The sequence below is a fragment of the Pseudopodoces humilis genome, chromosome 3 (assembly GCF_049639895.1).
Source record: "Pseudopodoces humilis isolate 2021_Gansu_Grassland_sample_001 chromosome 3, ASM4963989v1, whole genome shotgun sequence".
Taxonomy (NCBI): domain Eukaryota; kingdom Metazoa; phylum Chordata; class Aves; order Passeriformes; family Paridae; genus Pseudopodoces; species Pseudopodoces humilis.
This window is the reverse complement of record NC_142202.1, coordinates 58,645,988-58,934,345: the sequence shown is the minus strand read 5'-3', so window position 1 is coordinate 58,934,345 and position 288,358 is coordinate 58,645,988. Positions and strand designations below refer to the sequence as shown.

General features: G+C 38.7%; 1 protein-coding gene across 24 annotated transcripts; it reads left to right on the top strand.

Annotated features, from left to right (window-relative positions):
• The first annotated feature begins 139,292 nt into the window (after window positions 1-139,292).
• Window positions 139,293-283,255, top strand: EYA4 (EYA transcriptional coactivator and phosphatase 4). 24 transcript variants are annotated; one of them, XM_014263616.2, is made up of 21 exons: window positions 139,293-139,577; window positions 157,395-157,496; window positions 214,234-214,283; window positions 234,822-234,946; window positions 236,075-236,158; window positions 241,064-241,156; window positions 246,861-246,927; window positions 248,838-248,980; window positions 249,131-249,274; window positions 250,141-250,220; window positions 250,612-250,792; window positions 256,251-256,387; window positions 257,857-257,940; window positions 262,384-262,476; window positions 265,745-265,834; window positions 271,915-271,973; window positions 272,082-272,242; window positions 274,361-274,475; window positions 276,247-276,368; window positions 277,550-277,650; window positions 279,267-283,255. In XM_014263616.2, exons 2-21 carry the CDS (start codon window positions 157,464-157,466, stop codon window positions 279,345-279,347), a joined length of 2,043 nt encoding a protein of 680 aa, XP_014119091.2. In that variant the 5' UTR covers window positions 139,293-139,577; window positions 157,395-157,463; the 3' UTR covers window positions 279,348-283,255. The 24 variants fall into 24 exon arrangements, with proteins under 24 accessions (XP_014119091.2, XP_014119093.2, XP_014119092.2 ...); XM_014263618.2 differs by lacking the exon at window positions 139,293-139,577 and adding an exon at window positions 139,862-139,932; XM_014263617.2 differs by lacking the exon at window positions 139,293-139,577 and adding an exon at window positions 139,935-139,994.
• The last annotated feature ends 5,103 nt before the right edge of the window (window positions 283,256-288,358 follow it).

Sequence of the window (288,358 nt, the reverse complement as noted above, 5' to 3'; positions counted from 1 at the left end):
CACACCAAGATCTGTATTTGGACTGGAAAAACAGGCTAACAAGCTGGAAGTGTCAAGCAGGGGACTCTTGGGAACTAGGCGCAGTTCTCCACTCAGTTTGCATGGAAAGGAACCTTCTTGTGCAAATAACACCAAAACACATCTTTTCTTACAGAAAGAAGGGAGATACAGCATATGGACAACCCTTTCACAAGAGAATATTACACTGAAGGTGAGAGGGATCTTGCCATATAGAGACTGGATTTGAATCCAGGTTTTTGCAGTGTCAGGAGAGCAGTCCAGCCACAGGCTTTGACCCTCGTGGTGTTTGGTGTATGTCATTTGCAGTTTGGTTAAGCCACTGTATTAGGCAGCTGGGCTGCAGAGAGCATCAAGACAACACTGGGCACTTGGGATGAAGGACAGAGCATTTGTCTGACAATAGCAGTGCAGGCACCAAAGGGTTTAAAACCTGAGGCTCATCCTTCCAGCATGAGAAGGCAGCTGAATGTGACTTAGAGACACTCCATATGAATTTAGTTATTTTAAAATTCATGGAGATTTTGAAACATATAATAAATAGTTTAGAAGGATTAATAAAAAGATATTTTTAGAGTTAATGGGAACATTCAGTTTGAATAGAAATTATTAATGAAGGAATTTTGGAAGCTTTATAAATGCTTTGAAATTTCATCAGTGCAGCCAGCTCCTGGAACTGGAGGAAATTTCTCCTTTAGGTGGGTCACCCCACAGATGCCCACCCAAGCTGGTACTGGTCAGTATCATGGGAAAGACAGGAAACAGGATTTGTAACAATTTGAACAACACCAAAAAGGTAATATATTTTCTGCCAATTCTTTTCCTCTATCCAAAGCAGAAAACAACTAGGAAAATATGTTTAACATCAGACATACTTTTTTCCTTTCATATGAAGAAATCCAGAAGATGAGTGTTTCATTATAAAAATATTTCATACTTAAGAGATACTGTCACTATGTCCTTGGTTGGGTAGCAGAGTAAACAGTTGCATGAAAGTAAAAGGATTTAAGATGTGTTAAAAGAGAGTTCATTTTAGCTGCACTGTAACTACAATAACATACCAATTATTTTTTCATAGCCATGCCAATCTTGTATGAACACTCTCCCTTCCTGTTACTCTTTCACATTGCCTGGATAGGAAATCAAATGCAATGGAGATGGGTGAGACCAGAAAAGTTTCAGATTTTATTGAACTTTGAGGGGTTTTGGAGCTAGTGGCTTGCAGAGGTAGCACTCTGTGGAGGGTTTCATCTGCAGCTCGGTGATTGGCAATTGAAAGATGAACCGTGTGAGCAGACATGAATGAAAAAGAACAACTACATTTGACCCCAGTTTTGTCTGTTGCAATGCAGGAATAATTTGCAGCTTGAACCATATTTGTTTGATTTGTGCGTAGAGAACACAGCATTTTTTGAAAGAAACTCGGTTTTGCTGACTCCTGTGTTTGGAAATTACCTTTTTAGTTACTCAAACAGGAAAGGATAAACGCTGGAAACGTTATTAATAAAACATTAAGCCCCCTCCCTCTCTCTCTCCCCAGAACCCCAGCTCCTAATTCAGCAGAGGTCAAACAATAAAGTTTACAATCACGCACTCCACACTGCTCAGCACTCCGAGCCAGCACACCAGTGACTGGCCAGATTAGTTAATCTTCCTCAGCTTCGTCTTGGGCCCTATAACTACTGCGGCAGGTCATTAAGCAGCTGGTGAAGCCCCGGCACATCGTACATTTATTCCCAAACCTTAGCAGCCGTTGTTGAGCCCAGGAGCCTTAAAGAGGTACTTCTGATGTTAGCTGACAGAATGTTAATTTATGCTCGCTGTAATTCAAAGGGATTCCAAGGCAACTGTAAACTAATGAAACCTGAATAACTTTCCTGGAGAAGGTTCCTTATTTAATCAGTTGAACTAAAATGGAAATATGTAAAATGAGCAGTCATTCTTTCTTTTAAAATATAAGGCCTTTTTGTGAAAAGGGAGATAAATTAGAACATGTTGTGCTAGAGGAATGAGATGTAGAAAAATGTTTGATTAATACAAAATATTTATTCTCCCCAAGTTCCTTGATTTTTTTTTAAAACTCTGCTGTTCATCACTGCCAAAAGTGAAAAAGCAAAGAACGCAATGTCTACTAAGTTTGGTAACCTAGCAAAGGTATTGCTTTCAGCCAGGATTTTCTTTTTCTTTCTTTTTTTTCTTTTTTTCCTCTCTTTCTTTTTCTTTTTTTTCTTTTTTTTTTCTTTTCTTTTTAATCTCAAATGAAAGGCTCTCTTTAATCAGATAATTGACCGGCTGGTAATTTTAGCCGTTTAGACACACCAGTTGGCAGGTACAGTTGTACATAACCATGAGCCTTTTCCTACAGCCCTCCCTCCCTCTGGGACACTCACAGACGTGCCTCTGTCTTATCAGTCCCAGGGGAAAATTCCCAAACATTTTGCAATGAAAATGCAAAGAAGGGGCCTTTTCCCTCCTGAAAAGGAGGGCCAGCTGTCAGAGGTAATGACTGCCAGTGGATGCACAGATGGCACTGGAGGTGTTCCCTCAGCCTACTGAGCACCTGGAGAAAGAAGGGGACGTCCATTGTAAAGCTGCTCCTGTAGGGGCCACGCTCTGCCCTGGTGCTGGGGCTCAGAGCCCTTGTCAGGTTGGTGGGGGGCCCGTAGCAGCAGACACAGATGTCCCCAGAGCATACCACACTGGCAAGGAAGGCATAATCCTGAGGGATCCTCCTTTTCATTTACTGTGCGCTTCTTGCTCTTATCCCTTCCCTGCTCTTCGCTTTCAGCGGTGGCTGGGAGTGAAATGTAACTTGCTGCATGACTGACAGACCTTCAAGCTCCTCGGCAAACCTTGGGCCTTATTTTGAAAGGCCCCTGAAAGAAAAAGGATTGTGTGCTCTCTGAATGCAGGGCTGCTGAACCGCTGCCAACCCCAGGCTGCTCCATTCAAAGGGCTGAGTGAATAAATGAGAATAACATCCTTGGGGACCTCAGGGATCGGTTTACTCTGAAAATTCTCAGCCTTACAAAGGGTCAGAGTCACAAGGTAAATGAAAATGGCTGGGAGGGGACTTTGATGGCCAAAATACTGTAACTGTAGAGGACTTGAAAGAAAACTCTATTTTTTAAAAAGTGAGAGAAGAGAGGAAGCAAACAGGGGAGAATGTGGCTAGCAGGGTGACTTCAGCCTGCAGCCTCACCAGAAGGGAGAGGGGGGAACGAGAATAGGAGAACAGAAAGAAGTGTCTCCACTCTCTTAATCAACAGAAATATTTTAAATACTGCTATGGGCAGTGGCTGTAGCAAGGGAGAGCCTCTCTCCTACCTGATGGCTCAGTGCAACAAAGGTATTTCCTCTGGGTAATGATAAGCACAGTAGAACAGAACAGCATTTCACTCAATTGATAAGTAACCAACAGATCTCAGGACATGGAGGGCTGAGCAAATGGCATTAGGGGCACGACTGAACCCTGTCCTGAAAGAAACTGAAGAAAATTGCACCTAAGTGCATTTCAGATATTTTTGGTGTTTCAGTTAAAAAATGAACATATAAGCTAATGCAGAGACATTTAAAAAGGGGATTTTGGAAATAGCTTTGCAGTACTTTGGAAGACCAGGGTGTGAACGTGTGTACTTACTTTGAGTCTGTTTAAATTTGTTAAAGTCAGTAAGTTGTATAAGGTCAGATGCACATTAACATTTCGAGACCATTGGGAATTAGACACCTAAAAACTCCAGTCTCTAAATCTCTGGCTCTTGTTGGTTTCTTCTCTTTACCATTAGTTTTCTGAGCAACTCCATTAATACTGACAGTAGTAAAGTTAAACAAAGTCCTAAACATTTGCAGGATCAGGATGCATGTGACTTAGGGCAGCCGCAGTTTCTTATTAGGTGTTTGTATAGTGCCTGGCATCTGAGCTCCTTCTCAGTGGGAGTTACCGCAACTCAAGTCATAGTAACTTTAAAAACAGGTTAAATACTGAATTATAAAAATCTTCTGACGGACTATCTTCTGCTGACAAAATATTTTTTCAAGTCCTTTAGGTCAGGATTCTCAGCTGACAAGTGCACAGCTTTGGTCAGACTGCTTCTTTCTAAACCATCATTGCACCTTAACTGAGGGAGAAGTTTTACGTGCAGCTGAACTCATTTGTGCTCTCACACGTCAAACTTGATACCTGTAGGCTACTGTCTCCCTCCTCAGTGTCAGTGAAGACTCTGCTACCTACAGACAGTTTCCTTTTGCAAACAGTTATTTGTTTCCGTAATAGAGGAGTGAAAAAAGAATATTCTACTGAAGACAGAGAAATTCAAGCTTGTTGCAATTAGACATTCAGATCAAGGTCCATACTCCATGAAAAAGAGTCTTACCTTTAGCTTCCACTAAGCTTCATGTTGTCATATAGACTCCATGACTTGTAACTGCTCTTTGTGACACACTTTCGTTGAGAGGACTATTAGTACACAGTACTAGTACACAGAATAACAGTGGGCAGAGAAAATGCAGGATCCTGTTTTGTGTTTCCTACATTCCAACTGCAATATTGTTTCTCTGATCAAAGTTCCCTTGCCTTGGGATCCAGATGGGGAAGAACTGTCAGCTCCAGAAAGCACCAAAGTAGTGTTTTTTAGGGTTAAAACAAGAGGGTTTAGCTCACCAGTAGTGCAGACCAGTGAGTAGCTAGACCCTTCATTTGAAAGTATAGATAAAACCTACCTCAAACTGTTTTGTGCAGTCGGTTGCTGTCAGAGTTTATGGGACTGGAGAAGAAATAAAATTGCAGCCACATGGGCAAATGTTAGTAGGAGACTTTTTTCAATCCAGAAACATTTGAGGCTTTTCTAAAGGTTTATTTTTCCCGCATCAGGTTCAGGAAACAGCGTATAGGCCTAAATCCTTGTGCTAGGCAGAAGAGACATCAGTGGCTTGTGATCCAGTTTCAGTGTCCAACATTAGCAACTTCAAGGGACACATATAACTTCTCTGCACCTAAGTTTCATCTACATGGTGCAGAAACAGACACACTAGTTTAATCCTACAGGCTGCTCGAAAGAGGTACAAGTAAACTGTAGAAATCTTATTTTGGCAGATAAATTAATGGAAAAAAAAAAGGGCTTTGTTACAGAGCACACCAGAAGACAGTTCATAGTTTATTTTTCAGCAAAAACAGGTTGTTCGCAAAAATCAAGATGGGATTTCTAAGAGACTGAGTGCCTAACCCAGGATTTGGGCTCTCTTTGTGGATGCTCCAAAATCCAGTATGAAGCAAAGTCATGCTTCAGCACACCCAGTATGAGGGTATTAATAGGTTTGCCTTTTAGGCTGCCACCTGTTTTCCCACACCAGTGGGAGCTTTGCTACCTTTGAGATCTCTATCACCTTTGTCAAATTTAGCTGACGTAGGCCAAAGGGCTCAGAAATTATTGAATTATCTCATGTCAATATGAGACTCATTTCCTTAGGAAATCAGGCTGAAAAAGCAGTTGGGTTCATAGTACACTCAAGGCTGTAACATGCCATAATTCACTGTTAGCTGTGAGCATCACTGCATAAATGAACACAAATGCACAGGCATTTCCTAATGCCTACTGGAAGCAATAAGAAGAACCAATAGCGTATATGTAGTTGTATTATTTTTCACAAATGTTTTTTAAGAAAGGATTCTCTTAAACCAACAATTTGAGATATGGCCCAAACTGTGATTTATCTCAATTATGTTGTGTGTAATTATATGATAGACATTTTTTATAGGAGAAAAAAACTCAGCTTGCGCATGGATTTCATTAAAATTTGACTAATGGTTTCAATCATGTTTCTAATAGTGTGGAATAGCTGGTCAGCAATGTGGGCTGTGGATAAGCCTGTGTGATATCTGCTGAAACATATGTGCTTTATTTTTCCCTCCTTGTGAGGAGCAAACTGTTGCCGAAATATTTTATTTTTACAAATGTGAGTAAGGAGAACATGAATGGAGAAAACTGTGAATGAACATGAAGAGTAAACACGGTAAGTATATACAAAACCTTGTTAAAAATGTGTTCAGGAAGGTAGGGACACAGGCCTGTACCTGCTGTGGGGTGGACAGTTGATGTTCCTCTGCAATGTCATAGGGAAGGACAGCATCAGGGCAGTACAAGTCAGATTTTCTTATAAAGTGCCAACTTGTTCTTAGCCTCAAGCTGACAAAAAGCATAATAGTGCGCCTAACTGACTAATTAAGTGACAACATTTTCTTTAAAGTAACCCTTGTTTTCACAGTGTCTGCAATCAATTTTTAAAGTGTATGGTATGTCAGGCAAACAGTTTTTGATATTTCAGTGTTCTTTGGAGTTGCAGGTTTTTTTTAATGTGGGAACAGTGAGCAGCTGCCCCACATACAGACCCCCTCAGGTTCTACTTTTTTCCTTGAAAACCTTTGGAAATGACACTCTCCTTGTTTTGTTTTTCCAGTGTTCCCCAGCAGCAGAACTTTGGAGTTTCATTCCAAGTAATGTGCTCAGGGCCAGACCAATGTTTTCCATACCGGGCTGTGGATTTAGCTTCAGCCTTCAGAGGGCAGCCTAGGGCAGCAGACAGCGCACTGAAAGCTCCTCCTGGGTGAGGTTTGGACCCTCTTCTCGTATTTTATTCTAAGCTGTTTCCTGGATGGAAGTATTGATTAATGGCATTATTCCCCACTTGGTGGGCCTGTACAAGGTGATACCTGAGCTCTCCCTCTCTGGACATACAGCACAACCAAAATGCAAGGTGCTGGCTGTGGTTCTGCTGGACAGGTTATAGTGGGAAATCTGTAGAAGAGAGGAAGGAAGCCCCTTTGCTATGTTGTGTTTCTGTGCAACAGAAACTTATCTATATACGTGGGTATGAAAATTCCATTTTCAGAAGGGAAGACTGTGCATCATTTCTCCAAGAATTAATATGATATAATTAAACATCTCTCATATTTAAATTTTAATATGATTACTTCTGCTGGTATGATGGAGACAGTGAGTTCAGTGTGCCTTCCCTAAAACAAAACATGGATTGTTTAATTTCATTAAACATTTCATTAAACAATGAGATCCCAGAAAAGTTCTCAGGATAAATTACAGTGGCATTCAAATAAAAATAAAATCCAATAAAAATGGTTTAGAGAAATGTTGAAAGACCCATTGGCTTCCACCAGGCATACCACATAAACAGTTGGCATCCTATCTACTTCCCTCATCTTGCTTTTAATTCTCTCTTTTCCCTTTCTTTCTCATATCAGCTTTCAAATAACTCTGCATTGCCCCAGGCCTACATGTTCTATAGATCAAGTTACTTGTAATAAGAAAAAATAGTTGATTTATAAAAACATTTCTTTGATGGGCACTGGAGGAGAGGGGTGGAAATCCTACAGATTTTTCTTAGAATAGCATAGAATCATAGACGGAAAGATTAAGGCTGGAAAAGACCTCCAAGATCATTGAGCACAACCTTTGACCAAGAACCACCATCCCAACCACCATCCAACCACATCACATCCAGTCTTTCTTGAACATTTCCAGAGATGGTGACTCTACCACCTCTCTGGACAGACTGTTCCAATGCTTAATCACACTTTTAGTGAAGCAATGGTTCTTGATGTCCAACCTGAACCTCCCCTGGTGCAGCTTGAGGCCATTTCCTCTCATCCCATCAATTGTTACCTGGCAGAAGAGGCCAACCCCCAACCTGGCTACAGACTTAGGCAGTAGTTGAGTGCAGTAAGGTCTCTCCTGAGCCTCCTTTTCTCCAGACCAAACAAGTCCAGCTCCCTCAGACTCTCCTTATAAGACTTACTCTCCAGACCCTTCATCAGCTCTGTTGTCCTCTGGACATGCTCCAGCACCTCAATGTCTTCCTTGTAGTGAGGGGTCTAGAACTGGACACAGCACCTGAGGTGCAGCATCACCAATGCTGAGTACAGCAAGACAATCACCGTCCTGGTCCTGCTGGCCACACCATTGCTGATCCAGGCCAGGATGCCCTTGGCCTTCTTGGCCACCTGGGCACAGCTGGTTCATGTCCAGCCACTGTCAACCAGCACCCCCAAGTCTCTTTCCATTGGGCTGCCTTCCAGATGTTCTGTTCTAGTCTATAGGTCTGCCTGAGATTGTTGGGACACAAATGCAGGACCCTTAGCCACTTTATTCTTGATGATCCATTTAAATTCCTTGTTATTATGCAAAAAAATAACCTTCACCAAAATTCCTGAAGAAAATGCCCCTCAAACCTAACTGAAGGATTTTACCTCCAGATGAAATGTTGACTTTCTTTCTGCTCAGTCCTTCTTTGCAATTAAGAGTAGTCTTGGAGCTTGCTTCTGGTGGAAAAACTCAGAATTTTGGCTTTTGTTCTGGTTGGCTGTAGCATGCAGGGCAGAGAAACTGCTGGAATAAAAAGATGCTTTTGATATAATATCACTGTTTTCCTTATGTATTGTGAAATCATGGCAGAGCCAGGAGCGAAAAGGAAGGTTTTACAATTGTGAGAGTGCAGTTGGGGGAAGAAAAACAAGTGTCCTTGAAAATATCTCCTGAGTTTTATTACATGTGTTCATGGACACCAGCAACTGGGAATGGAACAGCACCAGGGAAAGAGGATAGATTTCAAAATATAAAAATTCAGAAGTTCTGTGATACAGTGTTAGGGAATAATGATAAAAATGCTTGACTGCACACCTAGCAGAGAAGAATGTAGACAATTCTCTGAGGAACAGGGAAACTGCTTTCCTGTAACAGCCTTGTGCTACTCTCCAGGCTGAAATCTGGCTCCTGGGCTGACCTCCTCCAGATGCTCCACAAGCAGGAAATAAAAAAGACCCTCCAAATAACAAAAGCCTCAAGGAAGACATTAAGGGAATAGTTTGCCAGTAAAGAATAATTCTTTATAATTGCCTTCAATTAGTTACTGTCTTACACTCAAAGCAGGAAAGCTGAGTTCATTTTTAATCCACTTTAAATTGGCAAGACACACAAGAATGCATGTATTTTTAACTTAACTGTTCAATGCATGTATATTAAAAGCATATATTGCACTTAAAAGCACACATATGCAGAAACGAGTTACATACCTTTAAAAGCTGCTGCAGCTCTGTGTGTTAGAGAAAAGCAAAAATGAGTAAGTATTTATTGCCCTCATATTTTACACTGATTCACATTCCCATCTTGCTGCATTACGTTCTCTTTGACATCCTTTACCACTTTTAAACCGAAGAAATGTGCCTGCAGAGTTAGGTATCTGTGTCAGACTTCCCCAGCAGTAGGCCAGTTATTGGTAGACTAAGATTACAGTGTTAAACTACTCTGCATGAAAGTCCAACACTCAATCTTGGCATGGAATGCTGATCTCTCTGTGTTTGCCCACTCCAGAAGCCTGTAGCCAATCTGCTGGGAAGCTCCAGCGTCCAACCCCACACATGCTCAGCAACCATCAACAAAATAAAAGTGGAAGAGAAAACTGTTTTGCTAACTACATGTCTGCAATACAGTTTGTCTACTCTGCTGGCAGGGAGGCCAAATGATACCTTTCCTTTTAGGATAGAAAAATGAATCATACTTTCTGTCTTAAGAGTAACATTTATGTGTCTCTGGAAATGTGGTGCTTATTCTCTCTGCTATAGACATGACCCAGATGCTTTCCTGCCATTCAGATACATACAGGATACTCTTGCCTTGCCTTGCCTTGCTTTTCCTTGCCTTCCCTCTCCCACCTTCTTCCTTTCTTCCTTCCTTTTTCTTTCTTCCTCTCACTCTTTTTCTTTCAGGGGATGTGTGTTTGCAGTCATTCCCAAGCAAAAGGAGTTTGCTCCTTTTTGTAGAACAGTGGAGAAAATTGTTGCATGAGTGGAAAGTTCCACAGTTCATTTCAAAACTTTCCATTCTACGATATGGAGTGGGGATTGTTTCCATGCCTGTGTCTCAAAATGTCTAAATTCCATTGTCCTTCAAGGGAATACATCCTGCTTTGGGAACTGCAGATATGACTAGCTGAAAGAGATCTGGCTTGTAGGAATCCATAGGCACCTTCTGCTTGGGAAGCTACTACAAGTGGGAAACAGTACTTTGTTTGAGTGATCTGGAGCTCATTCCTGCTTAAGTCTGGAGTAAAGCAGGAGCACCCTTGGTTGGCTTTGTCACGAGCATAAGACTTTGTCACCAATGTAAGACTGTGGTATCAAGTTCTAGGAACCACAGGATAACGGCACTGCAGAGGGAGTACAAGTGGAGGCAGTCTGTCAGACAGATGAACAGAAGTCTCAGACCATCGGAAGTCTCACTGGTTTCTCCCATAAGCACAAGGGTAAAGGAGTTTTAAGGAAAGGTCTGAAAACCAGCTGACTTTGTGGATGTTTAGAGCAAACTATTCCAAACACCAGGAGTCACACAATTGTGGTTGCTAACAAATGAAAAAATTCAAAACAGAAGGGTTAGGGAAGAGTTGAGCTCTTGGTGCTGACTCCAAGAAAAGAGTGGACCGTGAAATGAAGCCTGTTATCTTGTTTGAAGAGGCAGAGAGGCAAAGAGAGAAAACTGTAACTGATCAAGACAGTGAGGTCAGGAAATGATCTTTGGAGCAGCATTCTCAGTCACTGTGAGCAGGGAAAACATCAAGAGGAGTGGAAAGGTCCATGGTCTACTGTGCTTTGTCCAGACCAGGACTGAAAAAGCTTTTTCATAAATGAGGTACTTGGTTTACTAGACAGAATTATATATATATATATCGTATATGTGTTAGAGAAAGGTTCCTGAGCCAGTATTTGTCCTAAATCCTTTTTTCATACTGTTTTTACTGTGCCCACAAAAGCCTATGGAGATCAGGATCTCACGGATCTAGTGGATATACAAATATTACTGCCACCTCATTTCAGCTACAGAGGATGTGAGGAAACAGCAGACTCCTCATTCAGCTGAGTTCTCATTAGCTCGTTCCTGTTGCTGCTGAGCACCAAGGACACCCTGGCAGAGAAAGGTGTCTCCATGAATGGTTCCTTTGGCTGTCTGTGCTGGTGCTCCTTCCGTGCTGTCCTCAGAGACTGGGTGGCCTTTGGGTTAGCCAGGGTAGGCTGCTGATCTGCCTAAACTATTTGCAAGCAGCCATTCATGGTGTGGTTACATGGGCACAGGGGATGAGGTGGGGAGAGATGATGGGAAGATGGATTTATCCCTTTATCCCTTTAGCCAGATCTGTGTTGGGTGGCCTTTCTTCACCCTGATGTTTATCTATTTTAAACACTTCTGATAGTTTTAAGTAATCATGCTGAGATCCCAGAAAAGTTTTTGGGATAAATTACAGTGACATTCAAAATAAATTAAAATACCAAAAAAATGAATAATTTCCTAAGTGGAAACCTACCTGAGATTTTGTGTGGATGTGATTTTTGTAACCACGTGAATTAGGGATTCTTGGTTTGTTTTGGAATTTTACACCATGTTACAACATAAGCTGTTGCCTAATTTTCTCTCCAGCAGTACTGCAGAAGCATCATTGCTTTTCAAGACTGCTTTCTCCTGTTGTTAAATAGTAATGTCTACTGACACTCCTTTTACAAATGGGCTAGAAATCTTTACAGAAATGCATTTTTTCTACAATAGCAATATGTCTAAGAATAAGTTAATATACCATTCAGCCATTCAAACTAGGAAAGATAGTAATGCTCTTGTTGAAAGACAAACAGGTACAAAGACATGTCCAGAGATCAACACTGTGCCTGATCTATGTAATATTAATGTTACAAAATGAGTTATACAGAAGAAGAGCTAATAGTACAGAACAACTCCTAGGTGAAAGACATAGCATAAAGGACTTAGGCAGATTACAAAGAAACATTGGGTTGTGCAGCAATAATTTAATATTTAAGACAGAAAAAAGGGAGTGTGGTTATCATAGAGGAGAAGATATTGATTTAGGATCATCATTATTTTGGCTGAGTACCTCAGTCCTTCTAAAGAAAAACCAAAGTATGTTTATAGGGGAGCTAATTATTTTTTTGCCGTAGAGAATAAGTGTTACAGTTTCCTTCTGTGCCTGTCTGAACCAGATGTGACTGGTTGGAAGCTTAATTTGAGTCCTCAGGTTGAGTTTTGCTGGATCTTCTCAAGTCTGGAAGAGCCTGTCTGATCTGTGTTGCATGTGACACAAAGCCAAATTAAGATAGGTAAACAAATATGCAAGACAAAGGAACAAAAAGAATGCATTTATTCTCTGGCATTATACACATTTTTGAGAATCCCTCATTTGTTATTTTTTAAATGAGAAAGAGAAGTATGTTTGAAATTTTATGTGCCTTGAGATAGAGCTGGTAAATACACATGTTATGGAGTGTTCCTGTTGTCTGGAGCTCGTGGGCCCCTTATTGCACTCATTTGTTCTGCATGGCGAGGGCTGAGTTCCACAGTTTTCTCTTGGCAGCTGAGAGCTATTATTGGGCTGCAACATCTGTTTCAACAACAGTGGGTCCCTGGTCAGCAAAACTAATTAAAAAAGAAGTGCAAAGTCAAATACCATGACCTATCTGCTGTGTCTACATGTAAACATGGAAACTACTGGAATAATGAAAACTTAGGATAATTTACAAAAATCTGACAAGTGATGAAATGTCTCAGAACTGTTCTTCATATCAGACACTTTTGAACAGCACAGGCAAAGATTAGGATTCCTGCAAGCGCTTAAGCACGTAGGGAACTTTTTATGCACATGGGTATTGGCAGTAAACTCACTGAGGCCACTCAGCTGTGCAGCCCTTCCCACGTGAATGAATATTTACAGAATTGGATTGCAAGCTTCCTCAGAACTCTGCCAGGATTTTGGTAATTGGTAATAGTAGATATGAAGGTGCCTGAGTATACATTTAATGACTCCACACATGCATAGGATTCCTCCATTTCTCTCTGCTGTCAAAATTTTTGTTGTCAAGAATAAAGTAATTAGTGCTGGTAAGTTCCAGTACATTAAATACTTCCCTCTGACCTAAGAAGGAGGAGAGGAGTCATGTTTATACTGGACTGATGACATGAGATGACTTCCTTGAAGAAAATGCAGTAGAGAAAATATTTAGGACAAAAGGCATAGGAAGTTGTCAGAGTAGGCACTGCTTCATTTTCAAAGTGATGACTGAGTTAGCTTCAAATCATCCTAATTTTGCTTTTTCCCAGGTTTGCTGATTAATTCCAAACTTTATAAAACTGAACAGAAACAGAAAAGTGACCAAAAACTCCCTACATCATACACTCAGATGAAAAAAAAGAACTATATATTTTTTTAATATGGGTAGATTACATGCTAAAAATTGGGCTTAAAGGGAGTCTTTTCATACTCCCTGCATGAGCTATATGGGATGTGGATGCTGATGAGTGAGTGGAGACAGGAGTGCAGTTTATAATGCATTATGAAGCTGCTGCTTTTGTTTTAGCACAGCAAATGGGCAGGATAGTCCTTCCCCATCCCATTTTTGAATTATGGACCATAAGCAAGTAACTGTGAGGTTCTTTTTTTCCAGCAAACAAAAAACACACAGAAAGAACTGTAACTCTCAAGGTGACAATTTTTCATCCATACAGTTCTTAATGCTGCACAACATATCTCCTTTCCAGGTCTGAGGCGCAGCTTCAGTCCAACCTGCCATGACGATATCAGTGATTAATAGTGGCTCAGAGTGTGCCTGTCTATTCACAGTTCTTTTCTCTTTCAAATGTGCTCTGAACATTTTCAGCCAACAGGAAAACTTCTAACGTATTCTTGTGTCTGGTTTAAAAATACAAAATTTTGGTTTTATTTAGCTCTTTCCTGACCAAACCTACGCACGTCTATGAATTTCCTTACTGTGGAATAGCAGAATTCATTCTTTTCAGGGGCAACAGTGAGATTGAAATAGTGTACTGAAGATGGTACACCTGTGTAACCAGTTGCTCTCTATAATCCATTCTTTCTTGAGAAATTATGGGAAGCCAAAGTTTCTCTTGAGATTTTTATTGCCGGTCTGTTTATCTGCTAGAACCTCTTCAATATCCATCTTAGATGGCTGAGAATTATCTTTACAGGGTGTCAAGATGAATGATTTGTCAGACCTTCTTTCTGATGATTTTTACATCCCTTTCTCATCTCTCCATTGAATAGTAGGTTTGCAAAAAAGTAAAATATATGTAATATAATGTTCTGGACTGTCAAACTTGCTACAAAACCAAATTCAGTCATGATACTATATCTTTACAAGAGTTGAAAAACTCCTTGCAATTATTAATGCCACTCATGTGCCATTAATATTAATGTCATAAGTATCCCAGATAATGTCGAGATGATACCATTGCATTCAGAGTATTTGTCAAGAGTATATCTTCCCCAGGGGATAGCACTGTTTTTGGTGAGAAAAAACCAAAATATTATATTGCTGGTTTTCTTAGCATCAGTGGCAAAACTTGCATTATCCACTGCTAATTCTATATATTTAAACTAAAAATCCTGGTCTTACCTTTCTAACTAATTTAACTTGCCATCATGCCAAGTAGTGGGTTAGAGGACAAGGTTATCCACACTTCAACATCTCTTTGAGCTTTTCTAGATTTCTTCATTGGCCCATGCACTCATTGTGATGTTTCTTAGTTGTGTTTCAGATATAGCACCATTATTTGAAAAACAAGTAAATTCAGTATTTCCCTTTCTAACATTTTGCCAGAAAACACATCTACCAAATGCATTTGTATGGATTCTTAAGAAAACTGGAAGAGATCAGAAAAGAGACAAAGGAATGGAGAAACCATCAGCATTTATTTTACTAGGGAAAAAAGTAGCAAAAGTGAGGCCTTGCATATAATACCAGGAGCCTACTTCACCATTTTGCCTCAGTTATAAAGAGAGCCCAGAAAAACCAACATAGGACGAAGGCGCCTCTGTGATGTTAATGTTATCCCAGTGTGCTCATCCAGTTGGTGCTGGTCTATAGGGAGTGGGGGTGATGTCTTGAGGGGCTGTCTGGGTTCACACTAGCTCCCCTGGGACCTGCCTGCCTGGGGCTGGCACAGGGCGAGGATGTGGGTGCAGGTACTGCTGGCCATGAGGACCGTACAGCTGCTTTGGAAGCAGCCACGCTCCTTCCCCTTTATTCCCTTGATTGCTGCAAGGGCGGCAGGAAGAGCAGCTCCTCCCATCTCTCCACCTTAAGCATGCCTTTCTTCTCCTACTCTCTCCAGTGGCAGAAGGAGCCTGTTCCTAGACCCTTGTCCACAGCAGCAGAGTGACATCCAGTTTCTGATACGCTGCTGAAAAACTTGGAGCCAGCCGTGACCATGTTGATCTACTTAGTTTTACTGGATGAAAACCGTAATTATAATAGCACTGATGCATTGCAGAGCAAGACTTTCAGCTGTTGCAATCATCTCAGCTCTGCCAGTTTTGAAGGAAATAATCTGTTAATGCCAGCTCAGAACCTGGCCTTCTTCTAAAGAAATCAAGTAACACTGAATTAGCAAATTCCCTCTTGTACGAACACAGTTACATTTTCTTGCAAGAATAGCTCGAGTCTCTTTGCCCAAATATTAATCAAGTTCTAACTGAAAATATATTTGATGGTTTTCTTTGCAATCAGTTGTATAAAGGAGCATAATTGTCCCTCCACTGTTTTATTCCCATGGCCTGGTTTATACTATTCAGAGTTCTGAGTAGCTGCCGAGTTCAAATTCTTTCACGCGCCAATTGCAAAGCTAATCAGCTAGGTGAAATGGGACTGGAATACTGCTATTTGCTCTGATTTCTAGGAATTTAAATAGTGACTGCAGCTTTAGGTCTTGAGCTCAAATATTCTCAGGACGCCTGCTTACATTCACCTGAGAGCCAGTGGGCATCTGGCTGCAAGGCTTCATGAGCTTGCTGCTAAAAATTGGAAACAAAGCAGAGCGGAAAAAAACAAGGCAGCCCTACAGGATCTCTCCTAAATTAGAGCTTTCACCATGGGAGCCTGAGCAGCTCAGGGGAATTGGTAATGGGAAATTGGAGCCATGCACCTCAAGGCTGCCAATCTGTATCTGATCCAGGCTAGTACTGGCTGGAAGCCTTTCGCATCCAACAGCTCTTTAGCTCTTTTCTTGTCTTTGTCAAGCTGTTAGCAACCTCGCACCAATTCCTGGTGGAAATATATCCGTAGCCCAAGGCTACCTTCACAGCTGGCCTAAAGCTGCACCCTCCTCGAATTTGTAGCAGGTGAGATGAGAGCAAGGGGGAGACATAGCTCCTCCCTGCCCTTTGAAGTGTCCCCATGGTCAGCGAGCAGGTGTGTGGGAAAAAAGTCATAGGCAAGATATTACTGCTGTTCAAGGTACACTCAGGAAAGGAGTTTGGGTCAAAGAGACCCTGGGCTAGAGGGGTGCAAGGGGTGGCCTGGCAAAGGGTTGATCAGGAATCACTGGATGGGGCAGGAAAGGAACAAAAGGTGCAAAAATCTTGCCTGAGCAAGGAGACTGTCAGCATAAAGTGCATGCCAATATCAGTCATCCTCTGTCTCTATGCAGCATTTCTCATATGAGGGCTGAATGTGTGTTTCTGGCACATAACAGAGGATGTGCAGTCTGTGTACCTTTAAAAACCCTAGCATCCACCTGAAAAGTGTACACCCAGCTGCTTGTGCCCAGGGTTTCTCAGGGTGAAAAATTGCTCAGCCCTAAAAGTGTACACTGCTCTTTCACAGCTCTCCAAATAAATGGAGGAACAAAAAGAGCAATGTCAGAATTAACAACAGCTCCAAGATCATCACAACACAGACTATGTTTTTGGGCTTAAAGTGCCAAAAAGGCTGAGCTGCAAAAGAGACACTGGACACAGCAGCATGAGGAAAAATAAGTCATTGCAGCAGAGCCAAATTTCCCAGAACAAACTGATATATTCAATTAAACCCTCACTTGCTACCAGAAGCTTTACCTGCACCTTGGGGCTGGCCATCCACACACAGGCAAGTAGGTAATCAGGTAATATGAGCAACTTGATACCTACCTGAAAAAAAAAAAAAAGTATGGAGTGGGTGTGCAGTACCTAAACTAATTACTCCAAAATGATTGCCTGGATTTGGGCCAAGCATTATCTCATTTGTGCTCAGCACTACTGCAATGGCATGAGGGGAACAGAAAATGCAGTAACCTGAGAGGGAGATAAGAAAGAGAGAGAGGGAGAATTGAGAATGGTCCTTAGCTGTGAAGGAGCTGTTCTGTCTCTGTACTGCTCTTTTGTCCAACCTCAACAACAGTGAAGCAGCCTTTGTGTCTTGTCTCTTCCTTTTAAAATGGATTGGCAGCCAGAAGCATTATCCACACATACATAGTCTAAACACTGTGAATTAACTTGTATTTTTACCTTGATCTCCATAGAGCTAGACTCATCCTAATGAAGAATAAAATATCAAGTTTTGAGGGTAATTTTTATGTAGAAAACCACAAATCCCTGATTATAAAATCCTGTCATCTTAATTTTCTAAGTAGGCTATGCAGTGAATATAATTTTAAATCATGCTGAGTAAAACAGCAAAGTTCTGATCCGATCTAATCCAGGATTATTTGGCTTATTGAAAAGAATTCCCTTTCCTTTGGTGGGTTTAAAGCAGAGAATGGTTGTTTTATTGTCAGTGGAGAAAGTCAGTAATATCATTTCTGATTTAGTAAACTAATATACAGGACCTGCTTAGGAATTTAGTAAAAAATATTAAGGTGAAACGGCAGCACAACATGCTTTATCTTTCATATCTGTCACCTGGAGAAAATAATATTTTTCATGATGGGAAATCCTGCACTGTTTCCTGCAATATGCCTGAAAAGTGTGGGCTTGGGAATGACCACAGCTGTATTTATGGTGAAGGAAGGTGTCTTAGACTTAGCTTGCTAAGGGCTATGATTCAGGTTATTTGACTGATGCAGAAGTTACTGTGTCAAACCCATGACAGACCTCAAGCAGGAGGTGAAACACTATTGAAATGCTATAGTTTTTCCTTCTGATTGCTGTTCTCTGTACAGGATCATTTACTGCATATATGAACATATAATAAATGAGTGGTTTCATATGAATGAAACATCAGAAGAGAATAGGCAAAAAGGTGAAATCAGTAAGTTTATTAGCCTTTACAAGGAAGGGCAAGTCAGAGTCTCACAAGTGGATCTAACAATCCATCCCTAATTCACTTAGTCAATGCTTGGAAAATCAGTAAATGCTCATTTTCAGTGCTTGCTCCACAGGGACATACTCATTCAACGTGGATTTGTTTAAACTTGCTGATGAGTACAGACCTGGGGCATAGTGCTTCTTGCTGCATCAGAACCTGCAAGCCATGTGTACCCAAATACCTGATTAAACCATGGCCATTGATGTGTAGCTGCCCAGCCTTCTGTATTGTGTTGGGTGTGAGCTGGGCACTGGTCAGTGTTCACCATGGTTCTCTGAACAGGGATGGCAGGGGAAGCTCAACTTTGACCAGAAAAGCACCAGAAGAGCTAAAGTTTAGAGGACAGGGCAGTTTCTATCTTTCAAATTCAGTTTGGCACTCTCCCTGAATTAGAGCTGACATTTGTGCTAACATAGAAGTTCATGCAGTTCCTTGATGAATTTCATTGTTCCTTTTCCCCTTTTCATTTTTTCTTTTTCCCTTTTCCCCCCTTTTTCTCTATCATTTTTTATTTTTCATCCTTTTTTCTATTTTATTTTCTCTTCCAACCATTCCTTTTTTATTTCTTTTTTTTCTATTTATTTTCCTTTGCATTGTCTTAATTTTTATTCTTATTCTCCTCTCCTCTCCTCTCCTCTCCTCTCCTCTCCTCTCCTCTCCTCTCCTCTCCTCTCCTCTCCTCTCCTCTCCTCTCCTCTCCTCTCCTCTCCTCTCCTCTCCTCTCCTCTCCTCTCCTCTCCTCTCCTCTCCTCTCCTCTCCTCTCCTCTCCTCTCCTCTCCTCTCCTCTCCTCTCCTCTCCTCTCCTCTCCTCTCCTCTCCTCTCCTCTCCTCTCCTCTCCTCTCCTCTCCTCTCCATTTATAGACAAAGGCCCTCAATGTGTTGTACATGCTTGCTTCTTTCAAGGGAACCTACAACCAAAATTGCCTGTGACCTTTCCCATGAGTGCAGGTAGAAACCTCTTCTTGACTGAGATAAAGAAACTAGAACTTCACTCTTCCATGGTTTAGCCCTAGGAATGCATTTTGGCAAGATGCTAAGAATAAACCCGTTATTGAAAGGGGGATCTGGGAAGTTGACATGCATGGCTAAGCTCAGCAGAGAAATCTGACAAGGAAGTAAGATGCTTTGTAGATCAGTGTGTAGTGATTAGACTTTTGAATGCTGGGATTATTATATAAGCAAAAAAGGAGGGGGGCACTTATTGTATATCTGACAGCTACCACTTACCCAGGTATTCTTCAGACTAATGAGGAACATAATGGTGTATTTGTTTATAAATCTTGAGCAAAACTCCTGCAGTTTACAAAAGTCAATTAAATGTGATGGAAAAGTAAAGACAACTTTTCTTTTTCTACTCTCACAAATTAGAATCCCTACCAAAAAAACAGCTAAAAAAATCCAGTGCCATATTACTGACATACTGCCTTCAGTCTTGGAGCCTTTGTTCATCTTCAAACATAAACTGTATTATATATTTAAAACAAGATGTTTTGCACACTGTATACACACACTGAGGATAACCAAATATCCAGAAATCAAAGCCCACTGAAAGATATTATTTGTCATCATGCTGTACAAAAGCAGGCAGGTTAGAAAGGTGAGTAGTAGGAAAATCAATGAAATAAACTTCTGAAACCTTAAAAAAGAAATTAAAAATTCTAAACCGTCTTATTAAAAATAGAGAAACAGATAATTAAGTAACAGTTCTCTTCATATCTTTCTTTTTCATAAGTAATAAATTCTTGTTTGGAAAACTACGGTGTCCATATTATTAAAATATTGAGCAATCACCTATAGATATTATTTCCCCCTCTGTGTCTTCCTCTCCCATCATCATATGCACACACAACAGTGAAGTTTACCCTGAGTTATGTACATAGATTCTACTAATATGGATTATGACTCTGTGTGTGTGCATGTTTAAAAAGAGGAAAATGTGAAACAACAGATTCAACTTCAGATAAAACTTTGGAATGTTTTACAGAAGCTTGTCTTCCCACTTGACACATAACACAGGAAGGACATTATTCACACAGAATATGCTGAAGGAAACAGAGCAATTTACAAATTTATCTGAACATCTTGGAGATTTGATTCAAAATATCCTATTTGCATCATTATTTGATTATTCCAGACATCACCACATGTTTTTGTTTAGTCTTCTGTAAAGGTAACTACTAAGTTGGCTGAGACCACCTGGACCTAGCTAGAGTTCAGAGTCTTTCCAATCCTGTCTGCAGTGCCCTTTCCTTTCCATACAGACTAATTTGTGTGTAAGCAAGATTTATCATCAGCCTATGCCTCTGCCTCTCATTAGGACATTACCTTTGGAAGTGTTATTCCAAGTAGCAGTTCCCCAGTTTAAGTGAAAACACTTACAGAGTCAGCTTATGGAAGGGAAGACTGAAGGATATTTATGAATGTTTACACCTAACATATTCACATACTTCTACATGCTATGGGATATAACACCACCTGGACTGTGGCCAGATCTCACTGCTTATGTGCACAGAACGTATGGTCTCATTTTGTTCCACTTTTTCTGAATTGCAGGGATAATCTAAGTGTAAATGAGTCCCTGCCTGAGAGAGAGCTTTACTCAATTAGTTCCAGGAGGAGGTACTTAGTTATGATAACATTTTATAGGTGGAAGTTCCAACCAGAAAAGAAAGGGGACATTTTTCCAAAATGTTGCTCTTGCATTCATTCATATATTAAGTAAACTGGTTCTGGTGAACCTCATTTTGAAGCGTATTCTCAGTACTAGGTGCTCCTAGTGACCTGCTATTTCTCCTTAAACTGCAGTGGTCTGACTACCTCTAAGGAAACCCCTGAGTTTTGGAGTCTCACAAGAATTTTTATCATTATTATTAGTCCTGGTAGCAGCACTTTGCATATTTTTACTTTGTATGATGACAAATTACTCTAGATAAATTTTAGAAGCATGGAGAATGTATTCCTCAGCTATGTGGAATCTCCATGGAAGTCTCATTTTTCCATTTCTTTTGCAATTTCCCTTCACCTCTAGTCTACTGTAAGCTTATTAGAAATAGTCTTGTATAAATATTCACGTGTACTCTGTTTTTGTCAAACAAATGCCTGTACACTATTAGAGGATTGCTGGAAATTTTTAGAGTTTTTGCCACAATCTCTTTTTCCAGGGTGATTTTAGGTAAACATAAATCCAGTTACAAGATTGCTGTCATCTTGAACATCTTGATTTCTTGTCTCTATCTGCACAGAACTTTTTTGTTCCTTTTGATTCTAACTGAGGAGTCATATCTGTAAAGGAATTGAGAGGACAGCAATTTGGCTTTGTGATTCCCGGTGCAGACTGCAAAGGGTGTCTTTGGATTTGGTTCCGTCATCATTTTAATTCTATTGTTTTTCTTTTCTTACACTCACTGCTGGAAAACCTGGAGGTTGCCTAGATACAAGACATTTTATAAACATCTTTTATATGAGTCTGTAAAAATCTTTTCCACTTGTCTGTGTTATGCTTAACAGTGAATGAAAAGACCATCTCTTCAGATAGTGACTCACAGGAATGCAACATGCAATCCACACAAAGGAAATGTAATACCCTAGCAGCTAATTAAAAAAGCATTACCTTCCACCAGGGCTGACCTCCAGCCATGCAGAGGATAAAGATGGGTGTCTGTCAATCAAGTTTACCTAAGAAACCTTGGCACAGTATAATGAAAGGCCGAACTTAAAAAAGAGTGATATTGCTCAGAATTCTAAGGTACTTTTAATACATTTAAAGAAGCAGAAGGGCTTGTCAGTAATTTGAAACCTCAGCCTGCATACTAGGAATATACCAGTGCTAAATTTGCCAAGTACTATGGATACTAGACATAGACTATGTAGAACCATTACAGACCTCCATGGGATTTTGATACACTTAGCACCAGGGTGTTCAAGTCACAACAGTACCTACAGACATCCTAAAGTCTGCACACTTTCACTCTTTCATCATTTCAACAGCAGAACAAACACTGAATTTTAAGTAGTGTTATTTTTATAAAAAATATAGTTTTTTATATTTAGGAACTTCACAACTGATTCTGGCTCAGTCCTCAGTTCTAATTTATCATTAAAGCAAGTTCGTCTGTTATGTTGTCTGTAGAAATTTATCCACACTGGTCTTGATATGCATTTGATTCCTCAGTCCTGCTGCCCATATATTTTTTCTTCTAGATTTATATCATTCAGCATGTTGCTCCAGAGTTCTGTGATGACCAGGCATAGAGCCCTTAGCTTTTAAAATATATGACTTTTGTTTTCCTTGAATTAGATAGCAGGTGAGAGAGGGTAAGATGTTATTTATAACACTACCATGGTACTTATGTGGACAGACATATAAGAGTCTGGGCTACAGTCTTTGGGCAGAGTGACTGGAAAGCTGCTCATCAGAAAACAACATGTAACATGAGCCAGCAGTGTGCTTAGGAAGCCAAGAAGACCAGTGCCATCCTGGCTTGTGTCAGCCATAATGTGGCCAGCAGGAGCAGAGCACTGATTGTCTCCCTGTACCTGGTACTGGTGCGGCCACACCTTGAGTCCTGTGTCCAGTTCTGGGCCCCTCACTATGAGGAAAGCACTGAAGTGCTGGGGAGTGTCCAGAGAAGGACAGTGGAGATGGTGAAGGGTCTGGAGCAGTCCTATGAGGAACACCCAAGGGAGCTGGAGTTGTTTGGACTGGAGAAAAGGAGGCTCGAGGAAGACCTTACCACTCTCTACAGCTATCTGGAAGGTGTCATAGGCATAGGCAGGTGGGGGTCGGTCTCTTCTCCCAGCTAAAAAACAATAAATCAAGAGAAACAGCCTCAAATTTTCCCAAGGGAGGTTTAGATTGGATATTAGGAAAAGATTCTTCCCTTAAAGGGTTTTCAAGCATTGATACAGGGCGTCCAGGGAGGTGGTTGAGTCACTGTCCCTGGAGTGATCTAAAACACTTGCAGATGTGGCACCTGGTGACATGGCTCATTGGTGGACTTGGCAGTGTTAGGTTTGCAGTTGGACTCGATATTTTTAAAGGATTTTTCCCAACCTAAACATTCTATGGTTCTATGATTCCATCACTATTGATCTACATGGTCACAATTCAATAGTATTAGACCAGTCCCTTAGAAGATGATGAATGGAGATGCATGACATGACGAACTGAGAAGGAAGATGAGGAAATATGGAATTGCCATAAATGTAAAGCCTGACAAAAGCTGATTTGCCGGGAGTCTTGGCTCATCATCTGAAGGGGAAGGGAAGAACTTGTCAGGGGAATGTGCTATTCCCATTCGTGTTGTTCCCATTGAGGTTCTTGGCCTCCAGGAGCTTGAGAATGCTAAGCCAGTGGTAACAGAAACCACAGCAGATGGGGCAGTGGGCATTTGAAACTGAAAGGCAGGCTACTACATCTCTCTCCACAGCCTTCTGTTGCCTAAACTATATTGTTCTAGATAGAACTTTCCATGTAAGGGATAACATCAGGATCAGAGCTCCTAGGAAGTGGCAGTGAAAAAATTCAGTTTTTCTTCAGCTATTCTTTAGGCAAAATATGTATTTCTTTTTGGCCTATATATTGTCCCATGATTTGGAGGAAGAGTTTGAAACGTGATAGAGAGAAAGTTATTTGGCCTTAGTGGTGCGTTGATTTTTTACTTCCTCAGAAAATCTTCCCACAGAGATGCCCCAACTTTCAGACCTTTGACTCACTTCACTTTGCACATGCTCAGCTGTGAACTCCTGAATTTTCCCTGTTGCATTTCCAGAATATTCCAGTTGCTCTGCGCATGCTCCAGGAGTCCGCAATTGCAGCTGTGGGTTCCTGTCTAAGGATACAGTTTCATGATCAGCATAATTTGATCTAACTATGGGCTGCTACCCAAAAGGAATGGCCCCATTTTCTCTGGTATCCCCAACTGCATTTTCCAAAATTCCTCTTTGCATCTGATCTAGCAACTGCACAATTACGGAATGGTTTCTGGGAGCGGGGAGAAAAAAAAAAATCTTCCTATTTTTTTTCTTTCCTCTGTTTTCCAAGGTCAGTGCCAGTTCCAAGTACCTGTACCAAGGGCAATATGCCTGACCCTTGTTCCCTCTCACTGAGCACACTGCTTGGGTATGCACTGCATGGGAGGAAAGAGCAGCTTGCCAGGATGTGGCAAGGATATGGGCCAGAGCCCTGCAGTAGGTGGTTTTATATTATGCATTTATGAAATAATACATGAAAAAAACTTGGGCCAAGTAAATGAGAGCAGTCAACAGTGTCCAGGGTATTGGCACTGCAGATACTTATTTAGTATGTAAGACATTGGGTACACAGTATCACACCTGACTGTATGGGAGCATCTTGGCTGCCAGCAATAAAGAGAAGGAAATAAAAATTAATACTATTAATTCACCAACATGTACTGGAAGAACATCAGATACTTAACAGATACCTCAGAAGAACAAGCATTCCATGATGAGCTTGCTTATTCCATGTAAGAAGTATGGGCAACATGTCTGCTGTGCTATGTTTGTTAAGAGGAACAGAGCTCGTGGTGCTGAAGGACAGTCTTTCCCAGGGGTGGTGTTCTTCAGGTTAGCTGTGATTTTACCTTTAATACCCAACATCTAGGCAAGGCAAAAAAAGTTCAATATGTTTCTCTGAATCTGAAGCAAGTTGTATCAGTAGTCTGTGCATTTAGAGATGAGCCATGTGTCCCATGCTACCTCCTCCTCTGCAGCTCAGAGCAGTGTGAGGGCTGGTGGCTGTCTGTAGTGTCCTCTCCAGAGGGAAAGAAGAGTTATCACAAAGCTTTGATTTAGTGTGGAGCCGTGCTCTGCCTGCTGACTGCTCACTTAGTGCTGTCTGCTGCATCAAAATAAAATGGTAACTACTATCTCTCCCATAGTACTCCTGTATTTTTACACATAAATTTGTCTATTCATCACAAACTTTTATAGTAAATAACTCTCAGGAGATGATTTTGCTTTCTAGCAAAGTACCAGGAGAAGCATCATTCAATTGTTTTCTGCATAAACATACATATACAAAAACACAAACACATAGAAATAATGCACACAACACACATACATACGCACAAAACCCTAAGGCACTTCAAGAAATACAGCTTTCAATGTATTACCTAATCCAATTCAGAGGAACTCTCTGAGTACAAAGTCTGGGCTGGTGTGATATGATCTGAGCATATGGATATAAAGAAATGCTAAAACAAATGGAATTAAGTAGCTTATTTATGTTCTCCTCTACCATCATTATCATAGCATCATTACCATTTTATCAGGATCCCCTGACACTCCTGATGAAGTGTGAGCAGATTGACTCACCAAAGCCACAGCTCAAACGAGCCTCTACTCTCTGATGTCCAAGGACAGCTTGTGAAACTTTCCAGTTGATGCTGAGATGTCCTCTGGGAATACTATGAGTAGTTTAGGAAACTTTTTTCTTTCCTTCTTTTCCTCTTTCTTTACCATGGTATCTTATTTTATAGCAGAAGGACTAAATCTCACCATGGGAAATATAAACTTGTGAAAAATGCAAAGGCTAAAAACAAAAACAAAAAACTTTCAGAATTTTTCCAATTCTAGCTTATCATTAATAGCAGTGAATTTGTGTTCATTTAAATTTCATGCTCATTTTTGGGAGGGGGATGATGAGACACTTCAAAGGCTTAAATCCTTTGCCACAACAGAGTTTGCCTCTGACCCACATTTCTGTTAGAAATTACCTGTTTCAGTGCTATTTGATAGCTCAACTGCATGCTTGCCAGCCTTTCCAGAGGATTGCATCCTTTGTAACAGTTCTTAATATCTGCTAATGAGGAGTCATTTGTTGAATTTCAGCAGTAGGGAGGAAAAGAAAAAAGATGTATATGTACGGTATTAGTTTACCTTCAGGTGAATTCAGTGTCTCACTATTGCTCCTTTGTGGTCCTTAAAAAACTAACTTGTACTGAAACCAGCTGCAAATATATGCCACCAGCATCGAATATTGTCATACATTTGAATATATATGATATATAGATAGATATAGATTAGATATAGATATATAGATACATACATACATATATAATACATACACACACACACACACATACATATATATATATATTTATGACATGAGATGTAGTCTTGTGTTACCAAAAAATTGCATTGCATCTAGCACATGAATTGAACCTGTTTGGTCTTTAAACAACACCCACATATGTTAACACAGCTGCTATTTCCATAGTATGAATAAATGCATAAATTCAGTATTTTATTGTAGAAAAGACCTTCAATTATAGCCTCAAAGCTACAAGCAGGTTAGCTCTAGTCCATGTTATGGTACAAAGCCATGTTTAAATAGTTTAAAAAAAAGTTATTCCCAGATCACTCAGTGGTTTTGGCTTTTCTGTCATTCTTTTTTTCAGTGCAGATGAGTCATAAAGGACAAATGTAGGTGATGGAGACTGAACCAAGGTTGGTGTACAACAGTAGAGAGAACCCACTCTCTTTCTAAAGATGTGTAAACAGATCTTAAACTTCAAGTTGAAGGCATTTTTTTTTTAAACCCTAACTACCAGGGTGACTTAATTTGTCAGCTGTTCATTTCCATCAGTAATTCATGAGCAAAAACAAAGAAAACACTCTTCAGGAGTGCTTTTCTGCCCAAATAATGAGCCATTATTTTAACTCAGAACGCTCTCAGGAAGGACAGGGGAAAATAAGCCCCTAAATCTGTAAAATGCTGCAAAACATTTAAGTAATGAATGTTGTTTCTCACATCCAAGATGTGCTGATGCTGTGATGAAAGATTTTTTCTGTGTGTGTGTGCATTATGTCTCTATGATTGCGACCACAGGAATGGGTTTTATTCTGCTGAGGACAAACCCTTTTTTCCAGATTTCTTCTGTAGTTATGGATATTATTCCTAACTGGAAAATGTAGGCAGTTTTCCTTCCTTTTCTGCTTCTGGTAAAATTGATTTTTAAGAAGAAAAGTCACCTAATGAATCTCCAGTCTTCCATCTTTACAAAAAAAAAAAAATCCTTCGTTTTAGGCCTTCGTCAAAAAAGCAAGTGACAAAATAGTTTTCAACACTTTACATGTATATTTTTTAAAGTCACAGCTCCAGCAACTAACAGAAACTGTGGAACAGATAAACCATACATTAAACCAACCACACAACCCATTGAGGAGTGCTGTTATCTGTCCTTGCACATCCTTGACCCCTTTATTTCAACCTTTTAAACAGCTGGACCGTGGAACATTTCCATGTACCAATACCTAAGCCTGCTCTCCACAGTCTGACTTAGCTGCCCTTGCTCTCAGAGACCAGAGCAATTTCTGCCTCTCTCGGGGATGAAGGCTGGGAATTGGAGGGGGGCAGAGGAGTGATGGTCCTGCAGCCTGGTGCTGGCTCCCTACCACCCACTTCAGACCAGAGCTGGGACTCCTAATGCCCAGGCAAGGCTGGCTCAGCAGCCTCTGTGCCTCCCCCCACGACAGATACAATTTGAGCTGGAGCTATTCCACCCCTGCTATTTGAATCAGTCAGGTCACTGCAGAATTTGGGGCACATGAACGACTCCAGAGATGCAACAGATTTCCAGTCCCAGCTGTAGCATTTTGCCTAGCATTTGGTGATTCAGATTGATTCTCAGCCCAGAGGACACTGTGGAGTTCATGTGTCAGGACAGAGGAAGTCTGGGAAGCTCGTGTTTTTTTCATATTCCTGGTCCCATGGTGGCAGTAAATCAGAGCATTCAGACATTCCTTCCACAGAAGAGGAGGTCCCTGCTGCTCATTCACAAGAATACCACAAAGTCCTGTGAGTATGAGCAAAGCCACCTTCCTCTTCATCTGGCATCCTGGACTGGCAGAGGGCTGGTCTCATACTCGCAAGGAAGGTTGTGAGAGAAGTTCATCTGCTGCACCTGTCAGAAAAAGGTCCTGAAGGCAAGCAGAGACATTGGAATGATCCCTCATGTCTCAGGCAGTGGCACTTCAGGAATGATTTCATATGCCAGCCAGACTCCAGCTTCCCTGATTCCTCAGAGTCTTGTCATGGCTTACATACACCATGTGGCACCAAACATGAAAAACTGGAGATTGCTGATCAGCCTGCTCAAGAGAGCAGATTTAGGGCATTGCACATTAATTTGTTTTTACTTTGGTGGTCTTATTGGCTTGCTTATTTTTTTTGTCTATTTAGAGTTTGTTCCATTCACTCCCACACCCTTCTTTCCTCTTCACTGTATTTACAGGCAACTTGATGGAGGTTGGGACATATTGAAAAAACGAATTAATTTGTGGTTGGACTGCAGCCTTGGTCTAGGTAGCTTGTGAAGGCAAGGGATCTGAGGATCCTTATTAATTCTCAGCACTGTAAATAAATCATGTTTTCCATAGTTATTTCACTGTTTTTTACTGTTTTTCATAAAGAACTGGCCTACAATCTAGCTTAGATGCATATATTATATGACAGTGGAACTCAGCTCCTTCTCTCTCTAACACCAATTAATGAACTGTGCTAGAGTGACAGCTTTAATTTATGGGTATTGGCATATAGAAGATAATTTCATTTCGGGGTAAATCCTTCTGTCTGTATCCATTTCTCGGAGCGATTGCCATGCCCTGCACAGATCCTCATGGCTCAGTTTCAGGGGGAAAGGCTGCACATTTACAGACACTTATCACTTCAGTGTCTAGAAGTTAAACTATCAGTAAAACAAGCAAGCAAGACTTGGTGTAAGGAAACCAAGGGCTTCCCATAATGGGTTGTGCTGCATTACTGACTGCTTAAAAAAATTCATCAGCAAAGTCAGTTTTATAGAATCACAGAATATCCTGAGATGGAAGGAACCACAAGGATCATCAAAGTTCAACTCTGGTTTGATTGCAAGCCAGTTTTCCCTGAGTCCCCATAGAAAAACAGGGAAAAACCAGTATTCACCCCAAGAGACTAATAGGATGCTTCTGTAACACTGTGTTCAGGCCCCTCACAACATGCAAGACATTGAGCCATTAGAGCATGTCCAGAGAAGAGCAGCAGAGCTGGTGAAGGGTCTGAAGCACAAGCCTTGTGAGGAGCAGCTGAGGGAACTAGGAGTGTTTAACCTGGAGAAAAGGAGGCTTGAGGGGGCCTTACTGTTCTCTACAACGCCCTGGAAAGAGGGTGGAGCCAAGTGTGGGTCAGCCTCTCCGGAGTAATGAGTGATAGGACAAGAAGAAATGGCCTCAAGTTGCACCAGGGGAAGTTTAGATTGGATATTCGAAAAAAATTTCTTCACTGAAAGAGTGATCAAGCATTGGAACAGGCTGCCCAGGGAAGCAGTGGAATCATTATCCCTGAGAGTGTTCCAGAGATATGTGGATAAGGAATTTAGGGATATGGTTTAGTGTTGAATACAGCAGCGTTAAGTTAATGATTGAACGTGATGATCTTAGAGGTATTTTCTGACCTAAATTATTCTGTGATATTATGAGCTAGCTCAGGCATCAAGTAGCCATGCTGAAATCAGCCAGATTCAAGCTCTACAGGTAGCTGAGACTAAGGACAAATGGTGAATGTAAGTCCAAAGGAATGGCAGTGCAACAGGAGGTGCCTGGTGAAAAATGTCAAGATGAGAATCTTAAGTGGCTCACCTGGCAGGTACTCCATGTGGAGGAGCACAGGGTGTGAGGAAGCGAAGCATGTGAACCACAGAGAGACTTGACAGGAAAACATCTGACAGACGGAGGCAGCAGCAAATCCCAACCAAAGCATGTCTCCAAAGAGCAGGATAGATTGTCCTGAAGAGCAGAAGATGTTATGATTGTGATATTAACTGGCTACACTATAACAACAGTAAAAACACATCCCTGTAAAGAACTGCCCCACAAGTCAGCATATGCTGACTCAGAAGACAAACCCTCAAAGAAAACTGGTAACACTAAAGATGTAGGAACTTGTACAAGATTTTAAAGACGGACCATGAGTTACCAGCAGGAAGAGTCTGACAGGGGCAGGAAGTCAGTCTGAACACACATCACTAAAGTGCCAGCAGCACACACACAGTATCTTCATTAATAATTCTCCGAATAAGAAGAGAGTTGCTTTTAGAAATTATGATATTTCTTATTTTGTTATCCAGAATTTAGTTACTGAAAAGGGATTATAAAATATACATGCATAGCCTGCCATAACAAACCCTCGTTATTCGACTGGCTGCATGTGTGTCTTCTGTCACCAAAAAAATAATCATTTCATAAGTAGAGTATATCCCTTCCAGGCATCATTTGTGTCATCCACTAACATAACAGCTGCAAAGGATTTTCATTGCAGTGACACACAGAAAAGGAGGGACATGCAGAAGGGTTTGATACAACTACTCTGATTTCTAAGCATGTTGGCTCTTGATTTGTGAGTAATGCAAATGTTTTGCTTAAGTGGGCTGAGCTCAACAAGAAAACTACTGTGTTTCCTAGTGGACATGGAATATTTTGGCATTGAATTCTAATGCTGCATGTCTTCTGTACTGCAGAATTTTGTAGTTTAGACAAGAGTATTTCTGGGTCAGAAAGAAAGCAAACTTAATGTGTTTGTAATGGAAACATGCACTCATCTACTGGGCAGAAAGAAGTCATTGCAAATGTGATACCAGTTCTGCTTGTCAAATCAGCTTCTTCCTTGAGTTACCCCCTTATAAATTCTTCCTGAAGGGGAAGGTGGTGAGTGGTTCTGTATATTTTCCTTGTCCCATGAAGGCATGAAGAGATACTTAAAAATATTTGGACAGGAAGTTTAAAACCATGTCCCAAAAAAGTACCATTCTTTCCTGGTACCTACTTGCGAGGGTGGACTAGAAATTCCAATAGATTGTAATTGCCTGAGTTTTCCCTTCTAGATCTGATGATCAAGAGCACTGGTGCTAAAGCCCTGCCTTTTAGCTGCTTGTGTGCCACAGGTGGTGTAGTGCAGGTCATTATTTAGACTAACTCAGCAATGCTTGGGTCCTGGGTCCTCATCACACATTTGGCACATTTTCCCATGGACATCGACAAACAGTCTCTGCAGAGCCTTCACAGGATCTAGGAGTGTGGAGAATTGAAAATTCTCCTCTGGAAATCACTCAATACAAACCCTCTGGTTTCCTAATGGGATGAATTCACTTGTGGGCTTCTGTCTACATTTAAAAAGACACAGAAACATGCAAATATCCTCTTTGACAAAGTAACCGTAACAAACTGGGGGTGGGAGATGAGGAGTGAGTGTGGGAACTGAGAGCTGAGGTCTCTGACAAAGAAATCCATGTTACTTTTTGACTAATTTCCCCCAGTGCTATGCCTGTCTTTCTCACAGTTTTGAAGGATGACACCAATGATTGTAGAGTACTTTACAGGATGCTTTAAATATTAATCATTAAGGATAACTTAGCAGTCTGAGTGGGCTAATCACAGTGGGTGTTCTATTCAACATAATATTGCTATTTTTAGAGACATTCCTAAAATGTTCACTATAAATTATATAGCTACCAATGTGGTCATCAACACTGGTTAAAAATTAATTTCCCATCATCTTCCAGACTGTGAAAATTAACTGTTTCATGAACAAGGTACTAATAGCATGAATAGATACTGGGTGGGTTTTAATCTCCCTAGAGTAACATCCTAGGCAAAACTTGCTTATTTCTGTTGGAGGTAAAAGAACTTATCAGTGATTTTACTCCTTCTTACTCTTTTAACCTGAAATTCACTCAAAATTTCTCCCTCACATTTTTGCTTCTGTTTTGGAGTGGGCTTGAATGGGCCACAGAATCGTGCTGTGCAAGAAGAGCAGAATTCCCCGAGGTGGTGGCAAGAGAGGTGTAGAGGACAAGGAGGTATCTGAAGCAAGCCTTCCTCCATTGTTCTGCTCTACCTCACGGGCCTTCTTGAGAGGCGTCTCTTAATGTCCTGCCCCCAGGTAGCTTTTCAGCACATCAGCTCTCCTGTGCTGGAAGTGCTTCCTAACATCTGTTTCAGATTTGCTGCTCCTTTGTTTCCATTTATGTCCCTTCTCAACCATTATTTTTTTTAGGCTGAAAATATTAAATTGTATAGAAAATATCCGAATGGGCTACGACTGGAGTATGTGTGAGGTAAATTTTATTTTAATTGTTGTTTTCTGTCATATTAAGAGCAGGAGGTTCAACTTTTCTGTGGAAAGGGGAGAAAATAGTTTTTTTCTCTCTTCATTTAGCAAAACAAAATCTACAGAGAGTATCTGTCTTTTTACAGACCAGTTGTTGCAGCCAGAAAAGCACCACAAGGTTTTGAGCTCAGAGTCCTCATCACATCAAGATTTTTACCATCAAATCAGCACTACTACAAGAAAATTAACTGATCTAGAAATGTAGCAATTTATGCTTCTAATGAGTCTCTTCATTTTTGCTATCCTCCCAGGATGAGAGTGCCATGGGGACTGCACCTTAAGAAGGCCCTAGTATACATCTTGGGGTCTGTTTTTTAGATTATTTGGGCTCCCATCAGTACTGGGATGATCAGTGGGTACCCATATGCTGAATAAAAACACTGGAAATTTTTGCATATCATTATTTTTGCGTATCATGATTACCGGACAACAGAACTATTCTGCATAATGTTAAAAAATAAGATGGGAATACAATGCTTGTTTGTTAGAGTTTATGGAAGCAATCCAGCCAGTGCAAAATGGGAGCTTAATCTTGAGCAAGTATGAAAAACAATTAAAAAGTAAAGATTTGCGTTCTGAATATAACAGGTAAATGTTGTACTAAATAGCCAATATAATTCACAAGCAAGACAACAAAATAAGGGCATGTGTACAACCAACAGACCTCTTCAATTTCTGTTCACGTTCACACTTTATTGATGATAATTTCTCTTTTTCTTTTCCCATTCTCTAACCTTCTTTCTAATTTCTAGCTCAGTCACTGATAGCTGCCAAGATGAGAGGGAGGCAGCAGAAGATAGAAGTGGAGTGGCTCTCTTACCATTTCCCAGTCTGAAATATTTAATGTACCCTAAGATGAAAGTCAAGAATGTGGCTTATGCTTTGGGGAGCAGAGGTCATCTGGCAGCCCAGAGGAGTAAGCACCTCACTGTTTTCAGGATTGCACTGTGTTTTTCCAGTGTAGCATGTCTAGTATTTGAGTTTTGCCCCGATTCCATACACAGCTCCAAGCCACATCCTGTTCAATGGAGTTAGCAGAACCTCTGCATAACTCCTCTGTGGGGCCATTGTTAAGCTCTGCAGTGGTAGGACATCAAGAGCGCTGTACCACAAACATGGTTTTGGCTGGGGTGCGGAGGCAGCCTCCAAAGCAACTTGCTGCATTCTTTGGCAGGCAAGCTACAGAAGCATATGGCACTGAGTTACTTACTGGATAATATTAAAAATAGTATAAGGCTCTGCATTTTAACTGAGGAACTATATTGCTGCTCATTAAACACTTCAGAAATGTCCATCTTCATAAATATAAAATATAGAATTACATATGCCAAAGAAAGGCATTATTACACTTCCTTAAAATGAAATCTTCCAGATTTTAAAATGCTTAGTAATACTGGCTCACTGACATCCTTCTTGTGACCTTAAAACAATTTTTTGTTGTTTCCTTTAAATAATTTAGTGAGTGATTTCTCAGTGATGATGTTTAAATAAAAACACAATGTGATAGTTAATCTGCGAGACAGATGCTATTAATATTGGATGGATGGAGTTTCAGAAGTATTCTGCCTGAATCCAAAGTACTAAGCTGGATATAAATAGAGGTGGATTTCCCTTTTGTGGAAAATGTAATAGCCCCATTAAGCATGTCTTCGCTGCAGAGTAAGGCCATATATTGACCCTCAGCTTTGAGTAGCAGCTTTTACTGAGATGAGGTGTGAGGAGCCAGACTGCCAAGCTATTCTGGGCTAATGAATCCTCATTAGCTTGGTGCTCCCTTTGGTATTTCTGTCATCCTTCATAGGGCATCCCACCTAGTTCTTTCTCTCTGCAGTACATGGAGTTGTCTCAAATCTAAGTCATTTGGTCTCAGACCCTGAGCAACTTTGAACAGCTGAATTACATAGCCCAACTGTAACCATTTCAAGGAAATTATCAACTAAATAATTATGAAATAATTAGTGACATTATCTGGATAGTAATGACCATGGCATGGCCTTGGAGAGGGCTCCTCTAGCTTAAGGTCACTTGCCAACAACCAAGGAAGGAATGTGATGCCTTTACAAGGTCTAGCTGTTTCTGAAAAAAACCTCTGTGAGTTCCTGTGAGTTAGATCCTCACCAGGAAGCAGGGAAAATGAGAACACTGAATGAAGGTGAAAAGCTGTCTCTAACTTCTCTTTCCAACTTCATCATCCTTCAGAGACTGGCAGCATCAGAGCCTGTGTGTGGGCATGACAAATGGAGTAAAATGCAGAGCTGAAATAAGAGTCACAAAACAGCTCTACCCTGAAGACATACTGTTGCAGGGGGCTGTTAGATGGCCAAGTCACTCTTCCCAAATGCCCACAGTTTCAGGATAGGATGGAAAAGATGTTTCTGTGTATGCATGCGCCAGCAAAATGCTGGCAGGGATATACTGCCTTCATTCCAGCCCACCCTTCTATCTTCTCTAGAGAGAAGAAATATCTGCTGCTACTTCACATTGTAGGCTATACTTACAGCTACACATACAATTCAATTTTCCAGTGACAATTCCTATAATGGGCTCTATTTTCTCCTTTGTCCTTTGGGTGTTTTTTCTTTTTAATTTTAATTTTTTTACAAACAAAATAAAAGATGGATCAGCTAAAGATCTTTGTTTAAACATTATTGGCATAGAGTAAATTCAGTAATATGAGAGTTAGTCCTGGAAGGATGTTAATAAGATTACTCATATTACCTATGTGCTTAATATATTTTTGGTGGCTACTGCTGGATGCTTTGTAGCTCTAGAAATTTATACTTTAAGTTAGGGTAATTCCCAGCTCAGCACTGAAGGAAATGCTAATGCAGCCATCAGTTACTGCCTGAAGTTTTGGACCTGCAGCTGTAGGTTCCTTTATTTACCAGTCATTTTTGCACAAATCACATTGTAGTCTCACACAGGGTTTGGCACAGGATTTTCTGTGCTAAGGAGATTCAGAGCTGCCACCAAAAGAAGCAGTTCAGTCAGCAGTGGTGCTACACCAGGACACAAGGCAGGGCATGTAAGTGCTAGGTCTCTTTCAGGTGTCTTCCCCTCCACAAAAAAAAAAAAATAAAAAAAAATCATTTTTAACACAGGAATGTCTCCAGGGTTTGATTGATGGTGGCATGAATGCTTCTGCTGAAACACAGAGAAGGGTAGTGATGGTGTGGTATGACAGGAAGGAAGGAAGGAGTGATGCTTTTCCATCACTGGCAGAGTTTTTGAACCAGGAGCTCCTGTGTTGTTTGCCCCACCATCCCTTCTGGAAAAAAGAGTCAGTAATATTCCTCTTCCCTACAGGAAAGTTGAAGATCAACACGTTCCTGCTGCTGAAGCACTCAGATGAAAGAGATATTCACAAAGACACTAGGTCAGGTCTCCATTGGTAACTTGGGGACTGTATCTCAGCCCTTTGTCTCACATTACTTAGATAAGAAACCTTAAAAGTTTTCTTCAGCTCACTTCTGTATCTCACTTCCAGGATAATGAAATCTTTTTTCTTCTTCTTCCTTGATTTTTTTTTTAAAATATTGGGGGAATTCAGAAAACAGAAATCCTGTGCAAAAAACCTTTTCATTGCTTTAACATGCTGTATTTTTCCCAATTTTTTTAGCCAAAAGCAGTGTCATAATTGGTCACTAAACTTCTCACTGTACAACAAAATCTCACGTATTTCACTGAATTTATTATCTGCTGAAAAATATTGTCAGGGACATGTAATTTGGAAGCCAGTCTGAAACATCTCTATTTAAAGACTTCAATCTTTTATGAATTATGAATAATGATGGTGGTATTTACAATAGGTATTTGCACTTCTGAAAGCTGTGACAAGGCAAGAGGATTTGGAAGCCAAACCCAGAGTTAAGGCCTGAAGTTTTTTTCTTGGTGAAAGAAGCTGGGAGTATTCCTACAGAAAGAAACTTTGTACATTCCTAAAATACTACCAGTGTTTTACATCTAAGTGATGATTAACGAGGGGGACACGATAATATATTGCAAATGCTGAAAAAGTAACACTAAAGAAAGCGGAGATACTGTGATAATGGAAAAGAGAACAAACAGAAAGAATAAGACAAAAGCAAGAGAAGCATAATCCAGTTTGTAAGGAGAGTATGTTTGAAAATACTTGGAAAAAAATCCCCACTGTTCTGTGGTGAAACTATCCATCTTGAGTTTCTCAAATCAATCTTGCTTTTTCATGATAAACAGCACTATAATCTGGATATGTTTTCTGTCTTACTCATACACTCATAGCAATCAGATATTTCTGATATTTGGATCTTTACTCAAAATCTTCTAATACAGAATTTCTGCACAGTAAAATTAGTTAATCTGCCATTCATTTACTTTTCTTGGGTACTTTTTACAGTCTCACATATCCTGGTCTGGATATCACAGCTGTTGGGAAATAGTCTGAAATAATCCAAATGTTTCTAGCAAAGAGCAGGAGCTTAAAATGAGTGAATCACATTTAGTATTCTGACAAAGAAAACTGAATGACAAATATGTTATAAAACTTCATTTTTCTCCAGAGTACACCTCATTGTTTTATGTACACATTAGTGATATATGCTAATATTGAATATGTACAGGGTACAGCTGGTTGAATGGTCCTTTAAAAAGAATACCTACAAATGTAGCTTGTCTTTCCACCAGTTAGTCAGTCTATTTTCTGTAAATACATTTCTTGTTTATCATATTTACCAAAGAGTTTCCAGCTATTGATTCTACATGGTATTTACAAGGTAGCTGGTGTGACTAATGCTTTATGTTTTATTGTCATTCTTTCACTGCTGCTCAAATGGATGACCTGAAATTTCTAACATGTTGATGTTGGTAAAGTACTCGGCATTTCTTTTCCTGTTGCTGCTTTTGTAGCAAAAAATCATTAATGGGGTAACAATGTTCATGTATTGATTTATGCAGTTTCTAAACTGAATACTATGATAAAGATGCACATTTTTCATATTAAATATTTAGTATTAAAAATTCATATTAAAAATTCATTATACACACCTCTACCTACAAAGTTTTCTGTCTCCATTTCGTAGCAGGAATATTTTTTTCAAAAATTATGTGCTTCCTGTAGAGGTTTGTATTTTGTCATTCACACAACAACAAATCAATGATTCATAGTCAGCTTCTTCATAACTTGTTTGCCAAAAATACAGACTAACATAAGAAACAAACCAGTCTCTTGAAATGTTTTTCTTTTCCCCCCTCATTCTTATAATACATTTCAAAGCCTTTAGAAGCCAATCTGACATTTTTATGTGACATGGTTGTCAGTAGGGAAAAAATAAGAAAGGCATGGGAAAGCAGTTGGAAAAACCTGAAAAAAACTTTACTATAGCTGGGAGCAGTTGCTAGTGAGATACGTGTGTGTGTGTGTGTGTGTGTGTGTGTGTGTGTGTGTATGTATACAGAAAATGCACTGCCCTAAGGATCAGGATTTTAACAGAGGTTGATAACACTTTAAGGTAGGCTGTAGTCTTTACTGTTGCTGTATTTGCAAGAAGAGTGTCAGAAAACAAGAGTTTGGTGAAACAGATTGCAAATTAGGAAATGCAAGCCCCATTTCAAATGTGTGATTTAGGGCATAAGTAACGCCACCCATTCTGAAACAATGGTTAACGTGTAGCAAAGACCAAATTGCAAAGACTTACACAGAACTCTGAAAAGTCATCTTGAAGTTCCAGCAGCCACTTGGAGCACTTCCCTCAGTGAAGATGAATGGCTGACATTGTATGATCAGCCAGTGGCAAGACCCTAAAAGCCTTTCTCATTCTGGGCTAATTAATGCATCTACTGTTTTCACACCTGGTTTTCACTGAACGCTCCGCTTTGCTATAATTATTATGGTTATTACTACACTGAATTGTTAAGTATTAAGGAGGAATTTTCTTAATTTTGTTACATGAAGTCTGCATGATTGATCAAAATAGTTTGCAAATGCATCACAAATTGTCACACACTTCAGGTAAACATCAGTGAGATGTTGGCTGTGTGTGTTACAGAATTAGAGTGGCAGAAGTAGTACAGACTTGTAAATAGCTTAGAGGCAGTGCTTAATGTGACCTGAAAAGCACTGAGAATTTGTGTACCAGGGCTCAGTTACTTACCAAGCTGAAAGTGTCAGAAACTTCCCACAAAAGTTGACATTTTCAAATGAAAAGGCTAAATTAAGAAGGCTACGTGTGCCTTGCTGCTACAAGGTATATTTTCAAAAGCCACTGAAGAAATTTAGTTGCTTCGCTCTCGACATTGATGACAGCACACACCTCCTTGAAAAATCACTCTCTGTGCTTTGCCTATGTTAGGGTTCTCCAGCCCCATAATCTCCCAGAGTGTACTGTTATTGCATTTTTGACAGCTGGTTCGCATACCAAAAGTGATGTAACCCAGCTGACCTTATATCCTTTGCAGGTCATGCATGATTCTTGTATTCACAGTTTAATAAAGCTACAAAAAAAAGACATGCAGAGAAATACATCCTTCCCTGGGCAAAGGGGGTTGCAGCAGCTCTAAATTTATTTTTTGGGTTTTTTGGGTTTTTTCCTATGGTAAGCCATCATGTGGATTTTGTTTCCTTCTCAGAAGAGAATTTCTAGGCAGTCACAATGGAGCTGGCAGGTAGAAAGTGAGTCTTTCTCATTTCAAGACTTGCTCACTTATTTTAACATAATTTTAAGCACATGATTTTGTTCTTTCCTTTGCCTCCCATCTCCCAAAGCACAGTAACTCTCCAAGCTCAGAAATTACCAAATTTCTAAGAATTATTTTTGCTGCTGTTAAATGACTCCAGAGTGACCAAAAATTCCTTTAGTTAGGATTCCTCCTATTTTTTTTTTAAAAAAATCTTGGCACTCTATTTTCTGTTTTCCTGTTAATTTTAATTGTGTCCTTAGAATTCTCTAACAGAGGATAGGTAAAGTTGAGAGCAAATGTGCTGCTTTTCTTTGCTCCAAATTAAAAAAAAAATTAAAAAATTAAAAAATTAATAGTGTGTTGGTAGTGATAGTTTCATCTGTGCCTTTGTGCATTGCAAAATGTCATAGGAGGCTATGCCTGCTCCAGACCAGGTCTTGACTAAATGAGAATTATGGATAGCATGCAAGTCCTTTGTCCCTCTCAGATGCATAAACCTTCCAAGGGGTTTTCCTTTTCTTCTCTCAGCTGTGTGGTCATGTTTTAATTCATCCAGTTCAATGTCTGTGATGGTGGAAGATGTAAACCTCTCAGCAGCACAGCTGGAGTCTCTGAAACAGCCTTTACCTTGAGTTGCCCTGACTGTCAGAGTGAAAAGGAAACTGGAAGACAAAAAGGAGCAGTGACAAAGGAAAACAGAGAGGAGCAAGAGACACCAGACAGCATTTTGACAGCTTAGTTTATTGCCCTGACACAAGACTGACGACTCCATTACTAACTTTCTCCTGAGTGGAACTGATATGCCTGCACTCTCAGTGCAGGAAAGTATTTTAAATGCCAAAATTACTCAGCAGGCTTTGCCTGCTTCGGTTTTCTCTAGCTATCTAGTTGTGAAGGTGCAAATATTGTAAGCCCAGTGGGATTTTAGGACTCATTAGTGCCGTAGAAGTCTGAAGATGTGAGTGACACTTGGCCTAAAGCCTGTGACTGATTGGTAATCACAAATGTGGTTTTCAGCTACAGAAAAGGAGTGAGGTCATCATCATTAGAAAGGAAAAGAAAGATGGAAACAAGATGTCCTTTTTCAGAGTGAACCCAAAGTTTTGTACCCCTGCCTTCAGCTTGTGTTGCTGAAAGATTTAAATATAAGGCAAAGAAAATCACAATTTCCACAATGAAATTAAAAGAAACCCAAAGACTAGAAAGATTGACAGAACCATGGGTAACACAGTGAAACTTCACTGACCTTCAGTTAATTTGTTCTTATGTTCCTATTAGTGAAGCCAAAAATATGTTATTTCAGCGGTATTAATTTCACTAAACTTATAAAGAAAATATAAATGAGAGCAGGAGGGAGAAATTACCTAGTAGTTGACTTCTAGAAATAATTTCCGGTCACAACACAGTCACTTTATGAACTGTTTCAAAAAAATAACCTCCCACCAAAATCACAGTATATAAAATACTTGTCTATGTACTGAAAAAATCCTCACTTTACATTTCATTCTGCTGGGTAAACTGCTTAAGTCCAACTACAATCTTCAGAGCATGACAAACTGTCCTTTAAAACATGACAAGCTGTCCTTTAGAAAAGATAATCAAAAGCAATCCAAAGTAGGAACAAGGAAGAAAGAAATAAATTCTTTTATTTGATGAAACAAGAAAAAAGGTGGAGTGGGGAGAAAATGAATTTTTTTGAGGTCAAGTAAAAGTTTTCTTTATCAGTTTGCTCAACCTACAGCTTCATTCATCTGGTCTTTGCATATTTAACTGGGGAAATTTTATGGTGAAATACAAAAAACCCCTCCTTTTTCCTAAAATAATAAGATGGAGATCTACTACGGCCTCTAACAAAATTAAAAGGATCAAAACAAAGCAGATGAAGTCTGCAGGTCACTTTTCAAGCCCCCCAAAGGCAAGCTGCTGCACTTTGTCCTGCCCTGCTTAGCTGGTCCAGGTACAGGGAGGGCAGTGAAATCAGCAGTAGAGCAGGCAGTGAGGGGATTATGGGGACACAAGGAGGGGAAAGAATGTTTTCTATGCCAATGATTTTAATTTTTTTGAAAGAAAATTATGGTATCTTTTGATGTGCAATTGGAAGCTGAGATGAGGGTCTATTTGGATGAGAAAATGGCTTTTATATTTGACTTTCGATATTGTCCAGAACTTCAAAATGAAAGCACAGAATTGTAAACCATTCCAAACCTTACTAATGAAATTCATAACTGTTCTGAATTAGAGAAGGATGCATCCCCTTTGTGTCTTTGTCTTGTAATTTAATTAAATTAGCCTCCTTTGGCAGCACTAATTAGGGCTTGACATAAGTAATTGATTGAGTTCATTCACCGTAACACATGAAGACAATAACAGAACTCCAGAGACATGGGATAATAAAGAAAGTAGTAACACCAGCTGACCTTTCCAATTTCTTTCTTTCCCAGTTTGAATCAATGAACTCATTGAGAATCATGAGCACAAGCCCAAGAGCTTCCTCCTGTTCATCACTACCTGGATGTTGCTGCAGGCTCTCTTGTCTCCTTTGCCCTCAACATCACACTGCAGTGATGCTGCTGACATGACTGATCCCCTGAACTGTACTCAGAGTTTTACAGTTGTCTTGCAGACACTGGGCAAGAATTCAGAACAATTTAAGAAACCTCTAGTACAGATTAAATTGAAGCCAATGGTAGCTAAATTGCTTCATCTTCCTAAGTGATGTGTTTTGTGGTTTGCCTGCAAACTCAACCTATAAAAATGAGACAAAGAGATGTTCACACAGTTCCCACACCTCAGCACAATCCCCATGCCAAAACTTGACTCAGGCAAGCCAAGGACATTTATCATGGCAAAATGGATTGTCAGAACAGGCTAAACTTCAGTTCTTGCTGAGTGTTTGTGCCCTGCTGAAAGAAAACCTCCTAGGAATAATTTGCATCATTGACTTGGATGTTTGTCGGCTCAGGGATCCCCCAAAGCCATTCTCAAGCCTAATATAGAACATTGATTCCATGGAATCTGATTCTGTAGAATCACAAACTGCTTTGGGATCTAAGGACCCTAAAGATTATTCAGCTCCAATCTCCCTCAGCCATGGTCAGAGACACTTTCCACTAAATCAGGTTGTTCAAAGCCCCATCCAACCCCACCTTGGACTCCAGGTGTGATTGTAGTAAAATAGCAGGGATACATGCTTCATCCTCAGCTAACAACTTGGTAACCTTCTGTGGCCAGTAATGAAAAAAAGGGGTAAAAGTCTTTGGAATCTGGCTGGGATTTTATCTGATATAGAAGGAAAGTTAATGACAGGCAAAAGAGCAGGAATCAAAAGAGTGAGGTCTAAAGGAAAAAGGAAAAGGCTGTATAATAAGGGGAAAGCCACACTGAGACAGCAGAAAGTTACCATTTTTGGGAGCTGTCTTGGTCAAAAACCCAAACATACAAATAACAAATGAAAACTGCAGGTGGGAGTGCTGATGCTCTGATATCATAAAATTTTATCATGTCCAGAGCTGCCACTGTCAGCATGTAGAAAGAAGAGATTGATTTACATCCAGTGAATGCAGTAGCAACCTAATAATAACATATGTTTTCCAAATAGGCCACTCTGGAAAACCTGGCTTTATTATAATTATATGTGCTTGTTGGACCTACCAGCATCTTGGATCACAGGCTGTACTCGTAAATCATATTGTACTGCTGATTTTATATATATATTGTGATTTAATTTATATGCCAGTTTATATTTATTCCCCTGCTTGACATTATTCTTCACTATGAGAAAGATTTATATTTTTTTCCAGCGTTATTTTGACCTTAATAAAGATTGTCTTACTACAAAGTGAATTATTATTATACAGACCTCTTGGGCAAAGGTGGTGTTCAGAGAATTCTGACTCAAATTTTTCATGTGCCTCCATCTTTGGGATTCTTTGCTTTCTGAGTTCAACACAGAGGGAAAACCACACAGCTCAGATCTCATGGACAAAGCAGTGTCAGAAGAGACATCTTTGAGGAATTTACGTGTTTGTGAAATTGCCATCCCCAGAGGCTCAGGACACAGCCCTTTATGGATTTGTTCTCTAGACCAAAGCAATGCCCACCCCAGCCTTGCTTCCACAAACCTGTCTACCTCCCATTTGTTTCTGACTGTGTTTCCAGCAAGAAGGTCTACGGCTCCTTAGATAAATTCTTCACTCTCTGGTATCCTGGGATTTCAGGATTTTTTATTGTTATTGACAGTTAAGAGAATTGAGAAACTTGGTCACTGATGGTGATGATTCTTCTCATTAACTTAATCCATTTAAAATCTTCTCATTTTATACAAGGGAATTTGCATGCCTGACTGCTGAAGATGACTTAATTCAGGCAAGACCCTCAGAGCAAACATTTTGGAGGTGTTGAGTGCTACAACCTGAAGCCAGTGGAAAATTCCACAAGGTCAATTAACCTAAACAAGGTCTATGAAAATTGCCTTTAAGTGTGCCACAACAGGTTGAAACTAAAGGAAAAAAGATATCTGAAAAAAAGGGACAAGTGTATTTTTGTTAGGGATTTTTAAATTTAATTCTAGCAGAGATCTAATACATAGAGAAATAAATTCCACAGGGCTGCTTAGGTACTTAAGTTACAAGTCTACTAAGTTACTTAAGAATTTCTAATATCTCTCTTCTCTTAGCAAGCAAATACACATTCAGTCATGTACAGTAGGAAAAAAACTGCTGTTATCCTAAAGGGTTAAATAAAACAACAAAAATTATTGCTAAAAGTATTTTAGTCTATTTTGTGTTTAAAGTGAATTTTTGTGGTTTTTTTCTAAATTATGTTTACTACATAACTCAGAGTAAATAAATCAGTTTATTTATATATATATTTAAGAAAACCTGAGAAAGGCAGAAACTATCTAAAAGTTTTAAAGTAGGCCTTCCAATGGCATAACATATTTCAACTATATTGTGATCTTTTCACTATACATCTTCTCTGTGTCAACCCTTTCTCAGCTTTCTCCTAACTTGGTCATTCTTTTCTGGATTATTGTCAATTGCAAATGTCCTGTATTACGTCTTGCTGATTGCCTATTTAATGTATCAAACAACTTTTTCACTACAGCAAAGAATATGACAAAATAATTTAAAAATATGATCTCTCTGCATCTTTAAGAACAATGTTCTCTGAAAGTTTGGGTGTTGGTAAGACATTTCTTGATATTATTCAAGAGTCTCAAAGTAATATCTGAGCTGGAAATTTAGACCTACAAGTCTTCTCATGTACTAATCCTTATAAGAGATTGCATCTAATGTCTCAGAAATTACTTTTATCTTAAAATTGCCTAGATAGATGTTTATTAACATTGTTTTTTCAGTGGGCCATTTTTTTTCCACAGATGTGCCAATAAAGCAAGTCCATTGATTTCAAAGACTTTAATCCAGATTTATACAATAATTATTAAATATATTGGAATTTGACCTCATAGGCCTTTGTGTTGAGAGATTTCTGTCCTTACAATGTGAGGGTTTTTTAGCTTTCATTAAGACTCAAGGTTTTTCTAAAGCTCAAGTTATTTAATATGGATGTATTTCTTCATGGAAACACCACACTGCAAATCTCCATTCCATACAGGTTTAATTCCTCATACTATGCATATCCTGTCTATAATCTCTTCTTAGATTTGTGTGGGTTTTTTTCTATCAGATTCACACCTTTCAATTTGACACAACTGTGTATATGAAATAAAGGCCAAAGCCTGCTGATCCAAATTTTTGAAAGCAGAATTTGAGGCTAAGCGAACAGGAACCTAAATTCATCTTATTCTTGATTTTGGGCTATATATGAAACACTAGTCTGCAGAGTCATAAAGCAGAAGCTTTTTGTTGAAGTTCATCTCCACTCCAGAAGTGAGAGAGGACTCAGGGTATAAAATAATACTTCCACTTTGGTAGACTGCAGCTGTAGACAAGAGAATGGCTGCAAGGTGAGAAATGCAGTACAGTTTCACACCAGGAAATATCAACTCCTCAGTACAAGCCTAATGGCTGTTCTGGTTATTTCACATCAGCTTTTAGGTTGTGATTAGATAAGCACAAATTCCCTGTTCACAGCAGTGTCAAGGACAGTTCAGTTTTAGACTGGGATAGTAGCTCTGAAGAAATAAACCTAAGTAGTAAATACAAAAGCTTTTCCTCATACAGGTCTACAGTTTGCATAAATCAACAATATTTACCATTCTACAGGTAATGTATTATGCTGACTTTAATTATGTTGATTCATTTATAAGTTGCAATGTTTGTAACAATCGCAGTACAACTAAAAGGTGAGAGTTTTACTATCTGTAGAAGAAAGTTTTCATAGCTTTTAGAGATAAACACGTAAGTTTAAGTATTTCAGAGTCAGACAAATAGCTCCCATGTTTCTGGTCCTAGGTTTTGTATTTGGATCTAGACATCTGGATGAAATTGAGGAAAAAACATAAGAAAATACATTATTTTTAAAAATTCTATATTGGAAGTACTTTTGGGAACTGAAACAACTTATTGGAGTAAATTTGGTCTCAAAATTGTCCATACACATTTAGGAAGATGGAGTAATTTCTTTCTGACAGGTACTTCAGCACTATTACTCATTAAGCTTTCTGATGTAAGTATGCTCACAAATGAAAATGAAACAAGTCACAGTCTTTCTAGACTTTGCAAATACTAGAAACTGCATATGAACCTGGAAATGGTTGCATTTTTTATTGGTACATCACCCAGTGAAATCCTTACCTGTAAACCCTATGTACTCAAACATTTAAGTACCACTTCTAATTAGTGTGAATTTTATAAAATTGAAAGAGTATTCTTCAGAAAACAATATTTCTAAGCTAACCTCTTCAGCATCTTTCCTACCTTGTGAGATCATCTTTCCAGCTACCTAGACAGCATCAGGAAAATCAGATTAAAACATAGTAAAATGAGTGGAAAAAACCCCCCAACAAACCAAGCATTTTGACAGAAAAAAACCTGTTTAATTATCTTTCCCTACCCCAAGAAAAGGAAAAGTTGCCTGATCCTAGTTGCCACATGAATAAGACTCAGCAAGGAATAAGTATCATAGAAGCTGAGAGCAGCAGCGCTGTCTGCTTATCACTTTCTTTCTGTGGGATTCAATACAGGGTGAATGTTGGCTGAAAAAATATTTTAAAAATCCTTATTCTTGTTAAAAATAAAAGAGTCACGAAGGAAAGAGGACAGATTAAATTGCCATAGTTTGGTTGCCTGCAGCTCAGTGGTTTCCTGTGTGAAACATCGAATTTGCCACTCCAAAGAGTTACCCACAAAAGTTAATGGGCAGCCTGATTTTGCACTTTTGGGAATAGCTGTGCGTTGTAGCACTACCTTTTGCCCTATCCTGTGGCAAAATATGCCAGGAGGATAGCACAAACTTGTTTTACTACTTGGTGTTCTTCAGATCTTTCTGGTTTAGGGCATCCTTTCCTGACCCTTAATGTGAACTCTTCTGGCATGAGCTCACCCAAGTTATGATGGACTCACATGCACAGACCTGGGTCTTGTAAGTGAAATTCAGAGTTGGAGGAGACTGGTCCAAGGCATCACCTCTCTGGATTTCTAAAATTCTGTGGTTTCCATGTGAGATTTGCCTGTAGACACTTTATCAGATGACATAAGTGTGGGAGTAGTATATTAAATTCCACTTTGGTCCAGCCAACCAATTGTCTTTAACTGGGAGTTATATCTTATTTTGTGGTCCATTGTCGGTGCTTATCTTAAAATGTTAGACTTGATAGCCATCTCTTGGTTTACCAAAGGTTCTTCCTCTGAGCATGCAACTTAATTTCTGTGGATACCAACACCACAGCTCAAAGAAGGGAAGGTGACTGCTTTCTTCTTTCATCCAGATTAGTCTGCAATCTTAGAAAAGTATTGTGGATACGCAGCTAAACAGATAAGAAGAGGCACACTCAACAATCAAGAAAGTTAAATAACTGGGCAAAAAACTGGATTCTAAGTTTTTGCAGCTGAAAGATATAGGAGAGCTATTAGACAACAAGACTTACCATGGCTATATTACTTATTAAGTGCATTTTTCATTGAGATTTTGCACATATATCTCATTGGATTGAGCAGATACTAGGATCTGCAGGGCCAATAATGATGCAGCAAAGATCTGGGGATATTTTGCATTTCCCAGGGAGAAGGGGGAGGGAGGGGACCTGTTCACGCATTGGCTGTAACCAATCAAGTTTTGCATGATGCCAAAAAATTAAACATAGTAAAGCCAGACTCTGTTAGCAACAAGTTGATTGCTTTAAATAAGGGAGATTTCCTGAATGTTTAAATTGAAATTTCTACTATGATTAAAGCAAAGAGAAGTACCAGGATGCTTCCTAACCATTTAGTTCCTAAAATTCTTGTGAGGTCTGGAGATGACAAATTCAATTCTGATGTGCTGTGTTTTACACTCTGCAGGCTGTACTAAAAGGTAAAACTAATCAAGCTTGGGTTTCCCATGGGCTGTGCTTTAAGATGTTTTCTTATTTAAAATCATGGAAATATGTTAAAACCCACGTAGACTGGGTGAAGTTTATACAAGGAAAAATGTATTTGACCATGCTTTTGCAGAGTGTATATATTTTCACTTTTCATTATTTTTTTGTTTGTTTACCCTTTTCATCCTGCTTGAAGCTATATTCCAACTTCATTTTTGGATGGAAGATGGGGAAGAACAGCTTATAGTTCTCTCAAGATGTTACTTAAGCCTATTTTGGTAGTGAATTGAATTTATTTTTTAAGATTTTAAATGCAGTAGGAGAGAGAATAGTATACTCAACAGTGAACTTTTAATTACAGGAGATGTAATATTTGTTCTGATGATATTCTTTTTAGAAAAAAACAAAACACTGAATTGTTTCCCCAACTCTGTATATTAAGGAAAAGTTTAAGTCCACCCACAGCAATCCTACCTCACTATTTCAAGCCCCACAAAATGAACAGTCAGATGTAATGTAACTAATTAATTATCATATATACATACTGAATTCTTTACTAGCAGGAAAATGATTGAAATGGGTCTTTTCAGAAGACCTCTCTGAATCAGAAATTACTTCTGTAGTGATTATGAATGTAGTCCTCAAACATATTTTTGAAACTATAATTTTTAAATTTTCTAACTGAAAATGATGTTTCCCATTGTGGAATGGAACACTCTTTCTGTGCAACCACATACTTCACCATATGAAATGATCTCATCAAGATTTCTGTATCCCACCAGAAGAAATATTCATCTTTAAATCTTCTGTGCCTCAGAAGATTTAAGGCTGGTTTGACTTGCTATATTGTTTACATTTCTGAAGTTTGGCACTTGTTATTCTGCTGATTAATTATGGAGACATTATTTTCTGTTCATAATTAAAATCTCTCCATGCAATAGCTCTGATATGGTTTCTATGGCTAGGTTGGAGAGAAAGAAAGCAGAAATGTATTTTGCAGGTTTATTATACCATAAGTTCTGTAGTGGTCATTTACCTAATGAACGACAGATGAATGATGAGTATTATTTAACGGCCTGTGCCATCATTTTGCATTTTGCTTGAAAGCCTAAAGTATGTTCATAACAAATTGAAAATACAGACATAGAAATTCATGTTTAGACGGTCTTTCAAACTCTGTTTCAGTACACATTTGGCTTTGGAAGTCCCACAGGAATCCCTACTGCTATTAGTAGATAGCTACATGGAAACTAGAGGAGTATTTTAAAGGCAAAAAATGCTAATCTAAATGCAATGTTTATCTAAAATGCATTTTCTAAATGCAATGGTTTGAACACAAGTACACATGCAGTTGGGGTCTAGGTTTATTTTTTCTCATTCTTGCCAGCTTTCACTGAGTGATCTTGCAATTTCAGAGAAACTGTGGCATTACTATTGCAACCTACATGTAGGTTTTAACTAACATTTTCCATAAACAGGGTCGTTTTGATTGGTATACCCTAAAGAACACCTGCTGACAAGTGAGTATGGGAAACCCTTTAAATTACACTCCAATTAGTCCATATGGTAAGTGACAGTGGGGTGCTGCTGTGAGCTCCTCCCTCATGGGTCTGCCTTACACAGGAGCTGGGATCACACAGCTTGATGGTCTTTATGTATGGATGCATTCAAAATTAGGATGTCAGGCTTAACCCGTGTAATCAGATTGTGCTCCTGTGGAAGCAAAAGATGAAAACCTCTTCTGTCCGAAACAAACAGATACGCGTGATTAATGAAGTAGCAAATGGCTTTAAGATTCTTTCATGTGAGCTCTGCTTGCTCACAAATAAATTTAGTTTTTCATAACCCACTAAAAACAGCCATCGATATCTATGGTGAAATGCAGACTGGTGTTGAAGGAGCTGGTGAAAAAGGAAAAGCTGAAGCTTGCTGTGCTCTGTGGCCTGGACACGATGGTGAGAAGACACCCCTAGAAATCCCCTTGTGCCTCTCTGTGCGCGGTCAGGGCTTTGCAAGGTGAGAGCCCAGCAGATCTTTTAACCCAGCAACAGGAGAGATATTGATGGAGATCTGCGTGCTGAAGGAGCCTTCCCCGCAGCCACGCACACCCAGGGGACCTGCAAGGACAGCAGCAGCAAGCTGGGCTCGCCAGTGGCATCCCCGGCCGCTCAGGGTGGCAGTGCCACCGCTGCCTCTCCCTCCGTCCTGCCGAGCACCAGCGGGATGAGGAAGGCCGGGACGCAGCGCGGCTGCAGCTCCGGAGCTATCCAGGGCAGGCGAGGCAGCAGGAGCCGCAGCTGCACACAATTACTGCCTCCACCCAGACTAAACAAAGGGCAGCCGAGCAGCCAGATCCCAGAGATACAGACCGGAGAGACTTATCCCTTCAGCCTGGACCGCTCGGGAGGGAGGGTGCTGTGCACGGCCAAGTGCGCGCAGCCGGCAAGTCTCGGATAATTGTGAATGACAGGGAAAGGCAAGGAAAGGGGAAAGAGCAAGTTTAGCTTTGTAAAGGCATAAAAGCGTCTCTCCCTCGTGCAGCATTGTTTTATTCCCCACTCAGAGGAAGGTCTGACTCTACCCGCATGGATTTTAGGCGCTCCTTTTGGGGAGAAGAAAGAAGTTTCTGTGCTCTTTGAAGCCTGCATATGCTGGTCAGACAGGAAGCCAGAGGTTCTGTCAGTCAACAGCACATGCAAAATTTATCAAGTATATTACTTGACAGAGGTTACGCTGTCATTACTAGCTAACAGGGCTCTGCCAGAGAATTTTTTTTATGGAAGCATGTGCTGTCAAAGGCAAAGTGTCCATTGATTGATTGCCACAGCTGACCTAAACATACAGGGCTCACTGTGTAATAACCCCTTTATCATATATAAACTGCCAAACACTAAGTTCAATAACTCTAATGGTCTCACTTAAACCCCCAAAGGGAGGCAAATTCAAAGGAGGAGAGGAAAATGCCATCCTTTCTGCACCCAGTGCAGCGAGGCTGCCACTCAGGATGGAGAGGCAGGACTGTGGAGTGGGAACACCAAACCCTGCTGCCTGCAGTGGGCTCAAGGGGAGAAACCACCCAGTCCCTGAGCTGAGCTTTGCACACCAAAAAATGTACTTATTATGTATTGCCCAAATCTATATTTTCTACTAAACAGTGTGCTATGGTTATCACAGAAATACTGTGCAACAGCAAGACTGGTACATCCTAGGCCTGAAAACTGCTTGAACTTTCTCAGAGAATGGTAGGGCACTTCTTGAAGGAGTTTCCTTATTAAAGCTCCTTTAAAAAGCCCAAGCCAAATAACAAAAAAAGGAAGAAACCAAACAACTATCAACAAAATACAATTCCCCCCAACCAACAAACTACAACAACCAAACAAAACAAAAAACCACACCAAACCCCCAGAAATAAAGTAGCATTTACAAAAGAGGGAAAAATAATCTTTTTGAAGCTACAGACTATAATTTAAGATCTCTATCAGCTGTTTAAATGTATCATTGCAATTGCTTTCACAGATAGAAATGTAGGTAGTGAAAACAAGGCATGAATATTCCTTGTGTTGTGGTTTTCTTAGGGAAGGCAAAAAAGGCCTGACTGAGGGAGGGAAGAGAACTGAATATGATATTTGCATTGCAGGCTATCACAATACCAAGAGTTTGGGAAATACAAGGTTTGAGGGGGTGGGTGAGCTTTTATCTGTTGCTGCTTTCAAAAATAGAAATCACAGTTTTTTCTTTAAATGCTACTATGAGTTGTCCCTTCAGTTGTTCCACGGCTGTTAAAATCTTCTGCCTAGCTGTAAATGCAGCAGCTATTTAGGCAGAGATCATTGGTAATTTCAATAGCCAGGAGCCAAGCCCTTGTCCCCCTGGGGTCAATGACATAGCTTACTATAATAAACATATGGCATGGGCCTGAGAGTCATTTCTGGTGGGGAGGTCTAAGGTCTTGTGGGTCCTTCTGTCACAGTGTGTCCTGGAAGACTATGATAGGAGTGCAGCTGGGGATACACAAGGAGAGTCTACATGAGGAAGAAGCCCTGCAAACAATTTCAGACAGAAACCTCTCGGCACTGAGATTAGGTTTTTGCATAAACTATATCTTCTTTTTTTTTCTTCTTTTTTTTGGTTAAGCACTCCAACTTTGGTTCTGCTCAAGCAAAGTATTTGTGTAAGCTGAAATTAATAGTCCTTGCCCTTTTCAATACATGCACAAGCCTAGATCAAACTCACCATATTGCAAATCATTTGGAAGTCAAATGAAAAGGAAACAACAACAGCTCAATGTTATTAATAAGTATTTTATAATAACTAAAAAAACCCAGCAGAAAATATCCAGGACAGATGCCCTCTGGATGCTGCACCTGTTGCTCTCTTGCCTGTTAAGGGCAGTGCAGAGTAAGCGCTGATGTGAGCAGAGCCAAGGAGGGGAGCAGTAGGCACTCTAGGGATACTCTAGTGAGTTGAAACAGAATTTGGCAGGGTACTTTACTTCAGAGCCACCTTATACCTGTATAATGCAAGCAGAGAGCATCCCAGGTCTGCGGGAGAGCCCTTATAGGAAAGCTGTGCTACGGTGGGATTTGTAGGGCATGAATGAGGTGCCCTGCAGAGCCAAGTCAATCTTTCCTGCAGGGTCAGGCATGCAGAAATGTCACAGCTGTAAATCTGGGTTAACGTCACCTGGGCAAAATGTCCAATGAACTGGAAAGCATTTACTCCTTCTGGCTGAAGCCATATACAAATAGATTTCCATGAAAGTGGTTTCCTAGAGTTTCAAGCTGAAAACAAAATTTAGTCAATGGATTCGGGTAAGAATTTTTTGGCGTGAGATTCATTTAAACCTGAAGTGCAGAAGGTAGAGATCCAGATGCAGTTTTCCCAAACCCTTCCTAGTTAGCCAGTAACCCATGAACTCCCCAGGTTGTCCTGCTACTTAGTACCAAGAGGAGATATTACCCACATTACCCTGCCTTGTGCATAATGTCTCTGCCATTTGTTGGTAGTCACAAAAGATGGATTCAAATATCTAGAGTTTCTTCTAAAAGCCTAGACTAGACCTAGCTACAGAGATCTGCTAGATTATACCTGCATCTCTTGCCTTTAAAAGGCAATCCCAACTCTCTCACATGTAGAGTTCAATGTATAAACCAGCAAAATACTTTACTAGGGGACACAGTGACAAATCATCAGTGACTCAACAATCAGGGGAACATAGTACAAATAATAAGTCTCTCACAGAACAGGGACTTCAGATGCAATGAATCACAACCACTGCAATGCAATAACATTAATTTACAACATTTGTATGAGGAAATGCTTCAGTGGGGCCTGGATTAAAGGCCAATGTGCACTGGGAAAATGTTGGAGGACATTATTCCTTATGACAGTAGGAAAACTATAGTCCTCTTGTTCAGATCTATGGGGTTTTTTCATGTCCTTTCCATGCCCCATATCCTGTTTTAAGTGTAGTACTTAAGATACTTCATCACATATGCTTGTTTGTATTTATTCACCAGTTCCTTACAGGATGGTTTCTCTTACAGCCTTAAAAGAAGAGCTCAAGTTGAAATCGGTTCCCTTCTCAACAAAGTCAGCAATTTCATTCCTCTTGGAAATGTCTTACAGTACCTGGAAGTCTGGGCAAGAGTGACCTGTGGTAACCAGCTCTCACCTGTCACCTTTCTCAAAAATAGTTACTGAGTCAGCCTTTCTTATGACTTCCCATGGGTGCTCAGTAACATTGTAAATAAACAGTGGGTGATTCTGATGATGCCCTACAAATTCCGGCAATGTCCGCAGAGAATCCCATCTATCTGGTCATAGTGACTGATGTTCATCTCATCTTTTATATTCAAACAACAAATTGTTAAGAGTCTGTAGTCCTCCTACATGCATGAATGGTCCCGGTTCCTTCATCTGTGTTACCCACAGATAACATGTATGGGACACTCCTGACTCGGGTACTTGCCAAAAATTCCACAGGGTAGCAGATGAATGTATTATGCAACATGACCGAGATATGATGAGATATGGGCCTGTTTTAAGTGACTCAACTTGTCACTTTCTTCCTCTCTCATGACCCTTGTTGTGTGACTGCACTTTGAAAAGATTCAGCCACTTGTGATCGTCCTCTTAAGTCTGAAAAAGAGACAATGAAGACCGTCCCACGGGGCTTTAACTACTGGGTCCTTCATTGCATTGAGGAACCTCTGACAACCCCAGTGGTGTCAAATGCTGCTGAGGAGTTAGAAACCAGGCATAAGTAGCCTTCCAGGTGTGGGGAGAGAGGCCGGGTGGGATAGGATGCACAACACACACTTGGAGAAGAGTCAACCACTTGGAGTCAGTGAGCAGCCGAGGGAAACAAAATGATGAAAGGGGCCTACATTTGGAGGCAGAATGGTGTTTCAGGATCCAAAGTGCTGTGCATCAGCATCATCACCATAAAGCAAAAGGCAGAAGGGAGGCCACGGAGAACTAATAAACAGATGAAAAGCTGGCTCACAGAGGTACCTGGCTCTGATGCAGGTATTGTAGTCAATTTGCACATCTCTCTGAAGAGAGTTCTCAAAAACATCTTTTTGAGAGGTGAGCTTGCCAAAAATAACATTTTAGCAGCAGCACAGCTTGTCAAAACCAGCATTTTAGCTAGGGTAAGTACTCAGTGTGCAAATAATGTTTTTCCAGGAGCAAAGCTTCCCATATTGGAAGGTAGAAGCTGTTAGCAGACCACTTTCACTAAATCCATACCTCCCCCCTTCTTTTTGATAAAATGTTATTTTCATCCATCCTGTTCCCCTAAAAAAACATTATTTCTGGAATGTTCCTACCCCTCATGCAACACTATTTTCCTCAAGCAAAACTCCTGATAAAACTCCACTTTCAGCAAGCTTTTCTCCTTAAATTGCCATGGTCCTCATGCCTGATAAAAAGGCATTTTCTGTTAAGGCTCCAATTCTGATAAAATGTTACTTTTTCCAAACTTCTGCTCCTGATAAAACATTCATTTTGCCAAGATTGGCTCCTGAGAAAATGTTATGTTTGGCAAGGGCTATTCCTGATAAAACATTTATTTTTGCCAAACCTCCACTTCTATTAATTTTTTTTCTCCTCAAAATTATTATTATTTCCCCTAAAGCCTCCTTAATGGAAGATATTGGATATGACACAGTGGGTGACAGAGTATCACTTGCCAACAAGTCTTTTATCCACAGCCATGATCATTACCAGTGAACCCCCTGGAACACTGATGTTGAATGCCTCTTTTACAGTGTGGAGGCTTTGGAAGGAACAATGAAAAATATATTTGCACCCTTGTGCTGAAAACTTTAGTTATCATATTAGCTCCTTATATAAGGCAGACCTGGCCTTATTTGAAAATTGGTCAAATCGGACTCACCAACAGGTTAAAGGCAGAACACCTTTTTGTGTTTTCAGGATGTTCAGGATTTTCCAATTCTATAATATTGAATGTTCCAGTGGGGTTATATGAGGTTGTAGACAGGGGACCAGGAGATCACTGTTTTTTCACAACAAAACCTTAAGAGTGCCAGCAGTTTTGTGTCTATTCCATCTCATTCTGCCCAAATTCACACTGGTACCTGCCACAATGCACCCCAAATTTCTCAAAAAATGCTTCTTCCATGAGCACATGCACAAATCTGTTCCTGCCATTGCGAGCTGCTGTGGAGAGGGGTGACAGCAGCAAAGGGCACAGGCACCATGCTAGCAGAAGAGAACTGGAGTAACATATTCTGAAGCACACTATCCCTTTGCACTATCACGTCCCTCTGTCTGGCAGTGCTCAACCTGCATCCAAAGCTATTTGTCTACTTCCATGTTAACTGTTATTCAAGAGCTGGAAACAAACCATCTGGTATCTTTTCATATGTTTGCAGCTGATCCCACGTCTGATCAGTGGATCATGGCACACAATGTGTGAGGAGAGGGTGAGGACCTGAGGCAGTCCAGCCTGGAGAAGGCTCAGATCTCTAAATGCTGCCTGGAGTAACCCAAAGGGCAGTATGGAGATGGATCCAGATCCAGACTGTTCCCAGAAGAGCACCACTGCGAGGTCAAGAGGCAATGGGCACAAGCTGCAGCAAGGGATATTAGATGAAAGCAATAATAAATATCACCGTGAGGGTGTCCAGGCACTGGGACAGGTGCCCAGAGAGGCAGTGGAGACTGTTTTTGGAAATACTCAGAGCAGGGCTGCACACAACCCTAAGCAGGACAACTTTTAACACCGTTCTTCTTTTAGAAGGAGGTTAGACCAGATTAGTAGAGGTTCCTTTCTGACCTAGATATATGTTTTCAGCATGTAGAAATTTATGTGTTCAAGCTGGAACACAGACAACAGAGAGCATTTTCTTCACAGTGAATAAAACTTTACCTTATGCTGAGTTGAATGTTAGACTGTAGCTGGTACATTTTGTTTATTCTTACTAGTTAATGTCTCTATTTTGTTGATATTCTTCAATGTATTAGCGTCCCAAAGATTAGATGGAAGACAGTAAGTAATTCATGGGCTGAAGCATTAAAATTAGTAATTTTGATAAAATATCTAATTTATGAATTTTCAAAGACATGATTGAGCTATTAAAACTCAGTGCAGTCTCACATGGCAAAACTTGAAGAAAGACTTGCATGGAAGCTACGGAAGAATGTGGGCAGAGGCAGGCAAAATAGCAGTAACACACTTTCCAGAAGCAAAATGCACTTTGATCATTTTAAGCCAATCAAGAAACAGCATTTTTGGGAAGTGCCCGCTAGTTCTGAGCTGAAGTTTCAGTAGCAATACTGGTTGCTCCTTCTTACCTCTGTACCTGTGTTTCTAAGCCAAAGAACTGTTCTGGTTTGGGGATATTTTTGGCTTGTGATATATAAATTTATTCACCTCAGTGCTCGTACTGTAAGGGCTGATTTGGGGTGAGGCTGGCAAGCCACAAGTATTGCATTCACTTTCTGGTCTGTCCTTGCAGTTCCTGTTCCCAGGTTTAGGGGTACCCAAGACCTAGAGCCCGTGATAGGCAATTGTGTGACAATGTCTCTGTCTCACAGCCTAATTTAGGCACTAAAAATGCAAGCCTGCAGATGGGGGTGTCATCTGCAAGGCTGAGCCCAGACAGCCCATCTTCACAAAGAGCAGAGCACTGGGGAGAGTGCTGCATACCAGGAGTGCCTTTGAATTGTAACCCTCTGCATCAGAGAAGTCTGGTATACACTCTGGACAGCAAATCTGAAGTGTAGCCTATGAGCAAGTACTCATGGACTGGCCCTGATCTCATCTCAGTTTGCCTGGGCTCAATACCTGGCTAGTCCCAGTCATAATGAGCATGTGACAGAGAGCTGGCTCAATGTATTTCACTGCCCCCTTGCTCAGCAGGGAGAGAAGGGACCCTTTTCTTTACATTTAGCTTTACATTTGTAAATAAAAAGTTACAATCAAAGGCTTTTTTTACTACAAAGAATATGAAATAATTAATGAGCTCTCTCTTGCTTTGTTGTACTCTCATATTAACAAAGTGACAGTGGAAAAGATGCAGTGAAATGCAAATCTTCAAGTAGCTAAGCTGCCAAACATGACAGTACTACCTATATTTCATAAGGGAGACTGAAAAAAATTAGTGTTGATCCTTTCCCTCTCTCCATACCTCAGCAGCTGCAGATGTTGTTCTGGAGGAAAACACTTCATTTTAAGAACTAGTCCAGAGCTCAACATTAATCTCTCACTTCAGATTATCAAATGTAACAATCCTTGACTGGTTTCATTTGTGTTATCTTTTCATCCCAGAATGGGAGCATTTTCTTGCCAAGAGGAGAAAAAAATTAAAATGTTTTCCAGGTTATGTCATACTAATAAACCTTAGATCCATTACAGAGAGAAATGTTAACAAGTCAGTAATAATGATGGACTACAATCTAGCAGCCCCTATGTTGCAATGAATTTTGTGGACAAAGAATAAGAAAAACAATCAATTGCAGTTGCTGATTTCAAATGCCACATTTGAATGCTGCAATGCTAAATTTTGGGTACCAAGGTAATGCTCTGAATATACCCCAATCCAATGTCCCCTTCTGAAAAGGTCAGCCATGGATTTTACTGCACTGACCTTTAAGTTAAGGTCATGCTGACCTTAGAGAAAATTGCCTCTTGTGTCCTATTCATATTGTGCTTTTAGGGGAGTAATTTTATTCATATTAGTATTTTGTAAAAATTTTTAATTTTCCTTTTGTAAGACCTGGTCTCTGGATAGGCAGCTTCCTGTTATGTTCATGCAACATTTCCAAAATACCAGCATGTGCTTAAAGCACTTTTCAGGTTCTCCAAATACCAGCTTTTTTCAATGTCCACACTTCCACACAAAACAAACTGTTGAAATAGAGGGTAGTTTCTTTAGCTGTTCAGGATTTGTTCTCCCATACATGAGGCATGTGAATCAATAGGACGTGTTTTATTCCACAAGTATTTCCATGCACTCAAATAGAGCACAGCAATGTGAAAGGTGTAAACCCACTGACAGCCTATTTCACTGATTTTTTTCAATACTCACAACCTTTCTGTTTTCTGGATTCAGCCTTGGGAATAGCCTTTCACTATCTAACAGTAGGAGTTAAGAGTTTCCCTGAAATCTCTTTATGACTCATGTTGTTGGTCTATTTTAAGAAAGCCATCCCATTTCCAAAATTCAGTCACTTCTAATATCCCCTGCCATGTTCACCTGCCACTCCTGGCTGCTCTTCAGCAGCTAATCTGCACACCAGATAAGCATTTAGAATTTGCAGTTAAACTAGGAATAAGATATCAGTACTTGGCATAGTTGATGACCTTTCTGATAATGACATAAACAGATTAAGAGGTATTTTTTTTTAAAAGAAGACCTCCCTCACCCCAAAACACCAACAAGACTTTCCTTGTAGGAGTCATGCATCAGGTCCTGACTCATTTGCTATTCTAAATGGCTGACACAATTATGTTATGCTTAAATTATTAGTACCATAAATAAAGCCATTAATGCTTACGTGGTTTTCTAGGAAGGCTTTACTAAGAGATTTCATTTTTCTATCAATCCTTGTAGTAGACCTAATCTAGAGCCCCAATCTCTGCCTAGACATTACACCCTTAATATCATACACATTAAGTCTATATTGTACTTCTCCACAATTATCTATCTAGTCCACAAACAACATGGCACTAGTAAGAGGATATGAAATGTCTAGCTCCACACCTTGGGACAAATCTTTTCAATTTCACACAAAGATAAATAAAAGCAGGTTAACGTTAAAAACAAATAGAACGAGAATCTATTTATTTTCTCTGTAGTAAATAACTAGAGGTCAGGAGTAACGTTGGAAGTGTTTTTGAACTGTGTAGGCTGTGAATTCTCCACAATATGAAACCAGTTGCCAAGTTATTTCTCTTGCTGGGAGGAAATGAAACATTGACACAGAAAAAACAGCATTCTCTCACCTCTCCTTCTTTTTAATGAAGGTAAAAAGAATTTTTACTGATACAGACTGACTGGTGCTATTTAAAAATGAAAGTCATGGTTTGCTTTCCTTTGGAAAGCTGGGGGAAAAAAACTTCTGCCTCTGGACTTGCAAGCATTGAACAGAAGGCAAGTGCTGACTGGAGCCATGACACACAAATACGAGTGCAGATGCTTGGGCACCTGTAGGCTTGTCCTTAGCCACTGACTCAGATCACCTTGCCAGCAGCATAGCTGGCTGCCTCCAGGTCAGCTTGACTCCAAGCTTTCTAGAGCATGAATTTCCATGATTTACAAGCTGTGGGGTTAGGAAAGACTATATGATTATATGGGTTCACAGCGCTGTATTTTTACCTCTCCCTGCAACTGTTAATTGCTATGAAATTTGAAGCATTGGGAAGGGCTTCCAGAATACGAGGAAGATGTTTGCAGAAAATATATTTTAACAATATCAAAAATACATCCCCAAACAGAAGTGAGAATTGGGTTTCTTTAGGAAATTCTGAGTTCCTTTATTTAATGCTCCTTATATTTTGCAGTGTACCACTGCAAAAGAGAGGTTATAATAATTTTATTTTTAGTTGGTGGTATTCATTAAAACCAGTTCTAGGCCAGAGAGGAAGAAGACAAGGTTCACTATCCAACAGGAAAAATGTCCAAGGACAGCAGTAAAGTACAGATACTGATAATGCATATTAATATCATTTTATTGCAACAGTACTGTGGCTGGAGAAAGACAGCCATAATATCTATCCTGGTAAGATGACAGTTGTGCTCCACTCTGAAGCTTGAACCCATTTAACCTATGTCATAGGAAAAGGCAGAGAGACCAGTCTGTAAGGTAGTAGAGGAGAAATACATACTGTAAAGTATTTTATCATAAAGCACATAGCAGGAAAGTCCACCGTTGCCCTGAAGCTGTAAATTCTGTTCAGCAGGCAAGATATCAGAGAATTATTTTGAAAACTGACTTTCAACAGCTGGCTAAAAGCTCTGGTCAACCTAAAGAAACAGAAATCATGGGGACCTTGCTCTTACTAGAAGTGCTGAGGTAAACTTCCTCATAGCCAGAAGCCTCACAGATAGGATTGACTGGAATCTCTACTGGTAAATATTAATAAAACTTGGCATGTCAGCACTGAGACATTCACACACAGCACAGGAGAGCTGTGAGTAGATCTAGAAAAATGATGGAAAATGAGAGGGAAGAGTATTTTGTGAGGAGCGTAATGTTGGCAGGTCATCCAGTGTTGTCAATGAGAAGTAGTTCCCTTTCTTGACATCCTCTCTCATTATGCTGAGAATGTATCTCAGAGAAAATCTGGAGATGATAAAAAAACCCATTTCTTATTATTATTTCCTTTTTGTTTTTCTTCATTTCTTTGGAAGTTCTTTCACCTGTGCTATCTTTTAGGGAAATTTGAGTTGCATGGTGGCTTGTCTGCACCTTCTCATTCTGCCAACTCGTCTGTACTTTTTAAACCAACCTTGTTTGCCACTAAACATCCCTGGGCGATGTGAGGAAGGTGTTTGTAGCCTTCAAGATGTCCTTTATTCATGTTGCACCTGCAAAAGTCACAAAACGAAATAATAAGCAATTTGTTCACATAAATTTCTACAAAAATGCCATCCATCAGGGTGCTTCTAAGAGAGCAGAGTTTTCTAATAGCTTTAATTGCACAGCATAAAGAATTTACTGCAAAGAAAAAGGGGCTCTCAGAAGGTTGTTTTTTCACCAAGGTGTATTCAAGTTCTTCTGAAGACCACATATAACTTACTAGAAAGCTTAGAAATGCTTTATTATTTTCTTTTCAGAAGTGTAAAAAAATATTCTAAAGTACATATATGGACTGAACACAGATTTACTGCCACTGCCTCTTTGTAAGGCAGCCGGAATGAGGCTGCTTGTGTACATAAATGAGTCCAGCTGGTACATTTACTGGCAGCTTTATAAGAACACCTCCAGAACTGCTGAATGCTTGTGAAAGGTAGGGTATCAAACAAACTAGACTGGACATGTGGGCCAGTTGATGGGCAAGGCACTATAAACCTATCCATAACTAGTGCAGCTGTGACTATAAAACTTTTCAGAAAACCCCCCAAAAATCAGACACACAAACATTTAATGAATTTCAAATGAAAAACCTGGAATGCTTAGAGGGATCACGTAATGATTTTGGGGAAGTCCATTATAGGTCACACTTAAAACAAGAAGTGAGGTTTAGTAGTCAATATATTTTGTTGCTTCCTTTAATCAGGCTCAATTAAAATTTCCCAGCAACAATTAACTTTCTATTTTTAAAATCACATTTCAGAGTGCAGCCTGGTATTAATATCCAACAAAACAAGGGGACCTCTTTAATATTGCTGCCAAGAGAGTGGTAGCATTGTGGTTCAAAGGCAAGCTTTAAGTATTTGTGTTAAACAGAGAAAGCAAAGCCATTTGCTTTGTGTGTAATAAAAGCCTATCTGAAATTTATTCTTCCTCCAGCAGGGAAGTGCCTACATCTGGTAGGTCACTGCAGTGCTCCTCAATGAAAGTTTATGTCCTCAGGATCAATTGTTTAATTTATTTACTTTTTTTCTACCCCAAGTGTGAGCCATTGGTACTCAAATCCTGAGGACTGATTGCAATATGTCATCATCTGGACCTTTCCTTTGCAAGAACAGGCAAATGGGAACTCATTGTTTTAAAGAGATAGCAAGGTATTTGTAGAGAAACCTGTTGTGAGTATTTGTAGAGAAACCTGTTGTGAGTGCACAGTAGTATCTCTTCAAGTTCTGAAAGAACCAAGTAAACTTTATGAACCTGGTCTAAGACATATCTAACCATAGACCTCAGATTTGTTCAAAGATAGTGAGCAAAATGGGAAATATTTCCCGTTCAAGGTCCAGAGAAAACATTTCAGTATGGTAGCAGTGGACAAAGCAGGACTTTGTAGCAGTATGTGCGCACAAGACTTATTTCTAGCACAGTCCTTGGGCAGTGGCTCTGAAGAATATCACAGTGATTACAACCTGCACAGCACCCTTGCTTAGCTTCACACACCTTCTTTAGGAGGGAGAATTTTCCCATCCCTTTTTGCTGCGTGGGATGCAAAACACCCCAGTCAGGCCCCATGTGCAGGGGCAGCTCAGGGGCCATCATGTCCCTGATCATGAGATCCAGTCCCCCATACCTAGTTTGAGCCATGAAAAGCTCTGGTTATGCAGATACAAGGCATGTTTGTAGCTCTTTGAAAACCTGCCAGAGCCCATGTTTCTGAGGGACTCAGAACAGCCTAAGTCACAGTTTGGAAGCTACTCCACAATTCCTGAGGTGGTACTGCTGAGACAGATGAAATTACTCTGGGGACTGTCATTAAGATAAAACCGTTCTGCAAACGGAACCTGGCTAGAGCAGACAGGCCAAGTCTCTATAATAAAAGAAAGATAAAAACTGTTTTGGAGGAATTTTCTGACTGTGTTACATTATGGGAAAAGGCTGTATTTCATTCTGGTCTGAAATGCTTTCTTAATACAACCTCAGGCACATCTGTGTGTGGAGAATGAAGACAGAGCATATTCTCTAGCAGCATCCTGGTGTTCAGGCACCATGCAGAGTATCTTCTCCGTGCACACCTATTACAAGGCAGACAATTTTCACACAATAAAGTTGTCCAGACAAAAATTTTGAGAATATCAAATTATATTAAGAATATCTTCTTCAGCAAGAATGAAGTGCTCACTTTTTATTAGACTGACATGTTACAGTCATCAGCTTCCTAACCAGGGCAGTAAAGCCAGGGGAGTAAAAGTGGCTGAGAGGGCTGCAGTTTCCCTGTTCCATGCAGACTCAGTGGAATGAGTGAAATATAAAATAGTTGTCAGTTTGTTTTCTAAATAAACCCATTGATAAACTGCTCCCTGAAATACAGTCATAGATCTGTTGATTCCATGTTTCAACTTCTCAGCTACTCAGATGACACCTGCTAAGGTTCTTCTGTAACAAGCAAGTGGTGAGAAAATACGCAGACTTCAAAAGCAACTCCTTCTATTTGCCTGGACTTTTTAACCTAAATTTTCTTCTATTACTGGCAATCAGGAGTCTTTATTTTTGTTCTTATCCTATTCTTGTTGGACTGGATCAGCAGTAGAACAAAACAATGCAACTCTGAGGGACCTATGTTTATTTATGCTGGCTGAGAGGCTGGCCTCAAAACATACAAATACCAAAAGATTTGACTCAGTAATAAATATTACTGCTAAGATCCTTCCCCTTCCTTGGGGTTTTTTACTCTGGCAGAAGCAAAAGAAAGGAAGGAAAGTGCATTGTTTACCTCAAGCTACAGGCCAAATTCCAAATTTCATTTCCTTCTTCTAAAGCATAAATTGTGGGAAAAGAACAGTTTTGAATAGATTTGAAAAGGCTATCTCAAGCAGAACCCCTGCTCAGGCTCTGTCAGAGTCAGGCTATGTTAGTTATCTCCCTTTAGCATTTTGAGTTTAGATTACAATTTCTTCTGCTTCAGCTGACAGACCATCTTAAAGTTCCATGCTGGATTTGTAGTGATCATCTTTCCTTCTTTGCATAAAGTCCACCATGGTGGAAACATGGCCAGTCTCTTATCTCAATAGCCCCTTTCTAATTCACCCTCAATGCAGATATCTAATTATTTGCTCTCAAAACCAAGAGTCAAAAGCTGTGACTTGTCTTACATACAGGATGTGTTTGCTGGGAACTGCAAACCATCTGGACAGTTTTAAAGATTACATATAAACTGATGATGTGGCTTCAGATGGATTGGCATCATATCCTGCTTATTCACCCAGGTAACTTACCAACTTCCAAATATCTGCTTGTGATTTTTATTTTGATAATTTCTTCCATCAATGACTTTATTTCCTCCTGTAACTTTTCTTTAAACATGAAATTGAAAGTAGCAACCCACTGAAACAATAGCCTCCTGACTACTGGACAATTGGTGACTCAGTCAGCATTAACTCTCTGATTTCTTTGATCAACATAAGAATTAAAATGTTCTAATATAATTGCCAAACACTATGAAACCAGTGCACCTGCTCCCCTCCTTTGTGCTATCCTTTCACCAACTTAAGATGATTAATATGAAACACTCCTGCATGGGTTGACACAAGCTATAAAAAGAGTAGTAGTATTATTTTGTAACAGTAGAAAGATACCTACTGCATCACTCAATATCTTTGTTAATGTTCACTCTCTAGGTATGATGTCCTTAATAAAGATTTATCCACTCCATTTTGCCATCATTATATTTAATTGTGAGTGAGGAAAGGCCTTCAGTCTACACTCTTGCTGATTTGCTCACTTCTTAGAGATGTGGGGATAAAGCAAAGATACTGGAGTGTGGGCAGCAGGAGCTGCAGTGCGAAAATCTAACACAGTGCTGTGCAGAAATGCTGCCTAAAGAACAATGCCCCAGATGCTGAGTAGACCACATTGTGATGTTGACCATGGCCAGACTTCAAACGAGTCTGGTTATATACTGTGGAGTCTGATAGGACTTTCACCAGCCTCTGCATCTGACACCATTTCTGTGAAACAGTACACTTTGAGGAGACCTGTTTCTCTATTTCTCCATTACTGGCACCAGAATACCCCTATGGCATGCTGGTAACAGTTTTTTCTTCAAGTGAAATTTTAGAGGTCACTGCACTGGCCAATCTCAGACACCAGTCCAAGAATCTGTCCTGAGATATCTTTCCAAGTTATAACCTGGCTGCATTTGTTTTGCACGCACAAAAAATTAGGTGCACATCTGTTTGTATCACCCTGTAACAAGAGTAACTTGCTTAAGACTGACACAACTGATTGTGCTGGTATAGTAAATATCTCAGCAAAATGACATTGCAAGCCACACTACTACAATGTGGTTTGCTAATCCAGCAGTGTGTTTTTCTAACTCTGTGATTTATGTCAAGGCTGCATCAATCAAGGATTGTAAATGCATAAATCTAATTGGTTTTGTGATTTGTTTTTGGAGAGTGCACTGAATACTAGCTGCAATAACACACTCCAGGCTACACATTTCCAGAGGATTACTGAACTTATTACTCTTCTTGGGTGGTTAAAGTCAGTCAGTCAGACAAATACCTTTATAACACTGCATATAGAGGGCCATATTTTTATGGTATAGTATATGAAAGAGATAATTTCAACGGATAGCGGCCTCCCACCACTTCATAAATGCTGAGGCAAAATCAGGACTTTATTGAAAAAGGAAATTGATCTCAAGACAATATTCTGTTGCAGTTGCTGAAGATCACAGCTATGTTATTACAATAAGTTCAGCCTACTATATGACAGATGAAGGGGAGCTAGTTCTTGCAGCCTTAAATCTGCAGAAAGAATCCTAGAAGATTGCATGTGTAAGTGAAACCAAAATGCTCAGCGTGCATGGGAAGATGAAGGACACTGGTTCTGAGATAATAAATATCCTGCCATGGTGCTACTGCACTACTCCTGTGTGCAGCTGAAGGAGGAAAGGCTAACAGGGCATTTGTTTGAGTGGGACAGGCAGAATGGAAATAATGGATAAAGTCTGAGGTCTAGAGAAAAAATGGAAATTTTGTCCCTGGATCTTAACCTACATCCTTTGCTAGTTCCAGCTCCTGCAGATGCCTATTCATGCCATTTCTCAGAGATAATGACTGAACACGAGGCAAAGGCAAAAGCCTGTTTACACTCTGTGCAGACATCCTCTCACAGACACGCATGGTTGTGCAGCACAGCTGGACCAAGGCTTTGCACCTCTGGCAGCCCCGGTCCTGCGTGTGGGCTGCAGGAGCCAGGCACACTTACTTTTGTTAACTTACTGTCTTCAGCTGGGCCGCCTTGCATGCCATGCAATTAGGGGCCAATCAATCTCAGAAATACATATCTGATGATGTCCTGCCACTTGAGCAAGAGAAGGGAGGATAGGAATTATTGCATTGGATCTGTGGGTTGGGTCTGGCCACGATCCCTGACAGGTGCTCAGCAGATGCCAGCCTACCACAGTTGGCAGATGTGTGATAATCTCTACTCCACACGCATTAGGCCTCATCCTGATCTCAGGCTTAAACTCTGAATCGAGAGGTTTAATGGCTGGACTGCTTCCAGTGGGCCAGGATTATTTATGTAACTGAATTGAGGTTTGTCTGCAGCAAGATAAAAGCCGGAGGACATCATGTTTTGGAAGCACTGAGTTAGCACAGGGACTACAGCCAGGTCAAGGGAGTGACCCCTTTATACCAAATGGACTAGATGGCAGAGTGAGGCCCTGAACCTGGAAAACAATGTGTTTAAAACAACCTCACTGAGTTTTCCCAAGAAACTGGAGTGTGTCCATGAGACTTCCAGTGTTTTAGCACTCTGTCTAGCTCAGACTATGATGCATGTAAATGGCAGGAACCCTTCCTGCAGCTGGTGCCAGGCGCCTCCCTGGCCTCACACCCCTGCTCCCCAGGAGGGAGGCAGCTGTGCCCCAAGAGCCTTGCCTCCACTGGTGCACTTCCTGCTGGATCCAGATTGCAGGGAGGGACAGGATCTGCGGTTTTCCTTGACTCAAAAGCCCATGTCTGGAGTATGCAGGGTCTCCAGCACAGGTCTTAGAACAGATTCAGTCTAAGGTTGCAGTGCTTAGGATAGGACTTAACAGGTTGTTTTACCAGGTTTAGGTAATCAATTGTCTTGCTGGGAGAAGTCCAGCAGGTAGAGTAATACCGGACAGGTGTTTATTAATACTAGAACCATACTTCCTCATGGCATTTGATCTCATCATCTCCTGATGTTGCCTCCTTAACAGAGGCATTTGTCAGCTGACATCCTTTGTTTGGCACATGAATCTCTTGTATTTTGCCTCCCTGCTCACAGGTGCTAAAATAAAACAGAAAAGGAAATGTAGGGTTTACAAGTTTGTCCATGCTGGGAAGTGGGAAAACGGAGTGAGGTTGGCCTCATTTTCCATTCCAAGCACTCAGAGGCATGATTGGGATGGGCACCTGGGGTGGCAGATACTAGGGGCAACACAGATGAGGGGACCCCTAACTTCTAGGTGGCATAGCAGGACTACAGGCCTTGGATATTCCTTTTCAAGCTTGCTGGATTTGAGAGAAATGTCATTTTGAGGTGATGTCTGGAAAGGCCCATGGAAAGAGCTTAAAGCTATCTTAATACGGGATGGAACAGGAAGTGTAGCCACTTTCAGCCCAAAGTGGCAAAGATTTGTCTGTGTGATTGATTTTACACATGTGATCCAGAGGCTGGAGAGAGACTGGTGGACTTAGAGGATTTTGAATCAGATGCATGAATGTTTCTATCATCCAAATGTGACTGGCATGTAGTCATAAATATAAATCTTCATTTCTTTTCCTTTATTTTCTTTATTTTCTTTATTTCACACCAAAACTTGGTATGGACAAATTAAATTCTTGTTCCTGTATCTATTTTACCAAATTAATCCTGTATGGATTTTTTTAATGGTTGCTCTTTTCCAACAATAAAACTGTTCTGCTCTCAATATGTATTCAAAGACAACTCCCTTTAGACTACCCAAATTGTTTGGGGTTTTTTGAAACATGCCGCAGTGTTAAGATGCTATTCTTAACATATATGCTATATATTAAACATATGGATCCTTGAGGAATTTGTCCTTATGTCTTTCTTCCAGTCTAGTTGAGGTATTATTGAATGCTCACAGCCCATGTTTGTTGCTGTAATAAAGTGGAATTTAGGGTAGCTCTCAGCGTGATTAATGGTAGAAGTAAATGTTTTGGCAATACGAAGGAGAGTACTGGAATAGTTTGGTGGTTTGGGGTTTTTTTATGGCATTCAGTTTTGCAAAATGTTAAAGTTATTCCCAGAGAGATGAAATGGAGGGAAGAACAGAAATATGTTTGTGCCTTTGGAGGAAAAAAAATTTTATTCATGATTCAATAGCTTAGTGGGACTTCATCATAGGTAAAAGTTTAAGGAGACCTCTTAAAGGGGAAAAAATTTCTGGCAATATGCATCCTGGAGCATTGCCAAAAGGATGCCAGTTATCTCAGCTGCTCACTGCCAATGCAAAGCCCACCTAGGCTTGGTGAAGACAGATTTCCCCATGGGACATTTACTTGGTGTGACATTTGGTGACCAGCAATGCTAGTTCCTTTTGGTAGGGGTGTGACTCACCAAATCCTTGCCTGTTATTGCCGCGTTTGGTAAAGGCCTGAGTGCCACAGGCTTAAAGCTAGACCCTAATGGTTGGAGGAAGTGAGGCCCTCTTCCAGCAGCCAGTGTATGTTACCAGAAGTGTAAGGCAGGTGGGAAATGAAGTAAAAAGCCAAACCAAACCAATCAAACAAAACCAAACCAAACAAAAAAAAAGAAAATCACTGTAAATGCATTGATCCATGCACTGAGTCATTTCCAGAAGACTAATCCTGAGTGCACAATTGTACACCTGCATTATAACACAAGAAGTCCCTTCTCTTAAGTACCTGTTTCACAGCCTTCACAAGGAGACTAGAACCTTCTGTTAACCTAGAAGTCTGCAGCCATGAACCTATTCTGCAAACCTTAGGAGAAAGATGTGAACTTTTCCCCCTTTCATAGCTGCAAAAAGAGCAGACATTTGTATCTCTATGTAAAAATCCTTTGGATTTCTTTTTGCATTATAATTCAGAGCCTGCAGAGCTTTTATCCTACTTTTAAAACAAGGTTAGTAGAAAAAATGAAAATGATCGGTGCACTCATCTGTCCCTTATGTTGCTATTCTTCTTCTTATTTCTTCTAGATCTCACCTCAGAAATTATATCTGCCTCACCTACTTGACAAATCTGCTTTCCTAGCTACTCTGTTTGGTGTGTTGACTGTGTGATAATATTTTTTCTTTGCAAATCTCATACAAATTGACTCCACTGTAGTAGCAGAAAAAATGTCTGAAACACTTTCATTGACACAGGAAACTTCTGTAAGACCTTTCATAAACAAGGAAATCAGCTGAAATTTCTAAGTATGGGCCTTTTGTGGGATTACTTTTTTTCTGACTTCATTCTGACACTGCTTCTAAAGTATCTCATTTATCACTAACCAGGTAGAAATATTCTTTTTGTGTGTGTGATTTTACAATGATATATGTATAGACATAAATAATTCCAGGAGCCAAAAGAATGCCAGGAAAATTATTACTTCCAGTGCTAGTGTTGAAACAATGCCAAGCCTAAAGTTTTGTAAATTAGGCTGTAAGTGTGAAATCCCTCCAGCTGTTAAAAGTATTCCATATCTAATTATATACACAGTTTTTCAGACTATTCTCTCCATTTGGATAATCCTGAAATTTCATACTGTATGCCTGGAAGTGAGGGCCACATGTGTTCTGTGAAAACATCCCAAAACATAAAGAAAGCAAATAGTCAAAATAGATAAGCCACATTTTTGTATGGTTTTGCATGGTTTTGTCAGTGTTTTCCCATGTGGCTTTCTTTGTTTTCAAAACATTTCTTTCTAAACACCATTTACTGTAATGTGCCCACCCTGTCATTCCAGATGCCGCCAACAGTTATATGTAAGGAAGTGACTATTTTTTAAACCTATTTGTACAGGAGGCTAAGACAACAGCTGCATGAGAGCAGCAAAATACCAAAAGAAGAGGAACTTTTTTGTAGTCACTGCTCCAGCCTTCAGAGACCAACTGTGAAAGTTCTTTGTGAGCACTAAATAGTATAGTCAGAAAGGGGGTAAGATGTCCATTTTGTGGAATAACTTAATCAGACTGACAGGAATTGCATTTTTTAAAATGAGTTACAAAACTTCATGGTTGTATCTGATCCTTTGCGTTTTTACATTGCAACAAAACTTATTAACATCTTTGACATTCATTAATAAAGACAGTGCAATCTCCTGAACAGGGGGATAGTGACAGAAGCATTACATAAAAACTAAGTCCTACATCTTAAAAAGAGCAAAACTTTGGCAAGACTGGGAAGATGCAAAAACCATCTGCCTTCAAAAACATTTGCCATCATACTTCCACTGTTCTCCCCTGGCTACGTTACAGTTCTATATATTCCCTAAGTAGAAACTTATATGGGTATCTGTATATATGAGGCTTTATTTATCCCTTTGTTGTACATCTGAAATTTTCTGAAAAAATAAGTGTTCTCCAAGATCATGCTTCCTATTGAAGACTCTGTCGGTGTCACTTTTGGTTTGAACATACCTACACTGAATACATATTTTAGTAATTTTAACTAAAAGCAAACAAACATAAAAACAATTTAACTAATCTATTGTTCCACATGAAAAATACAATTTACATTCAAAGGCCCTTTAAAAAACAACCCCGTGGTACTTGACAACACATACAGTTGGCAGCCTGGATGGTCTCACCCATTTTGCAATTTAAATAGCTCAGGAGTTAAATGCATTGAATTCAAAATACTCACAAAGAAATGATTAGGTCACCCAAGTAAATTTGCACTACTTTGCAAGGTAAACTGCTTTATTATGAAACTTAACAGAGCTGGCAGCCCAGCATCAAACTCATAGAAAATTACACAATGTATTATAAGCAGGGTTAGTTTTCACTCCTTTATCTAGGTCCTTGCTCTGTGTGAAAGAGTGACTGCCCATCCCCAACAAGGACTTGTGTCCCACTGCAGTTTCCTTCTGTGCCCTGTGGGACAACCCTTCTGGACCACTCATGGACTTGGAGCTGAGGGATCCCCAGAGAAATCAAGATACAGAAAGGTTCCATCCTGATTCCCCAAGCCAGCCTGACCCTCTGCTTAGTTTTTGGCCAGTGGGGAAGAGTGAAGAGCAGAGGCAGATGTCAGCAAGGAAAAAAGAGTGTATAGGGAAAGAGCACACATGAGAGGCAGCCTGTGGTGTCAGCTGGGACTCCAGAGGCACAAGGGACAGAGAGCACAAATTTTGGGGAATGTACCTGAGAACACAGGAGTGCCCAGCTTTTATTTTATGAAAGACAAGCATAGGCATTTAGCTCAAAAAGGCCTTGAAGATCAATACAGATAGTAAGAAAAAATAGTGAGATTTTCAAGTTGCTAAAGAGCACTAGAGCATATCTTCTCTCCATATCATGGTCTGGTGTGGAGTTGCTGTGCTGTTCCCATGGACTGCTGCTCTCCTCCTTGCTGGGGTCTGTGCCATCTGAAGATGGTGATAACCTGAAGATATTCTGACAAACCTGAAGATATTCTGAAGCTCAGTGAAAAGCATGGTGGCTACCTGCACTCCTGCTATGTGTTAAGAAGAGCTGGAAATCATTTTAAGTTTTCCAGAACTTTCTGCCTTTGGCAAGGCCAGGAAGCGTCATGACTAATATTCTTTGGAAATCTCTGATCTGCAAAGGCAGGGCTCACCACAACCAGAAAGCAGAGCAGTGTTAACAGTTGTAGGAGCAGAAAACACTTTTACAACCTTCCATGACACATCTATGGGTTTGCACATAGCCAAGGTTCTAGCTAAATCAGAATTACTGATGCGCCTACACATGTGAACAAATGGAAAAGTTTTGAGGGTTGAAATGTTCTGAAGTAAAAACATTTGGCACATTGACCCAAGGGTCCATTTATTATTCAGCTTCTTCTGTTCTACCAAGTGTGACATTCAGTTGAAAATAAAATTCTGAATGATGCGTTCACCCTGGACTTGATTTTTTTTTTTTTTGCTGCACTGTAGTAACTTTTGAGCAATCCTGTTGATGAGTCATTTTAACACTCAGAACACTGCAGAACTGACCTAGCTGCTTTCAACAAGACCAAATTGTTCTCAACAAAATCTCATATTAATTAGCATATTTTTGTGAAGGTTTTCATTTTTAAGTCATTTTCAGATAGAAAAATATTCAAGTAATAATTTAAAAGAACTGGACATAGTTAATAGATATAGTAAATAGACTTACTTTAATGATCTTACCCTAATTTAGAATATCCCGCCCGTTTTTTTACATGCAGTCACAGTATTTATTTTGCTTTCCATGATCCCCATTCTTTAAAAAAATAAAAAGAAACAAAAACCCCAAACCCAAGTCATCACCAGCATATACATCTGGACTGCAAAACCACAGCATTCCAGGCAAATCCAGTGGTGTGCTCCTGCCAGAGGGCCTCAGGAGTGCACGCGTATGCTGTGCAGTCAACGTAAAATCACTTCAGAGTTCATGCAAATGAAATTTGCTTGGTTGTTGACGATCAGCTCTATCTAACACATGGTATATTTAGTAGTTTTGGTTACTAACCTATGAAAAAGATTGTTGGAAGGGTTTGTTGGTTGCTTTGATTTAATTTCAATACATAAGGACATCTTTGTTTTACTGCTGCTGTGGTTAATCATTGCCATATTGTAGGATTTCCTTGATTGGTTTATATGTATTACATTTCAGTTTTCTAATTCTGCGAGGGTGTTTTATTTACTTTCTTGCCACAAAGAATAAACACCCATTAAATGTGTAGATAAGGAGAACTGCACAGGACAATACCCTGCTATAAACCAGCAGTGAAATAAAAGTGCATAGAGATGCTGTGCCTAGTAAACTAAGGTGATACCTTAAGACTTAATGCACAGGAGCTGGGGCAGTTGGTCACATTAATGTTCTAATCTGATCAAGCTCCCATCCAAAAGCTGTGTTTCAAAACCCTGGCAAGATGACTCAGGGTATTTTCACCACGAACAGGCATCAGGCCTTCAGCATTAAAGCGAGCCTGCCATTTATAGCACACCATGGCAATGGAAGCTTTCCAGGAGACCTAAATAAACCAGGGATGTCTGCAGGAGCAGGAGGAATATGAAAACTTCTACTAAGGCTAAGTGTCAGGGAAGTTTGAAACTAGCTAGTTTGCTCTTCACCTGTTCACTCCCATGAATGAAAAAATTGACATTTCCTTGGATCAAATTCCTTTCATTTCAGATATTAATCTTTATATTCCAATATATAAAGTATAAAATAAATAACGACTTCTTGTGGCAAAACTCAAAAGCACATGTATCTTGTCATTCACTTTGGAAACAAAATGTTTTTAAAATCAGCACATTCCTCAGAAACTTTTGATCTTGACAGAGCAGCGTATCTATTAAAAAATTTATATTGAAAACCACTATGTAGCTGTGTGTAGCCAGAATAAAAACTCATTTGACTTTGCCTTTTGCCATCCATGTAAATATTTTTCCTTTCTGTAGCATATGTTTATGCCACTTTCTTTAAATTTGAAAGTGTTACATCCCAGTCCTGCCACTTGCTCTGTGTGAGCATGTTATTGCACCTACATATCCTTTGAAGTCATGCCTGTTTAGTAGATTAGTCAAGCATATGTGACAAATAGATTTTCTTTGTGAAATATATTATCTAATAAATCTTTGATACAGGACAAAGTCATTGGTGTGTTTCTGGTTGCCTTCAGTTTCCTTTGAGATCAGAAAAGGAATGTTTTGATAAAATAATCAATCAAATACGTCATAACTTTTTTATCAAACTTTAATGTTTCAAGTTGGTATTAACCTCTACTACAGTAAAGCATAACAAAAAGTATTTTCTCAGATTTTAAAGAATACTTTCAGCACCAGAGAACTGCAGCCATCTAAATCTTACAAGTCCATTTTTCATGGGCAATGAAAGTGTAATTGCTGCAACGTTTACATATTTGGCAACTGTCACAGTGAGTTCTTAAAGCTCCAGTAAATGGATAATATAGAAGTTCTCAAAAAGAACATAACTAATCATAGGATAAACGAAACTGTAAAACTACTTCTCTCAATTTGAAACATGACAGTTAACTTTAAAGGGAAAAGAAAAGCAAAAATTTATTCTGTATGTTGTGATGATGTTCATATAGAGTAGGTTCTCTATAGCTTCTATGAAATAGGCTCTATTGGTGCCTATACATGCCTCTAAGCCTTTAATTCAATTAAATGCTTGCTTTTTGATGATTTTCCTTTTTTTAATGTTGAAAGTAAAGAGCTGTAGCAAACTTGGAGTCAACAGTGCAGTCCTTCCTCTGAGGCTTACAAGTGCCAAGTTGGCAGGAGACATCAGAAAATGGCAGATCCTTTAGAATGATAGAAACTGGGAGGAACTTTCTTGTTCCTAGCTGCTTTCAGTTCAACAATACCTGCCCCAAGCTTGTACCAGAGTTGTACAGGGGGTCCAAGGATGAGGTGCTGAGCATGTTCCCCTGAGGGTCATGTCCACCCCTGTCACACAGAGCTGCCCCACAGCTCCGTCTCTGCACCACATGGTCGGGAGCTGCTTCCTCACCTGTTGCTGAGCGCACGTTGAATTGTACATGTGGGGCAGAGACTGGCGCTCTTCACTCAAGACACCAGGGCTCACTGCGTACATTAATGGTCCTTCCCTTTCATCTTGTCCTGGGATCCCTGTTTCAGATAAAGCTGATTATTTTCCTCTTATTTCTTTCTACTGCCCATAAAGGAGGCTTGATATGGCCAGCTAAGAGCTGAGCTATGTCAGCATTAAAAAATATATCCAAGTATCCTCTTGCAAGAGCAGCAGACGAGGAGAATAAAAAAGTTTTGGTCCTCAGACCCCAGCATCAGTACTGCATGCTCACAGGATTTTTTCAAAACCACACTGCTGCCTGCAACTAAAATGCTGATGTAGGCACAGTCTCAAACAGCCAACTTAATAAGTCTAAAATTACAGCAGGTAAATCTTGACCAATGAACATAAATTTGGACATTATCTAAACACCTGTCTCTTCATGGATGCACTTTGAGACAATCCCAGCTCAAGGAAAAGAATATCATCATCCTTTTTTATTAGGTTCAGGTGCAGCAGTTAAATGGCCTGTCCTTGTCTTAATCAGCTGAGGGGATGTAGAAGCCATATACTTTTTGGAGGCTCTTCAGGATCATCAATATTCCTGATGGTGAAAGTAAAGCAATGGGGAACTGAGCAGACCATGCAGAAATAAGAATCTATTAAAAATGCACCATTATAGTTTATAGTACCTGTTCTTACAAATTATCTGAGGGGAGGGGAAAATTTACATTTGAAATTATGTATGGAGCACAGGTACAGCATACTCTCTGAGCAAACCACAGAGTTGAGGTTAAGTTGAATAAACCCTTGAAGCAGCAGCTTTAATTTCTTATTCACCCTTCTCTACTGAATAAGACATCTTATTGTAACTACAGAGAAGACATGAAAAATAGTTTGTTGGAAGAAACAGGCAGTTAAGGTAGTGATATGCAGCCTTTATCTGGCTAAACTGTACTTTCTAAGCCTACTTTGTTAGTTATGCCAGCAACTTCCTTGGAAACTGTGCATACATTGGTGTCTATGCCTGCATAGCCACGTGTAACAGAGCCCTGGATATTGGATTACATCTGCACATCCTTATCTGTCTGCTATGGCTTCTGCATCTTCAGAGTAGGAAGATGTATTCTTGTATCTCTTTCTAGTATAATCTGCAGGGCTGCTCTGTCATAGGAGAAGGGCTTTGGTTCCACTTGAATCATAATTTTTTAATTAGAAAAAAAAATCTCTGAGCATGATTTCATCTGCTCTAGAAGGCAGATCAGCTATTTATACATGCAGACATACGTTTCCCTTTATCTAATGAGTATGCCATGTTGTGGTCTCTGGCTGGATGACCCAGCCCAAGATTCTTTGAAGCCAAGAGAAAGACATTTGTTCATTTGGCAGCAGCAGGATCAGGCTAAGACATAAAAAATAGTGCAAAAAAGGCCTTTCCTGTAGAATTCCTGGTCTCGTCTGAAGGAAGCAGTGCTAAATATTTCACAAGAAAGCCTGATCCTGCAATCTAATTTTAGACATGATGTAATAGGAGCATGTACTAAACAACAGGAGAGAAGGAGGGGAATTAAGGACAAGGATAGAAGTAATAAGAGCATGTCTTTCTCTAGCCTTGTTATTTGTGCATATTGGTAACTCTACTGAATGGGAAGATGTAGTTATTAACTTACTTATTTAGGACTTTATTTGTCTTACTTAGTAATAATACATGGACACTATGCCTGCTGTTGTGAAACTTATTTTCTCCTCTCCTGAAGGAGTTTCTTTACAGGTATAATGAAGAATATGGACAACGTATAAAGTTGGACAAATATTCTGGACATTGGTGCTGACTCCCTCTGCCAGGTCCTGTCCAGCACTCATCACCCCAAAACATTTGCTTCATGTACATGGCAGACAGGAAGCCATAGGCAGAGGAGGACCAAGCTTTTTTTCTCCTCATATACTATCACAAAGCACAGCCTTCAGCTTAGTTCTGGAGGTAATGGGATCAGTGGTTTCAGAGGACCTCACAAAAGGCCTGTGCTGACTGGGAAGAGGGCAGGGTGTGGAAACTGCATGTATTTGGGACGCAAAAGCACAGTGGCACCAGCACCCTGGGTGACCAGTATGACCACTGTTTTCATGTCTGCTACAAGTTTCTGTTTCCATAGCTTGGGGGTGAATAATGCCGGTTTCCACTTGCAAAATAAACCAGTTCTTTCTTCAAATGAGCCTGTGTTCCCTGCCCACACCTACAGCAAGTGTGTGTGCTGGATTAAGGGCTCAGCGTGGTTCTCATAATGTGGGAGATGCTGCTTTGCACAGAAATCCATGGAATGGCATTCTTTCTTCAAGTGGATTTTGCAGTTCTCTGCAAGCCAAATCAAACATTAATAACATTCAATCAACATTTCCATATGTAGATATTTTTATCAAACCACAGTCTCTCTCATTGTTATTTTTCAGTATCACTTTGGTCTCTTGAACGTATTATATACTGACCAAAGTAAATAGCAGTGTAGCTTTATGAAATGTTCCTTCACATTTATGGGCATTTTTAAAAGTTTCTGATTTTGTTACTCTTGCCAGTACCAGTAAATGTGTTTGAAGTCCTTCACATGTTGCTTTGTTTATAGTAGAAACACCACATTTTGCTGAGGAGCACATCTCCCTATTAAAAAAAAAAAGGAAAAAAAAAAAAAGAAGCTGAAGTTTTATTAAAAAAAAAGGCTTCAGAAGATTCAGTTGCTCCAAAACATTTGTGTGCAAGAAAAAAAGTTTGTGTCCATTTTCGTTAATGATCTCATGAATTTTGCTAGTTAAAACTGAAAGCAAAGAAACCAGGACTGATGCTTAACTGGCAAGAAGCCAGTACAATGAAATTAATAACATATGTTGAAGAACCCATTTGTAACAATTTTTCCATTTAGAAAAAAAAAAAAAGTGGCAGCTTAAAACCACTGACAAGACTGTCTTTTCTTTTTTCCTTTCCTTCTCTTCTTCCCTTCCCCCTTTCCCTTCACTACATAGGACACTTCGGCCTATGTCCAACTGTGCAGTACAAAACTTGTCTCAGAGTTCAGATTAATGCTTTATGCAATTTTAAGTGATCCCCTTGCAGCTGCTGCTCAGGGAAATATTGTACTGGACATGTTTGCTCTGAGGAACCGGTGGCAAAACCACAGATACAGCAGCCATCCCTGGGCAAGTAACAGATGTGGCGTATGCTGAGTCCAGCCCATCCTCAGCACTTACCTTACTCCTGAGCAATGTGTGGGGCACTGACGCAGCTCACTGCCATCCATGCACAAATTCAGCCTTAAAGCGCTTGGCCTGTGAGATTTTGGTCTCGATTGTTCTCTCGTATGTGACAAGAGAAAGCAAGCAAATCTTATTTATTGAAACCTGCAGTTAAGGTTGAGAAGTGAGGATCTTGGCCAAAAGAAGGCTGCCTCTGTCATTACCCTCTGGGGTATGTAACCTCCCTGTATTTTTATCTTCCTTCTCAGCCATTGTGTGTTTTCACTGCTGTTGGGTTTGGTTTCTTTCCCCATTCCCTCTAGAGAACCGTGTTGTACGTCCTTTGAGGCAAAGCACTCCCTCACATTGTCTGGGTGAAACTCCAGGCAGACCAGGGCTTCCTGGCCATGCTGGGATTTTCTCACTAAGACTCTTGAGTGCCTTCAACAGGATGAACAAGCACAAATTGCTGTGGTCATTAGAGATGACAGGAGGAAAGCATTGTGTTTTGGGAAATCACTGCCTGGCACAGGGGAAACACCTTGGGTTTTCAAACTGGCCAGGGAGTTGAGAAGGCTCTTAAAGGATACCCTGGTGGTTTATAACCAGGGCACAGGGAATTACAGAATTCCCAGCTGTGGGAATGCAGTGAGATGGCTGGAGATAACTGGGGTATGGGGAAGTGAGTGAACTAGTAAGATAAATGAGTTAATGAAGCTGTAGACGTCCAACGGGTTGGAGGTGTTGAATGACACTGAAGATTATTTGGGAAGTGAAGCATCACTGCAAAATGGGTGGAGACACCAAAGAGGCAAAATAAGGAAAAAGAGAGTTAAAATTGCCAGATACTACAAATGAAATTAAAGTTTTCAAGGCAATTAGTTTTCACAGTGGGATGGGAAAATAAGTTAAAATCTTGGTAATACTGAATTCCTCTTCGTGTAATTTCACTGACTTCAGTAACTTGTACTGGGTGGTACTATTCTGAATTTGGCCCAAAAATCAAACTAAAGTTAAATGCAGCTATCATGCTGTGCCCTGACTTGGAAAGAAATTGCAAGGATTGTGAATAGGAAAATCTTCAGTCATCAGTTCATTGTATGACTTCAGTAGAAAAGGAAAACAGGTGTAGCAGAGTGGGGAAAGAAGACTGACTGTATGAATGAGGAGAGAAATCCAAATTAGTTCCAGTGTTTGGAGACTGTATGAGGTGCTAGCTCTATTTCCTCCACAAGACCGGACATTTTGGGTCTTCTCACAGAAAGTATACCATTGCTCTGGAGATGGAACAAAGCTTGGAAAACACTGGAAACTAAAGCCGGTTTCCGCTGGAGAAGGAAAAACAAGATAACAATGTATAGTATATCTATTACTGGTGGACTGCATGGGCTTGGTTGACATCTACAAATATAATTTCTGGTAGGCAGAGAAGGTGTTTAAAATACATTTAGCACCAGGAAGAATGGAAATTTTTTAAAATATTTGGATGGTGAGGAGGTATCTAAATCACAGGATAATCACAGCAATGGCATTGTTTAATATTTGCGTTGCACCCTGGCCAAGGTGTCAGTCAGCTACAGGAACACCTGTGTGCAGAGTTGCATGGAGTGTCTGTATGGGCTGCACACTACACTTTATTAAAAAGTGGCTGAAAATTAAGTGCAAAAAATGACAATAGAGGGGGAAAAATAGTGATTGCAGAAATATTTAGAGCATAAAGTTGAGGATATTATGAAAAGGTGTCCCTTTTCAAATAGGGTAGGCAGGCCAGCTCAGGGCTTTTAGGTATAATGTACTTACAAGTGAATAGTGAATACACAAGTGAATTTACAAGTGAATATACAAGTGTATAGTATCTAAGCATAGAAAATCACCTTCTATTCACCGTGACTTACCTCGTATATTCAGGTTTAAGCCACATTCCTATTAATTTTAGCCTCTTTTTTTTGATATTTCATGGGTTTATTATTGAATCTATTATTCTGCCTTAATCTAATGTCTGACTTCAGAAGTCTTTTTTCCAAGTTTCAGCAGTTAAGTTGAACTTCTAGGTGCATGTGCATTACTCTATCCAAGCTGTAAGAAGCTCTGTGAAATCAAAAGGAAAAGTGGCTGAAATCCAGACCTTATTCGAGTCAATAAGCAAAACCACTCTGACTGCAACTTATGTTGTGTATGTGGTGAATTATTCATGAGAGCTCAGCTCAGTCATTATCTCTTCTCCCGTCCTTCAGCTGGTCACAGAAAGTGCAGGCACCACACCTGATTCCTTGTAATTGGCTTCCAAAGTCAAATTAATCCAATTTTTAGAAAGAACTCTGTAGAACAGCCTTTTCATTTTCAGTGTAGCTAACTGGATGAAAATGAAATTGAGACTCCATTATTTTACATTTTACTTTGGCAATTTTTAGTCCCTCTTTTTTCTCCCTTTACTTGAAAATGCATAACATTAAATTATATTCACAGATTTGCAAATCTCTCCTTTTCTATAACCATTAAAACAGTTTTTGTTAGACTTCTGCACATTACATAAAACTGTTTTTATAACAGTAATTTATTAGGTTAAGTTGGAGAGCTTTTACTGCTCTTTATATGAAAAGACTGGGCTGATTTTGGATCTCTTTAATGTGGCCCTTTAGATGTAGTAGCTCTGATACTAGAACTTTCTGGGAATGTATGCCCAGTAGCTTGGTAATGTGCAAAATATGCCAAAGAAGCACCGCTCCCTTCTGGATAAAAGGGCATTGTTCTCATTCATTATTATGCTACACATAGGAGTAAAAATGCCACTGTGAATGTCCACGGAAAAAGGGTCTGATGCCCAAAAGACAGCTTTTGTGGCCTTCTGTGCTGAGATAGATCTGCAAGTCACAGTGAGAAGGCTGGGTCAAACTGGAAAATGATCTGCTGAGCAGGAAGGCTGAATTATGTTATGCATGCAAAAAGGCTAAGATGCGAAAATGTGATCAGCTGTTAGACATCATGGGGCAGGAGAAAAGTTTGTGTAAATGTGTTTTTCCACCCTCCCACAGGAATCCCCTATGCAAGGTCAAGTCCTTTCCACTTCACCTATAGGATGTCATGCAAGAGACACCTCTAGATCTGTCACCATGTCATTAATCACAAAAAACCTCTAAGACATTAGACACTGATGAGTTTAGAAGAGGAATTAAGTTTAAGGAGTCATGGGCAAACACTGGCTGTGCAATGATCCAGTCTCCATTTCTTTGCATATGTAATTTTAAGGACAGAATCCTCTCTTTGACTCAAGTACTTTAGCCTGGTTAAATTATTTACTTTAAATTAATGACTTTGTAATTCTAGAGTGAGGAGACACTTCCAAAATCTTTTTTTTGTTATTATTGTTAATTGAAGAAAAGCATCAGTGCAATATGGAATATTCTTCATGATCAATTCTGAAATAAAATGTTGAAATGAAAGAACATAATTATATGTATTTATTTAAGACAACAAAAGTCTTATTTTATGTAAGTCTTACTTTATGTTTCCAGGCGGTTGTTTTGGCATTTAAGATATTATTTCCTTTCTTAATTTTCCTCCTTGCAGGATGGGAAAGCAGCATCTCTGTGATAAAGTCCAGTACAGACCATCACAGGAATTAAAGGTCATCCTAGGGCTCAATGAAAATCCTTATATAATTAGAGCTGACTAGATCGCCTTTAACAATGAGGCTGGCATAAAACTTTTCCCTTTTAGGAATTTCTGTGGTATACCAGTATCCAACTTTCTTTGTCTGCTTTCAGCTGTTCGTGGAGTTGTACTCTAAAGTTGGGTCAGTGGGGTAATATCAGTTCAAAAGAGGCCCTAAATTTTAAATTTTACTGAGTTGTACTTGACTCTAGTCATGCCCTGCTCTTACGCTTTTGGGAGTCCATTTAACCCGGATATCAAAGACACAATGTGCCATCACCTCCTGTTGTGGAAAACAGTTTCAGAGCTAAAGCTGTGCAGGGAGCTGGAAAATGCAAGTGCTTAACCATGTTTTCAGCTTTTGGTGTTGTGTGTCGAATGGTTTAATGAGATGTTTTAACTGGGGCTGAATTCTGGCTTGCACTCCTTTGTGGTCTGGTCTGGAAGTATGGAACCAAGCTGTCCAGAAGCAAAAGTCAGCTCTGCACAGCATGCATGATCTAATATTAGACTTAAGTCATTTTAACTTTTGCTGAACTCTGTTAACTAGCCACTTTAGGGAAAAATTGCTATAAATAATAGAATTTTCAAGGTGTAAATCAAACTTACAAATACTCACGTTAGCCATTCAGCTTAACAAGGAATCAATTGCTTCATACTGTAGCTCACATGAATATCTAAATTACTAGAAATGCCCCTATGGCTCAGCCTTATGGATGAAGTTGCCTGACAGGTACTAAAAGGCATAGTGAAAGATTGAGATAAAATATAAGTGTGCACATTCTCTCTGGCTTTTTTTTTTTTTTTTGAAATTGCTGAAAATATGAAAAGTGATAATGAACTTTGTAAGCACTTCCCACAGTATTTCACAGTCTATATTTCATTTTGTGTTACAGTAAGTCTTTCAATACCAACTATTGATTGCCTTCAACAGGATGCACAAGCACAAATTGTGCAAATCAAGTATTTGATTGCTTTTAATTGGTCATTTATTTGCTTTTAATGTGAAATTCACGACTTGACTAACACACATCAATACATATTTCTAAAAAGTGAGTTGCCCTTTAAAGAGGCACATTAAGATTTTTCATAGAAGTTGTGAGGTTTTTTTCTTTTATAAATGAAGACATAGTTTTGGGGTTTTTTTTACTAAACTGAAATTAAAAATATGGCCACCTAAGAGGAAAAATACAATACATACTGAAAAAGAATGCCTAATTTAGGTTTTGTTTGGCCTTTTTTAGGGCATAAAGTCCTTACATTAATTATGTTTTGAATCCTCTGAATTCCTTATGCAGGAATTCCTTGAAGAACTAAAGTATGGGAATAAGGCTATTATAACACTATCACTTCAGTGCCTGAAATGCTAACTACTGTTTCTCATGGAAAAGTCCCTTACAGTCATGGTATGTGCCATCAATTTGATTTGATTCTGTCTCTTACAGTTTAGACCTATAAAAGCTGTGGCTTTGTTAATACTTTGTTCAGGTAGGTAGCCTGAGCTAGTCATGTGTCCCAAAGGAGTGTCTTGCCTCCCACAGTCACAGAAATTGGCCTGTCCATGCAACCCTTGAATGTACCTGGGGTGACTTGTGAGGTTTCACACTTGTCCTTGAATCCTAGAGCAGCAAAACAGGCCAGGAAGAGGGAGTTCCATTTGACAGCTCTGTTGGACATTACAGAAGGATTTACATGGAAAAAATATGTAACAAAACAGTCGTTTCTGAACTCACAGCTATGAAAAAAACAAATGCCAGAGCTTTTCTCATTTGCACCTTTGATGACATACAAAAACCTGTGGCACAGTTTCAACAAAGCACTTTGTTTGGCACATGGTCAGTTAGAAGAGGGCAAGTCCCCCCGTGCTCAGCCAAACATTTGAGTATATGCTCAACTTCAACCATGTTAAATGGCTTCACTGAAGTCAAGTGAAAACAAAATTATTTAGACTGAGACTTAAACTTCATGTTTCAAAGACTGATAGCATTTAAGGCCAGGAAGAATCATAATAGTCATGTAGCCTGACCTCCTATGGAATACAGGACCAAAGAGTTTTGCAAAGTGTTCCCAATATGAAATGCATTGCTGCTGCCTGAACTGCAATTGTTCTTCAGAAAAACAGACAACTTTGATTTAGGAACTTAACAACAGCGAGAATAAATTGTATTCTAAGATAAGAATTTTTTTTTCAGCGGTGAAAAACCTTCATTAAAAATATCCGAGTCCTTGAATGCTGATCTAAATTTGTTGAGATCCAGCTTCCATCCATAATAACCTTTTCTGTCTGGTTAAAAAGATTGTCCCATTTTCTTTCTACAGAAGTATCATCAGACCATCATTCAAATCTTAATATGCACTTTTCAGTGATTAAATTAAGATGCTTTTTTTTCTCTTGCTTCTGTGACTGAAGTTTTGTTTGAAACTTTCTTATGAACATTTTACCAACAGCCAACATCCTACTTAAATGCCTCCACACAAAAGTGGAGAGAGCTATCCCACTAATAATCTTACTAGTTTCAGTATTCCCAGCAGTAGAACTCCTTTGTTTCTATCTGATAGTCTCCTGCCAGGACAGCATTTGCTGGCTCAGCCTCTCTGCTGCCCTGGGACCTCTTGTTTGTCTGTTTATACAGCAAAACCACCAAATCCTTCCCTGAGTCACTTTGTGCCTAAGGACTAAGGTTGACTAGAGTCAACCACTCTGTAAAAACAATCTGTATTTTTCATTCTTAATGAAGGGTCTTTTAATGAAGGCCAGCATCTCATGTGGCATTTAACAGTGATACAGGTGAGGCCAACTTACAAATCAGCTCATATTTCTGTGCAGTACTGGTATGTCTTCATCGTTACACATATTTTCCAATTTTGGTGTCATTTGTAATGATTGTATATCTACTTCTATATATTTTTAAAGAACTCAATCATATTAAGCAACAATTTTATGCTACAAATGTTCACATTTAATAATTTGGTTTTTTGAGGTGCATTGTCTACTAGAGGAGACGAAGAGAGAATAACATTTGCTATGCACTTTGCATAGTAATAAAACTGACTGGTCAACCCTACTGAAAGAATGAGCCAGAAAAATGCACAATGAAAAGTAAAATAGATTATAAAAAATCTTTCTTATGAATTAATACAGTTGGTGGCAAATTTTTTGTCCTGAACTTAGTTATTCTGCTTTAACTTATTCTGATTTAACAGTAACTATTTCCTCTGGCTTTCATCACATGGCTTTCCATGAGAAACTGAATTGGGTGACTGTGGGTAAGTTTTCCAGATTTAGGGACTTCAGTTAATATCATGGAGAAGGACACTTTAAAATATGTGGAGGTTACATATTCAATTGATTTCACTGCAGATTGCAGATTGAAAAGAGACAATGTGACAATGTAGCACTGAGGCATTAATTTTAGCTTAAGAAATAGTTATGTCACAACTGGTTAGCTTTTAATTGCCTTCTTAAATGTGATTATTTCCCAGCTGACTGCTTTCCCCTTTCATTTTCTTTCTAAATGAGAAAAATTGGAACAAGAAATGAAAAGGACTCATATCATATGTGAAAAACAGGCTTGAGCCTGGCTGACTCAAGACTATTTATGCAATCCCTCTTTAACTGGTGAATATCATCACCATCAATATATGAACAGTAAAAGCTCATTACTGGTCGAGATATTTAGTAGAGCACCTTCTAAATACAACCCTGACACTTGAGAGAAAAGAGTTTTATAGTCCTTTAAATCACTTGCCTCCTTGCACAATTCGCTTTTTTCTCCTTGTGACTGAGTTTTCAATTTAAAAAACCTAAGAATAATAATCTTACCTTCTTATATAACATGCTTTGAGCTCTGTCATGGAAAAGTGCTTTGTCAAGCACAATTATTATGCAGACCCCCTGTAGCTTCTGTTTTTGTGGAAGGTAATTTTAGTTTGGCTAAGGACACTTGTGTGATGACAGGTCATGACATCCTCTATAGGGCAACTTCTGGATGCTTCTGACGATGTACCTCAGCCACACAGGGGAAAACTGGCCTAGAGGACTGGCAGACAGGTTTGTAATTTAAAAGATTCATTTAAACAGAGAAGCAGTCATTTATTTCTCTTTCCAGGAGGCCCAAAACTGAGTGCAAGGGATCATGACACACTTGGCTTAGTTTTTGTACATAATCCCCTCTACACAGGGCGTAGCTGTGTTTTCAAACAGCAATTATTATTCACTGTGGGGGAAGGAAGGAGTGTGAAGTAGATGAACACTGGAGACTCACACAATGTCCAGAGAACTTTTATCACTGTAGGAGTGCAGGGTGGGAAGCAATAAAGATTGAAATCCTCAACTTTCAAATGAATTGTAACTTACCAAGTAATACCTTTATCACAATCACATAACCCCAAACTCTCTCCCTGTTTCCTGCTGTTCCTACAGCCTCCAGGGCTTCAGTGGCCTTTGGGTTTTCCTTTTTTTTTTCCTTTCTTTTTTCAGACACATATATCTTAATGTGTTTTCTTTCTTTTTTAATAAAAATATCAAAGACATACTTATCAATGACTGAGGAGGGAGAGCTGCAGTGCATGCTATTTTTTAACTGGAACACGCACCATGCTGTGACACACTCATCCAGGAGCAGAAGATTGATGGCTAGACATGTGGAGAGAACTGCCACTGATTGAAATCAGACAACTGCAAGCTGTGAGGGAGATCCAGGGGAAACCATTTTAACCACAGCAGTCCAGTCTTAGCACACTTGGAGAGGGGCTTTCCTCTGTCTGAAGTCTGCACTGCAGGACACAAAGAAACTAGGCAGTACACTGAGGCCAAAGGCAAAATATAAAACTATGACAACGTGGAAGATATATGTACATCTCTATCCATCTCACCTCAGCAAATTATTTCCTTCACTAACAGATAATAGATCAGAAATTTAATTTCTCAAGTACCACTCATCTTACACCCTTCAGATTCCTTCTCAAACACTAGAAGAAAGGGGGGGCGGGGGGGGGGCGGGGAAAAGCAAGCTTTCAAATTCGAAAAAAAGAACGGGAATTGTACTAGAAACCTGACTTTCAGAAGTACTGAGCACCTGGAGCGTCAATTACAGTTCCTTGGAGCTGGAACTGTTCACCATGTCTAAAGATACCAGATTGTTGCTGCACAAAATCATGGTTTACTTAATTCCGTTTTGGAAACATATTTCTTATTTTTCTTATTTCTTATTATTATATCTGCTGCAAAACAGGGAGACGTGAAAAGTGTGGTGTGGAAGGGCACATTCCCCAGCATCCATCTCCGGGGCTGCCAGGGTGGGTGTTGGTAACAATTGCACTGCCGCACTTGCACCGAGACATTTTTATTTCATTACGGGTGTCAGTTTACAGCCATTAGCTAAGCAGATTGGCCTGGACCAAAATGCCTCCTTTTTGTGTGCAGGCATGTGTCTTGTCACTAGATCTTGCTTCCATTATTCTAGAATTTAAAAAAAGAGAGGGAAGGAGGGAGGAAGAAAGGCAGGAAGGCAGGAGGGCAGAAAGGCAGGCAGGCAGGCAGGCAGGCAGGCAGGCAGGCAGGAAGGCAGGCAGGCAGGCAGGCAGGCAGGCAGGCAGGCAGGCAGGCAGGCAGGCAGGAAGGAAGGAAGGAAGGAAGGAAGGAAGGAAGGAAGGAAGGAAGGAAGGAAGGAAGGAAGGAAGGAAGGAAGGAAGGAAGGAAGGAAGGAAGGAAGGAAGGAAGGAAGGAAGGAAGGAAGGAAGGAAGGAAGGAAGGAAGGAAGGAAGGAAGGAAGGAAGGAAGGAAGGAAGGAAGGAAGGAAGGAAGGAAGGAAGGAAGGAAGGAAGGAAGGAAGGAAGGAAGGAAGGAAGGAAGGAAGGAAGGAAGGAAGGAAAAAATAAAGGGTGAAAATAAAGGCTTTACTTGCATTATCTTTTGCAGTTTGTCCTCTAGCCAGAACAGTCTGAAATAGGTTTTATTGGAAATCACTATCTAAATTCCAGCACTGAGAAGAATATTGATCTCTTGTACCTAATGGTTACCAGACTGCAGAAAGTAGCAGAGGGGGCTCCAAGTGGGCCGACAGAATGTCAGTGACAATTAATTTTTTCTACTAATTAGGATGCTGGTTTAATATCCTGTAAAAGGCACTTAGTGCCAGCCTTTTCATAGCATCTGTCTGGCCCTGGCGGCGGCAGGGGGCTGCTCCTGGGGTGGTGGGCTGGCAGGCGCATTGGAGATCAGCTTGGCAGAGCCCCGGCATTCCCCAAGCACCCCGCACGCGCTCACCAGCTGTCCCAACTTTCCAAGGCCCTTCTCAATTTTCTAAATATGTGTCACATAAAAATAAAATTTCGGACAGCGATGCTCTGAGGAGCCCCGTGCCTGCAGTGCATAATTCATTCACAATGTCCATAGCCCATTATTCCCACATTCCTCCTGCAGTGCTATCAATTTCTACTCTGGCCAAACTGGAATCTGAATCTTGGGAGAGCAGTGAAGAGATGATGGTGGTGTGGGTATGCCACTTTTCCTTTTTTTTTTTGCTCCACTCTTTTTTGACTGCCCTGCAAGAAGTGTTATATTAATTCTGTGTTTGCAGACATGATCTGCTCAAAAGCTCAGAAAGAGACACATAAGTAGCTCCAGATTCCCAGATTTGGTGGATTTCAGGGGAACAAAAATATGCAACTGTCCATTAGATGCTGAACCACACTGAGAAAAATATGATCTTCTTCCGAAAATAAAACTGCCAGTTGTTCGATGCATCTCTCACCCACCAACTCTCATGGGAAATCAGTGCTTTGCTAATGAGGTTTCTGCTCATCTCACAAAATGTGTGAGGATTCCTGTACATTTCTCTGTGTTAATCATTTCAGTAACCAGAAGCACACAGCTTCCCAGAGATATCAGTGGCATTTAATCAACACAGTGCCTTCAACACCTGTCCCTGCAATGACCTGTGGAAAATGGTTTGTACTGCATTTAACCACAACAGAAACCAGTGTGCTGTGAGAACACTCATGAGCACACTTAGAAGGGTACCAGCAAACTACAGCCTAAATTTGTGTCAGTATTCATAGCTCTTTTATCCCCCATCAGCCATCCTGAAAATATTGTCAAAACACTGTCAGAGAAAGGCTAATCCACTGCACTGCACTACAAAACAGCAAAAGGCTGTGTATATGAAAGAAATTAGGACACATGAAGAGATTCTAACGACTAATGAAGGAGCTGGCAAAGCAATATCATAATAGATTTCAAATCTGTTATCTATACCCCAACCAACTCTCTATTTGCTGTGTTTAGCAAAAAAAGTACTTTTTTCCATTAAAAAATGAACATTCTTAGCTTAAGTTGTTCTACCATTTTTTTTTTTTTAAATTGTGGTAGCTTAAACATTTTATTTATTTCTAGTGTATTTATTTCTCTTAAATTTATTTATATTAAATGTGTATTAAATATAAATCATGGTGTTTAACCAGTAATGGAAAAATTGATAGCAGTGGCTCTGTTCAAAGCCCATCTGGACAGGGTGCTGGGCAGCCAGCTGCAGGTGGCCCTGTTTGAGCAATGGAGTTGGACCAGGTCACATTCAGAAGTGCCTTCCAAACCATTCTATGATTCATATATGTAAATTAGTATTAATGTGTTTACATAGAACCACACATTTCTAACACAGGAGCACTAAAAGGTCAGAGTCAAATGCTAATAATTTGAGGCAGACAAAAATTTATTTTTAGTCCTATTTGACAGTGTGAGAAGCATGTAGAGATGCAGTGTTAGAATTATTCATGTCTAATATCAGCTGTTTCAAATTTGGATCTTCAGTCTAAGACAGCTCTTTTGTAATCATGTCTCTACAGAAATAGCAGAGGCTGCTGGTTGGCATCTGCATGGAGCAGATCCTGAGGCAAAGCTCCCTCCTCATTCATGCTCAGAGTTTGTCTGGGAAGGACACTGGGAGAAAATTAGCACCTGCACAGAATATCAAAGGCATACAGCTAAATGAGATACAGTCCATGCAGAATCTAGAAAGGGCAGTGAAATGTTTTCTATGTCTTCTGTAAAACAGACTGTATGAGTAAGTACAATAACTAACTTGGGAAAGAAATTCTCTTTTGTGCTGGTTTTGGCCAGAGTAGAGTTAATTTTCTTCACAGTATGGGGCTGTGCTTTGGATTTGTCCTGAATATATGGTTGATAACATAGAAATGTTTTTGTTATTGCTGAACAGGACTTACACAGAGCCAAGGCATTGGCTGCTCTTTGTACTAATGCCTGAGAGGCTGGGAGGAGATGCAGCAGGTGACCCAAACTGACCAAAGGGTTATTCCAGACCATAAAAAATGCTCAGTATATAAAGTGAGGGGAAGAAGGAGGAAGGAGGGACATTTGGAATGATGGTGTTTGTATTCCCAAGTCACTGTTACGTGGGATGCTGCCCAGCTCTCCTGGAGATGACTGAACACCTGCCTGCCCATGGGAAGAAGGGAATGAATGCCTTGTTTTGCTCTGTTTGTGTGAGTGGCTTTTGCTTTCTTCATTGAGCTGTTTTTATCTGAACCCAAAAGTTTTCCAGCTTTTACCCTTCTGATCCTGTCCCCATTCCAGCTGATGAAGGTATGAGTGAGCAGCTGTGTGGGGCTTGGTTGCTGACTGGGCTTGAACCACAGCACAATTCTAGATGACAAAGTCAGGGAGATTGATCTGGACCCTGATGTCTTGCTTAAGACAGTCAATTGCACAGAAGATCCAGGGCAGAAATAAAACCTGCAACTACATCGAAGATCCAGGTCAGAAACAAACCTGAACTATATTTTCCAAATTCCAGTCTGGCAAGATAGACTTTTTGCTACCAATGATCCTCCACTATGAATATCTATAGGTTCTTTCTTATCATTTTCTGAAGAAATTCAGCAATTTAGTGTAGTCTTTTCTGTTTTTACTTTGGATTTTCTTAATTGTCCTTCTGAAATTGAGAAGCATATAGAGCATGTAAAGAAGAACTCATATGCAGTTTCCAGGAGCAAACATATATTAGTGTCTCTTGAACAGTCCTCTAAAAATCATTACAGATTTTAAAGAATTCTAATTAGGCATGTCTGAAGCGCCAAATCCAGGTGGATTTTCACCCACTTCCAATAATATGGCCACTCTGAGCCCTTGCTGAAATAGATCATATCTCTGGAATCTAGCTGTAATGGAGATCAGGTTATGACTTATCCCATAACCTCCCAAAATAAAGTTAAGTTGCTCTGATGCAGCATGTTTTAAACCTCCGTGGGGGTTACAGCTGCATGCCTGTTAACATATCCTCCAGTTGCTTTCATTTAGTAGCTATGAAACATAGCACCAAAGCAGAGAGGAGAATGGTAAGATGGGTCATTCTTCTCCTCTCTTTCCCCTGATTTTCTGAGTTTGCTGTGTATTCATATGGTACTTTCCTGCACACATCTATGGAGTAACGCTATATTGTCAGCATCTGCTTCTCACCTGAAGCAAAATGGGACTGCAGCTGCAGCATGGAGGGGGAAAGAACATAATTTCTATCCATGATTTTGTTTTTTCTTAACAACTGTTCCAAGATGAATATTTTAAGGTAAGAAGAGTGCCGTTTCCATAAAAAGGCCCTGTCATCAATTTTTATAATGCCTGAATCTATATTTAATCAACAAATCTCTGTTTCTACAAAATCTTTTTTATGACCTAAGAACTCATACTAAAGAAACTAAACTTCAAACTAAAGAAGTCTAAATATATGCCTTCAAAGTGGCCAGGGTGAAAGAAGTTCAATAAAACAATCTCAGAGGATTTGTACCTTTTTGTACTCAATGTAAAGAAGAAAAGATCCCTTTCAAAAATCTGAATCACTGCTTCAAGTTAGGCAAATTCTACATACCCTGCTGGTCAGACACAGTCTGCCATATTAAGCAGGCCCTCATTTAAAAAGATATGTCAGTACAAATTGAGTCAATCAAGACACAATTTCAAATATTATTATTATCATTACTATTACTATTATTATTCTTACTATTATTTATTATTCTTACTATTATTTATTATTGTTATGACAAAAATGCATGATATCTATGAAATTTCATGTTCTGAAACAAGTAAATCTTCTTATAGAAGTCATCTCAGGTAGATAAGAAGAAATAGGGGATTTTCTTTAGATTGTTTTCTGATCTGATTCTGCTTTTGCCTTGCTACAAGATGAACTGGATGTGGGCAGAAACAACTTATTTCTGAGTTCACCAAGCATGTTGCAGTTTGTTGCAGCTGTGATTGTTCCTCCTGACCCTGTCCCAAATCCCTTCCTATGTTTAGAGAACACACATTTTTAAAACTCACTTGTATTAAGTCCGATGATAAATGTGCAAAGTTATTTTCAATGAGGCAATGAAATTCATAGTATTTTCACAGATATACTGTGAATGCACTTATCATTGTTTCCTTAATAAAAGCAATTCAAAGCCAGAAAAAAATAATACATTCTTTCCAAATAGTTTTGGGCAGGCCATATAACCATAAATATGATCATGCCTCTTTTTTTATTTATAAACTATTTACTAGGTTGGCTACATTACACACACTGAAGGTGAATTTTAAAAATAAAATCTTCACTTAGGAAATGATTTCAAGGAATGAGAGCTGCCTAAAAACTGGCAAAGGCTGCCTTAATATTCACATATGCCATTCTCAGTGCTTTAATGAGGAATTGCAAGTGTTTGGAGGTTATCAAAACACCTGTTTGTGGGTCAGAAATAGACCATCCAGTCTGAAGACATGTGATCCTTTACCAAACAATGCCTGCAGGAAAATGGACAGCATGGGGAAACATGTCTGTTCTGAAATTTAGTTAGATATTAAACTTTAGGGGGAAAAAAAATAAAACATAGAAATTATACCCATCTGAATGCTCTTAAAATGGACCTGTAATGTGCATAGCTTAACCAGGGATGCAAACTGGATCATATTGCATTTGATTTTGGAAAAATTTAGTTATGATGAAAGGCAATAACAACGATTATGATCATCATCAGATCATCACATGCTATTGTTCTTGTTTCTGTACTGTTCAAGAGATCCATATTGAACTAAACCCCAGTGCAGAGAGAATCAATGCTCTAATTTAGATGTGTGGCCAGCAGGTAAACAGGCTGTGCTGCTGTGGGTACAGCCTTTTTCACTGGAAGAGCAGAAATATATTCCATACATGCCTGTGCAAACTGAGATTGCAGATAATTTCAAGGTTGCATATCAAGCTGATGTCCATGCTATAGTCATTCTATCAGGCCAAACTGCACAGCCTGCAGGACTTCAAAAAGGGAACCCATGGAAACCATTTACTCTCAGCTCTGTGGCCACGATACTGAAATCCAAAAAGCGGTAGGAATGACAGTAATTACAACAGGACAAAGAGTTCCCCAGTGATTTTACTGAAAGGAGAGTCTGTGTAAATGCAAATGAATTAACATTTCCTGAAGATAAGGCTCAAGGAGTGAGAAAAAGATACTCTTCCAAGGGTAAAGATTTGAATAGGTTGAAGCAAGGCTGGTGACATATGACCTGGGTTTTTTTGACTGAGATCAATAATGATTTTTAGGACTGTAAAGTTGTCACTCTCTATTGTTTCAAATATTATTAACCATTTGATATGAAAAGGCCCAAACAACTAATAAAATATGGTTTCCAGTGTATCTAAATATCCAGTCTTATTATTGTTTTTTTCACTACCTTGTGAACAATCGTTAGCTGAAGTTTGCAGGAACATTATGAGAAGAGCACCTTGGATTTCCTTTGCATATGAAAGTAGCTTCATAATTTTTAGAAGATCTGTCAGACCAGATCAGATGGCTGGATTTTGCTAATGAAGGGTCTCTGGATGTATGGCTTCGCAGTGCCAGGTCTGAACAAATAGACAAAGGCTATTTTTTTCTTAAAATTGAGGTAGACTTTTGCATGTGTCATACCTGTCAACACAACGAAGCCCAAAGGATGTCACACAGGTATTTGATAAATTTCCTGTATGCCTTTGTTGTGTCACACCGTGAGGAAACCTGTACCACAACCATGTATCATTAGGCTGTCCAAACAACAGCTCTTGGGCCTCACAAAGCTGTACAGGCCATGGAAATGAACTGCCCTGTTCTGTTAGCAGCACAACAGCTCTGAGCTCTTATCACTGAGCTGTAATGTTCAAGAGAGGGAAGAAGATCCCTCAGGAGGATACACTTAGAAGGTTGGGGCTAATACCAAAATACACAAGCCCCTAGCATGTTGCTGCAGCATTCTTCCCAGCACCCTTAGATTACACTTTTAATATGTGACACTTTTACCCAGCTTGTAAGATAGCACAGAAGGAAACTGTTGCTCAGATTAGTCTTTTTTGACCTTTGGCACAGTCATTAAGTTTCTAGAATTGTTTTAAAAATCATGGTCAGTGCTGGGCATACCACTTCAAAAATGATTTAACAACAAGCAGACAATGGCTATAAATGACAAGCAAAGATAAGTACAGGTATGGAAACAGTTTTGCATAACAAGAGACTAAAAGTATGTGACTGTTTAATAGGAATCACACTGAAAATTTATGAAGTAATGAATACAGAAGAGAAGTAAATCAGGAAAACCTATATATCTATTCTCAAGATGGTACAACACAAGGAGACACACTGTGAATTAAAAGTAGCCAAACAAGACAAGAGTTGATTCTTCCAGCACTAAAAAGAAAAGTTTTACTACTACTTTGTTCCGTGGGAGTAGAGCTGGTGCTCTATTTCCCCATTACTCTGAGGGATATCTTGTAAAATATTACTGTGCTTATGGTAAAAAACATGTGATGAAATACATTGCCTTTACCCTTAACACTTCTTCCACTGACAAGAGTCAAATGTAAAAATGACAAAGCACCAATATTCAGATTTTTACTTTACAGTCTTTAGTTTCTTAGAGAAAATTGTGTTAATGTACTCTGAAAGATTGGGTTTTCCACAATAAGGCAAATGAAACATTAAAATGGAACAGTGAAAATAGTACTTTCTTCCTCAGAATTGTCACAAAAAGAGTTCTTTAGGAAAAAATGTGTTAAGTGAAAATGTGTTATTTTTGAAATAAAGACTTGAATAAAGCAAAAGGTTAATCAAAGTGTATTTTAACAGAACAAGTGAAAACTGAAATAGGCTTCAAAAGGAAAATATAGAATTGAGTGAGAAGAGTATATCACAAAGTCACTTTAGACAGGATAAAACTAAGCTATGTGTTCTGAAATCATGGTAAATTCCTCCCACAAGCAGATAAAAGAAAGTGAATAGCAAAGGCTACATATGCACTTAGAAGGATAGGGTACCTATCATCCTGTTTGTAAAACATCTATAGATTGGTGTGTTAAGGTTAGCCTTTTTTCTTTCCCAGATTTTCAGCACCTTCAGCTTCAGCCAACAAGTGGAGCTTCTGCTCACATAGATGGTGTTTTAATGGTGTCCAGCTCTAACATCTTGCCGCCTCTTCACACTCCAAGAGTCATGCAGCCACTTTATCACTCCTTCACCTGGATCATTCCTGGATTGGGGACAGGATCAGAAGGGTAAAATCTGAAAAACTTTTGGGTTCAGATAAAAACAGCTCAATGAAGAAAGCAAAAGCCACTCACACAAACAGAGCAAAACAAGACATTCATTCCCTGCTTCCCATGGGCAGGCAGGTGTTCAGTCATCTCCAGGAGAGCTGGGCAGCATCCCACGTAACAGTGACTTGGGAATACAAACACCATCGTTCCAAATGTCCCTCCTTCCTCCTTCTTCCCCCCACTTTATATACTGAGCATTCTTTATGGTCAGTTTGGGTCACCTGCTGTGTCTCCTCCCAGCCTCCTGTGCACCCCCCACCCCCTTGCCAGTGTGGCAGTCCCAAAAGCAGCAAATGCCTTGGCTCTGTGTAAGTCCTGTTCAGCAATAACAAAAATATATCTTCAACCCTGTGTTCAGCACAAATCCAAAATACAGCCCCATACTCACCGCTGTGAAGAAAGTTTACCCCAGCCAAAACCAGCACAGTCCCAAACAAACTTTCAATGTAAAGTTGCCTAAGGATTTGCATAAGTAATTTATTTTCTTCTTCCCATTTCTTCTTTTCTATTTGACACACCCATTTGGTGGACCCCCTATGGCCACCTGTTTGGTGGATCAAATAGGAAAATGTGAGCTGTCACTAGAGCTGGAGGTGTCCAAAGGAACCAGCATGGCCATGTGATCTAGCACTCTGAGGTTTGGTAGTCAGGTCAAGGTCCTGACCAACCATAAAATCATCCACTATTCCCTTACATCCCTTCTACCCAGTGGACAGGCTCATCCAAAACCTGTGGAAACCCACCTGGCTTTAACAGGCTTGAGAGCAAATTTTCATGAGCTTCCTAAAGCTTTGCCTTCTATAGCCTCTCATGCAGGTGAAATTCTTAAGGGAAAGATACTGGGAGATTTGATCAACAAGAGCTTTAATCAAATTTCCTAGCTGCCAAAATGTAGTGACATCCTTGTCTACTCCACTTTATACTGTATATTTCCCATCATGTGAGCTCTTAGGGGAACAAATCACTGCTCTTGTCAACAGCATCATACAGTGAGCCTTTTATAAAGTGTGAATTGAACAAAACCTGTGAGTACTCTCAGAAGTAAGATGGCACATGGCAAATATGTCTCATGCTCTAAATGTAAGTCAAAATAATTTACTCTGGTTTGCCTTTAAGATGTATTTTGTCTTCAAGTCAGAAAAAACCATCTATTTCTAGCACTGTCTTTCTAGTGATTTTTGAGCATGTGAATTTAAAACTTCTTTATTGCTTTTAAATAGAATGGTTTATGTTTAAGAGCACTACATTTGAAAGAGATATTTTTAGACATCTGAAGTGACATGCAATACAAAAAAATAGCTCTGTCTGTTTTCAAATGAGGTCCAGGTTGGAGCAAATACTCCATTGCCTGCCTAAGCAGTGAAAGAGTAAAAAATAAAGTACTTTCTGTCTCATCTTTATAAGCCAAATCTTGGATGCACCTCTGTTGCATACAGCAGAGCAGCAGAAGAAGGAATAGAGTGTCTCTGTGTATTAGGAAACATTTTTCATCTTATATATCACTGTCCTTTTGGTGCTGTAATTCCAGAAAGTCAGCTAATCTTCTACATTCACATCAACGCAAATAATTTAATATAATAATTTGAGGTGTTGGGATTTTTCTATAACTTGTCTTCTCCACAACTCCTTCTGCCTGTTCTTCCCTCCACAATAGATGGATAAAGCAGATGTGTCAGCAGTGAGCGTTTTTAGCCAAATGCCTTGTTGAGTTCAACCCACGTGTCTGCCTAACAGTGAGTAGAGAATTCCTTGCAGTGGCCTTGGTGCATTACAAAAGGATTTAGTGTCACCACTTTCCAAGCTGCATAACAATTCCCTTATAAAGTATTACAGCAAACAATAAAAGGACTGTCTTGTACACACCTTAGCTCAAAAGCAGCCAGTCAAAAGTAAGCCAAATGACTGAAAGAGTTACTTCAGTGAAGCATTTTCTGAGATTTTTTTAAAATCACAACCAAGGTCCACTTGTCACTGGCCATGCTTCTTGTGAAGATTACTGGAAGAGGAAAGTTAATATGCGAGCTGATGGCAAGAATAGTAGAAAAAGAACTTCTGCCTACAGAAATCTTCTTAGGGCTCTGAAAACAAAAGGTAATCAAATAGAGAGCAAAGAGAAAGGGCCAGTTCTCTGTGGCTGGGCAAAGCTGGATTGAAGATCTGGGAAAAGGGAAGAGTATTCCTGAGTAGTTTAGATCTAAGAGGGAAGATGTATTTTTAGAGGAATGAGAAGCGTCAGGTTTGTCAGGCAGACAAAGATGAACCTGGATGCTTGTATGCAAAGGCTTAACAGAAGATTTTTGTAGCTGGTGAATCAATTATCTCGGTGGGGAAGATTTAGGCAGTGAAGAGCTGGAAGAGATGATGGAGGGATTCAGCAGTTTTGACACTGGGAAATTTTTAACTGCAAAGACTGGAAAAGTGAAACAAGGGAGTCTCAGAGCAGAGACTCAGTGGAATTATAGCAAGATGGGAAAAATGCAGTCTTGTGCTCCACTTATGTAGAGGTTTTTGGGCTATTTGATGCCTAAACACATTGCATCTAATTTCCAGAACCCTGGCAAGTTTTGCCCTGAAAATTTAACACTTTTCTAAACAGCACAAATTAAAAGTGAAAGAAAAAACTTCTAAACTGAGTAGCTAATTTGAACATTTCAGGTGAGGGGGACAAAGTGAATAGGGGTAAAGGGTGTCATCCTTGGAGTTGTGCAGGTTCCCTCACAGCTGCCCTAAAGTGCACGGAGTATTTCAGGGTGGGCTTTCTGCCTCCACTGTGAAGAGCAGCTCAGTTGCACCTCTGTGTGCACCTATTGCGGGGATGCCTCGCTCAGCAGCAGCAGTGTGACCTGAAGTGACAGCCTGATGATCAGTGAGCTTCATATTATTGGATTCCTCAAGCGCATGCTGCGGTCTGCAGGGGGTAGGCAGCGCTTGGACGGCACACATCTGTCTATGTGATCAGAATGGCCAATCTACCTTTATGAGATTCTTTTAAAACAAAGAATGATCTTTCTTAGGCCCTGGGGGGCCCCACCACCAGCGTGAAGAATACTTAGTAACCATAAAACCATGTTTAAACTGACAATATTCAATATTCCTGCAGGGGAATGAAAATCACCAGGCTTGCTTGGGCAAAGTTAACTCTGTGACAAAGAACCAAGAGACAGACCCACACCCCCAGCCTGTGGCCCCAGGCTTCCAGACATGACTGCTGACCCCTAGCTTTGCTGGACTGGCTGCATCATAAGTGGCCTCCCCATGCATTTTATGTTAAAATTGGGTTCTGAATATTGTCAGTTAATTCTATGATTTCATGCCCACACAACTTCACTAGGGCTACACCGGATTTCAAAATCACTTCTGTATTCTTATTTATCCTCCACACAGATAATTACAGCAGTGTGGTATCACTATGGCTGGCCACCTCATATTGTCTCCCTTGTGTAAAAGGGAAGGAGGTTTTGTCCTCTTAGACTATTTATTTTCCTTTTTTTTCTTTTGTTTTTTCTTTTCTCTTTTTTTTTTTTTCTTTAATCCTGAGCTTTCAGCAGCAGTGAAACAAATGACTGAAATGCTTTTGAAAACAACATGAAAAATTCAGGCCTTCCTTTACCAATTTCTCTTTGTTCTGTGATCTCCCAGAGCAGGGTGGGACATTGTGGAAAATACAGAGGAGAAGAAATACCGCATTAGGAGCAAAATACAAACATGATAAAATGAATCTAGAAAGAAAATAAGGAACAGGGAGTCCAAAGGAGTGATTTCCAAAACGCTTCTAAATGTGTACATCTTTATGCCACACCAGTGTCAATGTGCGTTGACACAGCCATCAGAGCAGTCTCTCCAGGACTCAACTTTTCAGAGGATTAGAAATTAAGTAGAGACTTGTGTCTGTCTCACTCTGCATTTCCTTTGAATATGCAGGCTTGGATAGCCTTGGATTCTGTTTAGAGGGAAGGGAGGTAAAGCAAAAAATTATTTCACCCATCCAACTTAAACTTCTGATTATCAAACCTCCTATACCTTAAGTTCCTGCGCATTTAGTCCTACTCAATACAAGTAGTCTCTAGAAGGAAATAAGGACCAGAATCCCAGAAAAGCACATGATCTCTCTGTATAAATAGGAATTAGGGAGAAGCCCCAGTAGCTGTCCTCCATAAATCTGTGTGCAAAATGGTAAAACTCTTCTTCATAAGCTCAGAATCAGAAGTACTGTGACACCTTTTTATGGCACCTGGGAATGTTTTGCAATAGACAGATATGTATAAAATGATTCCATTTAATCTGAACCAACTGGGCTGGCAGCTCTGTAGTAGATTTCTTTATGAGTTTGTGTTGACTCTGACATTTTGAATTTTCTTTCTTCACTGAGGTCATATGAAGATAGACAGGAGACAACACCCACAAATTCCCAGCATGGGAAGGGAAATGATGGTGAAACTTCCCCTACTGTGTAATACTAGCAGTGAAGAAGTATAAATGCATAGATACCTGTGAGTCCTCCCTGAAAAATAAAGAGTGTAGTCTATAACTAGCAGTTTGCTTTTCTGTGAGACCACAGTAACGTCAGAGTCAGAGCTGGAGGTAACATGTAGACATTTCATGCTTATCTGCATAGTTTAAGGGCCTATTGAAAATACTTAACAACCTAGAGTACACTATAAAATGTTACAGAAAGCTGAGCAGAGGTGGAAAATAAAATATAACTATTAACAATTTAGGCACATATTTGTATATGTGGAAGAATGTCTACACTGTTAGTAAAAGAAAATGCAGCAACTATCAAATATAAAAGCACCAATAATAATGAAATCCAAGGTCAGATATTGAAAGAAAACCACAAGAAAGGTCAGGGTTGACTGTCTGAATCCTAAACAGATAAGTCATTGACAGCTACAAAAAAACAACTTCACTCTAGGATAGCTCATTTAGTTGTCTTTGTGCATGAAGGAGATATCCATTTCAGTCACTGAAATACTGGCTACTCTTAAAGCCAATTTTTGCATTAGACCTTCTTCAAAATGTGGACAGTGCCTGCTATTGTGCAGTGATGACTCAAAGCACACAGGAGGATGAAGGTGCACTTTTTATTTGTGCAATTGCCAGACAAAGTCAATGGCAGTGAAGCAGCATAAATTAAATACCAGGAGTGGCAAATAGAAGAACGGGGACCACAAGTGAAATCATCTATTAATAATTAAAAATTGATTGGAGACAGAGATTCCTTGTGTTTAAAACAAAAGAAATCACTTTATGCCTAGCTGCAAATGGAGTTCAGTTTGGCAGCAACTGAAGATTGTCATGTCATTAGCCCTTTATAATCCTAACCACATGCTTCCTCTCTTAGCTCCATCACAAAAATCCCAACCAGGTTAAGCATTAATTACCTTCTTCCTTCATTCACAGTGCTACAAAGAATTCTGTCTCTAAGTAGCACCCACATTGCATTTTTATTGAACTGATGGAGCTGAAAACTGAAATACATAAGTTGGAGTTGCCATAATAGTGGCACTGCACTGCAATGTTTCAGGAAAGACTAGAAGGTCCCCTAAAGATCTGTGGGATTTATGTAGGAGATTTTATAGCAATACCATATCCCCAGTACATGGTGTTGCTGGCAGAAGCTTCTTCACCCACCAGGGGCTGGGTTGAGCTTCATTATGCTGGAGACCTGATTTTGGCTGGGGTTCCATGGCTGCAGGGCCCCCATTAGGGTGTGTGCAGCAGGGTGGGACAGGGTGGCCCTGGAGGGGGCCTGGCCCCAAGGGGAGCTCCAGCTGCCACAGCATGACTGTGGGCCTGAGTGTGGGTCACCTGGACACCCCACAGAAATAATAGAGAAGACAAATGCACCTTCACTGCTGGGTTTCTTTTGCATTTCCTTTCAATGAGACAGGATTTGAGTGAGTCCTCATCATCCCTGCATGGTCCTAAAATCCTTTCCACATGCCTCCCCTTTCCCTCCAGAGTTTGTCTCACCACTGTGATCACATGACATAAAAACCTACCTTCACTACTGCAACATTTTCAGATGCCCAGAAGGCTCTTTCCTTACATAAGAGCCTGGAATTTGGGTTAAAAATAATGAGGATTAATAATTTGTTTCCTAAAGCACTCCCCCTGCTGATGGACTCTGAGAGAACTGTATTTGAGTATATTTGTATTTGAGTATATGATAAAATGTAGGAAAACATAAGAATGGTCACAGAACAAACCTTGATAACCTGCAAGAGGGATAAAATAGGACAGTGAAAAGGGACTGAATCACAAGAAAAAAGAGCAAAGACTGTGGTACGAAGTCATGAATATGGAATAACCATATAAAAAATTAAGTGGTAAGAGACCTTTCTCACATTTCTCAGTTAGGAGAAAAAGGGATCTTTGAATTCAGCGCAGAGGAACTTCAGCAGCTCAGGACCATCCCAGCACACTCTTGGCCACTGGAGTGTGGCATTCCCTGAGGTGGCAGTGCTTAGTGGAGGCTGCTGCACCTGAAGGGCTCGGTGTGTGCTGTGGGAATTCAATGGGTATCAGCTCAGGGAGGATGTCGTGAATGCTGCCAGGGCTCAGACTGTTCCCAGCTCCTAAAAGCTCTTCCTTCTCTACTCAAATCAAGCAGTTTCTTCGTAGGCAGTCCATGTAAAACAATCCTGTAACACACTAATGGCTAAAAATGGAGGCCTGAGCAAGCATGCATGTTGACAGCTCTGAAAAGCAGAGAAAGGAGTGGAGAGCATGGGAGAGGTGTGGAAGGGGCCCTTACTGACAATCATGATAAATGTTTGTGGCTTTTCTTCCACACTTGGAAGTGTAACAAACACCAGGCTAAGCATTTGCAGGTAGGAATTTGGGCAATCTTTATTTAATGTTAAATTCTATGTGTAATACTATTGTGTGGCTTTATTATTACAATCTGTTTCTACCTCTCCCTCTCCTTGTGTCTACTCCCCCCAGCTCCCAGTGCAGTCAGACATGGAAACTACGGATGAACTGTTTCTACTGACAACCTTCTCTCACATCTTTAGAAACAATCATGCATTTTTAAAAGCCTGCAGATATAGTTCTCATAGTATTGCTTAAAAATCTGTCCAGCTTTTATTTTCATAGGAACTTTTTTTTACAATATCCGACAGTCCTTCCTGTTGGTAGCCTTTCCAAAAGAAGGAAAAGTGTCAAAATGGTAAGTCATCAGAAGGGGGGGAAAAAAAAGAAAATCAGAAAGCTTTTCCATGGCATTACCTGGATAATCCAGTCCACATGTAGCTCTGTACATGAGCAAGTGACCCCATGGACTGGAGCAGGTCTCCACACACATGTGTAAATCAAGGCAGCATAGTTCTGTTTGCAGGATCTGAGTTCTGCTTCAATTCTGAAACAGAGTAAGATTCACATGGTTGTGATTCACATTGAATTTGAGCCTCAAATTTGAACATGCCAGCTTGTCATCAAGCTAGCTGCCTTTATTTTATTTTTGGCTTTTTCTTTGTCAGTGCAAGCTTCTTATATTTCAGACATATATATATTTTGTGAGGCAGCTCAGTCTGCTGAGCCAGGATCTTTCATCAAGGAAAGAAAAGTGCATTGCTTGATTCTTACAGAAAGAAGAAAACATTGCTTGCTTTTTGGAATACATCCAAACTGTCTGTGACACCTTAAAATACCACAAAAGTAGTGCAATTTGTCATAAATTAAACTATAAATGGGCTTTAAATCACACATAGTCTGATTAGCATGTGACCAAGTATAGCAGGCAATAGCAGTCAATAACATACCCTGATACAATTCTACAGCTCTAGTAGTCTCTAAAGATTTTCCTGAATCTTCTGTGTTTAAAAAGAATAATGGATTCACTTTTTTTGCAGCATAATTCTCATTTTTATTGCAATGTCTTTCCCAATTTTGTCTTCAAATCCTCTGGAAGTCATGGTTTGATGCTTTTTCAGCTTTGTTCCTCAGATCTCCATAGGCAACTACTCTACCACCACAAAAATAATCCCTAGTCCCAAATTTTGACTCTGTCATTAAGATATCAAACAAGCAAGCAATCAATTAATATTTTCTTGTAAAGAAAGCCAAAATAGTTCAGATATTTCCATAGTGATGGATGAGCAAAAAGAAATGGTTACCCTTTCCAGTTCTGCATCATGTCTACAATTTATCCTCTCATTACAGGCTGTGGCAGAGGTTCCCACTTCAGGCACCATGCATCACTGTCATGAATGTGTGGCTTCAGGACAAGTGTAGGATCACATTTGGACAATCAGATTAAGATCAGAATCTGAGAAACTCACTGCTATCTCATGTCTGTGAAGAGATGACAAGTAAAAGAAGCTGTACTTCTGCTTTTATTCTCTATCACAGCCTTATGGAATTACATGTCAATTAAGGGATGTAAACATAATGTGTGGCCTTGCTATATTCCAGAGTTCCAATCTGTGCTAGGGAAGCTAGCCCAGTTTCCTCCAGGTGGGATTCCCTCCCCCAGATCCATATTGAACATCCAAGGTTAGCCCTGGGGAAAACTTCATTGAATAAAGTCATATTTTAGTATTAAACAGATATTTTTCTTTTTACAATAACTTTAAACTAGAGTGAAGAAAACTGAAAATTTCATCATGAAGCTGCAAACTACTTTTCTGCAGGACTGCTTTTATTAAATTTGCCCATTTCTCACAATTATGGTAGAAATAAAGAAAAGACCATGTCTTTTATGCTTTATTTTATTTTATTTGAAATTTCATGAGCAGTTTTCATTATCCCCAGCACACAGAGAAGTAAGACCTTCTTCTTAAGCTACACTAATATATTGGTGACCATGGAAAAACCAAAGAGTCAAAAGCAGAATCTCATCTCTTCATCTCCTAGTCAAGAAAAATTATGCAGTAAGTACATTAAAACAATATCACTTTGCTAATTTAGTAGTATCTATGTGAAATGTCATATGTGGTCAGCATGCTTTGAATTATAAAATATCTTTATATGTTTAAAGGATAGACCTGTACAAGGTATTTCATGTAGCATTTTATAGCATACCAATATATCTTTTAATACATGTGCCAGAGAATCAAAGTGATCTTTTGACTGCATACTATGTGATGTTTTCATTAGCTACTTTTATAATGTGGTGGTGATTTTAGAATTTATCTCTACAGTGTATCCATTGCCTGGCTCTTTTTCTCAACAGCTTCCTTATGTCTAGGTGATGGTTTGAAAACTTGGGATTACTTCCACAAAACATAAGCAGGAGAGAGTTGTTCTAACTGAAAACAATTTTGCTAAATAAAGAAGAATGCTTCTATAAATATATACCAACTGTAGACTTTCTTAATTTATTTGTTTTCAGATTAGTTCTGTTTTTGTAGTATCTGCTGGATACTGTAGAATACAGTACAAATTTCAGCCCTTTCATATGACTGCACTGAAATCAACACAATGGGATAATTTTGAAGAGTTTCCAGCAAATTATATATCATTTTTATATTATATAAAAAATAACACTAGGATGAATCAAGCTCCTAATTAGATAATCAATACTGCCTTTTGCTTTTCCCTTTTCCCTTCCCTTCCCTTCCCTTCCCTTCCCTTCCCTTCCCTTCCCTTCCCTTCCCTTCCCTTCCCTTCCCTTCCCTTCCCTTCCCTTCCCTTCCCTTCCCTTCCCTTCCCTTCCCTTCCCTTCCCTTCCCTTCCCTTCCCTTCCCTTCCCTTCCCTTCCCTTCCCTTCCCTTCCCTTCCCTTCCCTTCCCTTCCCTTCCCTTCCCTTCCCTTCCCTTCCCTTCCCTTCCCTTCCCTTCCCTTCCCTTCCCTTCCCTTCCCTTCCCTTCCCTTCCCTTCCCTTCCCTTCCCTTCCCTTCCCTTCCCATCCCATGCAGCCCTAGAGGATGATGATGAAATTTAAACAGTACATGAGCCCAATACAGACAGAAGCCTGTCAGTTATGGCTGGGTGATTTGACTACTTCCAATTGAAAAAAAAAAAAAAGCAAGGTAGAGCAGATTTTGAACAGAAGAAGAGTCAGCAAAACTGGAAACAACTCACAACTTCTAACCACAGCCACCAGGGAGAATACAGACAACAAGTTTGTATTCCTTGGTTTGCTTTGTGTTTTGCCTTGGGAGATTTACAGACACCAGACTTTGATTTTTCCCAACCAGGAGTTGGTATACATTGAGTTTTTTAAGCATATACTTAGGATATTTATGGATACCGCTTCCATTTCAAGTCAAAACAACACAGATCCTTCTCTGGTATGAAATGCTTGTTTCAGAGAAGAAATGCCAAGTAACACTGGTGATTTTCAAGTCACATTTGGGATCTCTGCCACAGGTCAAACAGATGTAAAATTTATTGGTGCTCCAAGTCAACAGACAAGGCACACGTTTTCACATCTGTTCAAACCACCAAACCAATTGTTTTGTCTTTTGTTGCTTGCAGACTAAGGCTCAAAATGTAGCTAAAGCTCTGTGCCCAAACCATGTCAGAACTATAAGAATTAAAAGCATATCTGACAGTAAACTGAGGAAAGGCTTACAAAGATGAAAATATGGGACACCATTTTGGTCAAGGTCTGCTTCAGAAAGAAGAAATCCATGAAATCATAGAGCCTGGCATCTGGCCTAAATTATTTAATCTGTTAAAGGTTGACAGTTTTGGCATCTCTGCCTTTCATTGTTCCTTACAAGTTTGTAATGCCTGGGTTACAGCCGTTCCTGGTAGGCTCTGGAAGCCCTTCCCTACAAGGGGGCCGTTCATCATTATATCTCTAAGCAGTCTGGGGTCTCCAACTTCATACATAGAGCTGCCCTTGGAGCAAAACAGAGAGTGTGCTGTTAACTATTTAACTGTTACCCAAATGAAGCTCATATATTACAGTCTTGGAGTAAAAATAAAACAGAACAACACAGTTTTAATTGCTATTTCTACAATAAAATTGTGGCTTATTTATAAGTTGGGATTTTATTACCTACTGCAATTTATACACACTTTATCTGGAAGTTCATGGTGGGCAACAAAGGACTGCTCACATTTTTTCCGTGATTTTTCCATGAAGGCATGACTGCATCTTAAAATATGGTAAAGTAGTTTATAAGTGAAATGAAAAAAACTTACATGGAAGATTACATAAAATACATCTGTCTTTTCAAACCATTAAGATATATAAAAAACTCATTAAAAACTGAAAAAGACAAAGAAAAGGACAAAAGACCTTTTAATGTGAAGCCGTTTTGAACAGATATTTTTCTGCTTTTCAAGACAGGATGTTACATTGTTCCTAGGAAGATGATCTCAAATGATCAGGAAAAATACCAAAAATTTCAGTGAGCACTGTCCCTAAGAGAGCTTATGCTAAAGCTTAAAAAAAAATAAATAAAATTACAAGTGGGGATGTCATTTTAAATAGAATCCAGGCTCTTATTTTTCCATTGCAAAGAGTTTTCTTTCATGTCAAATTAAATTTTAAGATCACCTATGAATTTGCAACTGAATCCTTTGCTGCCAAAACTGATTCCAATCCCTAAAAAATCTGTTTCTGTAATATAGCCAGCAATGCAGTAACTTCTAAAAGGTAGCCAGACATATTGGCAAAAAAATATATGTGGTTAATCAACTAAAACTATGTAGTAGGTTGGGAACAATCAATCAATTTCCAGAACCTTTAAGGCATGCAGTTGCTGTGAGGATATCCAAGAACAATAGTAATACTAATGGCTAATGTACGCAGATGTTTTTTGAGATGGTCTTGTCTTTATTTTTTTTATTTTCGAGATGCTTCTCTACAATTTTAGGCTCTACTGTTAGACGAAAATAAACCCATCACAAATAAATTCCAGATAATAATACAAATGTAAAGGGACAGTAGGTGTCACTTTGCACCAAGGTAAAATAAGCACTATCAAAAAGAGGTTTATGTTCAACCAGTGGTGTTTTCTCAATCTCTGCTTACCCACATAAGGGCTTGGAGACTTAAACAGGGACTTAGGCAAAAATGCAGAGAACTGCATAAAATGTGGGGCTACTGAAAACTCTCTGAGCTAATCCTTGAGACATCAGAGATGCTAACACGATAGATGGTTCAGCAACTTGAAAACCATTCTAAATGCAGAAAATGTCTCATTTTTAGCAAACAAAACTGAGCTGCTCACTTCCACCTTCACACTTCAGCCTGCCTGGCATCCAGGAACTCTGCTAAATTCCTTGAGGGGCTCATTAAAATACATTGCACAAAGTCACCCCTAAAACATGGCAGTAAGGAACAGTAACCCATAAAACATAGTAGCACTTTCTGAAGTTCTTTAGAATAGCTGGGGGAGGATTCCAACCATGCTTATGCTCACTTAAAATTGTAATACTGTGGTCTGAGCTCTGACCAAAGAGATGTGTGACCAAGGTTCACTTCCTGGCTATATCTCAGAGGATTTTAACTCCCGTTTACCACTTCCTGACTCTTTATACATCAGGTTGCTGGCTTCCATCCTGAGAGAGGTTTGTGTATGTATATTACATTAAACTGTTCTTGGATAAGTCAGCAAACTCAGCAGAGGAATCAACAGATAGGCAAAAGCAGCATCCCTGTAAGGACAGTACCTAATTCACTGTGTGTTCTACTGTAAATTGTGGAACTGCCTTTAATCTCCTTAAAAATACGTTCAGAAATCTATGATCAAAGTAGACATAATAGCCTTGTCACATGAAATGAAAGCCCAGATTTTTGCACTTAAACCACTGTAATCCTATTTAGGTAATCTGAGAATAAAAAGTGTTTGGGTTGTACAGTTTGGCTTTCCCTGATAAAACTGCTGCTTTTCCACTCTAGAATCCTGATTTTAATGAAGGCTACTTGTTCCTTTGGCAACAAGAGCTGCAGAGATGGTCTTCCCTTGAATTGGCATCATCTAGCTGTTTTGTGCTTTTTATAGGGATGAGTTGGTACTGGATTGGGCCTAGCACAATGAACTGAAATTCAGATGAACTGAAAATGACTGAAGTATTTTTTTTAAAAAAATCTGCGAACAATTGTGCCAAACAATAGCCTTAATTTTCTTCATAAATTTGACAAGTTGCATCATTGTTAATATGATGATTTTTAAAATCAGTTTAAGATGTTTCCAAAGCTACTATGGTGACCCAGATCAAGGAGGAAGAATGGGTTAAACTTTACCTGAGTATTTTGGAAACACAACCCAATTATTCTTTTTTCTTGCTTTTTCTCTTGCCATAACTCCATTTGTTTCAGATGTCACAGTTAAAATTTTAAAGATTCTCAGGTGATTTTGAATCATATTTTCTTGATAAACTTTAATAAAGCAGATCAGATTACTATGCCCTATGAGTCAGTTAACTATATTCCTATTTATTTGAGGAGCAGTTCTTGTTCTCAGGTATGTAAAAACATTTTATAACCTCGAATATTTTTTTCTTTTCTCTTAAAGGTTAGCTGCAATTCTTCTGTACATGGAACATTTGTGATCCCAAATCATTAACAGAATCTGTGTCTAGACTACATACTACATTTTAAAGCAAAGTATTTCAAAAACCAGCTACTCCTCGATTTACATACCCAGGCATAAATTTTAGGTGTTTGTTTCCACTGTAGCAGATGATGATGTCATTAACACCTAAATCAGGACAGAAAAATGCCTGGTTTTAGGTGTTAGTGACATCATAACTAATTCAGGGAGCACATTGCACCCAAAACTTCTAGGCCTGGCAAGAAAAAGAGCTGATGTCAAAACACACTTGTGTAAAAGATACTCATGTCTAAGACAAAAACTAATCAAGATCTCACTGTGGAGATCTTAAAAACTTTAAAAAAATAAGTTTAAAAAATATTTTGCTGTTCACAAAGAAAAGAGTTGAAAATATGTGTAAAACATATGTTTTGGTGTTTTGAAGTGGTTTGCTTCTAACAATAGAACTGCACACTCATCACTGGTCATGGGATAAATGTGGTTTGGGGGATCTGTGTTATGCCAAGACTCAAAGTATTTAATATGAGCTTTGTTTTGGAGCAATGGCAACAGCAAAAGGGAGCTGACATGCAGACAGTGGTGACTTCAAGCTTCTGAAAGCTACATGATCACTTAAGATCCAGTGTTTCGAAAAGTCCCGTGTGACATGAAAACATCTGACCCACTAACCAGCTGCAAGACTTTCCCAGACTCATCAGCAGATGTACCTTTGCAAGCTCTGCTACAGCCCAAAGGAGGGTAAACTCCCTTCCTGCACAAGTCTTTTGCAACTCTCAGTGGGCTGTGCTTCATCTCTTTGCATAAATGGACTGGTTTTGTGTCTGTTACTGGCTTTGTACCGCACCTCCTCAGAGGAAAAGCTCAAGGGCTAATGGTGCCTACAATAGTTAGTGAGCATAGTGTGCCAGAAAGCACACAAGCACACAATTATTTTCCAAATGCAATGTGCATTTTACACAGACTTAAATATTGTGTGGATACGGATATAAATCCAAACACTTAAGGATATATATTCTATCAATTATTTCTTATATGTATTCTCCATTTTGTGTGCCCCTGCATATATTCACACACTTGCAGAGCCAGCCCATGTTATTTGCACATTTTTCCCTGTTCAGTTTTAATCTGTTGGACCCCAATTCCTATTTGTGATGGGGGATGATGTTTGACATAGACATAGAGCCCCCAAGAGTGTTTGACATCTCTTAATGCGGACTCATCTTTTCCTCTCTAAGGCTCCCTGCCCCTCACCCATACACCTTACAACCCTGCAAAATATGGCCACAGCTACAAAGGCTGGAATACACTAAGAAGAAATTTAGGGTCATCTGAGAAGATGAAGCAAAGAGATCTATGAGCCTTTGAGTGGCTCTGCTGCTGTCCTGTGTCACCGCTTGAAAGTAATGAAAGGAGCCAATGTTATCTTGTTTTTTCATGAGACTCACACTTTGCTTTACATTAAATTCAGGTGAAAATGGTAGGATTGACAAGACCAGCAAAAGCAGGTCATCAGCACAGTCTGAATTTGCTTGCCTTACTAGGGCAAGTAGATACCATGATGTTAACACATAGTAAAACCCCATTATTCCCCATACATTAAGTGCTTGCAGGCTTCAGTGTCCCACTGGAGACTCAAGTGCTTCAAAACAGGTAAACACTGAGGAGAGATAGGAAAGGTGAGAAAAATTTGTGATGAAGCATGAATGGAAAAACGAGTGGCAATAACATCAATTGTTGAAGTACCATTTATGTTCATGATATAAGGTCTCACCCATCTGTCATTTCATTTAACAGCAGAAGGTGGGGGAAGCCTCTCCATGTCCAGTCCTGTAGTCTGCATATTTCTTTAACCTTTAAAATCACTTCCTCAATTTCCTTTAAACAGGGATTACCAAACTGGCAACAAACTATAAAAGTAAATGCATTTACAATATGCCCTCTAGATAGCTTTACTGTCACGGAAATAGTTTTGCTGTGACCACGGGCTGTAGGAGCAAACGGCTGGCAAAATTACATGGTTTGCAATGATAAAATTCAGGTTTCAGCCAAACATTTTGCTTCTAACCTACAGCCATCTCAGCTGTGAAGTGCTTATTAAGTTCCTTTCCTGACCACAGGACCTGCAGTTTGTAAATGCTGCAGGTGTGAAGGCATTGTGTGGCACTTTTAGGTTAGTGAAAGAAGATTGTTATTCATGGGTGAAATATTCAATTTATTCAGTGGAAGAGGAGTAATGTGTGTGGGGGTGGAGAGTGCAAAGCTGATGATAGAAAGACATAAATAGAAACAGACTTCTACAGAGCACCTCAGCCATTCCATTGTATTGCTGCTTCAAGCTTTTAAGTCTCCACACAATGGTCAAGCCCTGGGATTTTTCCTCTAATGACACAAACTTGCTGTGTCTCCTGCCGCTAAACAATTTTTAAAAGTTTATCTAATCTTAATTGTTATGGAGTAACAGTAATAGTGCCAGACCACACTAAACCAGTGGCTTCTATATCTTTTTCTATATCTTCTGTAGAGTTGAGTGTGATTAGACTGTCAACCGCTCTCATTCTCATAGGAATACATCCCCAGAAAGTTGTGACGGAGAGTTGGCTTCATAAATACAATATTATTTTAGAGTTCTATACTCAGAGGTTGGTGAAGGATTTCCAATGGAAAAGTGTATTTTTCTGCTTTTAGTAAGATCCTGACAGTGTCTCTGTTGTATCACTATGAAGTTGTTGAGATAGAATGTCTGAATGTTTACTGAACTTTTTGTCAGGCTGGCAATGTAGAAAATACATTACATGTAGATACACTACATGTAGCAAAGGGCAGAGCACTGCAAAGTGATTTTTGAGGGCTACACTTAATCCCTCATTTTTTAATTTCTTTTCTAATTTGGCTACAGAGAGGCATGTGGGAGTCTGAATTTTTCAGCTCCAAGTGTGCTGCATTTTTAAGTCAACTGGGGAAGGGGGAAGCAAATATGCATGGGTTGTAATGCTGGCTGACATACTGAAGTATTGACAAACCCCACAAAAAAACAAAAAAACAAAAAAAAACCACCCAACCAAGCATATCAAAGTAGATGATGTAGATAGACAAGCATCCAAACATCTAACATGACTTAAGTCCTGGACAATTTTTTTTTTTTTAAGAGAAGTTAAGAAAACTGAAGAGGGTTAACACTGAAACCTCTCCAAGCGGAAAAGCACAGCAGATTCTCTTGCTTACACCTCTTCTACGTTACTGGCAGCTGCTGTGTAGACAGTAATATTTCTCATTACTAATAATAAATGGAAAATATTCTATCCCTGTGAAGCTAGGAGAAACTTAAGCACGGTCTGAATTCACCTATCATTCAAATTAAAGGGGGGGGGGGCTGTCTTGGCTAGAGCACCACTTTATTTTCTGCTAGATCATGAAATCTTTGCAATTATCAGAACCTCAACACCTCATTCACAAGACAAGGACATGATTAAGTACCTACTCAAGGAACCTAATGCCTTCCCTCCAGTCCCCTTGTGTGCGAGATCCCATTGACAGGAGCAAATACTGATCAGAGAGATTCCAGCAAATCACCCACAATAGCACTGAAGTTGGAAGATAATAGTTATAGCAACAGGAACAATGACACATTCATCTGGTTTTTAGCAAGGGGATTTTTTTAAGCATTTATATATATAACAGTACATTACAAGCCTGAAACAAAAGACAAGTGGAAGAGAATTTTGAACCCTCATTTCTTTCAGACACACATTACTTCAGGCATCTGAAGAAAGTGTCGAACAGCTTCCCCACCCACTTTCTCAAAGTGGAGAAGAAATTGCTCTCAAATGTTGGTTATAAACTTGTAATCTGAACTCCAGCCACTCGGCAGGGCTGCAGAAGAATTTACGATGTGCTAAATATTTCCTTTGTTCTTCCCAGTGGTAGCCTGCTGTAGCAATTAGAAAGCAACTGACTGCACATGTAAACTGTGGCTCTTTTCTAAAGAATTGTTGATAATTGTTAGAAACGTTCCTAAGCAGGACTTGCTCTGCTAATACTACAATTCTTTAGGTGTGTCTCTATTAATTGTCTGTATGATTTTTTCTCATCTTCTAATCTTAGTCATGTCCTCTAGGTACCTTACTACTGGGACAGAAAGCAGACACAATTTGGTCCACAATGGACCATTGCTATAATTTAGCCATTACTCACTGGGGTCCTGAATCCCTCTGTCTTTACTGGGCACCTAAGCAGCTTCCATTGGAACGATGTGTTCATGTAAGTGATCCAAACCACTGCAGCAACATTTGTTTCCATTGCTGCATGGATATAATACAAAATAAAATGCAATTCTTCTTGATTCCAACAAAGAAAGCAGTGTCTCAAGCCATTCTGTTGCATGCTGAGAGCACAGGATATCGATCCCCACAGTGGCAAATTTGATGTAAGCTTGCTATGAAGGAAATTGCAAAGAAACGTGCCTTGGAAAGACTGCAGGTTTTGCAAAAAGGAAAGATGGCTTTAGGACATATCCCTCACCAGCAACCATTGCCTTAGCCATAACTACAGACAATGTAATAAGCAAGGCAAACTAGATAAACTGCTCCTGCCATAGCAGGAGTGCAGGATATGCTGAAGGTGGAGGCTGCTGGTGAGAAGATAATAAACAAAAGCACTAAGCGAGAAGATAATAAACAAATGCACTAAGCAGTGACACCACTGCTCTCCTGGGAGTGAAAGCTCACTGTGAGGACTTTGTTAGTTCTGCTGGGAGCAGCTTTAGTGAGCAGTTTGCAGTCGGTCACCTCCTGCCCAGGGCTCAGCATGCAGGTGCTGGCCAGGAGCCAAGGGCAGCCCCACAACCTCGCTGCCTGTGCTGCCTCTGCAAAAGAGGTTGAGAGCAGTGAGGAAGCCAGAGGGAAAGCTTCCTCTGCGTGCCAACAGCAGGATCCATGGGATTTGGCCTTGGAATTCCTGTGGAGCCTTAACCACTACATCAAAGTCAGCTCCTTGGCATTTGTATGCTGTTGCTTAGCCCCCTGGCTTTCCTAATCCTGGGGATGGTGAACCATATTTTCCCTCTGAAGCCTGAGGGAAACACAATTCCCTAGCCAAAAAGCAGACAACATCCATTGAAAAGACAGCCAAATACCACCTCTGGCAGGTGACCTTCAATGTAAACCACTGGACATACAGGTTGAAAGCAAGCTTTCACATACAGGCTTTGATTAGAGCACATGCTCCTCTGTGGCAGCCTGTTGCACCACCTGGCAATGTCTGGAATCAAGTTATTTATAGTCTACACAATGAGAAGTCAAATGAGTTGGATGGTTCAGAGTTTTGGTAATGAGATACAGAGATTTCTGTTTTGGGCTTGCCGGGTCAGACTCAGGCTGGACTGGTGTTGAGGAGGTGAAGTTGTTGCCATCCAGTTGCTTCTCAGCAATACCTGTGAAATGGACTTTGTTCGTGCACCCTTCCTTTGAAGGCTCTGCAGACAAGCCAAGGAGGAAGGCAGATGAATACTCCTTCTTTCCTAGACCCTTACCAGGCAGAGCAAAGATGCTCCACAGACAGTGCTTTAACACCTTCCTAAGAATTTGGTGAGACATGATTTCCAGAGCAGATCCAAACTCCTTGTGATGAAGCTGGCAGAATGGATCCCAGCTTGTGCTACTGCCTCCTATACTTTAAATGTAAGGATGAATGAAGAGGCTCTCCAGACAGTACTCACAGCTATATCCATCTGCTACAAACACGAGTCATGCTTTTACTCTGAGCTATTGCATTGGCTGTGGTATTTCAAACACAGCCCTGCCATCGATTCTTCCATCCAAGACAACAACCAATTTACTTCTTCAACTGGCCAGTTTCTCATCATTGTTATGAACCTGTATTTCTTTGGATTTTTAGGGCAAATTAATAACCTCCAAGATCAAATCATCCTCTGTGCCAATGAGAGTGCTGAATATCATTGCGGTTAGTTCTCACAGGACTAAGGATTTTATCATCCTGACATTCCAGTTTCATCAGATGCCTTGTAGCATAACCCATCCCCAGCTGCCATGTTGCAGGGAGAATCCTGATAATCCCATCATTTTGCAATTTTAGTCTTGATATGAACAAAAACTCAGTATTTCCCTCCTTTTGTGTCATCAGCAAAATACTGGTATATGTGTCCTGGATTGCTTTTAATGTTCAGCTTTTCTTTATATATTTCGTACATAAAGATAAAGATACACCAGGTGACAGGAAGAAATCAGAAAAAGGAACAAAATTCAGAGGGAGTTGAAGAGAAAGGTAACACTTAGAGGCTACGTTCAAAAGACTGCAATCAACACATGGAACCAAGGGGATCTGTTTGATATTCTTAGTGCTCTTTTATTACTTGTTTCATGGAGATGTATGCTTCTGTCTCAGTTTTATATTGCAGGAGCACTGACATCACACACATTCCCTCACTCCTTTTTTTTTCTTGCTTTGACCTACTGAGAGGAACAATTTTCTGCAGGCTCTGCCAGTGTAAGAGGATATCACTTGTCTCCTGGACTCTAACTTTCCATCAAACTGCAGTTGTAAATCTAAGCACTAAATTGATTAATTTTTAGCACTATGTGTTAAGGCAGAGCCAACAAGGCCAAAATATTATTAACTCATTAGGTACCACAGACACCTTGCAATAGTCCTTGCTGCAAGGAGCTTCTAATTCAAAGAGATAAGACAGACCAGAGATGTAAGGGAAAACAGAGGCAGAGTGAACAATGTAACTTATAAATTCTAGAAAGAGCTCCAAATAACACAATAACATTTGATGACACATCACCAAAAAATCTAAATGAGATCCTACATTTTGGCTCTTTTAGCAGAACTGCATAAAGATGTTTGAAAGACATTGTGTTATGTATTTCCTCTTATAAATGGATTGTCGATGTCATAGGATTTACATAAGTAGTCTCTTACCCAAAGATTTTAAACAACTACCGTTTAGTGCTACCTCCTCATTCTCCAGTGCTTGGATAAATATTGATCTCAATTTACATATTGAAGCCTAGAAAGTCAGGAGACTGGCTTAGCATTCTTCTAGAAAATTCAAGCCAAGGCAAGATTCCAGGAACAACGTGTGGTTTTGCCTACTCAGTAGGTGACATTAGCTTTGCATTCTACTGACCTACTTTGTAGTTATTCAGTGTTGGGGTCATCACTCTCAAGACTTAAAGTGTGTGGTTTTAGGCTCAGAGATTCAGGAAATCTTGATGGAGACAGAGGAGGAACAAGTCACTGTCTTTTACATGAAAGACAGAGCTGTGAAGAGTGGCAGAGAAAGCACAGGTTAATATGACAGCAGTGATTTAACAGCTTGTGCAATGGAAGAAAAATCCTTCCCATTAGTTTTTCAAGGTAGCTCTGATAAAACATGATCATATAATTTATTTTTACCTCACTGATCACTGCATTTAGAACATTAGCAAGAAGCACTGCAACAATGAAATTAAAGTTATACAAGTGCTGTTAAATTTCATCCACTTGAACATCAGCTACAGTCACAGTAACTTGTGCCAACAGCCTCTGATTATTTTTATACTTTGTTTGACAGACACTTCTGGAAATGTCTTCTTGTTTTACGTCGTCAGCAGAGCTCTCAGGCTAAGTTCCTTACGTATCTCTCAATGCTGCTAAGCTGATTGGCATTTACTTGTACCCCCTCACTGTAAGAATCATGGAGTCTGACTTGGCAAGAATCATCTCCTTTTTTTTCTTTATTTTGTTTTGAGCAGAACAGCTGCTCTCCAAATTTAAGCCCATCTGGTCTTATCTGAAAAATGAAGGGGCAAAAATTAAAATCGCTTCTCACTAATTAGAGGAAAGTTGTGCATAAACAATTGAAAGGTCTTTTCATACTTATGGCCTGACATTTCCACAAAAAGCTTAATTGCTTGCATGGGCCTAAAGGGTTATGTTCTTTTTTTAAGTTGCATATGCTCTCTGCCAAATACTAGCTTGGACATGCTGTGAGTGATTTTTGGATCACCAGCAGCTCTTGCTATTTTAGGCTCTGTCACAGCTTGAAATTGTAATTAATTTTGAGGATACTGACAATCATAATTATGACCATCCTGGTTTCTGATAAGGCTCACTTAGTTTTTTTGGTGTTTTTTTTTTGGTGTTTTTTTTTTTTTTTGTGTAGGAAATCTTTGGGTTTAGTATTGGGAAAAAATTCCATACTGCAGATTATCATGCTGCAATAAATTTTTAATTTAAAAATGAAACACCTGCCATAGAGTTGGGCAGGAAACATGGTTCTTACACCATTAAACTTGTGCAGTTTTTATAAATGTTCCTGTCATGAATTCAAGATTCTCTGAAGTTTTATTTGTAACATTGTGTAAAGGAAAAGCCAATCGAATGTGACTTGTCATTGCAGTTTTGGATGCTTAAGATGCATAAAAGAGACAATTGTACTGAGCTGCTGTTCCAGTTGAGAGTTTCCATTCCCCTGCATATTTTCCTGTAAGGTAAAAAATATAAACTTTTGAAAAATTCTCATTTGTTCCCTGAAACTTAAAAAACATTCTTTTTTTTTTTTATTCTTTTATGACAAGTGAAAATTCATGATGCTTACAACTTCCAGTATGGCCTACATTTTGACTTCATATCACTGGCAATTTGTAATAGCAATAATGGCAGGAGTACTTTTCCTTTCTGTTTTTTAGAGACATTGAACTAAAAGTTCACTGGAGTTGGGTAGTGAAACAAGTATAGAGTGAAAACAAAATATTTGTTGGACCTCTGGATTCACTTCTGATTGCCCTGGGAAATAATAATGTCCCTCAGCTGTTCTGTGGCCCTTGAAGAGAGAAAAAGCAGACTTAGTTTGCTAACTGCTTCAGTAAGGACATGCGTCACGCAGTAGTCACTGTTTTCTGAGGTTTATCCTCCCTCTTTAGCGGCTCCCATTAATAGCAGAAGGAATGACACAGTTACAGAAGGGAGGATGTCCCTTCTGAAAGAATACTGCTGTGTGTTATTTGAAATACAACACTCAAGGCCAGCTTGTACCTTGCAGGTTTTGGCTGATTTAGGATACTGCAGAGCCTCAATGTGAGTGAGGAAGCAGCTCAAGGAGCTTCCTAGGATATGTATTCCTAGAGATGACACCTGGTTAAGGAACTGAAGACAGGCAGTTCTGTGCAATCCCCTGCCTGTGAAAACAGTTGGTCTATCCCAGAGTTAAAGAAAGAGAAAAGCAATGCCTACCTTCTTGTCTGATCCAGGGGCATTTCTTCCATCTGGGATCAAGAGAAGTTTTTTTTCTATATTTCCCCAGCACAGCAACACCAATTCTACTTGCTTTCATAGCATCCTTCTGTTTTCCATGAGAGAAAGTTAACTTTTAAGACACAAAATATAGGTCTGCTTTCCTATTTGTACCATATTCAAATAGTTCTTCCAGGAACCCTAAGCCCTAATATCATGCATATTTGACAGGATTATTTTTATTTTTTTTTTAATAAATAACATGAGTTTCCAGCTCCTCTTCACCAAGAGTTTTCTGGTGCAAACTAAGTAGATACTAAATGCTGGGTGAGAAACACCTTCAGGAACAAACAGGCAATGAAAAGATTCCATTACTTGTTAGGGTTTCTAAAGGAACTTTTGTGATATTTTTTGAATCCAGATTTTTCAATGCACAGAACTAGTAAGGTATTTGCTAAACAGAATTGATGCATTCAAAACTCTCCTCATTTTATTTGGAATGGGTAGGGAAGCTTGGAACTTACCATTTTTATTCAGTGAAAAACTCAGATCTAAATATGCCCAGCTTTCAGGTCCAAGCATAGATGTGAGAAATTCATAGGTGATGAATAGATCCACTTCAGAGCTACAGCCATAAAGAACCTGTCTGTCAGAGAGATTTTTAACCTCTTTCTCAGTTTTTGCCCAATTTATTTAAATGTTTCATTTTAAAATTTCTAAACAGACAAAAAATCTGCTGTTGGATATGCCCAGAAAACTTTTTTTACAGATCTAAGCAGGTTGCTAATTTTCTCAGTCATGAAGCTCAATGGGATTTACAAGTTAGTCATAGCCTCACTGAGTTCTCAAATGAGATTTGTTCTGGTAGCCGGTTCTTTAACATGCTTAAATATTCAAGCCCAGCAAACATATGACCACCAAAGAGATTAGTAGTGGTTATAATATTTATGCAACTTTGGTTCTATCCTTTATCTGCCTATTTCATATACAAAGCTGCTGTCTGTCCTGGAATATGAATCTCCTCCTCTTACAACAACTCCAGGCTTTCAAACGATGCCATCACCACTAGTAATACTGGAAACCAGGGTTTCCTTTCCTATCTCAGGTGGTCTGCCATGAGATGCATGTCTGATTGTACCCAAACTTTTCCTTTATTTAGGACAGTATATTAAAATATCTATTTTTTTCTCCCAGTATAGTCTCTAGAGTGGCTGTTGTAACATTTTCTTGAGGATGAAAAAGAAAATACTGAACCCAGAGTGGGAAGGGCTGAAGCCACTGGGTGATTAATGATAAAGAAGGAATTAAATGCATGATAGTCATCAGCTCTGAGACTGTACTTATTGAAATGCCTCTTTAGAGGCATTTATTTCACATATCATTTTTACAGTGTGTACTTGATTAAGGAGCAAGATAGTGAAGTTTCACAGAAATACTTCAGCATCAAGTTCTGGGTGCTTGTCCTTTTCTCTTCCATTTCACAGCCATCCACTCAGTGTAAAAGTTCCATCAGGACTGTCACTTCACTCTGTTGCATTTTGATTTCAGCCTCAAACTATTGCACTGCACAAAGATTAATACACATTCTGAAATATCTGAGAAGCTTCTGGTATGCTAAACAATGCATATTGTGGTCCTCTGCATGTGTGTTTTGTCGAGCAAATTCTGCACTGCAGATTCTGCTGCACGCAGCCCATGAATGTGGCTGCGCAAAGCCTTTGGGGGCACCTCACCAGTGACAGCAACAGATGCAAAAAATAAGCATAGCTACACAAACACAGCTCAGAGGGAAAACATCCTGTTTCTTGTGCTTTCCCATATATTTGCAGATTGGGGATTCCTGAAACATAAGGAGTAACATCACCTTCTCCTATGAAGGCTTCAGGAAGGAATTAAGGATTAAACAACTAATCCTTTGTTGTCAAAAAAAGAAAGATACCTTTTCCAAGTACCTCACTCCAGGAGGGGACACCACCAATCCTGCTGCCCTGCAGCCAGGGTAAAGCATCTGAGCCCTAAAAAGTCCTGACACCTACGAGACACCATGGTCCCTGCTCATTGTGCCACCTGCTGTAAATTCCTCCAGGCCCTGAGGCAGGCGGGCACTGCCATGGAAAGAATTACAAGGCCAAAGTTTCTTTTTATGCTTTGGCCCCAGGATGCTTGAGATTAGGCAGAGCACCACCCTGTGCTTCCAAGGAGCCCTTTGCAGACTTAGCCTTTAGAGTACAATTTCCCTCCAGATGTAAATGTCTAACAGGCAACTTAGGAGGTAACCACTTAATTGTCCTTCAGCTAGTAATTCTCTGTCCTGGTCATTAAAACATTTTATATACTGCTCAGAGTATGTACATTGTAGTAGCAATTATACTGAAATAGATAAAATAAAACAGACTGATAAACTTGATTGTTTGTTTTCCCTTACTTTTCTTTCCAGACCTGCTATAATTGTTTGCAATAACAAAAAGAGAAGCAAAAATGCTGGTTAACAGGGTTGTTGGTAAGGCATGGAGTGGATTCTGCTCAAAGCTCGTGACTGAACTCCCATATATCCTGAAACAAGGCTCCCAGTCTTTTTGTAAAGGGAGAAGAACACTCAATTTTCTACCTATTTTATGCATGCCTTGTCCATTGAGAGGTATTGTGTTGGGGATCGATCTTCAGATCTGCCATGGAAATCTTCTTTAGAACATTCTCTGATTGTTCAGAGCTCTGTTTGGGCTCAGAACTTCAACTTACATTGCAACTCCCACCAGTACTTCAGTGTAGTTGCACTGCATGTCTGAAATCCTTGTGGTACAAACCCAGATGCAAAGCCTCCCCTCCTCTATAGAAAGAGTCTGTTTGGCATATTCCATACCCAGTAATTCACTATCTTTCAGTCTAAATTATGCTCAGCCTACTTGGAAAGTTGTGGAGAAATGCTAGCTGAGTAACTAGCATAAAAGCATTTAAAAATGCACCCTATTTATTTTACTTCAGCAAGTTTAATAAGATAAAGTGCTGCCTCAAATAAAATGAAACAAAACAAAACTAAATCCCTCAGTAGTATTAAATTTTTTGTTCTCACAGGAATCTAACCATTCACTAAAACATCAAATTATTTAATTATCCATATTATCACAAATGTGGAAGATTTACAGACTTTAAATCTAAAAGGGGAAATTATTGTCAATGATCCCAAAAGGACAAAAATTATATAATTATGTATAGCTGTAATTCATTAGCAAAATAATGCTTTTCACTACAGTATTATGACTTGTTTAGAAAGATAAAAAGAGATGGTGCAGGCTTTATTTCCTCAGGGAGTTTGCTCCAATGAAAATTATCCCTTATATAAAATATATAATATAAATGTATAAAAAAATATGTGAGTTTCAACTTCAATGCTTTTAAATTTTACACATTTGTTCTTCCTAATTCTTTTTCCTACCACATGCGGTAGGTATTTAGTAGGTATTCTTTACTCTGAACATCACTAAACATCAGTGAACATCAACAACATGAAGCAAGCAGATCACTAGTGGTCTCCACAAATGTTTAAAACCAACAGGATTATCTGATGTTCTCCTGGAAGGAGATCTGTTTCCACCTAATTTAGACCACCGAAGTCCAAGGCTCTTGCAGAAAATGCCTTGCATGAAATCAAGGGCAACAAAAAGGTCTAAGACTTGAAAAGCCACAACTAAATAGGAATTAATACCTTGAGTTCATTAATAAGTAAAGATAAAAATTAGAAAAGTACTGCAAAAGAGCCTGTGAAATCATTATTTAGCTCCATTAGCCATTTGTTAGTAAAGAAATAAATGGTGTTGCCTTTACTAACTGAAATTGGTCAACTACTCTTGAATATTTGCAAAGAAAATGAGAAACTTATTCCTAACTTCAAGCTGACACCAGAAGGCATCTAGTTTGTTCTGTGAAGAGGGATCAGTTACAGGTTTATTTATAGCCTGTGAACCAGGATGACAAAATATGGGCCCATAACTCGGATGGGCTCCCAACGCTTGCTGTTGGAGTATTGCGCAACAGTCTCACATAGAGCATGTGGTTGTCCTGCTTTTCTGGGTAAGAATGCAACTGCTCCTCTGTGGCTGCCCCAAACAGCAAAGGTGTCCAAGCAAGCCTGGTATAATGTAGCACTTCAAATTCTCTCATCTTCTGAGAGCTAAAGTTGAAGGTCTAATTCTGCAGTTATTCTATTCTATAAACATGATATCTATATTTATTCAGTTAGCCTTTTAAACTGATCCTCTTTTTATTTAATTTCCTTTAGTTTCCTTCCAGTACAGATTTTTGTTTTGTTGGGTTGTATAACAGCTTCTACTTTTTGAATCATCTGTATACCAGGTAGTCACAGAGCAACATGAGAGAATCCCTCCAGCTTCAAGACCCATGTTCCTGACATCGCTGTCTGGCTTTCAGCTATGCTTTGCTTCCTATTTGCATTTGGGAAATAGGGCCATGGCAAAGATTAAAGGCTGTGCCATAGAGGCACACTGCCTAGATTAGACCCTGTACTTAAAGAGGTCTTGAGAAAGGTAAATTCCAAAACAGCGTCATAGGTCCCCCCTTTAATTTGATGCGACAAGGAGTACCTGAAGAATCCCCATGTGGCTCTTGTTTCTAACATCACCTGATGCTACCTTACTCCTGCCTAAGCTTTTGTCATCTCTTTTAGATCTTGGAACCAGAATCAGGCCTCATTATAAATTAAAAATATTATAAAATTAAACAGTGGCCTTACTAATGCTACTGCTTTCAAAAGAAAAAAGTTTGAGGTGTCACTGAATCTTTGTAGGAACACTGTTTTACTAAGACATTGTTTTTCTAGTTGAATAAGGAATGAAATTAACTATTCATTCTGCAATCCTCACATTACCAAAAGCCACATATTGAGAATCAGCAAAATCATAGCATCATAGAATCATCAAGGTTGAAAGAGACCTTTAAGGTCATCCAGTCCAACTGTCAACCCAGCACTGCTGCCATAACTCCTAAACCACTAAACCACATCACCCAGAGACAGATCCTGACACTTCTGAAGCACCTCCAGCTGGGCAACCTATTCCGGTGCCTGACCCCCCTAACTGTGAAAATTTCTAATATCTAATCTGAACCTTTCCTGTCTAAGGACATTCCCTCTGGTCCCCTGGCTGCAGGCACAGCAGGAGGGACTCTCCTTCACCTCGCTGCAAACTTCTTTCAGGGAGTTGTGGAGAGCAATGAGGTCCCCCCAAGCTTCCTCTTCTTGAGACGAAACAAATCCAGCTCCCTCAGCTCTCCTCATACACACATTTTCTAGACCCTTCATGGGCTGTGTTGATCTTTGCTGGACCTATGTTAGCTCATGCTTGGATTGTGTCAGGGGCATGCTTGGTGAGTAAATCATGGTATTTCTAGGACAGTTGCTTTTCCAGTAGCTTCATGGAAATCAGTAATTTCAAAACCATTTGTTCATACTGAAAATTCAGTGGATGCAGATCATCCTGGGGAAGGGATGTCAAAGGGTCCTGTTAGCATAAGACGCCTCTGCTTTGTGATGGATGTGCTGTTACAGGCCTGTACAGCCCTCCAGTCAGACTGGACCATTATGGCTGCAGTTCATTATTTTCCTAAATATTTCCAAGCCTATAAAAGTTGAAGAAGTTCCCTGATAGGCTCTGGTTTTGGTAGTTGGAGAAAAGCATTCAGAAGTGATGACGGTACTTAATTTTTCAAGGAAGAGGCAAGGAAAGAGCTCATAGATATTTCTTCTTAAATAAGAAGTGAGCAGAATGTATGATGGGTCCCAGCCAGGTCCTTAATAAAAAGGATGATGTCTGTGTTCCCCAGAGGGCTCATGACGCCACTTTGGAGTTTGCACTCAGCAAGAAGCAGCTCATGTTGCACACCGCATGACACTGGAATAGGACTAACAAACATCAGGAAGTCCCAAACGGCTGCGAATTTGGCAGTGCAGTCTGAACTGGCCCATTGCAGTGTTCATGGACTTTTTGAGCTTACTTGAGCCCAGTTTCAAGCAGATAGCAGAACCCTGGCTTTTGATTTAAGGCACTTCACTGTTTCAAAGAACATGGAAACTGAAATAATACAAGTTGCCTCTGAAACCCAAGGTGCACTGGCTAAATCATAGGGAGTTGAAACTTGTACAATGACTGTCTGGCTTAAATAAGACCATTAACATTCCTTACTAGCATTCATATGCATGCATTCATATTAAAATTCTAATAAAAATATTCAAACCACATCTGGGAACTAGTATTCTAGGTCAGCACCACTATTGTAAATTTTCAGCTAGGCCACTGACCTCTCAAAAAGAGTTTCTAATGGAAATGTTGACAGGCTATTAGCTAAGTACAGTGGTGAGAATGGCACTGACCATGAGACAGTTTAACAAATAATAAAATACTAGTAAACAGATGAGGCTTTAAGCATATTCATTAGGCTGACTTTCTGATGAGTTAAAACAGACTGCTTATTTCTTGTCCATAAACACCCCCAGACAGTGGAAATCTGTCATGGATACAGCTGGTGTGACAAAGTTTGTTTAGTTCTAGAATACAGTAGTCAGAAATATATAAGAAACCACATATGGTGACATAGCGCCCTTAAGTCTGTAAAGCTGGAGGGAAATTTTCTGGTTAAAAATTCTGATATGTTATAAGAGTGTGTGTTATCCTACTAAAAATTAGATATCTGTGGGACTAGTTTAGAACAATGGGACTGCTAAGAATATGATTACTAAAAAGTGAAACCATTGTCTGAAACAGTCTCCGGCTGGAGGGTTGTGTGGTGGGAAAATATTTTAACGGGGTTTCCTATTAGTGTGATTGTTTTCAAGACGTAATAGTCATACTGGAGTACAGTGGAATGTTCACCATGTGCGTTTCTCTAATAGATGGTAAGGACTTCATGGTGATTTTGTTTTTTTAAAACCCCCCTCTTTCTGATTTTTGCTCCATAAATTCACAGGCTAACACAGAGTGCGCTTACATGATGTATTTACACTAGAGAAGCAAATGTTAGAGAGCAGGATAGGCAGATCTGTGGAGAAAACAGGAAGCCTCAGAGCTTTAGATATATATTAAGCCAAAAGATTGCATGGTATAGCTCATGGGATCCAAAGCCAAGCCTACCCCTGCCAACAGTTCTTAGCCAAAACTTCTTAGCCTGCAAATCCTGACAATTTGCAACTACTCATGCAGAAAATATTTGCAGTACAGCTCTGCAAGCAGATTAAATGTAGGTAAAAGCTGGAAAAAGTAGGAAGGGAAAAGAAGTAAACGGGCACATTTTTATTAATTCCATTCTTCTGTCACTTGCCTGTTGGTCATAGTATATAAACTTGTAGCAAACATGTTGCATTAATAGGTTTATTTATACAGTAGTGTGTTCAAACCCCATTTTATATATGGAGTGGATTTTTATATAGATGGTGGATTTCTGAGCAACATAGCAAATGACTTCATAGATTCAGTGTTAATGAATGCTAAGATATTACCATGTTACAATACTTTATTTATGTCTAAGGCTTCTTATGCCCTTATATTTTTTCCAGCCCTGTGAAAATAATTTTTCCTTGAATAGGAATGGCAGAACTGACAGTTGCCAAGTGGAGATCTTAGGTTAAGCTGTTACCCACTTTTACCACTTGCTCTTCTTACAAAACTAGTAGCTTCTCTGGACTATCTTAAGTACCCTTCCAAGACTGGCTAAGTGGAGATCCTTTTTGTTAAGGAGATCTTCCTCAAAGAGGTTTCCTTTGGGATGACAAAACTGAGCTGTTTCATCCTCTTTTCTGAGAGATGATTTTTTTTTTTTTTTTTTTTTTTTTTTGATATTCCAAGTGGTCTGTCTACACTTCTCCTGCCATGGAGTTGTATCTAAGATGGATCATTATAATGATGGACTGTGAGTTGTCTCTTACTATTGAGATTATAAACACAAACAAAGGAAGATGAAATTCCTCAGTTCAGCATTATGCAAATGCCACATGTGTACAGCAGTTCTGCACTTCTCTGGAGAACACAGAATTTATGCAAAGACCTCTGTGAGTATAACCTGTTTGTGTCCTACAGAAAAAAAACCTAGACCACAGAAATTATTCATGCAGTTGTTTGGCTACAGTTCTATCTTTAGTTGCACTTGACTTCGACTATTGATATAATTTATGGAGGGACCTCTGTTAACTAAAATACAAATGGAATTTGCACTGTACATACATGCCGATGCATCAATGGCATGGCACTTTCACAAGTGTAAATTACAGTATCTTGGCCTAGCTAGCATATACATCATTTAGCTTTGCTTAATCTAAGTTCATGCTGAGTGAAATTCTGAGCCAGCAGAAGCCAATGGTAATTCTGCCTTTGATTTTTTATCAAGTGGTCCAGGACTTCCTATCCTGTGTTTCCGGTGGGGTTTTAATTTCTTTCTTAAAAGCTCTAAGTTACACTAATTTCTTTTCTTGGATGGTTGCTGATAAGTGGTTCTTGCTTTGGTTGTTTAATTTCCAAGTATTATGGATCATATGCAGCGGGGAAAATACCACTGTTTAAAGTATTAGCTTCTCCCATTAATTCACGCTTCATCAGTATTAGGAAAACTTAGAAAATAAGTGTTTTATGAAGTGTTTCTTCCTTCTGTGCTAGGACATACTATTCTCCTTCTGCAAGTACATGCTCGTGAAATTGCCAAACATCTTCTCTAGCACTTGTCCTCATATTTTCAGGGTTTCTTTACAATGTGAAATCTATCTCCTTTCAGAACTCAAAGCAGTTTCAGGCTTGTTTATTAGAAAGAGAGAAGAGCAGTCCATCCGTGGCGAACATTTTCAACATTAAAGATATGCCTTTGAAGTTTGTTTTCACAGTTCCATCATGGCATAAAGTTTCCTTTAATATAAATGTAGTCCTATGGTGTTAACATACTTCAAGAAGAAAAGAGTTTAGCAATAAAGTGGAGATTTAAAAGAAATTCTCTCCTGTGCCAGATTCTGCTTTGCTTCTGTAAGACAGTCTGAAGAAATCTACTTAAATCTAGGGGACTATTTACGTAACAAGAGCTAATGTAACTAAAACTATTGAATTGTCTGGCCTGAGTTTGGGTAGTATATCAGGCTGTCTTACTGATCAGTGTTTGCTCATCTTCCAATGGTATACTTCCCTGTTGGTTTTTAAGTCCTGAGTACCCTCATCTCCAAACAGCTGGCAAAAGATGACTGGCCATCTCGTTATGGTAGTACTACTACTACTGTGGCTGTAGCTGTGTGCCTCACTACAAAAAAAAGGTATCAGACCTTTTCAGTTCTCCTGGTTTTGCTGAAACTTCTACTAAAAATACCTCTCTTGAATCTTGGGGCCTGGTGGTAGTGGCTGCCACCAGGGACAGAACACTAACGTCAGGTTCTCACACAAGGACCTTTGCCATATGAGATAAAAATGGCCTAATTTCAGGACAACTTAACACTGAGGGCACTGCTTATGCACCATTTTTACCCAGTTGCTTAGCAGGTGAAGAAAAATATCTTAGAAAAATTCTTTGGATAATCCCATTATTTAATCATATGCACTTCTTGTTGATACTCATATTCAATCTAATAAAAGGACCACTCTCTTCTACATTGTAGAAGGGATTGAGATACAGTTTAATATCAAAGCACTTCCAGAGCCACAGTATAATTTCTTCTATACTATTACTTTAGAGAGCCTGCCTCCACCGTTTTTCCTTATCAGACAAATATTTTGTCTTTAGTATCCTAAATCCTAGAATGGCATTAAAGACCATCTAGTCCAACGCCAGCCCCTGTGGGTAGGCGTGATTTGTCAACAAGTGAGGCTGTGCTGGTTATCTCAGATCACCTCCTTTTCTTGCACGAGCCTTAATGTTTCATCTGTTTTTTCCGAGAAACAATAGCAAAACATGAAGTTAATAGTGAGTTTATATACATAAAAACATTACCACAGGCTGTTAAACAGAAGACTTTGGCTAGTGTATGCTCTTTAGGCTTCCACAGGAACTCTTTGCACACTTCAAGCTTGTGTACATTTACCCTTTACACACTCGACAGTGACAAGCAACACTTTTGAACTCAGTTGTTTAAGGATGGCACACACTTTCTACATATAAGAGAAATTTAGTGAGAGAAATGGAGTTTATTCATATTTTAGTCACCAACAATTCATGGTGACTTTACTAGTTGTACTTTTTTAAATCTCTGACTTTGAAGGGAACTAAAGAAGGTTAAGCACAAGAATTTATAAAAATCTTTTCCAGTTGAACTTTTCAGTGCATGGATGGAAAATAAACAGCTTTTTGTGATGAAGGGCAAAATAGAGATGTTGTGGTGATGGAAATAGAAAGACAACAAAAGGCTGAACAGTAGTAAAACAACTTTTCTACATTTCATAAAAACAAAATCAAGAATTTCATGGAGGCTGAAAAGCACCTTGGAACCTTGGTGTTCATACAATTACAAATTATTATTTTAACAGACAAAGAATTCGAAGTGTATGTTTTCAAGAGCATTTCCACATCAAAAATTAGCAGTTGCTAGTTTTAAAATGGTTTTTAATCAGTCTGTTGAAGGCAACTCTAATGGGGAAAATTCTCAGCTTTAATAAGAATATTAGAGGATGTACTGAACATATCTGTCCTACATATAGAAAACAAATACAGCCGTTCTCAATGTAGTATAGACTTTAAGAACTTGTTTTACAAGATTTGTTTTTAATCAGAAACATCCATATTAGAGAAAACAAAATAATATGGCACCAGCAATAACAGGGAGGTAGGTCCTTAAGACTGTAGCTAAGGACTCCTGGCAAGATTTTTAGTAGAAGCAGCTACTTAGACAAGCTGTGTGGAAAAGTTATTTTGCAGTAATCCCAGAGGCTTGAGTCTAGATTATACTGAAGACAATATTCCAGCTAGGTAAGGCAAGTAGGCCTTTCAATATTTGTGGTGTTTTCTTTAGTTAAATGCTTTGAGCAGAAATGGAGATCTATAGCAGGAGCAATTCAACTCTCTTAACACTGAAGTAGACTGCAGCATGTGGCTCAAGTCATCTAGGGCTGGCATGTTCATCTATGTAAATTATTATTTTTTTATCCTTGTGATTTTTTTAAATCAGTTAACACATATTTACAAGGCTACTTGCAGCAAAAAGGTACGTGACGCTGCTGATTCATTTTGCTCACTAACATGATTATGTTTTATTTCTTTTAACAGAGCTGAAATGCTAATATCACAAGTAGTCCTTGTTTTATCCTACACTAAGCATAGGCTTGTGCAGTCTATTCATGCTAATAGTTAACAGTAATTGCAATAGGAATGAAGCCTAGAGGGCCATGACACTTCAACAGGCAATGCAAAACAGAAGATAATTCTACATTTTGGAAGAGGGGGATACAATTTATTCTGTAACTCTGAAAATTAGGGAAAAAACCCTAATAATTTGAGAATTAAAATTCTTATACTTCCCATGTTTAGAATGTATAATACCACAGGGACAATATGGTCTGACAGGAGGCATGGTTTCTGCTTCAACTAATACTATTGAGGAATTGTTACACTTTAATTACTCTATGTTTGTTTTCCTGCACCCTTAAGTCTGAAGTTCTGCAGGAAGGTTCTTTCATTTTCATTAGATTGCAATTTAACATCCAACAACAAGAGCCCCACCCTAGAGGCTGATACATATTTTATTTCCCAAAGCAAGAATAAATCTGGAATTCTCTATTGTTAACCCACAGCAGTATTCATTTCAGTAGAGTAAAAATCTCTGTGACATATATGGAAATTTTGATACAGAAGCTAGGGACAAACAGCACCGTGTTTGCATCCCTTTATCTGCCTCTGAAGGATCATCTCATTAACCCTGTGGGGGACTTTACTTGCCTATCTTTTATTTTTCTTTCTTTTATTTAAAAGCTTTTCCTCTGCACTCACGTAATATATGACATTGTTCTATTTGGTGGGGGCTGACTGGGTTCTTTTCAGAGCTCATCAGTCCTTCTCTCCAATTAGCCAGAAAGACCACTGCTGAGTGACAGCAGTACATTCTTCCCCCAGGTTTCCCCATCCCAGGGCATATAAGATGGGACCTGAAAGGCAGCAGTCAATCTCTGGTTTCCAGACTCACACTGTCAGCAGATAACCTCCCGAGGTCATGAAGCCAATACTACAGTTGATGGAAGGGTTTTCAAATTAAGACTTCTGGTGCTGCAAACTTACTCCTTTCAGTAATTTTAGTGTAACTATAATAAACATGTAGAATGAAATAGCCACTAAACCTGTTGATATCTGTAAGATTTATTTTTTGACATATCCGTGGCTTTCTTTTTTCTCTTTTCTGACTTTTGACATTTTTCTCAAACACTTACTATTTACCACTTGCCCATGAACTAGGGCAATTGCTAACTTAGGATTCCCGTGAAGGTGTAAGAACTCTTGTTGACAGCATTCGCCACCTGCCTCTTCTGTAAACAGAGGATTTGTTTACAGCCTTATGACATGCAGTACCTGGGTAATCAAAGCTCTGGACCTCTGCAAGGTCTGCAAACTCCGATTTTGTAGTTTCCTGAAAATAATCATTCTTGCCTTATTTCCTTGTTTTCCATAAAATAATGATAGAAATATTTATGCACGTCACAAGGGGTACACTTTACATCACCGATGTATAATTGTCAGGGAAATATCTAAAATCTGTTAAGAAGTCCTTTAATCAAATGCAGCTTCTATATTTTGACAATACTAATTGAATTATGTTACAATATTATTGGAAGATGCCAAAAACTGAAATGAAAAAAAAAATCAGACAAAAAAGATAGAAGATGAACTGGCTGTACTCAAGAGACTCAAGTAGGGCATAAAGAATGGTGCCTGAATCTCAGAGGAAATTCTACTAAAAGTGAAGTATTACTTGGCTATCTAATAACCTTACTAAACTGACATAAAGTTCTAATTTAACTGAAATACAAATATAATTTAGAGAATTAAATATAATATGGTCTATAAATCTGTCAAGCATTTGTGTACAAACTGCAGGTGTGATATTTGCAAAACAAACATGATACATATTGAGTCACTTCAAAAAGAAGGCGATTACAAGGGGAATAAGTATGGGCCAATGTCAACACCTTGTTATGTCAGCATTATAAATTTCACCAAACTCAGCTGCTATAAGACTGTAATTCCTTCTTCCATGGGCATTTCTTGCAGATAATAATACAGGCTGCAAATACTACAGAACCTCAGCAGAATTCAGAGCAAGTATTCTGTCCCGCCAAATATTTATTTTAATGGTCTTCATTAGGCCTGTTTCTCCATCAATAAAATCTGCAAGAATGTAAATTGCCAAGTATTTCCCAAAATTAAAATTCCAGAGACCCCTTTTTTCTTACTCTAATTTTCATCCAAATATTAGTGATAATAGGGGGAAAAACTCTCATCACATTTCTACTTACAGAGACTGAGAAAATTCTTTTTTTCTGATGGAGGAAATCTACCCCCTCTATAGGGTACTAGCAGGTATGTCAGGGCAAGATTGCTTTGCTTTTCCAGATTGTTCTACTTGAGAATAATTGCTGAAATGAACCCCTTTTTGTAATAAATCCTTCCTTTAAGAAAGTATTAATTCAGCAGTACTGCTCACTTCTAGAAATCCTGTTTCCCATTATGTTTTATTTAGACCCATATGCATGATACCAAACAGGACAAGTAAGAAGGGTCCTGGATACCTGAGCAAGCTTACTACCTCACTTGCCCTCTCTTAATCTATTCCTCCTGGAAATCTTTCACCACAACAAGATTTTTTTAAACTTTCAGACAGGTGAAAGCAAACCTGATACAAGAACATTCCTGATTTTCTCCTGATGCTCTGATATGGATGCTGTTATGTTTCTTCTTCAGAAGTGAAGGTTCCAGGAAGGAATGAGAGAAAACCTCTCTGTCCCATCATCTGGAACCTGGGGTGGTCGAAGAAAGGGCTCCAGCAGCTCCTCCTTACCAACTCATCAAAGTCAGTTCGCCTCTGACTTTGCACAGCTAGCTGCATGTTTGCACAACTGAAAAAGCAGCTCCTCTTGCTGCCAACTATGGTAATGCCATGTCTTAACTCCTACATTCTTAGAGCAAAGCCATGGGCATAGTAACTGTGGTTTATGTTACCTAAGACATGAAAGTATTTATTTATTCATTCCTACCCCCAAGTCAGTAATATTAAATTCCATTCATAATACAGTGCAATTATCTTAAAAGTTGTTGCCTGTTTTCAAAAACAAAACTTAGGGTAAATTGATACATATAAAAAAATAAATTAAAAATAAATATTAATATTACTAATAGGATACATGATAAGGAGGACCACTATAAGGATTTTACTATTTGTCCACTAAGGTTGAGTAAATTGCCTATAGATTATTCCGTATTCACAAGCTCTGAGCAGTAAAACTGTTATTACACCTTGCACACTATGTACGTCTAATATCAAATCTGAAGTTCATTTATCAACAGCTACTCTTGTGTAAACAATCCATGGAGAAACCTGACTTGTTTTTACTTGTTATTGATGATCTTTCAAAACTCAGAAATTGCCTCCTCTTCAATTTCCTACCAAATTCTTAGGTAATCACCTCATCAATAGTTCCCAGCAAATATAATTGTTTCCAGAACATAACTTCTCTCTCAGAGCTTCAAAAGTGTGAAAAATGAAAACGCGTATTTAAAAAAAAATCTCAGGATGTGTATATGCTTTTATGAAGTCAGAAGAAGAGAAAAGTTTTCCCAGAACAGGATATGGGGCAGTGAAAATGAAACACAGACCTTTTAGGATGTTTTGGGTTTTTTGTTCTGTTTTTTTTACCATGAAGTTCGATCTTCAGTGGCATTCACACAGGAGTACAGGCCATTCAAATGCTAATAGGGCACTCACATTCAGAGTCAGTCCCAAGTGTAGTCGGCTAATGGAAAAGGTGAGGAAGAGAACTTTGTATGCCTTTTAATGAAGTGGTGTGCTATAGGGCAAGGAGTGGAGATTTACACTAACTGCTTTGTTCTCATCTGAGGTGCACCTCCCTGGAGTCCATTTCCTCCACTCTCTCTCTCTCTCTGTTGTAGCAAAGATGTTCTGAAACCAGGGCTGAAGTAGCCACTTGTAGGTCTCAGAACAACTTCCGGAGCCGTGGCAAAACCTACACCTTTGGTTTTAATTGCTTAAAAAATATGCTAAGTATTTGTTACTAGGAAAAGAATATAATGGGAAGGGTGAGGAAGATAAAGGTCCAAGAGAGCGTATTTGCCTCGATGAACCTCGGCCCCCTGTTTTAAACTACTCAGGACTGCTTTGGAGATTGTTGTCAAAAGCATCCTTTTCCCATCCCAGAACAGCTGTTTCCCAAAAGCAAACTAATGTGAGAAAAATGTGCATATACCATTGCATCAATACTTGATCACACACAGCCACCTGTCTGACAAGTTCCTCTACCCCAAAAACTGCATTAAGTGCATTAAGGCACTTAATCTCTACTTGTCCAATTTGGGAAAATAAGCAAAGCACTGCTCAGGTAGCTCTCATAGCTCTTGATGCATCAACATTGTTATGTTAGCTGAAACAAATGGCTTTATGTAATTTCGCATAAGTATCTTTTTATCTTAATTAGGAGCTGGTGGTTTCAGAAAATTAGCCACTTCTCTGCTGAAAGTGTTCAGTCATCTGTGCAGTCCAGTAGTTGCAGTAAAAATGCCCCCACAAAACCTAAAGATATACATCAAGGCATGTTCCAGTTAATACTAGAACCAAAGTGCTTCTTTACATCAACTTCAATCAGTGGATTACCATGCCAGAGGAAATTCTTTTAGTAACTTCTTTTGTGTGGTTTACATGGGGCTAGCTGGTAAGATCCCTGGGGCTGTGCCTCCCTCTGGATTTACCAAGTGCAGCAAGGACCTTCCAGCAGAATGTATAAATTATGGGCAAATGTTAATAAGTAACCAAATGTAAATATAATAACTACATTAATAACTACTAATATATTACATAAACAGTCTAGACCCATTGGATGAATGCAGAAACCATGAACATTACTCATTCATTCAGAGTACATTCATTACTTCACAGCCAAGACAAAACAAACTTTCCTCTTGCTGGATATCTCAAGATTTCAATGCATAAAGAACGACTTAATAAGAAGTGCAAACTCAGAATCAGCTAACAGACATGTCCAAAACAGACCTCTACAACTGCTGTTTAAATGCCCTTGAAATAACTTAACTACTTTATTTTTAGTTTATATCTCTGAGATTCGGAATGAGGTCCTCACAGAAACCAACACCTAAAGAGTCTGATCAGGAGTATCCCAATGCAAGACAACATTGCAATACTTGCTATAAAAGAAGGGTAATTGCCCCTAAATGCTATGCCTGGCTTTCTGCCTACTACCATTCTGACAGTGCTGCAAATAAACCAGCAGTTTAAATCCATAAATGCTTATAGATTATACTGGAGCTTTAACTTACATGTTCAGAAATGTCTGAAGTCTTTGAACAGAACATTTTAACAGGAGAAAGGAACTTGTACTTTGAAATAAAACAGGTTTTCTGAAAATACACTTTGACATATTTTTTTTGAATCTCTGCTTTTCATTTTATAGTTCTTCTCTGTTTCCTTTCTCTATTGCACACCACCTGCAAATAAATGAGTAAAATTGCCTGAGCTTCATTTAATCTTATGCTACTAGGAGAATTGAATTCAATCATGCTTCTGGAAGTAACAGAGTTATTTTTAGTGTAATGGTAATATATAATGTCATTTGTAGTGCCATTTGGCAATTGCATTTTTACTTCTATAAAACATGCTAAAAAACATACAGTGAATCATTCCTTGCTGACTAGATATTATTATATTATAATGCAATACAGCAACAACATGATGTTACAGTGTAGTAAAAAGATCTTGGTATGAATCTGTATTTGAGTTTATTGCATAACAAGCTCTACCCTGCTGACAAGGACACTGATGAATGCTTCACTATTAGTTTCACTAGAAACCTCAACATGCCTGAAAGTTGACTAACACACACAGATACTGACTTACCCAGACCGTTTCTGATCAATGACAGTAAAATGAAGTCTCTGGTTTATGCTATCTATATATGTAATCAAAAACCATTTTCAAAACGCCTAGTTTTACATCTCACAGATTTTGGATCTGCTTTAAATATATTTTTAGTAACATTATGGTGGCCATCTCAGAGTTATTCCATTGAAAAATCTTGTAAATTGATAAGAATAACCAGAGAGAAGTTTCAAAGGATGGTGGAAATTCCTAGAGGAAAATACCTCTAGGAAATTCCGTGAGGAAAGTACATCTAACATAAAACTGATTAAAAAAGCAAATTCAAGGGAATTACACTAAGCAGCAGCACAAACATTTAATGGTGCAGCTTAAAATGTTCACATTTTTATAAATCATCCAAGGATTGCTCTTTATTTTATTTGTAATGAAATGAAATATGAAACAAGTTTCTACAGCCAGAATAAACACGGATGAATGTGGGGCACACCCTCAGTCCTCCCGCAGTGCCAGAGGCTCTGGAGGTGAGGTAATGCCAGCCCTGACGTTTCTCCTGCCTCCCCAACAACCTGACCCAATGTTGTCTCTGGAACACGTCTGAGAGTGACTTTCAGGCTACATCTGCAGGATGTAAAGGAAAGAAAGGAAAAAAAAGAAAGAAAGGAAAGAAAGGAAAGAAAGAAAGGAAATTTTCTGAAGATTTTTTTTCTGACCTAAGGCCATCTGTTAGAGCAGTGTTTCTGTAAAGCCAAAATTTTCATTATCAGCTCTCTCATTCTCCAGCACAGGATGGATGCCTGGACTAGACAAAGAACCAGGAATGGTCCTTGACCCACACCACAATCTGAACAGGACCAGGGCATGTCTTTGGAGAATGCTAACTGGTGAGAACAAAACTAATACAAGAAGTAAGCTAACAGATCTGTGTGCTAGACCTGATCAGTGCAGACACAGGTTTTGTAGCCCACAATGATCAAGGGAACATATGGATTATCAAACAAAAATTTATGTCGTAACATTTTCTTTGGGTCAGCTCCATAGATTACTTAAATGAAACTTCATGAAACTTCCATGAAACACGATGGAAAGTTATATTGCAGGAAGCAGAGTGTGTCTCACCCAGGAAAGAAAAAAAAATCCTCGTGAAATGGCAGGATACAAATTAAGATTATCAAGCTCACCTCATTCTGCCTGCACAGGCAGCTGAAACAATGCAGATTTTCTTTTGCACTTAGCCAGCTTCGTTTTAAGCAAGCTTTAGAGACAAAACTTGCAGTAATTTCAGTGGGACCTTTGTCTGTGTACGGTATGCAGAACAGAGCCCTCTCCTGGTAAGCACTAGAGATAATTGAGGACATCCCTGGCACCGTATTTGGCACTGCCTGCAGCACATATCTCTGTGATGAAGTATTGAACGTAGGCACTCAAAATAAAATATTAGAAAGCTCAGCTATTTGGAGCCATGGAACCTTATGATTGAGGTCAGATTTGTTTGGATTAAAAAATATATGGAAATCCAAGTAACACTGAAATGATGGCATACTTGAAAACTGAAACCAAAAAAATAGGTTATATAACATACTTAAAGGCACAGTTGGCATTTCAAGATCACAATGACTTGCCAGTTGTAACCTGTTTTTGAACCCACAGCTGAACTCTGCATGTCGAATTACTGAAAAGGGTGGGTCACCTTCTTTTTAAACCTGAAATCTGATAACCAGGTCAAAAGAACCCCCATTCATTCTTTCTTTTTATGACTATAAAGCCATGAAGCACCAATAATAACCTTAAGTGTATAGATCAACACTCTTTGCCTAATTAACATGCTTTTGGATTTCATACTTGAATCTGAAAATAAGAAACCATATTTCAAAGCTCTGTTTTTGCAAAACAAAATTTGCAACAGGCACCTAATCTGGATGCAGGACATGGTAGGCACTTAAATAAATCTTAATAATGATCCATTGCCAAAATACTGGCTCTCTGTCATTAGCCTTTCTCAGAATAACTTTACTATAATCCCTTTGCTTAAACAGCAACACAACCTCGTTGTCACTGAGATGCAATGCACAAGAATATTGGTTTAATTTTAAAATTATTTATTAATATTCCAAACATCATATTGTTTTTTAGCCACATATGCAAACACAATTCTCCAGAGCCACACTACTTATGGCTGTAACCCCACTAGATTTCACAAGGTGAGTAGGGTTGGGCCCGTAGCATTTGCATGGAAGACTTCCAAGGAAATTCCAGGTTACTCTATGAAATGGTATTTGTGCAGGGTGGCATTCTTCTGCTGACGCAGTTCTGAACCAGCAGAAAGAATATGATCACAAGTGCTGTCTTTAATTAAGAGGTAAAACCAAGGATACTGAGCACTTGTGGGCATTAAACACTCTACGGTAGTTTTTGCCAGTGTAGGAGTGCCTGGCCAAATACCAGTCCAGATAATTACATCCTGCCTACTTACATTCCCATGTTGCTTTAAATGGATAAGGCATTATTCTTCTATTCTGGTGTAAAAGTGAATCCTGCTGCCCTTCCTTGGGCTCTGTTAGAACTATTTCTAGCATGACCTTCTCCATGGTCACACCGAGTCACTTATGTGAACCAGTGCATTGCACTACATTTTGGATTTGCCGCCTTCTGAAATCACTTCCGCTGAGCTCATGGGAATTTGCTTCAGCCTAAGGACATTGATTCAACCAATATCACAATTTAATTACTGCCTGTAAAAGTCATACTTAAAATAAATCTCTACAAAAAATTGTCTGATTATCAGATCAGTTTCTGTAGGACTCCCCTTCAGTACATGGGATGCTCAGTTTCAGCATGACCCCGCCCATCCTCACCAAAATCAACAGCAAAACAGCAGCATGGTTCAATGGCATCAAGACCAGGCTCCTTATGGGGAGATTTGTCTGGGGACCATACCATGTACCAGCAGGGCAGGCCTCCCACACCTCAATTTGAAGCAAGTTACACTGAACAAGGATATAGATAATCTTTTCAAGTCCGCTGTACATTTTAATATAGAGCACAACAAACGGTTAAGAGCTTGCTTTGAAGTGACATGTCTATTAAAACAACCAATGTTACTGCAGGACTGTTCCCCATAACAGGAATTTGTGTCATAGCAGTGGAAGGAAACCAGACTTCACAAAACCTTCATTACCATGTTTGAGTATCTCACACTAGACTGCCGTGCTGCCACTCACCAAAGTCCCCTCAAAAGGAAGGAGTTGTTAACATGTTTGCCTGTACAAGGAGTTTGTTAGCAAGATGGGTGCTGGCATTGGTCACAACTTAGTCTGTGGCAGGGTTGTCAATCATCATTATTCCTACAAATCTGAGTTTTCTCCCCTTCCAATTACTCTCTAAACTCTCATTTTCAAAATTAATTTCCTATTTCTGGCTCGTCCTACACTATGTCAATTTGAAGGCTGGCTTTAGAAGGCTTTTTTAGTTTAAAAGTTTTTTTAGCTTTATTTGTGTAGGTCAAAAGAGTTTTCCAAATCTGTTCTCTTTCTGAGTGGCGAGTCTCCCAAGACAGCAAATACAGGGTTTTTATAGACTTGTTTTCATGATGATTAAGTAACCTAAAATTGTTTAGAAGAAAGATGACCGTGTTACTGTAGTTCATTGAATGCAAATCATGAAATTCAAAGGCTTGAGTAAAGTTAAATAGCTTTTAATAGTATCACCAAATGCAAAGTGAGAAAAGAGAAAGCAGGTAGGAAGAAATTTTCACAAATCCAGACCTTTTCCCCCCTTCTTTCATGTGACTTGCTGACCTCAAAAACTTCTAACATTCATGACTTCTGAAGCCAAAGACTTTTCTCTCACATCTCTCTCCAAATATAGGGCCCAGCTTTTGCCTCCTCTGTTAAATCTTTTACCTAGACCCTTTGGAGAGTGAAGTTAACTTGACAGAAAGAGGGTGATGCAGCTGGTTGAACAAGAGCCGCTCAATCCGCTCAGTGAAACTATAGTCAGAAGATAATACAAGGTGAAGGGTAAGAGTATGAAATGTGACTAAGCAATTAGGGATTTTCTTCCGCTTCTCCACACAAAGGAGCGAAGAGGACCAAATGCAGCTGCTGAATTTCTTGCAGAGAAGGGCGTTCAGTTTCAGGGCAGGAGAGGACTTTGCCTTCATCCACACTGACCAGCTTGAGAGAAAGCAGACGAATGTATCCTGTAAAAGTGTACGCCGACCAGTACTGGCGTGTAGCACTTCATTACACTTGATCGTTCAAACTCAGGATTACTTTATAGCGCTGGTTTCTTCCAGAAAACGTGTGGACTTCACTACCTGTACTCCAGTGGATTGGCATTAATCAACCCTTCAGGGCCCCCTCCTTTGCTCCCATCACTACTAACTGCAGATGTCAGGGAGTAGCGAAGGCACAAGGTCCAGGCCCCGGGCTGCGAGGCCGAGGACGGCGGGAGGGACACTTTGGAGCTGTCTGGTGGCCGGGTCAGCGGGCTGTCCGTGCTCACCGCGGTGTTCCGAGCCCGGGGCAGGGCAGTGCCGGCGAGCTGAGCGGGGCAGCGGCGGGTGGGCAGCGGGGCTGCCGTGCCGAGAGGGGCCGGCACGGGGAGCAGCCCCTGCGGCAGCTCCCGGCACAAGTGCGGAGCGGCGCCCCGGGGCTGCGCTGCCTCCCGGCTCCTCGCTCCTCACCTCCGTGCTCCCGGGGACGGCCTTTTTGGGCGGGAGGGCGGGAGGGGGTTACCTTTTCTTAGGGAAGTCCCGTCCCTTGCCGGGGAAACTTTTTTTACGTTCCTGTGCGTGAGAGGCAACTAGTTGCACTCAGTGAAGTGCGAGGAGTGTTTGGCTTCTCCCGTACCAGCCTCCTCCTCCTCCATCTATCCCCCCCGCCCCGAATTTCCCCTCCCGTTTTGCTCCGAGTTGCTCTTTATTTGTGTGTGCAGAAAGGGGTGGGGGGGGGGACGACTTGTAGGGGGGATGTTCTGTTTTTGCCAGAGGAACAGTGCAAAAAGGGAGCCTCGGCTCGGAGAAAGTACCAGAGTAAATAAATAAGGAGCGGCCTTAAAATAAAGGTAGCGGCATATCCCGGCAGCGAGAAGGTGAGTGCCTCAGTTCCCCGCGTCTTCCTCCCACCCCTTCTGCTCGGAGGTGGAGGAAACGGGTTCCCTGCCGCATGTGCATGTGTCCGTGGAGGGGGTGTGTGCGTCTGCTCGTATTTAGCGTTTATTTAGCGTTTATTTTCGTGTCGGTTCGATGACAGCAGCAACAACAACAACAACAAAGTTGCTGTAAAACAAATGTGATGGGAGGGAGCAGCCGGGCCGTCCATCGCGGGGTAGAGACGAGCTTTTATCCCGGCCCCACGCGAGTTTAACTGCAAAAAAACCAAATTGGTTTTCCGTGCCGACGGGGTGACTTTTTCCACGCCCAGCCGGACTTTCTGCCTCTGTCCAGGTGACATTCCCTGCCGTTTTGCCCTCACCGCTCTTCGGCTGGGTGTTCCCGGGGCTGCTGGGGTAAGCCCCAAGACAAGGAGCAAGCCGCGACGGCTGCCGTCGCACCGCTCCCCGCTTGCGCCTCCCGCCCACTCCCGGTGCGGCGGAAACGGGGGGCCCTGGCTGCGCCCCGAGAGCAGCCGGGGGCTGCCGGCCCGCCTGCGGTGGCCGACGGGGCTCTGCTGACTGCCAGGTCGCTCTGCCGACCGCCTGTCCCTGCGAGGGCTGGCGGCGGGGCCAGCGGCAGCTTGGAGGGAGGCTATGGGGAAACAACTTTTTTGGGGGCGGCAGGGTCCCCTCCGGACGGAGCGGCATGAAAACACGCGGGGGTGGTAGTCCCTTCCCGAAACCCCCGCTCCTTCGGCGAGGGTCCGGGCAGCGCGGGGGCGAGGCAGCCCGGCCGAGACGCGGGGGCAGCGGCAGAGGAGTCGGTCGGTTCCGCCGCCCTCGGCCCCGCGGTGCCCCGGCGCTCGGGGGTCTCCGCTGCCCGCCTGGCCCGGGGCGGAGCGCTGCGGGCGTGCCGCGCTCGGGTGCCGGCGGACGGGGCGCGCTGCCTCCCGCTGCGTCCTGGCCGGCAGCCGCCGCGGGGCTCCGGCAGCCGCTCTTCCCAGTGTCCGAAGGGAACGGGGACAGAGCCGCCCGTTGTTTTTGTTCCTCTCCGTTTCCTCTCCCTGAGGGATGTCTCTTGCCCTTCCCCTCCCCCGCCCCGGCTTGTTTTTCTTGTGGTTTAAAGACAGAACGTTGCGTTTTCGGGTCGTCCCACCGCGCCCCCGCCCCCGCCGCGGTCCCCGCTGCGCCGGCGGACGGGGCACGGGGAAGCCCCGGCGCGGGGGTCCCGCCGCCTTTTCCAGCGGCGATGCGGGGACTTGTGTTTTGGTTAGAAAGCGTTTCCACGTGGGTAAGCTTTGTGTGCGTATGTGCGTATGTGTGTGTGTGTGTGTGCGCGGGTGCGTGCGCGTACTTGATCCGCGAGGAGGTAACAGGATTCTCCGTGTTCAAACCCAGCGGGCTCTTAGCCATTAATCTCCTTCTCCTGCTGTCATTACAGACACTTCCAAAGTCAGATACCCGCGGAGAGCCGCCAGCGGCGTTTCACACGGCGCTTCTCCCCGAGCCGCTGGGGTTCCGCGCCCTGCCCGGCCGGACGCGGGGCTGCCCGGGGAGCAGCCCCGCCGCGCTTTCCGCCGGGAAGGGGGAGCGGGATCCCGCGGCATCGCCGCTGCCAATCGGTAGTTGGCATCTAAAGTTTCATTTACATTTATGAAAGTGCCGCTCGGAGCCAAGCAGGCGCGGTGCTGCCGGCTCCGGAGCCGCGGGCAGGGCTGGCAGCCGAGCGCACGGAGCGACGCGCTCGGGTCGCGCGTGGCGGTGTGATATAGCTGGTATTTACAAAAATCCTGGGACGCACGCTGTACCAGACAAGGGAGCGACTTGGCCGGTTCCAGTTTAAGTATGAAGTCATGCTGGAACAGTAAGGAACCAGTATTTACAGTTTTCTGAGTTTTGTTTTACGTGTTTCATTTGCGGAGACTAGAAAGCGTATCTAAGATAAACTAATCAGCAGTTTAGATTTAGAGGGAGTTCTACAGAGAAGTCATCTTTTCTGTTTGGCAAATAGATTTTCTGGTCTGACCGCGGAGTTTAATGTTAGAAGCATGTACTTCGCAATAAATCCCAGGCCATATCTTTGTTTCATTTCCTTAACACTCAAAAGAAAAGTTTCGCAAAATTGCTGTGGGTTTGACTCTTCCCCTAGTATTTCTGAAAATGCTGCCGAATGCTTGCATACTTGCAGTATATATCATACTGTGAGTAAAGTGGAAATACAGACTGACATTTCTCTCTCTTCCCAGTGATTCTTTCTCTGTTTGACATCTAACATTAGCTGGTGTATGTCTGAAACAGCTCTTTTTGTTGTTTTTTTTTTTTTTTAAATTGTGGTGGTATTTATGTTACCAAACGTTATTTAACCAAATTTAATAGAAATTAAAGTGGAGTATGTTGACGAATCTTTTATGTCTCTTTGTTCAGATAATTTTATGCAGTTCTTAATTGTTACATGTATATGGTGGTACAGATAATAAATCTAGTTGAAATTACTAATTAGTTAGTGAATTAGTTACTCTTGCTGGATTTGCATTTTTTAATGGCCTGACAACAATTTGCAGTATAAATTCATTCTGTATGGATAATGTCAGTGGAATAAATAAATCCTAAGCAAGCAATGTATTGAGTGGGGCACTGGTGGGTTCTCAGTTAATTGCAGTTCCCAGTTAAAATATTTCAGACAAGGCAAGTGTAGAAATACAGCTATAGATAGTATCATGTGGCATATTTTTAGCATCTGATGCAAGTGTTAAAGTTTAACTCTTTAAACTTTATGCAAGTCCTAGAATTAATATTAAACATTGGCATTTGGTGAGGGAAAGGTACCTGTCTATTTCTCTGATGAACTGGTGGTATTGGATGATGATGATGTGTGCAATCCTCCAGTGTTAAAATTTAAACAGCATTTTACTCTCTTCAATACAAAAGTTACTACAGAAAGAAAAAAGAAATTCCTGGAATTTCTGTTAAATGCTCTGGGACACAGCTATTAATTTTTTTTTCAGTGTTATCTTTTTCCTTCTCGAAGGTACAGATTTTATGAACTCAGGGTAAAGCAGGTCTCCCTTTTTATAAGGAGCGTTTATTCAGCATACTTCTATATTGCAGCTGCTGATCATATTTCATAGAGCTGTTAAAGCACTTAAAACCTAAAATTAGGTACTGTCTGGTAGTAAATATTTCAAATCACTCCTTGAAGAAATGGGCTTAAAAAAGAGACATTTTGAAATATATCATTGAGGAAAAGTAATCTTGCATTGCTTTTACTCTGTGCAATACCAATCTAAATCACTGATTTCAACACAGTGTACTTTTTCCTTAGGTTTTCTTAATCTCATGGATTTTTATTGTGATTTTATGCTGCCTTTATTTGATACCATAACCAGCTACTTTGTTCAAGCTATGTTTACGACGGCAACGCTTGAATTAACAGGTGTCAAATTAACTTCTAACATACCTGTATTTCCAGTGAGTATTCTTGTGATACTAAGAACTGAAATATAAGTTCCCTCGCTTCCTGGTGTGCATGTTTCTGGCTGTTAGTTGCAGAAGGGGTACACTTGCTTTTTTTCCAGATTTTGGATGAGATAATTTACAGATTGGTATTTTCAAATTGAGGGGTGGGGTTAGGTTTGTTTTTTTAATTAAGCATAGGAATAGGTTTATTTTCTCACTAGCTTTCATTTTTGGTACTGTCAGAGTTTGCAGGAAAAATGCAAACAACTGGGACATTAGTCTGACAGATATATGTCAAATTGGTTGAGTATTTTTAAAGCTTTTTGGAAGTTCAACACTAAACCAAGTCTGGTAGCAGCAACACTCAGACATCTTTGCTTTTGTCTTTGTACTTGAGAATCCAGTAGTATTTCTGCTATCTAATATATCTGTAATCTTCTTGACATTTTGCGTTAAAAAATCCCCGTATTTATGGTATGCAACTGGAAGAAGAGTGTTGATACTCAGTCATTGATTGAGAGACTTATAAGTATGCCTAATAAGTGCTATTTTTCTTTTTTAGATTTAAATATTGTGTAAATGTGTGTTCAACTTAACCTTTTTCTGTCATTGAAAAGCGCTAATTGATCTTGCTGACCCTGACATAATAGTATAGTTTGATATTTGAAACCTTTAAGCTTTGGCATGGCCCTTTTATCACCCCTGAGATTTCAGGGCATGGTTCTACTGAAAGCATAAAGTCTACTCTTTGAAAAATTAAATAAAAATGGTTATTAAAAATAGATTATGGTCTTTAAAAGTCAGTCCATGTTTTACCTATCAAAGTATCAGACTTTACAATATACATTAAAAACTTTCTGATTTACTTGTATGTATTAGGTGACATTTTTAGATATTGCTGTACAGAAATCAGATTTTTATGAAATAATTTTTGGCCAATTCCACACTTCTGTGTTGCAGTGTTTTTAAATCTGTCATTAAATCAGAAGTGGTTAAAGGAACTTGGATGCAATTTGCAGTGCAAAAGCTCAGATAAGAAGAGTACTTATATGTCAAATAAGTAATAAAATCTACTTGAAAAGGCAGTAAAACTCACATTTTTAGTCTACATTGTAGTTTGCAACGCTGCCAAAAGGATTGCCTTTGGGATGGCTGTAATGTAGGACCTTAAAGGCAAAAGCTATTTTAAAGCATTTTCTTCATTTTATCTCTAAGCCTGGGAAGCATGTCAAAGAGCTGGCTGCCTTTTTGCTTTAACGCTAAACAGTGAAAATTACTTTGATGATTGATTATCCTATATTGAAATGTATCACTGGGCAGTCTCAGTCACAGGTTTGTATAGGCTTGTTATCAGGATTTTGAGCAAAATGTCAAATGCTAATGGATGTCTGAGGAATACTAAAGTTTAAGCATTTTATTTTCAATTTGTTAAAAATGTCCTTATTTCTCCAGGGGAAGATTACAATGACTAGTGATTATCTTCAGAGCTTCTTACTCCATAAGCCAATGAGACTTTTTTGATTTTAGGCTGTTAGGCTAGACATTAAAGTTTGATTCAGGCTGCAATTACCATGGATTTGAAAAGAAGTAGTTTGGAGGATTTCTATGCATAAATTAATTTGGAGATCTATGTCTTTTTGCTAGAAACTAGAACTAACTAACTAACTACTGTAGCAGTGACTTTTCATTAAGCAGCTGTCTTTAGAACTACAGTGGAGGGCAGTTCAGTTGGATGTAATTTAAATGCTGTCTCTGGTGAACTCAGTCTGCCTGGGCTGACTGAATATCTCTTTGCACTAGGGTTGTGCAGGGCTATACAATTTGACTAGTTTGGAGTAGAAAATTACAAAAAAGACCTCCAAAGGCAACCTGAAAAATATTCACACAAAGACTGATCTTTGCATAGGTGTTAACTTATTACTTATGTATTTAAGTCAGCATGCACTAGATTTTTTGGCAGCATTAAAATTAAATACTATTGTGATGTGACCCAGTATAAGCTCACTTTCTCAGCAGTGTAAAAAATTACTGCTGCCTTTTTTTTTTTTTTTTAATTGGGTAGGTCAGCGAGTAGCTGGTCTGCTCTTGACATATACACAATTAAACCACAAAAACTTACATTAAAATACCATGAAGGGTTTGATTTAGACCATAAAAGTAAAAGAAACACAGAGCTGAGTTTGCAATTTTTCAAATAATTCTCCTCTATGACTATGTGTATATAACTATTGAAATCAATGCTGGTGCATGAGGTAATTGGAAACTTAACTTGGTGTTTTGTGCCAGATCCTTAGCTGTTGCAAATTGGAGTAGGAATGCTGAAATTACTGGAGTGGTCTCACATTATGCTGGATGGGTATCTAGTCCTCTATTCTTAGTTCAGTTTGCTTTTTTGGTGGGGTATTGCAATATACATTGTATGTGTGAGATCACATGCACAGAGAAGTGATCCTGCAATACTTAAAAAGAACAACCAAAAAAATAAATAGAGTTAAGTATAAATGTCCATTTTTTTCTTCCATTTTACGGCATTTTCATACTCCTGTGTTTGAACTTCTTTTTTTGTAGCGTTTTATAAATGACTACAGAAATGCCCTTGACAGTAACTGTATTTTTGAAAATGATGCAGTTAGAAATATTGCTAATTGTGTGTATTCTTTTAATTCTGTTACGGCAACTTTGTTGCTTAAAGAAACGAGTAATTAGGTTGTGCTTATTCAGGGACATTTAATGAATGCCAAGCCTATTCAATGAAAGGCATGAAGTCCATGTTAAATCCCATTTGGATATTTATTTTTGTTGACTGTAGTATATCCCAGAACATCACAGAAAATGAAGTTTACCTTACTCCCACGAAAGAGCAGCTAAACCAGCCTCTGGACACTTCAGTTTGTGCATCCTGACATCACGCTGTATGTGAGGTCTTTCTTCTGGCTCTCCCGAGTGTCCCAGCATAGACATGGTCTCCCTAAACCAGGCACAGCACAGGGAGATTATGCACATTTCCTCTGCCAAGTTCTAGCAGTGCAACTCGGACTCAGCCTAGCGTTTCTGTTCTGGTCTTCTTAGCACAGAGAGCTGGGAAGTTGAGAACTAATAGGGCTGAATGGATATAGAGGTTTTTACAAATGCAGTGATTATATTCTGGGAAAGGGTCTTGCAAATAACATTTCTTATTACCCCAAAGCAAGATTTAAACTGTGGTAGGTTTTCCAAATGGAAAGATGAAAGTACTTTTCCACTCAGCCACCTATTCTTATGTTTATTCTAATCTGGTGTGGTAGAAGGATCTAGTATAATGTTAAAATTATTTTTTTCCAGTTATTGCACCTTCAGAGAAGCAATTTTTGTGTTCAAAGCACCATCTGAATCCTGAGCTCACACTGTGCAGCAGTATGTCTGGGAGTTACCTTCAAAATGAGGTCTTTCAGCTGAAATGGCTAGATGATGTGTTTCCTAGTCTTTCTGGTATCTAGTTAGCTATGATTCAGCTTGTTTTCCAGTTTTATGGCTAAATGATAGTCTGATTTCTCCAAGGGCTAGATGAGCAGTAAAATTTTTTGGCATAAAACAAATGAAATAGAAGAGTTTGCTCCCTGATAGTTGTGAAAGTGCCCAGCTTTTTGAAGGAAGTCCAGGATTGTAGCAGCAGCTTGCGAGATGCTGTCAAATCAGGACTAAATCTGAAATAGTTTGATTGTAAGGTCTGTAGGAAGAGATCCAGCATTTTTTTGCTCTGTTTTTACATCATTATCTAGGGATATCGGTTCATATAAACATCAATAGCAGTAACCTCATGTGTGGCTAGCCCTACCTAAAGTCCTACTTCGTCTGTTTCCTGTGGTAGAGAACAGATAAGCACGAAGCCATGGTTTCACATTTGGTGGCAGCGCTTCTAAAGCGGCCCCTTAACCCACCTCTGCGGACCACTCGTTTAAGTTGGGTCTGTTCTTGCTGTGGTTCACAAACAGCTGTGCTGGCAGCCAGGCAAAGGTCGGAATGAGTGGCAGCACCCGTGCTGCTGAGCCTGGCAGCGGTGCTGCAGAAATAGCTGCGGAACCACAGTCTCCGTTACCTAATCTGCCACCTCGATTAACTGAAGTGCAGGGTCAAGTCTGTGGGATAGGTGGAATTTTTCAGAATGAAAACATTGTCTACAAAAATGATCCCCTGATCTTTAATCAAAAGGTTGCGTTGATGCAGGGATTTTCGACTAAAATCGAAGTAGCAGAAAATAATTTGCAGATATGTGTGCAGGTTAAAACAATAGGGAAAGTACTGGGGCCTTTGGAGGGGACAGATGTGATTTTCTTGAAGGAAGGCAGGAGTTCAGACGTGATACCAGATGACAGAACTTTTCCAGATCTTTGCACTGCTGTCCAAAAGCTGGGCTTGCAGGGAACAGGCGGAGCATAACTCCTCTAGAAGTAGGACGTCACTGCCGAGGGCTGCAGCGCTCGTGACAGGCTGCATTCTTTTATCACTATTCCTGGGGAAAGAAGTGCAATAATTTCTCAGAAGTGGCCATTGCATAGCTGTCACTGTAGACAAGTGCTTAATTTATGGCAACTATTTTTTATTAGTCTCCACTGTCACAAAGTATTAACTTACAGGCTATCACGTTCCAAATGCCTTTTTTTAATGTTGTTCCCATATAACACTGAAATATGCGTACTATACCGCATCACGGGTTTATGAACACTCAAGCAAGCCAAACCAGCGATATTATTTTTGATGTGAGTACAAGTTTGATTTCCAAAGATAAGTGTAGCGATGTAATGAAGTTCTGTAAGTCTGTCTTGAGTTCTGTAAGTCTGTCTTGAGTTGACATGACTTTTTGATTAATAAAGTTGAAGGATACAAAATCAACTTGGCACAAGTGAAACGGATTAAACAGCAAAGCGAAGCACAGATTTCACAAATAGTTACTTGTTAACGAGTCTTTAAAAACCATGCTGTTACAAAGGGTTTTTCAGGGGACAATCATCAAATCAAAACCTATTTATTATTTTACCAGTGACACCAAGATTAGTAAGTTCTACAAGAAGTAATACCCTTGATTAGAACAATTGCTGACCTAATAAAAGATATTCTTCTTCTTACAAACTTCCTTATACTTCCTTTGTTAGACTAATGTTAGACTAATGCCTGAAGTACTGCTTCAAAGACTGAGGGATGGATAAATAATGAGGGGAGCAGATTGATGAGAGCAGTCTGGCTCATTGAGCAAACAGCAAGCAAACAATATACTTCATTACAAGCCAGCAGTTTATTTAAGAAAAAAAAAGAAAATAAAAAAAAAGGAGTCCATGTCAAAGGATAATGATGGTATCATAGCCAAAGAAAGGAGTAGTAACTTTAAGTACAGTTCAGCACAGTAAGAGGAGTTACATTAGCTGTGTAGGTAGTATGGGTGCAGCTACTACTGCAAAGCTGTACCCTTTCTTAGGTTTGGAAAGGAAGCTTTAAAATATTGGAGGTTTCAGATTTAAGACCAGAGGAGTAATTAAACTTTGGAAAATGTTTCTTCCAGGGGATTAACAAATTTTAGTTGACTAAAGGAGAATGTAACATAGTTTGATCACAGCTAATAAATATCTAAATGAGGAAAAGGAAATGTGGTAAAGGATGCATTGTCAAAGCAGTTGTTTTAGTTAAAATCTATGACTATATAATCTAGAATACCTGTTTTTCACAATTACTTTGTGTGGCACACTTACTGCTGGCTCATAGTAAAAGAGATTTTCCTGTAGGATTGCAAGCTGTTCCACGGATGTCAAAACATTTCAGTTGCCTGTGGGGACTGCTGATGGGCCAGGAGCCGAAATGAGTGCAGACAGCTCATGTGAGGATCAGCAGCATAAAAATGTAGATTACACAGGACATCTGGTATGGGGTTTTAAATGTTCTTTGTGCTGGACAAAGGTGGAACATAGAAAATTTTCTGCTTTCAGTCATTGTGTTCTGATGGTTTCAGTTTGACTTGATGGCTGGGGTGCAGCAGTGTTTGTTTTGGTGAGTAATAATTGTCATTCTGTTCTGTCAGAAAGCACCCAGGCTGCATGATGGCATCAGAAGGGGTTCTGTATTCTGAGACAGTTCTGCATTCACACTTTTTGCTTCCCATCATTCATGGAATTAAAAAAATAACAGTTTCTAAAATGCATTATTTAGGGGTTACTGTCAACTTTGGTTAAGAAAAACATTTCTTCTACCAAGCTGTAACCCAAGGTTTCTTTTCGATGAGTTTACTTTTTATTTCTTTCTGACATTTCAAAATGTTCCATTCAAGAATTTCATGTGAGACACTTGGCAGTAACAGGAATAGCAGCTGCTGAGCAATGACTCTCACACCTAAAAAGGATGGGCTGCTGCAAACTTCCTCCTTCACCAGGATGTTTCTAGTAAGCCTAGTGTGTGTTTGAACTTTTACAGTAGCTCTCATTGCATCCTCATACTGCTGAATACACTCTTCAAGCTGCAGCATGATTTTTGAAGCAGGTAGGATGAATAGGTATGTTCCAGCTTTCATGAGACCATGAGGCTGGATTCTTTGCACTAAGTTTTTCAGCCTTGTAAAACTGCTGTTTGCTTTTACCTTGTGGATATGCTCGTTTTTAGGTTCTCCTTAATTCTAAAATGTTTCTGTTTTAGAAATAATCTTTATTTTTATTTTATGCTTATTTTGTGTCACAAGGTTTTAGAGGGGGGTTTTTATGTGTAAAAGGTAAACTTGACATGTTTTTGGGGAGAGGGAATAGGAAATAATTAATATTTTCAAGTTGACAGTGTGCCTTTAAATAATCTGACTAACCAAGTTTAGCCTTTTCCTTTATGTTTTCAGTGGCTTGTTTATAAATAAATGAAATGTTTTCTTGATTTTTTCGCAGCCATTTTCTACAAAAAAGAGAAAAAAGTTGTCTGAGAAGTTAGCCAAAATACACTGCGTAGTAAAAATCAAAATCCTTCTCCCTAAGAAAATCTAGTTGTTTCAAACGTTGAAATGGCCAGCTTGCAGGAAAATAAAACAAAAATCTTAATTAAAATCTTTAAAAGAGTGTGCTTCTATCTGTGGCATTTTTGCATTACTTGTTTGGGTTTTATTTCTTTACCCTGTGAACCACCTTTCTTTTCTTTTTTATCTTTATTTTTAGGGGAACACAGTGGGATTCTAGATTAGATTTGTTTATAAATTGAGGGCAGAAACAGTATCAGCATTTATTTTATTAATTTCTATCAGGAAAATTCTGTAATTGATTAATTTGGAATGAGATAGATGAAGTCTGTGTAGCTACATGCCTTATCTAAGCATGAGTGAAGAGGTCTCTCCCAGGGAGGCCCCCAAGCATTAGTCGATTTGTAGCTCTGGTCTCAATTTTAGCAATTTCACAGTGTGATGTGCATTGCTAGGATAAGGGATGTGTTGCTGAGTTTATAATTCTGTATCTTGAAATTCTCGAAGTTAATCCTTCTTTGTTACACAGGTGGCAGGGGTAGGAAGAGTACGGGAATCAGTTTTAGTCATGTTTGGGTGTCTGTAAAGTTGGTACCCAGAGATGCAAAAGATAAGTGTTGCACCAGCGTGTTCTTTTACAAAACTAAAGTAAATGAGATCCAGTGCTTGCGGTTGTTTGGCATTTGTCAGGAAGTCTTTCTGTTTTCCCCATTTTGTTGTTTATGATGGCAGTATCAGCAGGCAGGTCTGTCACAGACCCTTTCTGTTTCTTACCTGGTTTATGTACCTAACTGGTGCAGGGACATCATGGACTGTGTTGCTCTGCTTTTTTGTCTTGGTGACTGCTTTTGAGTGGTACCAAATGGTTTTGCGGTGCTGTGACTTGTTGCTAGGTCCGAAGTACCTGATGCAGAGTTGCAATGCCATCTTAATTTTTCGTGAATAAAATGTCCACAAATGCTACGTAAGCAATGCTACTCCTCAGCAAACTCAGTTCAAGAAAGCAAATTACACTAAACTGACAATTATACAAATACTCATTGAAGACCCCACAGAATTTGTAAGACTGTGTCTAACAAATGAATAGCGACTTGCATGAAAGCCAATTTGATTTGAATTTTGAGGAGTTTTCAGTGTATTGCAGTTTGGTGGCATGAATCGTGTCTTGATTACTGTATTTAATGTTTGGCATGAATTCATGCACTGAGAAAGGAAGAAGGAAATAACAAATTATGTCATAGTTAGAGATGTGTTTTTCTTCAGTCGAGGGAGAAGGTAGAAGGAAACTAGATGGGCTCAGAACTGTAAATGTGTGGCGGATGTTGAAGACCCCATGCCTGTTGTTAACATGCGTCCCAACCCAAGATCTGAAAATAAATGTGTTAGCAGGAACAAATACTATTTCACCTCCAGCAGGGATCGTAGCAAGACTAAATCAGGTAATGTCAGACATCTTACCTTGAAGCTTATTAATTTCAGAAGCACAGTTTCTATAGACATCAGAATATATACCATACAGCCAGTTTAGACATGTACATGTTCTTATGCACATCCATGGGATGAGGATGCTGAATGTGTCCTAAAGGGTGCCCTGCACAGCCCCCTCCAAGTAACCAGTACACTGTCACCCAAGTATTTACTGTGAAAATGAGGGCTATTTGTAGAGAAAGCAGCTGGGTGGGTCCATTTGCTTTTCAGCTCATCCTGGAAATTCCTTCTGTATTCCTTCCCTGTTAGCAACAGTGTATGTGGCTAAAATAGGGTATTCATCTGTGTTAAGTTGCGTGAGTTGTTCTGTGAAATCCCAGCATAATTAAGATTATTCAAAATAAGGAGCAATCTATCTTCTCTATTTAAGCAATCCATCTGCAAATGCAAATCAATGTAGGCAGGTGCTCAGCAGAACACAAAACCCAGGGAAGACTATTTCATTCCATCAGGGCTTGCTGGAAATGCCTGGAGCTAAAATCGGTGGTACATGACATTATGGCTTGCTGTTCTCTCCACCGCATACCAAGGGCTCAGGGTGAGGAAGGAGCTCAGTTTTTTGGAAGTCACTAATATAGAAGTGGGAACTGGACGTGCTATGAAGGGTTCCAGAATGCTGTCTCTGAGAGTAAAATTCTCACCCTCAGCAAGCTAAAAGTGGACTGAAATCAAACTGAGCCAAAGGCATCCATATTTAACCCTCTACAGAAGAGGGCCCAAGGAAGGGAAAAAAGAGTATTAAAAGAAGAAGACTATATTCCCATTAATTCTCTAGTCTGTGGAGCAAGATTTGTTTCTATAATGAAATAGATGGTTTTCAGGAGGCTCATTTCACTCATATTGATATCAGATAGTAGACACCAGCTAAGGAAAGGGCCTCAGCTAAACCTAAATACACACGCAGAATTCCTGAGCCATTTCTGCTTTCATCAAGAATGCTTCTGGAATGAGAGAGGAAAAAATATGGGAATTAAAATAATTTAGAAATTCTGAATATATTTTTGTTTGCCTGCCAGTTTTCCTCAGGAAAGAGTACATGCCCCTGACAAGGTGAAATGCTGATAAATCAGCATTTCGTTTCCTTTTAATTTAGGTTACATTTTATCTTTTTCACATGAAACTTCCTGTGATGGGCATACAGACAACCAGAAGGATGCTTTCTTAGGTAGGAAATTACTAAATATTAGGCAGTACCTGTTTGTTATTGCCCATACCCTTTCCCCTGTTCCTTCAAAGAAAGGGGTTTAATGGGAAAAAAATAGCATGAAATAATCTAATTTTATGAGATTGCAGTGCTAAGCACTAATTTCTTGTTCTGGTTCTAAAGCAATTTTCTCATTACCTGCCCTGCATAATCTTTCACAGTGCCTTCAATGTGCTTTATTCTACTCAGAAGTTCTGTAGGAGTGGTGCAAACCCAAAGTGAGACTTGCCTGAGACTGAGAAATTGAGCCCTAGAGCGTGTCCTCACTGGTTCATGTCCTGCGTCAATTCAGTGTCAGCAATCAGCACTAAGTACTAGTGCTATCACAGGTTTCTGAAGTAGTGTCACACTGAAAACTCAGCTTTTGAATTTGCTAACATAGTTTTCTAAGGACTTTCCCAGGACAGTAACTATAAACATAGATATGTGTACATTCTTTCTGTTACACGTCTTGTGATGGGCATCTCTCATGGCCAGTGCAGTGAGAAAGTGTTATCCTGACCATCCAATCCCTGGCCGTGGTCAGAAGCCTATAAATCCTGGGGGGAAAAATAAACTTTCTCTTCTTTTCACCACACCTCGACCTGTGTCCGTGTGATCTATTCATCTTCAGCAGCGACAAAGTAGAGCATTAGAAAATGAGAAATTGCTCTATTTGTGACCAGTTCTCTCTTAACATTTTGACTACCAACCTTTGGCTGTGAAAGAAATGAGTTCTTTGTGGCTGAATGAATTGTGTAAACCACAGAAGCATCCTTCTACTGGGCTTGTTACCACCATGTTTCAATAAGTGTAAAACAATATAGTATATTTGTCATATGTGTAAAACAATATAGTATATTTTGGATCATGAAATTTCTGAACTCTATTGCCAGAGCATCACATGATACAACATTGGAAGAGCTAGGGAGCATCACATGATATAATCTCAGTAGAAGTAGGTATTCTTTAGATAAAACAGAATAAAAAGGATGTGAAAATGTGCCCAAGATGATTATAATGTGAAAAAAAAAAGGTGGTAGAAACTGAGGATAACACTCCCCCTGCCCCTGAATTTCATTTCAGAAGACCAAATCCTAGTGGCCGGAGAGAGGACTTTCTTCCCAGGCTTTTGTGTTCAAGTGAGATGGGGCAGATTTTTTGGTCTGGTGGCCAAACTCCTCTTCCAGATGATGGATTTTTCTTGGAGATCCATATCCCCGTCTGGCCAGCTGGAGGGCCTGAAGCAGCCTCTGGGATACTCCTGGTAAACGTCAAGTGCTTTAAGGCTGGTTTTTACCTGGGGGTCCCCAACCTTCACATTCTGTCTTGAGCTTGTGGAAGTTGCAGCAGCATGCAGGATCATATTAGACATCCCATAGAAAATGCAATTGTCACTTTCAGTCGTTTATAAAGCAGTGCGCAGCAGATCCTGAAGTAGTTTATTTTCTTTAACTTATGTGTGTATCTCTGGAAGGAAACACATGTTTCTCCTCATGGTCAAGTCCTGGAAGTTGCAGTTTAAATTTGATGAAGTGTTTTATTCCCCCAGATAAAAACAAATAAATAAAAAATTAGATTTAAATGCATTTGTTGATGAGGAAAGTCAGGAATCCTCCTAATTAAGACATTTCTTAGAAAGGTAAAATTTTTATCTGGGAGCATAAAACACTTCATCAGTTTTAAAGCCACATCTGCAAGGAGTGGATAAAGAGGAGAAACAGGCATTTTTCTTCATTCTGGCTTGTCTGTGAATTTAAGACTTTTAACAACAGTTTTAAAAATATTTAAGCCCAGTTAGAAACACTTGCAATATAATGGGGATAAGAATGCGCTCCCTCCCTCTGTTTTTAATCTGGTTCTCTTGATGGAATAAACTACAAGGTTGAATTGGTAACTGGATTATTGCCTCATAAAACAGCACGAGGTTACTATTATCCTTTAATTTTATATCTTTATTAGGGAGTAATGTTGGTCTTATTTAAATCACTGACTTCTCTAATGGTTTTTCTCCCCTTTTACAAATTTATAAAACTAAACCCTAAAGGATTTGGTCTAAGTGCAATTGGCATAACTGCCATTATAAAAATCTTTGTGTTAGCAGTTGGTTATAATCAGCCACTCTAACTGGGCTCAGAATGCAGCAGGATTTAGCTGTTGATAGGTAGAATAATACTGATGAAATATTATTTCTGAATTTTATTTTAAAAAGCTCCATTTCCAGTAAGAACTTCTGAATTTTGAGGCAATGTGAAGATCAACAGCAGTGCTCTGGAAACTTATAATTTAGCATGTTTGCGCAAATGATCTATTTAACATACTGTGTGTTTCTGCAAAGATTTTAAAAAGCTTGTCTTTGTCTTGCAATTCAGTAAAGTGACTTTGAAAATTCATGAAAGTTAGTCTTTTTTAGAAGGCGACTAATAAAAGTGGCATATTTAATGATGTGTTCCAGTGAATACACCCACTTGAATTTTGGAACACATACTGTGGGTGAATCATTGGCAGTTCTTAGTAGTAATGCTCTTATTGGATTTGTGTCATCAGGATATATTTAAAATTTTGATAGAGTGTTTTTTTTTTTGAAAAATGTGACATCAATCTGTTGATCTCATGTGCTTTGATCAAGCATCCATCAGTAGGAAAAGAAACATGGGTCTGTCTGTTCTGATATAGTTCTGTAGTTGAGTTACAGTTGAATTTTATACAGAACGTGAAATATCTTCCACCTTCAGTGACCAACTGACAGAGCATTTATTGTTTGAATGCAAGCCAGGTACTGACTTTTCAGTCAGTATACTTAGAAACTAGTCAAAAAAATTGTTACAAATTTTGCATTTTTCTCTGCAGGCAATCTTACCAGTGCAATAACATGGTCACACTACAAACTTTTAATTAAATCAAAGCAGATTTTATGTTTAAGTTGTTAGTGGAACATTTTAGTATCAGTCACAAAAATTCATCTCCGTGTTTGCAATTGCCTTCTTTGATTGGGACTGTGCGGGCAATGCCATGTAGAGCTGCTTTCTCTTAAAATACCCATTGTTCATGGCAGGCTTCTTTCTGAAATTTGCCTGTAGTGGGTGTTTTAAATAAGCCCTTCAATTCCCCTTTTTAGCTTCATTGAACAAAGACTAGAGAAGATATTTACAAATACTGGAGTGTGGACTTCACATTAACCAAAAAATGTGAAGTGTTTACAGTTTTGGTGAAGGCATTGTGGGGGAAGACATCTATCTCTTGGATCACTCTGAAATTGAGAAGAGATTAAAACTATTTTGAAAAACAGGAATTATTTTCAGCTGAATGATGTGGTGAAATACATGCAACACGATTTTCTTGCAATTTGTCTTTTCCTTATGTAACATTATGGCAAAAATTAATGAAATGTGAATGAAAACAATTTTGAAGCTTGGGCAAGAGGGAAGAAAGACACAGGACAGGAGGGTGTAATTTGGTGGCAGGAAAAATCCAGGTGAAATTTGTAAGCAAAGTAGACTGGGGCTGTGCATTTGTATGTGTTCTAGAAAATATCCAATGCAAAGCAAAGTGAATTTTTGGGAGTTACATTTTGAGGAGTAAGTGGAAGCATGGCAAGTAAGTGGCACTTGAAATAAAAAGAGGAGGTATTCACAGGGAGATACAGGACAGTGGGTGAGAATATGTGAGTGCCATGAGTTCCACATAGGTTCCATGGCTCTGGTTCCTTTCATATATTCTGCAAGTGCCAATGCAGCTGTACATGTTTTACGCTTGGTTGCGTTTATTAGTGCTTGCTGGTCCTAATTTTGAGCATGGTCCCAGGTAATTCCTTGTGGTGCCTTCTTGATAAACAAATCTATGTAGTATTGATAAGCAAACCCAGGATGTTTGAGTTCCTTAACATGTGTGTTTACGCATTGATTTTTTTTTTTTAATGTAACATGAGCTTTGATTAATAGTATGATTATTGCATATATGAAATATCCCTGTCACATTTTCTTTTTTTTCTAAATTGTGCAAATTTGTATGACTCCAAAATGTATCTTTTCTGAGAATGGAGATTGTAATATAATCGTGTGTATAGTTAGTGTCACCATGATCATTCACAGGCAGAACTCCTGGAAAATAGAATTTTCCTGTTGAAGATCTCCATATTTGATGAGAATGATTCACCCTATCAGAGAAGGCGTAGACATAGCAGATGATTAGGATAATGTCTGTCATTTAGCACTTTGCAGGGAGCTGCTTGTTATAAACCACTTTGTGTATCTAGTTTAATCCTAAAGGAATTTAATGAACCTTGGAGAAGGGACTTCATGCTGATAATTGCATAATAACCCATTTTTCTGCCAGACACTTAATGGCTAAGAGGTTATCATTAAATGTGTATTAAGCAGTTCTCTTCTATAACTGTCTTTCTAAGATGTTCTCTCAAGGGTTATAATTTGTTGACTACTTAAACAGTTTATTCAACATTTTTGCTTCTTTATTGGTTTGTTTTCAGAGCTAACTTTTCTCTTGAAGGACACAAAGAAAAGCTCCTGTTTCTATTGGTGTGTTTTAGATAGTTCCCAAAATAATACTGAAGGTGTTGAAGTGCTTTACATGAAATTAGACTTCACATGGGAACTTTGTGTGAGGTTTTAGTGAAACTGCAACCTCAGTTAGAGTGTTTGTTTATTGCAGATTTGCCTTAGAAGTGAGGACCATAGACTAACATGTAATTTTTTAATCTCCTCTTTTAATTTAGACTACTGAGCTGTAAATTGAAAGGAAGATAATTTCTGCTTGTGGAGGAAAAGAAGGGTGAATAACCTCAATGGAAGACTCTCAGGATTTAAGTGAACAGTCAGTAAGTACAAATGTTGCTAAATTGAATGTAATAAATTGAACTCTGTTCAACTAAGTTGTGTGAAAGGATTTTACTTTGGATTTGAAAATTATACTAAGATCTGAGGAAATCTTTCGAGCTCCTAGTTTTAAACCTTTTAATTTGTACATTAAATGAGTGGTTTTAATCTTTTTTTTTCCTGCTGAAAGAAGCAAGATCTTTGTTTTATAGGATTTTGTGGAGCTCCAATTGTTGGAGGGATATAATGAAGCTACACTGGAATAATAAAATGTTAGAAAAGTGCACAGTTTCAAGGCAATTATTTGCCTTGTTCAAATAATTGCATTAAAATGTATATCCATAGTGGTCTGCAAGTTTTTCCAAATCAAGGGTTACCAAAAAGAGAAACAAAATATTTCAAATGGTTAGACTGTGGCAGATGACATACATTAATTTTTTCAGGATTCTCTTGGATTTCAAGGGGATTGTGAAAATCAGTAGTCTATCCCCCTGTTCCTCATCAGAGGGAGATTCCTCCTGGCACTGATGGCATTTCTTGGAAAAAATGGGGTGGACATTTCTTCTACTTTTTCCTTTCTTATTTTTCCTTGCCTTTAAGGATTTCTTCTTCAGACCTCCTCACCACCAGACTGCAGTTCTGAGGAGAAAGCAGGTTCTGAGCAAATTCAAAGCTATCTGGGCTTGTCATCCAATGTATTTGGCTGCTTAGCATCTTAATTTTCTGCTGTTTCTTACTGGTCACGACAGGGACCCGTTTTGCCAGTACCATGATCCTTATGATTCTCAGCTTGGCCTTAGTGTACTAAAGAAGAACTAAGGGATTTAGTATTTCTGTTTCTGATATGCTGAAGGAAGTTATCCATGCAATAAACTAGTTTGAATATATATATATTTAGGGACTTTTGTGGGTAACACAAGTTCAAGGAATTGGGAAGAGTTGTATTTCTAAAATGTCAGTAATTTTCTTTAAAAGGAGTACTTTGCTCCTGGCTGGGTAGCTCCTATCTGAGACTTTACCTTGGACTAGAGTTTTATTACTGATTTTAAATGGTACAGGACTGGAAAGTCTTAACAGTGTCTTAAGTCCCCATGGTGGCACTGCTTGGGACAGCTGCACATATTTGTGTATTTAAAGTGTTCCCAAGCAAAACTTTAGAGCCTGTAAAAGCTACGTGGCTTCATAATTTAATAAAGTTTTATAAAGGTCATAAAAGATTAGGCAGAACTTCATCTCTTGCAGTCTGTGAAACAATTTTTCTGTGGAGTATTCATGGTGTGTTTATTAATAGGAAGTAGATGAGCCAGTTTAGCTTACTGAAAAAACATCTTTCAATAGTAGGTAAAATGTTTTTGCAACACTGGATGCCTGATAAATGCATATTTTAGAAGCAATTTTACTATCCCATCGGATAGTATAATTTCTGTAGTATTTCTCATAATTTCTACATAGCTTTATGCTACATGTGGAAATGGTCTTCAGATTGCAAATTGAGGTGAAATCTGTTGTGTTGCATACGAAGGTAGGATTTGCTGTCTTTATGCTAATGACACAGAAAATCGTGATTCAAGACAAGTTTATACTTCTTACTCTTACTAACAGTGTCAGAACATAAAGGTAATGGGTGGGAGAACCATTTCATCACTCCCTTTATCCAGGTGGTCACTGACACTAAAATCTAACCAAGAACTTGGGCACTGTACTGGGAAAAGGAATTATGTGAGGCCTGTCTGCCTAGAGCAGCCACTAAGCCTTCATTTCCCAACTTCAAAAGCCATTTCACTCTTATATAATGGTAAAACTCTCTCAACCAATTTTCAAAAAGAAAATAGCATCTCTGGGCTATGTCTGTGGGCTAGAGATCCCAGGAAGCAGGAGGCTTTGGTGGTTTGAACTCTAAGAAGGTATCAGATGCATCTGCTTGAGGTGTAGCTGTGGTGTTTCATACTGGTTAATGTGTTTTATACTGGTTAGCTCTGGGCAGTTTCTGTCCATCAGGCAGGATTTCTAATTCTTGACATGCTCAGGGAGCATAAGTACTTCTTTCTAGCCTCAAAATTTCTCTGGGGAGCTAAATGCATAACATTTAAATTGTGAAAATTCATGGAGCATAAGGATTGAGCCTCTGTCGCGTGTGTATTAAATTGTGTGAATAAGCATGTGTGCAAGACTGTGTTCAAACTTGTGTTGGTACCTTGGCTTCAAATAGTCAAGTCCTTGGTTACTTTAGAGACTGCCTTTCTCTGCAGCTGAGATGGGTTAGAAGGTGTTTTCTCTTGCATGGTGTTTTTGTTAGACAGTTGAGTTTCTGAAGAGAAAGATCTCTTTATTAGATTACCTGGGCACTCTGTTGAAGAATCTTTCATCCTTGGGAAAAGAAGCCAGGCACAGTTCATTGGTGAACAAGTTCCACAGTGAACAAGATTAATTTCCAAGTTTTTATTTAAAGAAAGGAAATTATTGTAGCTTTTGAGAGTAGTACATCCTCATGAAGCATCATATACTGTAGTGTAGCTTTTATTCTGACAGTCTTCTCTTTAAGTCTGAGATCACTATTATTATTTTAACTCAAAGAAATACACCAATAAGAAATTATTAGTTCTGTGATTCCTTTCCTGAAAGTGTATCAATTAGGTGAAACTTACATGATCATACCTGTGAGCAATTCCAAGGCAACCCTGTTGCCATATGAGAAATAAATTATTTTCCTTTTGTCTCAATGCTGACTCAGAGCAATGACTGACTATGTGACCACACATTGCTTCTGAAATCTCTGCTCCCCTATTCTCAGAGCCTCTGAAGAGCTGTGCTTGACTGAATTGAACAGCTTCTGTTTTCTGAGATGCCAGCTTGATTAGATCTAATATATATATATATATATATATATACATATATATATGCCATTTATTACATTATGTCAGTAATTTGTTCTTCCTGTTTTTTACCAGAAGTCAGTCTACTTGCCTAATTGTTGTGCTCTAGAGCCTCTGTACTGGGAAACCTCTTGTTTCTCCTTTCCTTTGTCTTCTCCTGGATGGCAGAGGTAGGGGAATCAAGTCTTAATCAAGATCATGCAGCAAGAAAAAGAGTCAGAATCAGAACAGGGTTTATTATATTATGGCTTTACTGTCTTTACTCACAACTGGATAGGTGAATAGCTCTATTTTGAAGACCAGCAGAAAAATGATGCCATTTACTACATTTACTGATGCCATTACCGATGCAGAGGTGAGCTGGGATCCATCAGGTGCAGTTGAGATCCAGTGGATCCAGTTGCAGCTGGCATGGAGCAGTCTGGGATAGGGCCTGTCATGCTACTGTACTTTCTAGGGTGGGTATGTGTCAAAAAAAGCTCACAACTTTCTTTTTCTTTTCAATTCAGATGCTGAATATATTTGCACATCCGTGTGTGGGATTTTCTTTTAGTTTATGTGAACACTCAGTTAATAGTATTCTGAGTGAAAAAAGAGGAAAATAGCAAGCCATGTTGCACAGATAGAAGAAAATAACCAAATGGTCCTTTTGATGTTCTGATGTGAGGTCTGTCACCAGGTGCAGGCTGCTACTTACCAAGTGAAAGAGTACTTAAAGACATGTAAATTTGTCTTACATGGACAGATGAAGCTATGTTAAAAGTTCTATTGATTTTGAAATGGAAGAGAAGGAAATTTTACTGATCTTGTGCTTATGAAGAGACTAGCAATAGGGAGACAAAAGTTTTTCAAGACTGGTCTTGGAGATGGTAAATAAAACGATGATTTTTAGCAGCTAAATAGTCCTCTGGTGTGCTTTGGTATAGCAGGGACACTTAGGATTTTGATAACTTCAGGTTTACACTCTTTATTTGTCTCTTTTAGTCATCACTGTCTGTTCAGTCTGTATTAGTAGAAGAACAATTTGGCTGCTAACTTGCTAGTTTAGGGTTTCAAAGGGCCTTATTAGAAACTGGTGTAATTTCATCCCCTGGCCTTTTTATATAACAGCCTGCATATTTAGATTACTTCATTTTAACCTAGAATTAAACAATAGATTGCAGTGCTGTAGGACAAGACACTAGCAGATGTGAAGCTAAACCTGAATGAACAGGTTTTTATTTTTGTGACATTTGGACAATCATCCCCCTTGTGCCCTGGGTAAGTTACTTGGTTTTTTTATCACATTGTACAGACTGTTTTATCTGTAACTAGTGTCTGTGGCCCCCTTGCAGATGGATGATCCTTGGCAACCTTTTTTGGACAGTGTTGTTTCCCCGTTTTTGTTTTGTTTTAATGTGTAAAGCTGTCAGATGTGATCCCTTTGCAGATCAGTTTTCAGCTGCAGCTACTTCTCTGTTGCCTGAGCCCTGTGCCTGCAGCACTTAATCTTCCCCACCTCTGGGGTGGGCAGCCTGCTAGCACTTTGGCTGAAGCTGATTGCAGAGAAATGAAAATTAGTTTAAACTCTTCAACTGAATTTTAAAATGTTTTGTTTCACTGTTCTGCGCTGCAGCATAGCAAGTTGTGGTTCTTATCTCTGTTATATCAGTATTTGTAGGACTTGGAATATTACAGGCAATTCGTCTTCTCAGGTTAGTGATGTTGCTTAAAAGAGATATCTGGAAGTTATCTGTTCTAGCTTCTGGTCATGAAAAGCTGGCAGTATGCACAAGTACTTCAGTTATGAAAGTAAAGAACAATTGGGATAGGTAAGTAAAGAAATTATGGATTTAGTAAGAAAAAAAATTAGTTTCTTTCATGACTGATTATTTGCTTTTAGTTAAAATCAATCATTGAAGAAAAATGTCATTACTTCAAGTCAGCAGTTACAGAAAATAATAGAAAACCAGCCTAGCCTGCCTTTTTGAAGGTTTATTTCAAAGTATTTTTGAGAATTGCTTAGGTATTTTACTACTTCCTTTCTAGAGAGACAGTAACTGTCACAGAGAGGTGGCTTGCCATAAAGGATCCCAAATTATCACCCATTTTGACTTACAGTAGACCAAGAATACAGTGTAATACCATAATTCCTTGTCTCTCATCTAATAGGAATTTGAGGTAGAAACATCAATGTTCTTCCTCACATATGACATAACAGCTTCTGTGAGCACACACTTTTTTTTGCTCTTTCCTTTGTCCTCCACCATTTCAGCATTCTGTCATTTCTGTACAATAATCCACCACTGTTAAATTTGAAGGCACTTTTTTCAAACTCCATTAATTTTACATATATATTTTATTTCTGTCATTTACCGAATGAGACAGACCGAATGAGACAGAACTCAGAAACAATTAATGTATTTTGACTTGCAGAATAGACTGAGTTGACTTGTGTGTCATATAAATTGCATATCATTGGAGAAAGAGTTTGGCATGGAAGATAGATACAGCTGTTCGCTGTTGACATACATGTAATAGAAATGTGCATTTTTTCTGAGTTTATTAAGATTCTAATTTAAAAGTACGATTTTTTAAAAACTTAGTAGGCAAGCTCTTAAAAATGTATCCAAGAGAATTCTACAGAATAATATCCATGGCTTGTAAACTTGCAAGATGGGATGAGAGGAGGGGTTGGCAAACAAACAGAAATGCTCCTGCCATTGTCACTGTCGTGTTTGCTCTGGTTCAGCTCTCTGCCTGTCTCCTGGAAGATGTTACCATGTCAGTATCAGAGGTTTAAATGGAAAGACACTGTATGGGATTTATTTAATAACAAGGAAATCCAATAAAAGAAAATGTTCTGCTGTCACACACTGTCCTTGGACTGCTGACAAGGACTGACACATAGCTACTATATAGTCTGTTATAGCTGGTATTTCTGGCTCCAGAGAGGCCCCAGACTAGAATTTTAGGGATAGAACTGCTTGGGAAAATTGCCACTGCCATCAGCTACATGAACTTTCCTCAAGGCAGATACCATCTTCTGCACAGGGGTCTCCAGGGTTCCTGGAACATGAAATTTGCTATTACTAGTGATGTTACAGCCCTGATGTGATACGGATATCAGAGGTGACTTCTACTGTATTGTAACAGATAACACCACTAGAAAAAATAATAGCAAAAATTTGGAGGTGGAACAAATGGTCTTCAAGGCCTGAAAACTGCGCCAGCTTGGACCTTCTTTGAGTCCTCCACAATGACCTGTTCACCTAAGAGGACGTTTGTATCTATGTATGCATACTTAAGATTTACATATGAGCCAGTCTAATAAAAGTATTACCTCTCTCTATAAATGGTGCTTTTGTAGAATAAATCATCAGAATCTGACAGACACATTCAAAGCTCCAGATGAATTTTGCTTGTGTATGATATTTGTTCAAGCATTTAAAATACCAAATTTATAAATGCTATACTTCTAATTGATTTTAATATTGAAATTTAACTTAGGATTACTTACCAAATTTCCAAAGGTGTCCACGCCTGTCCTGTTTGTGAATGCAAAATGAAAATACAAGTTTCCTTAGCACAGGGATTGTACATCAGCTTAGGCTTCTGATTTTGACAGTGTCCAGGTGAAGTTAACATGTTCAGAAATACTCTCTTCTTCAGTAAAAAGGGGTCAGAGTTTTGTAATGAAAACAAAATATTCAACAACATGACAGTAAATCAATCTTCTCTAGCTTTTTTATTTTGCAAGGCTAAATGCCCAGTGCCTTCATGCCTATTAAATAACTAAGTCTTCATTTTCACATGAAAAGCATGGTTTACACTGAACATACATTTGGTTTCTACTCATTTGATTATTTTAAAAAGTCCAGATGCAGCAGAGTGCTGAAGAATATGTGAGACTTAGGGGATGTGGTTAAGCCCACCTAAATCAATGGGATTTTTCATGTGCTTTAAGTTAGGCATGTGCTTAAACACTTTTCTGGAAAAGACTTGGAAATGCAGAACAAAATAAAAGCAATAATTTCAGAAATATTTTACTAGCAAATGCATCTGAATGATTTGTGACTGTGGCTAATATTTATTCAGCATCATGTAGCAGTCATGGTTTCTTTCTTCTCCTTATAGTAGCGTTTATCTGAGCTCTACCTCCATATCCAAGTGGTTGACTTGCAAGTCAACTTGTATTAAAAAAGAGAAGAATGACAGGGAGAAATATTAAATAAGTTTTAAATAATAAAATGACACTAGGCAAATAATCTCTTATTTTATAAAGTGTATCTTAAACGTATTGGGCACATGCAGATCCGTTAAACCACTCTCACATCCTTTTATATTTGGTTAAGTCTTAAGCAATGTGAAGAGGATGTTAAAAGCATTGAAATGTGTTGGCTACAGCAAATGGAAATAGTTTTGCCATAATATAACTTATGGGAAATTTTTTCTCAGAGGATCCCATTGGGATGACAATGTGAAACTCATGTTGTTTGTTCATTTATTTATTTATTAGTTAATTAATTCTAATATTTGTTCATGCTCCTCCATGCTCTTGAAAGCAATCCCTGATGCTCTATGGGAATATTGTCATGGCAGCATCCTTTGCCTTGTGTCAGCACTTGGACTTCAGCAGTGATTGTGCTTTAGTCAAAGAGGTCACCAACCCAAATATGAAGCAGCTTGCATCTGAGAGACCTGGAGGTTTTTGTTGGAGTGTTACTCTTGCTGAGAAACTAAGAAACTAGGTGTGTTTAAGCAAAGACTGAACAAACTTCTTCTTAAATGTGTCAGCAAAACTAGTTTATTGTATCTCTCCCATTCTTTTTTTATGTAGGTTAACAGCAGAGGAATGAATGTTAGCTGACCATGATTTTTTGGTTATTTTTTTGTTTTGGTACTGGAAGCAGTGACTAATGAGATTTCTGTCATGAAAAAGTGCATCTTTTATAGTGCAGGCCTTTGGTTGTTCCTGTTTTTGTGAAACCTTACTTGGATTTAAATTTTTAGTCTTTGGTCCTGGGCCACATGCAATTTTTCTGTATGTGATTCAGTCAAAGTGTACAAGAGAAGGAGCTAAAGCAAATATCACTTATTTATGAAATGAAAAAAATTGGTTTTCTTATTTTAGTTAGCAATGCTATTAAAATATTATACAGGTTTTCAAGTTTAAATTTGTCATGCAGTCCCCTTCCCTGTGGGACTACTCATGGCTTGCACTGAAATGTGTTGGGCCGCCACCTGATCATTTTGGGGATTTACAAAGTAACAGCCCAAAGTATGGGAGCCTTGTGTTGGTGGACATGGCAGTGTAGATAATAAATTCCATCCTTTAAAAAGTCAAACTATGCTTGTAGCTCAAAATCCAGTAATCTGTGCTTTAACTGTTTTTCAGGGAACCTTATAAATGACTCTGTGTAAATAGGATTTGTGCATATACCGACCCAGATAGGATCAAGTGCAAGAAAAAACTTGCTCACTAAGTGGTGATCCTTATAGTGTCTCTGGAGCAGTTAGTAAAACCTCTTACTGCTCTTTTTTCCATCCATTCAAAGATTTTTACTCTGTAAAAATTGTTCCAGGGGCCTGTAAGTGCAGTACATTGCTTTCCCAGCAGTTCAGGCCTGTGCTTGAGTGGAATGGGCTGTCATTTCCTTTCCTTCTTTTTAGTTTGCTTTCTTTCAGTTGTGAGATCAACTTGATAGTATGACAATTTTTGAAATGGTGAAATTAAGGTAATTCTATAATGAAATGTGTGGAGTGCTTCTAGCATTCAATGGGTTTTACCATCAGAGGGAGCAATGTGTTCTGTAGATAATGGTTAGCTATATTGGTATCCTCTGTTTTATTTCAGGCACTATAAACTGCATTTATGTAAACAGCCTGGCCCTGACAGGCCCTGATGCATTCGGGGCATCTGAGCTTCACTTGCTTTATCCTGCTAACCCTGGTTGCCATGGACCATTCCAGGACGCTTTTAATTTAATGAACCCGATTCACTCAGCCTTCACTGCATTGGACACAGGAGCGTCTGTTCTCAGGGAAGTCCAGCACACAGGAAGAGTGAATGCTGTGCACCGTCAGTCAGATGCTGTATACAGGGGCACAAGTGTTCAGGAGCTTGAATCCAGCTACAGTTTCCCTTTACATACATTTAATCAGTTTCTAATACACACACTGAGCTACTGGTTATCAGCTTCTATTATCTATCTATTATCTGCTTTTCAAGAGATTAGTTACTCAGGCTAAGCTCAAGCCGTTAGAACATTCACAAATTCAGCTTGGGCTAAATAATCTTAAGAGCTGTATTTGTTTATGTCTTTCTGTGTGTACTTTTCCTTCCTTGCACTAATAATGGTTGTGGTGTTGCTGGAGCTCTGGTGGGCTATGGACATGCAAATATCCTTGCTGTTTATCCTGTAATCTAACTGCTTGTCTGCCACGATCTCAAATTCATTGCCCAGGTTAAACAGCTTTGATAAACAGTTTTCATGGGATTTTACCGCATCAGTGTAAAACTGATGATTAACCTGTAGCCTCTGTACTGTGGCACCTGCATCTGGAAGTTTCATTAAAATGAAACTAATTTTATCCCCTCATCCCACGGCTTTGAAGGTGCAAGAGTGAGTTTGTCATTTCAAATAGAACGCTTATTAATAACTGTAGTAAATGATAATTTAAATCATACTCCTTGGGGATCACAAATGGAAGTTATAGGGTTTCAAGAAGCTGATACCATACTGCATTTCATGCATAACTTGCTTTTAAGTCAAGGAATCCACAAGATAATAAATTTAATCTGAAGATAACTGCAAATAGAAAGTAGAAGTAGAGGAAATAGTCCCTGTCTGAAACTCTCAAGGGCAGTTATGTGATGCACCATTGGCTGATTGTTCATAAACTCTTCCGTTCTTTCTTCTTAGTAACAGGGTTCAACAGTACTCAGTTTTGATAAAAGCAAACTTATGAAGACTCAACATTGACCTGAACTTCCCAGGTTAAAACAATACCTAATTTTAGATTAAACAGGGTAGAATTAGCTAACATTTTGACAACTTTATACTGAGCTATTTACTGAAAATCTCTTCAGTTCATGTAATTAAACTGTATTTTAAAACATGTCTATGGAAGCAGATGTATTGCAATAATCATACACTTTATCTGCTTTTCTGATGCTGCTAGCTTCTGTTTTGGACATTAACCATATAAAGAGTTCTCTTGAAAGTCCTGATGCTGAGCTGTGATAAGTAAGACTGAATAATTGCATAACATGATATACAACAGATTTGAAGAAGTTACTTGTTTCTAGTTGATAGTCTACAGATCTGCTTTGTATTTTTTGTCTAAATACTTACGTATTGATGAAAGAAGACTTAGCATTGCTTAGAATATAGGCATTTGGAAAATTTTGTGGCAATGCAGTTGTAGTTAACCAGTTACATCTGCAAAAACTGCGTGCAAATCTAGAGCCTGATTCCAATGTAGTTATGCAGCTGTAAAATTGAGCTATTGTTGAAAGCCCATCAGTAGGATATCAAGCAGAGCTACCGTCCAAAAAGCTTATGTCAGCACTTAAAAAGAGTAGGAGAAAAAAAAAAGAAGTATGTTTAGATTGTGCTAATCACTAGTTTCATGTTCTGTGGTGTATGGGAAATTGTGTATTTTTTGAGACAAGGAAATCTTGATGTCGTCAACATGCTAAAATATATAATGATAAAAACCAGACTGTAATGGTCAGGAAGCTTGTACTACATGCTCCTTAATGGCTGAATGAATTTCTCAAGACTACTGTGCAGGTCAAAAAGACCTCTGTAAGATTTTATGTCTGCATTGAGTTCCATTTGTAACTGGTCTTGGAATAATATTCAGTCAGTACTGCAGGTACTGATAGATAATAGACCTGATAGTGGATCTTCAAATCATGCTGCAAAATTCAGTAAGCTTACCTGGAAGAGTATGGAGCTGAGAAATAGATGTAATTATCCCAGGGACATTCCTTGCTGTCTGGTTTCACCTAACATGATGTGCACCGAAGAGGAAGGATGCCAGATGGTTGTGAAAGGGCTGCAGCCCAGCTTCTTTAAAATCACCAGTTGCAGAAATCCATCTGGCATATGCCAAGAGCAGGAGCTGACCAGCTAGCTGTCCTCTGATTTCCAGCAGTCTCAAGAGACATTCTTGGGGCCTTGAATGAGTATGTGATGCAGTGCCTAACCAGTGTTAATACTGTAGCATTTCAAAACATCTGAAATTTTCAGCTGAGTGCTTCACAGTTCTCAGAAATCATACTTGCTGATAGCTTGGTTTCAGAAAAAAATAAGAAAAAAATATCAACGCCTGCAATACTTACCTCAGTTCTTTTGGAAAATTTACATTTTCACAGAGGAAATCATCAATGGAGAGTATACATAGGAATGCATGGGTTATGGCTGATTTTCCTGCAAATTTTCAGTGCTGAAAGAAAGCTAAAGATGGAAAATGACATCCCTGGGGAAAAAAGTAACTGTGTAAATGATGACTGTGAGGATACATTGACCAGGTATATACAGTAATGTAAAAAAGTGAAATGTAGCAATGCTGCCTGCTGGGGTGAATACAGACAGGGCTCCTTGGCTGTTGGGCTCACTAATCCATTGTGTTTACTTTTCATTTTTTATACTTTTCAGTGCTTCTGCTGTAGCAAAACATCAAGGTGCCATGGCTGAGTAATACTTTAAAAATGAAATATTTGTCATCCAGGGGAGGCCATTGGATCATTGTCTGATGTTTGGAGCTAACTTTGTTCCTTGTATTCAGTTATCCTTTACTGCTAGTTGCTGGGAGAGAATGGGAGAATCAGTCCCTGCTATCCTGCTGCTCCTCAGTGGTAGCTTTTGAGCTTAATCTTAAGGAAAAATGTGTCTCAGACAATCAGTCCATTGTAAAAGTCTTGAAGCTCATTAGAGGCACAGATGTGTTAGTATATGCAGAGAAAATCTCCAGCTGCTTTATCTTTATTTCAGGTTGGGTGTTTTTGGTTGTTTTTTTTTTTTTCTGTGTCTTTCCTTGTGCCTCTGTCAGGGGAGCATAAACAGTTACCTTGAAATTTGGGGTCAGAAAACGGTCTTCAACAGATGCCTCAGTGCAAAACAGGCAGTGAGGGTTTGTGTGTAAATTTGTGTAAAGAAGGGTGTTTTATGATGGTAATAAAAGACCTCTGCAGTAATCTTTTCTCTGTTATGAATACTGCTGCAGAGATGAGGCCTTTGTATTTGGCTGCATAGAGGGGTTTCTGTCATGTGAAGACCAAAAAATTTCCTGCCATTGTCTTCCACTCCTTGGTCTACAGTAAGCTTTGTCCAGTTGGGGGAAAAGACTACACTGTCTTCTCATCTATAAATGTTAGTAATGTCACCTGCTAAGTTTGCATGTATGATTTTTCCACTTTTCCAGAAGAAAATGCCTCCATCCAAATTAGAGAAGCCCAATGTGTGACTTACCCAATTCCAGACTAAGGTATGCTTGTGAGTTTGAATACATGAACTCCACTGGAACTTGGCTTTATTCCCAGGCCTTTATTCCCATTTAACATCATATGGTACATGCTGTGAAGGTGTAATGCTCTGTAAGTCAGAGCCTTAATGATGTCAGATTAAAGGGGAAAAAGGAGAAAAGATCCATCTTAGAAATGAAGAGAAGCTCTAGCTGCCTTCCACATGGAAAACAAATAATGGAATAAATCATTCTTGCATTCCTGGAGCAGACAGGACTATTCTGCATTAATAAAAAATGGACACAGGAAGTGCAATAATGGTATTGTGCAGTGTGTAGTATTTGGTGCTGTTATTCACCAAAGGGATACATAACTGGGTAGATGTCATGTGGGCTTGCAACCACCCTTCAACTTTTTTCTGCTTTTTTGTACTTCTCTTAGGTGCCTGAAGAGAGCTACTAACACTTGCTATTCTAATGACAGCATTTATTAGAACACAGGAGATTGCTGCTGTGTTTTATCTACTCAGTACCCACACAAGGGATGTGTAGCAGAGAAGATGTGCCTTTTGGGTGCAAAGAAGTAGAAATCATTGTGGCACAATTAGCATTAAAGGATTCTGGTTTAGGTGAAATAATAAGAAATCATGGAAAACACAGATTTGCTCCACCCAACCATCTTTCTATCCCTATCTACCTCCATACCATATAAAGAAACACACTTTTCACACTTGCTGTCAGTGTAAATATTTTAATTAATAATATTTGGTGGAAATGGTTTGAAGGTAGATTTTTGTGAATTGGTTTTAACATCTGTTACATCTCCAACAAAAAAAAAAGCACTGTTTAAATAATGAAGTATGTTCATGCTTTAAATACTGAATTTTGATAACCCACTAAACATCTGTTAATCCAATAGAAAATTCTTGACTATCAAAATAACAGTAAACGAAACAAAATTCATGGTAACCAAAGTAAGCCCTGCAGATCCTTCACTGTATTATGCAGTAGAATTAACAATTATGTGCACTTTATGTGCCAGTGTTTTGTAGCTCATACTGGAAATATTTGTCACTTGAGCAAATTCAACCTAAGTATGAGAGAAAATTTGGCAATTTTTTGGAAATGTAATCAAGCATTTTTGCACTGCAATAGCATGTGTGCCCAGCACGTTTCTATAAATTCTTGCTGTGTATTTTGGCTAGTAGGAGAAATTGGTGCAAAGAATGAGTTGAAGATAATCATGAGGAAAAATGAAAATCCAACCCAGAGTATTTGTAATTAATATGGCTGCAGGATGTGATGGGCTTTGAGGCCCACAGAAGGAAACAACCTCAAACAGAGAAGCTATTAGACTACAGTCTTCATACTCAGAGAAGAGGAACTTCTGCATCCTCACTTGCCATACTAAAAGTACTCAGTAGAGAAACTGCTGCACGATTGCATGGGTTTGTGTCTTGATACATGATCCTTTAGAGATCCTCCAGTGATTGTTGCATGATGATAAGTAAAGCCTTCAGAAACTCTAAGTCAGACTACTGCAATGCATGAATTGGTACACTGGCTTTGCAGCCCTTGCTGTTTCTGTCCTACCTACTTGTCATGTTGCTGTGACTTGAAAAGAACCTTGCTTCTCTCTCTGAAGTACATCTGCAGCCCTGATATTCTGCTCAGGTTATACACACCTTTCCATTACATAGCGTTGGGATGGCCATCAGGATCTCAGTTCATGAAGGCTGCCCATTCAAAAACTGTTCTGTTGGTTTAGTTGCATGATGTTATGATTTGGTAAGTGTAAATAAAAACAGTATCTCATTACTTTGGCTTTCAATCTTTCAAGACTGATTTGAATAAGTATGCTTAATAACACTTCAATTGAATTGTACAAAACCCTCTGCATTTTAATAGATGGACTGATTGCAAAAATATGTTAATAATGTTGTGACATTTAGTGTACCTTCTGGTTTGTGAAATAAAAAGTTTAGAGTATACAGAACTTAATAAAATTTCTGCTGTTTTTCAGTGTTAATAAAAATTGCCAAGGAATTAAACTGCAGCATATATTAAAATTATATTTCCCTTGCATTAAAGGAGATTCCAAATCTAGCCTTTACCTCTTTGATCAAATTTCTTATGGGCAGCAGCATATTTTGAAACTTTGTGGCTCTCAGTGTAAAGTTTTGAATGGTTCTGCTGTTACATACTTTTATTCAGCTTAAAATTATTTTTTAGTGATAGAAAGTCAGTGTGAACCAGGTGAAAAAGGTATCCTTTTTTAGCAAAACAGTTATTTGAAACTAAATGAGAGGTCTGGTATTCCCATACATAGGCATAATTACCATTCTAAGACTTGGGTTTCCCCAGTGCAGACCGCAGGGTTTTCCTGCCGGTTTATAATCACACACAGATATGACAGCATGTCTAAACTTGGCATTTTTCAGACCTTGACAGTGGCTCTTAATCCATCTGACCCCTTGTGTGTCCTCAGTCAGCTTTCTGCTTTGCCTGGAGCAGCTGCTGAGCAACTTCACTTGCTGGTGGCCACCTTCTTTTGCAGCTTTGGATTTCTCCAAAAGCAGTGTTGAGAGAAAGGGAAAATGCAGAGTTTCTGCTCTGTACCTCTGCTAGTGAAAAAGGAATGACCTTCTTGAAGACATCCTCCTTGTTGCTTGAGTTGTTTCCTTCCTTGCCTCCCTGTTTGTGCTGGCTCTGACTGGGTGTGCATCAGTAGATCAAACCATGTGGCTGAACAGCTCTTTGGCCACCAGCCATTTATCCCCATTATATCAATATGCCCAAAGATGTCTAGCTGCTGGAAAATTGAATAATATGAACAAAAGGTGCTCTGCATCTTTTTCAGCACTTTTCTGCAGTGGGTTAGGCATGTGAAGATGCCGATGGGTGCTGGGATCTGCTTATACTCAGGTCTCCTTTTCACGCTGCGTTTTACAGAGCAGTATGCTCAGCTGTTCTATGTTTTAAGCAGTGCATCATATCTTAAAAATATAAAGGTACATAAATGAAAGCTTATGCTCTGTAGCTAAGTTCTCAGTTACTTTTACTCATGCATTTTATGTCTGCTATACCCATTTCCTATGGTACTATGGACCTGATTCAGAAAAGCATATAAGCATGTGCTTAATTAAGTGCTTTCCTGAATAGGTATGCTTTTCTGAATTGGAGCCCATGAGTAACTGGCATGTGGGCTGTAATCTGCCACCTGGGACATTCTGGGGGTGGATATTAGAAGACAAACCAGGTTTTTTATGCTTTTCCTGCTTTCTGGAACTCTCCTCCTTCTCTAGATGATTTCAGTTTTTGATAAAGTGCATTAATCTGTGAGCTGAATCAGGCATTGTATTTATGGTATTCATCATTTAAATCCCTTTGTTTTGAATAAATACAGGTTGTAATTGATAGATTTTTGCATTTCATGTTAGAAAGCTAAATGCCACGGATACTCTTAAAAGAAATTAAAGAAAGCTTCCTTCTCAATCTGGAAATCACTTTCGTAACCTTGGTTTTGGTATTTAGTATGGCTTAGGCTTTTTTAACAACAAAATTAATTTAGTTATTTCGAAGATCATGTGATCAACTGCCCAAAGTGTGTTCTTTGGCACAGATCCAGATTCTTGTTCTCTTTTGGAAGTGTTACAGCTGCAATAAATTTGATTTCACCCTTGATAATTTCTATAATGTGTAGTAATAATGTATTGCTGATTTAGTGTTGCTGCCTTTCTACTAAGGAAAAAAAAGGTCACAAATCACAAAATCACAAATGTTATTATATTTACCACACTTAAGTAGTTGTATATACATGAAATTCAAATACGCTTCAAGATTTGTTTGGTGTCTGGTTTTGGGAGGTTATTCAAATAACATAAACTCTGCAGTTTGCATGTTACTTGTCATTTCTGAGAATTCTGGTAGGTTCCACTGTTTCCTTTGAGGTCTCTGTTGAGTATTTAATAGAAAAAAAAATCAAAATAATCAAGAAGATTTGTCTCTGTCTTCATGAAAGACAAAATATTCTTTATACTTGGCAATGTAATAGATTATTACAAAATACATATATCAAACGTTGGCTTTTTATTTTGGTAAGTAGTTTATTTTTTTATATATTTTTTTTTTTTATTTTATTTTTTTTTGTAAAGCCATTCTATGGTCTTGGTGAGGTTTTGCTCACTTTATAGCTGTAGCATTTCTTCCAAGCTGCCTTTCTGTTGCATAGCTAACAACTATTGCATTGCTTGCACAGATGTATCGTAACATTGTAAGCTTATTTTTTCTTTTCACTTGAAAAATGTTGAATACTTTATAAACTTTGCTAAAGGAATTGTCTTAGGTGGGAAACAGCCTGGGAGCAGACGGGAAGACTACAAATAGGAGAGTGACCAAACCACCCCTCCCAGGTCCCGGTGTTCTCTGTGGTAATGTGGGACTTTCTCCATGAAGGCTGGTAGTGCTTGCTGGTTTAACATTACCGCCTCTGTGTTTAGTCCCATTAAAGAGAATTTTTGGCAGGTGAGATGGATTATGTGCTTCCCCTAGTTAGCAGTTGTTAATGTATGGGTTTGGACACTGCTTTGCATCCCTGTGGAGCACAGGTTGTTCAAAGGCTTGGCACAGTCGCTGGTCCTCTGCCATGCCACCCCTATGTGGTTATTGCCCCTTTTTCTGCATTTTCAAACCCGTCCTCTGCTAGAGACCCCTGTTTGTAGCTCATGTACCTGGTAGCAAGGAAGGAGCTTTGGACTCCTCCCTTTCCATGGTATTTCTACCTGCTACCCATTTTACAGCTTTTTAGGAGGAGGTATCAGTAGAGAAGATACAGATTCTTTGCACAACCTTTAGGGCATGTGGTGCTGTGATCACACTGGAGCAGTAGCCTCATTTTTGTAACCCTTCAGGTGCAGGAGCTACTAAATATGAAGAGGATCATGAAACATTATAAGTCAACATAACCAGCAAAAATAATGATTTCTGCTCAGAAGGAAATTTATTACAAGGTGACGCTTCTGTGGCTTCTGTTTCACCTATTTTTTTTATTTCCCTTTTCTGTAACTAGAAAAATAAGGCAAAAGGCATAAAACAACCTTTCAAGGGCATCTTTCCTCAGCTTCCCATTCAACCCGACGGGTTTTGCGAAACCAGAACTTTCCTTTGCTTCATTAGCTGCAAAGGAAGGTCCTTCTTTCCTTTGTTGTTCAGAGCACATTTTAAATAATTTAATAAGCACAAGTGATTAAGGCATTAAGAATTAAAGTAGCTTCAAAATGAGACTGTGGTAATGGAGAACCATTGCCTAAGTTCCCAGTTGAGCAGAAAATGGGAAAAAGCCTTTCCTATTCACCTAACTTCTGTAAAAGGGGCAAGGGATTAATAGAAAAAACCTGACTCAAAACCGTATTTTTAGAAAAAATAATTCAGAACAATGCTTCTTGAATTAAATTTTCATGGTCACTCCTCTGTGATTTCATCCTTAGAAAGCAGGACATATTTATGGCAGTGTATATTAAACAAGGAAATTATAAAATAAAAATATCAGTCCTTATTTTTTCAAGATTTCGGCTATCGGTGTCACCCTAACATACTTCCAGCTCTTCATTAATAATTAATTTTCTGAATCTTCACAGAACATTGCTAAATAAGTAATAGAATGACTGTTAATGAAAATGCTGGTTTTACTATTCGATGGATGCAAGAAAAAAATACTCTGAGGGGAAAACATTTACATCAAAATGTAAATAAATGAATTATTGTTTCACTTTGTATCCAGAGATGTGTTCTGTCTGTAAGACTGAATGTCAAAACAAATATCTACCTAATTTCTTGGTCTGCTGCTGAATTCTATGAAGATACAACTTGTGCTAAAATAATTTCACTTACTCGCTGAATTGCTAAACTTCAGGAAAGTCATTCAAAGAAAAATTGGTAAGGCAATCTATTTTTAGTCATGGTATATATATATTTTTCTACTATATATATAACTATATATATAGTAGAAAAATTATTCCCAGGGAGACAAAATCTAAAGGAATCATAATCAATATCCATAGGACATGGACAGCTCCCAGGAGGTGAGATAAGCTTTTATTTTTTAAACAGAGCTTTGAGAGACTGAGCAGAATTACTGTAGCAAGTGCATCCCCTTCCTTTTCCAGTCTTTTTGCTCTTCCTCCTCCACCTTCTTTCTAATTCATGACTCTGGCAGCACATTGGTGGAAAAGAGTTCTATATCTCATTTCTGTGAGAGCACTGTTTCATGTCGCTGGTGAGCATTGCTCTCTTGCCTCAAAGGGCCAGTGGGAGGTCCTGTGGTGGGGAATTTGGAACTAGATGTTCTGTAAGGTCCCTTCCAACCCAAACCATTCTGTAATTCCATGATTCTGGAGGGAAATAAGGGCAGGGAATGCATAACAAACCTAAGTCTTTTCAAGTGAAGCAACCTGAAGTACCAAGCATAAATTCTGTTGTCCTTGTCTGACTGGTCCAATAAATCATCGGGTGTGTTGTATAAAATGTGGCATCTCTATTCCTTTGAATTTTCCTATTATCAGTATAGAATGGTTTCTGTGGAAGAGACAGCAATAATTGCAATTACCTATTTGAAGGCAGGGTGGCTGTGGCCTCTGTAGTTCTTTTCCCTGTGTCTTTTTATGTTTTTTGCTTATGTTCAGTTGTGGTCATTCCTTGCTGGAGAAATGGCTTTTCCATCAGAAAAATGAAAGAGATAGAGATAGAATCAAGAGTGAATGAGGTATGTAAGGGTGAAAACAAATTCAGCTCTGCTCCACCTTAGTTTAGTGACCAGAGTGTAATTTCTGATACACCATAATACCGGTAATGTCCACCCATTTTGATCTACAATAATGTAGGATTGACTGAATTAGTAGTTGCTGCTCTCTTTAACCATCAGTACAGAGTTCTCGAGATGGCTGGAAAACACACCATTGATTCATGCAGGCTCAAATAAATGGGATTAATGTACTTTCCCCCAACTGTACAGGAGTTAGATTGGTGTTTAATTATCATCATCTTTAAAACTCCACGATAATACCTAAAAATGTTTTCTTAATTAAGTGTAAGACTGCCACAGGGAGCACTCTAATTCTTCAAGAAAATAGGATGACATAGCTCTGAGCACGCAGCTATACATCACATTCTCATTTCTTTTTCTTGCTGTGCCAGAGGAAAACCAGAAGGTGTGTAATCTGGTGAGTACAAAAGCACTTTGCCAAAGGCTTCTTTAAGAAAGAGAAGAAAGAATATAATTTCATCTGCTCGCTGCTACCTTACCTTAAAAGCACAATAAGATGTAGAAGATCACTTCTCTGTGCATTACCTTAATTTTCAACTGCTCTGTAAATAGATTTTTTTGTCTGTGTTTGCTGTCAATCCAGAATGTCAGTTTTGTTTTACCTTTATTTTTCTCCTTTGCAATGACACTTTCTTAGAGAAGTTTCCCCTTGAAAAGAGCTGCCTACACCACGCAGTGGTACAAAGCAGGAGTACACAGCGGTGTCTGGGCTACTTAAAAGACTGGAAGCAAAGTGCTGAGTCCTGCCTGGTAAGATGTGTGGAAAGGTAGATAGAGTGTGAAACTGGAGACATGAAGAAGCAGCTTTAACTGCTTTAACAACTTTTATTGCAGTGAAAATCCCAGAAATTGAACGTTATGTTTTTTCTATAAAACTACTAATAACTGATAATAAAATTTTCAGTAAAAATATTGAAACCAGAAGAACAATTAAGTGGGATTTTTTCCCGTCTCATTTTTCAGAGGAATAAAGTAATGGAATTTCAGAAAGTCAGGACATATCTGCCCCCCTACTTTTTTTTCTTTTTGGTAGGGTTTTCAGCAGAGAAATTGTAATTTTGATAGATAAAGATACATATTATAGATAAGATACATATTATATTATATTATAAAGCTTAAAATTTGACAGAGATTATGATTTTTGATGATGAGATATTAAATGAAAGTGTAAGTGAAACCAGTGCTTCAGAATAACTAAAATGTAGGTACAGGAAAATAAGATGGTACAACATGCAGCAGAACCATGGAACTGATGAAATTAAACAGTGATTTTCTGTATTTCCCATCTTAGGTGGTAGTTTATTGCTGAGAATCTAGTCAAAGGGTGTTTAAAGGACTGAAATTTGCAATTGGTTAGAGAGCGTTAGAACAGATTTGTAGAACATAGGTATTTGTTTCTGTAATCTTTGAATAAACATTTTGTGTGAATGCTTTAAAACTTCATACAGATATTTTATGATTTAGAACATTATTTATATATATATATGTATGTATGTATGTATGTATAAAAGCAGTTTCCAAAGCTGTACAGTAGTACTGTAATTTCCCTTTTTACCTTTTTTTAATAAAGAGGAACAGTTGTATGTTTCCTATAATTTTGCTAAGGAACAAAGCAGAATCTATGATATTTGCAGGTATGTTGAAGATGCACCACTCCATGATACTTCATGGAGACAAACCAAGAAAGTTTTATCAGCTTTTCAATATAAGACATTTCTGGCTTCATGCAGAATAAGAGATACAACATCAAGAAGAATAACACCTATTAAGCAGGGGTTTTGAGCAGTGCAGTTTTAGATGTTGGCACGTTCTACTCCACTCACTACCTTTCTCACTTTTGCATAAAAGCCAGTAGGAGGCTTCAAAGGAGGGCCATGAGGATGGTGAAGGGCCTTGAGGGAAGCCATATGAGGAGTGGCTGAGGTCCCTTGGTCTGTTCAGCCTGAGGAGAGGAGTCAAGGGACACCTCACCGCAGTTACAACTTACTCACAAAGGGGAGAGGAGGGGCAGGCACTGATCTCTCCTCTGTGGTGCCCAGTGACAGGACCTGAGGAAATGGCCTGAAGCTGTGTCAGGGGAAGTTTATGTTGAATAAAGGTTCTTCCTGCAGAGGATGGCTGGACACTGGAACAGGTTCCCCAGAGAAGTGGTCACAGCACAAAGCCTGACAGAGTTCAAGAAGCATTGGGACAATGCTCTCAGGCACATGGTGTCACACTTGGTGTGGTTCTTGCATGGCCAGGAGTTGAACTCAATGATCCTTGGTGTTAAATCATATTTCATGATTCTATGATTTCATGGCGCATAGGGTGTTAAAGCCCTTGGGGGATATATCTGCATGTGTGTCCATCTGAGAAGGCCAGTCTTCTCCAGGCTTAGTGGACTGGGTGGGTTATAGCTGAGAAGCCAGGCCACAGAGCAGTGGATCACGGACTTAACTGATAATCAGGAGGTTAATGATCAAGCTCATTTCACCTGATCAGTATTTCCCAGCAGGTAGATGACTACAGCATGCTGACTGCCTTGGCGTTGCCTTTCTACCTCTGTGGATAGTAGATGAAGCCCAAAAAGTAAATTAGGACTCAAGGTTCTACTTAATTCTATATATCGAAATAGCCAAAGTTGATATGCTAGATTTAATTCTTGTTTACAGTCTTGGTAACAGCCAGCATGTTGTTCAGTGAGATTGTCTGGTGATCAAAACAGTTACCAGATCTATCACCTGTGTGTGACTACTACCTTGCTTATTCCCAAAAAGGAACAGGAGCAGTGGTGTTTCCATTGAGGGCTTTGTTAACAGCAGTCCTGTTGCAGAGTTCAGATGGTTTGAATGGGTTAGGGACAGCCAAGGGAAATACAGCTTATGCATTCAAAGTATTTTGGGTTGTTTTGTATCAGTACCAGAATGTTTCAGTTCTGAAGGACAGCTTGCACCTTTATTTGGAGCACACTGGTGTGAACAGAATACTGCTTCAAGTGGAGACTTCGACTGTGACTTCTCTATGCCTTATTCTCTGTGTCTGATATATTTAAAGACTCTTTGGTGATCATGAACTTAAACATATGTGGTGCTTTTCACATACTAAATTGTGTTTTGGTAGAGTAGTAATATGTAGCAGATTGAGAGCAGGCTGCTGGCCACTTCTTAGGAAAATGCAGTTGCCTACAAGTAGCGCTGCTAGCCCACAAAGGCACGTATTGGAGTGGTGCACCCTAATAATTCAGCCCCATACTTGTTCATTTTTCTTCAGACTAAGACTTTTTAAAAAGTTCTGTGAGGTTTTCTGGAATGTAAACTGTCACTGTGAGATACAGGACACGGGAAAAGTATTAAAGAAAATACCTTTCCACTGTTTTGAACCTGCATGTCACTGCATTTGGTGTCACTACTTGCTCTTTGTTTTGTTTGCTCTGTGGTTTATGAAACACCTTCATTATCAGGCCTCTTCTGATTGTGCTGATTCACTAACAGCTGCTATTCCACAGGATTATTTTTTCTTCTTTCAGTTAATTATCAAGATAAAAACTGCATAGCATTATGGAAAGGGTAGTGGGAAGTATGGTACTGCCAGGTTCATATTCCTCTGCTACCAGTGACAATTCTTGTTTACATTAATCTGCTTGCTGCAGTTCTTGAGAAACTGAATTTGGAAATTTAGAGTAATTTTCTATTAAACTATCTGAAATAGATTTTTTTCAGCTGTCTCAGATGCTTTGTGCAATAAGGAAGAAGTGGCTTACAATACTGATATGTAGGATCCTCACAAGTATTGAGGTTAGAGTTCCTTTTAGCAAACTTGAAGCTGACCTTCTTATACCTCCTCGTGCCACACAGAGCCAGCCATATACCTTTGTTTATACTTGGAAGTGCCTGTCTAACCTTATGTGAATTACATTTCATGTTGTGTGCTTTGCTTAGGAAAATTGCTATGAATCTGTTAAATAATGTAGCTTTTCAGGTTAGGACTAAACCCTTATAAATCTGTGTCATCAGCAGCATCTTTTAAAAGATGGCACAAATGGTGACATCTGGGAGCCAATTCATCATTTAATTAAATTATCCTGTAATGAAATCTGCCTTAATGAGATTAATTTTAATTATTAATCAGGAGCTGACATGGACACAAGGCACCATAAATAATAAATGGGAGCTGCGTCTGGTCTGTTTCTAAGAAAAGACCTAGTTTAGAAGAAAAGTGCTTTTCATGAAGCTGTGTTATGAGGGTTTTTTGCTATCATGATATTTATTTTTTTGAGTTTGATTTCTGTTTCAAATTTTAAGGCACTATATCAGTCCTCTTTCTGTTAAGTAACTGATCTTTTAATTTTTCATTTGATTCAATACTTGTATAACCAGCCACCCTCATTCTTCAAGAAATAAATTCTTATTTCTGTACTTAATTATTACATTTTAGAGGTAAGCAGTGTAGGTATAGTTTATTGAGGCTCTGCCCAAAATGTGTGAGACTTTGGGCTAGTCTGTCTGTGCTTCACACCTACATGTACACCTAATGTTTGTATGCATTCATGTGCTCACACCTGTGCAACTTCTCCCACCTTTTGCTGTAATGTCCATCTTCTTGTGGACTGCATTAGTGTTTGTATTATGAATGCTGTTTATAAGGACCTTTGTGCTTGGCCATAACAGAAGTTTATCAAGGAGGTATGGGTGGCATAGGAGGAATGGTCTTTAAGGGTACCAGCCACAAATGGTCCACAAATCTTACATGAGGAGTGAACTCCTTTGCCTTTATCTCCATTTTCAAGCAGAACACCACCGTTCACTCACTTGTCAATTGCAAACTGGTTCCACAAGTCCAGAGCTGATTATTAGCTGCTTATTAGTCTATGGACTGCTTTTTCCTTTGGCCTCCTGGACTGGGCTCACCTGCCATCTGTATTTGTTTTGAAGGAACTGCCATTTGTTTTAGTTTCAGCATTTCATGAATATTTGGTTTCCCTTCATTGTCTCTTGTTGGAAAATCATTTTGCTTCAGAACGAATCAAAAGACCAAAGTTAGAACAAGAGCTGTTGATGCTGAGGACTGTCAGTCACAATCTGCCACCCAGAGCAGCTCCTGATTGCAATTTTTGTACGCTACCATTATTAACCTGATAGCACAACCCACATTTTGGCCTCACTGGATGGGAGAAGGAGCGAATACAGAATCCCAGAATTTTCTCAGTTGGAAGGGACCTGCAAGGATCATCAAGGAAATTATCATATTCTTCAGTGGCACACAGCACTTGTCCCCAAAGAATTTCCCAGCTTTGTTGGCAGTGGTGACCGGAGAAGGTAGCAAATTCTAGTATCACCTTTATGTATCCTTTCCTTCCTAGAAAACTGCACAGTCACATGATAACTATGTGGCTTTTTAGAAGGGATGAAGGGATTTGTAATCAAGTTCTTTACACTGCTTGGTATGTGATAGGAGGAGGCTTTGTTTCTGCATCCCTCCCAAACTCACATAAATACACCATTACAGCAGCTGAACCTTATGACGACTTATCACTTGCATCGAGCCATGGAAAGAGCAGAAATAGATAGAAATAATACACTGAAATTACTTCCTCTCATTTTAGGACTGTTGAAAACTATTTGTAACAAGAATTGCTTGCATTCCAGAGATTTTCTTGTCTGTGTCCCATAGTATTCTCAAGGGCCAAGGATCTTGGACAGTTTTCACTCTGTTGTCAACTTTCCATAGATTCTAAGGGGACATAATTGTTGACATAATGCAGTTACATTTGGACTGTTTGTTCTGTAGAGTCCATGCTATATGATAGGAGTAATTAAAAATATGATACATGGTAATTACATTATGCTTTAAATAAGTAGAGTATGCAATATGATTCAGTAAAATTTTGTAAGGTGCAAATTAAAGAAAGAAACATATCTCAGCCTAAAAGAGTTATTTGTCTCATTTAAAAGTAAATCCTAAAAATTCTGATAAAAAACATCCAAACTTGAAGAATGCCAAACTTTTGCTGAAATTATTTTTTTTTACTACAAGAAGATTGTTTTGCGTTTTTTTTTTTAATTAAAATCTTAAAATTTTCTCAGTATATGTGACATATAGCATATGCTTTGGTATGAATAGTTCAAAATAAACTTTTCACCCAGTAAGAATTTTAGGTCTCCTCTCACCCCCCAATTCCTCTTTTATGGAATTGTACAGAAGAGAGGGTTTGCACGCCTCACTGATGTTTTGGAATCCTCTCAGGAGAAGGAGATCTGGCTGGTCAGCTTCTAATGAAATTTCAAAAGGCGTAGAGAAGTGTTCTACATGGAACTGTTTGCTGAGGACATTTGACAGTCTTGGGAGGAGAGAGTAGGTTCTCAAATGGATAAAGTTTTAATTTGAAGATTAGGAAACAAGTGACAACAAGGAATTTGGGTGACATAATGGTCAGTTTAAATAGTTAACATTTGAAGGTGAGAGGTTAGAGGATTTTGGGCAAACATTACTGTGTGATTTCCTTATTCGTACACATTTTCAGCATCTGCTGAAGCCAGGATGTTCAGCTCAATGCATATTTTTTTGGTATCTTGAACATATCTTCTTAGGTTCTTGAACAGACAGTTGACTGCAGAAAAATTTACATCAATTTGGATAATGTCTGACAAGCTCGTGGAGCATAGTGCAATAGCAGAGTCTCCCAAGCAGACTGCAGGGAGATCACACGTTCTAGGAATGCAGCGTGACTCACTCTGCTAGCACAGCGTGAATCCATTTGGGATCTGCATGTGCCTTCAAACAGAATACCTTGTGCCTCATTAGAGGGGCTCATTTCTCTTGGTTCTGAGCCACTGAGCTCAGTGGCCAGTTGGCCCTTGTGTCACTGTGTTCTGTTGAAATGCGGGGTGTACCACTGTGTGTGTCAGCAGACAGGTTTATTATTCTGCATCTGGTGGATTCCTGCATACATGTGTGCATTGCAGTCAAACTTTAAATTGGCTTTGTTTTCCAGAAACTGATCCAAAGCTCACTGATGCTTAGAGGAGTCTTCCAAGTGACTGCTGTAGGGTTTGGAACAAGTCGAGTATTATAATATGGGGCTGGGAACGTTCAAAGAAAAGTGACAGTTTCACACATGCACACACACACACACACACACAAGCTTAGATTTGTTCAAAGGATTCATTATCCAAGGGCTATGGAGACTATTTTGTTCAACAGACTGCACATAAAAATAATATTGTCCAGTCAGAAGAGAGAAAACTCACTTCTGGCATGGTAGCTTGGCAGTATCTGGTTTGGAGGGTGGGTGTGCACCCACACCCAGTGTGTCTGTGTTTGCAAAGTTGTCTGCTGATCCAATTCATTTGCAGTGTCCAGAGAGAACTACTATTGCAAGATTTCAGTGATCTGTAGATTTATTTTAAAGGTTGTAGTTTTCTGTCCAGCTTCTCCCAGATGCATTCAGTAGATGACAGATTTGAGAGTAATACTGGCTGGTCTTTATATATTTAACACTCTATCCTATTCTTTCGTCAGGCACATACTGAGATCCGGACAAATGTTTAATATCATTGTTAAGTTGCAAAATTAAACCCTGGCCAGTGGGACACCTTCTACTTGGAAGAGTGCAGCTCTGTAGAACATTCTGGTGTTCTTGGGCAGGACAGCCGTAATGCTGTGCAGTCCCCTAAAATTACCTTGGCTCAAAGTCAAAACAATCCCCATGCTGTTAACTTAGCCTTCCCTTAACTGCTGAGGAGTGCCTGCTCACCACAGGATGTGGACCTAAACTCTCTCCATTTGGACTTGTACCTGTTTCCCTTTTTTTCCATGTTCTGGAGTCCCAGTTGGCTCCTACTGAGTATAAAATATGCCACTTGAAACCATGTTTTCATTAGGCTTATCACCCTTGCATACTGATCTGCTTTTGATCTCATGGGGTCTGTGTCTGTTCCATAATTGGTTTGTCCACATTTCCTAATGTATAAATGGATAAGGAGATTTTAGGTGAGATATCTAACTTGCCAAGAAATTGGAATTTGTAAGTTCAGCCAATCTAGATTTCCACCCAGTTTCTGCTGTATACATGCGGATGTAAATTGGTTTCAGTCACTTTAATTTACATACCAAAGAGCCAGAAGAAGGTGTAAGTTACTATAAGAATGGATAACTAACTTATTAATGTGTGCTCCTTTTAGTTGCATTACCTGCTTATCCTTTCTCCTCACCCTACACTGCATCAGCGACATTTTTATAAGATGAAACATATTTAGTAACTTGAATTCAGAAATGATACATATAAAGATGTAATCTACAACACTTGAATGATTTATATAAATATTGAAAAATATTTATAAAATATTAAAAAATATTAAAAATATAAAATCCTTGAATGGGTATAAATTTGCCTTTCTGATGATTGTACAGTCACTCATACCAGTCTTAAGGCCTGTTCTGTCATCCCAAGTGTCAAGACAGGATCTGGCCTATGACATCCATGGTAGATCTGCTCTTGACTTTGGTGGTAGAAGATCAGGTGTTAAAAATTTTAGTCTTCTTGTTCTTGTATAAGACTTTGTAGAATTAACTCAAGTCATTCAGCTTTCCAGGGTTGCCTGGTTTCAGTCAAAGTGTTTTAAACAACAATTCTAACTGCAGTTTGAACTACCCATCAGAAAAAAAAAAAAAAAAAGCAATCAAGATTTTATCTTGCTTTTTGTATTTTAAAAGTGGATTTTTCTTAGAAACCTTCTCCTTGACAATATGTTCATGAAATGTGAACCTGTCTCACATGCCTCTTGAAAAAGAAGTAATTTTGCAGTCTTACTCAACCTCTAATTCTCAGTTTAAATATTGTTAAAAACAAGGATACTTGTTATTTTGTAGAAATCTAAATTTTAAATAATTATTTGGATCAACCTGGAGTTTGGATGCAAATCAGAGTTCCAGAAAAATGCAGAAAAACAATATTTAGTTTCTTTTATTAAAATAAGCTAGTCATAAATAGTTTGAATATATAACAAAAATTTTTTTCATGCAAGTCTAAAGGATTTAGTGGACAAGAGAACTATTAATGGCAGATACTAAGTGAACTAATCATCATAATTAGACAGATTTTCAAAGCCATCTGGATACATAAAGGTGTTGAAAGACATACAGGACGATTTTCATATGTTACAAATTAAATTAATTGCTGACCTCTGAAAAACTGAGTTTGAATTGACAATGAGGTTTTTTCCTGCTTAGATGCCTTTGAAGATCCACATATCAGAAATCTTCAAAATATTTGTTTGAGTAGCAAAGCTCAGCCCAGCTTCTAATTTTTTGTCCATTATATGTGTTGGAAGAGGAAAAAAATTCCTGCTTTTGCATATTTTAATTGAATTCCTTTACATTAGAGGTAGAAGGAATGTGTTTTGCTTGCTTTCCTGTAAGTCTTAAGCTGAAATTAAAAGCATCTAGGAAAGCTAATTTCTGTGCAGGTGACAACAAAATACTTTTCTGAAAAACAAATAATTGCAAGGTTTTATCCGTTATAAATTTTAAAACAAGTACCTATTGGGTATAGTTGGATTTGTAGTTTACCTCTTAATCTTGATGTATACTTAGAAAGTTTTCTTCCCATTTGTGTCTGAGATTAAAAATGGAAGTACTTGTTTATATGTTTAATAATGTCTCATTTACACTATTTTAAAAATTCTATTCACACAGTAATTTTAGTAAGTTTTGGTGTTGGTATGGAACCATGTAATTACAAATATAACTTAACATATTTGAAAGCAAATACAAAATATTTAAATGGTAGAAAATACCTGTACTTCGAAGTGTGGCTTCTCTGACAGTTTTTGCATATGATAGACACAAGTCTTTTAGAATGTTTTGATACCTTTCATTATTTCTGCTACCTTTCCAGGTACTCTAAGAGCCCTTTGAAGGAACTGGCCATCACTTTAGCAAGTCAGACTGGCAGAAAGATAGCCATATCCACCACCCCTTTGGGTAGTTTGCATGTGTGATATTGGTATCTCCTTTCCTCCTCAGTCTTACCCTGGTAGACTTTCAGACCAGTTCAGAGTTGGAGGGCCATGTGAATCACCTTGTGAATCAGCTCTTCGTAACCTTCCAACCTTGTAAAATTTAAACATCAAGAGAAAATCTGAAAGATGCTTCTCTGTAACCTGTTGTATATCATAATATACCACCCGCCAATGGCAGCAGTTTAGGGACTAGACAGTTGTTAGAGTCTCCTGCAACTCAAGCCATTCTTTGATAATGGTTATCCTGATTTATGCTCAGAGTTAGTGAATTTTAGTTGTATTTTATGAAACTATGCCATCTTTGGGGTTTTTAAGTCACTCTCCAGCTCTAATTCTTTCATGTCGGTTAAATTAGTTGTATGTCCTTTTATTTAGCCAAGAAGCAACTATGAACACTCTGTTTTAGGGACTGAAATGTGACTTAAAGTCAAAAAACCTGTGTTTTAGTGCCCAAAGTTCCTAGGTAAGTTTAAAAAAAAATCTTCCAGACTGTAACATTTTTTGTAGTAACCATTTTCTGCCTTTTTACTGTTAGCTCCTGTTAATATTCATTCTCATTTTTATTCCCTTTGAGTTGATTTAGCCATCTGAATTTGCTCTCTGGCCTTCAGAAAATGGTTTCTGTTTAACTTATTTTTCATGAAGAACTCCTCAGCTGATTTATCTATTAAATTCTGAGATCTAAAGATCTGTAATATATAATTAGAAAAACAGAGATGTAATGAAAAATTCAGTTTTCCATCTTCAGCTTTTAAGGACCCCTGATTTCATCTTTATCTGTGCTGAGGAGGTACATGTGATAGATAAAGATCCAGAGAAGGGAAGACACAGAGCTTTTATCATGCAGTAGGAAGCTGTAGGATCTTGAAGCTGTATGATCGTGTCAAATAGAAGGCATGACTTAATGTTTTCCAAATGCTCAAGGTTGATTGTTCATTCTCACTTATATTCTTTGAAACAGTACTTCAGCTCTTATTTCTGTTGGATTCCCTACATTCCACTGAGGTGGTAGCTGTTTCAACCTACTTGTTCCCCCTCTAGAATTCCTCTCTGAGCTGGTGCTTAGGTTATTCTTAAACTTGGTGCACCTCCAGGTCCTATTTGTGTTCCTCTCTCAATAACCAGCTCTGAGACAATGTGTCCCTCTGAGCTTGAAAAACTAACGTAGTAATCTGTGGTTGTCACTCCCTTTTTGTCTATATGGTAAATCTGATTATAGAAACTAGAAATTTAGATTTTGTTTAACTAAAAACTAAAGTGTCAGCCTCAAGGTTCACAGTGTTGGGTTTCTTTTTCAGTGAAGAAAAAATGAAATCCGTGCCTTGTTTTCAGTTCTATTTGCTCAACATGCTAAAGATTTGGAAGAATTACAGAATTCAGATACGGGAAATGGAAATTAATAAAGGTATTCAAACTCCCAACCCTCCTTTATGGGCTGTGACAGATACAGTTGACAGATGAGTGCAGTAATGTGTAAGCAATAGTGACTGCAGTAGAGACAGTGGGTCAAGTGATGCAATATAGGGAGTATGAAGAGAAACTGAAATGTATTTCAACCTAATAAAAAGGAATATTTTTCTACCAACACATAATAAAGATTTGGAATTCACTGTCACTAGAGAACATGCATGTCTCTATGCCTGAAATTATTTCATGAAAAATAAAACATTCACAAATATTAAATAGTTTTGTTATGGTCAGATGAAAATATTTGTATTTCACAACAACAAATCCATATAGGTAAGTTTGAACTTCTTTTCCTGGCAGATTGTTTCATAACTTCACCAGACCAGGGGATGACCCTTGGACCTACTTAAAAAATCATCAGTAACATCCACTTTCATAAATATGTCATTGTATCCTGTATTACCCAAAGATCTAATCTGGTAATCTAATTCGTAGTAGAGAAGGAAGGCAGAGATATCACAGTTGGTATCTTCTAAACTGAGCTCTCAGCCAGCTCTGGAGTGCAGCACTCACTGAGGAAGAAAAATAAGTCTATTCCTTTTCTGTTGGCAGTGGTTCCTGCTCTACTCTCACACAGGAATTCTGGGCAGGAGAACTGCATTTGGGACTGTCTGTTTTCCTACCCTGCCCTTCTGTGCAGGCATAGCCAGGCATTCATATAATTTTTTTTAAATGCACTTGGGAGGTTGTTTCAATTTTCCTTTTATCTCTCAGTTGTTTTAATTCAGCATTTGTGCATTTACAGGAGAGACAGAAAGCAGAACTGCAGTTACACCCAGTAGCAGGGTACTGGTTAGGGTTGTGCCCTGCTCTGTCCAGATGCGACAGCTTTGGGCCAAATCACTATAAACCTTGCATACATGCTTTTCCCAGTCAGCCACTCTGAGTAGGTGATACCATTTTTCTTGTAGTGGAACAGTTCTGCTTTATTTTAGCTACATATTTTCATTGCCAAGTTGCATATTTTCTCTCTCTGCTGTGCACCTTAAGTTATTTAAAATACTCCTTGGTATTTTCTAATATTCCCTTGAACTCGTGCTAAAACTGAAGATATTTATAGCTGATTCATTTTGAATTAATAAATGTGTGCTTGAAATGTTTCAAATCTCTGAAGTAATATTTTCATCCACTATATACTTTTTTCTAGTAATATCTCAAGGTGTTTGTACATCTCTGGAAATAAGTGTGAGCAGTTAAGTCTCATTTCTAACTGCACAGACTATAGTGCCATGTCTTTTTTGTTGAAAACAAGTATTACAAATCTGGATAGGAGAATAGACTGAAACCCTGGTAGAGACTTAACACTTTTTCAATTCAGATTCCATTCTTGTGGTGATTTACACATATTCTTAAATGCATACACTGAATTAAACACTCACTGAAGCCAGTGAAACAACTCACATGTGAAGAAATAATCACGTGCATATGCTTTTTAATTGATTATGTGAATACTTGTATTGGCATAGAAAATAATACTTTGAAAAAAACCCTTTGCTTAAATGTGTATCTCCAAACCACTTCCTTGTATCCTAAAAATTGTCAAAATACAGTTGTAGCTGTCTGAGAGAGAGAAAAAAAATTATTTGTACTCTAAAGGTTTATTTGTGCTCTCCTTGTAGGGCCAATGACCAGAATCGCCACACTACTTTCAAAGTTCAGAGAAATTGCTTTCAGGTACTACGAGGAAATACCATCAATGGTTTTTACCTGTATTTGGATTTAGTGCTTGACTCCCAGTTTGGACAGAAGTTTGGTTTGCATGCAAAATTTACTAGGTTTTATTCTTTAATCTTGTGTGTTCATTCTTTCATTTCAGTTCACTTCTTTCTCTGCAGAATAAAAAAAAACCCAAAACATTGAAGTTTCTACATTTTATTCTCAGTTTTTAAAATACATTTTTTGATATGATGAAAAGTGCAGTTGGAAAAGCAGAGTTCAAAGTCCCTGTTTAGACCTTAATGACAACTTTTAGAAATCTGTTTTAGGAAAATATAAATTTTAAAGTATACAATAAAAAATCTCATTGTGAGATTTTTTTATTTTTTATTTTTTTAGTTTAAAGCACTGTGTAAGTAAGGTCTCATGGCAGTGACAGAAACCAGATTTCATTAAAGCTGCTGAATCATGTTACAAAATACTATGACTTGTGATATTTTATTCTTCATTTATAGGTGCAGTTCTAATTGCACATATAAATCCAGTATCTATCTATCTAGTAGATAAAAGCAGCTTATCTGCATTTCTGCACTTGTGTCCAGAAATAGAGATGATGTAAAACAAGTACTTCTTCCAAATGCTTGTGCTGATGCTGAGAGATCTGTTATGATGATGGAGGATGTTTACTTTCCAGCTCTAGTCACTTGTAAGATGATCCACCTTTGAAGTTGTGGTAAAAACTCTGAAACACTATATTTTTGAGGAGGGTGGTGTTGAAATCTGTATCCTGATCCAGATTTTGTTCTCACAACTGTGCAACCCCATTGACTGTAGCAGAATTGCAAGTGTGATGAGAAGTGGATGCAATGAAATAAAACTTAATACACAGAAATTTAATTCTTTATACAGAGAAATACTAGGTTAAAAAAAATACGCAGCAAGGCCCAAATTTTGTTACTGTATGATGGATAGTTTTAGATGGATACATTACTCAAAGGAGAGTGTTGTCATAAGGGAACATGAATACCATTGTATTTCCAATTGTCAGTCTGTATGTTTGAAAAAATACTAAGGGAGTGTTGAATTCTTAGGTGTTTTACAAATTTAAAAAGCGTGTAGTGTTTAGTAGCACTAAGTTACTCACTACACTGTAGTGATTGGTTTAATGCAATACTTTGGCAAAACTATCCACATTCTGCTCCTGATTACTGGGGTGCATTCCACCAAAAAAATGATGAATGCCTCTAAAGAACAGAATATGACCCTGTGTTTTTCTGTGTTTCTTAGGAATAAAGAAATTAACTTAGGCTTCAGTATGGAATAGCTTAAAGCAAAGGGTGAATTTAATAAAATTGAAGAGAGGGAGAATTGTATTTTGCTTATGCAGTATGCTGCCACTGGAGGAGAAGGGAATAAAAGGCTATAGTTTAGCACAGCAGAAAAAGGAGCAAGCTGCTGAAAGCTTGGATAATTTGGGGTATAGAGATGTCACTTCCTGCCTTTGCCAGGCTGTGAAATTCCTTGTAATTCCCATTGGTAAAGTTGCTAACACAAACAAAGGCAAAAATGGAAACTTCCATCCAAGTCCTCTTTTGATGAATAAAAAGACATAGACATTCAAGGGAACAAATTTGTCAGTACCATCTTACCCAAATCAAGAGAGAATATAGAAAATTTGTTAATTAATTAGGGTAAAAGATTGTTAGAATTACACTTTTAAGAAATTATTTTAGTATCAGGTATATATCTAAAAAATGTAAAATACTAACAAACCTAAAAGTTACAGTGTCATTTGTAGCTTTGGCAGAAAGATGGCTGTGATACCAGAGGATATTTTTTATTTTTTTTTTAAACTAGCTATTGACTTCTATATGAAAGAACTGAGATCTCAATAGTTAGCAGCAGAATAGTTCAGCAGAATTTTCAGAGTATGGGTTCTTTATTAAAACATTCATAACATATTGCATAAAAGCTATAAAAACGTTGCACCAAAAAAATGTTAAATTTATTTTTCTTATTTTTGATATATCTTTCAATGAAAATGCTAAAGAACATTGGTAGGACATTGTTTCTTAATTCCCTGGGAAAAGCTGTTTCCAGTAAAGGCTGAGTTAACTGACCAGTAAGCTGCATATCCTCCTGGAATGTCCACAGGGAGGAATGGAGAAACCCAAGAATGCTCACCATGTAACTCATATTTGCTGCTACTTTTTACTTAAGGGTCCCTTTCAAGCTTTGTATACAGCAAAAATAATTTCTTATATGACTGGCTTCCCTAAATTTATGAAATTAATAAATTTTTGAGTTTTACGAATTTCATTCCCTCACAATGAGAACTTTGCTTGTGTTTAAGGGAATTACTACACTGGAGTTTTTTATTTTATTTATTTTTTCTAAATGTATTTTTTTTACTGGTTTAGTTTTAGTGCATGCATAAATTTTACCTTTCATTGAAAGTTTATATTTTTCAAAAAAAGAAAATGGAATTTTTCTTCCATACTTACATATCAAAGGAAGTGCCCTCAGTAAAAACTGCTGACTTTATTAATCATTTAAACTGAAGAAGAGTTTATTTGCTAGGAAAGAGTCATATAGCAGATCTTTTTCAAAGTCAGCCATTCCTTAATTCCCATTTCTCCCAAGTCAGAACCTAAACACCACCTTTTCCATCATGCAAAAAGCACTTCCCCTACCACACCAGATTTTGCTCCAGGCACAAATAAACAGTGTGAGTCCTAGCACTGTGCCCAGGAAGGTCAGGGTCTATTGCTGCAGCTCCCACTTTTCCCTGCCTCGGCACAGAAGTACCACCTTGAAGTGGTTTGCATACCGCAGCGTAGGAATCCCTGCTTTGGTTCTCTCCAACCTGATACTGCTCCAGCTTTCTGCTGAGAAGGTCCGTGGTAATTATGGAGGTGCCAGTCAGCTTTCAAAATAAGCAGTAAGTTAAAGCAAGGATCCAGCCCTTGTTTTATATGAAAAATCCCTCGTGCCATTCCTCAGACCATCATTTTGGGCTGTGTTCACTGTAGTGCACGGAGGGAGGGGGATGAGGGAGAAGAGCTGGTCCTGTCACAGAAGCAGAACAAAATCTGAAAGATGTGCTCGGTGCAGGTGGTGAGGAGCATGGTACATACCTGCAAACATGAGAGATGCAGACTGCACTTTGTGGACTCAGACTGGATGTTACCTGGAATGGGAGGCTTGGCTGAGGGCAGTCAGATACTCAGACACTCTCACTGAATGTCTTTGAATACTTAATGGTGAGAAGGGCAGAAAATGGGGCCTGATGGTAAGGAGTTCAAGTCAAAAAACTCTAAGTGGTTCAACCTCTTCCTTCTCTTGCAGCTTTTGAGATCCACTTCAAAAATTGAAACTCCTTCTGAACTTTCACATGCAGTCTCTCCTGTGCTTACTTAAATAAACTTTTTATTTGGTCATAAAATAAACGTGGAAGATTATATGAGAGTTGACTCTAGAGCCATAAATAAAACTAACTTTAAGATTTCAGGGTTGAGATCATATTTGTGCCTAGAACTGATCACTGAACTCATTACTCATCTTGACTGTAACCCTAGAAAATGTGGTGATAAAACACATAATAATTAGCAGGGGTTGGAATGAATACTCTTACCCTTTTTTTTACCTTGCATGCCTTTGACAGATAGGGTGTCATATATCAACTTCCCCTAAGGAGAAATTGTATGAAAAATATTTTTCAGGAAGCTTGCACCTTGAAATTGATGTGCATTTTTTTAAAGCTCAGAATTTATTTATTTGTTTCTTTAAAATCAGAATTATTATCACGGATACTTAAAATGGCAGGTGTAAGTGACAAGTAAATGAAAAATTTTTAGAAAGAGATTCAGTGAAACCAGTGGAAGTAATTGAGATGGAGACAAAATACTTTGTTGCCCGTTACAACAAGTTTATTATGTTAGTCATTAATGGTTCAAGTTAAAGGCTTGATATTTTTGTTTTAAGGCTGAATTGCAAGACTGCAGAAATAAATCAGAAATAGCAGGTGCTGAGAAAACTGAAGACAATATAGAAAGACCTCAACTTTTATTTAAAAAAGTGGTGGTTTAAAGCTCTTTCAGGAATGTTATTGTAAATATGTACAGCTTGTTGCTCTTATGAATTTTTGTTTACAATGTGTAATTCCTATTTATACTTATAAACTTTTTCAGTTGCCATTGAAAATCTGATATGCTCAGATGTCTCTTTTTTTCTCTGAACTTAAAATTTAGCTGTCTTCCATCAATTTTCCAATTATTTTACTGAGATTTAGAATCGCAGAATCCAAGATCTTTCTTTCCATCTGTTTTCAGTCTCTTCTGAGATTTACTCAGTTTTCAGTTTTTGATAGCGCTTTCAGTTGTGAAAAAAGTGCATGTTCTTAAATCCATCTAGTATCCACTGTTTTGTTACTGTTCTCTGTATCCAAGAAGAGCCTCTCTGCAAGGCCGAGGTGAACAAGGAGAGGGAACTGGTGGGGACTGTGATGGAACCACAGACTTTGCTCTTAGAAGCTTCAGGCTGGTCCGTGCCCAGGGAGAACATAACACAGCTTTAGTGATGGCTGGAGAGTCTGATAAATACAGCATCATGTACAGATAGAAGTGTTAGAATATGAATGGTTTTATTTCGATTCCTTGATTTTACAGACAAGTCCCAGAGTAGGTGGGAGACACTCATGAAATGAAATTCAAATGGTAGTTTTTCTTTTCATAAAGTCTGATGAATTGCCAAAAATGCACCTCAGATAAACAAAACAAAAGTTACAAGTCAACAAACCCATCTTGGAGAGGTTTGTAAATTTAAATCTAATTTAAATTTCTTGAAAAAGATGGTAGTTTGGATCTAGGAATTTATAATTTATCTTTGAACTAAAAATACAAATAAGAAAAGGTAAAAGCAGTTGAGTTAGTTTTTCTGAAAAAGCCAGGCATGTTGAAGGTGCCAATATACCATTATCCATTCTATGGTTAGAATTTGCCACCCCTGGGGCCTGTGGTGACTTGCCAGAGCCTGCCAGCCAGGGAAATGTGGACAGACCCCAAAGAGGGGACAATCAGAGGGTGGTGCAGCTCCCTTGATCAAATCATCTTCAAACCCCCTCTGAATGCAAGCTCCACTAAAGAATTCAGGAACATGCCTGCTTGTCAGTGAATTTGATCTTCAGTTATGAAACTGTTGACCAATCCAAAATCTCACAGGCATCCCTTTCTCCATAACTATCTCTACTTACATTCATTTTGTTATTTTTATCATTGCACTGCTTGAAAAATATACTGACTCAAAACATGAAGTGGTTGTGGTGGTTCTCAGGATGTATTAGAGAAGGCTGCTTGATGGCAACAAAAGGTGCTGCTGCTGTGTGTCTTTTTCTTTGCAATGTATGTTGAGAAGTACTTTATATCCTATGATGAAATCTGAGGGAATAGTAAAAAAGCAACTTACTTGCAACACGGCAATATCAGTTTGTGACATTGCTTAAAATGCAAAGGCTTGCTGATAAGGTTTTTTTTTTTTTTGGTTTGGTATTCTCCTTTTTGCAGGCAAACAGGGAGCAACAGCATCTAATACAAAGTTTAGAACAGGAAAAAATAATATCAGAAGTAATTTTCACTTCTGTGGCTCTAAACCAAGCAATTTTGGTTGCAGAACTAATTGAGAAATTCAAAATACTTACCATTTCATGCTTTTATATTTTCTGAAATGAATGCAGTTTTTCTTTGCTCATGTCTGCTGTTTTCCTTTCTGTTACATTTGTGTCCTTAGAATGATGTTGAAAATAAGGACATGAAGACATTTCTGATCTATGTGTCAATAACTAACATCTCCCCCTTAGTAATCTCAGTTTGCAGAGAAATTAATCCATTGCAGGGATGTTGGGACAGTGGTTTCCCTGACAGTCAGTCTGAAAAAGGAGCACATGCTGTAGATGTGATAATTTTCTCTGGTTGTCTCTTGACACTACTAGTTAGTTCACCAAATTCTGGCATAGAAATTTTTTATTGCCACTACATGATAAGCACCTTGACAAGTGTGTGGGACTGTACTTTGCCTCCAGGCATCCAGAGCTGAGAAACAATAAAGTTGTCTTGTGTAACTGGGAAAAGGAGGAAGGCTGGTAGTTGTTTCTTTGGTCATTTCATTCTCAGTGTTTGTGTGCTACAGAAGACAGGAATACAGAGGTGAAGTGGTGGCAGGGAGTGGCAAACAGTCTGCTTTGGTTTGAAGCTGCTGAGTGAGGACTTCCTGCACACAGGGTTGAGTGGAGGGAGAGGTGGTGTACTCCTTAACTGTTGGTGGAGCCCAAGACCAGGATGGTTTTCCTCTGCCTGATGCCTGGGAGAAGAAGAGACAAATTTTGCTCTTTCTCTGCTACTGTGATGACTCTCTACTACTCTTGAGAACTCTGCAACTCATTGAGTAGGATTAGAGCCTTGGGGCCCTCTGTTCATGTACACCCTGGTGTTTTCAGTCTTCAGCAGCATTTTCTGCAATAGATTTTTCCTTTGTTTCCTTTCTTTTGGTACTGGAAACTCCAACCAATTTGATTAGCCACCTTCCACATCTGACGTGTTGTTTCAGCAATTAAGAATGAGGTTATGCCCAAAGCTAATGTCAAGAACAACATCTGAAAGCTGATTATGTTCTCCCCAGTACTTTAAATATGCTTCAGTGGGTTTTCATTGTCAAAGAGGTGGACCTTCATTTATACCACATAATGCAGTAAAGTGAGGATTGCTTGGATTTCAGTGCATGAGATTATAGCATCTGACAGGCACCTGTTTAAGGAAGTATATTGTATTTCTAAGTGCAAGTGTTTTATAAAAGTAGAGTGAGGTTTCACATGAGAAAAACTTTTGTATTTAAACTTCATTAAGTTTTAATGACGGTTTAAGTACCAAAAAAAGGTACCTTTTTTTGGCATCTGGATGGATGCATTTATTAGTGGCCCTTACAGTCCTGACTGTCCATTCTAATCATAAAGCGTGGAACCTGTCAAATGATGGCACGAATATCCTAATCTGAACTGACATGGCTTTCTAGCCCAGTTCATCAGTCTTGTTTTATTAGCTTTAGCAGAGCCAAACTGCATTCTGTCATTTTGATGCTGTAGCGGTGACAAAAAATGATGCCGAAAATGTACTACAGGTGTAACTTTCACTCAAAGAGCATTTCTGAGCAGCAGTCAGGCTTGTGTTTGCATGGGGAGAGAGTGCCATCTTCAGTTTCATATCCCCACTGAAACAAGGCTGAACTTCCTAGTGCTGCCCGATGGCTAAGGAGTGAGGAAAAGTACTGGTAGAAATTTGGAGTTCTTATTTTTGTAAGACTTTTGAAGGAAAATACTAAACGCCGTTTTCTGGTCCCTATTTTAAGATACAGCTAATTTAGCTCTATCTGTTGTGATATGCAATTTGCAGGTGGTTTGTTCTTTTGATTTGCAGTGCTGTATGAAGAAAACAACAACTGCCAGTTGGATCACAAACCTCTTGTAACCAGTAGCACTTGTTTGCCTAAAAAATGATAGCTAGGAGGCTCTACACTGCTGTGGTTGTACTGTGTTTTGTAAGAACCATCAATTCTATGTATTCTTTCAGCCCAGAACTGACTTGGTGTTTTCACTGGGGTCCTGGCACTTGACCCTTGTTTTTCTTGGCTCTGTATCATTTTACAGCAGAGCTCGAGGACACTCCTCATCTCTTGTTTCCAGCATGTTAACATATTCAAGTAAATATTATCTGGCACAGACACATGCATTATCCTTCTGGGGAGTATTTGTATAAGTTTTAAATCCAGATCAAACAATGACATCCATCTTCCTTCCTCTTGAATTTCTTTTATTCACAAGATGAATGTCGCTGGCAAAATTCTTTGATCTTGAAAAAGACTTTCTGTTGCTAATATTCACAGACAAGGTAAGCACTTATAAATACCTGAATTACTTGCAGAGTATATGCCCAGGTATGACTTTTCTGTATATTTTAACACTTAATAGGGCTTTACACAATAAGGAGCAGATGTGTCATAGCGACAGGAGGTGAGCAGGGACCAGGAAGGTGGTTTCATTAAAAGAGCCTTGGGATAAATGCAGCACATTAGATACCCACTGAAAGACAGGAGCTGTTGATGGGGTGACCTCTGAATGCAAGTCATCTTACTATAAACAGGAGGGTGTGGAAAGCCATTGGACAGAGCCAAGCTTGTTTACTATCTAGATCTCCTCCTAGTTAACTTAAGTAACTGGGCTGTGCTAGGCTCGGTGTGACAGTTCAAGGAAGAAGAAAGTGTCTTCAGTTTTCCCGAGTTTATAAAAACCTAGCTGACCGATGCAAAAGCTTTTTGGTGCCGAAAACCTGCTTGCACACCTTAGCTGCTCTGCAGTGGAAGATATTTAGCGTGAAACATAACAGATATTCTCTTCTTTTTTTTTTTTGTCCTGGAAACTGACTTTGCATATCTGGGGAGTTGGTTTCTGTTCTTCAGAGACTACTGAGGTAAGGTCATGATGGATTTTAATTTGCAATATTGATGCAAATATTGTTTAGTGATAAAATGGGAAATATAGATGGGTATTGATTCTCATTCAGATTATATTCTGAAAAGGAGATTTGATTTTAATTCCTGTAGTAGCAGTTTCAAACTTGGTTTTGGAGCAAGGTATTTGTGTGGCTCTAGAGTGCAGGAGTTTAGATAGATCACAGGACTGGATTCATCCATCAGGTTCTTTCAGGAGCAGCTTTTGTTTACCATAGGAGGTTGCACTGTAAGAAATAAAATGTGTCATTCTATAATGTGCTGCAAATATTATGTCTGTGAGCAGTTCCTTGGTGTATTATTCAATAATACATATACATAGTACAACATATATATAAGAGACACTTAAAGGCCAGTGGGCTGAGACAGGTGTCTAGACATAAGTTGAATTCAAATTAATTATCCCTAAACTACAAAAACTGTGGATGCAATTTTTTTTTTCTAGTACTTAATTCAAATCCTTTTATTTAATTCCTAAGTTGATTAGACATGCATTTGGAACAAAATCATGCCGAAGTGCAAATATGCTAAAGCATCGGTCCTACCTCCTCCAAAGTTTACTGTCTCTGTAATGCCATCTATTAATTTTAATGCACTTTGCATTTGAACATACCATTTTTTTTGGTGAATATATTGTGATTAAAGCTTTCTTCAGGGGACCTATGTGCATGTGCTGCTGTTGTACTCAAACGCTGTTCCCTGCCGTGGGGTCTGCGCAGCAGCAAGAGCAGCAGTGCAGAGGCCACGGTGGGAGCTGGCACGGGGATTTCTGCTCCTTAAATGTCTGTTTCATTCAGGGAAACTCAGCCGGGGTTCACTCTGGGAGTGCTGTTTTATTGTCCTAGAGCAGCAAGCAAAGTCCCAGGAAAGAAAGTGCAAGGCAATTTGGTCCAGCTGTAAATAGGCATTTACAGCCATAGGGATCTGTAATAGGTAGGGAACCTCTTTGGAAGAAAGGTATGATAAATTCTTGCAGCCAGTAAGGTCTTCGATTTTGTGCCTGTGGTCTGGTAAGCAGCAAGCAGCAGGATCCAGTTACATGTTTCTTTTCTTGGTCTGTTCACTATTTTCTGAAATACATTTCAGCTGAACAGCTTTTGACTTTCTCAGTAACTTTTGTGCCGTTAAAATTTTTTCTAAAGTAAATTTGAAAAGAGTGGATAAACCTAGTAATATTTTGAATTCCTGAATTTAAAAAGTTCTTGCCAAAGCATTTTTCCAAGATAATTTGAGATCTGTAAAAGTATATCTTGTTAAATTGTACAGCAAATCAAATAGCAGCAACCTTGTGTGAATGTAGATAATATCAAGCAAAAGAACTTGAATTTGGCTTTGGTAAACATCTGTATGTTTGTATGTTTGTGTGATCATGCATGCACATATATATGTATGTGTTAGAGTGCACATACAAGGAAGCTAATTCATCTGTTGCAGAAATTAGAAGTCAAGATTATTTTCTTAAACAGAATGTGGTTTGTGAAAATGTCTGTACATTCTGTTAAATGGAAGAAGCAGATGAAAAACCACACTGCATACTGTCTCGTTCACATACTTACGTATAATTTTTATTTTTTCTTTTCTGTTGTTGTCTTTGCAAAGAGTCATACATCATTTTATTGAATTTACATTTACTTTGGGAGACTGGAGGAAATAATTCACACTTTGTTCGGTTTTAAACTTTGAATTGTAAAACTTATTTAGTGAATTTTATTCACAAGGGATTAAAAATTTAACATGTTTCAGTATTTTTAAATAAAAGCAGATCATGGCTGTATTAAATTTATGTACAAAGGGTACGTGAGCAGTTTGCAGAATTTAATCCTGTAGCTAATATGCTACTTGCTTCCTTTTTATATTTTATTCTATTAAAGATATTTTCAATCATATTCCTGGAAAAAATAAATAATATACATTTCAGTAATATCTTAACAGGAAAGATATTACTTGTGTGGTTTATTTCTCTTTGCAACACTCAGTCATTACTCTGAATTAATACATAACTAAACAGTATTCAATTATAAGTAAATATCTGCAGAAAAGGTGAAGATTTTTTTAAAAGCTGATATTAAGATGGATCCCTTTTTAGCTCTAGAAGGATGCAGTTAAAAATACACTTTGACGAAGAACCTGGATTGACTTAAAAAGCATAATTGTTGCAAAGTTTGCATTAGGTTGAACAGAAATCTCTAGGCAGAGTCCCAGGATAATAAAATTTACGTATTATTTTATCTAGGGTTAATTGACTGTTTATTTCCTAGATATTGAATAGAAGTCTTTTGCTTGTTCTCACAGTAAATTCATAATTGTTCTTCACATTAATTTCAAGCATATTTAAAAGTCATTAACCTTTACAATCACGTAAGTTTGGCTGCTCATCTGGTATAACTCATAATAAAGCCTTAGGAAGGTAAAAAAATCTGAAGTGATTTAACATAAACAGATATTCTCTGTGTATTCTGTACTTATTTGCTCACATGCACCAGAAGGTTCTTTTGTGTTTTTACACGAGAACAATTCTTTTTATCGAGGGTATTTGCATGGATAAAACGAATTGTCCCATTACGAGATTTTTGCTGTACTTGAAATATTTGTGCTGCTATCCCAGGTGAGCTCTGCATTCAATTAGAGCCGAAGCTAAGAACCAAATGTCCATGTTGCTCTGAACATTCAGACTGTTAGCTCCACTGAAGCACAGTTTAACTTGATTGATACTTGGATTTTAAAGCAAATAAGGACTAACTTTTGCCCGTGGCAAAATATCTTTGAAGTTTCATGCCTGTGCCGGGGCTGGATTAGCTAAGTGATAGCACTGGGGCTGGGACTGTGACCCTGTTGTGCTTGGCAGGTTGTGATAAATGGGGGAATCTTTCTTAACCTCGTGGCCAAAACATTCCAGGATCAGGGTGGGGAGACAGGAGAGAAGGGAGGAGAGTCGAAAGATGCAGGAGATTTGGCATGTTGAGCAGGAGACAAAGGACACTTGCTCACTTGTCTGGAATAGGGGCAAATATGCAGACTCTTGTGGGAGAAATGGCTGCAGATGTGTTGAAAATATGCTTTATTGTAAATCCTGGGCATTGGCCTGGGTACATGAAATTCATCCATCACTATGAAGCTGTCTCTTTATTTTTGTTTTGGATGCTTTGAGAGTTTAGGGAATCTTGGTTGTTATATTTTCCTAAACTAAAGGGTTTTTTTTTTCTTTAATGCTTTAGATGGGTATATAAAACCATCCAAAATAAATTGGAAGAATTCCTTTTTCCAAGTAATTGCCTGCTGGCTAAAGAATTTACTGGACGACATCAAATATAAACAAAATGGTATGAATTTGGAAAAACAAGCCCCAACAAAATTAATTGATTGCTTCTGGAAAGCTAGTTCAACTATTTTCTATATAAAACACCTTTAAAATTAAAACATACTTTCAAATATTTTAAAATTATGCCTTTTAATATAGCAGTATTAATAATAAAAAAAATGAAAATCTCTTTGGATATACTAAAGATCTATAGTGAGATATTACCAGTCAAATTTTCAAACCTGAAAAAGAGACAAAATTGGCCTACATGTGAGCTGAAATACGATCTATCAAATGGTTCTTTTCTTGGAGCAGTGTTTTATGAGCTATATTGCCTCTGATGTTGTCCCACTTGGCTAGTAATGAAAAATATATTATTAGCTGATAGTTTGAGATTTATTTACATACCTTATGCTGTAAATACAGCTATTCTGGCTAGTGCTTGAAACTACAGCATAATGCAAGTGACAACACCAAAATTAAATATTCTTAATGTGATTTCTAATTGTGGCTGTTGTTGTTACTAGTACACAACCAAATGCATGCTGTATTCCTGTGTATAGATACTATCAATAATTTATCCTTTTATGATTAATTTCCCTGAATGACATTTTAACCCTACAATATTAACAGGGTTTTTAATGACTGTTGTGTTGTAAATGTTCATTAATATTTGAATAATCAAATCTAAATCATATGTATAAAAAGTAGTCTCACTACATGGGAGTTTGCTTCTGTGGTGTTTATTAGCATATGTACTAACTATAGTGCAATTATGTGCAGTATATTTTCCTACATATTTAGTTGAAAGAATTTTACTGTGGTTTGCCTTTGCTAATTTTACCCCTAAAAGAAAAAAAAAAAAAGAAAAAGGGAGACTCATTCCCTAACAGCATTTTCTTCAGTTTTACTGACATGTTCCAAAGGCACTGAAAATTAAAGTAACCATAAACAAAGTAGATTTGGTTCCCTGATGACGATACAAATGCATGTGAATAGATCTTTAGTTTATATCCAATGTTTGTGGGATTTTACACTTTAGCATTGTGTGTCCTTTTATCTGACCTCCAACAAATTATTTTTTCACATGTTGGATAACATCTGGGCCACAAAAAACTGATTATTTCATTTTCACCATCAAGTAGTTGGAACGGCAAATAATCTTTTGCATCCTTACTATGAGAGAAATAGGTTGCTGAAGTTCTTAGTTATTTGATATAGTTTATAATTGTTACAACAGCTGCTAGAAATTGTTGCTAAAATTCTAAACAAATTAACTTCAGTAATGTGGGAGAACAGAAATGTATGAAGCTAGGAAAAAGCACAGCTGTTCACTGTAAGTGTACAGGAGATTTAATTGGTAATTTTCTGGGTAGACTATGATATGCACTTGTTTATTACCTTCTACTTTTTTCAAAAGTTTTGAACATGCTTTTTAAAAATAATTTTAGATTAGTCATTTGTATACACTTTGAGCAGGTGGTTTTAATTGGAATGGCCTCAGTCCATTGTGCAAAAAATACTAGTGTTGTACAATTAGCTGATGACTTCAGCTCGGGCTGTTTTCACAGACCAAATTATTTGTTCATGATCGGGTTCATAGATACTATCTGTGGAAAAATCAGATATTTATAGCTGAATACCTTTGATCTACTACCAGGAGAAAAGCTATCTAAAAGAATAGTAGAAGAGTTTTTATTGCTGGGGCTTTATGGTGGGGTTCTTCTAGTTTTACTTTATTTTAGTATTGTTTTAGCATAATTCCCATCTTCCACTAATGGACTCTGCCAGCTGTTAATAGGTAGGCAGGTGCAGGGCTAAAATCATGTTCATATTACCTGCTCATATTACCGTGTTCATCTCCTTCCAACCTGTCTTATTGCTCTGTCCACCTGTTGCTTCTTGGCATTAATTGAGCCTCCTGTCCTACAAAGGCATATTCAGACTTACTTTTCATTATTCTGAATTGTTGCATTGACAGTAAACGGCCAAACCACCACAATCCGATTTAGGCCTAAGCTTAAACCTCTGTGGGCTTGTCTCAAGCTTGACAGCCCCTCTGCTCAGGGAATGCCCTTTGCTGGAGGAGTGAATACAGCATCACCTCAGGCAGCTGTGCAGAATTTGCCCGTGCAGAATTCGGCAGAACTGGATCTCACTCTCCAGTCATTACAGTTGGTCACAAAGAGCCTGTTTGCATTCTCAGGTTTCCATACATGTACTCAGCATAAACATACTCTTGCCTTTCAAGCTTGTAAAGGAGTGCAGTGAATAACTGGTATTTTTAATGACAAAAATTATCAACATTTAGATAATGAAGATGCCAGATGTTCTTAATTATCTGTGAATAATGCTCAGTTAAGTTTTCTCATCTTTCTGGTACTCGACGTCACAACAGTCAGTCGAACATGGTTGTCACTCCTGAGAGATGAAGAAGGATCCAAAAAACACAGAAGTGTCTTGAGTCCTTCTTACTAGCTGCACACTAAGAAGTGTACTGAACATCTGCAGTAGTTTCCCTTTCTGAAGGATGTGTGCAACATTACCTCTGATTCTGTATGACATATGTGTGATGGACAGGTCACAAAGGGTGGATTATGCTGGCAGACACTGCAGGTAATAACTGGTCTCCTACCATTACATCTGGCTTATACAGCTTGGGTAAGACCAAAAGTGAAGAAAAGTTGGCTGAAAAGTGTCTGAGCAAAATTGGCACCAGTGAACAAGCGGCTAAACTTGGAAGGGCTTGTAGGAAGAGCTTACTGTGTTGTCTGGAATAATTCAAACCTCAACCTAGGAACTTATTTTGGATTGCAAATAAATCAAGTTGTCATGTAGCTGAATCCATATACAATGCTTTCAGTGTGTCCAAACTATTCCATCCCATTCTGTCAGACCATGATCTGAGTCAGGTATTCATTCATTCTTAAGCAGGTTGTACTTCCTATGAAGACTTCAGTGCTTGAAAACTAATTAGTACAAAGGTCACATCAAGTAAGGGTATTGTGAAGACATTAGAGCTGTTTTCCTTTTCCTGAGTTTTTTGAATATAGTTCAAAACCACAATCCTTGCCTTTAAAGTCTCTTAGCTCTGAGATGAAGAATGCAGCTGATGAGTATGCTTGTCCAAGACAGAGAGGATAGTGAAAGTGATGGTTTTTCAGGCATTGCTTACTTAACACTGACCCAGCTTTGGTGGGTTAGCTCTCAGTGGAGCTAAGAAACATAACCAAGAAGAAGGCACATTTTCTGGGGGCTGATCTCCTTTAACATTAGCACATGGCAATATGTATATTAAAAACACAGGAGACAAACAGAAAGTATAAGGAGAGTAAAAGAAATTCTTTGCTAAATCAGAATATTTTACATGGATGTATTTCATCATCTGTAGTGAGGATGAGTATTTGATTATTTAATAGATGTAGGATTGCGTTTTCTACTGCACTGGGGTATCAATATGCTTCTTGGTAAAAACCAGGATGGTGAAGAACAGAAAGGAAGAGATGATCGACAAGGCCATTTGTTTGAATTTCATCTAAGTGAGGGATGGAAACGTTGTGACAAGTGTTCTTTGATCTCAAGGGGAAAGACAGATTATTTTCTGATGAGGCAAATGAGTCAGGAGAGAAGTTGTCCTTTGTTCCTGCGGGGAGGGGGGTCAGTATGTAAGCTCTTAAACGAAAGAAGGGGAAGCTGGATTCCAATGAGACACCAGCATTGTCAGAACAGAGAAGTGCCTTGGGGCAGAGATACTTGACTTGTGGTGGAGAAGTCTGCATCAGCAGTAGAAATACACTGTACTGTTCCTCATACAAATTGGTTTCCACATGAAAACAGCATGTTTTATTATGCTTTATGGCACAGTACTATAGGCCCTTAACAAAATAGCTTGAAGTATTTGCATGATCTATTTGCAACATGGCCAAGTTAACACAGCCATAGGAACATTAACTTTTGAACTTCCTGACTTTCATTGCTTTAAATTTCAGCTTCAAAGTTTACTCTTTTTTTCTTTGCATTTGTTGGCCCTCGTTGGTTTTGAAAAGCAGAAGGAAAGAAAATAAGTTCAAGTTTTCTGAGGAGGCTCCGAATTTTATGCATATAACAGGAGATAACTTGGTATTCCTTTGAGTATTAAATGAAACCTCCAAAGCGGTTCTCATACACCTAGTTTGCTTACAATATTTCTGTGGAGCTGAAGAATCACAAGATGAAACAGAGAAAGCAATGTACATCATAACTTTTCCTGCATTTCATTATGTTTTTTCCTGAAAATTAATCAATGTGATCTAGGAATGCTGATATTTAAAAAGCAAACACTTAAAAAAAAATGGTGCGATTGCAACAAAACTGGAGGAGATTATGGGAACATAACTGGGGTAAGAACAGTAAGCATTTTTCCACCTCTAGATTAAGAATGGTGTGTTCTAGCTGATGGCCAGTTTGAAGGTACCACAAAGACACCAAGGGTAAACTTGCAGATTCAGCTTCAGTGAGATGCAGTGCTGATTTGAAAAGGCAAAAAAAAGCCAAAGGTTTGTGTTTGGGTTGGAGTGGGCATTTCTTAAGAGATGGTGGGGGTGGGGGGAAGGGAGCGACCTAGGAAAATAACATGAGAGAAAGAAAATGAAAAGAGAATGAGAGAAAAATAGTGTTAGTGCTTTAGTATTTTTTCCTGAATCTGAATTTTTTGATAAATGAGCTCCAGGCTGGTGGAGTTTCCAAACCTTTGGCCTTTGGAACATCTGAATGGGGAGCTGTCGCTCGATTGGGAATGGCGAGAAGAACGACACAGACTCTCTTGTGGAGTCAAACTGGAGAATTTCTCTCAGTTTATTACTTCAGGGCTTTTTTATAGAACAATACATGAAAGTACATAAAAGAAAACTCTTATCAGTTAGTAAACTTACACATCTCTATCATTGGTCAGTGGGGTACACCACCCCTCAACTTTCTCTTGCAAGAAAACAAGGAACAGACAAACAGCACCTGCAAGGCTGTTTTCTGTCTCTGAGGATTGCTTTAATTCCTCCTTATGAATTCCCAGGCCACTTTCTCAAGTGAGACTGAGAAAGTTGTGTGGCCTGTAATTTCCACACTCACTCCCTGCTTCACAGTTAGCATCCATAGGGAGCTAATGCCTTCCTTCCTTCTTCCCTTCTTTTCCCTTCCCTTTTTTCTTTCTTTTTCAAGGGGAGCCAGGCCCATCCCCCCCAGCTGCAGGGAAAAAGTGTTCTGTGAGCTCTGAGCTATTAGGTAACCCAGGCTGAAACAAAAAGTGCCATTGTAGTGTGGCATTTGCTCTGCCTGACCCACCAGTTAAGGGAAGGCATATTTCCTTCTTTCATTGTACACAAACAAACAAAAAGAAAAAAGAATGCCAGTTTTTCCCACAGTGCATGCATAAATGATTTTCAAAATGTAGAAGTTAGTGCTTTACAGGTTCCAATTGCTTAAATTATGACTTGACTGTTACACCCTCTGATATTTTTAGTGTGCTTGTGCCAAAGGCAATTTAAAATGTGTTTTAAAAATGTTTGCAGGTATAAAAGATTTTAAAGACGCTTAGAGTTCTGAACTGTGTGAACCCATTAGTCATGTTGCAAAAACAAACACATAGGGAGCCCTTCCACTAGCAAGAAATTACCAAGGAAGGAATGTTTAGTCCCCAATGATAGCATGTGAATAAGAAAATTAAGGAGGTAAAGTTGTCTCAGATTTTGTCAGTTCATGTCACCTTTATGATACCTTAATTCTCTAAAATCTCTCTATAGAAATAGAGTTTTATACTGGATATAGCTTTCTGATTTATGTTTTACAAAGGCTAGTGTCAATGGTAAGACTGCAGTGTGCACAAAAGAAATTATAATTATAGTCTCACTGGAAGTATGAAAAAGGCATTTACCTGGATTGATTAAATTCCCATTAACTTCAATGTTTATGTAATGTGCACACCAGCAAGAGCTCTGGTGTATCACTGCTCATCATTCCAGACTGGTGAAATAAGACCTAAAGGAAATGCAATGCCTCTTTGCAGCTCTTTGGGCTGTGCATGGACCGGTTCCTGGTTTGTCCACACTGTTATTGGCAGCAATTTGTACAGAAAATCCAAAACATTGTGAAAGTCATGAAGATTGTCATCTCAAGAAGTAAAAGAATTTAAGATTATACTATGCTTTTAAAGTCATAGCTCCTTCTTAAAATTATCAAGTTCAGTGACTGGTTCAAAGGAGCTGAGGCTCTAAAACATGCAACTTCCACGGGAGCCATATCTCTCCGTTGTTATAATCGGTGCCACCAACAAAGAGGATTTCATGAAGGACATCATGAGACACACAGGCTTTGTCCCTCTCTCTTTTGCAGCACCATTCCATTTCCTCAGTGTTTCCCAACCACCTGCATTTCAGCAGGTAAGTGGAGAGTAGAAGCCATTAGTCACAGGTAATTTGGTGTAATTCCCTTCTGTCTGAAATGGATGACTACTCTAGGACCAGTGAAATACATCTGCATCTTTTTGTTAGATGTAAAGGAAGCCTTATGTGACAAGCCTAGGCTGATTTAGATGCCTGAACTATAGGTATTTAATACTAAACACATCCCTTCTGGATTAGTTTTCCTTGCAAGTTAGATGTCCATCTCACAGTGGTGTAGACCAGAGTTACTACTGTACTACTCTGGCAAGAGGGAGGAGAGGCAGGAATGATGCATTTCATCAAGGGAAAAATCTATCTCAGGAAAGGTTTGCATGGGAAACAGAAGTGATGGTGGAACAGCGGTGACTTTCATTGTTCCCATCCCTTGCTCTCACCCCTTAGAGGTACAGAAACATATCTGTTGTCTTTGACTGTGAAGTCTCCTCTACAGTGCTACATAAAATGCAAAGGTCAGCATTGGCAGTCTGCTTTCATTCTCAAAACTTTCAAATAATTTTCACTTTACTTTTTTTTTTTTTTAAAAAAAAAGTGTATTCAAACCTCAACCTTGTTTTGATTAGAGTTGTCAATTGTAGTTGGCAGCATAATGATTTCATTACTAAGAAAACAGAAGAGACCATCGAATAGGTTTAAGTAAGTGAAATCCTTATGAGATTTATGGAAGTTTGGCAGAATAGTAAATTACTGTGAAAAAATTAGTTCAGAATTTGGGATTATTTAGAATTCTTTTCAGATGTTTGATTTTGCAGAAGCTTCACTGAGATTTGGTTGAAGCTTCATTGAACATACAGAGTTGCAGTATTATTTGAATTCAGTCATCAAAAAACTGCTTAATTTTCAATAACTTTTGTTGTGTTTTTGTTTTTTTTTAAATTAAATTAAAAGCCTGTGTATTTTCTGCCTGGCTATAATTTGAGACTAAATCCCAACACTATCTGTAAGCAAGCCTTTGCCCCATTATTTTTGGTCAAGCAAATGATACTAAAGTGTTTTGTGGTATCAATGACATCATGGCAGCAAAGGAAATCTTTGGCAAATGATCTATACAAAGGCATTGTAAAGTCAGTCTCTGCTAAGATTTTTTGTTGTCAAGATAGTTATAAAACTCCATGTAAAAACTATGAAAGTCAATTTTTAAATTATCATGTCTAAAAATATTTGAGGAGAACTGCTTTTCTTTACTATTCATTCTCATTGCAGTGTCACTAATATCCTGAGTCATATTCTTTCTTCTACCTGATATTTCCATCAAATTGTTCACCTGTCTGTTCCATCCTCTCCTGGAGTTGTTGTGCATACATAGTCCCTTCCCTGGACAGCAAGCAGAGATGGGTCAGCTTTCTCCAGAGTAATTTGCTGTAGGGAGTCATCCAGGCAGCTGAAGTGCACTTGCTCTGCTCGTACTCCAGAGCAATCACACAGGCAGAGCAAGCACAAAGATGTGCTTTGAGGTTGTCCTTGGGTCTGCAAAAAGTACTTTTCATTCTTCTCTCCTTGATGTTAGAGTCTCCACAATTCCACCATGCATAGCTACTTCCTCCAAGCCCAAAGCATTGCAGGCTCTCCTCAACCCTGTTGCAACCCTACTGATTTAAGAGGAATCTTCAAGGCCATAATTGGTCAGTAGATGAGGGAACTCAGCAGATTCATTGCCAGAATAATTTAGTGCTGATGTGGCAAGATTTTTCAGCTGTAAGTGTTAGAAGGGATTTCTCACCTGTGTTGCATTACGAGTTTAATACCACCAGTGTGTGCGTGTGAGAACACCTCATGGAGCAGGACCACTTCATGGTTTAACATTTAGTGTAATGGGGTCCAATAAAATCATGTTAAAAGATGTTAATGTTGCAAAGAAAAACATCAGAAGCAAGGAAATGCCAGAATTCATATGGCCTCTGGAAATTCAGCCTCTTACGCATTATGGTGCAGATCTTATTACCTGACATCCTAGGCTTTCCAAGGGGTGTCTCTTTTTTTTCAGTGAATGCATAGTTAGATTTTTCTTTTAATGTTCCTCACTCAATCTTGGTTAAATATGAAGCATTCAAAGCTCAATTAATATAAAATCCTTCATCATGTAAATATTTATCATATTACACTTCTTTGCTGCCTAATAAATGTATCTCTTTTTCACTGTGACCTCAAATTATCAGACACTTTGAACAGTGTTCATATTTGAATTCTGATGAACCAAGTCAGAGGAGAAGGTAAAAATTGTATATAACTATGATTATTTTTAACAAAAGTTTAAGCAAAATGGGACTTTCGTGTTTTTACATAAATGTAGCATTTATACACAGTCTCCTAAGTTCAAAGTGTAGTTTCCCAGCTTGGATCCTTTTAGGATTAGGTCTTCAGTACAGCTGCAGTAAGCAGAACTAGTCCATTGCTCTGGGTAGACTCGTCACTAATGACTTTTGTAATGAGTTTCACAGCTATCTGATGAAGCTTAGACTTGTGTTTGTGGTGTTAGTCCCAAAGCTAGAAGAGAGGGGAACAAACTGTGGTGTTCCATCTCAGCTAGTCCCAATATTCTTCTGCTGTCCACATCACACCCCTACATCTGTCACATTCTTTTCACTTGGCTTCTGCTCTCCTCTAGTTTTGCCGCTGTGGAGATCCCATTCTTCTTTTGTCCCCTGATTTCTGTTCTCTTTCCTTGTATTTTTTTCTGGTTTTCTTCCCTTCATTTGAGTCTACAGAGTTGTTTTTTTCTTTCAGGGTACTGCCTGGGTACCCTGTACCCCGGGTACTGCGTAGTGGGAGACGGAACTGACAAAGCAAGGGGAGGACAATTTTGATAATGTCAAATTTCCTGATGGCATGGGGTTCTCCTGGCACTCAGAAGTAATCCTAAAGTGTGTTCAGCACCGGCATTTTTGAGATGAGGAGTATTCAATGCAGATAGGGTCTTCAGAAATTCAGGAGCCAGACTGCAAGAGGACTTCACCAACAGTGTGACAACAGGCCTTTTAGAATCCTACAAACTGAAATAAATGTGGGCACTATTTCACAGAAATTATAATTCCTGGGTATTGGTAACTCTCCCCCTCCCCTTTCAGTTTTGGGATTTTTCCTCCAGTTTTCAGGCACTGAAGCCAATCAGCATCAAAATGACGTGACATTCAAAACATGAGCACAACAGCCTGTTCTCACAAATATTTGTATTTAAAAGTTTTTAGCTGAAACTTTTCAAACATTTTGTAGCAGGCAACCAGAGTAGAAAAGTTCAGTGCAGTTCAACAGCATTCAAACTGAAACTGGAATCTTACTCTTGTGAATGATTCTCAACATGCATTTAACTAAAATGGTGAGAAAACCTGTGTAAACAGAGAGGGGGAAAAGGAAAACAGAGCAGGAGTAAAGAAAAAGATTCTTTTTATAGCATTTAACACATGAGAATGTAAATAAATGTGGTGTTAGTGAAAGTTAATTATTTTGAAAACAGTCAGCAAGGCAGATTAAGAGGTAAAACAGTGCAGCTGAAGACAAAGGAAACAATATTTAGTCTTTGATCATACGTTTTCACAGTGATTTTCTGTTCACCTTCAAGGGTGGCATAATTTTATGAATAACAGAATTTGTTTTGCTACTTGAGTAGCCTTAAAGAGAAATGTTGTTCATTCCATATGGCCACTTGAAAGAAAATCCCATGCCTCATCCCATTGTCCTTTAAGAAATAACATTTTTATTTATTGAATCTCTTTTCTCAAAAAGGGACCCTAAAGATACACAATAAAGTTTACATTTAGTCTCAGAGGAAGAGACAAATCTATACTCTGTGCTTCTGTACATTTCTTCAGATAATGATCATAGATGAACTGAATCATCTATATGCCAACCAGCAAACCTGAAATATTCTTTTTAAAGTATTTTAAAGTATTTTGCTTTTATTGCAATATTCTTAAATAAAAAATACTCACTTTTTTCCTCTCCAAGTTTGTTTCATCACACAGGAAGTGAGTCACTTTGATACAATTGGTCAGTGGCTTTTCTTCTGTGACCTTTCAACTTTTATCAAAATTTATCAGTTGGGTTTTTGTTGGTGGTTTTTTTTTTTAATGTTTAATATTAATTTAATGTTTAATGTTAATTTATACAGGTAAAGTATGATCTTTCAGATATTTCGATTGCTTTGTAATGCCGGTCAAAACAAAATGCAGTAGTAGTGTGAGCTATGGTAGGAAAACTTGTCTGTGAATGTCCAACTACTGCATCTCACATCCCTGGCCAGGAAAACCAGAGGTCTTAATATATTCTGTATATTAAAAGTGCTCAGATTATGCTAATGTGTGCTGGCATTATCTCTGGGCTTCTGTAGTAGTTGCCCACCACAGGACATGCCATCACTTTGCAAAATCTGGGTGTTGGGAGGTCTGGGTGACAGACTCTCCAGTAGCTGGTTCAACTGGTTAAAAGTGGTTGAACTTTCCTGACCTGGGGAGTGAGATCTGAGCCCCAGTGCAAATGTGACAGACAGTGCTACTGGTGGCAACCACAGAACAGCAAAGAAATTGGAAAGGAATGTATGAATGCCAGTAAATTTAAGAGCAAGGAGATAGCAAAAATATGCTGAAGGGACATGGAAAAAGCAGCTCTGCTACCGTTTATACTGTATAGGTAGTAGACATACACTTATTTTTCTAACTAATTTTAATTATGTATTTAATTAATTATGTATTTAATTTAATTATGTGTTATTGTATTTTATAGCTCTAACTAAGTTACATTTTCAATAAGTTTAAATTATGTTTTATATGTGAAATGAATTTATTTTTTTTTTGGTCAAATCCTCTGTGACTCAGTTGAGACAAACTCTCCTGAATAATGCACACAAAGGCATTTTTCATGGTAGATGGTCATGTGCTTATATATCTGAAGCATTTTATTGTATTTCAGATGTTACGCTACTTTAAAAACAATGTGGTTAACATAAAACTATAGCAATGATGTTTGCACCTGAATGTTTATGAAATAGTGCCTGTCAAGTTTGGGTTTGTGTGAGCCCTGACTGTGTCTCATGCTCTGTGAGTGGCTCATCTCTATGAGTGACATTGCATGGCATTCAGCTGAGGGATTTTATATACATATATAATATTTAGCATTAGTCTAATCCTTCTTTTCTGTTGGGCCCGGTGAGTGTTTTATCATTTGTCAATAACTTCAATAGAAGTGAGTCAAAGTCACAATTTTATTTCCTCTGAAATACTTTTAAAGTAACAAAATAGTATAGGAGAGTTTCTTGATGCAAGGTATCCTGAAACTCGTCGTTGAACTTACTGGTTGTAAAGGGAATGTATTTTTTATTGTGTCTCACTCCAAGTGAGCCTCAGTGAGTGATATTTCTAGGTGGCTTTAAAACTGGAGCTTTGAAACCTCCCACAGAGCCCTGGATTTTGCATTAGCAAGCTAGTGAGTAAAATGTTTTTTCCTCTGCTGAAAATGCAAGTAATTTAGATTACCAGAAGGTGCAATTAAATTTTTTGCTGGAAATCATGAAGATCCCAAGGAGATACCAAGTCTGCAAGAGAACAGTTTTATATATATTTTTTTTTTTTACAGTGATGGATTTTATGACCTCCAATCAGCCTACAGCATTGTGGAGATCAAATTGGAAGCTAACATTCCTTTGACGTACTCATATATTTTAAATATGAGTGAAAACAGTGCATGTGTTCATTGATGCAATAGGAAAACACAGTTAACATACAGTTAGCAGATTCACAAAATTAAAAATACCGTATGAATTATTTAACTAACGGGGCGCTTTGCCCCAGAACCTGGTGTTTATTATTTTGAGCTTTAGCAGGAAACAGAAGCAGTATCAGTTTGGGAAACGTTTCTTGGCCAAGCTGAGAACAGTATGGCTTTCTCATTTCAAAGTGGGGAACCTGGTTCTTTGGTTTCTTTGTTCCTGGTTAAGGCTACTCCCCAAGCTATTTTAGCTGAACATTTTACCTACTAATGGAGCCTGGGGAAGTGCAGTTGGCAGCTGTTCATGGGATAATAATGAAACACACTGTTTAGTACTGCAAACCGCTGCTGTAAAGTGCGGGAAATATTTTATAGAGATCACGGTGAGCAGAGCAGGACCCGCTTTAAGTTCTGCTGTAAGTGCGTGAACGGGGAGCAACAGGAAGTGGTGTTTCAAGTGAGAGTAACCAGCACTGCTTTGCTTTTGCAGGTAAAGAAGTCGTGTCCAGAGTCCGATGGTTCAGAGACGCAGAATCCCAGGTACGGTACTGGGGAGCCGACACCGACTGGCTGTGGCGTGGTGGTGGAGAGCGTGGCTGAGCTGTGCTGTGGATTTGTAGCATCAGAGCCCCAGAGTCACATTTTGCAAAGAACAAGTGGTTGGATCGGGTGTAATGGAACTCTGGAAAATATTTTTTTTCCCTTTTCCCAGTCAAAGATGCAGCCTAGGGTCCGGGTTGTTGAGTTTAGATGATGCCATCACACTGAACTGTCACATTCAATTAAATTGTCACCTTCAATTAAAAAAAAAAAAATCCCAACTATTAAATAGTGTAGGGAAACCTGTGTGATCAGACCTCATTTTCTTCAGTTATCCATTTTCTGCATAACTGAGTCTTGCAGTTTATTGAAAATATGGTTTATTTCCAGTGTGAAAAACTAATTATTTATTTGGGAAAACTTGCCCTTATCAAAAATACTTACGTTTTCACATGTGAAAAGCATGCTGTGTTCGTCAGCTGGGAAGAAGCCATATATTCATTTCCAGCATAGTATTTTGTAATTTCATGTACATGGGGAAAAGGTAAATGGATTTAACTTCTATGTTTCATACATGTATGTATGTGTATGGATCATTTTGAGCTAGTGAAGTAGTAGCTGTTTTAGATGCACATCTTCCTGGTGGTTAGTAAACTGGTGGATAGTTGTCTTCAATTTTTAGTGAGTGCTTTTTGTCTTTGTCTTGCTTCTGTATAGAAAACTATTTCAGTGTCATAAAAACTCAGAAGCTTTTATTGTGAGGGGAGAGCCACAAAATAAACTTGACGTTTCACTAATGTTGTCACTGAAAACTCAGAAAAGTTAAATAATTCAAAGTTTGGCCCCCAAACCCATCCTTACTGTTTCTTAATTATTGCAGCAGGAACTTCTCAGGGTCACCTGCAATATCCAAAGTTGTTATCATTATCTGTGGCTTGAGCTGCACTGTGCACCATCTGAATTTCTCTGATTAACTCATGTCTGTTATTAATATGTTTTTTCATTTAGTTTGCTAAGAACTGAAAAGGGAAAAGAAAGTTCTCTTGTCCAAGTATACTTTCAGTGTAGTCAGTAGCAGTTTTGACCTGGACTTCAGTGGAAACATGTTTTGCCCTTCAGTACTTGTAACTTCTAAATGAAGAAATTATCTGCTGTGCTGCTGCTTTGGATTAAAATTTATTATAAAGTTCAAATTCTTTCTGAGTATTTTGACACCACAGAGAATCCTAACTTAGCATAACATTCATATACAAGTGTGTAGTTTTAAGTGTCATGATTGCCCAAATGAGACTATTGTATCTCAGTCTTTAAAAACAGTGAATTCCAGTCTGATGTAATTTCATAAAAGTGTGATTAAAAACAAACTGCAACAAACCTGAGGACCCAGAGTGCGATGTACTGTTACTATCTTTGCACATCAGGAAATTTCTTACAGTAGTTAAATTCTGTAGTTAAATTCATGCTGAGTCTGAGGAGTAAGATACTTTTTGTTTTTCTCCTGAACATGCAAGAGAGCCCATGTTACAAATAGTCAATCAGGTAGTTTCATTTTTTGAAGTGCATTTTAAAACAGAAACACTTTTCATTTTGAGCTCTGCAGCCTCAGTTGGAGAGTTAGCAGTGTTGAAATTAGCCTGAGCATATGCAATGCTGTGTATACAGCCTGAAGTGGGATTTTTTTGGTTACAATATGACTTTTGGTCTTGGAGGGGAATCTCTTACAGAACTCAGTCTGGAACAGCACTAGAGGGCTCTGTGTGGCACATCACACTTCAGAGCCTGGAGCAAGGTAATTCTTCTCTAAACAAGGCTTAAGTGAAAACACTGCGCATAAAATGAAACATCAGCATAAAAATGAATGCTGGAGACACACAGCCTTACAGAATAGCTCCTGGCTTGGGACCTAAGGCCAATATCATTCATTTATTTAGCTAGCTTTATAGTCTGTTAGTTTTGGATTTGAAACTATTACAATAAATGCAGATGGAAAGTGTTTTTACAGTAGGGAAGTAATTAAATTGGGTGTGGGAACTTTGTCAGGAGAATTTTTGGAGTGACATGTGTGTATCAGCAGATTCTTTGTCTTGCTTGGCCTGGGTTTGTCTTTTAGAAAGAAACATTCAAACTGCAGATGTGACTACTAAATTTTTTTAAGGGATGTACTAACCTATGCAGCATATAAAAAATGCTTTTCAGAAGTGACCAGCTATACATACAGTAAAAATTAACCTTGCCAGCATTTATTTAAAGTGATTGTTGTCTTAACAAACAGGTAAATTGCACAGAAGGAGAGGGATCTGTAGTTATGAATTAAAGTTATGGTGAACAGCACAAAAGGAAACATATGACTCTTCAATTTCATTGACAGACATTTTGATTCACAAACTTTGTCTTACAAATTCTATCATAGTTTCTTGGGAGTTTCTTTTTATCAGATCCCTGTGAAGGGGTTGTGAATACTTTTATACCTAGATGATAGCATTGTACCTTACAGTGGTGGTATTGTGGCTGTACCAATCTTATTTCTTCATAACTCTATAGTAAAATGTAGTAAAAATTATATTCACCCTGAAAGCCTGGGTAGTTGTCCAGTCATGCAGAATGCTTTCTTGGATTGCTGGTGTGTCACAGAGAAGCAGTGAATACTTGGGACTTGCCAGCTGTTCCACCACAAGTCTGGAGCAGGCAGGAGCAGCATGGTGGACAACTCTGACATTCTGGCTTTGTATCAAATTCACTAGCAAGGTATGGCAGAGAAGTTCCTGTGTTCAGAGCCTACAAACATGCATTGCTCTTAATTTTCATACATGACAGGTATCTTCAAAATGTTATCAATCCCCAGTGTGCTGAACAGCTCCTACATAAAATTTAATGTCATGCAAGAATTGCTGAAGTCTAGTGCAGTGCTTGAAAGTTAACTTGTTTGCACTTACTAACAACCTTCCTTCTTACTTAAATAAGAAAAAAAGCCATTTAAATTCTAATAAGGAAGAATTTTGTTGCTCTAAAACCTGTAGGCTACACTTAAAACCTCATACCATGTGACCTGTGGAAATGCTAGAAAATGTGTTATTCCGAAGTCTGGTAAAATGATAAATAAGAAGTCCCAGGTTCCTACTCACACCCAGCAACAGCATGTTCTATTTGGCCACACATCCCAGGGCAGCATCTTTCTTTGAGATAGCAGTCTGCTTGATGAATGCATCTCTCCTACCCCCAAATTCTCCTTCTCATACCACCAGGCCAGCCAGTGATTCCACTGTAAGACCAAAATCACGTCAGGAACGTAGGTAGGAGAGCAATTATTGTTTTTTCTGGGCTATAAAATGAAATAGGGAGGAAAGAACTGAAATGAGGAAGAAGAAGTCACTGCAAATGGAAATTCAGCAGGGTCTTCTACTGCTTCCTCAAAATTCACTGATTATAGGAAAAAAAAAATCATGTTCTTTTTACCATCTGGAGAGGATGGAAGACTGCAGCAGGATGAAGAGATTTTTCTGACAGTTTTAACACAGTTTCTTTTTTCCTGCAAGGGTAAAGGAAAATGGCTGAATATTTAATATGATTTCCCTCTTTAAACTCTGATATTTATGTTGTGATGAAGCTATCTATAGGAAGAAAGGGAAGTCTTGAAGGTTTTAATGAGTAGTTTTGTAAATTAGGGATAAAAGTTAGCTGACAAATCAATTTAGGATTACTTAGGATACATAGTGTCAAAAATACATTACTTGTGTATTTGCTGAAGGGCAATCTTTCTATTAGTAAGTTAAAATTAAGCCCTGTAGAGCAAGAAACCCTCCATTTTATTGCATGATTTTTACTACAAACCTGTGGATCCAGTATTTCCAGTAATATCCATTCTCCGACTTTTCCTTTACATACTTTTTGAAAAAAATTCTAAAAGTAAAGGAAAAGGAAATGGAGCCAGTCTTAAATAAATCCTTAATAAATCCTTAAATAAATCCTCCTGTTTAAAACTATCAGATGCTGTAAGAAGAGTGTAAGTCAGGGGTACTACAGTTACTGCATTGATACCAGTTAGATGGGGTTCATCCCTATGTGTTACCAAACTACAAATTCACTGGTGCTGATCACTGGTAAATATTGAATCATATGCACAGATCAAGTTGCCAGATAAAGCAGTTATCCAAAAAAGCACACAGAGATTTTTTATGTGTTTAAAAAGGCCTCCAGTATTTCAACTTAATATGGGTTTCAGTGAGGTTCTTAGCATAGATTGCAGCTGTTCATCAGATGATTGCTGTTCTGTTCTTCAACACCCACACTTTCATGTGCACCACAAAGTAAGATTTAAAAGATATGAATTCCTGTTTCTGTTTCATCTTAAAAGTCTCTCTTAAAACTTTTGAATGAGAAGTAAGCTTTCACATTTTCTCACTGGTCTCATTTTGATACCTACTCATGGTTTTTCATTGGTCAGGATACAGAGTGCACATACACATGCAGAGACAGTTAGTCATTAATGCATTCACAAGTAAATAAATGTACTGCATGTCAGTGAGAGCTGCCACAGTTTTCTGATTCACTTCACTTGACCAAAGTTTGTTTCCTCTGCAGTTTGGGCACACTGTTGTGGATGCAATGTTCACTATGTTCACTGCATCTGAGCTATGCTAATGCTGCATGTATGCTTTAACAAACAGTGTTTCCATGACCATTCATACACTTAAAAAAAATAAAAATAAAAGTAACATATATCTTCTGTATCTTATTCCAGACAACTGGATCATCATGTTTCATTCTCATCAGTTTCAATGATGAATGAATATATATATATATATATATATGCATACTATAATACAACTGAGATTTCTTCCACCAACTAATTCCCTCAACAAGACTATAACAGTCTTATCTCAGAATGATCACAGTGATGGTTCATTCTTTCAGTCAGGCATTGACTGGCCCATATTTACCAGATCTAACACTGTAACTCCTGAGCCCAAATCCAAGCTTTGCAGGCATCTGGTAGATTCTGTGAAGAAGCTTTCATGCCTTTTCCATGACTTTGGAAACAGTTGTCCATCTGCATACACGTTCCTAGTGGAGTAGAATCAGCAGTACTTTCCCATTCATTTGCAGTTCAAGAGATGGACAGCGTTACATGGTAAAGAGGAGTTTGCTGAGAAAGAAAAGCCAGCAATAGCTATGGAAATCGTGATTAAAGTTTCAGGAATTATAACAGAAAAAATAAATAGTATTGGTTGTACAGTAAAAACGAGCAAACTAGTCTACCTGGCTTCTATATGTGTTGTTTAAACACATTACACTCCCTAGTTTTCTTCTCATCCATATCTTAGAAGCTTTTTAGAGGGTCAGGGTGTGTTGTCTTGGAACCATATGTAGTTTATCTTGACCAGAGGATAATGCTTTCCTGAGTCAGAAGTGTAGCTCGACTATATCCCATACTCAATAATCTGTAGATCATAATGACATGATAAATAGGCTTAATTTGAGGAAATGAGTTATTGAGAGGACTCTGATTTAGACTTTGAAGGTGAGATTTCTCTCATCCTGAAGTAGACGTGTAAGGTAGACACCTCTGAAATGTCATTCATTTGAACTTCTTTCTACTGACATCTTACTGTACCCCTCTTCTGAGAAACCATGCAGACTCCACCAACAATCACCTCTTACTCAGCTGATTTATTGTAAGACCAGCTAGACATGCAGTATGACCAAAGGCAATGAAAATATTTATTTCAATTTTACAGATTCACCATTTCTGCAAAACTGATCAATTCCAGAAGACAATACCTGCAAATATAAGATTAATCTTTAGCCAGGAAAAAAGACTTTTTGATTGGCTTCTGGTATCCTTTGGGCATGGGGCAGACTATAAGGAGGAACAGACACAGTGAAACAAATTTTCTAGGAAAAGACAGAATAATTAAATTGAAAGATTGTCACAAGTAATTTTGGGGACTGGAAGAAAAACTAGTCAGCAAGAAGGATGGTATATGCCAGAGTATAGCATTCATGTTAATGAGGCCACTACAGTTACAAGCACTTTACCTAAGAGAAATGTTTGGCAGGATCAAGCCCAAACTACTCAGTCAAGACAGTGACTGACAAAAAACATACAACAATTTTCCAATTTTAAACTAACTGCATTGTGGAATAAGATTTCTCATAAAGACTACATTCTGGGACACACAGACTTAGCTTGCAGAGAATGTTTTATACAAATCTGGTACTTATTAAAGTTTTGGTGCACTCATTTAGTCTGCATGCCACTTAGGCAGTTGGAATCAATCAAAGTAACATGGCTGGGAGATGATGCTTCACATAAGTGTAACTGAGTGACACACAGCAACCATGACAATTGCACTACAATTCCTACAAGGAGTAGTGCCTTGCTATGTGAATTTTAATTTCAGGTGTGTAGTTTTCAGGCAATGAAAGTCTCTCCGTTTTTTAGATCAGTGTGTGTGGTATCTCTCTGCCTTCTGAACACTGATGTTCTCATTCTTTGATTTTAGAAATTCAGTCTTCTGATTACCCAAGGCCTGTTGAAGCTGGTCACTGTCTGCCCATCAGTTTTTGTTGGCTCTGGATCAAGCCCCCAAAGAGTTCTAAAAATATATATGATATGCTTACAGAAATTACAATAATCTATTTAGAGTGCAAATACGTGGTAACTGATGACATCACAGGGAAGTATTTTAATGGTTTGTAGTAACAGATCCCCATGGCTTATAACAATAAAAGTAATTTATTTTTTATATTTCATGTGTGTTAAAAATTCCTGGGGTTTTTTGTTAATATTGGGCATAACATACTTTCTGTGATATTAATAATTTATCCCTGTGATCCAAAGCCAGATCATGTCACTGTTAAGACTTCCATTAACCTCAGTTGATGATGAGTGAGACTTTGGAATGAAAGCAATAAAACCTAAGTTTTGAACAATTTATTTTTTTTTTTTAATCACCGCATTGAAAAAAATGGATAAACAAGAAGTGTTAGTAGAAGTGTTAGTGGAAGTAATCTGGAGATTTTGGAGATCAAACTGCCTTGTGATTTTTGAGTTTGCTAAAGAGAGCAGGATTTATGGAGTAATTAATGTATCCATCAAACTTTTATAATTGTTGAATATGCAGTAATATCTTAGATAAGGTAAATACTGGTTTTGAGTGAAAGAAGATAACCTAGGATTGCACCTACAAATGTTTTTGCTTAATCCAGTAGTCTCTTAGAGCCTTATCCTAAAATTTTAACTGGATTTTGAGCCATAAAAATAACAGTATTTGTTCTTCTTACACGTTCAGCACATGTAATCACAATCAGAAGGAGCTCTGTTTCTTTCTCCTTTGGTCTATTTTTCGCTCTGTCATATCACATTACAGCAGTACACGGAACTAATTCAGACACCGTTCCAGCTTCTTTGACCTCTTGTATACTCTAAATATATTTTAGCATTGGTGAGCCTGAATAGTAGAAGTATTTGATTCCAGCTACTTTGCATTTCAAATATTCCTGAAAAAATTCTGAGAAGAATGTAGACAATAAAAAGAAAATGGCCATTGAGATCCAAATCACCTGTTCTGAGATTGGTTTGCTATTTATGTGAATCACATTTCTCCTCAAATATATTTAAGTGTAATTTCTTGGCTAGATGTTTCACATTTTAAATGTGGTCAGTCAGTCCTATGTACTCAGTAAGCATTTAACTAGCACCATGCAACTGCATGCTTTTATTGTGCTGTGCTCATATTTAACATACCAGAATTCATCTCTTTACCATTCTACTTGGCTCTGATCAGTCATTATAGAAAAAGTAGAAAGTAGAAAATAAAAATAGAATTGTCATGGTTTATGCCAATAAACCACCACACAACTTCACCCTCCACACACCCACCCCAGTGGAATGGGGAGAAGAATCAAAAGTAAAACTTGTAGCTTGAGATAAAACCGTGTAATAATTGAAACAAAGTAAAATATCTAATCATAGTAAATAATAATAATAATGATTATAAAAAAAAAAAAAAGAAGTACAAACAAGTGATGCATAATAGAATTTCTCACTGTTTTCTGATTAATGCCAGACCCCATCCCAGACCCCAGATAATCTCCATTTCTGGGTAACTCTTCCAGTTCATAAATTGGGCATGATATTCCATGATGTGGAATATTCCTTTGGCCCATTCATTCAGGTCACCTGTCCCAGCTATGCTCCCTCCCAGCCTTTTCTGCATACCTCCTCACTGGCAGAGCATGAGACACAAAAGAAAAAGGTCCCTGACTTAGGATAAACAGGACTTACCAAAACGAAAACATTCTCATGCTGAATCCAAAACAGCACTGTGACAGCTACTGAGAATAAATTAACTCTATCGCAGCAAAGGACAAGAATGAACAAAAAATATCTGGATAAAAAGAGACCACGTGCAAATAAGGTAAGACCACATGTAAATAAGGTAATTGCAAGTTTGCTTTCCTTTTTTTCTACCATGTACATCTTCCACACATTACAGAAATGCGTGTTAAGCCTGCTGTAATATTTTAGGCTTTGCCTCCCCTGCTTATGTTAAGACAGTGTTATCAGAGAGCAGTTCTGTACCTCAGCTCCCTCCACACACAGCTTAGTCTGAGCACTAGTCAGTGTTGTTCTCCTCCGGGAACAAAGTCAGAGGATCCAGATGACGAGGAGGGAAAGAGGCTCCTCCATAAGCAGCATCTGGCTCTTTGGCAGGTTTGTCAAGCACTTCTGCTAATGGGTTTGGATTTGCCCAGGGGTCTTTTATGTGGTTACATTGCAGATGGTCTGGCTGTTCTATCTTCTCCTTTTGAACACTTTTATTAAAAAAAAAAACAAATTGATAAGGTTCTTTATGGGTCTCACAAGATGCCTGTGCAGGCTCCTTTCTGTTAGTCATTGCAAAGCTTTCCGTATATCTAAACGTGTGTCTTGACTTTTGTTGGCAATTCTGGACTTAGTTCTCCAGTTTAGCTGCCAAGTGATATAATTTACTGTGATCTGAGTTCGTATCATTGTCATATTTCTTTGGGAATTTCTTAATGTCATTTGTAGAGCAGAAGTAACTTTACCTCCCCTTAAAGCATGAAATGTACTTGCCTTCCACTAGCCGTCCACCTTTGAAAACATAAGTTTAAATCTGTTTTTGGTTAAACGTGAAAATTAGCACGATGGTCTCAATCTAATTCATAGGGGATTTGTGTCTGCCATTTAAGAGAGGCCCAGGACTGAAGCAGCAAGTCTCTGGGAAGGTATGTTTGGCAGACCTATGGAGAAAGGCATATGCAGTGCCCAAATAAATAAAGCAATTCCACGGATCAACTTTTTAACAGAATTATTTATTGTGTGGCATGAGTGCAGAAGAGGGCAGAGAGGGAGAACATCCTGTTTGGTGAATTCTGTTTAAGTTCTGTTTCAATTTACAACTAAATCTCTGTCACTTTAATTTTTAAGGGTTTTGGGATTTTATTTGCTTTTCAGTGTAGAAATAATTGGCAGGTGACTAGACATAAGATCATGTTTTATTCCTATGTTATTTCAGGCTTATGTCTTATTTTCCTTCTAATTATGTAGATTAAATTAAATAGAAAATAAACCCCTGTGCTCTCCAAGTTGTAGTGCTTTTCACGACTTTCTCAAAATAGTACCAGAGAAGCACATTCATCCCTCTTAGCATTTCATTATTATACCATGTTTCCCAACAGCAATATTTTAACATTAGCTGAGAAGCAAGAATGAATTTATTATAAAAAGCAAATCATGTTGTTATGAACATCCTGCACCCCAAACCAGGTTTTTGGGGAACCAGTGGGGAACCTGTGCTGAATGCAGGAAAGTTGCAATCTTGCATCTGCAATGTGGACGTGGGTAGACATAAAAACCAATGGCACAGTAGGGCTTGTTCCCTGCTACTTTGTTTTTCCCTCAGTACTTGGACAGAATGGATATTTAATGATTTTTAAAGGCTAAGCATTATGTCAGAAGTCCTGGTGAGATCCAACCATTTGGTGTAAGCTGTGTTTTGACCAGAGGGAGATACAAAGGAGGGTAACCAGCAGAAAGGCTGGTTCCCAGGGCTGCTGTGTGTGTGCTGGGCCAGTGAGGGCTGGAGTGCTGGCTCTGCTCCTGTGGCTCTGGCCAGGCAGGCAAGGATGCCCTGGCCTGGGGGTTGGGTTATCAGCATACAGGCTGAGCTGGGAATGGAGGTGTTACAGATTTGCAGCTGCTACCTGCCCCTTCTTGTGGCCCAAGGGGATAATTCAGGGGAGGGGAACTGTGCCCCAGAGTTCTCAGCGGCACGTATTTATTAACTCTTAGAAAAATCACCTACTTCACCCCAAATGAAAAAGGTGTGTATGCTTTAAGTTTCAAATTATAAAATAACTTGGGGAAATCAAACAGCAAAGCAAAATGAAGTGTTGTCATTTTATATCAGTTGTAAAGAACAACCAGAATCGCTGGATTTATCAGAGCATCATTCTCTCTCTTGCTCAGAAAAATGGAATTTGTTTTGAGTATAATCAGTAATGCAAAGTTCTTATAGATTCTTCCAGGCAATAAGGTCATCCTGGGAAAAATGGCAAGGGATGTGTGCAGCACACCTAGTGTACCTTGGAATCCCAAATGACTGTGCCCAGCTACACCTTGCAGTGATCAGATGCTGGAGCAGTTAAGGCATCAGGCAGTCAGCAAGTTGTATATATTTTGTTTTATATTCTAAAACCAAACTCATTGTTGGGACTGCTATTAGAGAACAAAAATAATTGCTTTTGACACAAACTGTTTTGGAGCCAAATATAATGTGCTCCACGTGAGGTAAACTACAGAATATTTGTCTTGGGAGCCAAGATTCAGATCAGATTTAACTTATAATGGGAACTTCACTGTTAAAAGTGAGATGTGTTAATGTTTCCCACGTTAAGAGTGCTTGCCAGTAACTCTCTGTATATTGTATTTACCAAGAGAAGTTTCAGAATGTTTGCATTAAAATATGACTAGAGCCTGAAAGCTATAAGTTTTTGGCAACTCCTGTATTCTGCCTAGTCTGTCATCATAAGTCATCCTTTCTGGAAGCTGATGAAGTTCTTGTAAGGCCCCTGTACTGGTGGCTAAAGAAATTGCATTGAAATGGGGTATGGTCACTCTTAATACATCACACCTGAAAAATCTTCTTTTGCTTTGGACATTCCCTTGTGAAGAAGAACCATGTTACAATAAATAGTTTGAAATATAACAGACATCTCAATTTAGGATGAGTCAGACACAACCCACCCGTTGCTCTTTTTTAATGAAAATATGAGTTCACTGTTACATCATGCCTTCCAGGCTGAACTGAAGCCAACAACAAAATTCAGAGCCTTTTATCCCTGATTTCCCAATTTTATACTTGCTTAAATATTGTCTGACATGAATACAGTTGACATAATTATATTTAAATTCATAATGTTATCACTGCAGTAAGCACTGTCATTTTGAAGGCTTTTTCAAAGGGCAGATTAGCAATAATACCAATGGTAATTGGCAGAGCTGATCATCTCCACATTCCTCTGTGTATATGAGGAACAATCTTTGTTGCACAAATCAGACTCAAAACCACCAAAGAAAGACTGTGAGATCCTTTAGTCACTGGGTTTGTTGCCTGTTCCATATGTCCAACCAGGTCACCTCTCAGAGACAGAGAAGGGACTCTGAAATTTTCAGCAGATTTTTCAGATGTGACTCTGAGCAGTTGTTCTGCAGAAGCTGTGGCATAGAGGGGGGAAGGCCACAGACTTGCTGTTTGCATTCCAGCCATCTCCACAGAAGTGTTTGTTATTTGTTTATGACACAGCACATCATGTTGTCAGAACCACAGCATCTGCAAGTGCCTGTCACATCTGGAAGCGATCAGAAGCTGTTGGGTGAAGTACTCTTTGAAAATGTGGCCCTGTGATCCAAAGACTTGCATTTAGATTTTATGTATCTGTAAGCTGGTAGTTTATATTTCATGTAAGTTGGATACTTGACAGCTCCCCGTGGAACTGTGCTGTTATTATCACTTTTGATTTACTTCAATACTCACATAAGGACTTCAGAACCTGCTTTAGTATTTTGTTTTGTTTGTTTGCTTGTGGGTTTGTTGTTTGTATTTTGTTAAGTAGCAGGTGCCTGTGTGTTTTCTGTTCACATGTCCAGGCTTGGGATGGGCTGGTGTCTACGTGGAGTAAAAGAATTGAGCACTCAGCCCCTCTTTCTGCTATTCCTTCAGTCCCTAGTCCTTGACACTCACTAGTTTAGATGTTCTCTCTCTTCCTGGAGTTGTTTCTCCTGGAACCAACTGCCTTTTTCCTTGAGAAGATGGGAGTTGTCTGTTCAGACACCCTGTTACCTCTTTCGGGATACTTCCTCCTGTGAATGGAGTGTAAACCCCAAGCTAAAATTGCATCCCATCAAAGCTGTGGCTGTCACATTAGGATAGCCCAGAAAAGAGATCCCAAAGGCTGGGATCCAGCTAGCCAGAAGGTATTGTTCTGCGTAGCTTTGCCTTTTGTGTGTGCATCAGTCTATTATATCAGAATGGAATAGTTTCCTATATGAAATTATCATTTGCTTTCATCAACTCAAACAAATTATAAACTTCAGAGTGGAGAGATGATGTGGAAGAGGAGCGTATGGAAAAAAAGCACCTCCCATTACTTACTTTTTCAGTGTCAGCCTGCCTATTTCCCTACTCTGAATCTGTGTTCTGTAATTGAACAATCTCCTGAGCGTAGAGGGGGTGAGCTGGAAGTCTGTGCTGAGGTGAATAACTCAGTATGTCCCACTTCTCCTGATTTGTCTTGATTTTTATATATTTATTTCAATCCTTGTTGGCTTTGGACAAGTCGGCTACGTGTCTAACAGGAGAATCCAGAAATGGCTCCTAGGTATTCTAAGTTTTATTCAAAAGTGTTTAAATCCAAATTAATTTTACATTGTCTTTTAATTGTGACAGGGAAATGACATTCATTCCCAATAAAAGTCAGAAAGTGGTGTAAAATTATTGTAATGTGGATTTGTGGCCGACTGAACTGCACTAGAATAGACAGTTTTCTGTGGTTTTCTGGAAACCACATTAAATTACATTAAACTGAAATAAAATGACTCAGTCAATCAGAAACAAGGGAAACCGTGCAGTTACTGACTTTTAAGCAAATAATGGTTTTCAGCAATTATATAGCACAACAATCCAAGCCGTCTAAATTCATTGGTGTGTTTAATCATCGTAAGAGCAAAACTTTCCTTTATGCACAAGAAGAAAATACCAGTTTTTCTTTTCTGACAAAAATAAACTTGATTTTTAAAGCAATTATCTTCCACAGTATTTAGTCATATCCTCACACTAGAGTCACAAAGAGCAAATATATATATCCTTTTCAGTAAGAGAAATTAATATCAGCTGATTACTAAAGCAGTAGTCATATACTAGATCAACAAAAGCTTCAGCCTTTGGCAGTTGTTCTGCAGTGAGAAAAGAGGGAAGCATAGATTTAATAAAGCCAAAAAATATCTGACACCTAATTGTTAGGAAGCACAGAGAAGCTCAAGGTGCCACAGGGTCAAAAAAAGGGAGGGTGATAGCAAAAGCTTAACTGGGGAAATGGGAATGGGGGTTGGGAGAAGCTGCAGTGCTGTTAAAAGAAATGTCTTTTTCTCTGGAAGTGAATGGAGCAAGGGGGCAAACTACAATGCCGGCCTTTGTCACCAAACCTGCTCGCCCACCTTCTCAGCTGAGCCCTCTGCATCAAGTGCATCCCAGGCACTGACACTGTCTGCCTGTCAGACAGCTCCTGTAAAGTAATACTGTCTGCATGAGGGTTTTTTCTCCTGGTATTAGGCTTGAATAGCCAAGTGAAGAACAATAGGCAGGAAAGCAAAACTGAGATACAATCACAGCTTGTGCTCCTTCATGCCCCGAAGATTTACCTAAGGAGTCCCATCCTCTGTAAGACAAGCAGTTTATTTGGCATGGAAAAAGCTATTAAACAAATTCAGGCACTTTTGAATTTTCCTCAGATTATTGTTTTGTTGTACTAGAAGGACCCTCCCCAGAGTGCATTTATTGCAATATCTGGGTATGGGTGCTTTTCCTGTGAGCTTGGACTCATGTGCTGGGAAGCTGCATGGTGATACTCAAGCTTGTAATGAATAATGCATAGGGGAGTCTAGTACAGCCCTTACTTTATACTTACAGTTTTGCAAAGCTCAACCTTGTGATAATTTTTATTTTTTTATTACCTATGTGGTATTTCTTAACATGGTAGAAAAACCTGGATGTTTTAATTCTTTGTTTCACTAAGGGTCCCTCTCTTTGATACCCTCTGTCTGACAGTGGTTGTAGACTGATGGAAGTATTTTTATTCTTGGAATATCAATGTGACTTTACTTTTGCCTCTTTCCATTACTTTTTTTAATATGAATGTTGACAATGTACTTACAAAAACACAAAAGAAACAGAAATTACACAGATATAATCCTTCTCCTATCCCCAAATGATTGCAAAAAGTTTAGCACTTGTTTTCTGTATTGCTAAAAAGAAGAAAAAAAGTAATAAAAATAAAACTGAGGAGCATTTTCTGATTTTATCAATATAACATGACATTATTTTACTGCTTATTAGCACTATATTGCTTTACAAGTTAAGAAGGGAGGCCTCACAGAGAATGGGAAGTGTCCAGTGCTATTATTTGATTTTAAATCTGGCAAGCTGCCAGAACTTGTGTGTTGGAGGAGCAGCTTTTGCGACATTGTGCCTAGAATAGCAATAGTTCTGCTGTTTTGGCCATCTACTAAGCTTAAGAAGATCTAGAGGTGGGCTTGATGAGCTGGGGAAGACAAGAGGGGTAATTGTCTCAATGGAACAAATTTATCTCATTGATTGTGCTCTTCCTTCCTTAACTTTCACAGTGACAAAAAAATGACAAAGGCTGCAATAAACAGTGTAAAAGCACATGGAAAAGAAAATATTAACTTGTGTTTTGGAGTTAACAAAATAATTGGAAATGTTATGTATTTGAGGAGCTTTTTTTGGCTGTGTGTTTTGTTGCACTGTTGATGGAAATCTTCCCTGGAAAGGAGTTGGGAAGTTTTTTGTTGTGTATACACTTAAACACATGTTTTTGTGTATATTGAGCACCAAAGAATTATTATAAGATTGGATGTATCTGTGTGTTAGTGTACATGAATTTGTATACAACAGTATATTCCCTGGAAATCTGTCCATCATCCAGACTCTATCTCTCTTCACCCTCTTCCTTGCTGCCCACTATAGCCTTTGAAGGGCTGGTGTAACTTCTTTTTAATTGAATTACTGTTCTTGTGGGTGCAAGTAAACATGAAAAATATCTGGTATAACTATGAATGTAATTTTTTTTAAAAAACAACAAACCTAAAAACAAAACCCCAAAACACCAAAAAAAAAACCAACTTTATAATTGTGGTGTTATCTAAATTATTGATTGATTTAAACTTTATTGCAGACTTTATGAAGATTGGAGAAATGACATTTGTGTATGTGCATCCATTCTGATTGTTTTTGTCAGAATAAAGGCTTGTATGAGCTAGTTCAGACTGCATGTGAAAGACAGGTGAGCTCACTTGTCCTGTTCAGAACATTGCTGAAAGATCTGCCTAAAAAAATTTATGTGGGAAATGGAAAAAAAATGAATCCACTTGTCTTTAAAACAACAGTGTAGCTGGTCTGAGAGCTGAGCTGATACCAGTAGGAAACAGATTTAGCCAAGTTTGAGCAGTCCTGTTATCCAACTTTCCTATTGCACTTAAAGTTAATTTAAGTTATAAAGTTAGTTTAAGTTAATTTAAAGAAATAAAGTGAAAGTCCCTGTTTGCTTAGTTTCAGAACCTCCAGGGTAGCTGGTAACTTAAATGGACAAGATTCCAGGATTCTGTGAGAAACTACAGAATGTTTTCAATAATTGGTATTACAACAGGAGGGATACTAGAAAAGCAGGGGAGAAACTAAAATAACAATAATAATAGTAGTAGTAACAATAACAATAATAATAATAATAACATCATTATCATTATTATTCTTATTATGTGCATTTTTGCCTCAGTGAAGTTTAGTGAGATTCTGCTAAAGAAATGTATGTGATGAATTTCCTATCAAAGAATTGTAAATACTTTAAAAATTTTTGTTATGATTATTTACAAGCTAAATTAATTTTTTCAATTTTCAGTAGCCTCTATATAGTTCTTCTTTCAGTTCTTCTGTAATTTGGATTTACTTCAAATTCTGCACAAAGGAATTGGTATTTGTAAAATGTTCTGGTTAGGCTGGGATTTGAAATACATTGTATTCATGTTAGAATATTTATTCTTTTATAAATCTTTGTTAAATTATTTCATACTTTCGATCTTGTTGGTAAAAAAGTTTTAACTGGATTATGAAGCAAAAAGTTTACGTTTTAAAACTATCTCTTATGTTTTAAAATAATCTCTTTCAAGAAAGTTATGTAAATATGTTCTACTTGTAGAACTCATAAATAATCAGTGGAGTTACAAGCTGTGGAAGGACCCAGCTCTTAGTCCACCTTAATAATAGTTAAACTGGAAATGCAGATGGATAACACAGTTATAGCAACCCAGGTTTTCTGAAAATAAATGTTATGTCTGCTGAAGAAAAGCAGTGAAAAAGTAAATATGTGATTGTAATGAAGGGGCAGGGGGAAGAAGAACTTTAAAATGATGTAGAAGCAAGGCTTGAGCTTTTTACCTTTAAAACAACAGAAATGAAAGCTGTACAGAAATAGAGAGATGCAGTTGTCAAATGGGGCAATCATAATTAGTCCTACTTGCACCTTCCTCTGCCAGGTTGGGTTATGGTGCTGGGCTCTGCACTCTGGTGGTCTGGGGTGTGGCACAAGTTCTGCTCATCCACACTTGTAAAGATGGGACAGGAGAGGGAGGAATTTGTCTCTTTGGATGCTGTTCCTTCATCCACTTCTGAGCATAGGCTAACCCTTGAAAAGATGTAACTTCAAGCTGGGGAACAGAATATGCTCTAATGGGGAGGGCCCAGAATCCCCCACAGACATATTTTTGATTCAAACCTTCTTCAGTTGGGTAAGGTTGTCCACAGCTTGGAGTGCTTGGAGCACTGAGATCTGGGAGACTGTTCTGTGAAATGGGATGTTTTAGAGACTTTTCCAGTAAGCCTCTGAAATGATCCACTAAGCATGTGCAAATACCAACTTTCAAAGAATTTAAGCACAGCCAAAGCAGAATAAAAGACAAATATGTCTTGCCAGGTTTCTGTTTTTTGCTCGGAAGCTGAAAATAATCCAAACCTTCTTCAAACAGTCAAGAGATAAATAAAACATCTTCTTAGCAAACAATCCATTTTCTGACAAAATGTATCTTTTTATACAATGTAGAATTTTACTTAATTATTCTAAAAAGCAGTTGGAGACTGCTTTATGTATGTATTTATGTACCTGGCAGAGAAATGAAATACGTAAAATAAAATTGCACAGTGTAGTTTTTTTAAGCACCTTTAACAATAAACTTTATTCCATCTGGAATTGGAACATACTGCATTTAGTAGAAAGGGGTCTTAATAAATAGCTGCATAAACTTAGAAGTATTAATTACTCCTTCAGAGATTTCTTTGAAACTTTTTTTAGTGCAGGAAAGCACATACTGAACCTGAACCTGCTTCTGATTAAGTCAGTGAAAGCAGGACTCTGATAAACATTTAGTTTGACAAAATGAATTCAAGATGTTGGAATTATTTTGTCCATTTTACTAAACATTTTTCCTGAATCCTCCATTCAGTTGAAGATAAGATTTTAGTAAGTCTGTTACATCTTCCTGAGAATTTTTTAGCTAAAGGTAAACTCAATGCATCCAGAAAAGTGAATTGAATTACATGCACTACACAGAAGGTAACATGTGCATTTTTGTAAATAAATCACATAGGGATATATTAAAGTAATCCCTTTGCTTGTTCACACAGGATGGAGCACCCAGGATAATACAATGTATACACATGGTTTTGTGAAACTTTTTATTGGTTTGGATATCGTTTTTTATTCTTCATAGACTACCAACAAGTACAAGATGTCTTTTACTCATGCAGAAAAAAAGTCTATTTTTGAAGGCACTACTTTAAAAATAGTTTTAGCTAATTAACTTGCCATGTCTGTGGATGGGATGCCATTTGTTACAGAAAATAAATTAGGGCAATAAAAATACTTCTCTGCACAGAAGTTTTCATGCTAGTTTGGAACAAAAAGTATTAATTTTACCAAAATTTGGTTGTTTCTTTGCCAAGAAAATAAGAGTTAGTGGACTTAGTTTTCTGATTAAAAAAAAAATTATTTGATTAAGAAAATGTGATTCATTTGACTGTGGAAAGTGGTTAAAATGGATACTTCTTAAAAAGACCGGGTAGGTGAATGAGTGATTTTGCTTCTAAAATGCCGCTGAAATATTTGCACCTGTGGCAGTGATATGTGGCTGCCTGAAAAAAAATTATTGTAACTTTCACGCAAACCAAGAGGAAAAAAACACGTGTGAACTTTCTAAGCTGGAACTGCCCATTAGGTATCTGTGTGCTGATCATACTTCAACAGGAAGTCCTGATATTTAAAACTGCCAAGTGAACACGTGGGGAGCATTACACTGTATATGCAATGAACTACGCAGTGTTTATTTTGTGTAGCATTCTTCTGCTCCCTTAAATACATACAAGATGGAAACTCTTAGACTTTTTTTAACCTTTAGCTGCTATACTTGTACAGAAAGTACTAAACAAAACCTGGCAGACTTGTAAACAACCTGAGTTCATTTTATTTCATCTAACACTGATCACATTTCCAGTAGACAATAAATATAATGCACTGCTGACAGACGTGTAGAAATGCATACACAATTAGATGAAGAAATTGGGTTCATTGCAGTTCAAATCTCAGTTTATGCCTTTGTATTTCCTTGAATATGGCTGTAGAATTCTCACCTGCTGATGCTTAGCCTGCAGTTTTTTCCTGTTCATCCAGAGTGCTGCTGGGCAGGCTATCCTGCCAGTGGCGTAGCCAGTGCATCTCGTTGTTGACTCAGACATTTACTTGAGTAAGTGGGATTCTTGGCTTCATATGGCTTCAGGTAAGGCTTTCATTTATTTTGCCAGTTGAGATAGAGTATTTACTACGTTTTCTCAAATATATTCAAGACATGAAAGCTCTGAATCACTGTCTTGGGTTAAATGCAGGTAATGTGAGGGAGTAAATCATCCAGGAGATCAGCAGAACTAGGAGCAGGGAAGCCAGATAATTTCATTTTTTCGAGGGGTAAAAAAACCAGATTCAGCCAGCAGACCCTTATTTGATGGAAAGGTAGTGGGGTTTTATTTGTTTGTTTTTGCAGAGAAGAGGATGTGTGGAGCACAGAAGACAGGCAGTTTCAAAGTGAAACTTGAAACAAATTCTTAAGATGTTGGGTGTTGCCCTTAATGATTTGCCATTGATTGTCCTGGTCAGAATATGAATACCTGGGAGCTGTTTTTACATTCCAACTGTTCATCTCTTTCCTCTCCATCTCAGCCTTCTACAATCTAATTGGGCTTTTACATCCTCTGTAAGACAATCTTTCTGTTGGTCTTTGGAGTATACATATGGTAAATCATTCTCTTATTACAGATGGGCTGGCAACTTTGCTTTGCAAAATTGTTTCTCTGGGGGAAGAAAAATCTGTGTAATTAATATATAAATGAAGCAAGGAATAGGCGAGAGCACACACTGCAAATTGGATTGCAATTACAGGTCTAACAAGAAATGTTCCTTTTCTGCTCTGTCTTTGTCTGAGAAAGGCAGATCTGTTGTCACTGCATGAAAGCCATCTACAGGCCCTCAGTGTAATTGCGATGCTGGAATTCATTGCAGTCTGAATCCACTTGAAATTTTGCAAGCTTCCCAGAAATTACAGAGAAGAAAACAAATATCAAGTGATCCAAGAAGAATATACACATTTGCAGGAGTGAAGAGTTTTCCAGATGTACAAGAAAGTTCTGTTCATTCACTTGTATGGTCTGTTCCTGTAATTTAGTGTGGGTGCAGTAACTGCTGGTGGTTCATAATGAGAGGCAGAAGTTCCTGTTTCAGCTTTCTGTGTAACGCTTGACTTTCCACCTAATTTCTCTATTTTCCTCAGAAATATCTGTCTACCTGAATTTGTTCATTTATCTGTCCATCCATATATGTGCACTACCTTATGCACAAACTCTGTGGTGTGTTTCAGTGGCAGTTTCATAAGCCTGTGTCACTTCATAATACCTAAAGGAAAAGGGGAAAATAGTGGCATTGTTGCTGTTACCTGTTTTCCTAGGTTTGGCAAAGTGCAAAGATGTCAAAGGAACCTGTGCTGATTTGTTAACCTGGATGAATTGCAAACTCTCCATATCAAAAAAAATAAAAAAAAATAAAAATAAATTATTATAGAAAAAGCAGATTATTTTAGATAGTATCAAAGTGCATTAATTCTGTCACCTTGGTTTTTAACAGGTCTATGGAAATGCAGGATCTAGCCAGTCCTCATAATCTTGTTGGAAGCAGTGATGCACCAGGTAGTTCCAAGCTGGATAAATCTAATCTCAGTAGCGCATCAGTCACAACAAATGGAACAGGAGGTAAGTATAAGACACAGCTGGCACACAGAAAGTTTTGGCTAGTTTTTAGTCTTATTAATTTTTACCATAATTTCAAGAATGACTATATTTATAAATCCAACAAGAGTTATAAAAAATTGGCAGTCATACAAATGTACATTTCTAATTCCAACATCATTTCTTTTATTTGCACCAACTGAAATAAGAGGCAGAACTGAAACAAGGTACTATAGTGAAATAAGGAAAATTTTTGAATGGTTGATTTGAATATGGTGTTAAATGTTTGCTTATACCTTAAGTTGGTGATTTAAAAAATAAACTGTATTTTCCTGTGTCATACTTCCTTGCTGAGTTATAATTTCCTCTTATACCCTGACTTACATGCATTTATGTTAAATTAAAATCACTATCGAGAAGTGCATCAAAATTAGACTTGGGTAATTTATTTATTTATTTATTTTTCTGAGGAATTTCAATTCTTGGGAGGTAATGAAAGTTTCTAATGAAGAGATTGTTAGATTTTCCTCAGCAGTAGCTGGTTATCACTGCTGAAGGTGATATTGTAGGGACATGCAACCACAACACAGATTTCATTTTTTATTCCAATGCTTTCAGATAACCAATTCTGCCATAGTGGGAGGCAGAGTGCCACATTCTGAGGTGCAGTCCATGAAAGTGACACCATGGATATGAGTCAAACTAGAGTTTCTTTTTTAGAGTTCATACATCACTGTATATTTTAACAGTTGGTACTAAGAAATTTTTTTTGGTTTGCTCTTTCTGGCCACAAGGTATTTTATTCACTTACTCTATTTAAATAAAAGTCTGTCAATGTCAATAAAAAGTGGATGTGCCTGGGAGGGTAACTGAGCTCTGCAAAGAAGGGCTGAACCATATTTTTAAACAGAATCTTTATTCCAGACGAAAGAGAAAACTTAAAGCACGCTTTTAAAGAACACTAGTAACTGGATGCCACTATATTATACAATGTGCATAAATAAACCAGTTAAAATAATACCCATAAATCCAATACAATTATGTTAAAAGGCTTGACTTAGAGTGCCAAAACACTGATTTGCCTTGAAGACTATTCATTTACACTGAACAGACATTGGGAGAATGAACTGTTGTTACCATTCCTGTTCTCAGGAGACAACATGACTGTGTTAAACACTGCAGACTGGTTGCTGAGTTGCAGTACTCCCTCCTCTGCAACAAGTATGAGAGACCTTGGTACAGTGCATGCGTGTGTGGTGTGTCCCCATGACTGCTGTGTGCCATCTCTTTGCGTTTGCTCCCATCTTTTCTCATGCAGTTTAAGTTCTCAGGGGGTTCCCCCTCACCCCAAGCAGTTTTTTCCTACCCTTTCTCAAAGGCTTTTCCCACAAGCAGAAAACTGTTAGGAAGTTGCAACAAGTAGTTATCTTACGATGCTTTGAAAGTCATTTGATGAGCAAGGAGAATTTAACCCGCTTATAATTAGCTTAGCTGTCTACATGCTCTGAGTGACTGGGATTGTCTCGTGGTGTTCAGCATTGCTGGGAATTGCCAGGAGTCAGCATTGGTGGAAATCAGACCGATGGAATTTTGACAGAATGCCCATTTGCTTTTTTTTTTGTTTTTAAGTAGAGCACTGCATGATTACCTGAGCACAAGTCAAGGCTGACAGTATTGTTCTTACTCCTACTGAGGCTTTCATTATTAGTCAAACCTTATGTCTAATGTGCTGCCACATGTAACTTGCCACTTTATGAAATTTTGGCGAAATTTCCAAGCTGCTGTTTTCATTTATGAGTTTCCTGACACGTATTATTAATTGTCATACGTTTTAAGGATTAATAATAACTCTATATGTGACATTATTGCAGTACATATAGGATTAATCATACGTGCAAACATGCATCACCATGTTTCTCTACATGTCTTTACAAAGATGCTTAAATTGTGCAGGCTTGGACTAAAGTTAAGAAGATTTCAAAAACTTGCCCTTTTAAGAAATCCTTCAGAATTAGCTTGCCATTTGTAAAACATACATGCAAAGAAAATTACCAAAAAAAAAAAAAGAAAAAGAAAGAGAGAAAGGAAAAAAAAAAAGTTGATGAGCACAAAAGATCATTTGCACTAGAATAGGACATTCCATGTGAATGCTTCTCCTCAATTACAAGATTTTAAGTTTAAGAGAGACTGAGGTAACTTGGTCTGCACCTCATTTCAGCACGTTCAGGTAAATGTGGAAGGTAACAATTTAAGTACTAATTATTAGTAATGAGGAAATACAGTGTGTTACTTGTATTAAATATGATTTTCTGTAGGCAGTAGAATGTTTAGAACTGTGCTTCTGGTTGAGTATATTCCCAGGAAAACTCTAAAGGCTTGCTAAAAGAAAGAGGAAAATCATTCCTATGACAAGCTGTGGGGTTTTTTGATTTACACAAGCTTTTAAAATCAAATTTGTTTGCTGTAACTTCTGTTGCACTTGCTTGTCTTCCTTCATGCATAGTATTAGCACCTCTTGCCCCTAAAACTCTGCATTCATTTTCAGTCCTTAACAAAGAGGAATACTTTAGAGAAAATAAAAAAGGGGTCAGAAGAGCAGCAGTCATTTTGATCTGCTAAGTCCTTTTATCCAGGTATATTGTAGAGGCTGTTGCTTGTTGGGAGCTGTAAGCTAGCCTTAAAATAAAGAAGTTGGACAAGATCCCTGGCGGTCATTTGGGCCAAGCAGCGCTCAGAGCAGAGCCAACTTTGCTGTTAGATCATGTCACTCAAGGCGTTGCACTGAATTTTCCTCCTACATCTAATTGGCTTTTTTCCCTTAGTGCAGCTTGTGTCTGTTCCTACCTGTTGTTTCCCAGGGCACCTTTTGAGGTGTGTGCCTTTGTTCTTTGTCATCTTTGCACCTTCCCATCAGATAGCTGTGGGCAGCAGTTAGCTCTCCCCTCAGCCTCCTCTTCCTAGGACAGAACAAGCCCAGCTCCTTGTGTCTCCTTGTACATCGTGTGCCCCAGCACCTGATGGTATTGGTAGCTCTACTCTCTCACCGTGTTGTCATGGTCTAAGGCCAGCTGTCAACTAAACAGCACACAGCTGCTTGCTCTATCCCAGCTGAAAGCAGAATAGGGGAAATCTTCACTGTTGGTGGCACTCCAATGTATTTCCAGTTAGAGATTGTTTTTCATTTTATTTTCACTCTTTCAATATGTTAAACAGCAACAGAAAATAGCTCTCTTGAACTGAGGTTAGAATATTTTGTTTTTCCTGTTAGTTTTGTGCTTTTTTTCCCCTCTTCATTTAATGACAGACAACATAAAGAAAAATAGCTAATAGTGAAAATCTCTAGCTACACTGAAGAAGGACCTTGAGGAATTCCGTACTGTCATAAAATCTGAATGCAGAAATGTAGAATTGTTTAAAATCAAGCACATACAAAAACACTTTCTATAGGTATTTTCCAACAAAACTCAGTGCCAATAAAATGTTTTTCCTCAAGTACAGGAGAGTTTCTTTTGTTTTAGATTATTTGCTTGACAGGGAAAGAAAAGAGATGGTGTCTATTTGTGCTGATGGCAGTGCAGTGCAGCTGGCATTAACCGGATCTAGACACAATTCCAAAGTAAACATTTCAATTCATGACTGAAGTTTTTGTTAAACACAGTTAAACACATACTGTCTTCTTGGATGCAAAACTGAACATTTGTAGCTCACTATGGAGAATAGTGAAATACCTTCTTGAACAGAAAGAGATAAAGGTACTAAAAAGTACTTTTTTTCATGTAGGTAGATGCCCAGACTTTACAGAAGTACACAGAGGCATCCATATGCAGTAATCAGCAAATAAATTAATGTAGATATTTTTGGTACTTTGTGCAACAACACATGTTCCACATGACTGAGAGGTTTATTGGAGGCCATCATTTTGTGACAAACGACCCATGAACTTTTTCTTGATATGTTTTATTGATATGATGAAAATAAAATTGCATCCTTCTCAATTATAGAAATGGGAATGACCGATTACTCGAATACTCTTGAAAATGACTTTTTTTCATTTTGGGTTGTTTTTGTCCCAGTTTTTTGTTTTTTGTTTTTAATGAAAAGGAATACACAACTTGAAAAAATGTGGCTAAAATTCTTCCCTAACGATTCCATATTGAAATAATATCCTGCTGCTTGCAGGGAGACTACATGGTAGTTTAATGAAACAGAAGCAATAATGAAAAGAGGTTTACATTCAAAAGACACACATTCAAAATTTTTTTTGCTCTCAGATAGTAAATGGAAAGGTACAGCTGTGTAACTGAAACCAGAAGGTATTACTTGGTTTGTTTGGCACTGGTGCACCAGTAATGCTGGAGGGCACTCTTACCAGTCACAGAGATAAATGCATCCCCATTTCTGCTGCTTGATCCAAACTGGTGTTCCTCTGAATTCAGTGCAGGTCACTTGTACAGTTGTTGACATCAGCAGCATCCCATGTGACTTCCTGAAATAAGATGCATTGGGCAGTATGTGAGTGGAAATGGGATGTGGTTTTGTAGGAGAGGTAACTCACACAGGGCTTGTCACAGGCAGCTTTACTGGTGCAATTTCTGATCAACAAATCGCGGTGCTCACAGCCACAGGGAAGAATAGCAGAATGGCTCTGTAGGAGTTGTTCTGGACATTTTTCCAATGAGGAAACTAAATCCTTTATTTAGCTCATGCACTGCCTTTTCCTCTGCAGACTGTATGAGGGACAGTGAGCTAGGGGGCAGCTCAGGCTGTACTTGGACTGAATCAGCCTCTGGGAGTGCCTCTATCTCATCTAGACATAAAGGGAGACTAGTAGGCACCTTTTATACTCTTGATTTAGGTGACGAAATCTGAGCCACAGTTTTTAAATACATTGCCAGCTCAGAAATATGAAATTCCTCCCTTTCCCATACTATTGCCAGTGCAGTCAAATGTGGATGCAGTGATGTTGACAGATGGGAACTTTGGTCAGCTTAGCTGAGGCCTCTCAGAGGCGTCAGGTAACCAGCTGGCAGAGAATGCCTTTCCTTGGCGTGTGTTAGACCTGCTGGGGGGCTCTGTCAGGCTGGCTGTCACAGCAAAGGCTTCTTCACAAATCCCAGGCTGTGCCCTCACAATCTGGATACCTGACATTCAGCTGTGGTAGTTGCTTGTGCAGGTCTTCATTGCCCCTTCAATCTGTGCTGCTAGGCACCAACCTGTGATATCTGTAAGCATGTGATGAATGTCCATGGCCAACCCTAACTGACCTTCATGAGGAAATTGCATTAATATGCTGAGGCTTCTGCATTTGCCAGTCAGACAGCTAACAGGAGCTGCGGTTTATTCTCTACTGCTGTTTCATACCACATCAATTGGATGGGTGGTTCCCAAATTTCACTACAAAAGTCCATGCCGAATGTTCTGTTCAGGTAACATATTAAATTACAAAATATGTATTGCCTCTGTGGTGCTTTTTGTGCTTTCAATTACAGCTTGGATGATAAGAGAGTGCATGATGAGCCCTAAGAAATAAATTTGCGTTCGGAGTAGACCAAACTGTTTTGTAACCTCTGAGTAAGAAGCTGACTTGTCATTTGTGTCTTACTCCAGCACTTTGGCTTTTTTTTCTTTCCAGCTTCTCTCTTCAGTTATGGAAAACTGCTTGCTGGTGACCCAGCTCAAAAAGGCCCCCACAGACCCTGTAAAAGGGGAAAGGGAAAGGCAACATGCTGGCACTGTGAAAGTAATTTGCTTCTGTATTAGCATGAAACCATATTATAATAATTTTACATGTCAGGCAAAACTATTTTTGTTACGTGCTACATCCCTTGACAGCTAATATTTCCTTCCTCTGTGCTACTCCAAAGAAATTGTTAGAATCAATAAGATTTAGGTTGAAATCTCCCCAGAAGATATTCCAGTTGCTAAAACCAATAGCTGGATGAATGTACAGATGCAGAGCTGTGCAGATAAATGGGCATTCCTGTCAGATTCCTGTCGATTGTCTCAGTATGGTGCTAGAGAGAAGGTTGAAGAGGTTGCACGTGTGCTTGTTTGAGCTGGACTACCACTAGTGAGACTGGCATGAGTGCTCCAGTACAAATCTAAAAGTAAAATCTCATGTCTACTTATTCTTCTATGTAGTGTCTCTTCTTGCAGTCAAAACAGAACCCATGAACAACAGTGAAACAGCAACAACAACTGGAGATGCATCGCTTGACACTTTTACTGGGTCAGGTAAAGCCATAATAAAATGACATTTTGTTAGATGCACATTAATGCGGCATTTATAACCCTCACTAATGAACATTTGCATGGAAGCAATCTTTTCAAAGTTACTATAAAATATTATAGTATTTTGTACCTAATAATAATAATAATTGTAATAGAAATAATAGCTTTTTCATTTTTGTAAATGCAACTCAGAAATTTACGTGATGTGTGATCTTAAAGAATGCCTGATAATGATGCCTAAGACCACTGCTGTCTGCAAAAGTCTTAAAAATGATACTGTTATGATGGTACTGTAGATGTTTTTTCTGAGTGTTAGTCTTGTATAATACTAGAAATAAAAAAATGAGATTGTAACAGCCAAGCTAATTTGGACAGTTTCAAATATTAAGGTTTATAGCTCAGTGCTAATCCTTTTACTCCTGTTAGCATTGTGTTAGTTTAAACACTGACCAGATTGCTGTGTTGGTCTCTTTCCACTGGGATGAGCTACTTCCTTTCCAATAAAATAGTTTTATTTTAAATAATCACGAGCTTCAATTACTTCTCAAAAATTCAAACAAACAGTGGTTTAAGTAGATCCTATAAATTATTAAAATGTGATGAACTGTGGAAAAGTACAGACAATCAGCCTTCAAATCATTAAGTTGAATCCTGCTAATAATAATATTAAAAAGGAGTGGAGGAAGAATAAGGTTTGCAGCTGGAAATACCAGTTCAGTAATGGCCTGACTGAAATGTCACCAAAGTCACAAGTCACCAGTTCAAATTAATAGATGCTACTATTAATTTGGTAGAGTTAGGTTGTCAAGCCCTATTTAAAATATTTTGGAAATCACAATGTTCCTGTGTAATTATTTTTTTTTTAATTTGGGTTTTGGAATTGTCTTTTAGCCATCAGTTAAATCTAGAAGTTGATTATTCAGAAAAGTATTCATAACTAATTTAATTCCTGAAGAAAAGGTAATTTGTGAGCTTTAGAGTGTTTGCTGTTTCTAATCAGAAAAACAAAAGCATTTTCCTCATTATAATTATACTGAGAGGATCCTCAGATTAAAGGCTAAAAAGTTCCATAAAAAATTAAATAGTCTGGCCTAAAATTTAGTCTTTCACTCTGTTTTTACTCAATGCTAAAAATTCATTACTAATGATTATAAATCATAAAATATCCAACCTTTTATATTATTTTTTTCATTGTTGCTCTAATTTTATCAGCTTCTGCCCTGTATTTAAGGCAGCTGAGTTGTATTCTAAGGCAACATTGGAGTGCCAAGAATTGTAGCCTTCAGCTCAGGTTTAGATAACCAAGTAACAGCTTGATTTCCCCAGGTGCCACTCACCCGTCAGCTTCCACTGACTTCAAAAGAAGTCTTGAAATCTCTACACTTTAGATGTTTGGAAAGTTGGTGCCTCAAAAAAAAAAAAAAAAAAGAAAAAAAAAAAGGCAGGAATTTGAGCCTTGCATAATCCTTTTTCGCCTGTTAGCCACCTGTGTATTCAATGGAAATACAAACCTGGATCTCAATTTAGTGCACAAACTGAAGCATTAAATGAGTACAGTCATTCTCAGTGGGAAATCAATAGTCTGCCTGTCTGGGTGACGTGCAGTCTTCATCATCAGAGTGGGACACAGAGCTGCCCTGACAACACACTCAGCCTTTCATAAAGATTGAAGATGTTACTTTAGCGTTTGTCTTTTACTCGTACTCCCAAATCAGACAAATTTTTTTTGCTCTAATTTTATGGGAAAAGCACTAAAGAGCAGCAAAAACTCAGCAAAACCAGGATTTCTCTGAGTTTTTAGCCTAACTGGCTAGTTGGGAAGTTTAGTGGGTTGCCAAAGACAGTAAATGCTGAGTAGTAGACAGATGTCGTTTCAGATAAGCCACCTGTGACTGAAAAAATGCGTAACAAGGCCCAACACAACAGTTTGTTTTTTCCTGAAAACAGTTTGTGTTTTCCTGAAAATGAGGGACATATATGTGTTTCTCCCAACTATGGCAAAGTCATGATGCCAGCACTTTTCTGTGTTTTATGAAATGAGATATGGGTGAAAAGAGAGCTGGTGCTGAGATGCATTTAAGAGCCTGCCATGCAGAAATCCTCTCCTTCAAACACTCTGCCCATTAAAATTGATTTCCCTGCTCCAAGGGCAATCAAAACACGTGACCTACCCTGGAACTGAGCAGAAGGCTCAACAAGCCCTGTGGGGTGTAAAGTAGTCACCTCTGGCCCTAATGACCAGCTGTAAGTGATGGTCAAACAGATTGTGCGGGGAATAGGGCAGGAGAGACAGATTAGACTTCACAGAAAACTGTGATTCTGTGAACTGTTGGTTGAAAAGCTAAGAGGATAAAGCACATAGCTCTCTTGAATTTAGAGGGGCAGTTGCCCTGGTGGCCTTGCCCTGGCTACTGGGATTGGCAGGATCCTGTTCAGGGCTGCAGCCCATGTGTTGCAGCTCATGCTCAGGGCCCCGGTTCCCCTGTGCTGCAGAGCTGCCCCAGGAGAATCTGTGCCTCTGGGCAGGTGAGGAGTCACACTGTGCATCCCCCTTCCTCCTCCTGCAAAGAGGAACAGTTGGTAATTAGTGTCCTCAGTTTGCAGCTCTGTGATTTTGCAGCACACTCCCACTGGGCTGGGCATTCACAGGCCTGGGAGAGATTTTCATCAACTCAGATTTTCTCAACTCAGCTGAGATTTTCATGCACTGTGAATTTGTTGCAGCTGCTGTACTGTAATAGTGTGTATATATTGCTTACAATAGTGGATTAATCTGAGAACAGTTTTATCATTTTAGTGGAGTGGAGAGGGAGTTATGTGATGTTCTAATTGTTTTTATTATTTATTACACACAGGTTATAGAATACAGTTTTTAGATATAGAAAACAATTTCTGAAGGCTATAAAGGTGAAGCTAGGGAATGTCACTGCTGTTTAACCTACATAACCTCCCTAATGCATAGAGATTATGATGGTACTTAAATGAGGTCCTTTTAACCTAACCTTTTTGCACAGAATTTTACAGATGCGTAATGAAAAAATGCAGAACTCCAGCCCACTTTAATATACTGAACATGCAATTAAAACAGTTAATGGCCATTTAAACCCTCCACAACCACCTTGGCCAGTTGAACTAAGAGAGTAACTGGTAAGAGCTGGCTGTCAGCTTGCCCCCTCTGTGAAATAACATTAATTGGGACTGGAGAGATCAAGGGTCTTATACCTGCCCTGAAGGGCATTCCTTCAGTAATTTCAAGTAGTGAAGTCTTAGGAATATTTGAGTTTTTCAGAGAATAAACAGTTTTGGGGTTTTCTTAACATTTTTTTAGCAACACAAAAGAGCATTTAGCCCCGTTTATATAATGCCTGTATAAAGTGCCACAAAGCCCACAGCAGCCTGCCTCCACCATCTCCTCCACTGCCAGCAGTCCTGAGAGAAGGGAGATGTTAGGAGATGTTTGGCTGTCCAGCAGCCAAAGCTGTTAAAAGTTTGATGACCCTTAAAATTAGTAGTTTCATCTGTGAGATACAGGTGTGGTCCACAGGCTCCACTCAGTCATAACTTATGCTAGTTCTCTTATGCATATTCTCTTATGCTAGGCCTTACATCTGTGTTTCTCAAACATCTCACAGTCTCAAATGTAGTGGACAAATTGCTGGAAAAAGCTACGGAGAAACAGTGAAAAGAATGGACTTTTTACTCTTGCCTCTTTCTCTTCGTTATACCTGGTAGTATTATCAGGGAAAATTTGGGATGAAACCAAGGAAATTTAAAACCAGACACATTCCAAAAGTATTTTATTTTCTTGTCTGAATTTTAAAAAATTAGGCATATGCAGAAAGAATTAAAAGGCAGGCAGAATAGTTTTTGCTGAAAAGTATCAGGTTTTGATAGCTCAAGTGATTGAAATGAATAGTCATTAATTTTTTTGTAGTTTATGTAAGGTAGAGTGGCATGGTAAATGTGCTTTAACCAAACTGATTAATTGACTGAGCTCTCATTCAGCAAATGAGCATACAAAAAGTAAAGCAGTATAGCAAAAATGGTCTGATAAGCCAATAATGGATCACAAAAGTTCCTTGCCCTGAAAACCACCAAGGTCACTCTGCTGCTATTGCTTGTCTTTAGAAAGGTCACAGAGCTACAACAGGGAAGGCTAATTACTCATCAAGCCTTAAATAACCAAGAGCATTATGTAGAGTTGTGTGAACCAGTTATGTTGATAGAAACAGCTATAGGTTTGTCTGGGAATAGCTGCCTGCACACGTAGCGGATTGCTCTGTGGAGCAAACCACGGAAAGGCATTCTCAAAAAAACCCTCAAAAATTATATCCACACAAAATTAAATTTAGCAGATTTCCATCACAGGCAAACCCTCAGTATCTTTTCAAACGGCAGCTGTTTTATAAAGTCTAATGGCACATGTTTTAAAAGTTATTATCCAATTCTTCTTTACTTTCAAACCATACTTAACTGCACATTTTAAAAAGAAGGTAATTGTTTTTCTTCTACTGTATTTTCCTTTTAAGTCCTACACATTCTAAATGCATTTAAACTATCTTTAAAAATATGAAGTTCTGTGTATGTTCAAAGCAATAGATCTGAGAGACGTTAATTGGGGCTGGATGTAGAAATGTATCATGTTTCATAAAATAGTTAGAAACCTAAACCTATTTGTCACTTATAAAATTCTGAATGTTCATTTCTACTACCATTATGAATAACTCAGGAAGAGGGTACACTTTGAAGTACAACTATGATTGATTAGACTAAAGAAATTCCAGTGCTTCATTGTGTACTTCTTTAATCTTTTGAGAAGTGAATGAACAGCAGATGGCCTAATAAAGACACTCTGTATGTTTGCCCAGTATGGATTTGCTCTGAAGGGATTGGTTCAACACTTTAGAGTACATATATTTGGAATACATCTGTCTTAGTCAAGACAGATGGCTAAAGGAAAGGGAAACTTCCAAACACTTGGAATTAATCCAGTGTGAGCACTGCTTCTGGATGAAATTTTAATGGGTTATGACTATTGTTCTGTTAGCTTACTTGGAAGAATGCAGCTGTGAATAGTATATAGATACACACAATTTGGATGGCTACTGAACAGGACTGTTTATGCATACTTTAAAATAAAAATGCTGTTGTTGGGGATTATATTCTATTTGGCCTGTTTATAATGGAAGTTAGTTGCTCTAGTGCTCAATCCAGTATCTTCCATCACCTAACCTAACTAAAATTAGTCACAACCATATAAAACATGCTTTTCCTATCCAGTGTTAAAATCTAACTTCTTGTTAATGTGAGACTATGAAGGTATGTGTATGTTATTTCAATCCCATGAAATATGTTAAATCACAAGATTCTTTTTTAACTACCCTTTTTAATACAACTTGCAAATTTGAAAGATCCACAATGTGTGGATTTCAGGTAATGTATGAAATACATGCCTCTGCAGTATACAGTCAAGTTGAGGAAACGTGACACACCCATGCTAACTAGAGAGTTCTGTACAACAGTAAAAAAGTTTGGGAGTTTTTAAAATTTTTTTTAACATGTTGCAGTTCTGGTGACATCTGCCTCCTTGAAAAGCTGTCCATTTCAATGGGCTTCTCTGTTAATGTTGCTGCTTTGTTTCACACTGTGTGCCTTTGTAGGTCTCCTGGTGTTTCTAACTGCTGTGCTCTTGTTTTCTGTTTTGCAGTAATAACAAGTAGTGGCTACAGTCCCAGATCAGCGCACCAGTACTCTCCACAGATATATCCCTCCAAGTTAGTGTCTGCACCTCTTCTACTCTTTTATAGACCTTGGCTGTGGGCAGTTTTGTGGTTTGTTGCAAACAAGTGTTCAGCAGGAGAAACGGAGAAAAAGGAAAATTCTTAAGCCATGGTACTGACTCAAGTACTGGCTCCTTCTCCAACTTTTTTTTCCTCGTGTGTCTACAGAGTAAGATCCTGCTTTGTGCAGTATTGCTGCACAAGAAATACCCTTGAATATCAGCACACAAGTAAAATAATCAGACTATTGCATTCTCAGACATCAGCATATTAACAGCATGTGCGGGGAATATATACAGATATATTTTGAAGAAGTCAGTTTATATATAGAACTCACAATTGCATGCACAAGTTGCATACTGAGGGGGTAACCCTGTCCCTGACCTTTCCACGGCTAGCATTGCCAAACACTTCCAAACATTCCACAATCATGAACCACCCTTTCCTTGTCCCTCTCTGATATCATAAGATTTAAAAATCAAATAAATTGGATTAGCTTTTAATCTTATTATTTTTAAGCCAACGGATGTTGTTAGAAATGGAAAATTTTTTCGTGGCTTTTTTTTTTTTGTTGGGGGGGAAACTGACTCTTGGGCAATCACACAAATCCAGGAGTGGGAACTTTAGGAAGAAACACCAAAGGTGTTGTACGAAACTGCTGCGGTTGGCAGTATATTAGTTTGCTTCTCCTGTGATAAGTGTTGTGCACAAGGGTTCTTGATTCCAGTATGTTTGTTTCCATGTATTTGATACAGCTATCGGTGAGACTTCGGTACAGAGAAATCTAAAGATTCAAGAGCCAATTAGGCTCTTTCAAGTTGGTTTTTTTTAACAAATTTGCAGTCATCTGATATTAGCCAAAAATTATTAATACAGAAAGTAGGTGCCTGAAGCAAGAGCAATCATTCCACTTAAAACAGGTTTTGGCAAACTGTGTTACATACCTTCGGCCAAATACATTACAAGGTTTAATAGAATCTTTAATCTACTGTTACAATTTTTTGGCACTTAAATTAATGAGTAATCCTTTTCTGATAGTAAATGCTGCCAACTGTACTGAATTAATTAGAAAGAAAAAAAAAATTAAAAATTGGAATCTGAAATTTAGTCATGGCTTTTAATGGCTAGGTTTCAGTTAGCGTAATTCTGCAGAGTGTGTTTATTCAACTTTTGGTCCATAAAGTCTTATTTGACTTACAAAACAATCCAAGAAAAATGTTTCTCTGTATATTTTTGCAACTCTGGAGGGCAAAAAATTTAAACTTGATTTTATTCAATCTCTCTATAAAACCTCAGTATTCATAAATAAAAGACCATTTTTATTTCCATTCTATTTTCCTAGCCCATATTTTCCGAACATTTAAAGCCCATCTGGTTACCGAAGTATTGCTGTCGGTATTTTTCATGCTGCTCTCAATGGGTAGGATCCATCTCCCATTGAAGCTACATGTCTGTTGAAGCAGAACCTACACAGATGACATAATGTACTAGATTCAGCATTCGCCTCTGTGTTTCCTCTGTTCTTCTAGTCCAAGTTTCACTCCACTGGATTAAAAAAGTGTGGGGTCTTTTCTAATTGAAGCGTTCTGATCTCAGCTGAAAGAGGTTAAATCCATATAAAGGCATGCAGCAGTGGCACAGCCCACCTAAAAGTGGACGCAGTAGCTTAAGAATTAAATTGTAGTGATGGGACAACATAAAATATTCACTGTGCCTTGGGGAATGTGGGACAGAGTGTCTTTCAGCTTATTTCAGTGGGGGATGGAATAAATCCCAGAAGAGGAGCAGTTGGCAGAATAATGAACTTTCTTTGGACATCTTTAAACCTTTTTCTTTACTTTATTGCTTAAATCAACATACAAAGTATTTGTTGCCACAGTAATGCTATTTTTCCTGATATTTAGGCCCTATCCGCACATTCTTTCTACACCAGCAGCTCAAACAATGTCTGCCTATGCCGGACAAACCCAGTATTCAGGAATGCAGCAGCCAGCGGTCTATACAGCCTATTCCCAGACAGGACAGCCCTACAGCTTACCCACTTACGGTATTTGACCACTTCTTACTTCACTTTATGTAGAACTAAAAGCAATGTTGACTGGAATGGTGTTTTTTTTATTTTTTGCTTTCTCTTTTGTTTTTCCCAACTGTAACAAAATATTTTAAAGAATCAGTTAAAAATTAATTTCTTACACAGATTTGGGTGTAATGTTGCCAGGCATCAAGACGGAAAGCGGGCTCTCGCAGACCCAATCTCCACTGCAGAGCGGGTGCCTCAGTTACAGCCCAGGGTTTTCCACCCCACAGCCAGGCCAAACACCCTACTCTTACCAGATGCCAGGTGAGTAGCCACCTCTAAAATTTAAAGCTAAGTATTTCTTCCCAGTGCTAATAGGAGTATGCATATTCATTTTGATTCTCTGTTACTTTAGATCTGGTCATGGAATGCAGTCCCTACTTGCACCTTCTTTTGGATTTTTTAGTGGAGTGAAATCCACTAATTTTTTCAATGGCAGGATTGGAAGCATTTGTTATATTTACTAATATATACAAGTCTCTTCTTGTTTTTATGTTCCTGAGTATGACATAATTTTATACTTGTTTCTCCTTGGATTAACATAATGTTTTAGAATTTCTCCTTATTTGATACTCTTTCATTTACTAGTCAGTTAATAATTCCTTGATTACCCTCTGATCATCGATAACCTATTTTATTTGGATAATTTTTAAGCTTCTTATACAATGGTTAATCTTCTGCATATTACAACCTGCAATATGAATCATCTGATTTATGCTGAAAACAAGGACATGCCTCATTACAGATTGATTAAAAACACCCGGATATAGTCTTTCGAAAAGGTTTTTGTTTCGCAAACGTAACACTAACGTATTAAAAATGAAGGCAAAAGAGAAAAAACTGTGTTTGAGGAGAGGTGAGAATGCAATAAACTGAAAAACGCTTTCTAAATTGGTGAGATGACTTACTGCTGATATCTTCCTTGCATGGTGTGAAGAGGAATGTATGCTTGTATGCGTGGAAGTAGCTTTTAATTTCTTTAAAAGTTTCACTACAATGTTTTATGCTTCTAATGGAAAATAAAAGTTGCTTTTTTGTTCTGATTCATCTGCATCTTAACATGGAATATTCTAATTAGAATTTTGATTCGCAAACAAGTTCTCACAGTTAATTGTATTTCTTAATTTTAGGTTCTAGTTTCACACCATCGTCCACTATTTATTCAAACAATTCTGTTTCAAATTCTACAAACTTCAGTAGTTCACAACAGGTATGAATATTGCCATTTTTATTTGCCAGTTACAAAAGGACTTATATAACCCAGAGATAGCATGTTATTTTAATTTAGATCTGTTATGTTGAGTGACACTTACTGTGGTTCAATGCTATTTTCTGTGGAAAATTACCAAAATCTTACTGGAAGCCTAGTTACATATTTTAGCACTTAAATATTTCAGCAGCTTCCCTGTAGTCTTTTAGTAAATACCTTTAAATTAAAAACACTAACTATTCTTAAATTTAAAAAAAAACCAAAAACAACTAAACCAAGCCTTCAAAACACTAGCAAAAGTCATATGATTGTACACTTAGAAATATTTAATTGGGAAAAAGTCACTCATTACTGTATTTAATTGGGTGCTCTGCTGCATCTGCTGTTTCAGGATTATCCGTCATACACAGCTTTTGGCCAAAATCAGTATGCACAGTATTACTCAGCATCAACATATGGTGCATATATGACCTCAAACAACACGGCTGATGGCACTTCAACATCATCAACCTACCAATTACAGGACTCTCTCCCTGGCTTGACTAGTCAACCAGGTACAGATCTACATTCAGGTGAAAACAATTTTTGTATTTTATTTGCTGTTTTTATAAAGACAAGATTTCCACATTCAGCTTACATGGATATTGATATTTTAAGTTTGTGCCTTTCAGAAAACTTTGTGATGTAAACTGCCCAAAATAAGCTTTTTTTACTGTTTAGTTAGGAAACCAGTCCAGTTTGTTTGCTAATTAAAGAAAACTTTTTGCAGACTGAGATGATTGTCAGTATCACTGGCGGTGGAACAGTGCTGTTTCCACCTACACATTCTGAAGTATTGCTGTAAAGAATTTAAAGCAAGATACCATTTTTCATTTAATTATGCCTCTGCCATGCTGGAAAGAGCCCATGGGCTTTATTCAAATGTTTACAAGCCATGCTTGCTAGTTCACTAATTTAAGTAACCAAGAGTAGAGAAATAAGTTGCTAGCACCATAAAAAAAAATAATTGTATTGAACTGGTTGAATTTGCAAGAAGAGCATTAACAGGAGACATGAGGAGGCTCCCTTTGCCTGCCCAGCCCTGCCCTCTTGTGCACAGCCACCACAGCACAGTGGCCTGCTGCTTGTATTCCTAGGACATCCCTGGAGGGTAGTGGCAGTTCTTCATTTTTCTTCAGCATTTTTCTTTGTCTTGGAATGGTCTCTTTCAGGGTCACCAGCTTCACTCAGCCAGTGTGGGCAGTGTCTGCCACGCCCACAGACTGTGAGTATTAAAAGACTAACAAACTGGATTTTGGGTTAGGCTCTGAATAGGGAGGAGTTAATGCTTTAGTCAGAAAATCACCTTACTGCAAAAATCTTCCTAATAAATGCACCATCTTACTGAAAAATGCAGTAGAAAGACTAATGTATTATTGTAATGAATTTGTACAAAGGAAAGGTAACACTGTGTAGAAAAGCATAAGCAAGGACTCAGACATAATATAATCTGCTCAAATTTGCTAAAAATACTGGAACTTTAACTAAATTAGTTGAAATTTTTCCTACCCAGATGTTTTCCTCAAGCTGATTTTTAAAGTGTAACAGTGCATGTGTTTGCGGGTGTGTGTTTGGGGTGGGGTATGGATATGGATATGGATATGGATATGGATATGGATATGGATATGGATATGGATATGGATATGGATATGGTATGGAATGGTGATAGAAAGATGCATATTATCTTGATTTTTGATGAAAAGTGTAATGTCATTCAGTAGTCTCAGAATGCAAGTCTAGGAAGAACCTGAAGGTAATGTGAAATCAAGTGAAATTTCAACAGGTGGAGGATATCTGTAACAGACACAAATCATATGTAAAGAATTTTTAAATGAGAATAGAGTGTACTCACAAGTTACAAGTTATGCTTTGATAACTGTGTATGTCCTGTGTACTTTTACTTGCTGCTTTATTATTCCTTCATATTCTTATTTGAGAAAATCAGACAGTTTCCCATGTTGTTTCTCCCCTAGGTATTTGTTTCCTAGAAATGCTGTGTAAACATATCATGTATTATTATAAGTACCCTTAGTATTGAATAGAATTGGGTTGTGCTTCTGAGTTTAACAAATCTGCCCCCATCTGCTCCTTATTTCTGTGAAGCGTTGCGGTGATCACGCGACCCTCTGCTGAGAGTGAAACGCCCACTTTGTGAATGCATGACATGCCTGTGCCCTTCTGTGTCACGGTAAAAATAAATTTCCATTGGTGAGGAACAGTGTCTTGGAGATAATTTCAGATATCACAGATCATACTGCAGTTCTTTAGCACTCACCATGTTCACTTGCTGTCAAACAAGTCCTTAAGACTTACTCCAGCAAAATCCTAAGACTAAACACAGCAAGGCGCTTCATTCTCCTGGCATCTCTACTAGCTGTTAATTCATATATCTAATCAAAGTCTCTAATACTATCTGCACATACAGGATTTCTAATTTTCATAATAAAGCTCCGTCAGATCAAGAGTCACTACCACCCAAAGCCTTATTTATTGACCATGTAAAGAAAATGAGATGAAAATTAAATAGACCTTACTCTTTCTACTATTCATGACAAGCATAACTACAAGTCAGGATAAAAAAGCAGGCTTGTAATGTTGAAGCTGTCTTCTGGCTGCTCTGTCTGGTAAAGATATGTTGCAAAAGTCAATCCATAAGGAAAATACGAAGTGGCTCAGAAATTAATCCATTTCACATCTGTGTAATGCTCAGCTCCTTAAACCAGGAACTTCTCTTCAGAGGTTGCATTGAGCCTGCCTTATATTAAGATTTTTCAAAATACACTCATTAACACAGAGTATTTGTGAGATAAATAGGTGTCTACTAGGGCACTTCATCTCAAACAGGGATAATTCAGATGGCCTGGGAGGTGAGGTCTCAGCAGATCAGATAGACTTGAGTATATTTGATGAATACAGGAGTACATTTAATCTGGAGCAAATAAAACTCTAGCAGAGAATATATGCCTGAATAAAAGCTTCATGTGAAGGCACCTTGCTGTTATATATCCAGGGCTAGGGGAGGCAAATCACCGTAGGATATTAGCTCCTGTTCCATTACTGGGATGCAGCAAAGCTTAATTTGGTACCCACAATGAAGTCACCCTTTGCAGCTTTTCTGGGAGATAGCATTAGGTTTATATTCAGACTGTACAAACTCTTTTTTTTCCTTCTTAAGTCGTAGAACTGTGTTTTAACAAGGAGGAGGGGATGTTCACATCATTGAACTAGAGGTGGAAAACAATGTCCTGGATATGAAAGACCACCTCCATTTGTAATGGGGTGCCGTAATTCCCTTTGTAACTTGGTGCTGTAATTCCCTGTCCTCTAGCTGAAGCTGCTGTAAGGTCTCCACAGCATGAAAAGCATGAAAAGCTTCATATTCAAGTGTATGAGTATGTGTAAGAACATCTGTGAAAAATAGGTCATTCCATATTCTGGTTTTAACATTTTCTTCCTGTTTCCTTGGATCACTGGCACTGCTCACAGTCCCAGTGTGAAGAGGCTATGAGGTATATTTATTAGGCATGTGTTGAATATTGAAAAAGCTAAAAAATTTCAAATATTGTAATTAAACTTTCTGTCTATTCAGAGCTGCAGTAGGAGCTTTTCATGATGGTAATGTTTTCAGTACTCATTGGTACTAGAATTTCTCACATTCTTTTATGTTACAGGGCTGAATTTTTAATAAGTTTTCATTTTATCAGCATTGACCTCATTTCGAAAACAAACAGAGGATAAGAAAAGTGCAGTTTCTCCTTTAGGCTGCTGTTGGTAAAAAGCAAATCAAGCAGTTAAGCCTACAGTTGTTTAAAAAAACAAGCACCACTGACTTCTGCAGTTCTAAAATAGATGCATACCTTGCACTCAAGTAAGAGACAGCTGCTCATTCTGATTTAGAGATTAGTGTAATGAAATAAAGTTGGCTTTAAATATCTAGATTTTACAAGGAACAGCGATTAGTTACAGTACTGATTAATAGATAATTATGCCATCATGTACAGCATTGGCCCAAGCAGAAGCCTAGAGCAACTGGTAATGGCTAATGCTAAATGAAAATTGGAGTTATTTACTTCAGTTGTTGGGCAATTCCAGAGAAGATTTAGAACAGGGTAGGGAGGGGGAGGGGGGCAGGGGGTTATATTTTATTTTCGGTAGATTAGAATAAACAGAGTTACTGAGAACAGATGTTTTAATACATTACTGTGAAAATGAGTCTTGATTTTGTTGTAATACGTTGCAGTGTTATAAATAAGACTTTTGTGGTAAGAATGTAAACATTCATTTTCACTTTCTTAGTTTTTGCCTTTTCTTTCTGGGGCTTTGGTTTGGGACAATTTTTCCATCCAACAGAAAAATCTAGGAAATAATTTCTGCACAGAGCTCTTGCACACTCAGAACTTATTTCAAAGCCATTGTAGGTTTTTGCTGCATAAGGATTCTGATTTGGATGCTTCTTTACATTTGAAATTACCCAAGTACATTTTGCTGTTCTTATGGGGAAGGAGCCAAGATAATGTGATCCTTATTGATTGCTTCACTGCCTGCTGTGACCTTGCTGACATCAACACCATGCTGGGAATAGAAATGATGAGTCAACAAGAACTGTCTCTCTCCCCATTCTGTAGGGATGTCTGCCTGTGTGTCTTGTCCTTTCTCTGCATACATCCATGAAAAGTCACTTAGCCTCTAAGCCTCTACATGCTCAGACCCCTTAATTCGTGGTGACCCTCACCTGGACTAACTCCAGTTGGACAATATCTCTCTTCTAATTGGGGACCTGTGTGTTTTTCTAGATGTGGTCTTGCAAGTTCAGAACAGAGCAAAAAAATCAATTTCCTTCATCTGCTGGACACCCAGTGATGCTCTGTAGCAAAAATGAAAAAAAAAAATCATATTCAAACTCAAAATCAGATGTATCATAGATGACTTTTGGGAAATGTTTGTAACAACTGTTAATTTATTCTGCATATTTGCCATCCTGAGCACTTCTAACAATTATTACCCATGGCCCAGAAATGCTCAGTTACAGACAGCTCAAGGACTTGAATCAAAATCTGTTGTAGATATCAGATCAAAGCTGTACCCTTTCCTCCTTTAGTGGAGAAAAATCAAACCATTATTAATAGGATAAATGATGTAGGAGGGTTGGGCTTTTTTTGTATTTTATCACTTGGGAACCTAGCCAAACTGCATTTACTGCTAGGAGTTTTGAAAGCTAAAGATGCTAAGCTTAAATGGGTAAGTCAGGGATGGGCTGGAGTGTGGTTAAGACCAGCTATGCCATACCAGATCAAAGGCCCTTCCAGCACATCTCTGTGACAGCCCACAAAGCCTCAGACTTAGAGAAAGTTAATCAGAACACAGCAAGTACAACTTCATCCTCTTTCAGGTACTAACCAGAATATTGCATTTAATATTATGACTTTCCTCTGACAACTTGTGGGCTGAGGTATGGTGAAGAAAAAAAAAGTGAACTTTAGTAAAGATGTGTGACATGGGAGGAGGACATGAAGCTGGAAGCTGCCAGGCTGTTCTGGATCACGGATGAGTTCCCAAGTGAATTCTGGTAAAAGTAAAGCAGGATTTGGAAATAAGTGTAGCTGAACTGAAAACATGGGAAATTGACTACTTTAATTAAAAAGCACTTCATGTTTTGAGAAACCATTAGTGTGACTTCTGAAATACATCTTTCTTGCCTATATTGATATTTTGCCTGGGCTGGTGTGTATTTGTGCATATGCACATGTATATGTGTCATTTTAATTTTTTCTTATTCTGCTAAGGTTTATAGTGTCTCATTGGTAAAGTCAGAAGTGTGTGTGACATCTACTGATTCCATCTACATAAGACAAACCACATTCTTTTTATACAACATTTTTACATGTCTCCTGTCATGGAGACATACATACAGACGTGTTGAACTTTGAGGAAAAAGAAGTTAATTATTTAAAAGTCCAGCACTAATTTTTACATGAATGGTTGACTCTACAGGGGAGTTTGACACAGTGCAGAGCCCCTCCACGCCAATCAAAGATCTTGATGAGAGAACATGTAGGAGTTCTGGGTCAAAGTCTCGGGGTAGAGGGCGGAAGAATAATCCATCACCCCCTCCGGACAGTGACTTGGAGGTATGTCTGTGGTAATTGATGAATGTTAATGTGGAGGTTTTCTCTGATGAAGTGTAAATTCTGAATACTGCAGCTGTGAAAATAGCTTAAAGCATTTTAGAAGACATCATGGGCTCAGTCTCACTATCTGAATGTAATAGAGAGCAGTAGCTGTTTTAATCCAAATGCACAATGACACTTTATTGTTCTGCATTACGTGTCTATCTCGTGCAATAGAACCACAAATCTGCACTCAAAAGTGTGATGTTTTCTTTTAGTTTTTGAAGTAGGAAATCTCAAATATATCACTCAGCTTAATTACATTTATTTATGGATGCAACATGAATATGCAGGATCATCTGGCCATAGCCTTTTAAATATTTAGGTGCCAGTTTGTGCTACATCAGCGGATCTCAAAAGAGGCAGCTTAACTCAGTGAAGTGTGGCTGTGGTTAAGTATGTGCAAGATCAGTGCCTTAGCAAAGGAACACATCTGCCTGATCTATGGGATGACAGTTTCAATCAGAGGTGACTTTTGGCAGCAGAGTCGTGTTGGCCACGCGGTGCCTTGCAGTGGCAGGAGCAGCAGGAGGAAGCAGAGTGCCTGTGTGTGTCACACTCCAGCTGTGGCACCAGCTGTGCTGCCTGCCCATGCTGTGTGTCCCCTGCTGCCACCAGAGCAGTGCAGAGAGCCAGCAGCCCTGGCCTGCCCCACTGCCCTGCCTTCACTGACCAGCCCTGGCTACAGCAGAACACAAAATTGGTGCTGGGACTTGGCTGACCACATGGCCTCTCCTGGGGTAACAGGGTGTTCTGCAGGGCTAAGAAATTATTGTAAATGTCACTGCTTTTATACAGAAACATACTTTTTTTTTTTTACTTTTTTTCTCTTCAAAGGATTTAATTTTTCCAGTGAAGAAACTAACTTCTTACATTTCAGGGTTTCTTTTGTTTCCTTGGGTTTTTTTTATTTATTATTTTAACCAGTGATAATCAAAATGAGTGAAATTGAATGAATGAAACTGAGTTTAAAGAATTGATTTTATCCTACAGTATTATTTAAATTCTACATGGCAGTGGCATAGAGCACTTTTACCCAAGATTTTAATTAAACTGTGGAAATAAAAAGAATCTTGAATCACTAAGGCTTGCAGAGAAGTATCTGAAAGTACTGTTTATCCATTGCAATTGTTTGACCCATTACATTCTGTAATCTGTATTACAGAGCTTTTGTGAAAAGCTTTCTATAGAACAAGTAAGAAATAGTTGAAGAGTTAAAAAGTTACTTTTTACCTTTTTTTATTGCTTTTTTGGCTTTTTACCATGCATGATACACTACTATTGCTGATTTTCAGAGAAAATCTGCTCATTTAATAAGTACTTGGTTAAACTTTTAAGACTCAGTTGACTTTTAGCCTCCCTGGGTGTGGTGGGGTGGTGGGACTGTGATGTTATTTGTTCAATAATATTTTCCTCAATTCCTTTTTCAGCGTGTATTTGTTTGGGATTTGGATGAAACAATCATAGTTTTTCATTCGCTGCTTACAGGATCGTATGCACAGAAGTATGGCAAGGTATGTGAGCTGTGAATTTTGTGTTAATTCACTGCACCTATCTGGCCTGACTGTGAATGTGTTTTTCACCTTTGTGTTCTTTATAGCTTTTATGGGTGAAGTTAAAGTGTACAGTAAACCCCATTTTCAGAGGATTTCATGGTGAAGAAGTCAAGGAGAGAAATGAGACACAGACCCTAAGTACAATGCAGGAGGCAGGGCTGAAGCAAATGCTGCAAATGAGAGGAGAATTTATAGAGGAACAAGAATGAAGTTCCTGATGTGCGTTGGAAGAGACATTGCAGGGAGACAATAGATGAAGTGCAGAAGTGGAAATAACTGACAATATCTGGAAGAGCAGAGAAAGAAAGAACAAACTGGGCTAGTGGGTGAATTTACCAGGAAATTTATGAATAGGATGGGTAAGAGTCTGACTTATTTCAATGCCAGATACAGATGTTGTTCTTTGACTCCCCACCCTCTTCACTGAATTTTTGGTTCCCTTGGCTGGCTCTGGGGTGAGTAATATCGAGAGTGAAACCCTCTCCCTGGTGGTTTTAAGCATCCTCTCTCCTCCAATGAGTCCAAAAGGAGTTCAGGTCACAGAGCAGTGAGTGGGAGAGCAGGAAGAAGAGTGAGGGAGGCAGTGGCAGACTGCAGGAGCAGGAGCTCTAGGGCTGGTGCTGGCAGTCCAGGGAATGGCTGCTTGGACAAGGTGAGAGGGGTCTGGTGTGGAGCAACAGGAGCAGACCAATGGGAGAGGTAAAGGCCTGGATAAAACAAAAAATCAAAACAAGGAAGAAGGAAAATGGATAAAGGAGATGTTGTTACATACATACATACATAGTTTTCTCTGTGCTGTGCTATTCAAGTGAAATTAATGCAAAGGTGCTTCTTTTTAAGAACATAACCATATTGTCTCAGATAAGGGGCTTGTTTAGCATGTTTTCAGCATCTTTATTCCAGCCAGAATCAGATGCTTGAAAAAAGGATGTGAGAAACAGTATATTATAGAAATGCTTTTCACAATCTCCTCCTATACCACTGGGTTAGAAAAGTCCAAAGCCAGAGCCTGTGGAATATAACTAGAGATGAGCCAGTCTTTCATGCAATCAACCTTCTGTGTTATTAAAAAAGAAAGGTAATAGGAAAAGTCACAGGCCAAGTGCAAAATCTGAATTTCTGGAATGCTAAGATAAGGATAGGTACTCTTGTAAAAAACAGCCTTCCTTGCTTTGCAGCTTCACAGTGCCAGATGTGTGCACTTTTCAGTACTCTGTCAAGAAATCCTCTTCTGCTGTTTTTCAGACATTGTAACAATTGTGACTTTGTCAGAATCATTTCCAGCTAATAGTTATCAAAACAAGAAAGAAACATAACTTTTGTATCACTCTGAGAGTAGCCTATAGACTACCACAGGACTTGCTGAATTGTCACAGTGATAAAGTTATTCCTTTCATTGTTTTTTGATTGTGCCCTTTGGATGTTTTCTAAATCAACTGTAACACATAGTTTTAAAAGTCAGATCACATTTTGTAACTCAAAAAATATCTGTGGATAACTTTGAAAACTGTCTTGGAAACAGTAACAGAAATGTAATTTCTCTTGGTAAATTAGTAATTGCATATTAACAGACAGTAGTACTGACAGCAGATAAAGTCTTATATAAACTAAAAGTGTCTCAAGGGTTGGTGAAATTAATGTAGTTATACTGCTGAGACAGTAAACAAATAACATGGATGACAATGAAGCAAAAAGTGTTTCAGTGAAAGGAATTACAAAGTTCTTAAGTAAAACCATCTTTTTTCTTTTGTATTTTCTCTCTGTCCACACACGTAGAGAAAGGTATTCATCTCCAGACCCTGTAAAATAAAAGTAGTAGACTTTTTCTTCCTGCAGTGACTGTCATTGCCACATTTACCTAGAACATGTGTGATGAGTTATTACCAGTGAAAGTCAAATATAAATATTGTTGACTGCAAGGAAGCTAGAGCAGGGAATACAGGAAGAGCTTATAATGGGTAGACTTTAACTTTTGCATGTCATTGTAGTGTTGCCTAAATTTAAGGTGGGATATGTCTCAGCATAAGTGCCGAAGAGGTTAGAAATGGGAGAAATGAAGACTCCCACAGATAGACTTCACTCAGTCTCTGATACATGACATGTTTGGCACATATGGTCCCTATCTTTTCTGCATATGATTTCCTTTGTACATGGTCTTAATCCAGACTGAAGATTGGATTGTTATGAGAATTGAGTTGCTATGAGAGTAAATGCTTCAAGAATTGTGAGGTTGTCAACAGAAGTCTTGTTAGTGCATATGTCTTTCAAAATTACTGAGCTGTTTGTCTTGGAAAGGTGGTATAAAATAGTTGCCTAACAATGAAAAAAGAAACTAAATATAGTGGAGATAGTAAATTATTTAACTGTGGTGATTTGCTGTCTAATTTTAGAAAGCAAAAGCACCTAATGTCACACAGATGCTCAGCTGTGAGTACCTAGTTCTTCCACATATATTTCATGAGCCCATTTTGTATAATATAATCAAGAAAAATCACAAAAAAGAAACCATAAAAATAAAACCAAAAAAAAAACCAAACAAACCTTGCAGGACAAGCAGAATTTTCCCTTTCATTTTTAATTTTCTACATGAGAATAGTGTGTCTTCAAAGCAAAAATTGCTTTAAGGGAAGGCAATTTCTCATACCACGTGTTCTCACTTTATACTTAGAAGGAGTGAGATGCTGAATTTAGAGCTAGTGGGAATATACAAACAGGCAAGTAACATTCAGTTCTTTCCCATGTACTTGTGGATATGAATACTTTCATTCTTTGTTTTCTCCAGCTTTTTCCTGTTTCTTTGAGTACGCAGCTAAAAAAACCCAGAAATCAATCTTCTAATCCTTCTGTTCTGCTGCAGTTCAGGCTGCACAGGGATGCAGTGAGAGGAGGTGCAGAATATTATGGCCTGGCATAGGGATCCACATGTGAGTGCAGGAGCACTTGAGAGCTGCAGTTGTATCCAGAAATAAACACTTTTAAAAGATTTCTACAGTTTCACAAGTGGTTGAAGTAGAAGAGAAAAAGGAAAGTCAAACCAGCATCTCCTTAGACAAGGAGGCTTTCATTGGCAGAGATATTTGGAAGGTCTGGATCCACTAGTCAAGTTTCAGGTTGTGTATTTGTCGAGAGAAGAGCAGATTTCTGATTTATGCCTAAAGATTTATGAAGCTGAGAATAGACACTCTCCTTGGTATATACTTGTTCAGCACTTCACGTGGTATGCTAATTATTTCATGTCAAAATTTTCTAGGATAATTATTTGATGTCAAAATTTTGTAATAGCCATGTTAAAACAGAATTATTGATTTGCTGAAGGATACAGCTCTAAGTATCTCATTTAAAAATGGGGAAAATTGCTTCTGCTTATCTGGGTCCAAACAGAGTATATCTTTAAACCAAATTGAACTGGGAGGGATTTGGCCAGAATTTGGCCAGAGTTTCACTTCTACATTTAGAACATAAAGCTTTCCCAGAAGAACATTCCATGCTGCTTTCTACCCATGGCTGTTTCTCTCTGGCATATTGGTTATTCTACTGGGCTAACATAGAAAGAGAATAAAAACTACAGTACACCTGTGTTAGGTTTCAGGGAAACTGTGCAGCCTTCCAGTAAGATCACCTCTCACTTTTCAGCTCATTTGATCATCTGCATTGTACTTCATGAAACCAGTACACTTCTATTTTTAATTATTTACTGCGGTAGCAAATTGTCAACATTGGCATTGGAGCTGTTATATTATGACTTGTGTGGATGATGATGGTTTTTGCAGCTGAGCACCAGTTGACAGATACGGTTTTCTACAATGCTGAGCTCTTAAGTGAGCATTTGTTGATGTGACAGGACATGTGTTAGGAGATGTCATCATCTCTTAAAAGTTTATGAGGTACACTCTTAGTCCCTGTGAACAGTGTGTATTCTTTGTTCCATTGCATTCCAGTTATACTTGCTGTTTGAAGGATGATTAAACTGGACTTTTGTCTAGCTCCAAGCGCTTATATTTCATTCATTTCTCCCAGGTCAATCCAGAGGGCAAGGATTCCCAGATAAATGCTGTGACTCAAAGTGCAACCATTTAAAAAAAAAGAATAGAGTTCCTTTGCGAGCTTGGAAGACGGAGAATGTGATTTCCAAGTGCAAATATCAAAAGAAATCCACATTTGATGATCATATTTTGCCATTTTTTAACATTGCAAATGACAGAAGATTGTCAGGGAAGCCTCATTAACCTTGTGCTCTTCTCTGGAAATGGCTCAGAAGCTTTTTACTGCTCACTGTCTGCTTATCTGGTCATTAAATAGAAAAACTTTGTCACCATTAACAGCCATGATGACATTCCCAAATTCACTCATAAATATTCTCTTGTCCACCTGTATTAATAGTGTATCTCTCATCACCTCCAGTTGTCCTCTCCATTCACTCCCTCCTTGTCTGAGACCTCTGAGTTGATTTTCCTACTGCCTTCTAGAGAGCGTGGAACAGAAACTCCCTATGGAGTACGTGAGTTTTCCTTCATCAGCCACCAGCTATGGTTATTAAGAAGAGATGTGTTCTCTTCCTCCATTGCCACCCATATGAATTTCTCCTGGGACAAGTGAGAGTGAGGGCTGAACTTAAATCTGAGATTTCTACAAAATATAGAGAAGTCTCTTTAAGCTAAAATACTGGTACTCAACTTGAGCATTTCCACTTTTTCCCAAGTCAGTTTTGATTTAAATCTGTTCAGGACAGCCACCTGTTGAAAATCGCTTCTTAAAACTTTGCTTGTTTTCTCTCTTATTTTTAGGGCTTCATGCATGCAAATTCCTTTCACAATGAATCTACCTGTCAGTCTATTTATCTCTTTGTTTTGCAAGGTTTTATTAAAGTCAGTTTGGAGTTTGCAGTTTTTTTCCCAAGAAATGAAATTATTTTGAACATGTGCTGAAACCTGACATTCCAAGACAGTATTAAATAGATTTCTTCCACTAATGGACACTCAGCTTTTCGGGCTTTATTCCAGTTACTCTCCTCTTGATCAAAACATTTAAGTATTGGTCCTCCCAGGATATTTTTATCTAGTCTCCCAGAAGGCATTCCAATGGATGGACCAGTCTGGTACAGAAGTCCACAGACAGGCAGTCTGGCTCCAGTTTAGTGCCTTCATCCTAACATAACTGAAGTAATTTGTATTTAGGTGTACAGAAGTGTTGTAGCTGGTCTTGATTCTTCTGCATACTAATGATATCTGGCTAACATCATACCTCTGCAGGCCAAAGAGTTGTTCTTTGTTCTGTGAATTATCTGGGGAAAGCTTCCAGATTTTTTTTAAATCATTTTTCCCCTCTGTTGTGTGTGCTTGTGCAGAGTAGCACAAAATACAATTTTGCCAGAAGTTCAGTCTGCCTCTTACTAAGTTTTTCAATTTGCTGTGCTAAGATCTGTATCAAGTGTAAGTTTCTTGCTTTCTTTTCAATACTCAGTCCTTTGTGCCACTTGAATCAGTCTGTAACTTCTGTTTCAGGCTAGAAACAAGGCTTTCCAAGACAGTAAAATGGTGATTGTCATGTTCCTCCATATTGTGCAAACACTAGAAAACCACAAGACACGACCCTTACAAATCTGCTTTCTTGTCTATTTTTGTATGTGAAGGAAAGAACTTGGCAAGAGCTGGATGGAACATGATATTTAATTCTTGTTAAACAGTTGCAGTGCAAAGTTTTGACCAATTTGTTAAGAGAAGAATTATTCATATCTTGAGAATTCAATTCCAGCAATTCTCCCTAGCAGAAGTTGTTACAGGGAGATCCCATAGTGATTTTATGCTACACTGAAATTAATTCCCTTTGCTTTGCTTTATTTTATTTTGTGTACTGTGCCTAGCAATAGCCTTCTCATGCCTTTGTCAAAACAGGAATGTAGGAAATACAATTTTAATAGTAATAGTCAGGCATAATTGGTTACAAAACTACTATTAATAAGAAAATCGTAAGAGCTTTGTCATATTTACATCTTTCAACTATACTAAGGCAGGAAATTGTCATACATAGTTGGTAGTTTCTGTAAAAACAAATTGAATTAATTTCTGTGTTCAAGTCTGCTTCTGCCTAGAAAGGGGTAAAAGAGAGGCTGAGAATTAAGTCTGAGATTCCAGTTTTGGAAGCACTCCAGCAAATAACTTATATAAATAATAATGAGTTACCACTTGTGCATAAGATTATGTACATGCCTTTGTGTTCATAGAACTGAGGTAAAAAAACATATTGCAAATACTCTCTGTTATACTGTATCTAGGGAGAAGAGGTTTATAGTTTACAATACACAGAAAAGAAACGCAAGTGAAAGATACAAACACGTGTTTATATGTGATGACGTTTTGATAAAAGCGTTATGGCTTGATGAGGAATCTCATGAGTCCAGGGTATTTTGGTGATTCGTGTTCTCGGTGCCTAACGTGAGTTTTTCTAATTTGTCAGTGGTGTTCCTTAATCATCCTCATGGAAATCTGACCTTTGCTGCCTCCAGCCCTGTGACTTTCAAATCCAGTGAACATACTGCAGAGGACAGAATGGATAAAATCCTGTTCATGGGCACTGCATTTGTTTTTTGAATCTGAAAGGTAGTCTAGGCCAGTTCAAGGGTCAACATAAACATGATTTCTTTCACTGCCAGAGAATTAGCTCTAACTCTGGATCATTGCAACTTCTTGAATAACATTCTCCCCTTCCAGTATAACTTTTTCATGAGCAATAGTCAAAATATGTCAGTGTTTCAGATTTTGCCATTAGTTATTAAGTGCTTGAATGCAAAATCCATCTTTTATTCTGTCATTGCAAAGCCCTGGAGTAGTGAGTGTCTGATCCTGTTGGGAAGCCTTTCATCCTAATGCAAACAAATGGTCATTTGAGGTTTTGTGAAATTTTGTTGCTACATGCTGGTAAATATTTAGACTTTAAATCTCAAGGTATTTAAGAAAGGATTTCTGAAAACTTGCTCTTGTCAATCAGAGTTTAAATTATCAATTTTTAAAATTTTTTTTCATGTTTTTTGATGAGAAGGCAAAGCATCAAGGGACCGTTACTCTAAACCAAATGTAAGGAAACACAAATCTGCTTTACCTGTCTCCTAGCAGACCTAGAAAAGTTAAATGAATTATCTTACCTTAGCTTAATGATCTCAGACAGTGTTATTGCAGATTGCTAGGTTTGTGCAATCTGCAATAACACTGGGGTTATTATTATTATTAGGGGTCTTGCTGAGGCAGAGCAATTTGATAATGTGAAAGACAACCCACAAACAAATGCAACATTTTGAATTCATCTTATCCAGGGACAGGATTCCTGTGTTTCATCAGCAATGAAGGGATGATCTGTAGCAAACAACAAACTTATACCTGCTTTCCACAGGAGTGTATGTTCCTGCATACATCTTTTATGAAAAGTGCTGTCCCTATTTTCAGTCTTCTTTATAATTGTTTATGTTTATATTTATGTATATGTTTACAGCCACTGGGTTTCTTCTTGTTAGTTCAGCCAGGTTGCAAATTGCTCAGCTTTAAAAAAAAAATGATTTTTCAACATCCACAGCTGTCAGAATTTTTTCACAAACAGAGGTTCAGCAGTGTCTTCTTATAGAATTTTATTAAAATAGCTTAATACTGGATTTCAGAGAAATTCCGTACAGTGTTGATTTTTCAAAACACTTTGTATACATCAATTTTTAAAGTAATTCTAATACAAGTTAGAGATATGTAATTAGCTAACCTTGTTTTTTGTTTTTTTTAAGGATCCACCCATGGCAGTGACCCTTGGACTGCGAATGGAAGAAATGATTTTTAATCTTGCTGACACACATTTATTTTTTAATGATTTAGAGGTAAGAGTCAAAGGAATGCTAGCACTGGTATTCCTGATTTTTAACTTAGTGGCTTTGTTGTGCATTAGTGTTTATTTTGTGTGACATTTCTGCCTGTGTGGTCTTTGGGTTTGTCATACTCTAAGCAGAGAGAGGTTAGCCAGGTGGCATTGACTTCCAGCAGCACCAGAGTCCTCTGTGAAACTCAGTGAGAGAGAGAATCTGTAAACTACTCATTCCTTTCTTTGTCCTGTAGCCATCTTTTTTGGTTTCCATGTGTGTAAAGCTGTGTGCTGTCATCTCCAGGGTGATAACATACATGCCTTGTATTCTTCCCTTGAAGTTCTCTATATTCATTTGCTTTCAGTGAGTGCCCTCATCTGACCAGAAGGGGCTGTTCTTCTCTTGATATACCTGAGCAGCCTTTTGGCTACAGGCCCCTATTACTCGTTCAAATGTAGAATATTCTTCATTTACCTCAAGGAATGCAACACCAGAGAGCTGGGACTGTGATAGGTGTCCTGATCAGTGATGTCTCTTCCCAAGGTAACCAGGCAGGCAATGTGCTGTCACAATATACCCAGGGAATATAATTTGGCAATTGGTCAGAAAAGAGAGAGACCTCTTCCTAGGAAGTGCCCTCTGTGGGCAGCTCACCTGTCAGAATGGATGGACTCTCACAGGGACAGTGGTCTGGAAAGCAAGCTTGTCAGCTGGGCTTCACAGGCTTTTTATTTCACTCTTAGAGTCTGAATCTGTTAACATGGACAGTGGCAGCCTACAACCGTGTGTGTCGAGACATGGGGTAGAAAAACAGTTTTGAAATTAACCTAGGGGCTTTTCAGACCTTCTGCTGGTCTAATGGTTGTTTTCTTACTCAGAGTAGATACAAAACTTCTCTCCATGGACAGATGCTTGCCATGAATGGGAGCTGGAGAACTCTGAGGTTTTGTTTAGAATCCCAGAGAAAGGTCTCTGGTGAGTGAAGAGACAAAATAAAGATAAGTGAAATTTTTTCTATCCACTGGGATGTTGATTTTGTCTTTTGTTCCTTCATGAAGTAGTTCTTTCATCAGTAAGAAAAGCAGAAGATACCAGTCTGTGGTTGTCTTAGTCATCCCTTGCAGAACTCATTTATTCTTAGCTCTTTTTAAATCAAGAAACTGGAATCTACTTAACCCCACACCTGAACTGCACTTCGTCCTTGCAGCAGCAGAAACTTAAGAAGGTAAAGCCCTGGACATGCCTTTCCCAGTGTTTGCTTTATTGCAGTCCTAGTGAGGCATCTCTTGACAATGCAAGTAAATTCAGTGAATGTCTCCTGGTGTCCTGTACCAGGGAGAGATTCCAAATAAATTTTTCAAAGCATTTCTTAATTTATTTTTTTTAGCAGACCTTTGCTCCCTGCATGTTCAGATTTTATGTGGCATGAATAAAATTTAAGACATTCCGTAGAATCTGCTCTTCAATGTTGTGCTGAGTTCAGGTGGAAGAGTTCAGCAAAATGGAGCTTTGCCCTCTTTCCATGCCTCTTTATTCTTGCTTATGGCCACAAAACTTTCCTTTCATTATTTATTTTGTCTGTAGACCACAAGTTCAGCTGTCATAGGTGGATCATTATATTTTGGCTAATCTTCATAGGATGGTTTTAATACACTGTCCAAAAACTGACATGCCAGCTCATTCCAGAGCTTGAACAGTTCCCAGTTTTAGATAAATCAAAAAATACTACTTGGGAGCAGTCTTAGAGAGTCTCATAAATCAATCAGTTTGATTTGATTAAAAGAAATTTATATATGTGTTTAATAACCACAATTTCTACAAGAAATTTAGTATTTTATGGCCCAGAATTCATCTTAGTCTCAAAACTCTCGTACAAAATTACCAAATTCCAAAGTTCATGTGCTGAAATGAGTTACATGCATACATTTCAGTATGTGTGAGGAGACCAGCAATTTTCTATCTTCTTAGCAAGTAGGATAAAGTGCCCAGGTATGTAGAGACGTCCTTTAACATGCTGATGAATAAACCTGTCTGTTTAAATCTGTTTGCAGAGAAACATGGCCGTTACTGAATATTACACTGCATCTGCATGATGAATATGTAATGAATTCTGAGAATTCCCAGAGTCTGACTTGGGACCTCCCCTCCTCTCCCCATCTCTCTCTGTCCTCCTCTCTCTGTCCTCCCCCAGAGGAGCAGAAATGAGTGCTGGGCTGCTGATGAGCATGGCCATCAAGACAGCAGACCTTCAGTTCTCACTGGAGGGAGTGAGACAGGCCTTTATTCTCTAGGCAGGTAGATTGCTTATCTGCTCATCATGTCACTTTTTTGGTGGTGATGCCACAAGTCCTTCTGACTTGCTTTCATCTTCAGCCCACAGTAAACCTCGTGGCTCTGGACAAGACAGCTGTTAAGTACTCCTGAACCAGTATTCCTGTTATATGTACTCCAGTCGCTACATCCTCTAAACTTCCTTTTTTTCCCCTGTCTTTCTTGGTTACAAACATCACATAGTGGGTTCTAGGAATAATAACCAAGTTGTTGAAGTTATCGCATACAAAAATAAAGTTTTCCTTCCTCTATGCAAATCTGTCTCACTGCAAGGACTGCTGATGCAGAAATTCCGATCTGCTGAGACGTTCCCCGCTGACCCAGTAACCCATGTTCTAATCAGCCAAGCTGCACTTTTATTTCAGGCTAGGCTGTTCTCCAGCTATTGCATTCTCAGGGTATAAATTTTAGTTAGCTTGAGAAGTATTGCTTGGGAGGGCAGTTGGTGTTTTGCCATGAAAATAGGAGTCTGGTGCTCCAGAAGTTTCACGTGCCTAAACAATGCTTAGAGATGGGACTCAGATTTATAATAATAGCCAAACTAAGGCATTCCTTTTTTAACCAGGTGAGGAATAAAATCGAGGTTTTTTTCATATCTCAGTATTAATTTTAAGACAGTATTTAGAAATGTTGGTAAGGCCTATTATGCACACCAATAAAAATTTCTGGAAATTGCAAATAGTAATTCAGACATGAATCTTCCAACTCCATTATTCTACTCCACTCTCAGGTCAATGAAGAAAAAAAAAAAAAAGAGTATTCATTTCAAACAAACTGAGTTACATTTCCATTTTTATCATTATCCTACCATATTTAAAGGAGATTTTGTCCCTTTTTTTCTCATTAGAAATAGAAATGATAAATTTAAAAAAGGATTTAGCTAAGTCTCAGAATTTTGGAGGCAGGTAAAACTAGTTTTAACTGAGACTGAGACATATGTATTAACAGGGGTTTTCTGTATAGCTTAAGAAAGCATAGTGCTGAATATGCATTCATATTCATTAATAATAGTTTTGTGTTCAGCATGGTAAGTCAGTGTTTTTACTGAATAATGAAATTACTGTCCAGTCCAGGATGATAAGTGTTACGGATGATGTGTTGATTCTTTACTCTCAAATTTTCAAGCTCTAAAAATTGCTGCAAAGAATTGACTGCACTTAGATATAATTTAAATTAGCATTGCATCAAGCAAAAGCTAGATATTATGCCTAGATTCCTTTCCTGTGTTTGCTCTAATACGAAGTGTATTTTTATGTTTCTTAGTTTTGACATTGCACTGACAGCCACTGTGACTTGAGCTTAACCAGTACTGTAGCTGATGTGAAAAGTACTTTACCTTAATATTTAAATTGACAGAGAGCTTGCTTTCTTTCCTTCTTTCCTATAACTGTTTGGCATCATTTACAAGCAAACTCAGATGCAGTGTTGTGCCAGCAGTTTCCTGTTTCTTTTGAGAAAAGTGGAGAACTATGTCAAATCTGCTCAAACTCCCTGCTTTGTTTATGGCAAGCTTTTTCCACACCATGTAAGTGAGTTTGTAAAAGGTAAATGTCTTAGTTGAAGTAGATGAGTAAACAAGACAACAAAGTAAAAGAAGACAAGGGGTGACGGGCACCTGAGCTTGTTTTTTGGTCAGAAAATGTATTGCCAGCATGTAGAGAGGAGAGGAGCCATAGATCCAGAGGAGAAGAGAAAGGGGAAAAGGAGGAAGTTGGAGAGTGCTGTTGGGGTTTGATCTCCTGTTTAGTTTAACAACTTTCTTGCAGGGACAAGGGGGTGAGTAATCAGAAAACTGCATGGTCCCCTCATCCTGTTTCTGGAGTCAGTCACAGAATCACAGTGAATGAACTGTGTGACAGAAAAAATTAAATGGCTGAGCCTTTGCCACCCACTCATGTTTAACTTAATAATGAAATTATCAGCAGAACTTAGAAGGCTGGAGCAATGTAGCTGAAAGGCTTAACAAAACCCAAACAGCAGCAGACATTCCATATCCATCAAGGCTTTTGTATGCCCTTCATTTCATGAGTACACCTTCATATCCACAGGAATGGTTTTCAAATTTTTTAATTTAACACTTCCACCTGTTCCAGGGAAATCTGTGAAGATGATTAGGAAGCTAGATATTGCCCAGGTATTGCAAAATAGAGAGTCAGAATTCTCCCCAGTAGGGCTTTTTGTCTTATTTTTGAGTTCCTGCTTCACTGGGTGAAGCATAGTTGTATCTTTTTCTGGCATGTAAATGATGAATAAAGAAACTAATCTTTTATTTCAGCTGCTACATTCCCTTTACTTTCTGTCTTCACCTGCTATTTAGATCCAAAAGTAGCTTCTTTAAAATACTCTACAGCTAGAGATAATCTCCTCAAATAGAACTAAAAAATTTTATTTCTCCAGTGAGAGGAAGAATACTTCATTCCTGTTCCTTGAACACAGCTCTATTATCCTGTCTTACTAGATTAAGCCATATGAGCAGAGCTTGGCAACTCTTTTCTTTTTTGCTTTCACCTGATATTTTAAATTATGATTGCTTGTGTGATGCAATGAAATCATGTATTTGAATATTAAATGAAATGTATTTGTTTTATACAAAATTGCCCTTTTTTTTAACAACTTGGTTCATGCAAGTAAAAGTCTCTTAAGTTTTTGTTCACTGCAAAGCAAACAAAGGAGAAAGATGAAATGATAATTCCCTAAATTCACACTCTAGAAACTTGTGGCTTACACATTTGGAAATTGCTCCTCTGTTCAGATTTGTCCTTTATCTGTGCAATTTACCACTGTTGTGAGACAAAGATTGGAAACCTAGAGCAACATACCCCTGCACGTCACAGAGATCTTGAATTAAGTGCTGTCTTAAATGGACACTGAATTTCAGATGTGTCTTTGGGTTAAGATGTTAGTTCAAGTAACTACAGAAAACAATTACACGATGCATGATGCCTTGACTTATATATTTACTTTTGTGTTCACCACAGTTTCTTATCTTTGTGCTGTAACCACTGTGTAGATAAGGATATTTGATAGCTGCCCAATTATAAAATCATCCTGGAGGGGAATTCATTTTTCCAATGTACCTCAGTTCCCTCGAGTTGCTTCCATCCCTTCCAGAGCCAGGAAATAATCAAGTTCTGTAGGATTCCTGATTATATGTGATTTTCCAGCCAAAGGCACTCACATAAATTAATGGAAGAACCTGATAGGTGTCTTAACATAAGTTATGTTAACGTAAGTTTTGTTGAGGTTCACCATCAATTGCTTTTAGGGAGTGAGAAAATAAGGTTTATATGATTTTCAAGTATTGGTATACTAGGGAGACTGTAAATGAGATTTGCAGTTTTTGTGGCTTTACAATTAAAATAATTTTACTCCCCAAAAACCACACCAAAACTGCATACTACTTTTCTAAAGTCTGTTTTAACTAGTGATTTAGACTATGTAGGAGTTGAAGATTACACTATTTTTAAGATGTTAATGGCAGTAGGAAACTGTGGGTGTGCACAGGCTGCCATCTTCTGGTGCAGCCAGTGGCCTGCACCTGTCACTTTTTCGTCTGTACTGAGGCTATGGTGAGCACAGAGTCATTTGGGTTGGAAAATACCTCTAACATCACCCAGTCCAACCACTAGCCCAGCCCGCCGTGCTCGCCAATGAACCGCATCCCCAAATGCCACATCCACACGCCTTTTGGACACTTCCAGGAATGGTGATTGCCCTCTCTTGTAAGATAAATTTGTCATTTGGGTCATTTTTCTTCTTTCTAACAGGAATGTGATCAAGTTCATATAGATGATGTTTCTTCTGATGATAATGGACAAGACCTAAGGTAAGATACAGAATTTATTTTCTTTTTTCTTTTTTTTTAAGATGAAATAATTTGAGCATTTACAGGAATACATTGTATTTATTTTTACTGTATTTTGGGTGTTTGCAGTACCTACAGTTTTGCAACTGATGGCTTCCATGCAGCTGCAAGTAGTGCAAACCTTTGTCTGCCAACAGGTGTAAGAGGAGGGGTTGACTGGATGAGGAAGCTGGCTTTCCGTTACAGAAGAGTAAAAGAGTTGTATAATACTTACAAGAACAACATCGGAGGTGAGTTCAATTGCCAAAGACTTTGAATGCTGATCACTCTAAGCTGCATGGTGATGAGCTGCCACTCAGGGAAGGAGCCTGGGAAGCCACAGGGGGAATGGAGAGTGATGTGACTGAACCATGGGCTGTTGAAAGCTACTGACTGTAATGGCAAAGCACATGCCATTGTGCAAGGGAAATGCAGCGAGCAAAACCAAGCAAGCTTCCATTTAGCTTCCACAGATTCCATTCTCCTCCTTCAGAGCCAGCTAGTCTTACCTTACTTATTTGTTGAACTACTTATTCTCCCTCAGATCTGGTGTTTTTCCAGGAAAGATATTGTATCATTTCACAGCACAAATTCTCTGTGGATGGCCATTTCCATCCTACATTTTCATGATCTGGTCAGTAACAACACTGTCACCTGAACTTTCTGCTGGGTACCTGCTAGTCTGTTTTCACCAGTGGATGCAAGAAAATTCTATTACTTCTATGCCAGTAGCCACTTTTGTTGACTCTGTAGCTTACAGTTTTTTCTCCAATAAGTCTAAATCTCATCTGAGACAAGAATTTTGCTGTTACAGTTTTAATGCATGGACTCCCTTATATCTGCACCAGCAGATTGTAGGCAATCAAGCAGCAGAGCCAAAAGAATCTGTTCTGGAGAGTCCTATGTGACTTTCAGAGACAGCCAGCCTTCTTCTGAGGAGGGGAATGTGTCAACTGACACCCTCAACAATAGACTGTGAGGACAGGGAATACTTAGCAGTCTACAATAATTGCTACAGTCACCTATTTTCTCTCTTAGTAGTTCAGTCTTTCCTTACCACAGGATGAAGCAATAGGACCAAAGGGTGGTAGTAGAGGGCTGACTTTCACTTGCCCTACTTTGCCCTTCATTGGTGTTGTCAGTAGAGCTTTTATGTATTAATAATTCTTGGAACAGGGTTAACTAAAAGTTTACTGTTTTTTCTGATATCTCCTAATGCATCTAAGATTCTAAAGCTGCTGCATTGCATAAAACCTTTAACACTATAAGAGAACATGTCCAAGAGCACAGCAGAGGGAAACACACTGAGAGGAGGAAAATATTGCAAAAAAGAGTGAAGATATATGGTGCACTGGATTAAGGTTTTTATTGTCTCCCATATATCCTGCATCTGAAAAATAAGCCATCCTTAATGGAAAGGTTTATTCATTTGTCCTCCACATCTTAGCATTTTTAATAATCTTCTTAGCTCATTATGTATCTGTTTATTTCTAAAGAGCTGCTAGAAAGTATCAGAAGGCAAGATTAATCCATGTATATGTATAGGTTACTTCGAGTTTTTGAAGACAGTCATCGTCATTGTTGGCAGCATAGGGTGTGAAAGAGAAGAGGGATACTAAAGGTCAGGAAGCCTATTTCCTTCCCTTCTCTTCCATGACCAAGTCTACATTTATAATACCTTGATTCCAACAAATTCATGTCTCAGCGTTCAATAGGCTGGGTATTTTAAATGTCTAATAATTTATACCCAGAAAGAGATTTTGAGGACTAACTTTTAAGGACTAACTAAGATATGAGAACATAAGATGTGCAGCCATTTCAGGCTGTAAATTCTGTAAAAGGAACCAACTATGACAGGACATGAAGAGCAAGCCATCAGCAAGCAAATACATTTCTGTATGTATAACCTGAGGTTATATACACTATATGCAGAGTCATAAGTAGGGCAGTTTTAAGCATAAGCAGGTACTGCAGAGGCCAGTTTATTCTACAGTATCTTCTTTTGTGACCATCTTCACCTCTGATCCCAATGACATGGATCTCCTTGTCACTGCCACTGATAATTTGAGAATAATGTATGTGGGAGGAGCTGGTTTAAAAAATACGTGGTTCTGAAAGGAATATTTTGAAATACAGCCTGATATATAAAGAAATTCAAATTATTATTATTATTATCTGAAATACTATCTGACATTCCTTGATACAGTGAAGAACAAATAAAACCTGGGATTTACTGATTGTTGAAGATAATAGATTTTCTCTTTGATATTTTTTTCAAGTTGTAGTGAAATTTAAAATAGAAACAATGACCATAAACTCTATCTGATACAGAATTTAATTCTATTTTTCTCACTTTTCTTACATATAAGGACTCCTGGGTCCCGCTAAAAGAGATGCATGGTTGCAATTAAGAGCAGAGATTGAAGCTCTGACAGACTCCTGGCTAACAAATGCACTTAAATCGTTATCAATTATCAGCACAAGGTACGTATCTGAGTCTGCTGTAAAAAAGGGTTTCTAGACATGTAATGGATATTTTTTTACATTTTAGATTACAATAAATTAGCACCTTTAAAGAACAGGACAGGTCTACCTATGACTTTTGAATAGGACACAGGAAAATGGGAAAGTGGTTTCGTTTATCCTCATTCCAGCATTTACTAAAGATAGTATGAAATGTCTTCTCAAATGTGTGTACATGGAAAGGGTATTGTAGAATTCTGAGCTTTTAATTTATTACCTTGTGGACAGCATTCTCTGAACTCCACAGCTCTCTGTTCTGTCCTTCAGTGTTTGTGCCTATTCACAATGTGTATACTAAATACTGTATAGGTACCAGAACATAAGGGCATTTTTCTTCTGTCCTTCCAAGCAAACCAGCATATCTTGGTATAAATCTTAAGTTCTCAGAAGAGCAAAAATCTCTTTTAACTGAGTTAAAAGTCTGAATTCCCAATATTGAGACATAAAATGTATTGTTCCTCTGAAACAATAAAACTGTGAAACCTGCTGTCACTTTGGAAGCCATGCAATACGTATCTTTCCAGAAATCCTAAAAAAAACTAAAATTTGTTTCTAAACCACAAAAAAGCACAACATTAAGTCATCTTGCTTTCTGAACATGTCTGGGAAAAGTCTCAGTGTCAAGTGGAAAGAACAAACTTGGAATGGCACAAAATGGCACTTATTTTCAACATAACTTTTCTAATGTGCTTATCTCTTAATTGTTTATTTAACAATATGTAAAGCACTTCAGGAGAAATGAAATAACAAATTTGTGTAAGCTGTTGTGTTTACCTCTGCATTTCTTTCTGAATTGTTAGTCTTCAGAGAGATTTTTGGTTATGAAGGCTGGTTGAGCATTGGTGTATGAGTCTGGAAAACTGTTACCCTTCACTCAGGATTGTTAAATAATAGTCTTTTGTCATGTCTTCAAAGAACACTTCAACTATAAACCTTCAGAAGCTACTTGTGAGTCAGCTAAACGTTACTGATACGTTACTAACAGGAAATTGAGATACATAAAGGTGAAAATAGCATCCTAGGGTCTTGCTTGGAATTTGTGGAAATGCCAGAGGGAAAACTGACAAGTATTTACTTTCAACTCCATGTCCACATCATGGTCATGCTCATGTTCCAGCGTGTGAATGCCTAAAGTAGCTCAGCTCTGAGATCTCTGGCCTGCACAGCTTCTCCATTCAAGTTTTCATACTCACCATTCAGTGCTAGCTTGTTAACATGATCATTCTAATCTCTCCCTCTCTTCAGAGATACTCTTACTCTTGAAATATGAGGAAAGCGATTCCATTCCAAAGAGAAATGTGTAGGTAAAAGAGTAGATAAAAGATAGATAAAAGAGTAACAAATTATGATTTTGCATTCTCTTAACTTTTATTTTGCTGGTAGCTACTGACAGTTAATTGCCAGTGTGAAAATTATGTTTTCAAAGCATTCAAATACTTTGTTTTGGAGATTGTTGGTTGTCTTAAATGTCTATATTTTACTAGACCCATCTTCAAAGACCTGGTTTTCATAAACCATTGTGGAATATTTTCTACAAATCAGTCCTGTATATTTTTTAAGGATTTCACATGGGGTTTTATGTACATTTTCTGTAAGTGACGGTGCTGAGCTGCTGTACTGTGGGAGTGAATGTAAAGGTTGAGGGATCCTTAATGTGCTCTCCTCATCTGGTTCACCTCATCAACATTTGGGTACTGTTTTAAAAGTATTTAAACTATTTCTCTCATTTTAGGAGTAATTGTGTAAATGTGTTGGTAACAACAACCCAGCTTATCCCAGCACTTGCAAAAGTTCTACTATACAGTTTAGGAGGAGCTTTTCCTATTGAAAATATATACAGTGCAACCAAAATAGGTAAGAAAATTATTCTTTCATCCATTCTGACTGCACTGCATTACCAATTTTTTATTTTTTTCCCCAGTAATGGATGTATTCCAAATAGAGATGCTGATTAAAAGCCTCAGAAACTCTTCAGTATGGTGCAGATAGCAAAAAACTTGCAGAAAAGAATGAAGAAAAGTTTTTTTGTGAATTCAAATCTGAGCAGAAATTGCGTTAAATTAGCCTCTACTCTGACCCTCAGCTCTATGCAAGCCAGGCCACAGCTTCACAAACCTTTTCCTGCGGCATTGTATGTCAGTGATGGGAATGACAGCTGTTACTATCAGAATCTGTGTTGCTGGGTAACAAAAGGGCACTGCCCCATTCTGTTCATAACCGTGTGCCTTTTGTGCCTTACGGTTTGGGAATGTATGGTTTCTGGAAATTGCATCCAAAACTGTAAACCAAGAGAAGCTGTCATGCCAGTGAAATGTGATGCAGCATACAATGACTAATAATTTCGCAGATTTTACCAATCATCAATTCAGGAATGCTTCATTTCTATGCCTACGACAACCTTTATAGCATTGAATGTGTTGCTTCATTGACAAAGGCACTGCAATATGTTTCCTAAATTATTTTCACAAGGGAAAAAAGTGGTGCATGTTCTAGCAGTGTCAGGCAAAACTATTATCTCAGTCATCGTTTAATTAAGTCTTTTCATCACTACATCACTCATTTTTGAAGATGCATTAGAATTAAAATTTCTACTCTCCTTGTAAGAATATTACTGCAATCATAAGGAAATATTTAAATTCAATTATTCATTCACTAACCTATTCATTTTTTGCAGTGCTGCTAATTCCTTATCTTAGCGGCTTTCCTGAGAGATCTAGTTTTACCTGAAACATCTTAGTGTCGCTAGGGGAGCCCATTGCTCCTTACCAGATTGGGCTCCAAATCCCAAAACATCATAAAAGCAATAGTAGCAATGTCTTACCATTGTAAAATTCCTCTGTAAGGCTTCACCATAACTCACATGATAGCTTGAATTAATAGTGCATTGTTTTTCAGGCAAAGAGAGCTGTTTTGAGCGTATAGTGTCCAGATTTGGCACTAACATAACTTATGTTGTGATTGGAGATGGCCGAGATGAGGAACATGCAGCTAATCAGGTAACTTCACTCTGAACTCTTATCTCATTTATCTTCCAGGAAAAGAAAGTTGCTTTGAACGAATAATGCAAAGGTTTGGCAGAAAAGTAGTATATGTTGTAATTGGGGATGGTGTAGAAGAAGAACAGGCAGCAAAAAAGGTAACCTGTCTTCTGAAATGTTGGTGTGATACATAGCTACTAATGCAAGCCTTCCTGTTTGCATTTCTGTCACTGCTGCACAAAATGACAAATAATTTCAGTCCACAGATGCAAGCCAACAAGAGCATAATGAGATCAACACTTAGATTTAATGAACCATTTGGATTCTAGCATTTGATTCACTTCACTCTGGAAAAAAAAATAACAAAAAACCCAGAAAATTATTTTTAAAGCAGATGGAAAAATAATGCAGCAAAAATGTCTGACAAACTTCAAGCAAATTAAAAGATAAGCAGAAGAGCTAGAAAGGGTTATGATACAATGATAGGGTGGTGTTTTTCTTAAAATGCTGAAATTGGGGATGTTTCAAGAGAGGTGTTATAGATAATGTGGAAAGCATCTAAGAACTGTGCAATATTTTTTGCTAAGACAAAGATCCATAGTTTACTGGAGGAAATATGGAAAACAAAATTGCTTCAAGAAAGACATATCTGCTAAAGGAAAAAGAACGCAACGTAGAGATTGTGCACCAAATCTGTGTTTCCAAAAAAGAACTGTTTCCTATTTTCCTCATTATCATGATAATTCAAGTCTGATTTCAGGAGAGAAGTTTTTAATGTTCAGAAACAGATCAAATGAGTAATTTGTGCCATGCTTCCCAGTATAACCCCTGGAAGTGTGCAGAAATTGAAAATTTTGCCTCACAATGTCTGTACAGGACCAGTTATGTAAATCTTGTTGTGCTAGGAGGAGCAAAATAAAGCACTCTCTTAGCATTGTAGTTGGAGTGGAAACAAAATGGAAATAACCAAAATGCTCATTCCAAATGGTTCCTTAATATAGGTGCAGTACTGGTGATGGGTCCTTTATAATTTTTGCTAAACAGTGGTGGTTGGATTGTGTGCTTTCTGGTTGGGCATGCTTTTTCCTTAACATTGGCTATATTGCATGGATAGATGTAGAATTCAGAGATATGGATGAATATAGCACATTTCAAATAGATCTAAGCACAACATGGAAGTATGGGGTTTTTTTCCATTTTGATGAATTATTGAAGGGAAATAGTTCATATACCTGCATCTCTCACAGATGCTGATGCTTTCTGCAGCACAAATTATCTTTTCTTAAACTAGAAATGTGTTATTTTCTTATCCAAAGAGATTTATTTTTCTGCCTGGATGGAGAAAAGTATAATTAGCTCTGTCTTGAAGTGTTGAGTGAGAAGCATCTTTTCATGGAAGTCTCTTAGAGTTCTTTAAATGATGATTCAGTATTTTGCAGTCAAATAAGGGGAGCATCAAAGTATTTCCTATTAATGCTCCTTTGTATGGGCTTGCATGCTAACAATAAGCAAGTAGCTCTTAATAAGTAACTGGCATTTTCCAAAGAAACTCTTAAGAAAGGCTGTCATCTAACTATTTTAACTTCAGTTGAGCTACTAAGCTCAGATCTGTTTTGGTCTGATTTTTGTCAGTACTTGAATAACAAAAATCAATCCAGAAGCACAGTGGCGTAAATTAGGTGCTGGTAATCTCTAACTCTCGTGGTGTGTCGTATGCCGCCCCGCGTCACCGTGTCCATCTTTCCTGACCTTTTCCCTCCTCTAACAAACACAGCACAACATGCCTTTCTGGAGGATATCCAGTCATTCGGACCTCTTGGCTCTCCATCAAGCACTGGAACTAGAGTATTTGTAACTGTGTTCTAAAGCTGGTGATCCTTTTATATATATATAAATATATATATATATTTCAAGTACACTGAATTTTTATGTGTGATTCAATGCCTCTGGCTTTACACATATGAATTGTCTTAAGAAGGGAAGAAATATTTGGAATTAAAAATTCCAAATTGAAGAATTCAGATTGCTGAATGAAGTTAAAACATTAGTGCTACGTAAGAAAGCTCTATGGTCTTATATATGCAACGTTTTTAAATGAATTAAAACTGTGGAGGTTGCTGGTACACACCAAGTGAGCCCTGACAGGAGTGAACAAAGGACTCAAACTGGCAAAGCACCAAAGCGCATTTTCCAGCCAACAAGGTGGTGTTCAACAACATTCCTCAAAATGGGATATATTCTCAGCACTGAGGTTTGAACCAGACTTTAGCCTACCTAACCCAAAAAATCTGAATTGGAATGCACTCAGACTGTATAATGACAATCCTGTCTAGACCTGTAATTTGTGTAAATTATTGATGAAAATAATTTACTGTGACTTTATTAGCAGCTGATTTTGGAAGTGGATGCAATTTTTCTTTCATTTTTTTTTTGCGGGGGGCGGGCAGGGGAGGGAAAGGGCTATATAATATTGTCTCTTTTATAAGTTTGGCAAACAGAATGTGCATATGATGTGTTGTGCCTTAAAGAGAAGACTGTGTTTGTGTGTTACAATGTAATTTTGGTTAAAAACTATGTAGATAAACAGAAAAACCTTTGTGATAATTTTTGACATGACCAAATTTGAAATTCAAAGAAATCAAAGAGCAGAGCTGCACCAAAGAATTTAAGTATTTGTTGCAGTGAGAAAAAATAATAAAGGAAAGTTTGTGTTTTTATTTGGATTCTGAATAATTCCACTAATTTTTTGAGAAAGGTTAAGAATATACTGGGAGGTTGATACTGGGGACCGCTACCTGGAAAGGTAAAAGAAGAAACAGTGTTTAACACCTTCAGCATCATTTCTTGATTCTCCAGCAAGAGAACTAAGAGCCATATTCGTTCATTACCATGTCCACTGAAAGCCATACAACATATGTACATCTGCTGTGTATAACAGTGCACCCAGTAGACGAGGTGTTCAGGTGGCATTACTAGAAAGTGAAAACTTGGAGTTAATCCCAGATGGGGAGTAAAACACAAGTTCAGTGGGAATGAAAAATTACTAAAGAAGCTCTCATCAGTCAGATTTGGAAATGATGCTACGTTTAGCGTATTTAGGATCAAAACAAGCTGCTGAAATTGCTGGCTTGATGACATCGGCCGTTTCAGGAGAACAGTCCACTTTGGTAAAGAAAACAGCATTTTGGTAGCTTTTCCATTCTGTTCCACTTTTTCATGTGTTTTGTTTTGGGTCAGCATGACTTTTCTCATCTGTTTTTGATTGCTCAGCAAAATTACACAGGGACAACCCTAAATGTTTTTGAATCAGAAATTTCCGTAGCATGTCAGGCATCTGAGGAGAGGATAAGGAAGTGATTTTCATGAAGAAGCTTTGAGAAATATATCACCTTAACTTCCATATTTTCTGTTAAAAGTTACGGTCCATACAGCAATCCGTCTTGTTTGAACATGCTACCTTTCAGCTATGGAAAATGAGCAAAATCCACATTGCACACAGGGCCCTTAATATTCTATGTGCAGCTTGAGCACTCTGAAACAACAGCAAGTGCTTTGTCTCTCATGGCAGAAGATGGAAACTATTTTTTAAGTTTTTAACACTGTATGTGGAGACACCTGGGGCTGCATGTGCACTGACTGTGTGAAGAGGTGTTTGCAAGAGAAGATGCTAAAGGCAAATCCAGGATGTCTGCACAAGCACAGTACTGAGGTGAAAATCCCTCTTTTTGCTCTAAAGCCATCATATGCCATAGTTACCAGGTAGTAACTTTGCTCATTTAAACTTTGTTGAAGTTTTAATAAAGTTGCTTGGTAGGTGAAAGCCTGGAGCCTCTACAAGTCCAAGGTGAAACTCCTCTATAAATTCAAAAAAATAGATTTCTTTGCTGTGTTGGAATTGGATATACGAGTCACCACACAACAGTAATTTTTTATCACTGGGCAGTTTAAAGCCACCACATGAGACTCACTACATATGAAATCACTGTAGACTAGGTAGATATTTGGGTGATAGATTTTTGTGTCCAAAACAAAAAAAAAAAATTATGCATACCTTCCTTATATTTTCAGTACCTGGAAATACGTGTCATAAAAACCTGTAGTACAGCTTTTTTGTAGTTTTTCAGGTGGGGAAAAAAGGAGTTATTGGAAAGAACTTTGAAACCTTCTCAAGTTCCAGCATTACATAAAAATCTCAATGTAAAAGACATGATAAAAAATTTGTATGCTTAACTAGCTTTTTTGTCTTCTTTTTTTTTTTCTTTTTTTTGACATGTCATGGTGTTATTTAAATGCATGAAGTAATATTATTTCTCAAGTTATTTGTTCATCTTTTCAGTGTTCTTTTCCTAATCAAATGTAAGAACAAAAAGTAGCCCAGCAACAGCCGTTGGTTCTTATTAAAGGTTTGAAGTGCCTTCATTGGAGTTGTGCTTAGCTTTCTGTGGCAGATATGGCTCAATTAATATATGGACTTCTAGAGAGGAGATGGAGTCAAAAGGAGGGAAGTTTTACAGAGCATGGCATGGTTCTGTGTGCTACCATAGTGAAAGTTAATTGTTAAAACAAGTAACCCACACAAACATGTATCCAAAGAAAACTCAAGGATGTAGCTCAAAAGGCTTCGCAATATTAAAACTCTAAAAGAAAATTTCAGAGCATGAATACTCTCTTGCTAAGCAAAAATTGCTATATATCTTTAAATAAAATTGTGTAATACATGCCTGCCTTGTAGAGAGAAATTAGTCCAATATATTTTCCTGCATGAACAATACAGAGGAGGAAATAACCAAGGCAGAGGCAGTCATGCCAGACTGTTCCAGATGGGTCTAAGAAGATGAAAATGAAGGTTGGTCACTTTGACATTGAGTGCATTTTAATTCAGAAGCATTTTAATCAGAAACTACCTTCCCTTCAGCCTCTCCTCAACAACCGAGATTGAGCACAAGGTCCCATTTGCAAGTATTTTGGGCAAATGAAATACAGAATAAAATGCCTTTTGCTGATAGTGTAGAAGTTCTCAGTATAGAACCTTGATCAGGCATTTGAGTGGTCAGCTTGCAAAATACAAATATTGTGTGATCACAGTCATGGTATAGTACCTCAGACATAACTGTGCAATTCAGTGAAAGAGGGCAGATAAAACCTAAAAATTACACTTATTTTTAGATGCCTGTGGAGATGGTGCACAAAGATAGAGGTAGCAGCTAGCTCCCAGATCTGTTCCCATTCGAATCCAGTGTGAGCAGCAGTGTTTGCATCTGAAACAGATGTAGGGTGTGTTCCAGTGTAAGCACTGACAAGGGAGATGAGGCCAAATCAAAGTCCTCTATAAGGACTTACATAAGTACTCTATAAGTACTCTTCCTCTTGGGGCAGATGAAATCTTACATCCCATTGGAACTGCAGAGTTTATGGAGAATATAGACTTGACCCACAATAGGATGACTAGGTTTTAGCAGTGAAGTTGTATCCAGATCCAGGGTTTCTGTTCAAAAGTCATCTCTGCTTTATAGGATTGACACCAGGCATATGCTGTAAATGAATATGGTATTTAGTATCTCTCAAGAGCAGCTGAAGTGACATTAGCCAAAATCCCAGCAGTAGCAGCATTTGGAGATTTAAAACCAAGGGTCTCTGTCATGTATTAGCAGATTATAGTTTATTAGGGCCTACCTAATTTAAGAAAAATGTAAATTAAAATTAAAAGCTTGTAAAATTATGTACATCGTTACTATTTCTCAATAAATACACTTGGAAGTGTCATTTTCTGCACTATACAATGTTGTAAGTAGTTTGGTTTGTGGTTTAAGGACACGGAGTGTATCTTAGAGGAGCTGAGTGTGAGCTGGGACCGACGTCCACACAGCCCTTGTCGCTCATGCCTGGAGAAGCCCTGAGCTTCTGGAGAAGCCCTGAGTGGTCTGGTAGACACTGGCTCACCTGGCAACTGTGCCTTGCTCCAGATGCAGACTGAGAGACAATTAGCAGCTTTTTTGCAGTCTCCTTGAGACAAAGTACAGAAAAAACCAATTAGATGGTGTAGACACACAGTACACGTATTTAAATCCCTGTGCAAGTTCACTCACTGATGTTATGCTAATACCTTTAAGGCCATGGCTTGTTCAGGAGACAGACTGGGTTCCTGAGGAAAAAGTAGCCTTTCCAGCTGAAGATCAACCTCATGAAACTCTAAATGTTTTTGGGAGCAGTACTTCATTTTCTGAATTTCATTTAGAGGAGGCAGTCCCTCCAGTCTGCTAGCAGAGGCCAGAGAGGGATCACAGAATTGTCAGCACACTTAGATGTGACATTATGATCTTGGGAGCAACATAGTGAGTAGAAGAGCCTTGGTCAGCACAGTGATTCAGCCACAAGAAGCAGCTTGTGAGTAGTGGGCTTCTTTGCAAGGGGAGACATTAAAGCATGTCTCACAAACACAGCTGTTCTGTATGTACATCTGCTGTCTTAGTTTTAGGAACAAAAAGGAAGATCTATCAAAAATCAAGTGGTCAGAATACAAAGAAATCTCATCTACTGAGCAGACAAATCCGAAGTAAACAGTTTTACAGTGTGTCTCCCAACTGGGCTTGTGTGTGACTCCAGAGAAGAGCCACTCAGTAACATTTCAGAAGAGTGAGATAAAAGGTAGCCAGAAAATGGGTGATAGAACAACATTAACTTTATTTCTCATTAAATGAAAATGAGTTTCTGAGAAACTCAGTTCTCTAAATGGCTCACATTGTGCCTTGCACATAATATTCACAGTGATGAACTAAAGCAAAAATATCATACTGAGAACATTTATGGGTGGACTCTTCCTCATTTGGGTGCAAAAATGCTTCTTTGTCATTATACATTACCTATAAAACTCGTCCAGAAAAATGCACTTTAGGGTTGACTTGTTTGATTAGTTTTCTTTTTTTTTTTTCCAAACAAATAATGGATTTTGAAGTATTTTGGAAATGTTGATAAGTTTGGGAGAACTTTTTTGATTTTCCAAAAGCCCAGAGAGTAGAAGGAATTCTGAGAAAGTCAAAACATAACGAGTTTGTTTTTCCGTGTCAGTTTCTCTAAAAATTTCAAGGTCTGATTTTCAAAGGAATGAAAATAATTCATTATTTTATTAGCTTGAAATAACTAATGGAAAAAAAAAAATAAATGAAGAATTTGTTTTTCTGGTTGGGAAGTCAGGATAGAAAAGAAGAAAACACCAGAAAGTTTCAAAGGTCGATCTTTTAAGTGGGCAAGCAAAGAAACTCCTTTGGTACACAAAAAAACATTTCTCAAATTTTCTGGATGAGTTAGGTTTCAGTAACATATAGCAAGAGAGCAGATAAGTAAGAAGGAGAGGATTTGTAGGAATTACATGAAGGAGTCAGGCTAGAATGGAGCTTGAATTCTTCTGCCTTGCTCATAGTGTCTGGGAGAATGGAGTGCAGCAGAGAGGCAAATGGAAAGTGATTCATGTTTCCTACACTACTATACAATCTACTGTGCCCTTCACCAGGAAGCACACACTTTTTCTACATGAAAAAAACAAAAACAACTGGAGCTATTTGGAAAATATTAGAAATTGTTGACTCATCTAAACCAAAATGTGTTTTGGGAGTGCACACACCAATGTCAATGAACGGAACATTTCTAGTCCTATTTAGAGAAAGAGTGAATCAAGGGCCCACCACATCAGCCAGAAAAACAGTCTGAGCCATTGCAGGAGTCTGATGACTGTGGTTCCCAGCTGACATAGCATGCCCCTGTTCTTTCCTTTTAACTTGTCTGGAATAGGGTCTTGGTTTTTAGCTTTCTGTCTCAAAATGGTACTAATTTGGTCCAATTGTGGAGAGTAATGTTTCTAAAATCAGGAAGAAAAAAAATAAGGAAAGATAAGTGGAGAAAAGGGAAAAAAAAAAAAAAGCATAAGGAGATCGTGTCTAGTATTGTGAACCTCCTGGGTAGTGGAGCACACACCTGGCACTTAGCAGTAGGACTTCTTTACAAGTTTTGTTGGGATAGCTGTGGCTGGCAGCCAGATTCCCACCCAACCACTCTCAGGGACTGCTCTGTGCAGGGGATGTTTGGTGCCAGGGGAGGCCTCTGTCTGTATCTCACCAGCATATCCTATGAACAGCCTATAGTGTTACTTTTATAAGGGTGCATTAGCCTCAAATGCTATCTTTCTCACATGGAAAGCTTTTAGTTTGATTTGGTTTTATGGTGCAAGCCATGACTGGAGCATGCGTTATACCTCTGCAGCTCATGCAAACCAGAAGCCCTTAATGAGATCTGTGCCTCATAATCACTCATGTTTAAAATGAAAATGTAAAACAAAACAGGGAGGGGAAAAAAACGGGAGAGGGAGAAAAATGGAGCCAAGTGCAGAGGGCTGCTCCAGTCAAATGGCATATACACACTGATTTATGAAATGCAATCCTGTTCTCAGTAATCACCACAGACCACTGACGTATGGCAGCTGATAGAGGTAGGGTAATTAGCAAAGCCCAACCTCCCCAGTTACTCACTGGGAGCTAAAATGAATTTATTACAAGCTCTGAATAGTCTTGATGAGGAGCATAGTCATGTTCAACATGGAACTGCCTGGTGGCTGAAGCAGATGCAGTGCAGGCACCCGGCCCCCATGACCAGTTGAAAGGGGAATAGAGCCAGTTCTGCACAGGTCCCTTCTTAAGGGGAGAAGTCACCCCACTCACCTGGACCCTCACCTTGCCCACCACAACCTTGCCTGCCACCGTTCCACTGGCGAGAGGCAATGACCCAGGCTGCATCACATCTGGGTGTAGCCCCCAGCAAGCAAGGGCTGCAGCTCCCAGTGCTTTGCTGATTCTCTCTGAGTTGCTTTTATGTCCTCCTTAAACTGAACTGGTTCTCGGTGGAGCAGGTATCCTAGCTGGGAGGCATCCATTCACAGAGGAAAAGAAACAGCTATTTTGGGTCCTCAAGAGGTCAAGAACTGCTCACCCCAAAAGGTATCCAAGCACTTGCCAGTGTTTTTATTTTTCCTCTTTACCTAAATGCTTACAAGTGAGTTTTCTTCTCTGGTCAAACTGCAGTTCCTTAAAGGAGGTTTACTTGTAATGGAAAGGCTGACTCAGCCTTCATTCTAATAGCCAGGAAAACACAACAGTAAAATGAAAAAATAAATCATTGCTTTGACAGTAATGAGGCACTTGCTTAGACATTTATCTGTCCTTTTACAGGGCAGTAATTTTATGGTTGAAAAGCCTTGGGTTAAACTTTGTGTCTGCAAAGAAATTGCCAAGCCTTGGCCAAAATTGCCACATTTAGCAGACGGTAACATTGTACACAATTAATGTATTCATTTTCATTCTCAAAAAACTAGTGAATGCAGCTTATTTGAACTTCCTCCTGAAAGCTAAATTTATTAGCTACGAAACATGGAGACAGTGCCAGCTGTTTCAAGAGATTATGTCCTGTCATTCTCCTGTTTTCTAACAGTTTTCCACTAATACCACCTGGGTGGCTCTTGTCTATAAGAAAGTTCAGTGCAGGCAACAGCTTTCTCCTGTCCCTTTTGTTGCTTCATATGTTTTCAGGATAAACATTTCTTTCCTTCACCTCCATCTAAAAAGCAGAAAGGCTGCCACTTGTTTGCTGAAAATGACTTTAAATTCATCAGCTCTCCCAGACCTAATAAAGTGACGTGTTTACAATGCTAAAGGAAATCAGGTGTTTTAATGTTAAAGGAAAAAAACCCGTATTTATGTAGTGTTACAATAATACTGTTTGCCTGGCCTTTCTCAGCCTATTCATCACCCAGCAATCTCCTCACAAAATGCTGTGGAGTCTGTGTGCTTCAATGCCATGCAATAGTAAGTGCAAATTCACCATAAATCACGTATTGCAGCGGCCTCCCCCTTGGCTGTTGGCAGCTGCTGCTAGGGAAAGAGTCATTCCCTGGGCATGTGGCAGTGAGGATGGAGCAAATGAAACCCAGTGGCAGGCAGGTTCTGCTGCTACATCCCCCTTCTGCTTCTCAGGTAAATCCCATTCATGCTACTTGTCCCACTACATCCCACCAAGAGCTGCAGTGTTCTACCACTGAGCAAGCCTGGGTGAGAGCTCTCGGGGAGACAGGTACATTTTCCTTCTTCCGTGTTGAGAGGAGAGAGGCTGTTACTTTGTTCTAACACACGGGTAATTGAGGCACTAAGTGGTTTTTTTTGACACGTCATGGCAGGATATGAATCACACCTGAAATTAATCTCAACTCTTTGCCCTTACCTGTTGATAAATCCTGTATCTATTATTCTCTGTCCAGGGCCCCATGAGACTTTGTTAATCGTTGTTGAAATTTTCCATTCTGCTCCATGTGCAGAGATTGGTGTAAATCTGTAATGAAAGGGCGCTGGATCTTAAGAAATAACACTCCTTTACATATGAGCTGATAAACTGAATTTCTATGTAGTGTTTCAGCCACTTTCACAGAGATGGGTAGAACATATAAACCTTTAATTGCTAGCTTTCTCTTGTCCCCACCCCTGCTGAACAACAATTGGACTCCACTCTGTGGTTTTATGCTGGGAAATATCTGGAGAACATGTGGTTCCTTACTTTCTTTAGCTGGCTGTCTTCACTGATTTTCATTTTTCCTTGTAATTCCAGTGGTAGTTGTGAGTTTAAATATCTTTTGTTGCACCTGTAGATATCAGAGCCAGCAGGTCCTTAATTCGAGTATGCAAATCTACAGACACTCAGCACTCAAATTGACCGCTGGGATTAGTAAAGGAATCTTGTCTCTGCTGTGAAGACTGTGGTAGTGATGTCTGCAGTGATGCAATAACAGTGACCTCTGTGGTGATACAATAACACCACAGAACAAAACATCTG

Excerpts from the sequence above, each read along its gene's own strand:
- EYA4 (XM_014263616.2), top strand. The coding sequence starts at position 157,464 with ATGGAAGACTCTCAGGATTTAAGTGAACAGTCA. Across the intron at positions 246,928-248,837 it reads CCACAGATATATCCCTCCAA|GCCCTATCCGCACATTCTTT; the intron begins GTTAGTGTCTGC and ends CCTGATATTTAG. Across the intron at positions 265,835-271,914 it reads TATTTTTTAATGATTTAGAG|GAATGTGATCAAGTTCATAT; the intron begins GTAAGAGTCAAA and ends TCTTTCTAACAG.